The sequence below is a fragment of the Bufo gargarizans genome, chromosome 1 (assembly GCF_014858855.1).
Source record: "Bufo gargarizans isolate SCDJY-AF-19 chromosome 1, ASM1485885v1, whole genome shotgun sequence".
Taxonomy (NCBI): domain Eukaryota; kingdom Metazoa; phylum Chordata; class Amphibia; order Anura; family Bufonidae; genus Bufo; species Bufo gargarizans.
In genome coordinates this window covers 514,955,714-515,187,141 of record NC_058080.1, presented here as the reverse complement: position 1 = coordinate 515,187,141, position 231,428 = coordinate 514,955,714, and the positions used below count along the sequence as shown (strand labels likewise).

Sequence of the window (231,428 nt, the reverse complement as noted above, 5' to 3'; positions counted from 1 at the left end):
CCTCATATTCCTCACGATTGCCCACTTGGACCGGACGGGGCCGAGGAACCGAGGAAGTGAAACGATTACACACCAATGGCTTCAACAGGGAGACATGAAACACGTTGGAGATCCGCATGCCAGGAGGAAGCGCAAGGGCATAGGCTACCGGGTTTACCCTGCGAAGCACTCGGAAGGGACCAACAAAGCGAGGCGCCAGCTTGGGAGTGGGCACTCGAAGGTTGAGGTTGCGGGTGGACAACCATACACGGTCTCCGACCTGGTAGGAAGGAGCGGGCGCTCGTCTGCGATCAGCCTGGAGTCTCTGGCGCTGCGCAGAGACCTCAAGGGACCTCTGGATCTGTACCCAAGAAGCACGTAGGACGGAAAGGTGATCCTCCACAGCCGGAATATCCTGGGGAGAGAATACCTCCGGTAACACGGCAGGTTGGAACCCATAATTGGCCATGAAGGGAGACGTCCCAGAGGAAGAGTTCACCGCCGTGTTCCTGGCAAACTCAGCCCAAGGCAGGAGGTCAACCCAATTGTCTTGGTGATCGGAGACATAGCAACGAAGGAATTGCTCCAAGGCCTGATTGGATCGTTCTGCGGCCCCATTGGACTGAGGGTGGTAGGCCGAGGAGAAAGAGAGATGAATCCCCAACTGGGAGCAAAAGGCGCGCCAGAACCTGGACACAAACTGACTCCCCCGATCCGACACAATCTCCTTGGGCAAACCGTGCAACCGGAAGACCTCCCTGGCGAAAATCGTGGCCAACTCTTGTGCAGAGGGTAACTTCTTGAGAGGAACACAGTGGCACATTTTGGAAAACCGATCCACAATCATGAGAATGACCGTATGGCCTCGGGATGCAGGGAGGTCCACAATGAAATCCATCCCCAGATGTGACCATGGGCGCTCCCCGGTGGCTATGGGTTGCAAAAGGCCCAACGGAAGGTGCCGAGGGGACTTACTCTGGGCACAAATGGAGCATGCCGCTACATATGCGGCGATGTCGGAACGTAGAGAAGGCCACCAGAACAGACGTGAAACAGCCCAGGACAGCTGATTCTTTCCAGGATGCCCCGCGGCCTTGGAGTTATGGTAGGTTCGCAACAACCGAGTGCGCAACTCCTCAGGCACAAAACACCTGCCGTTGGGTCTCCCAGAGGGAGCACCAGATTGAGCCGCCAAAATCTGCTCACCCAGGGGAGAGGTCAGGCTGGTGCGAATGGCGGCCAGGATCTGATTCGGAGGTATGACCGAAGTCGGAATCGACTCCTCCCCGGACAGCTCGGAGTACTGCCGTGATAAGGCATCCGCTCTGATGTTCTTGGAACCGGGTAGGTAGGAGACCACGTAATTAAAACGTGACAAGAACAGAGCCCATCTGGCCTGACGTGGTGTCAATCTCTTGGCCTCAGAAAGGTAGGTCAGATTCTTGTGGTCCGTCAGGATGAGAACCGGAACCACCGAACCCTCGAGCAAGTGCCTCCATTCTTTAAGGGCCTGCACGATGGCCAATAACTCCCTGTCACCAATCTGATAGTTGCACTCCGCGGAAGACAGTTTCCGGGAGTAAAACCCACAAGGAAGCAGAGGACCCTCTGGTGTTCTACGCTGAGACAGAAGGGCGCCTACTCCCGTCTCAGACGCGTCCACCTCGAGGACAAAGGGCAACCCAGGGTTGGGATGCGACAGAATCGGAGCCGACACAAAGGCGGACTTTAGAGCCTCAAAAGCTCGGATGGCCTCGAGCGGCCAGACCTGGAAATTACTGCCCTTCCTGGTCAGATCCGTGAGAGGCTTGGCTAGCATAGAAAAGTCCCTGATGAACTTCCGATAATAATTGGCGAAGCCCAAAAAGCGCTGCAGGGCACGGAGACCACTGGGCTGGGGCCACTGTAAGACAGCCGAAACCTTCTCAGGATCCATGGAGAACCCCTCAGCGGAAATGATGTAACCTAAGAAGGTTACCTGGGATCGGTGAAATTCGCATTTCTCAAGCTTACCGAACAGCCTGTTCTCTCGTAACCGTTGCAACACTCGTCTGACATCCATAATGTGGGCCTCCATGGATTCAGAATATACCAAGATGTCATCCAAATAGACCACCACACACTGCTGCAACAGGTCACGGAAAACATCGTTAATGAATTCCTGGAAGACTGCGGGCGCATTGCACAACCCAAAGGGCATAACCAAGGATTCATAATGACCGGTCCTGGTGTTAAACGCGGTCTTCCACTCATCGCCCGCCTTGATCCTTACCAGGTAATATGCCGCCCTCAGGTCGAGTTTGGTAAAGACCGTGGCCCCTTTGAGGCGATCGAACAGCTCGGAAATCAAGGGTATCGGGTAAGCGTTCTTGATCGTGATGCGATTGAGACCCCTGTAATCGATGCAAGGCCTCAACTCACCGCCCTTCTTTTTCACAAAGAAAAATCCAGCCCCTGCCGGGGACGAGGATTTGCGAATGTGTCCGCGTGAAAGCGCCTCCCTCACGTACTCCTCCATGGCCTCATTCTCCGCTACCGACAGTGGATAGACTTTGCCACGAGGAGGAACGGCACCAGATTGTAACTCTATGGCACAATCGTATGGGCGATGCGGAGGTAGGGCAACCGCGCGCACCTTATCGAATACATCCCGGTACTCTTCGTATTCAGGAGGCAACAGAGAGTCCGAGGAAGTACACAGCAACTTGACAGGCCCATGGATGCAACTAGCCCCACACTGCGGTGACCACGAGAGGATCTCGGTCGATCTCCAATCGAAAGTCGGATTATGCTTCTGGAGCCAGGGGTACCCCAAGACCACCGAGTAGTGTGGAGACGAAATCACCTGGAGACAGACCGACTCTCTGTGAACGGCACCAATGGCTATCCCCACTGGAAGGGTCTCATGAGTCACGTGTGGCGGCAGAAGGGGTCTTCCGTCTATTGCCTCAAGAGCCAGTGGGGAACCTCGAGGCTGCAGAGGAATGGAATTGGCGGCAGCGAACAAACTATCAATGAACAAACCACCAGCACCAGAGTCCACCAATGCCTGGGTCGTCACCGAGCCCCCGACCCAGGAGAGGACAACAGTGATCAGTGGTTTGTCAACACGGGAAACCGGGGACGAGGAGACTCCACCCAAGATCTGCCCCCGACAGGATCTCAGGTGCGAGCGTTTCCCGGACGGTTCGGACATGCCAACCGAAAATGCCCACCGAGACCACAGTACATGCATCGGCCCTCGCATCTCCGGAGTACCCTCTCCCCCTCGGACAGGCGCGCAAACCCCAGCTGCATGGGTTCACCCCCAGACGAGTCATCCCCAGGAGGCGTGGGAGGAGAGGGAGGCACGGGTGGGACAGCAAACGTAGGCGCCAATCTGTTAGAAGACCTCCGCAGGCTCTCCTTAAAGGAAGGTCTCTCCCTGAGTCTGGTGTCAATCAAAATCAGGAAAGAAATAAGAGACTCGAGCTCCACTGGTAGGTCCTTAGCTGCAACCTCATCCTTCAAGGCATCCGAGAGACCATGAGAGAAAGCAGCGACCAGAGCCTCATTATTCCAGCCCACCTCTGCTGCCAGGGTACGAAACTCAATGGCGTATTCAGCTACGGATCGTGAACCCTGTCTGATGGACATAAGGAGCTTCGCAGCAGAGGCAGCACGAGCCGGCACATCGAATACCTTCCGAAGAGAAGCAACAAAACCGGAAAACTCGGCAACCACCGGATTGTTGTTCTCCCATAAAGGGCTGGCCCAGGCCAAGGCCTTGTCCGAGAGCAGCGAGATCAAGAAGCCCACCTTTGATCTCTCAGTAGGAAAGGCATGTGGCAGCAACTCGAAATAAATGCCCACCTGGTTAAGGAAACCTCGGCACTGAGTTGGCACTCCCCCAAAGCGCTGTGGAAGGGGGGCAGAACCGGTCATACCCCGAGACACCGCAGGCGCAGCAACAGGTGTCGGGGTAGACTCTGGCGCAACAACTGGAGCGGCAGTAGGAGCGGGCCCAGGAGCGACAACCGACCCATCGGCAACGGAAGCGAAATGAGCCGTGCGTTCAAGCAGGGTTTGCAACGCCACAGCGAACCGACCCAACAGGTGATCCTGCTGATCAAGTCTGGCAACCAGCGTAGGTAGCGAGGATGGCCCTGTACCGTCAAAATTCATGGCTTGGTCCTAATGTCATGGAACCATGAACCAGACGTACAACAAGAGATAAGTGGAAATAAGAAGGCTTTATTGAAAATCAAGCTGTAAGCAAAAGTCCAAACGGATGGCTAAACCGAAGCAGGGTCTTGCGTAGACAGAGGTCAGGAACCAGAAGGGTAGTCAGACGAAGCCTGGATCAGGAACCAGCAGGGTAGTCAGACGAAGCCAGGATCAGGAACCAACGGGGTAGTCAGACGAGGCCAGGATCAGGAACCAGAAGCAGCAGCAGTCTTAGAAGCATGTGAACACAGGAGGACCAAGCAAGGAACTGAAGCCACAGGCCTCCTATATATATGAGCTAGGCATCCAGCTCCTCCCAGTGGGAAGGAGAAGCCGCAGGGTGGGAGGCTACAAGAAACCCAGAAACCAAGATGGCCGCCAGCACATGTCAAACGAAGGAGAACAGTGAGAAGGTAAGACCATGACACTAAGCTGCTAAGCACATGTCCGGATCCAGATGGTGGATCGAGACATGCCCGCGTACCTAAGGCTGATGACCACTGAAACCCCTACAATAGTGGAAGGGGCACGGCCACCGGTGCCCTGCTCAGTATATGGACGGAACCGGGGTCGCCTCGGATCCAGTCAGCAAAGAAACAGAAACACACAATGTCTGAACACTTAACTGAATGAGCTGCAGCTGCAGTGAAAACAGATCCAGAGTCAGCAGACAATATCCGAAGTACTTGCTTCAGCAGAACACAGATCCAGTGAAAAGATATCACACAGGTGAAGATACTCAAGCGAGAGATACAGCTCAAATGAAAAGTATAATCCGCACCTCTAAAAAGGAGGAGGGGTGATTTAAAGGCAGCGAAATCAAACACAGGAGGGACAGCTGGGAGGAAGGAAACAGAAAGTAAAGACCTCATCACAGGGGTGGAGAAACAGGGCAGAGGGAACTCCTCCAAGCTCTAGTAGTGACATCATCACAGGGGTGGAGAAACAGAGCTGTGAGAACGTCTCAAAGCTCTGGTAGTGACAAAAGGCCACTCGTTCCTCTTTGACTGAGTGTCTTTTACTAAAACAATATTTCCAGGCTCTATGTTGGGTTTCCTGGCCTGCCATTTTTCTCTTGTCTGTAAAGTGGAAAGGTACTGCTTTCTTCATTTGTCCCAGAAAAGATCTGCTAGTATAAGTCTTTGGCAGTAAACTCACCAGAAGGAACTGTAGCGACATCAATCTTCTGGGTGAGAAGAGTGGAAGGAGTAAGCAAAAGTGGATCCTCTGGATCATTAGATGTGGAAGTCAATGGTCTTGCATTAATTATGGCTACTACCTCAGCCATGAAGGTTATGAGAGTCTCTTGGGTGAGCCTTGAAGTGCCGAGCTGCAGAAAGATAGAATTGAGAATTCTGCGGGCAATGCCGATCAGGCTCTCCCACGCACCTCCCATATGAGATAAGTGAGGTGGGTTAAATGTCCATGTGCAACCTTGTACATAAAGGTGTCTCTCTACCTGGTTGACATCAAGGTTTGAGAGAATGTTCAGTTCTTTACAAGCTCCAACAAAGTTGGTTCCCCTATCGGAGCGGATATGCTTTAAACGTCTGAGGGCCTTCATGAAACTGGATGTGTCCAGTGACTCAATATCCTCTTTATGTACGGCTTTAATGCACATGCATGTGAATATTACAGCCCAACGCTTGCTGTTAGCATGACCTCCTCTTGTGTATTGTGTGGGACCCAGATTAGTGAAGGAATGACACGGTCCGCAGGAAGGTCAGACATTTTTTGTGAATGGCATATACCACAGTGTTTCCGGCAGGTGATACAGTAATAAATGACTTTACTTACAAGTCTCTTAGCTTCTATTATCCAGAATCCGGCTGCACGTAGAGCTCCTTCAGTTATCAAGCATAGGGATAGTTTTGATATAATCAGATCTGCTAACTCTATGGCAAGAACAGGAGCACAGAGTTCCAGTATAGGTATGGTGGGTTCTGGACATGGCGCCAGCTTAGCCTTCAAGTAAGCAACTGCGGCTATAGCTTTAACTGAGGCATCACAAAATACACACAGCCTCCTATAGTGAACTTCTGCATGGGTGATGTGTGCGTATAGCCTATGAATGTGTAGGTCAGATAATGCCTTCAGAGAGTCTCTCCATGTTACCCACAATGCTTCTTTCTCAGGAGAAAGAGGGGTGTCCTAACCACGAGTCTGCGGTTAGTTCTCGGAGCAAGGTCTTACCTTCGATGGTCACAGCTGCAGCAAATCCAAGGGGATCGTACAGACAGTTGATAGTGGACAAGACACCTCGTCGTGTGAAGGGTCTTTGCTCTGAGTAGACTTGAAAAGTGATGGTGTCAGACTTGAGGTCCCAATTGAGCCCTACGCTGTGCTGCATGGGTAGAGTGTCTGTGGCTAGGTCCAGGTCTTTCAAATCGCTGGTGTAGTCTTGAGTGGGGAAGGCCTCCATAAGAACTTTGCTGTTAGAGGCCATCTTGGGCAGTCTGAGGTTAGAACCTGCTAGCAAGCTCTGAGTCTTTTTGAGCAAGCTGATTGCAACTTCAGGAGATGGAAGTGATTTTAGACCATCGTCTACATAGAAGTCTCTTTCAACAAACTGCGCCACATCCTCATCTAAATCTTTTCCACTTTCTTGAACAGACAGTCTTAATCCATAAATAGCTACTGCGAGAGACAGGCTGTTGCCAAAAACAAGTACTTTCATGCAGTATTCTATAATATCTTTGGTAGAGTTATTATCTCTGAACCAGAAGAATCGCAGAAAATTTCTATGCTCTTCCTTGACAAGAAAACAGTGATACATCTGTTGTATATCAGCAATTATGGCAACTGATTCTGTCCGGAATCTGATGAGAACACCAATAAGCGTGTTGTTGAGGTCTGGTCCTGTTAAAAGAACATCATTTCATATTGGGAGCTGGAGTCAATAGGGGTATTAGGGCGGGTACAGGGAGAGAATTATCCCTAATACCCCTATCTATGTGCCCCACTCTCTACCCAACTCCCAACCTCCAATAAAGTACACGTTTTACGTGAATAGGAAGAGCTACGTTTCTTGATCTTAAAGATGTCAAAGAAAACTGAGCTAGCAAGTGATCTATTACTTTGATTGTCAAGGATGGAATACAGTCTTAGAGCCTTTTCTTTATGGCCTATGTAAACTCTAACAAGACAAATCTTGGAGAAGAATTTCCTACTGAGACCCTCCCCACAGACCTGGGTACACTGGGGTGTCACTTCAGGAGGTGCAGCATCTTTCTCCTCCCCGCCATGCTCTGTGGTGTGGTCTGAAGATGTAAGAGTCCATGGTGCTGGCCCTGGGTGTAGAGCTGTATTGTGCTGTTGGCTGTTGCACTCCGAGCAGGTAATGCTAGTTTTGCAGTCTCTAGCTAGGTGAGACGTAGATGCACAACACCTGTAGCAAATGTTGCTTTCCCTGAGAAAGGATCTACAGTCCTAAAGAGATTTTTACAGTCCTTGAAGTTTTCTTGTGTAGAGGGCACTCCCTGCTTGGGTCTTTTGTTAGTTCCTTTTCAGTCTCTGCAGTACTGTAAGTTTTACGTGAGTAGTCTGTAGGAGATACTGTACATTAGTTTTGTGTACGGTGATAGGTGTGCTTTTGAGATTATGGACTAAAGCAGGCTGACTTTGGATAAGCAGAATCAAGCGTAGAGAATTCAAAGCTAGGATCATTTCTGGTCTTTGCCTGCTGGTGTACAAAGTCTACAAAGAAAGAGAATGATGGGAACAAGACATTGTGTTGTTGTTTGTAGTTAGAGCGTTTGTTGATCCACTTCTCTTGCAGTCTGTACGGTCGCTTCTGCTATTTCTAGGTATGTAAGGCCTAGCAGGTCTCCTACAGCCTTGGCGACTTGGAGTTCCATCGGGAGGTCGCTTAATTCTCTTAACTTGTGTGAAGCCTTTGTTTGGAATTTTAGGAAAGTCCTCTAACCTTTTAAAGAGTGATTCCGCTATAATTTCCAGGGTGCCATAACACTTGTCGAGCCTCTCCCATATCATATACAAGCCTCTGCTTGGGTAGTTGATGTTGATATCTCTGATGCACCTTGCATGTTCTGCTGACTCATTTCCTAGCCACTTGACTAACAGATAGGTTACTTCACTTGTGGAGAGGTCTAGGCCAGCTGTCACATTTCTGATTAAAGCTCTTTACACTCTGTAGCTTTCAGGACGGTTATTAAACTTCTAGAGTCCTTTGGTGAGTAGCTTGCGGCGTGCAAAGAACTTGAGGAAATCTGACAGTTCTTGATCTCTGCGTGAGTGATCTGGGGATGCGCCGCCCACCACCCAATCCTTCCATTTTAAAGGCAGTCACTGTGTTGTAGGAACTTGCTGGCTTGGGTGCACGTTGCACTAAGGATGGGATGCAGACAGAATTACTCACTTAAAGTACAGTGTTTGGTCAGCAAAGGTTGCCGGCTGTGTGACAGGTTCTTGTTTTGGCTTATCAACAGGAGGATGAGTCCACTCCTGATGCTGAATGCAGGTAGTCGTCTGACTTGGCGTGCTGAAGTACATAGTCTGAGGTATGTAGCGAGATGTCATGATGACAAGGTTCAGGCCCAAGTATGTTGCTGAGTCTTTCACTAGTGGGGTATGTCGTTTTCTGTTTGTGGGCTTGACTGCTGCAATTGTTACTTGTGGTGGTGTTGCTGAATGGTGGCACCGCGTGGGGATAGTGTACCGCCATTCAACCTGTGAGGCGCTATCCTTCTTCGTAGCGATCTGAAGGCAGCAGGGAAGAGTGCGCGGGAGGTCTCTGTAGGAAGTCTCGCTGACCTGGGATCAGTGACTTGCTGTCTAGCCTGGGTGCAGTAGATTCTGTTTACTGATCGGGGATCAGAGGTGACTCTTGGTCTTCCTTTCCTGGGGCGGTCCGCATGTGAGCCAGTTTCTTTGTAGCGCTTGATAATTTTTGTGACTGCACTTGGGGACACTTTCAAAGTTTTCCCAATTTTTCTGACTGACTGACCTTCATTTCTTAAAGTAATGATGGCCACTAGTTTTTCTTTACTTAGCTGCTTTTTTCTTGCCATAATACAAATTCTAACAGTCTATTCAGTAGGACTATCAGCTGTGTATCCACCTGACTTCTCCACAACGCAACTGATGGTCCCAACCCCATTTATAAGGCAAGAAATCCCACTTATTAAACCTGACAGGGCACACCTGTGAAGTGAAAACCATTTCAGGTGACTACCTCTTGAAGCTCATCAAGAGAATGCCAAGAGTGTGCAAAGCAGTAATCAAAGCAAAAGGTGGGTACTTTGAAGAACCTAAAATATGACATATTTTCAGTTGTTTCACATTTTTTTGTTATGTATATAATTCCACATGTGTTAATTCATAGTTTTGATGCCTTCAGTGTGAATCTACAATTTTCATAGTCATGAAAATAAAGAAAACTCTTTGAATGAGAAGGTGTGTCCAAACTTTTGGTCTGTACTGTACATGCTACAGACATAGTACTGTGATGCACGTATTGCGAAAAAATATGCGCATCATTAATTGCCGAAAATTCGCAATCGCAGATATATTGGAGCACTTGACTCTATCTGCATCTAAAGCTATTCTAATGTTCTGCCATGTCAACCATTTTCTCCAGTCTCAGGAAACTTATACCAGCTTGAAAAATGTAACATAAGTCACCTACGCAGGGCCGTCTTTACCAAGGGGCAGCTGCCCCGGGCCCAGTTTCTCCTGGGGGGCCCAAGGCAGCTGCCTCTTGAGCCCTGCTAGCTACTGCCCCGGGTGTCAAGCTGTCTGTGTACTTTAACGTTGTGATCTAGGACTTTAGATGACATCATCACTATGTGACCAGTAACCTAGCAATTACTGGTCACATGGCTACGAGATCATCACAGGTCCTAGCAGGAGTGTTGCAGAAGTGGAGCTTTTTTGTGTGAAGATTACATCAAAAAAAGGTGACAGGGGCTGTTATGTTAATATACTGTAAACTACTGTATAGTGGGGTGCTGTATATTGTGTGGGGGCCTGTATACTGTGGGGGGCTGTATATTGTGTGGGGGGCTGTATACTGTGTGGTGGGCTGTATACCGTGGGGGGCTGTATACTGTGGGGGGCCTGTATACTGTGGGGGCTGTATACTGTGTGGTGGGCTGTATACTGTGTGGGGGCCTGTATACTGTGGGGGGGCCTTATACTGTGTGGTGGGCTGTATACTGTGTGGTGGGCTGTATACTGTGTGGTGGGCTGTATACTGTGTGGGGGGCGCTGTATACTGTGTGGGGGCCTGTATACTGTGGGGGGGGGCTGTATACTGTGGGGGGCTGTATACTGTGTGGGGGCCTGTATACTGTGGGGGGCTGTATACTGTGGGGGGGGGCTGTATACTGTGTGGGGGGCTGTATACTGTGTGGGGCCCTGTATACTGTGTGGGGGGCTGTATACTGTGGGGGCCTGTATACTGTGGGGGGCCTGTATACTGTGGAGTGCTATACTGCTGTACTGTATACTGTGGGGGTCTGTATACTGTGGGTGCGGTACAGTGTGGAGTGCTATACTGCTGTACTGTATAGTGTGGGGGGCTGTATTGTGTATGGTTTGGGGTGCTGTATACAGTGAGGTGTTGTATACTGTGGGCTGCTATACTGCTCTATTATATACTGTGGGGTACTGTATAGTGTGGGGTGCTATACTGCATACTGTGTGGTGCTGTATACTATAGGGTGCTATACTGCATACTGTGCGGTGCTGGGGTGCACTGTAACACTAGGGCCGAGCCCCGGTCTCCTTCCTGCAGAGCGGTGCCCACTTCCAGCCTGAGCCCAGCTGCCCAGAGCACTGATCCTGAGCCGCTGGAGTCTTCAGAACTGGAAGTATTTACAGTCATTCACTGTATTTTTTGCGTGTGTGTTGTGGTGGAGGGCGTGATTGCCTGCTAAGGTGTGGGAAGGCGGGATCCAGGGGGCCCAAGTAAATTTTTGCCCAGGGTCCAATCAATATTAAAGACGGCCCTGCACCTACGCCTGTATTTCGCGCACATTACGCGAATATTACATTGCCGATTTTCGCAATCAAAAATATATTCTCGAATTGGCGAATATACTAAGAAATAATTGCAAAATATTGCGAATTCGAATATGGCCCCTGCCGCTTATCACTACTAACCATGAGAGAGGCTGAACGCATGGTATAACATGGGTACAGCAAAGAGCACAGCAAATTCTGAGATACGTAACCTTGTGTGGGATGATTAGAAAGGTAGTTAGACTCACAGACTGTGCTATGGTAGGGTTAAACATCAGGGTGAAGCAAATGGTGGAGAGAGACAGACAACATGTCTGGCTTCCATGAGGACAAGATGGCTTCTGCAAGAAAAAGGGGCAGGGCTCAAGGGCAGATGGGAAAACTAAGTTGGCTGGAATGGCCAAACTTAAAGGGGTTGTCCAGGTTCAGAGCTGAACCTGGACATACCCTTATTTTCACCCAGGCAGCCCCCCTGAGGCTAGCATCGGAGCATCTCATGCTCCGATGCGCTCCCTTGCCCTGCGCTAAATCACGCAGGGCAAGGGCTCTTTTGTTTTCAATAACACACTGCCGGGCAGAAACCTCCGCCCGGCAGTTTGTTCGGTGACGTCACCAGCTCTGATGGGCGGGCTTTAGCACTGCCCTAGCCGTTTTACTGGCTAGGGCAGCACTGAATCCCGCCCATCAGTGCCGGTGACGTCACCGGACTTCCTGGCAGCCCCATGGAGAGCCCCGGTACGTCACCAGATCTAAAAAAAATGCCTTTGCCCTGCGTGATTTAGTGCAGGGCAAAGGAGAGCATCGGAGCATTAACTGCTCCGATGCTCCTGTCAGGGGGGCTGCCTGGGTGAAAATGGAGGTATGTCCGGGTTCAACTCTGAACCCGGACAACCCCTTTAAGAGAGCTCAGCAGGAGCTAATTACTAGTATAGGAAATGGTATAAAACCAAGCTGCATCATAACAGTAGATGGTGCTGTTGGCAAAGTAATTAATAAGGGTAATACATTTGGGAATGTGAAATGCACACAATAAAAACTGATATTAATGCTTGTGAAGGCATGACAGCTGTCAATAGTAAAAGTTACCCCTACAGTACCCCCAAAAGTGATAATACTCCCCAAGAGTGCCCCTATTAGTACAACTCTGATCTATAAGGCACCCCTATAGAACCCGCAGTAGTAATAAATATCCTTCTGGTAAAAAAAAAAAGTAATGTTAATAAAGCCTCCTATAGTGTCCCCAGTAGTTATAATGCACTCTATAATGCCCCCAGTAGTAGTTCCGGTAGTTATTGGGGCACATTTACAAATACCGGCTGTATTTTTTTACCCTTGCGCTGCCGGAGGATTAGCGTAATTTATGACTAGGTGTGCACCTCACCATAAATTTGGCTAATCCTCTGGCAGCCGTGCCCCTAGCAGAAAAACTATGCCAGCCCCCCCCCCCCCCCCCAGCCAGGTGAGGTAAAATACCGGACCGAATTTTAAATGTCGGTCCTGGTTTTGGCAGTATCTGGCTTTCCTTAAATAGGCAGCTGGGTTCAGAAGCCATGTCTCTGGGTTGGGATCTTTGTGTCTGAATGAAGGCTTGCTGTTTGGCGTGAATACAGGTTGGTGCTGCTATGGTCAAGGACTCTTTGAGGCAGAATTGCCACATGGTGTAAATTTCCACCAACACGGCAAGGTGACTTTTTGTTTGATTATGACTGCTTGTTTTGTCACTTGCCTAAAGTGTGAATAAAACACTGAACTGTTTGATCGAAAGAACTTGTTGTTGCCTCTATACTGCATCTGCTAATCCTGTCTATCAGAGCTAATCCCCACAATTGGTGGAGGATGCGGGCAAGAGCAGTGAGGCTGATGTGAACGCCGATATTTTTGGTTTCTGCATTTTTCAGGCACGGTTGTATGTCGTACATTAAACCAGCTGTATTACAACCAGTGTCCCACGACAAAATGGAGGCTGTTGTGAAGGCCCTCATGGAGGCTAATCTGCTGCAGTGAGAGACAAACACGAGGCTAATAAGCAGCAGCAGGAGACTAACCAGTTGCTGCTACAACACGTGATGGCTTTGCAGACAGCAGGAGCAACCCCGAGCGTCCACAATGCCCGGAAAGCAGCCCGTGCCATGATTCCTAAGATGACTCCCGCAGACGACATCGAAACCTACCTGGCGATGTACGAGAAAGTGGCCATCAGGGAAAAGCTACCCTGTGACCACTGGGCTAAGGTCGTTGCTCCATTCCTGGCATATGATTCCCAGTGGGTGTATTTCAACTTGCCGGACGATCAAGTGGCCGACTACCAAAAAGTAAAGGGTGAGATTTTAGCAAGACTGGGGGTGAATCCGTTGGTCCGGGCCCAGCGGGTACATCAGTGGAGGTTTAAGCAGGCTGAGCCTGCAAGGATCCAGTATTATGACTTACTCCACCTCTTGCAAAAGTGGCTACAGCCTGATGTGCTGAGTCCCCCGGCCATGCTGGATAGACTATTAGCCGATATGTTCTGGAGGGCTCTCCAGCACTGGATCGGTCAGGTGTCTCCTGGCAATGCCCTTGAGATGGTGGACCTGGTGGAATGCTATGAAGCTACCAGGAGGCTAAAAGAGGGTTCTGTCTGGAGGGGGATCGGCAAACCCCCGGAAATCTCCACCCCAGGCCTGGAGATTTGAGCCAAATTAACCCCCCTGGGATGTACTCACGGCAGACCTGGCTCCGATAGTCTGCTAGCGGTGTCAGGAGCCTGGCCATGTAAGGGCTAACTGTCCCCATCAGGTTGAGCCCATAGACACTAACTATGGCTACCGTCAGTTGCTATATGCCAGGAGGCTGTGTGCAACAGGTACCCCAGAGTCTCTAGATCACTTGTGCCAGGTGGAAGTGGGAGACACTCCGGCGGAGGCTCTGCTGGACTCAGGGAGTCTGGTGACCCTAGTAAGGGATACCCTGGTGCAGTCCACAAAATATACTGGCTGGAAAGTCGGGGTGATATGCATCCACGGAGACTTAAAAGACTACCCACCGCGCTGGTGTCTCTAACCACGGTGGCTGGTGGATGAACTCGTAATAGGGAGAGACTTCACGGGCTTCCTGGCACTGTGGCCTGCTATGAGAGTGACTGATACCCATGAGACAGGGGTAACCCTAGCCCGGCTCAGACCAGAACCCTGGGAACATGAGACCGAAGGGCCAGCGGAAGGGGTGACTGCCACTTCGGTGTGATGGTGGGAGACTTCGAGGACTTGCCGCCGTGTCCTGAATTGGCAGACCTCAATGTCTCCAGGGATAATTTTGGTACCGCCCAATGTTGGGACCCAACCCTATCCCAGCCTGGGAAAATGTGTTATTAGTACATGGTGAACCTCAACAACCTGGGGCAGAGTCAGTGTTTCCCCGTTTTGTGGTTCATCAAGATATGTTGTAAACCGATACAGGGTGAGCCTATTGAAAAGTTGGTGGTCCCCAAGGCTTATTGCAAGCTTGTGTTAGATCTAGCCCACCAACACGTTCTCGGGGGGTCACCTGGGGCTGCAGAAAACTCAGGATCGTATTCTACAGCTGTTTTACTAGGCCAGCATAATCAAAGAAGTGAAAGAGTATTGTAAGTCTGGCCTGATCTGCCAGATAACTAGCCCCCAGCGACATTTCCGTAGTCCCCTAGTACCTCTGCAGATTATCGAAGTACTGTTTGACCAAAAAGCTATGGACCTCAGAGGGCATCAACACATCTTAGTCATTCTAGACTACGCCACTCGGTACCCGGAGGCGGTGCCACTGTGACATACCTTGGCCAAACTCATAGCTAAGGAGTTAATGGAGATGTTTTTAGGTAGGATTACCTAAAGAGGTTCTGACTGACCAAGAGACCCCTTTTGTGTCCAAGGTGATGAGGGAACTCTGTAAGTTGCTGCACATAAAACAACTACGGACGTCCGTTTACCATCTGCAAAAGGAAGGTCTGGTAGAACGGTTTAACCAAACATTAAGAAATATGTTGAAAAGGTGGTGTCTGAAGATGGAAAGGACTGGGACCTCCTTCTGCCCTACTTCATGTTCGCAGTGCGAGAGGTACCCCAGGCCTCTACTGGGTTCTCGCCCTTCGAACTGCTATATGGCAGACACCCTCATGGTCTCTTGAACGTGGCCAAAAGAGGCGTGGGAAAAACAACCCACTCCACATAAAAAAGTGTCATTGAGTACATTACCCAGATGCAAAATCGGATAGAGACAGTGTTGCCTCTTGTTAGGGAGCATATGGAGTCAGCTCAGCGAGTCCAGAGTCAGGTAGGCTCGGGTCCAGATCTTTAACCCGGGTAATCAGGTTTTGGTTCTGGTGCCGACCGTAGACAGTAAGTTCCTGGCTAGGTGGTAGGGGCCCTATGAGGTACTCGAGAAATTTGGAGATGTAAACTAGAAGTTACACCAGGGCGGCGAAAGCCGGAGCAGGTTTACCATGTGAATTTACTCAAACCGTGGAAAGATAGGAAAACCTGTAGGATGAGGTGCTGCATATCAGCTGAACAAAGATTGTCACCTTGAGGTAAGTGAATGTTATCAAACTATGTATTTAATATATAACCTAGGAAAACTAAGAATAAAACTTATTTATTTATATATTTTTTTTGATTCCTTGCTACAGGAAACATTTTTGCATTATGAGTTTCTCCTTGGGATCTTAACAATCTCTGGGATCGTCTGTCACACCTGCAAAGTGATCTGGCAGCGACTCAGAGAAGCGGTGATGCCCACCCCCAAGGCGGAAGATTGGCTTAGTATCGCCGAGGGATTTTACAAATCAGCGCAGTTTCCTAACTGCATTGGGGCACTGGGCGGTAAGCATATCCGTGTGAAGAAGCCGCCTCACTCAAGGTCCCAGTACTTAAATTACAAACAATTTTCTGTGGTGCTGATGGCCTTGGCTGACATTAATTACAGGTTTGTAATTGTGGAGATCGGGGACTATGGGAGCACTATAGACGCCCGCATCTTTAGTGCTTCCAGAATAGGTGAACGGTTTCAGACAAACCAGCTTGCGCTGCCAGAGACCAGTAGACTTCCCGGATCTGCAGGTCCACCGGCTCCATTTGTGATCGTGGCAGACGAAGGATTCGCATTGGCACCCCACCTGATGCGGCCCTTCCATAGACGCGATCTGGATGACCGGAAGCGCATCTTCAACTATCTATTGACTCATGCCCATCGGTATGTGGAGTGCGCTTTTGGAATACTCTCCACAAAGTGGAGAGTATTCCTGTGATACATACAGATGAATCCTGGTGATACAGGCTTGTGTACTGATACACAACTTCACCAGGATTCACAATGTCTCCACTGATGCAGAATTGGGCCTAAATATGACATCTCCTGTCATTTTAGACCTCAGCCGGCCTGGACGCCCTGGAACGTCTGGACTAGCTGTTCAGGAACTCTATGCCGACTACTTCTGCAGTCCTGAGGGGGCATTGTCGTGGCAGTTGGACGCCATTCATGGAAGACGTTGATTTCAGCTGGAATCGGGTTCTAAATTTGATCTAAAATTATATATTCTTAGTTTAGTTAGATCCCCTGTTGTTAGTTTAGATTAGGGACTTGCAAGAGAATGAGGACCCTTGACGTGGGCTTGCGGGCTGAGGTATTTAGTAAAATCCAAATTTATTTAAAAATTTGGTGTAAATACCTTCTAATACCTCATTTCTAATTACATCTTATCAATTAAAATAATAATTTTAAATTGTCATTTAAAAATACTTGTCCAGGTTCAGAGCTGAACGCATCCATGTCCCATTGCCCTTAGAACTTTTAAGGGGATATGTCTGTGTTCACCTTTGAACTTGAACAACACATGACGTAATCAGACCCGCAATACCCAAAGATTAAAATTCTATGCAGACAAGGTAAGTATAAAACATCAGCTTTTTTAAAGAAGTACTTTCATGGGTCCCAAAAATCTGAAGTAAGTTGCAGGAAGTGTTGAGCGGCACCCAGGGATGTAAGTGCACTTAATATTATTCCTGGGCACTGCTCCGTTTGCCCGCTCTTGGCCCCGTTACGTTCTTTGGTCGCAACAACAGGGAGGAGACGCCAGTGTCTCGCCTTCTCTCTGAGATCAGCGCTGTCCAATCGCAGCGCTGGCAGTGAAGCTCTGCACTGCGATTGGACAGAGCTGCTGTCAGTGAGAAGGAATGCCCAGGGAAATAAGCTGATGTCTCCTCCTTGTTTTTCCGATTGGAAAAATGTTACAGGGGCCAGAGCAGGCGAATGGAGCGGATCCCAGGAATAATAGTAAGTGCACTAAGATCCCTGGGTGCCGCTCTACACTTCCAGTGACTTAGTTCAGATTTTTGGGACCCATGAAAAGTCCTCTTTAAGTTGACAGCACATGAGGATCCGTTCCAGCCGTTGCATGGACGTTGCCCGTGCATTGGGGAACACAAATGGTGGTCCCAAATGCAAGGAACGGCTGCATAATGGCCGTGTGCCTGAGCCCTCAGACTACAATCATTTTAATTAATGTTGAAAAATTATTTGATATTGAAGACCTACAGTCAGGTCCATAAATATTGGGACATCGACTAAATTCTAACATTTTTGGCTCTATACACCACCACAATGGATTTGAAATAAAACGAACAAGATGTGCTTTAACTGCAGACATTCAGCTTTAATTTGGGGGTATTTACATCCAAATCAGGTGAACGGTGTAGGAATTACAACAGTTTGCATATGTGCCTCCCACTTGTTAGGGACCAAAAGTAATGGGACATAATAATCAAATCAAACTTTCACTTTTTAATACTTGTTTGCAAATCCTTTGCAGTCAATTACAGCCTGAAGTCTGGAACGCGTAGCAATCACCAGACGATGGGTTTCATCCCTGGTGATGCTCTGCCAGGCCTCTACTGCAACTGTCTTCAGTTCCTGCTTGTTCTTGGGGCATTTTCCCTTCAGTTTTGTCTTCAGCAAGTGAAATGCATGCTCAGTCGGATTCAGGTCAGGTGATTGACTTGGCCATTGCATAATATTCCACTTCTTTTCCTTAAAAAACTCTTTGCTTTTGCAGTATGCTTTGGGTCATTGTCCATCTGCATTGTGAAGCGCCGTCCAATGAGTTCTGAAGCATTAGGCTGAATATGAGCAGATAATATTGCCCGAAACACTTCAGAATTCATCCTACTGCTTTTGTCAGCAGTCACATCATCAATAAATACAAGAAGACCACTCCCATTGGCAGCCATACATGCCCACGCCATGACACTACCACCACCATGCTTCATTGATGAGGTGGTATGCTTAGGATCACGAGCAGTTCCTTTCCTTCTCCATACTCTTCTCTTCCCATCACTCTGGTACAAGTTTATCTTGTTCTCATCTGTCCATAGAATGTTGTTCCAGAACTGTGAAGGCTTTTTTATATGTCGTTTGGCAAACTCTAACCTGGCCTTCCTGTTTTAGAGGCTCATCAATGGTTTACATCTTGTGGTGAACTCTCTGTAATCACTCTGGTGAAGTCTTCTCTTGATTGTTGACTTTGACATACATGCACTTACCTGTGTTCTTGATCTAGCCAACTGTTGTGAAGGGTGTTTTCTTCACCAGGGAAAAAATTATTCAGTCATCCACCACAGTTGTTTTCCGTGGTCTTCCGGATCTTTTGGTGTTGCTGAGCTCACCGATGCGTTCCTTTTTTTTAAAGAATGTTCCAAACATTTGTTTTGGCCATGCCTAATGTTTTTGCTATCTCTCTGATAGGTTTGTTTTGTTTTTTTCAGCATAATGATGGCTTGCTTCACTGCGCGAGCAAGTGGATGAGGTGAGTTAAATTATTTTTAATTCCTCCATCCCTATTTTAGTAAGCATTCTGTATTAAGAATGCTATTATTTTCTCTTATAACCATGTTATAAGGGAAAATAATAAAATCTACACAACACCTAACCCAAACTTCTGTGAAGAAGTTCGGGTTTGGGTACCAAACATGCAGATTTTCTCCCGTGCGTGCAAAATGCATTAAAACGCTTTGCACTCGCGCAGAAAAATCACACATTTTCCCGCAACACACCCGCATCATATCTGGTCCTCACACGTGACGCACATGTAACAGCAGGGGGCAGGCCTTATTTTTTTTTTTTATATTTCCTGTAAACGGAACAGATTGCTACACTCTGCATGTCATCCGCATTTTTTATGGATCCATTGACTACAATGGGACGACGGAACGTATTTTGCAGACAATAGTAGGACAGGGTAACAGAATGACGGAACGGAATGACCATTGAAATGAATAGGTCCGCATAACATTCCGCAAATTTGCGGAATGGATGTGGAATATAAAATACGGATGTGTGAATGGACCCTTAGTTTTTGGTGATTTTTTTTTTTTTATGGAGGAGGGTTTCAGTTGCCACTCTGCAGATCATGAAAAAGGTGTGATAACCTAAACACGTAGATCGGGAAGTAGGCTCTGTGTTTGGATTTCCCGTATATATAATTTTCTATTAATAAAGTATTTTTTTCTACTAATAAAGCTTTTGGGTTTTAATCAATGTTCTCTGCATCAAGTTCTGGACTTAATATTTTGCTACAGTAAGGGAACAAAGTTGTGAACTTAGATACAGTAACAGAACCAAGCTGATTGAAATAAAGCAGCAGAGGTTACAGCCATGAAGTGTGTACAGAAACGCACCAACCAGCACATAAATAATAGTGTATAACATGTTGGATAAGACGGGGCTATGCTGTAATAGAAAGCATTTGTCTAGTCAAATTGCATGCAGCCATCACAGAAATTTCCAAATTTTATAGTGGCTTAGGCAGTTTTCTACTGCCTGAAATAGGGTTCTGGCCCTATCCAGCAACTCAGATGCCAAAGGGGGAGGCAGCAGTACGGGGTGAAGGGGGGACCCCGACAAGCAGTGCAGACAGAATCAAGTCGCCCGCAAGGAAATCTTGCCTGACACAAGGAGCAGGCATAATGGACAGCTATTGGCAGCTTAGGATGAGCACCTGTGGGATCAGACATGATGGTTACCCAGGGAAGGACACACCTGAGGCTGGAGAGGGTACAGTGACCTGAGAGGAGACAACAGTTCCTACCAGAGCGCCGCTGTAGGAGAATGTCCCCAGAGAAGAGCTTCCTGAACGCTGTGGCAGGAAGAGAAGGCCCCGCCCCCTCAGGTCCTGCACGATCAGTAGCCCCCGCAGCGCCTGTATAGATTGTGACAGCGCTCCACCAGCAGGCAGCCCTGGATAGCCGATGTGGAGCGCCGCCCTGTAAGCGGGAGAGGAGGTAATGATAGACTTGTGCCGCTTCCTCTCCTATGCGTCCTGGACCGAGCGCCCGAGATAGGTCCCGCCCCCTCCCAACCTGAATGTACTCCTCTGTTCACCGGGAATGGCTCAAGGTGTCTAATAAAATCACCCCCCGCCGGTCGAGTCAGGCTGGAGACCGGAGAGTACCTCTTCTAGGGAGGGAGGGAGGGGGTCGAAGGCCGGGAGCAGGCAATACTTATCTGTCCTGCCACCGTCTTCACCCTTCCTCTTCTCCAGCAGGGTCACCCCTTCAGCTACTGGCACCTTAGTGGCAGGACACTGGAAGAGGGACTTGGATGGGTGACTCTTCCTCTGGCAGGAGGAGCTAACAGCTTTTACCTAGTGTCAACGCCTCCTAGAGGACATAGCTATACCCACGGTTTCTGTGTCCCCCAATTGATATGGGTGAGAAATATTAGTAGTTTCACATTATGTTTTTGACCTAAAATGATGTAGGTAAAAACAAATCTCTCAGGGTCCCAATAGTGAATTGCAAACAAAATGCTAAACAAATACTAAACAAAATGTTTCAGGATCTCCCTCATCCATGCATATAGGTAACGTTTCACACATTTAGTCACTGTACTTTCACACGATTTTATTTCATTTAATTGAGAACGGTGTAACTAGCAAATTTCTAAATCACTTAACATAAAAAATATGCCTGCATCCACCTGAAAAAAGCTGTAAAGTCATGGCCACTATGGGTCTCACTTCCACCTAATTTAAAGTCCACTGCCTCTTGTTAAATAAGATCTGCCCCTAGTAACAGAGACACAGAAGATGGTACACAGAAAGTGGGGGAATGTCAGAGCTTGCTGAGGTCCTGAGCCTGATAAAAGAACTGCTTCTACACTGCTTCCAAAGATAACAGGAGCCTCCTGTGTGTCTGCAAGTGTGATTTTTCCCTCCTTCTCTGTTCTGTGAGCTCCAGAGCTGAAAACAAACACACAAGGAAGTAATGGAAAGGACATCACAAAAGTACAGTGCTGGCAGATTCCACAGAAGGGAGACGCCCCCTGCTTGTGAGAGAACTGCATCTAGCTGTGCAGCTGAAGAGAGGAATATGGTTGAGGAAGACATTAGGGAAGCCCAAAAAGACTTGTTCCATTACAGTAGCAAAGCACAGCCATGAAACCTTTTTTGGAAAACTCAGGTACACTTTAAGGCTAGTTTCACACTAAAGCTAAAATCTTCTGGCAGGCTGTTCCGGCAGAAGAACAGCCTGCTGGAGTTCATCATATATGGCATAACCGGATACTACATTTCCCTGTCTGAGGCCATTGACTATAGTTGAACCCAATGGGGATCTGGCCTGTTTCTGGCATTAGTGCTGGGATTCAGCTGGAAAAAAAAAAAAATAGGTTGCTTGCTAAAACTAGCCTAACATGCATGTTTTTACTGACACTTCGGCAAGTTTACACACTCTTATGCATTCCTTTTACAAATAGCATAATTTTATACGTATAAGGGTTTTCCCATAATTTTTTTACTGATAAGTTGGGGTCTGACACCTGGGACCCCTGCTGATCAGCTGTTTGAGAGGGCACCAGTGCTCCTCAGCCATGTGACACAGGAACGTGTCGTCACTAGGCCTAGGAAAAGCAGAGAGAAGCTGCAGAGCTCAGAGGAGAGCTGGTGCCTTCTCAAACAGCTGTACGGTAGGTGTCCTGGGTCCCAGATCCTGGAGTTTGATGGCTGTCCCGCGAGGGGTGTGGCATGTCTCACTCTCAACTGTCTCTGCTAGGGACGAAAAGACAGTTGAGTGCAATGGTGAAGCCGGGAGCTGTACGTTCCCTGCTTCACCATTCAACTGTCGACACTCTCATCGCGCCTGCACTGCTGATTAACAGAGCGCTGGGGAATGATGAGGATTCCCTGATCCCTGGGCTATTGTGCTCAGCGCAGCGGACATGATGTCACTTTATTGTACCTGTTGCTGCCCATGTCAGACCTCAGATCAGACCCCCATATTAGATCAGACCCCCCATGTCAGACCTCAGATCAGATGCTCATCAGAAATAAAATAAATAAATTCACTTACCTCTCCTGCTCCGGTGGTCTCTCCTGCAGTCACGCTTCCTCATCTTCTCTGGGACCATGCTGTACTGTGAACTGACTGCATGCAGTGTCAAGTCTACGTCCTGATGCTGTACGCAGTCAGGACAGTACAGCACAGTGCCTGGGGAAAGACCAGGGAGAGGAGAGTACCGGCATCAATTAACTCCCCACGACTCCTGCATACTAGTGACTGCTTCCAAAATGGAAGCGTTGAACTGTGTTTGCAATTTTTTTAAAAAATTGTTGCATCTCCTAGTTTTTACACCGCCCTCTCCACGTTTCCTAAAGTGGACGTGGCAAAGGGGCATGGTCAGCAGCTGCAAATTTATTTTAATTTACGCCAGCTTTGTAGCACAAATGAAGCTAGAAATCTATGGCAGCTCTGAGCTGCCATAGATTTCTGTTTAGGCACATGGAATGCCAGATGACGTCTCTAATTTATGACAAGGTCTGAACCTCATCATAAGTTAAGTGCATTATCCGCCAGTGCAGGGCATATCAAGACCAGCACAGAAAGAGCCGGTCTTGATAAATCTCCCCCAAAGTGTCTATTATTAGGCTTATTGGCCAGACTAAAAACTACTAGATTTCATAATTTTTTATATACAGATAGTGACTGAGAAAATAAAACTAAATGACCATAAATTCGTAAATATGTTTAACAATTTTTGATGACATATCACATTTAAAGGGGTTTCCCAGTAACCAACATTTATCTTCTATCCCACAGGAGAGGTGATAAATGCATCGTCTTCGTGGGTCTTCGTGGGCCCTCTGTGTGAATGGAGAGTAGTCTACATGGGTGACCACCGATCCATGGCACTGACAGAGATAGCTTAGTACAGTCACCCTACAATTAGAGGATGGTATTGTATATGTGTGAAGAATGAGTAACATGTTAAAATGTCTTTCTGGCTACTTGCAACCAATGCGTCAGTATGTAAAATGACTACATGACACTTACTAATATAGCCTTTGTTGGTATTCTGTGCCATGCCCCCTTGTTAGATGCAAATCTTCAGCGGCGTCTGCATAGAGGTCGTGTCTATAAGATTACCGCTGATGGAGGGTCATGTGACCAAACACATCACTCAGTCCCCTCCATTCAAACACTGCACCTCCACTAAAGTCCCAACAGATGATAGATGAATGGAGGAGACATCACATGGAGGTGATTTGCCTGGGTCACATGACCCTCCATCAACACCCGTTTTATGGACAAGACCTCTATGTAAACAACGGGGCATACCTCCTAAAATATAGAATTTGGAATTTCAACAAAGGTTACATTCGTAAGTGCCATATAATCAACTCCCAAACACATTGATCAACAGTAACCAGAAAATGGCTAAACCTTTTAATATAGTCACACACCATCTGTCAGCTGAAAATACATTAGAGTCTTTCCTTCAATGGTATATGTTAGAAAACACATACTGCAAACCCAGATCTAGACCCATCTAAGTTAAAGTGTCTTCTATTTAGAGTCGTCTTTATATTCATACACAATATAAGTCCAACTGGTGGAGAATGAGGCTTTCAATAGAGTTTCACAAGGTTATAGTATATTCCTGAGATTGCAATGTGTTAACACAAAGAATTAAACAGAATATTGATGTTATTTATTCGCTCTCCTTGTTCAGCCTGATCTTAATACTTGTGGTTCACATAATAACATTAAGGAAGAACCATTACATGATTACAACTGTGCGTATAAAAACATATTGTTATGCCTTATTCACACAATCAGTTTTCGGTCAGTGATTTCCTTCAGCGATTGCGAGCCAAAACCAGGTGCAGGTCAAAAATGAGGAACAGGTGGAAATCTTTCCCTTATACTTTACGTTTGTGAGGGCTCCAATCCTGGTTTTGGCTCACAAGTAGTGCTAAGTGAATCAAGCTTCGGATCCTAGATTTGCTCAAAACTTCCTTTTAATGCTGTACGGAGACCCGTCTCCGTACAGCATTCAAATGTATGGGCTCCGGCGAGGCGAAGTGATACTTCGGTGAATAATTTAAATTTTTAAAACTTTAAAAGCATTGTAAAACAGACTTCGGATACATGTTTTACAATGGTTTTAATGTTGAAAAATCAAATTCCAAAGTTATTCACCGAAGTCCCGCAAGACTTTGGTGATAACTCACTTCGCCTGGCTGGAGCCCAAAAATTTGAATACTGTACGGAGACGAATCTCCGTATAGCATTCAAACAAAGTTTTGAAATAATTGACTTCAGATCTAGGATCTAGGCAGACTACTCACAATCATTGGTGGAAATCACTGACCAAAACACTGATGTGTGAATAAGACTAGGGTTACACGACGACATGCGTCGTGCAACTTCTTGTCGTTGAAAAGACGCAAGACAATTTTTATAATGATTTTCAATTGTGTGTTTTCAATTCACTGCGAAATGCTGCTACTGCGACACGATAGTCGCAAACAGGTCATCCAAACTGGATTTTTGTGTGACCGTTGTGTCACAGTATGTCACAGTTCAACACCACTGACTACGATTATAAAAAAAAATAATAATCATGCAACATTGGTGCGTCGCAATGTAGTTGTACCCTTTCTGTCGACGTGTAGCCCTAACCCAAGGTTGCTGGCACACAGCGCAGAAGACCAGGGTTTAATGAGGCTTCTATACCAGCTAAATTGAAAACTGCATCCTGAATTCATGTCAGAACTGCACTGTGTGGCAGCACCTAATGCATTAGCTTGCTACTACCTCCCAGAATGTATTGAATGATTGATCTGGAGGGGGGGGGGGAGGAGAGGTAATAAAATTACATATTTGGGTCAAAGTGCATTATGGAAAATAGCAGCTTGTGAACCATTTGCATCATCTTACATATTTTGTCACGAAGGTTTAAAACAAACATGTAATAAATCTATGGGCATAAAAAGTAATAAGACAGTTGACAAGAAATACACTGTTTAGCATAATGCAGATGTAGGGACATTTACTAAAGTGTTATTGTGGTGTAAAAAAAGTGGCAAATTATGGTGCACATTATAATTGCGCAATAATTTGCGACTTTTCACTTGTCTTGTCACTTTTTAAAAGTGGCAAGAAAAGTGGGTGGGGGTTAGCATAAGGGGGTGCGGCCAAAGCTCCATGAACTGCCTGGAAATGCACCAAATTTATTAAAAGGCCTGTGACTCCCGTCTCAGTATATCTCCCCCATGGTTTCAGTAACTTGTGCCCCACAGTAACACTGGGCACTTTTTAAGTACATTCTTGAAAGGCACCTATTGGCAAAGTTTGGTAGCAGTTCTCAAGCTCAGTCTGGATGGCAAGTTGAAGGATGTCTATACTAAGCGTAATCACAGTGTCTATTGGTATCAAGCAATGTCTTCCTGACTTAATGTCAGCTGGCAGGCGTGTTTTCCATAGTTGATAACAGTCTTGTTAGCTGGGCTCGTTGAACTGGTGTAATCTGCTGGGTCATGTGAACAATACAGTCCATTGTAATTTCCGGGTTTGCTAGGACCAGACTGTAGAAGGTAAAAGAAACAAACATTTAGACCATTATTTAGAAAGAAAAAAAAAACATAAACCCTAAGTTTCTGGTACCCAACCTTCATAAAACATTTCAATAAGGGTACTTTCACAGTAGCGCCAGGACAGATCCAACAGGCTGTTCACCCTGTCGGATCCGTCCTGACGCTATTTTGCCGTGCCGCCGCTCCGTCCCCATTGACTATAATGGGGACGGGGGTTGAGCTCCGGCGCAGCACAGCAGTTCGCGGTGAGAGGCCGCCGGACTAAAAAGTCAGACATGCAGTACTTTTAGTCCGGCGGCCCTTCACCGTGCACTGCCGTGCTGCTCCGCCCCCGTCCGCATTATAGTCAGTGGGGACGGAGCCGCAGTCCGGCAAAATAGCGGCAGGACGGATCAGACAGGGTGAACAGCCTGTTGGATCCGTCCTGCCGCTAGTGTGAAAATAGCCTAATCTGGACAAAGTTACATTATCTCACTGCAGCAGTAATGAAGATCCCCCAACCAGATACAGTGCAACAGCATTTATCTCACACTCACCCTCGGATATGCTTCATAGCATAGTCCCTCTTCAAGTACTTTATGTTCTCCCGGATAGCAGATCTTGCACCGTCTTCCTCTTGTAGATGTTTCTCCAGCCACTCCACCACCACTTGGTTATTGTCCCACAAATATGCCTTGAGAGCAGAAAAAGAAAACGCTGTTTTACAGTAGCTGTTGATCCTCTAATTTACAAAAAAATAAATCTAACTCCTTTACACAGCAAACGCTTTGTGCTCCTAAACGGCATCTAACATAAAGGCATCCGAGCTAAGTCTTATAGCGTACCTCCAATTATAATGTCATTTACAAAATTCATCTCAGGCCTTATTCACATGTTAGTGTTCTGCATCAGTGATTGTTGTGACCCAAAACCAGATGAGGATCTAAATTATTATTATGGCTACTTTCACACTAGCGTTCGATCGGATCCGTTCTGAACGGATCCGATCATAATAATGCAGACGGAGGCTCCGTTCAGAACGGATCCGTCTGCATTATTTTAGCATATAGAAGCTAAGTGTGAAAATAGCCTCGTACGGATCCGTCCAGACTTTCAATGTAAAGTCAATGGGGGACGGATCCGCCTGAAGACTGAGCCATATTGTGGCATCTTCAAACGGATCCGTCCCCATTGACTTACATTGTAAGTCTGGACGGATCCGCACGCCTCCGCACGGCCAGGCGGACACCCGAACGCTGCAAGCAGCGTTCAGCTGTCCGCCTGTCCGTGCGGAGGCGAGCGGAGCGGAGGCTGAACGCCGCCAGACTGATGCAGTCTAAGCGGATCCGCATCCATTCAGACTGCATCAGGGCTGGACGGAAGCGTTCGGGTCCGCTCGTGAGCCCCTTCAAACGGAGCTCACGAGCGGACCGACGAACGCTAGTGTGAAAGTAGCCTTATTTGTGCTTGCTGTACTCAAGAATAAAGGATTGTCACAGCTTTTAAGACCTGTGCTGGTTTTTACTTTGTGGATAGGCAAAAATGTGTTTTCACCATTAAAACTGCAAATCTTTAGCATCCATTGCTGCTAATGTTTGGAGTTTATTTCATCGACACCATCTAAGGGAAAACTAAGCCATTTCAGTTCCCTTAGGTCCCAGGCTGCCAAGAGTGAGATTACATGAATTTGCTTGGCAGCACAGCAAATAGCCACAAACTATCCAGGCTACATTTGGCTAGTGTGAAGCATAGGGAGGAAAGTAGAAGTATGCAGACACTGCAGAATAGGCAAATCTCAGACAGCAGCAGGCTCCTTAACTCAAGCTGTGTTTGCAGTGTGAAACCAGGAGTGAGGACCCTGCAACTGGCCACTCCCTGCGGACAGTGAAATCATCAGAGTCCGTTTCCAGCACCTCAAAGCACATTGGGTAGGGATTCTTAGAGGGAGAAGGTGGGATCGTAGACCCAACAACTATACTGTGCAAGGAAGGTCTGGCTGAACAAAGCAATGAGAAGGAGGTCCTTAAGGACATTTCCATAATTTGGTGAATTAATAAAGCTGGGAACAAAAAAATAGGGGAAGTTCCATAAAACTGGAGGTATAGTTTAACTGCAACACTCAGAATAGAAATATGGCACCTTGACAGCTCCTTCTGTCTCCATAAACCAGCGGCGAAGCATGGACTGGATGTGTATGTCGCTGAGCTCACTATTGGCGTGAAGGATCTCACTCTTCACCACTTCCTCCAGGAGGAGGCGTCGCAGTCTCCAATACAAGAAAGTCCTTGACTGTTTCCACTCCAGAATATCCTGATGTTTAGAAGAGAATGAAATGTTTGAAATCCGACAGATTCTATCACAGATATACAAGGTTAGGTACAAAGTATACTTATCATTTTGTTACCAAATAAAAATGTCTAAAAACAACAAAAACACAAAAAACATCAGTGTTAAGTAAAAAAACTTTAGAACACTGCTATATAATTTAATTTAACAAAAGTTAGAACTATGTTGTTCTTAACTGTAATGACTCCTTTCTCTTGCATTCTCCCAGGGGTGTCGTGTAGATCTGCAAACTTCACAGCAACCTGGTGGTAAATGGGAAGTAGCTGTTCCTCTCTCGCCTTCAACTTATTTTCTAAGCTCTTACGCTCCAACTCTGTCAGCTCAGGAGTACCTAAAGAAAGTTAAGAACATGTGGTAAATTTCCATAATGTAGTACACAAGGGATGAACCTCTCAGATACTGTATTTACCAAGCTGTTCTACAATCTGGATATAAATTGGGTCTAGCCGCCTCATGGTCTTAATGAGGTCTTTCCTTCTGAAACGGATCTCCACTGTGCCCTCTGCTTCCAAGACACCACCTCTACAAGACAGAAAAGATGCTGATAAGTCATGCACTATTACAATATTATAGAACTCTCAAATACACTTGCAGGCAACATGTTTTCAATAGAAAGTTGACACACCAGTGTATTACTTATAAATTACTTATATAATTGTACATTCCTTTATAATTATTATAAAGTATTACTTATTCTAGGGAGCACAATTTGGTACTAATAATGAGCATGTTCAATGCCCTAAACTTTAAAGGGCATCTGTCAGCATGGTTATATGTGCCTGCATTGCTGAGAAAAATGAAGTTTTAATATATGCAAATTAGCCTCTAGGAGCAAAAGGGGCGTTGGTTACTCCTAGACGGTCAGCTCTCTGCAACTGTCGCTCCCTCTGCATTTTGATTGAGAGGGCCTGGCTTGAACACATTTACACTGCCTGGTCCTGTCAATCAAAGTGCAGGGGGCGCAGCAGTTGCAGAGAGAGCTGAGCCTCTAGGAGTAATGTCAACGCCTCTGTTGCTCCTAGAGGCTAATTTGCATATATTTAAACTTAATTTTTCTCAGCAATGTGGGCACATATGAACATGGGACCAAAACAGATGACTTCAGCTGCAAAGTGCACATCAGGTCAACCAGTTTTATAGGTACAAATCTGCTGACAGATGCCCTTTAAAATGTTTAGCCATTCCAAACAATGTTAGAAACATGTTACCAAGACATGTTACAGTACTAGCCTCAACTGGAAGAAGACAACTTCAGGAAAGTCAGAAGGACAATAGCTTGGGTTAGCAAAAAAACAAACAAAAAAAAACGGTCCTTTGCTGGAGCTGTCATCAAGAACAGAAGCAAATAAAACAAAAAAATTGTTTACACAAAAAAACAAAAAAAAAAATAGGTGTTTCTGGACTGGACATGTCCCCCTCATCAGGTCATCAAAAATCCTACTGGTTTCTATAGAATAAGAAAAGCTCTAGGTAGCTGCTCTCTGCCCTGGCTAACAGATAAGGGTCCCCATTACATATGGTAAGGTTTACCCACCTACTTTCCTTGTCTGCATAAAGCTCCATGTACAGAGGGTTGATTGTAGGGTCAATGACAACCCATGATCCTCCTCTTAGCTCAGCATATGGTGGAATGTATACCAAAACAGGCTGCTTGAATTCTCGAAGGCTGTCCAAGATGTATGCTCCAAACTTTAGAACCTGATCATACATATCTGGAAAAGGCAATATATACTTACATGTTTTTCAAATAATATAGAGAAAACAGTTGCAGTGAGAATTATGGTGCTACAAGCTTGTCACTAGTTCAACAACATAAAACTCGATTTTTGCACTCATCATAAAATCTGTTTATCTTCCGTTCATTGGAGGACACAGGCTTGACCATGGGTATAGCTATGGCCACTAGGAGGCAGACACTAAACACAACAAAGTGAGCTTCTCCCCTTCAGCTATACCATTCGTACAGGGACTAAGCTAAATCAGTTCGTACAAAAGCAGTAGGAGAAGCAAGACAAACAAACACACTATGTACAAACCCAGAATTACACAGGCCCGCCTGGGCCGTAACAAAACAAAAGAATGGGTGGGAGCTGTGTCCCCCAATTAACGGAAGAGAAACAGATTTTACGGTGAGTGCAAAAACTGGATTTTTGTACTCACCGTAAAGTCCTTTTGTCGTAGAATGCATTGGGGGACACAGCACCATGGGGTATATGCCCAGCTGCCACTAGAAGTAAAAAGTGTTGGCTCCTCCTATCTGGGCTATACCCACTGCAGATGCAGGAGCAAACCAGTAGGTAGAAAAGCAGTAGGAGCACAAGACAGAGCTATAAGCCAACAAGTCCTAAACCAGAGAGGGCCAACAAAAAAAACTAGCCACAGAGGGTGGGATCTGTGTCCCCCAATGCATCCTACAAGAAAAGGATTTTACGGTGAGTACAAAAATCCAGTTCTCTCTTGAATGCATTGGGGACACGGCACCATGGGACGTCCTAAAGCAGTCCACAAGGGAGGGCAGAAAAACAGCCATGAAACGCAACTAACTCACGGCTGCTTGCAGAACCCTGTGACCCAAACTGGCATCAGCAGACGCCAAGGAGTGGATGTGATAAAATGTGGAAAACATATGGACAGAGGCCCAGGTGGCAGCCTTGCAGACCTGGGAAACTGAGGCCTTATGTCTAACCGCCCAAGAACCCCGACCGCCCTAGTGGAATGAGAGGTCAACCGAAAGGGAGGAACACGACGCTTCGTAACATAAGCATCCTTAACTGCCAACCTAATCCAACGGGAAATTGTGGCCTTGGAAGCTTGCAGGCCCTTGCCAGGACCCTCAGGGACCACAAAGAGGGAGTCCAACCGACGGAAGGACCCAGTCAACCGAAGATAGAGGCGAAGAGCCCTAACAACATCCAAACGGTGAGGAGAACGCTCTCTAGGATGAGAGGGGTTAGGACAGATGGACAATCTCCTCATTAATGTGGAATGAGGATACCACCTTAGGGAGAAAAGAAGGGACCAGACGCAGAACCGCCTTATCCTGATGAAACACCAAGAAAGGGGATCTGCAAGAGAGCGCAGCAAGTTCAGAAACTCTGCAAATAGAAGTAATCGCCACAAGAAAGGCGACCTTAAACGAGACAAAGGAAAGAGAAATATCCTGTAAAGGCTCAAAGGGAGAGGCCTGAAGAGCGTCCAGAACAATTTTTAAGTCCCACGGTTCCACAGGAGGACGAACGCGGTAAGCGACCTCCTGCAGAAAGGTTCTCACTTGGCGGCGAGAAGCCAGGGGTTTCTGGAAAAGAACAGATAGGGCCGAAATCGGACCCTTGAGAGAAGCCAGCCAAAGGCCCTTGTCAAAGCCCGCCTGGAGGAAAGACAAGACTCTGGGAATAGAAAGGTAGAGAGGGTGAAACTGAGCAGCCTCTCACCAGGAAAAATAAGTCTTCCAGGTACGATGATAAATTCTGGAAAACTGGGGCTTGCGTGCATGGAGCATAGTCTGGATAACAGACTCCGAGAGACCACGGAACCTCAGTACTGGGGCCTCTCAACAGCTGCCATTAAACGCAGCGTAGCGGACCTTGGGAAAGGAGGTCGGAATGTAGAGGGAGATGCCACGGCGCGTTTGCGAGTAGGAACAGAAGATCCGTGTACCATGCTCGGCGAGGCCAGTCCGGGGCCACCAGAATCGCCGGAACCCGGGCTGATTTCAGGCGCTTGAGAACCCTGGGAAGGAGCGGATTGGGAGGAAAGAGGTACAAGAGACTCAACTGGGACCAAGGAAGGACCAGAGCATCCGAGGCCAGCGCCTGAGGGTCCCGGGACCTCGCGAAGTAACCCGGTACCTTGTGGTTGAGATGGGAGGCAAAAAGGTCTATGTCCAGAGTGCCCCAACGCTGACAGAGTCGAAGAAACACCTCTGGGTCAGGGCTTTGGCGACTGAGTGATTCTGCTGCCCAATTGTCAACCCTGGGAATGTGGACTGCGGAGAGGACCGGAACAAAGAACTCCGCCCACCGAATTATGCGTGAGGCCTCTTCCATGACCCTCACACTTCTGGTGCCCCCCTGATGATTCAGGTACGCCACCGCAGTGGAGTTGTCTGTCTGGATTCGGCCTGGAAGACTGGAGATAAGGTGTGTCCAATGAGAGAGAGCCAGAAAAATCGTCCTGAGCAGCGAGGGACCCGAAGACGGCTCCCCACCCCGTCAGGCTGGCATCCGTGGAGATCACCCGCCAACGAGGGGGAAGAAAGGACTTGCCCAGCGATAGGGTGCGAGGTAGAAGCCACCAGCACAAGTCTTTGCGGACGAGATGGGAAAGACGAACCAGACTGTCAGGGCCCAGCTGGGACTTGTCCCAGCTGGACAGGATCGCCAGCTGAAGAGGCTGAATTGCGCAAAGGGAATTGCCTCGAAAGAGGCAACCATCCGGCCCAAAAGCAGCATGCACATCCGAAGAGGTAGAGGGGACAGCTTGCGAAGGCGAACCACTGCATCTCGGAGACCCACTACTTTGTCCTGGGGAAGGAACACTCGACAAAGGCGAGTGTCTAAGGTCATGCCCCGGAAATCCATTCTCTGGCGGGGAACCAAGGAGGACTTGGGATAGTTGACCAACCACCCGAACTGAGACAAGACAGACAGGGTGATACGGAGGCTTGCCCGGTTGTCCTCCAGGGACAGAGCATTCACCAACAGGTTGTCCAGGTAGGGAATCACTGCCACCCCCCGAGTGCGGAGGAGAGCGATAAGAGGGGCCAGGACCTTCGTGAAGACCCCCGGGCGGATGCTAAGCTGAAGGGCAGAGCCACAAACTGGAAATGCAGAAAACCCACCACGAAGGAACCGCTGATGGGCCACGGCAATGGGAATATGGCGTGCTCCCATGTCCTTTATGCTGATGGATGACAAAAATTTGCCCTCCTCCAGGGAGGCAATCACCGACCTGAGCGACTCCATACGGAAGTGCTGGGTCTGAACAAGGTGGTTGAGCGCCTTCAGATACAGGATAGGGCAGAGGGAGCAGTCCTTCTTGGAGACCGTAAAAAGATTTGAATAAAATCCCTGGAAGCGTTCCGAATCGGGGACTGGAACGATCACTCCGAGAGATTCAAGGGAATGAATGGCCTGGAAAAAAAATCTGCCGCCTTTACCGGAGACTTGGGGGGGGGGACGGGGGGGGGGGACGACGCGACATGAAAAACTTACCCGAAGGAAGAGTGGAAAACTCTATCCTCTAAACGGAGGAGACGATCTCCAGGACCCATGCGTCATCCATGCTTGCACGCCAGAACTCCTCATGCAGATGTTTTTGCAGACTGGGACTTTGAAGGCCTGGGGCGAGAAGGCCAGGCAGGCCTGGCCTTAAAGGAAGGCCCCCCCGACTTCTTGTCCGAGCGGGAGGAAGAGTCCCAAAAGGAGCAAAAATGTTTGGACCTTGAAGCCGCCAAGGGAGGGCGACGGCGACGAGGGCGGTTCTGGGGGAGGAGGGAGCTTTTTCCGCCTGTGGCCTCTGAAATAAGCTCCACCAAGCGTTTTCCAAACAGCTTTTCACCCTGAAAAGGGAGAGAGAGAGATCAGTGCCTTTTTGGAAGCCGCATCTGCCGCCCATGAATGGAGCCTTCCTCCCGTGGGGGGAGAGACTCTACACGGGCCCCGTGGGAATGCTGGCAAGCCACTGTGGAGGCAGTAATAGGGACTGGGTGACCAGCGGTACCAAAGTACGCGCCCGTAGGCGGTGCAACTAAAGTGGCAGCCCACGATGGAGCACCCACCTGCAGCAGGAGAAAATCCTGCATAAGGCTCCATTCACACGTCCGCAAATGGGTCCGCATCCGTTCCGCAATTTTGCGGAACGGGTGCGGACCCATTCACAGTGTGCTGTCCGCATTTGCGGAGCGGGGGTCCGCAGCTCCGCAAAAGATAGAACATGTCCTATTCTTGTCCGCAGCTGAGGACAAGAATAGGCATTTCTATAGGGGTGCCGGGCGGGTGTGTTGCGGATCCGCAATTTGCGGGTCCGTAACACACCACGGACGTGTGAATGAAGCCTAAGGAAGAAAAAAAAACATGAAGAAAAAATAAAATAACAAAATAGCAGCAAGACCTGCAGGAAAAAAGCAGCTTGCGTCTGCCTCCTATAAACACTAGAAAAAAACTGGTTTGCTCCTGCATCTGCAGTGTCAGCTGTGCATATACCCCATGGTGCTGTGTCCCCCAATGCATTCAAGAGAAAATCTAGTTTTCTCATCCGTATCATTTGGGGACACAGGCTTGACCATGGGACGTCCCAGAGCAGTCCTCAAGGGTGGGTAAAACAAGAAACCCTCTGGCCAATCAGAGAACCGCTGTCTGCAAAACTCTACGCCCCAAAGAAGCGTCAGAAGACGCGAAGGTGTTCACTCTATAAAACTTTGAAAAAGTGTGCAAAGACTACCAAGGCGCCTCTGGTATCACAAACAGAGAATCCGACCTACAGAAAGATGACGTCTGGGACAGATAGAGTCTAATGGCTCGCACCAAATACAGAGTGTGGAGCACCTGCTCCAGAGGATCTCCTCATTTAGATGGAATGCAGACACCACCTTCGGAAGGAAGGACTGAACAGGGTGAAGGACAACCTTATCTTGATGAAGAATCAGGAACGGCGACCGACAAGACAGAGCTGCTAGCTCTAAAACCCTTCGGATCGAAGTGATCGCCACCAAGAATGCCACCTTGTAAGAAAGGTACCGAAGAGACACCTGCTGCAAAGGCTCAAATGGCGAGGACTGAAGGGCGTTAAGCACTAAATTAAGATCCCACGGAGGACGAAAAGAGCAACATGCGCCACCCACTGCAGAAAAGTCCAAACCACCGAAATGGAAGTCAAATTCCGCTGAAAAAGAATAGAGAGGGACGAAACTTGCCCTTTGATGGAATTGAGAGCCAGCCCAAGTCCATGCCCGACTGCAGGAAAGACGAGAGTCACGGTAAAGAAAACCACACAGGAGACAGCTGATGCTGCTCACACCACCTAAAATAGGACTTCCAGGTCTGATGGAAGACTCGGGAAGAAGATGGCTTCCTGGCCCTAATCAAGATCTGAAACCACAAGCCTTTAGTACGGCGGCCTCCACAGCCACTAAGATAAAAACTGATTTAGCTTAGACCTTTAAGGAAGGGTATAGCTGAAGGGGAGGAGCTCACTTTGTTGTGCTTAGTGTCCGCCAATGATACGGATGAGAAACATAATTACACTATGGATAGTTTACAGTACTAGTAATAGTTTCCCATGTTCAGATTCACATTCCAGATAGATCAGCATATTAGGTAAATATACAGTTGCTGTAATTACAGTGTTTCCCACTTACCCTTCATACCACCAGAGAATCCCCTCCAGTTGGCAAAGATGATTAAGGGCAGGCCCTCACGGTTGAAATCTCTTACAGCCTGAGCAGTTTTAAATGCTGAATCTGGGAACCATACTTGTCCAGCCTGCTGGATTATCTGAAAAACAAAACCAAGCCACCATAAGACTCCTTGTTTTAGCTATTACTGCACCTTAGCTTAAAATAAGGAAAACATACAATAATAGGTAAATATATAAGAGGACTTATGCAGTGGCAAGCATTCACTTTATGGCCTTATAAACAGAGATCACAAAGATGACAGAAAGCACCTTAGCTTCAGATTCTAGGTTTGCTGGATCAGCTGGTATTGCCATCTCTACAGTTCGGGTTTCCACAGCAATAACCCCCACGGGTATTCCTCCCAATCTAAAAGTCAAATCATACATGTCATGTCACCTGCAAAACCACGCAACTATACTATTAATTCTGACAAATGTCCAATGGTAGCACTGCCTCTGTTGTCATACCTTGCGCGTCCTACAACTACAGTCTGTGCCCAGCGATACATGATCTCCTTAAAGCTACCATGATCAAAGAAACCACTCTGCCATGTCCCTTTGACACCTAGAGAGATATAAAGGAGTTGTTTTAACAGCAAAACCGATCACAAATTATGACTAAGAGGGAGATATAGCCTGTGGACATACTAGGATGAGGTCTTCCAGCAAGCATCCAGCGGGGATCATAAGGAGCCTTCGTTGGCATAAACTCAATATGACGGTCAATTGGGTCAGAAGGTGAGATGATAGGGACGGAGCTCTGTTTGTCCTTCAGATATAAGTAAACACATATATGTAAGTAAAAGTATTATTATCATTTTCTTTTTTTTTAAACTGAAATAGAAGCATTATTTTGAACAGTATGTAAGTAAACCTAAAACCATTAGTGAAAACTTCTTTTTTTAATCCAAAATTCATTAAAAATTGCCTTCTAGAGCAGTAGTCCTCCGAAAGACAACAGCAAGTATACATAGTATATGATGGAACTGAAAATCAGTCACTGGATATCTGAAGTGAATTGGCAACTCACGGTGAAGTGTCTTACCTTCGGCATATAGGAGAGCCACTGAAGAATGGTATATACTCCCTCAAAATCATCAGGGACCATAGTGTGAGACACCCCGTTATTACACATAATCTGCACTCCTCCCAACTGGTTATTAGAGGTATACACTTCACGACCAAGAACCTAAAACATAAATGTGTTCCATGAGAAATATTCTTAAACATTATCCTTTTTTTGAAGGAGATAATAATATAAGAGTAGCTTTCTGAAAATCATTATACAGGGAGGTATTACAATAAGTGGAAATAGTATTACTTGTTAAAATGACAGCTAGAAAATGCATCACAATAACTACTCAGGAAATACATCATTGGCTTACCTTGTTCAGGGCACCTGCACCAGTCAAAATAATATGGGAATTCTCTACTTGTATAACACGCTGACCCAGTCTCACCAAGTAGGCTCCAATCCCAATTGCACGACATGTGACCTTAAGCAAAGCAGAGAATGTGAATGCCGAGTATTTTAACCAGGAGTCAATAACGTCTGTGCATTAACAGATCTGATAATCTGATCAGAGATGCGCAAACCACACATTTAGCCTTGCTTAAAGGGGTTGTCTCACTTCAATAAATGGCGCTTATCATGTAGAGAAAGTAAATACAAGGCACTCACTAATCCAAAACAAGGAGAGACACTCTACTTCCCATAAACAGTGATAGCCTATATTCTTTAAAGCGATAAAATATCCAATGACACAGTACAGACACACAGCATTAGCGAGTACGCGTTTCTGATCTTAAAATGTGACCCTTTCTCATGTCAAGAGTGAGTGAGGGTCACATTTTAATGTCCGTAACGCGTAGATGCTAACACTGTGTGTCTGTATTGTGTCATCGCTTTATAGAAAATAGGCTATCACTGTTTATGGGAAGCAAGGCGTCTCTGCTTTTTTGGGATTTTAGGCTGATCTGTGCCTCCCTAGGTGATTACAGGCGAACTGAGCCCTTTACTGCTGTTGAACTTTGTAAGACACTTAATAATGTAATGTATTGTGATTGTCCATATTGCCTCCTTTGCTGACTTGATTAATTTTTTTCATCACATTATATACTACTCGTTTCCAGGGATTATGACCACCCTACAATCCAGCAGTGGTCGCTGTGCTTGCACACTATAGGAAAAAGCTTCAGCCTATGCATGCTCCCATGGTCCTGGCCACCAGAGAGGCATGCTCCTTTGTCTATGGTGTGTAAGCACCACTGCTGGATTGCAGGGAGGTCATATTCATGGATACGAGCAGCATATAATTTGATGAAAAAACGAATCAAGCCAGCAAAGGACAATCACTATATATATATATATATATATCTTAACTGTATTAACTGTCTACATGATAAATGCCGTTTTTGAAGTGAGACAACCCCTTTAAATTAAAAAAGTGCCAAGATTAAGACCAACGTTTTACACCAGAGATCATAGGCACATAGCGCACATACCATGCTGATGGTGATAATTTCATCATATGCCAGAGATGACTCGCCAGCAATCGTTCCTGATCCTCTTAGATTCTCCACTCCGATTCCTTCCTCTATTCCAATTATGTCAGTCAGCACATACCTGTGGAGCAAGCGCAATGAATGTAATTTCTATGCCAAAAGTGTCCAAACAACGGTCTAAGATTCATTAAATGCACTGGCTGCAAGGCATAAATACCTGGATTCACCTTCATCTTCCACATGTTCACAATGCACAGCATTCAGAGAACTAATACGAGTGTAGTCCTGAGGCGTCAGATACAAATACTTGAAGCCCTAAAGAGACAAAAAAATAAAAAATCCTGTTATTTCCAGTTCTATTCAAGGGAGGTTTCATCAGAAATGATCTATTGTTTAAAACACGTTTTATGTTAAACATATTTATTAAGAATTTTTGGTGATTTTTTTGTATTTTTTTTATTCCATGTCATTATCTATTGTTAAAAAAATTAAATCCTTCAATTTTTAACCTAGTGGCCAATGTAAAAAAAATTGCAGGATTATATACATTGTTTTTAAATATAGATAGTGACTTGGGGGGAAAAAATAAATAAAAAATTCTAACAAATATACCGTATTTTTCAGACTATATGATGGCCTTTTTCCCCCAAAAGTGAGGGAAAACAGGCAGTGTGTCTTATAGTCTGAATGCTTAGTGGTCATCAGCATGCTGGAGGCGCATGGATTGGTGAAAGAAATGCTTTGCTGGCTCTACTCACCCCTCCCTGGACTTCTTCCGGGCTCCACTCTGCGCTGTGTCCTGACAGTGTACAGCGTCAAAACAAAGTGTATGTAGGAGCACACTATGACCTGATGCCCTGATGCTGTGCAACATCATGTCACAGTGCAGCGCAGGCTGGAAGAAGACCAGGGAGCAGTGAGTGAGTGGCAGCACAGTCCGAAGCAAGCGGGTTCAGTTTATTTAGAGAGGGGAGTCGGTCACCACAATTTCACCTTCTACACTGCTTACATAGCGCTGTAGTATATATGTACATGAGTCAAATGGTACCTTTGTTCTGGAATTGACCATCAGCAACAAACGCTGTTTTAGTCATATGCAAATGAGGGCTCGCAAGTGCCCAGGTCACTCTGCCTTCCTCTCAGATAAGTCCTCCCCAGTCTCTTGCTTGGCATGCCCTGTAAGCCCCTTGTGTCATCTAGTGTAATGTCTGATCTGAGGTCTGATCTGAGACTGATAGGGTTCTGATCTGAGGTTGAGGTTTCTTCCTCCAAATTCTAGGTATTTTTTTTGGACACTTCTATAGCGCTGTTTTATTCCACAGCACTTTACAGACATTAGCATCAAGCTGTCCCCAAAGGAGCTCACAACCTTAGTTCCCCATCAGTATGTCTTTGGAGTGCGTCTTATAGTCCGAAAAATACGGTATGTATCTACACAAAAATGTTATTTAAACAATAGGTCATTTTCTGATGACACATTCCCTTTAGCCACTTTCTAGAGGACTGAAAAGTAATTCATGCTTTACCTCAAACTGGATGAAACACAAATTCAGTGACAGTAAGTGAAATAAATACATCTACCAATTATTAAGAAAACGGATGCAGTCCAGATTCAACATATAAATTAACACACTCCTCAGGTCAATTAGGGTGGTGTAGACAGAACACTATAAATAAAAAATTCCCTTTAAACTTACTTTGTAAGGGTCAGAGGGATCATTCCAAGCTACATGAAACATGTGTCTGACTTCCTCCGCCAGTCCTATTCGGGCCCCACTGTTAGCTGCAATATAAATTCTAGGAATCCCTTCTTTCCTTGCAAGCTCTGAAGCCCGCAGAAAAAGCATATCTTCCTGTGGGCCAAAGGAACCAATCTTGTAGGTGATATCATTGCAGATTACAATGATCTCACGTCCATTTGGATACTCAGGAGTTTTAATCTTCATCTTGAAAGCAACCATTCCGACCTAATACAGAAAGGGAGAAAAATAAAGAGAATACTTCATACAGTGCTACAACACAGTAATAATACTACTCTTTATTGATTCTCACTGCCTGTACTTCATTCATTACACCAACTAAGGTTTCTTTGCTGTACTTGTGTTACTATGCGTTATGTATAATGTGAGAAATATGGATCATCATTTATTGGCAGCCCTAATTGTCATTTGATTCCCCAGTGTACATGCAAAATAAGTTCTCACCCCCCCAGCCATCTGATGTCCGTCCATCCCAGGCATAATTCATTTATCTTTTTGCGATCCTGGGGCAAAGCCAAACGTCCACGTGGTCCTGGCTTGAGGCTAGGAAGCCCGGCAGGGGAGATATACATATCTCCCCACAGAAACAGCATAGCGGCACCATGTTTGGACTCTAGTTTTAGTCAGAACCCAGGCGGATCAATTGGGCCCGGAACCATCTTCCTGCGACATTCTGGTCTGTGGCTATGAGCCCTAAGGGGTTTTATTGGTCATTTGCTGCCAGCACCAGAGAAGGAGGGTTGGACCCTACCCATAGGCGGGGAGGGGGAGCGGCCGGCTACAGGTCATAGGTCCATGCAAGCCAGCGGGCGGTGTCTTTTCTGAAGGGGGTCACATTGTGCCAATGTGTTTGGAGAGACCGGGAACCAGCTGACCTCACTGCCCCCCCGGGGCCAAGGACTATTCCACCTCATAACCCAAAGGAACTTTCATCTACCCGGTAACTGACTTTTGCTCTGCTTAACCCTGTTGTACCTATATCACCTGTATCTGTAACATCAGACCACTGTATATATTCTCTGTGTATATTGTGTTATATCTAGTGTGCCCTTAAGGAGATTAAATATATAATTTAATCTTGTGCTATCTTGTATCTCGATCACGAATCCCCACGTCCGTGTTTCGGCCTAGTTATAAGCTACCGCGGGTTGGTTTCTCACCCTATATAATCCCGTTAGCAGACCGGGCTTAAATTAAACGAGAAGCTGGTGGCAGATTTCCCGGGCTGAGACAGCGCTGTATTCACTGCGGCAGTGAAAAGGCTCTCTCAGCTTGTTGCCTTTCTATGCCCGCTTGGACATGAGGTGTCTGTGTAAACTGTACCAAGCTGACCTTACCTGCGCCTCTGGAGGGCGTAACGTCACACTTTGGTAACAAGTGACCATACTGTGCCTTGTGAGCTCGACGTAGGTGACGTCAAGCGGGCACGAGGCGTGGTATTCGTCACATGCAAACAGTACAAATGATGAGTAAAATACTTACCATATGTTCCGGTTCTGCAAATTAAGTGCTGTCTTCTACAGCACAGTATAACACTGCAGTGCGAAATAATAACTCACGTTATCTCTGTAGACGGATAGACTACTGTGCTGCGTGTATTAGTTGGCCTCCTACTGCCCTGTTCGCATGTATCAATGTGCCTGTCTACCTGGCTGAAAGTTGTAGCCCAGGGGGTTGCAAAGCTAGAGGGTCTCTGCGTGGGTGATTGTATCCTCAAGACTTGGGGTACTGTATTCAGAAGACGTTTAGATCATGATCACGGAGTTGCCCTGGCCAGTGACAAGCTCCAGAAATGAGGCGCTTTAGATTGTAGTGTAGGTCTTCCCGAATCTTCAAGCAAGTGGTAACGTCACCGGGGTAGCTATGTGATCACAATCTAAGTGGCTTCTAATGAATGTGCCCCCAAGCCTGCCTCGACTTCAGGATACCACGCAAGGATCATCCAGCATCACTACCCCTGGGCTAGAACTCTTACCTGGGTAGGAAGGCAAGTTGAAACTTCAGTTCGGGTGTATGCAAATAGGGCAGTAGGAGGCCAATTAATATACGCAGCACAGTAGTCTATACATCTACAGAGAGAACACGAGTCATTAGGAAGCAAACAGGGGGGTCTGGCGCTGCCAGACCACCCTCACCGTGGACTATAAGACACACAATTTTTATTTTTAGCTAAGAAGTGCATCTTATTGTCTGGGAAATATTGTAATTCTGTCCATTAAAATATCGGATGCAATGCTGCTGAAAATAAAGATGAGTGTTCCAGTTCTATGAGGCATAAAAATTGGATTTTTGTTACTCACTGTAAATTCCCTTTCTTGTCTCGTTCATTGGGGAACACAGCAAAGACCTTGGGTATAACTGCCGCCACTAAGCAGACACAGGTGGACACTGGGAAAAGGTAATAGTTTTTGCTCAGTGTCCGCCTCCTAGTGTCCGCAGCTTTACTCAAGATATTTCCTGTGTCCCCCAATGACATGGACAAGAAACTGTAGTTTTGTAACCCATTTAGTAATTAATGCGAGTTTATGAGGGGACTGTCCTGGAGCAGCAGTATCCTGAAAGTGGTCCGACATTAAATTCAATCTAGCAGAACTCATTGATATTCTCCAGACAAGATGTTGTCTAATCCTTTATGGATATGGTGCTCCTAGAGGTGTCTCCTCGCATCACCTGAGCCAAGTACACATTTTTGGGTAGAAGCTGGGAAATTTGTCCAACAGCTATCTAAAGTGTGCGGCCGGATTCCTAAACGGTCTCTTTCAAATAGATTAATAACAAAACAAATAACACTTTTATAACTACCTCATTTCCACCAGGTAATCTGTTCAGCTGAACCAACTCGTCATGGCTGTCAAGAACCAATTCTGTGTAGGTGAGAATTTCTGAGGCTTGGGGTTCTCCTGGTCCCCATTGTTTCAACAAAGCCTGCAAGAAATCAACACAAAACTTACTATACTATTGCTGGTAACAAGTAGAAAGTTGCAAAACAAAAGCCACAAGTTAGGCTACTTTCACATTAACGTTCTTTGCGGATGCGTAATGGATATGCAAAAACGCTTCCGTTACCATACTACAACAGCATGCATCTGTCAAGAACGGATCCAGTTGTATTCTGTCTTCTATAGCCATGATGTGTCAGAGAAAACGGATCCAACTCCATTGACTTACATTGTGTGTCAGGACAGATATGTTTTGCTCCGCACCACATCGCGGACAGAAAAACGCTGCTTGAAGCGTTATTCTGTCTGCAATAGGAGCGCAACCAAACAGAACAGAATGCACTTTGGTGCATTCCATTCAGTTCAGATTTGTCCCCATTGACAATGAATGGGGACAAAACTGAAGCGTTTTCTTCCGCTATTGAGATCCTATGACGAATCTTAATAGCAGAATTGAAAACGCTAATGTTAAAAGTAGTCTTACTCATTCCACCAGAATCTTTGAGAGATTTCTGATATGATCAATAACACCGCTTTCTCTCCTATAATGTAGCCAAATTCTTACCTGTCTGAACATCTCAGGGAAATCATAGACATATGTTGTTCCTAGTGATTGAGCTTGGAATCTCTTAGACTGTAAAAGGTCCTTGGTCACATAGGGAGTGTTGATCAGCATCCCGTGCATATGTCCATGCTTATCACCATATGAATGAAACATGATCTGCGACAGAAAAAAAAAATTGTTAATAAAAATTAACCTGATGTTTTAAACACATAAAAAGAAAACGACATCAGAAAGCTTCAAAAAAGAAAAAAATCTGAATGATTTGTCAATTGTCAAATATAAAGTGCATCCAATCACATGTCCCCAGTAAATGGGATTTAGTCCACATACATATGTAAGCTTTGGCTGAACAGTTTGTGTATGATGATCATGGCAGCAGCTACTTAACCACAGCTTTAGAACAGAAAGGTCTGCCCCATGTTATGAAAAGGCTACTAACCTGTCCAGTGCTGGGCTCGGTCACCTCTTTATAAAGGCTGATGTCCAAATAGTAGCCAGACTCATCAGTTAGAAAGAGACGGATGGGGATGGCTTTGCCTGTAGGAGTTAATCTGATGTTAATCTTCACTTCAGCTTGAAGTACTCGGAGCTTCCATAAACGGCTTCCGTATCTCATGACCATGGAGCGGACTGACTCCTCAATCTAATGAACGACAGAAGACGACAAAGCAGTCAGGTATAGCTTACAATCAGTCACATAGAGATTGCATGTTTTCTGTGCATACAAGACTATCTATAATACAAGCTTTCGTCAAAATGCAAAGCCAGATGGGTACATTTTAATTTAAGATTGAATATCTGTAACATTTTTACATTAAAGGACAATGCATTCAAATGTAGTAGTAAATTAAAACTTTTTTTTTCTTCAAAAATGGGGCATTTGGCTAAATGCAATGACTCAGTCCTTGGGAAATTCACATAGTAAATATTTCTGGAGCATACACTTAGGCTACTTTTACACCAGTATTAGGAGACACCTCACAGGCTGTTCCGACACAGAACAGCCTGCCAGATTTCAATGGATCCATCCTAGTCGGAGAGTGCCGGCTGTCTGCCAGACCTATAATGGGAATTGTTGCGTGCAGCAACATTTGTCCGGTTGAATCTCAACATATATAATAGGGAGTGGCTGGATTTCTGCCGGTTCTCATTATAGTCAATAGGGTCAGCGGGCAGGCGGCACTATCCAGAGAATTCTAGCAGGCTGTTCTCTGCCGGATGTCTCTAGTGCTGGTGTGAAACTAGCCTTAAAAGGGACCCCACTCACCATGAAAATACAGTGGAATCTTCAGACAGCAGGACGAGCTGAGAAGATTAACATATAGTTTTATGGGAAACAAATCAGCAGAAGAAGATGTAATGTATTCATTTGAAGGGACCCGTTACCTCTCCTGAAATGTCTGAATGTTTTTTCAATATGGAGTAATAGCTACAGATCAGCAAAGTATTTAAAAATTCGATTTCGGCTGCTTCCTCAAATTGAACAAAAAAAAAAAAATCAGCTTGGTAATGAATTACTTCATCATGAAATGCATTTCTTTGTAAGTAGTGGGTGCAATAACAGGGAGCAGCGATTGGGCCCCCCCCAGTCATTGTAACCATCAGATGCAGAATTCATACATGATCGCGGCATCTGATATTAATAACAGAGTGTACAAAAAACAAAAAATACCTGATCCATTTGCTCGTGACGGGCCAGCTGCTGCCATCTTGCTTAGGGTACTTTCACACTTGCGGCAGGACTGATCCGACAGGCTGTTCACCATGTTGGATCCGTTCTGCGGCTATTTCGCCGTGCCGCCGGACCGCCACTCGGTGGGCGGAGCTCCGGCGCAGCACGGCGGTGCACAGCGAAAGCCGCTGGACTAAAAAGTACTGCATGTCCGACTTTTTAGTCTGGCGGCTTTCGCCGTGCACCGCCGGAGCTCCGCCCCGTCCCCATTATAGTCAGATAGATAGTAATCACGTATAGAATTTCGGCTGAGATTTTCAAGCAAGATGGCAGAGGTTGGCCCATTGTGAGCAAAAGGATCGGGTATTTATTTATTTTACATTATTTCAGGTTAAATCGATTCGCTACTGCAAAGCACGTGGACTTCGATTCACTACTCACTAGCAATTAAAAATATAGGCCCTGATTTATCATATCTTCACTCCAGAATTCTTGCGCTAAAAAGTCGCAAAAAAGGGCTTGCACTCGGTTGCGCAAAATATAGCGAGTTTTTACACTCTTTACACTTTGCGACTTCTTACATTTTTACACCACTCACTCCACTTTTGTAATGTGGGTGAAAAAAATGGGTGTGGTTAGCTATGTTAATGAGTGTCACTTTTATCATTGTAACTTTTTTTTTTTTTTTCGGAAATAAGTCGCAATCTCACTCCAGGAGGATAGTGGAGTAGGAAAACTGGAGGAGCTTCTCTAGACAGAAGTGTTAGGTTTAAGAACAAGCCAAATTCATGAAGTAACCTGTATTTGATAAATTTGAAATTTGATAAATGTGACCAAGTACTCCATCGCAGACTCTATAATCGATATTACAGTAATTATAAAATATCACTCGCCTTTGAAGGGTCCATGATGACAGTGGGAACGAAATTAAGAAAGATGTGATTACAGTCAGTGCGGACGCTGGTATTATTAAAAGCAACTTCTAGTTCGTCCATGGCCTCAAGGAGCAGACGTTCACCTTCGTTTTGTAAGTACTCAAAAGAGGCTTCCTGAAAAAGAAAAAAAAAATTTTTTCAAGACAAATACTCTCTGATATTATGTGAGAAGGTCTACGTTTAATATTTATAAAGTTATTCTACCCACTGTTTATTTCACATCTTAAAAGGGAAAGGTCAACAAATTACCCCCCCCCACCCCACCCAAAAAAAAAAAAAAAACAAAGTGATTAATATACTATAAGATTATCTAAAGACCAATTCTAGCATATGTAATACATTATAAAACAGGTCAGTCAGGTAAACAACAAATAATTGGAGACCAAACATTACCTTTGTAACAAGGTCAGAATGTCGAATAATAGTACGGACGAAGAATCTGTAGTCGGTAACCTCTATGCCAGCTGCTACTTTGGCCGCTCCAAGATAGAGGTGCATTTTTTGGTTAGCACAAGGGACAGCAGTCAGGTCAAAGTTCCTCATTCTATTTAGCTCCAGCTGGAAGGCCAGGGCAGGCTCTAAATGTCTGTAAATACGATCTTCAGCAAACTAAGCAAAGCAAAATAATTCCAATGTAATTTTAAAAGTAGGTAAAAAAACATAAGACGTACACAAAACCTAGTAGTACAATAGGCAAACCTCATCTCGTGCTCTAAACGTGAAGAACTTGGGAAACTCTCTCTGCAAGAGAACAAAAATCAATGAAAATCAATCAACTTGGTAATAAAACAAGGATGCACAAACAATAAAACTCACATTTGAGGATCACTGATACAGTGAGAACATACAAGGGGTTATTCGACTATCTAGTGTTTGTTTTTTTAAAAGGAGAACCTTGTAAATAAAATATCACATTACTAATCACCCACTGTTCCCGTTCCAACCATTCACAGTTCCCTGCCAGTCTCTGCTTCCTGTCCCCCTCAACATGCAAGAAGTGACCACTGAGGTGGGTCGCCAGTGATTGGCCAAGTGGCAATTTCCTGCATTTCAAAGGGGAGCCAGAAGCAGAATCATCAGAAAGGAAGTGGCAGGAGATAAGCGAGGTGGTATTTACACCATTGAATAAGGTTTTATGAAAAATAACATAAATAAATGGAGAAACAACCCCTTCAAAAGAGTTTCTTAGTTCTAAACTCCTACAGTGTGAGGCTACTTTCACACTCGTGTTTTGTGCGGATCCGTCATGGACGGATCCGTTCAGATAATGCGGCCGTCTGCATCCGTTCAGAACGGATCCATTTTATTATCTTTAACATAGCCAAGCCGGATCCGTCTTGAACATCACTGAAAGTCAATGGAGGACGGATCAGTTTTCTATTGTGCCAGATTGTGTCATTGAAAACTGATCCGTCCCCACTGACTTCTGACTTACATTGTGTGCCAGGACGGATCCGTTTGGCTCTGTTTCGTCAGACAGACACCAAAACGCTGCTTGCAGCGGAATGGAGACTGAAAGGAGGCAAACTGATGCATTCTGAGCGGATCCTTTTCCATTCAGAATGCATTAGAATGCAAACTGATCCGTTTTGGACCGCTTGTGAAAGCCCCAATTGGATCTCACAAACGGAAAGCCAAAACGTGAGTGTGAAAGTAGACTTAGGCTACTTTCACACCTGCGTTCGGTGCGGATCCATCTTGTATCTGCACAGACGGATCCGCACCGATGATGCAAACGCTTGTATCTGTTTAGAACAGATCCGTTTGCATTATTCTTAAAAAAAAAAAAGTCTTAGTTAAAAAACGGATCAGTCTTGACTTACACTGAAGTCAATGGGGGGGTGGATCAGTTTTCAATTGCACCATATTGTGTCAGTGAAAATGGACCCGTCCCCATTGACTTACATTGTAAGTCAGGACGGATCCGTTTGGCTCCGCATCGTCAGGCGGACACCAAAACGCGGTGTCTGCCTTAAAAGCGGAACAGAGACCAAACGCAGCCAAACTGATGCATTCTGAACGGATCCTTATCCATTCAGAATGCATTGGGGCTGAACTGATCCGTTTTGGGCTGCTTGTGAGAGCCCTGAAACGGATCTCACAAGCGGACCCAGAAACGCCAGTGTGAAAGTAGCCTTAGGAGGTCCCTAAAAACATATCTTTGTAGAGTGGCCTATCACACCCCCTAATCTAACTCTTCTCCATTCAACACCCCCCAACATTATTCCTCAGAAACTGATGCATATCCCACATTACACCCCACGCACTCAAAAGCACTACAAATATCGTCTGGTGACTGGCTCATGCAACTTTATCTCCTCTCCTATTTTGTTATGATGGCTGCACCACTGTACAAATCCAGCACTTTTTATCTTACGTGTCACCCCATCTCCTCGTAGATTGTAAGCGCTTGTGAGCAGGACCCTCACTTCTCTTGCTTTAATTGTTGGATTGTTTGTTGCTATGTAATGTATGATTATGGTTGTACATGAAACCTCCGATTGTAAAGCTCTACGGAATATGTTGGCGCCATATAAAGTTTACTGATACCATTTTACACTACTCTTACTCATTTATGTCATATCCACAGGATAGTTGAAAAGGACCACGAGTCATTACAATTTTAGACAATAATTGGTATGTAAGTAACTCTCCTGTAGAGCCAAGTAATTCACTGATTTGATGCCAGTTTATTAACCTGGTCACTACTAGGATAAACAGGAAGATCTGCTCATCTCTCTCGAGAACCGAAATACAGACTCTCCTTTATATTCCAGTGATAGCTTACATGATTAATCAGATCCCTGCTTTGTGCAAATGAGGCCCAAAATACTAAAACAAGATATGTTAACAGATGGGTGTCTGAATCGATAATTCCAGTGTCCTTAAAGGGAATGTTTTTTTTTTTTTCCTGCTGGTAAAAGCCAGATAGCGACTCATAACCTTTTTCCTAATCTGTTTTTATTTTCTGATTGCAGATTTTTTTCTATTTCCAGAACATGAGCGATATGCTTTACAGCAGCCACTGTGGTTCAGGGCACCTCAATTACTTCTATGGGAGAGTATTCTCTGCAAGCTCTGTGTAGAGGTCACGAGGAAGAAGTTGAGGCTTGACAATCAAATATTGTGAATGATGGATCCTGTGGTATCTATACACAGAGGTGATATTTGCCATTCTATACCTGCCTGTAATTATAAGCAGATAACTGCAGTAAAATGATCTGTACAAACCAAGAAGTGGCGTCTATTATTAGGCTTCGTGGCCAGTGTGAAAACTGCAGGATTTTATGGTTTTATGTGAATGTGTACAGTGATACTTAAAAAAATATGTTTAACATAAAAACATAATTTAGAGACTTCCGGTTCCGGCGCGCACATGGAGAGACGCGTGTAAGGAGCTCTCCGTTTGACCGGCCCGAACACCTTGAGAACCGCCGTACTTCGGGGCCGGAAGGTACCCATAGATTCCCCTAGAGTTGTAGGGGTCACTTATGGAGAAGTTCGTGGTCAGAGGCGGTTCTCAGAAGGAGCCGCGGACACCGCTCCCGCCAGGGGACGACTTGAAAGTCAGGGGCAAGATGGCGCCGGCGACTGAGAAACGGCATAGGTTCACCCGATCATCCTCTCAGTCGACCCAGAAGAGTGCAGAGGCATCAGGATCAGAGGAGGAAGATGGGGAGTGCTGTCTCACTTCGGCTGAGGAGTTAACAGCCTCATGCAAGTCTATGGCCATAGAAGTGGCTAAACTTCTCGCCCCAGACATTAAAGCTTCGCTGGAAGCCACAGTCTCGTCGGCCCTGCAGCAATTGCAGTCTGATGTTGCGCAACATACCTCACAGATTGCAGAGGTGGAACAGAGAGTGGCAGTAGTGGAAGATGATCTGGCAAAGACCCAGAGTAGCGTCCGAGACCTCCTGCGTGACAACCAATACCTGAAGGAGAAGTTGGACGACCTAGAGAACAGGTCCAGGAGGAGCAATTTGCGTATTATAGGCCTCCCAGAATCGATCCCTCCGACGCAACTGGCGGATATATGTGAGGTAGAGATCCCACAAGCGCTGGGTCTGCGGGGCACTTGCACGGTGGAGAGAGCTCATCGCTTAGGGCCGCCATTATCCTCGGGACAGAGGAACAGTAACACCAGACCTAGAGCCGCGATTGTAAAATACTTGAACTATGCCGCAAAGGAAGCTATTCTGGCGAAATTCCGACGCAATGCGCGGCCCTTAATGATTCGGGGTAACAGGATTCTCCTATTCAGCGATTACTCTGCAGAGGTAGCCAAGCGCAGGAGGGAATTCTCGCAAGTTTGCTCGGCTCTGGCTCGAAATAAGGTCAAGTTCGCCTTGCATTACCCTGCAACCCTGAGGGTTTTTCGTCAAGATGGGACGGTGGACACTTTCCTGTCGCCGGGAGAAGCAATGGGAGTGCTGGAGTCGGACCCCTTGTTCGCCGACTTTATGCCGTCATCCTCCCAGCGTTCCACTTCCTCGGGCAGAGGTAGAGGAGCTAACCAGAGGTCGGGGAGACCGGAGCCCAGATCAGCTGAATTGGATCCTAGGGAAGGAGATCCGAGTTGAACATAGACAGTCCCGAGTTTTATCCTTGATTACCTAGTTCGCCCTGGAGGGTCACGTGAGATACCTTTGGACTTATAGTTCGTTTATGTTAATGTGTCGATTCCTATGATTATGCCGAAGTTTAAGGGTCGGTGAATGGGGTACTGTAGGAGAGAGTTAATGTTGCGGTCTGCAATGGGTAGTGACAACTACTACACCGCTAGATGTGCGAAAAAAGTGAAGTCGATAATTGAGTTATTAAAGTTGTGGGGTTGGGTAGGGGGGTTAGGGGGGAGGGGGGGGGAGTTTGATCACCAATCTTGAAGGGGTTAGGTTACGGATGCCTTGGTGCCAATATGCTACGCAAGTTTTTGACCTGCTCCTGGTGGCTTTTCCTGCAGAGAACGCGAACAAAGTGACACTAGTATGCGAGTAGCCTCGTGGAATGTTAAGGGGTTGCGATCCCCTACGAAGCGAATGGCGGTTACTGCGCCACCTAAAAAAACTCAATATAGATGTGGCGTTCCTGCAGGAGACCCATTTGGAGGAGGCTGATTTTTCTAGGATGAGTAGACTATGGGTGGGTCAGGTAGTGGGTTCTCCTTCAGTGGGTAGGAAGGCGGGCGTTATGGTCCTGTTTCACAAGCGTTTACGTTATGATATTTCTTCCATATTCCACTGACAATCTAGGGAGATGGATGCGTATATGTATGGATTCCCCAGTGGGACAGATAGTCGTATATAATGTCTATGCCCCTAATGCCTCCCAGACTGCCTTTTACAAGTCCTTGGAGAAGGACATCCTGGGAGAGGATTCCTCAATGCTATTAGTGGCGGGAGACTTCAATAGGGTGCACAATGAGCAGGAGGATAGGAAGCGTGGAGCCCTTGAGGAGTCTACTCAGCCCAGACGGACCCAGACGTTGCTCCCTTTGTTACAGAATACTGGTCTTTGCGATACTTGGCGATACCATCACCCAATGGATCGTGAGTACACCCACTTTTCCCATGCTCAGGGGTCATGGTCCCGGATTGATTATCTCCTGGCATCACCGGGGCTGTTGTCCAGAGTTAAACTAGTTGAGATCCTTGATCTGTTAATCTCGGACCATGCCCCAGTAGTAATGGAACTAGTGGATACAGTCCCTAGGGGACAGGATTTTACATGGAGGATGCCTCAGCACTTATCTGGGGACAAGGAATTTTTAGATAAGCTGAAGGGGTGGTGGTGGGAATACTCTCAGGATAATGCAGAGCACGCGACCAATCAAAACCTGTTCTGGGATGCGGCAAAGGCGGTACTTAGGGGCCGTATAATGTCCTATTCGATAGGGAAGAAGAGGGAGGCGAGACAGAAGTTTGAGGATGCCACTCGGAGAGTACGGGAGTCTTACACTCAGTTCTTACAAAATCCCACTACCCCCAACAAGGTTTTATGGGTTACGGCCAAGCATAATTTTGACTATTGTCAGGAAAGTAAGGAGAAGTGGTTTGGAGACTACCAAAAAGCTAAGTTTTTTCCGGGTAGGCAATAAAGCTGGTCGGCTATTGGCTAATTTGACACGCCCATTCGTTAAACAATCGGCCCTACACCCCCTAAAAGACAAATCCGGAAAGTTGTGCTCTCAGCCGAAGGATATTGTGGAGATACTAGGAGACTATTTCCGAGCTTTATATGCAGGGGATCCTCCCCGGTCCCAAGAAGCAAGGGATCTCTTAGGGAGGGTAGATTTGCCACGATTGTCAAACGAGGCGGTGGACACTGCTCTGTCGAGACGTCACTGAGGAGGAGCTAGGGACGACAATCAAATCCCTGTCAAATTGTAAGGCCCCGGGTCCGGATGGATTCCCGGCGGAATTCTATAAAGCCATGACCCCGGAACTTTCCTCAACGCTGATTGGTCTGTATAATAACATCATGGCCGGGGGTAGCTTACCCGAGTCGGGCAAAATGGCCTATATTAAGGTCCTCCCGAAGCCGGGTAGAGACTTGACGCAGCCAAGCGCATATAGACCGATTTCCCTGATAAATCAGGATGTCAAGATCCTGTCAAAAATTCTAGCCAATAGATTGGCCAATTGTATACCTGACCTAATTGGCCCACATCAGGTAGGGTTCATGAAGGGTAGATCTGCGGTGACTAATATACGTAAGGTCCTAGCAGTCCTAAGTAGATATGGGGGTCCTAAAAGTGGGCCTTCTCCAGCGTTATTGGCAGTAGATGCTGAGAAGGCATTCGATAATGTCGATTGGCAATGGTTGGATATGGTTCTGGATAGAGTCAACATCACGGGGAGCTTCCGGAATTTCCTGAGGGCACTCTATGGTAACCCTCAGGCACGTGTGAGTGTTCCGGGCTTTCTGTCCAAACCAATAACGCTGGAGAAGGGTACGCGGCAGGGATGTCCCTTGTCCCCGTTGCTTTTCAACTTAGCGATGGAACCCTTAGCGAGATTGCTGATTAATTCGGACATCTTTGAGGGCATCAAGATAGGGACAAGAGAGCTGAAAGTTAGTTGCTTTGCGGACGACATCTTGCTATATCTGGGTTCTCCGGAACTTCAGCTGGACGGGACTCTGGAGGCTTTGAATATGTATGGCAGAGCTACAGGGTATAGGATTAACGTGGGGAAAAGCCAGCTCCTTTTCCTGGACCAACGGTCGCCTGCAGCGCAACGGCTACAAAATAGGGTGGAAGTCCGGAGAGACTATCTGACCTATTTGGGCATTAGGATAGGTCGCACCCCTGCGTCAATATACAAGTTGAATTACCCCCCTCTATTCCTCAAAATAGAAAATGAATTGGAGAAATGGCAGGACTTACCCTTATCGGTGTGTGGGAGGGCGCATTTAATCAAAATGGTAAGTTTCCCGAAGCTACTCTACCCACTTCAGACTATTCCTTTGTTGCTGAAGCACACTGATGTAGTCAGGGTGCAGAGAGCGTTTAACCGTTTCCTCTGGAAGACTAAGAGGCCTCGTATTGCCTACGCTAAATTGACTTTATTGAAGGATGAAGGGGGGTTGCAATTGCCGAACATTCGTCACTATAATCTGGCATCGCTGTTCAGACATGTGCGTGATTGGGTGTGGGGCACAGGGCACTATTCGGCGATTACTATTGAAAGGGAATTAGCGGAGGGGGAAAATCTAGAGGCCCTATTACACTCCAGGATGAAAGACATACCGGTGTCAATTAGGCAGTCTATTCTATTAAAGGATACCGTATTGGCGTGGAAGGCGATTAGGAAGATTTACGGGCTTCCCTACTATTTGTCACCCAGATTACCATTATGGACACTGCCGGCGTTCTCTCAGGGCAGGGAGAGTAGCATGTTCCAGGTATGGAGGGAAAAGAATATCAGGATTCTTCAAGACCTACTACACACCCCTAGTCTCCAATGGTTGACTTGGGACCAGGTAAAGGCGCAGTTTGAATTACAGGATGCCCATTATCTTCCCTTTCAGCAGATTAAAAGTTACTGTAATGCACAGGCGACTTCCGTGGGCGACTCGGATAGGTTAGCATGGTTTGCGGCTTTGTTGGGCAAAGATGGCTCTTACATGCCCCTCTCTGAGCTGCACCGTAGACTTCATAACATTCAGACAATAGGTTTGGTAAAAGGGGCATACAAACCCTGGGAAAGGGAATTATCCGACCCAAATATAGCAAAGAAGTTGAGGGAAGGGATGGAATTGGTCAGGCGTGCGACGTATAATGAACAGTGGAGAGAGACGCAACTAAGACTTCTGCATAGAGCGACGTACGCCTTTAATCTTTCCTATGCAGATGCCCCGGCTCATTACCTACGGGAATGTCCTAAGTGTGGCCTCTCGAAGGCAGGATTATTACATGCCATATGGGAATGCCCAACAGTGCAACCGGTATGGAAGCAGGCCGTGGAATTTATAGAAGCCGTTTGGGGTGATGTGGTGGGTTTCTCGCCGCAGCAATGTATATTCCACTATGTTACTAAGAACCAGGGTGAGGAGATGGGGTCATTAGTCGCTAAGCCGGGTATTCATCTCCTGCTAATGTCGGTGAAGAAATCTCTCTTGCGACATTGGCTAGGGAAGGAAGCACCAGTGTGGGAAGAGGTCATAGGGACGATGAAAAATGTTCTCTATATGGAAAGGCTGGAGGTAGAACAGGATAAGGAGCGTTTGGTCGAGAAGTTCATTAAAAAATGGAGGAGATTTGTAGAGAAGCAATTGTCTGATGTTGAAATTCAGGAACTCATAGCCCCATTCAAGCTCACGAGTTGGTATTTACAGGCTCAACTGGCAGGCAAGTTAGGGCGATTGGATCTATGAGCTGGCGCTGGGCCGAGTGCACCATTGGAGGAGATGATAGGCGTCGTGGGCCGTGCCCTTTTTCATGTCCGGATGGTGTTAGATTGGTGTTCAGGGATGGGGGGGGGGGGGGGGGGGGCGGGTATGGGTTGATGGGGGGGGGGGGGTATAAAATTGTAAAAAGGTGAATTAAGAAATCACACTTTCATCAGTATTGAATGTACATTATGCTTTGCTGCTTTCTTGTACAATGCACTGTCTCGTCATTGATTGTTGTACGAGTGATTTCTTGTTCCAATAAAGAGATATTGAAAAAAAAAAAAAAAAAAAAAAAAACAATTTAAATAACAGATCATTTTCTGATGACCAACTCCCTTTAAGAGACCTAGTAGACAAGCAGATGGCACTTTAGAGTCAATTTTACTTCCTCCTGGAATAGAGCAATTTGCAATTATACAGTTTTCACCAACCTGTTGAGCTATCAAGAAGGTGATTCTCCGAAGACCATAGTCCACCAAGATAGTTTTCTGCAGAAACCAAGAAGTCAGACTCCAAATATCACATTATAGGACAGAGAATGATACATTTTAGACTACAAAAATACTATACTTATTACACCAGGCAAACTAAATTATCATAAAAAGAAAACACAGACTTACAGTTGTGTTCAAAATTATTCAACCCGCACTGAAATTGAGTGTTTTGGCCAGTTTGACATTGATTTTGATCATTTCAGTCATCTTGTTTGCAATTAAATCAAAGAGGCACTGGTAAGTCAGACAAATATAACATAACATTTATAATGTAATAACCACAAATGTCTTTTCTGTGCTCAGATCATTATAAGTTTTATTCAACCCCCAAGTGACATTCAATCTTAGTACTTAGTACAACATCCTTTTCCAGTTATAACAGCTTTTAAACGTGAAGCATAGCTTGACACAAGTGTCTTGCAGCGATCTACGGGTATCTTCGCCCATTCTTCATGGACAAAAGCCTCCAGTTCAGTCACATTCTTAGGCTTGCGCGCTGCAACTGCTTTCTTTAAGTCCCACCAGAGGTTCTCAATCAGATTTAAGTCTGGTGACTGCGATCGCCACTTCAAAATGTTCCAGACTTTAATCTGCAACCATGCTCTAGTGGACTTGGAGGTATTGTCCTGTTGAAAGGTCCAACGTCTCCCAAGCCTCAGGTTTGTGATGGACTGCATCACATTTTCATCCAATATCTCCTGGTACTGAAGAGAATTCCTGGTACCTTGCACACGCTGAAGCTTACCTGTACCTGTAGAAGCAAAACAGCCCCAAAGCATGATTGACCCCCTGCCATGCTTCATAGTAGGCAAGGTGTTCTTTTCTTCATAGGCCTTGTTCTTCCTCCTCCAAACATAGCGTTGATCCATGGGCCCAAACAGTTCTAATTTTGTTTCATCAGTCCACAGAACACTATCCCAAAACTTTTGTGGTTTGTCCGCATGACTTTTGGCATACTGCAGTCAACTCTTCTTATTCTTTGGAGACAGCAAGGGGGTGCGCCTGGGAGTTCTGGCATGGAGGCCTTCATTACGCAGTGTGCGCCTTATTGTCTGAGCTGAAACTTCAGTACCCACATCTGACAAATCTTTTTTCAGTTCCTCAGCAGTAACACAGGGACTTTTCTCCACTTTGCGCTTCAGGTAGCGCACAACAGTCGAAGTCAGCATCTTCTTTCTGCCACGACCAGGTAGCGTTTCAACAGTGCCCTTTGCCTTGAATTTGCGAATGATGCTTCCTATGGTGTCTCTTGGTATGTTTAACATCTTTGCAATCTTCTTATAGACATTGCCCTTCCTGTGAAGAGAAATCACCTCTTCTCTTGTCTCCCTGGACCATTCTCTTGACTTCACCAGGTTTGTAAACACACTAGTAAATGTCTAGAAGGAGCTGAGTATCACAGTCCTTTTAAATCTGCCTAATTGGTGCTTATTATGCTTGATTGCTGCTCCTTGACATCCACAGGTGTTTTCAATACCTGATCGAAAACACTTGAATGAACCTCTGTTCTTAAGAGTGGTAGTCTTTAAGGGGTTGAATAATTGTGTCAATGAAGAAATCACAAAAAAAAACATTTAATACTGTATTACAAAAACAACTGATCTCATTTTAGTTGCATTTGGTTCTTTAAAAAGTCCTTGTAAGATTTCATTCTGAACACAATTACAAATGTACACTAAATTCCCTAAAACCCTTTACAGCATTGGGGGTTGAATAATTTTGAACACAACTGTATGTACTTCAAAGGTTTCCAGCCTGTAGATATTGTTGACCTACCCTCAGGATAAGTCATCAATATCAGATTGGTGGGGCACATGCCACCTCAGCTGTTTTCAGCAGCCGCCAGCACCAGAAACAAGAGTGGGAGGAGCCGGAAGAAGGCATTATACTGCAAATCCACTCCAAATCAAGTGAAAGAGCTGAGCTGCAGTACAAAGCCACAACCACAACACAGGGAACAAGGCTCTCTGCTTCTTGCTCAGTCTACTGCTTTTATTCCGGCAGCTGCTGAAAACAGCTGATTGGTGCCCGATCAACTATCTTGAGTATAGGTAATCAATATCTACAGAATGGAAAAACCCTTTGAACAGCATGACATTCTACAGAAACTAATATATATATCTGTAAAGGCAAGATTACGTCCATGCTTTCTAGTGCTGGCTCCTTCTTCTTCTGGCCTGTGAATCCCCACTGGGCTCACTTGCTGTAAACATCTGGTTTGACATAGTCTGCAGCAAATCAATTGCTGCGGCGGTGTCGGCTCCATTTAAGTCATTAGAAATGGTCACCACCGTGGCCAGTGATCGGTTGCAGCCTTGTCAAACAAGGGAGCCCAGTGGAGCAGCCCACGCCTACAAGAGAAGGAGTGGGGAGCCACCATCAGTAAGCGGGTAAGTAATCTTCCCTTTAGAGGTACGGCTAAGTGTGTGTGTGCACAACCCCTTTAAGAACTTTTTATATAAAAAACAAAACAAAAACCAGCAGTCATGGTGAAAACGCTATCCTTGAAGTTAGATTTGACTATTACAATGCACACCTTTGACTGTGAGAAAGTTCTAAACATTGTCACCAACTCCTCGTCCTCCATTTGATCTGCATACTTTATAGCCACATTTAGAATGTGGATTGGGTCTTCACAGACGTTCTAAGGGCACAAAAGAACAGCTTCAATGTAATTATTGCAAAATAATCAAATCCTTAATTCAGCAATGAAAAATGGCGTTGTGTATCATTGTCATACATTTTAACCCTCCCTCTGATCATCCAAAACAGTTTTCATGCAGGCCGTAAAAAGGATAATACTGTTTTGAATAAACACTGTTCAGGGGCTGTGTGGCTGCAGAAAAGACATTTCTGAGGACTATATCTTTGATTGGCCTACAGCCATGATTTTGCTCTTGTTTTAAAGCTGACAATTTACACTTTAAAAGACCAAGATTACATTAGCCACAATACATGGCAAGTTACAGTCCTTAGAAACGTGTCCCAATGTGAGCTGCAATACCTGCAGTTATCACTCCCAACCGGATTTCTAAAAGTTCTATTGCTCTATGTAGCTAAGCTAGCACTGAAACCTTGGGTTTGTTTAAAAGCTTAGATTGTCAGCTTTCAAACAGGACCAGAATAAGATATAAAGCCAGAGTAAATGAGGAGACGGAGGTCAGAAGGGGAAGTTCCAATCTAAGTGTTTACTTCAATGCCAAGAAACACAATGTGGCTTTCGATTACAAAAACTAAAGGAATTTTGATGATTTAGAAAATCTGAGTGATTGCATAGCAGGAATTAATTAAAATTGTGCATGTAAATTACAGCATTTCCTCTCTTGGGAAGTGACCCGGCAGCTAATTGGTGGACAAATAGAAAAAATCCCAAGATGTACCGTAATACTGTTAACCCCTTCAACTACCGTAATGTACCCATACATCACAATGGTTGAAGGAATGTAAGGAGCAGGCTGCTGCTGTGAGCCCAATCCATACGAGGCGGGTGCTGGCTGTATTATACAGCAGGCACCCGACTGCAATGACAGGAAAGCCCATCCTGCTGAAGCCCATCATTTAACACCGATCGTGGTACCTATGAGGTAGGGCAGAGGGATGCAGCTTCCTCTGCCTTCCTATTGGAGCCCTCACAGTGAAATGCGGGGGCTCTGATCGGTTACCATGGCAGCCTGGACGCTGCAGAAGCCTTCCAGGCCTGCCATGGTAAATTGCCTGCTGTGCTCGAGGCACAGTGCAACAGGGACAGAGTAAAAATCACATTCACCCTAATAGATCTCTATTAGGGTAAATAGGACAAGGGATCAAAAGATCCCAGGTTCTAGACCCCTAAGGGGGCTAATAGGTATTAGATAAAAAGCAAAAAAAAAAAAAAAGCATCACTGTACTGGCTTGCAATGAGGCTTCAAAGGTGAAGGAAGCTTTTCACACACTTGGAAATTATATACGGGAGGTTGCATCAACTGTTTCATTCTCTGCAGTTTTGCCTGTGCATAACCTTCAGCATGACAGGAAGATACGCATTAAGGAACTCAATGTATGGGTTGGTGAATGGTGTCTGAACCAAGAGTTTGGCTTTGTGTCTCAGGTTAGCTCTCGTTGGAATGGAAAAGAACTGTACAAGAAAGATGGTTTGCCTCTTTCTCTCAAGGGAACGAATGTCCTCAGTGAACAGTTCCAAGTATTTGCTAATGAGCATTTAAACTAGGAAAGGGGGGCAAAAGAGTGATAATCCAGCAGTCCGACTGCCCCCCGGAACAGTGCCAGTAGCACATAGGTTAAGAAATGACAAGCTCAGAGTCTTGTCTACAAATGCTCACAGTTTAGGGAATAAGATCAATTAACTTGAGGCTATAATGGCATCTGAGAATATAGATTTAGTGGCCGTTACTGAGACGTGGTTCAATGGGAGTAATGACTGGGATATAACAATTCCAGGGTTCTCTCTATATAGGAAAGACAGAGAAGGTAAGAAGGGGGGAGGGGTGGCCCTGTATGTGAAAGATAGCATAAAATCTAATTTAATACAAGTTAGCGAGACCAATTTAGAGTGAGTTTGGGTTACCTTGCAGCTTGATAATCATAAGGTAACTCGTGTAGGTGGGATATATAATCCACCTAGCCAAGTCAAAGAATTAGATGATCTACTAGTTGAGGAAATAGCTAAAATGACATTGAAGGGGGAAGTTATCATTATAGGAGACTTTAATCTTCCTGATGTAAACTGGAAAACCAAAATAGCTAGTTCTGCCAGGAATACAGATACTCTAATCTCCCTACTGGGATTATCTCTACAGCAAATAGTTGAGGAGCCAACCCAGAAGGAGGCCATTTTAGATTTAGTATTCACAAATGGGAATTTGGTATTACTGTAGGGGAAAGCTTGGGATCTAATGATCACCAGTCAGTGTGGTGTACTATAAGTACAGTGACTGATTCACACCACACAAAAACGAAAGTTTTAGATTTTTAGAAAAACAGACTTTTCTAAAATTAGATTAGTGGTATACAAGTCCCTATCAGATTGGAACCGTTTCAATGGAGTCCAGGAGAAATGGGACTACTTAAAAGTGGCACTATTGAAGGCAACTGCATTAGGCTTGTCAGTAAAAGCAAAAAAAAAAAGGAAGAGACCACTGTGGTGCTCAGCAGAAGTGGCCAAAATCATTAAAAACAAAAAGATAGCATTTAGTTTTAATTATAAAAAAAATAAAATGAGGATGACAGGCAAATTTATAAGATTAGGCAGAGAGAGGCCAAACAAGTTATAAGAGCTTCTAAAGCACAGGCAGAAGAGAAATGAGCTCAGTCAATGAAAAAAAGGCGATAAGACATTCTTCAGATACATAAATGAAAAAAGGAAACTAAAACAAGGAATTACCAAATTAAAAACAAAAGGAAGGAAGGTATATGGAAGAAGATAAAGAACTAGCTGACTGCCTCATTGAATACTTCTGTTCAGTTTTTACAAAGGAAAATGAAGGAAAAGGACCTCAGTTAGGAAGGAAGACTAATAAATCTTTTGATGCATGTGTCTTTACAGAGGAAGAGGTTCTAAGTTAGCTGTCTAAAATTAATAAATACAAATAAGTCACAGGGGCCTGATGGGATACACCCAAAGCTATTAAAAGAGCTTAGCGGTAAACTAACAGATTTATTTAACCAATCACTGGTAACAGGAGCCGTCCCACAAGATTGGAAATTAGCAAATGTTGTGCCCATCCACAAGAAAGGTAGTAGGGAGGAATCGGCAACTATAGGCCAGTAAGCCTGACATAAATAGTGGGGAAATGAATGGAAACCATAATTAAGGAGAGGACTGTGGAACATCTAAAATCCCATGGATTGAAAGATGAAAAACAGCATGGGTTTACTTCAGGGAGATCATGCCAAACTAATCTTACTGATTTTTTTCATTGGGTGACTAAAATAATAGATTGCGGAGGTGCAGTAGACATTGCTTATTTAGACTTTAGTAAGGCTTTTGATACTGTCCCACATAGAAGGCTCATCAATAAATTGCAGTCTTTGTGCTTGGACTTTCATATAGTTGAATGAATTAGGCAATGGCTGAGGGCAACAGATGGTTGTAGTCAATGGAGTATATTCAGACCATGGTCTTGTTACCAGTGGGGTACCTCAGGGATCTGTTCTGGGACCCATATTGTTTAATATCTTTATCAGCGAAATTGCAGAAGGCCTCGATGGTAAGGTGCGTCTTTTTGCTGATGACACAAAGATTTGTAACAGGGTTGATGTTCCTGGAGGGATACACCAAATGGAAAAGGATTTAGGAAAACTAGAGGAATGGTCAAAAATCTGGCAACTAAAATTTAATGTTGATAAGTGCAAGATAATGCACCTGGGGCGTAAAAACCCAAGAGCAGAATATAAAAAACGAGATTTTTGTATAACTTACCAGTAAAATCTCTTTCTCGCTCTTTCCTTGGGGGACACAGAAGACCTTGGGTATAGCTCATCTCCATAGGAGGCGTGACACTAAGTGAAAACTGTTAAGCCCCTCCTCCACAGCTATACCCTCAGCCTGGAGAGAGAGGCTGCCAGTTGCGTGTCCAAGTAGTGAAAAAAAGGCAAAGTCCAAAAGTGGAACCAACAAGCCAACTACCCAACGGGTAAAACAACTCGGAAACCGTGTAGAGAAAAAACAAAGAATGGGTGGGTGCTGTGTCCCCCAAGGAAAGAGCGAGAAAGAGATTTTACTGGTAAGTTATACAAAAATCTCGTTTTCTCGCCCAGTTTCCTTGGGGGACACAGAAGACCTTGGGACGTTCAAAAGCAGTCCAAAAGGGGGAGGGACCACAGCACCAAGGCGAAGCACCCGAAGACATCAAGAAACCGCCGCCCGCAGACCAGGCGGCCCAAGGCAGCATCTGCTGAAGCCAGAGTATGCACCCTGTAGAACGCTGTAAGGCAGACCAGTGACCGCCGCGCACAGACGCATGGCCGAAGCCAAATGCCACCAGCCCAGGAGGCACCGACCGCTCTGGTGAAACGAACGGTGACACCAAAAGCAGAACCCTGCCCTTGGTGCGGTAACCACAGCAATAACCACTGTGAGAAAGCGGAGGAAGGCGGAGGAAAGCCACCCCGGAGGCCACCAACCCGTTGCGCGGACCTCCTGGAAAACCAAGAGACCGAACGTCGACAAGAGTCGGAGATCTCCAAGTAAAAACCGCAAGGCCCAAACAACTCCCAAATCGGTGAAGTGTCCGTTCCCGGGGGTGGGAAGGGGAGGACGAAAGCCCCGTTAAAATGAAAGACAAACACCACCTTCAGAAGGAAGGAAGAGACGGGATGGAGAACAGCCCTGTCCCGAGGAAAGAGAAGGCTCGGAACAAGAAGGGCCGCCACCCAGGCACCCGCCAGAGACACGACGGCTACGGAAACATAACCGTACAGGACAGAAGGAGTAGAGAGAACTTCTGTAACGGCTCCAAGGGAAAGATTGGAGCGCCAAGAGCCCAGTATGCAATGCCCAGGGCGGTACCCAGGGGCAGTACGAGGGAACCCCAAAGCCGCTCCACGGAAAAGGGTCCTGACAGGCCCAGAGGGCCGGGGAACGCCGAAAGGGGAAGGACAGCGCTGACACTTGACACTTCAAGCAACAGAGTCCCAGTCCCAGATCCAGGTCGGACTGGAGAAAGACAGAACCATGGAGAGAGAAAGGCAGAGTGGGGGAACGCCCAGCTTCCCACAGAACCCCCGGTAAAACCCCTAAGTCCTACAACAGATCCTGGACAAAACACGGCCAGGAGCGAACACTAGCGAGCCCGCTAGAGTCGCCTGGGCAAGCGGGTGAAACCCAATGCGAACAGGCGCAGACCAGTAACACGGGCAGAACGGTCGGCAAAACTGGTCCCGTCGGCCCCCGAGCAACGTAGTCCTGTAACCACCCGGAGTGGGGGAGCAGAAGGACAGACGGAAAGGAACCGAAGGGTCCGCCCAGCAACCGCCAGGACAAGACAGGCTAAAGTCCATGCCGATGTAGCCACCACAGGAAGACGTCCTACAGTCCCGGTGTGGGAGATCTAATGACAATCTCGACCGAATGGGGGTCCTCCCAAGTTACAGCCAGAGTGAACAAGGGAGACAGTACGAGGCCAAGAGGAACATCAGAACCATCCACATGAACAACCAAGCTCTCCCCAGAGGGGAGGGCAGCGAAGGAACCGCCACTGAAGCGCGGCCGGGGCAAAAGCCACATCGGAGGGAGCCGAGCCGAACCGAGCGGGAGCCAAGCAGAGCCGGCGAAAAAAGGCAGTCGAGACAGAGGCCGGCATAACACCCTTCAATCGAAAGGAGGAGTGGGCAACAGGGAAGCCATAGGACAGCTCAAAGGCAGAACCCCGCTCACCGAGACGCCACGCAGAAGGCGAGTACCCTGAAGAACCCAAGGTGGAGGTCCTACGGACCTGGGTAAGTGAGCACCCAAAAGCAGCTGGGTGACCATCCCGAGAAAAGCGGCCCGAACCCGGTAGCGGACCAGCCTGAAGCGCAGAGGGGGCGCCAAAAGAAAAAACTCATACTGCACGACACCCGAAGAGGAGGAAAACAGTAGCAGGCGAGGGAACAGCAGTCCCGCCAGAGCCAACGCAGAAATCGAGTGGCACTGCAAACGGCACTCTCGACCCAGTGACCACTTGCGCCGGGAAGCGAGTGCACGGGAGAACGAAAGGGTACGTATCAAAGAACCACGAACACTCCCCAGGTGGAAAGGCCAACGGACATGGTGGATGCCGACACAACGGGACCACAATATACAGGCCAAACCAGAAAACGAGCACCACCCAGCTCGGCGAAGTAGAGAGCAAGTAGAGCCCATCTACTCATATCTAAAGAATACACCTTTGAATACAACGGCATACTTTTAATGCTTGTATGACAGCACCCAAGGGTTATACAGGTGGACAGAATGATCTCTTTAGAGAAGAGTGCAAGGCCCGTGACAGCACCACATCCCAAGAGAAAAAAGGGTATGTCGCAGGAGGAAGTGAGGCATACGTACGAGCAGCCCCGCAAGCAGTGAGAAGGCCAACCCACCTATGGGAGGAGAAGGCATACACGGCCCAAACAACGGACAGAGCGCACCAGAAAATTCCGCTCACTGCAAAAAAATAGTCACCCAGTGAAGGGGATCAGCCACAGAGTCCAACAGTATCAACGGAAGTGCAAAGTGCAACCTGAAAGGGAGTGATGCACAAGACATCAGTATGGCATGCGATGGAAACGCAGGCAGGCCCCCCCAAAAAAGGGGGAAATGTACCTGGCAACACTGCAGCTGGTAAGAATGCAAAGGCCCGTCCCAAAGGGGGGATGCCCAAGGCCAGTAACAACTTCAGAGAAGTAGAACATACCATAGTTTGCCCAGAAGGTGACTAATCACATGGCCGCACAGTACCCAGCGGGAACGCAGGAGGTCCGCCCAGAGAAAGGGGGACATGCACGGGGTTATCTTACCATTAAGCGAGTGCGCAATAACCCACCTAACACCGAATACTGTGAGAGTGCAACTACTCCACAACGAAGGAGAACAAGCAAGAATCCCGCACAGCATATCAAGGACAGCCATGGGTCACGTGAGGGTGCAAATTCTTGCCCATGGATGAGGTGGGCCGTGTATGGCCCGCAACATATCCGGCGAAAGAGCAGTATTCCACCCAGAAAGGGGCGGGTAATGCACACGGCCGTCATCGCATCCAGCAAAAATGCAAGCACCCCGCCAAGGATGCGGGACATGCACATGGCCAGCAACGCACTGGCGAGAAAACAACCACAGTCAGTGGCGTTGTGCATATGCCGCCTGAGGAAAGGATACATGCTCATTGCTGGCAGCGATTCCAGTGAGTGCAGCACACCACCCAAGGAAGGTGTCGTGCACATGGCCGGCAGCGAATCCAGTGATAGTGCAGCAATCCACCTATGGAAGGAGTTCATGCACATGGCCGGCAGCAAATCCAGAGAGAGTGCAGCATTCCGCCTATGGACGGAGGTCATGCGTATGGCCGGCAGCGAATCCAGAAAGTGCAGCATTCCGCCTATGGAAGGAGGCAATGCACATGGCCGGCTCATGCATATGGCCGGCAGCGAATCCAGCGTTCTGCCCATGGACGGAGGTCATGCCTATGGCCGGCAGCGAATCCAGAGAGAGGGAGCGCAGCAGCCCTCCTTTGGACGGAGGTCATGCGTATGACCAGCAGCGAAGCCAGAGAGAGTGCAACATTCCACCTATGGAAGGAGGTCATGCATAAGGCCGTAGCGAACCCAGCGAGAGTGCAGCATTCCGCCCATGGAAGGAGGTCATGCATATGGCCGTAGCGAACCCAGCGAGAGTGCAGCGTTCCGCCTATGGAAGGAGGTCATGCATATGGCCGTAGCGAATCCAGCGAGAGTGCAGCGTTCCGTCTATGGAAGGGGGTCACGCATATGGCCGTAGCAAATCCAGCGAGAGTGCAGCGTTCCGCCTATGGAAGGGGGTCGTGCACATGGTCAGCATCGTATGCGGTAAAAGGGCAGTATTCCGCCTACAGAAGGGGGTCATGCACAAGGCCAGCCCGCAGCCAGAGAGAGTGCAGTATGCCGCCTATAATGGGGGGTCATGCACATGGCCAGTACCGTGACTGGAGAGGGCGACTAATTCTGCCTATAGAAAAGGGCGGCCTGCACCTGGCCAGCGCCGTATCCCAGGAGAGGGCAAGGGTCCGCCTAGAAGGGGAACATGTATACTTGGCCAGTGCCACGGAGCGCAACATGCCGCCTATGGAATAGGGGCAGGCATACGGCCAGCGCTCTAAGGTCAGGCTGCAGCATCCTGCGCAGCCAACAAAAAAATACAGATACCTCTTATATATATATATATATATATACACATACTGTTAATTCTTATATTATTTCTGTATTTATATTTTTTATTTAATTTTATTAAAAATATATATTTATTTTTTTTTTAATTTTTTTTTATTTATTATACTAAAACACAGCCTCTTTGAGGCAGGAAGGGGCCACCATATAAGGGCACAGCCTCTTTGAGAGGCTAGCCATCCTAGGGTCTCCCCCAGATGGGAGCCGTCGGCATCCAAGAGGTTAACAGGGATCCGACCTGAGAGCGGTGCAGCGATCCCCTGGGGGCGGGGGGACCTCCGGCGGGAAGAATTCGCGCCTGGAGAGTGCCCGCCCCCTCCAAGCGAGGCCGAAAATTTGCGGCCTAGTAGGCCGCGAAGCCGGGGCCTAAATTTTTGCGGTGCCCGGAGATACCGGCCGGGACCTGGAGGGAGCGGAGCGGCGCGTGCATAATACCGGCCGCGGGAGCCCACCCCGCGGGCCGGAACAGTCAGGGGGCCCGGGAAGGAGCCAGAATCCTGTGGAAAGAATCATTCTGCGGCGCCCGGCCGACCGGAAAGACAGCCTCTGAGAGCACTAGTGGTCGGCCAGGGTCTGCTGGGACACCGCACCAGTCATTCCGGCCGCGGGTGCCCACCCCGCGGACCGGAAACAAGGGCCCTACGCTGCAGCCGTCAGGAGAGGGCCTCTGGCCCTGAGCAGCGCACCGGTAAGGCGATTAGGGGGGGGGGGGACCCTGTGACCGGGTGCCCGTATAGAGGCAGCTCCCTGGGCGGCATGATAGGGACGCCAGCATAACCTCTCAGTGGGAACCTATTTGAGAAGGAGCTAATAAAACAAGCTAGGATGGGGCCAGCCTAGGACCAGCAGGGACCAATATGGGGGTCAGTCACGCAGGAGACCTGGGTGGGGGGAGGGGGTCGTAGGGCTGGAGAAGCCACTCTCTCACCACAGCCGTCTTCACCCTCGGTCCGTTCCAGCAGGGTCGCCCCTTCAGCTACTGGCACCGTAGTGGCAGGACGCTGGAAGAGGGACTTGGCGTGCGGGCGACCCTTGCGCTGGCGGGATGCAGGGGAGCTGGGCAGCCCTGGTCCACCTTGCCTTCTGTGGGGGAGGCAGCAGTGCGGATGACCGGCACTGGCGCAGCTCAACCCCGGAGGAAACAGAGAGGTCTAGTGCGACTCTGTTGTCCCGTAATGTCTGGAACAAAAAGAAAATAAAAAGTAAAAATCAAAATTAAAAACAAGGAGAAAACAGCCCTGCAGAGCAGGGAGTGTCTTGCCTCCTTGGACACTAAGCAAAAACTGGCAGCCTCTCTCTCCAGGCTGAGGGTATAGCTGTGGAGGAGGGGCTTAACAGTTTTCACTTAGTGTCACGCCTCCTATGGAGATTAGCTATACCCAAGGTCTTCTGTGTCCCCCAAGGAAACTGGGCGAGAAATCAGTGATACAGTCCTAACCTCAGTATCTGAGGAAAGGGATTTAGGGGTCATTATTTCAGAAGACTTAAAGGTAGGCAGACAATGTCATAGAGCAGCAGGAAATGCTAGCAGAATGCTTGGGTGTATAGTAAGAGGAATTACCAGTAGAAAGAGGGAGGTGCTCATGCCGCTCTACAGAGCACTAGTGAGACCTCATTTGGAGTATTGTGCTCAGTACTGGAGACCATATCTCCAGAAGGATATTGATACTGTGGAGAGAGTTCAGAGAAGAGCTACTAAACTAGTACATGGATTGCAGGATAAAAACTTACCAGGAAAGATTAAAAGGACCTTAACATGTATAGCTTTGAAGAAAGACGAGACATAGGGGATATGATAGAAACTTTTAAATACATAAAGGGAACCAACAAGGTAAAAGAGGAGAGAATATTTAAAAGAAGAAAAACTGCTACAAGAGGACATAGTTTTAAATTAGAGGGGCAAAGGTTTAAAGGGATTCTGTCACCAGGTTTCACCAGTCAGCTAAACATATGCTGATGTTCAGGGCCTCATCAGGATTCCTAATGTGGGCTTCTAAATGTGATCCGTAGCCTTATTTTGCTAAAAAACTGCTTTTACTAACCTGTCACTCAAAGAAATAAGGTGCCCAAGGGGATGTCAAGGGATGCAAGCTGACGGCCGCACCCGCCGCCGTTCGTGCCCAGCGCTGCCTTTCCAGACTTCTGCGCCGCCTCCTAATCCTCTGTGCCACCTCTCGCTCTCCCTCCCCCCCCTCCTAGGAGGCGGCGCAGAAGTCTGGAAAGGCGGCGCTGGGCACGAACGGCAGCGGGTGCGGCCGGCAGCTTGCATCCCTCGACATCCCCTTGGGCACCTTATTTCTTTGAGTGACAGGTTAGTAAAAGCAGTTTTTTTAGCAAAATAAGGCTACAGATCACATTTAGAAGCCCACATTAGGAATCCTGATGAGGCCCTGAACATCAGCATATGTTTAGCTGACAGGGGTGAAACCTGGTGACAGAATCCCTTTAAAAGTAATATCAGGAAGTATTACTTTACTGAGAGAATAGTAGATGCATGGAATAGCCTTCCTGCAGAAGTAGTAGCTGCAAATACAGTGAAGGAGTTTAAGCTTGCATGGGATAGGCATAAGGCCATCCTTCATATAAGATAGGGCCTGGGGCTATTCATAGTATTCAGTATATTGGGCAGACTAGATGGGCCAAATGGTTCTTATCTGCTGACAAATTCTATGTTTCTATTAAAATATTAAAAAAGTTTAAATCACACCCCTTTCCCAATTTTACAAATAAAAGTATATTAACAATAAAAAAATAAACATCCAGTAACGCCACGTGCGAAAATGTCTGAACTATTCAAATATAAAAAAGACCTATGCAGTGAACGCCATAACAGAAAAAAAAACGAAAAACACGTGATTTGCCATTTTTTTGTCACCTTCCCCCTAGCCCCCAATCCCCCCCCCCAAAATGTAATAACTGATTAAAAAGTAGTACGTACCACAAACACTGTACCAATAAAAACTACAGTTTGTCGCACAAAAAACAAGCCCTCATACAGCTGTCAGAAAATGGCAATGCAAGTAAAAAAAAAAAAAAAAAAAAAGGTTTGATATCGCTGTATTCCTATTGAGCCGCAGAATAAAGATGTCATGTAATTATTTTTTTTTAGCACACAGTGAACACCGTGATGTCAAAACCCCAAAAACCTTGGTGGACTTGTGTTTTGTTTTAGTTTTTCAATTTAACCACACAAATATTTTTTTTTCCTGTTTTCCAATAACAGACATTGTAAATTAAATGGTGCCCTTAAAAAAAATACAACTTATCCCGCATAAAATCTGATAAAAAATAATAAATAAAAAATGCAACTATATTATACTGTAAATTTCACCACTACTGTCTAAAAGCTGTATTACCCGGCAATCGCTTTCTCGCTAGCGATGGAGACCGCTGCTATTACATTCAGCAATCTCTTCTCCGCTACGCCATCGCTCGTCCCCATTCTGTATAGTGGTGAGCTGTCTGGCAAAACGTTATTTGACACCACGATCTGCCGCCCGCAAACGATAATTTTTTATTAAGTTGGTCTACAGTCTTGCACTCAGCAGCGAGGAGAAGCTGCGCTCGACGGAGTGCTTCTGACCCCTCATTCTGTCGATCGGTAGGGGTCTCAGAGCTGGGACCCCCACCAATCAAAGCTTCTGATATGTCCCTATGACATATCAATTTTTTTTTTTTTTAAAAGCGTAGTTAGTCTTTAAAGGTGTGGCACCTACCTTATTGTCTTCCTCATCATAAAAAGTAGATCGGGCCTCACTGAACAAGGGGGGAGGGTCTGCAAAGCAGGAAATCACCTCGTCAAAGTTCCTAAAAAAAATAATAATAAAAAAAAATAATCCTGTCAGCATTGCATGATTTTGGATTAAAGCTCCATTTTCTTGACAGTTACCGTGACAACATTTTAAACATGAGCACAATAAGCAAATATAAAAATAAAAAAACAATGTAAAAAATAAAAAATTATGAAATTTAAACATGAGCACAATAAGCAAATATAAAAATAAAGAAACAAATGTAAAAAATTTAATAAAAAAATATGAAAAGAAAGAACATAGGGGTTCATTTACAATAGACCTATGCCAGTTTACTGGTGCAAAAAAAATAAAAAATATAAACCACAAACTGCAGGTGTGCAACTTTTTAAAAGACAATGGGGGTAATTTATGAAAAAGATCCTTTGCGCTGCAATCTGCGACTTCTCCCCGCTCGCGACAGGTCTAAAAAAAAGTGGGCGTGGAAGGGCCAGCAGGCCCTTCTTATTTACCATTTTCTACGCCTATTTTACCTTTAGAAGCGGTCTTACGTTCAGAAGATGTGGTGGATCCGCCAAGTTTATGCAGAGGCCGGCACCTCTACATAACTTTGGCAGATCCACAGCCAGGTACAGGGCTTATTAAGAAAGGCATCTAAAATGCTGGTCTCAATAAGAGTGCCCCAATGCACCTAAATTTAGTTGCAAATTACATTTCTACACTGCCCATGCCACTTTTCACGTGGTGGTGGGGCCCATCGGCCAAGGCACATTTACCATCATATACGTCAGTTTACTGGCATCAAATGATTATTGAAATCTATGCCACACTGTGTCGAAGGGTATTTTGAAGCACTGATTGGATATGTCCCCTTTAATTTTGTCTGTTTTATATTATCTTTAATATTGTGTAATAAAGTCTTCCTTGTAATGTAGAGGGTTAGAGATAGCCATTGTGCTGATAAGATCACATTCCTGAGGTATCTGAGAGTCATGCGTGCTGCACACTGGAGGAGGGGCTGAAAAGTTTGCATAAAAAAATTAGGGGGCACACCATTGAAGACTTCATTCTAGGTAGGATGTAAATATTGATTTGCCCCATCTCATGTACACCCCGCTACGACAAGGCAACAGGAGTCGAACCTCAAAGTGACGATTATTTACTTTTATGTTATTCTGTATGTGATTTGTCTGTGTTATCTTATAGTTAATCACACTTAGTAAATATATTTATTCACTTTGCCTGCGTAAGCTTATTCAGTCTCAAATCTTTTGAATTCAAGTTTTGAAACAGACTGAAATCTGCTTCAGCAGGCTGAAGCAGATTTCAGTCTAGGCACATGGACTACCTGAGCCTCGTTGTAAATTAAGCAGAGGGCTATCGAGACTGGCGTACAAATATCGGTCTTGATAAATAAACCCAATAAAGTCCAATGAAAAGCAGATCAGCTTAGCAAAATAATATACAAACAGTACCTAAAGAAAATGTCAAATTCAAGTTATGTTTTATTAGAAGGACCATATAGTAGTTATCAGCAGAAATATTAACCCTATGAAATACCTTGTGAAATCTTCAAACTTGTCAAAAGCCACCATAACTCCCATCCTCTGGCACAAAGGAGAGAAACCATTGTCCATGAAGAGCTCACTACTCTGGCGGTTTAGCTCCAGGTGTGTGGCACTGACCAACAGAGACATCCTGCAGAGGAAGACATGGTAACATGAGAAACGAGGACAAAACCAGCCCTGGTTCACAGTGCTCTACTGGCTATGCAAACTGACATCCCAGGGGGATTCAAAGAGAACACTTTAGAACAAAAGGAAAGACAAATACGGAGGAAATACTCATGTCTTATTCACAGATAAAAGCATTTAGGTTAGTTATCTGAAGCAAAATTATTGCATTTAGAAATCATGGCTCATAAAACTGTAAAAGAAAGATGCATGAAACACCATCCTAACTACATCCATTACAGTCATGACACCCACACACTTCTTAGATAGCATGACCATTAGCTACAGGCTAAGGAGTTTAAAGAGGACCTGTCGCCACAAAACACAGTGCAAACTAAAGGCAACAGGTTATAGGGCAGGAGGAGCTGAGCAGATTGATATATAAAATTGTGGGAATAGATTCAGTAAAACTTGATTTATTGCATCTCTGCTTTTTCTGAACTTAAGACCACCCTAGTGAACAGCTATCAGTGACTGACAGCTATCTGTTTACACAATTACACAGGAAATGCTATCAAATCACCTCTGTCAGTTATAAATAAAGTCAGAGAAAGCAGAGATTTAAATATATAAAATTACAAATTTTACAGAATTTTTTCCCATAAAACTATATATCAATCTGCTCAGCTCCTCCTGCTCTATAACATGCTGCCTGCAGATTGCACTGCATTTTGGGGTGATAGGTCCTCTTTAATGGCTAAGAGACCTTTTACACAGGAGGATACGTTGCCCGTAACACGCGCCAATTGACGATATAGCAAGCTATTCTCTCCTGCCATATGTCCATTACGTTAGGCAGACGACTATACATGTGGATGTGCTGCCAACAATGAATGATTTTTACATAATAAAAGATGCAATCAATGACAAATGAGTAAATTATCAATTGTTGTCGGCTGTACGTTTACACTAGCAAATGAATCTAACAAACAATCATTATCAACCAGTGTAAAAGTCCCTTATTTAAATCAAATTAGTACTTAGGTTTAAGCTTTCGTAGACTTTGCTGGCAAATCAGACTAGTGAGGTAGGAACATGTACAGCAAGGCATAGGTCTGTACATTACTACAGTCGTGACCAAAAGTTTTGAGAATGACACAAATATTAGTTTTCACAAAGTTTGCTGCTAAACTGCTTTTAGATCTTTGTTTCAGTTGTTTCTGTGATGTAGTGAAATATAATTACACGCACTTTATACGTTCAAAGGCTTTTATCGACAACTACATGACATTTATGCAAAGAGTCAGTATTTGCAGTGTTGGCCCTTCTTTATCAGGACCTCTGCAATTCGACTGGGCATGCTCTCAATCAACTTCTGGGCCAATTCCTGACTGATAGCAACCCATTCTTTCATAATCACTTCTTGGAGTTTGTCAGAATTAGTGGGTTTTTGTTTGTCCACCCGCCTCTTGAGGATTGACCACAAGTTCTCAATGGGATCAAGATCTGGGGAGTTTCCAGGCCATGGACCCAAAATGTCAACGTTTTGGTCCCCGAGCCTCTTAGTTATCACCTTTGCCTTATGGCACGGTGCTCCATCGTGCAGGAAAATGCATTGTTCCCCACCAAACTGTGTTGGAAGAAGTTGCTGTTGGAGGGTGTTTTGGTACCATTTTTTATTCATGGCTGTGTTTTTGGGCAAAATTTTGAGTGAGCCCACTCCCTTGGATGAGAAGCAACCCCACACATGAATGGTCTCAGGATGCTTTACTGTTGGCATGACACAGGACTGATGGTAGCGCTCACCTTTTCTTCTCTGGACAAGCCTTTTTCCTGATGCCCCAAACAATCGGAAAGAGGCTTCATCGGAGAATATGACTTTGCCCCAGTCCTCAGCAGTCCATTTACCATATTTTCTGCAGAAGATCAATCTATCCCTGATGGGTTTTTTTTGAGAGAAGTGGCTTATTTGCTGCCCTTCTTGACACCAGGCCATCTTCCAAAAGTCATCCCCTTACTGTGCGTGCAGATGCGCTCACACCTGCCTGCTGCCATTCCTGAGCAAGCTCTGCACTGGTGGCACTCCGATCCCGCAGCTGAATCCTCTTTAGGAGACGATCCTGGCGCTTGCTGGACTTTCTTGGACGCCCTGAAGCCTTCTTAACAAGAATTGAACTTCTTTCCTTGAAGTTCTTGATGATCCTATAAATTGTTGAATGAGGTGCAATCTTAGTAGCCACAATATCCTTGCCTGTGAAGCCATTTTTATGCAACGCAAAGATGGCTGCACGCGTTTCTTTGCAGGTCACCATGGTTAACAATGGAAGAACAATGATTTCAAGCATCACCCTCCTTTTAACAGGTCAAGTCTGCCATTTTAACCCAATCAGCCTGACATAATGATCTCCAGTCTTGTGCTCGTCAACATTCTCACCTGAGTTAACAAGACGATTACTGAAATGATCTCAGCAGGTCCTTTAATGACAGCAATGAAATGCAGTGGAAAGTTTTTGGGGGGATTAAGTTAATTTTCATGGCAAAGAAGGACTATGCAATTCATCTGATCACTCTTCATAACATTCTGGAGTATATGCAAATTGCTATTATAAAAACTTAAGCAGCAACTTTTCCAATTTCCAATATTTATGTAATTCTCAAAACTTTTGGCCACGACTGTAGATTTACCAGTCCTGGAGGAGCTTGGTGGCAACTGCTATAAGAGCTGTAATGGTGGCCATTAGGTTGCTGTTCAGTACTATCAGATACAGCTAAGCAGTGATTGGACAGATTTTATTAACCACATGACAGAAAAAGACAATTCAGTGACTTTTTGTAGACAAATATTCTTTAGAGGGTTTCTCAGATTTCTTTTTTAAAGGGGACTGGTCACCAGAACGGCCCTATTGAGCAAATCACATGTACACACTGCTCATTGCTGCCATAGTTCCCAAGCTGGTTTTCTTGAAGTTTATGATCAGTGTATTTTTTTTGGGGAAAAAACTAATAAAATTTACCTAACATCATGAATAGTGTCTTAGTGGAGTCACTGGGCATGTCCCTTGCTGAGCTGAGCCACTGAATACTGCCAAACAAGATACCCAGGAGCCTCAACGCATGGTTTGCTTAGATTCATCCTTTGGAGGTTCTTGCCCAGAGGAAGCATCTAAGCAAAATGTGCATTGGGGCTCCTGGGAATCTAAGAGGCGCGTGCATTGGAGCTCCTGGGCGTCTATGTGAAACATTGGTATAACTGCTATTAACCGAACCTACATCTCATATATATTTACTCAGTGCTATACTGTTATTTTGTGTCGGAAGACATGGACAGAGCCAAGTCATGCATTGCTGTATGCTACTGTCCACTGTCAGACATTGCTGACTTTTAAATACGGAGGCTGGTCCAGGTGTACATCTGTTTTTATCTATTTTTGCACTGTATGTTTTATTCAGATTCACTATATAAAAAAGACATAATTTGATTCTATTAATACTTTGTGCATTGTGTTGGGATTTTTTTCTTCTTGGTGATATATGTTTATTTACAACACAGGCCTATTTGTCTCTGCTCCATGATTGATACTCTAACGCAGGCATGTCCAAACTGCGGCCCTCCAGCTGTTGCAAAACTACAACTCCCAGCATGCCCTAATAGCTGTAAGCTATCCAGGCATGCTGGGAGTTGTAGTTTTGCAACAGCTGGAGGGCCGCAGTTTGGACATGCCTGCTCTAACGGCAGGTTTCCATGGTCCAGTTGTTGGGCAGATTATCAGGGACGAACGATAATCTGCCCATTTAACTGTGTAGCCGATGACTGGGTATAATAGTTGTTTGCTTCTGGGCAGCAAATTTAGCTATTTTCACAGCACTCTGCTGCCCGGAAACTGCATCTGTATGAGAACGAGCGATCGCTTGATCTCATACTGTGGAGGGGATTGCTGTGTGTAAATGCAGCACTTCACCCCCATTGAACGATCAGCCAATGGTCGGGAAGGAATTTTTTCTTCACAATAGTCATCTGCTCCTCAGAACGTGTAAACGCGCCTTAGGGCTCTTTCACATCTGCGTTCTTTTCTTCCGGCATAGAGTTCCGTCGTCGGGGCTCTATGCCGGAAGAATACTGATCAGGATTATCCTAATGCATTCTGAATGGACAGTCCGTCCTTCAGGATGCATCAGGATGTCTTCCGTTCCAGAACGGAACGTTTTTTGGCCGCAGCAAATAGCGCAGCATGCTGCGCTTTTTGCTCCGGCCAAAAATCCGGAACACTTGCCGCAAGGCCGGATCCGGAATGAATGCCCATTGAAAGGCATTGATCCGGATCCGGCCTTAAGCTAAACGTTGTTTCGGCGCATTGCCGGATGCGACGTTTAGCTTTTTCTCAATGGTTACCATGGCTGCCGGGATGCTAAAGTCCTGGCAGCCATGGTAAAGTGTAGTGGGGAGCGGGGAGCAGCATACTTACCATCCGTGCGGCTCCCGGGGCGCTCCAGAGTGACGTCAGGGCGCCCCAAACGCATGGATGACATGATCGCATGGATCACATGATCCATGCGCATGGGGCGCTATGAAGTCACTCTGGAGCGCCCCGGGAGCCGCACGGACTGTAAGTATGCCGCTCCCCCCTACTACTATGGCAACCAGGACTTTAATAGCGTCCTGGGTGCCATAGTAACACTGAAAGCATTTTGAAGACTGATCCGTCTTCAAATGCTTTCAGTACACTTGCGTTTTTCCGGATCCGGCGTGTAATTCCGGCAAGTGGAGTACACGCCGGATCCGGACAACGCAAGTGTGAAAGAGGCCTTAGCTAACTTGTTAAAGACGTTAACATCCAGTCATTTTTTGCTACATTCACTTTACAGGCAACAAACTTGGCTTTCCTATTGCTCTCACTGACCATAAAAACTGTGATAACACGGGAAAGCTTTATTGCACGAAAGCAGAAAGTCAAAAAGCTGGGACTGGAAGTCATTTGAGGAAACTGACAATCAATCCAATTGAGTCATTCGATCTAGCGTTAACGTGACATGTCATGACAAGCCAACCCTGGCAATGGACTACACAGTTAGGCCTCTTGCACACAAACGTATTTTCATTCCTTTTTTTCTGCGGACCGTATAAGGAACCATTCATTTCGATGGGTCCGCAAAAAAAAAAAAAAGGAGGGTACTCAGTGTGCATTCCGTTTCCGTATGTCCATTCCGCAAAGAGATAGAACATGTCCTATTAATGTCCGCATTACGGACAAGGATAGTACGGTTCTATTAGGGGGCCAGCTGTTCCGTAAAACACGGAATGCACACGGATGCCATCCGTACTTTTTGCGGACCGCAAAATACATACGGTTGTGTGCAAGAGGCCTTACTGGCATTGCTCAGACAAATATCAGATGGCTGCCAAGTTTAACCAGCTGATTTTTAAAGTTCTCAGAGAATAGCAGTTTTTGTTTTTTTTTGGCAGAGAAGAAATTAATTTTATTAGCAAGTGAAGGGAGCAAAGACCAATATTAGCATGGCAATGCCCTGACAACTAACAGGGAAAAGTCAATAAGAGATGCGTTGTTAAAGGACTCCCACTACTGCTGAGGAGAGCTTTAAAGCAGGAGCTGAAAGCGCAAAATGACAGCGGTATACAATAAAATTGAAACATGGAATGTAAGTATCTCCCATGCTATAAAAGTAGAATTCTGCGCTCATACCTGCTTAGTGTTGGGCTGATCTCTCTGTAATTAAATGGGCAAATAACAGGACAATGAGTGATACAAGTCTAATCAGTAATGCCACATTTCTTGAATTAGTACTTATGCTTAGAATTTCCAATTACAGTATGACTTTTTGTGTTAACTTTAACAACGTTTATATATGCCCCAGCTGAACTATGGAGAGCTAACAACCACACTGGCTAGAGGACCTATCCATCAATACCAAAGTTTTTCCTATCATCTGTGAATAATTTGCACACCACTGCATAGCTGTATTTGTGGAAATATTAAGCATGGTTTTACCTGTTAATACTTGCACCGGAAATCAGCTCCAGCAATTGTGAAACAAATTTATACTTAGAAATCACATTTTAAAATGTCATTCATCTCAGGGTAGGCTCTTTAATGTAAGGGTATCTACAAGATGCCTTCACACAAAGTGAATGGGTGACTCCGGACCCATTAAAGGATTACTAAAGGACCTGAAAAACGTTATAGTCTTTTGTCTTTAGCTCTTTCTGCAGGGACGTCTGCAAGCTGCTACAGAAAGCAGTTTTAGCAGATTTCCTGAAGTCAGATAAATGACTCCTTCCTCCCAACATTCATCAGTGTTGAAATGCAGAATTACAATTCTTGTGTGTTCTGTACACACTGTCCATGGTGCAAGTAACCCAGCCTATCGAGAAACCTTAAAGGCAAAACTGCCTAGCTATGTCACTATTTAGGAGTGAGGAGGGGGAGTTATTGTGGTACAGTAGATTTAGAATTCTGCAGAATCTATTACAGTTCTACATTGCTTGCAACCCAGCCTTCCCTGGACCCTGAAAGGGAAATCTGCCTACCCATAGCACTATTTGCATGTAAGGAGAATGATTTCTTTAGGCAGACTTGGTATTTAGCAGTCCATATCTTTGTGATCCTGCATTCCCAGGACACTGAATCAAAAATCTGTCTAGCTATGGCACTGGAATTGTTACTCAGCTTTTCCTGACTAGCAAATTCAGCTACATATTCTACACTACAAGGGATTTACCAATGCATAAATAGACTGATCTGGCAATATGCACCCTGGGAAAACTGGGTGGGGGTGGTGAGGAGGCATATTGGTTATATAAAATACACACAATGCCACCCTGATACGATGGGTGAATCTATCATATGGCACCATAATCTATTGTCACCAATGCAGCTCTACTACACAGTCTTGTCACAGAGCTTTTCCAGGACCCTGAACAGCAAGCTGGTCTAGCTATATGAACGGATCTATCAATATAGAACTAGGCAAATTTGGAATTCAGCAGTTTGGTAAAGCTGGGTAACAACCTCTGCAGAGATGTAATGGAGGATATAGTTGGTACATACATTCTGCATACACTATATCCATAAATATAGCAGGACAACAATGAGTATATAATGTATATGTAGTTTGATCTCCAGCATACCACCACATGCTACCCAGCTTGCTAAAGCTGCTGAAAGGGAAATTTGTAAAATTATGCCATAAAAGGCAGAATTATCACTATGTAACTAAGCAGATTAGCTATTAGTTATACAGTACAGACCAAAAGTTTGGACACACCTCATTCAAAGAGTTTTCTTTATTTTCATGACAATGAAAATTGTAGATTCACACTGAAGGCATAAAACTATGAATTAACACATGTGGAATTATATACATAACAAAAAAGTGTGAAACAACTGAAAATTTGTCATATTCCAGGTTCTTCAAAGTAGCCACCTTTTGCTTTGATTACTGATTTGCACACTCTTTGCATTCTCTTGATGAGCTTCAAGAGGTAGTCACCTGAAATGGTTTTCACTTCACAGGTGTGCCCTGTCAGGTTTGATAAGTGGGATTTCTTGCCTTATAAATGGGGTTGGGACCATCAGTTGCGTTGTGGAGAAGTCAGGTGGATACACAGCTGATAGTCCTACTGAATAAACTGTTAGAATTTGTATTATGGCAAGAAAAAAGCAGCTAAGTAAAGAAAAACGAGTGGCCATCATTACTTTAAGAAGTGAAGGTCAGTCAGTCCGAAAAATTGGAAAAACTTTGAAAGTGTCCCCAAGTGCAGTCACAAAAACCATCAAGCGCTACAAAGAAACTGGCTCACATGCGGACAAGAGTCACCTCTGCTGCAGAGGATAAGTTCATCCGAGTCACCAGCCTCAGAAATCGCAGGTTAACAGCAGCTCAGATTAGAGACCAGGTCAATGCCACACAGAGTTCTAGCAGCAGACACATCTCTAGAACTACTGTTAAGAGGAGACTGTGTGAATCAGGCCTTCATGGTAGAATATCTGCTAGGAAACCACTGCTAAGGACAGGCAACAAGCAGAAGAGACTTGTTTGGGCTAAAGAACAAAAGGAATGGACATTAGACCACTGGAAATCTGTGCTTTGGTCTGATGAGTCTAAATTTGAGATATTTGGTTCCAACCACCGTGTCTTTGTGCGACGCAGAAAAGGTGAACGGATGGACTCTACATGCCTGGTTCCCACTGTGAAGCATGGAGGAGGAGGTGTGAATGGTGTGGGGGTGCTTTGCTGGTGACACTGTTGGGGATTTATTCAAAATTGAAGGCATACTGAACCAGCATGGCTACCACAGCATCTTGCAGCGGCATGCTATTCCATCCGGTTTACGTTTAGTTGGACCATCATTTATTTTTCAACAGGACAATGACCCCAAACACACCTCCAGGCTGTGTAAGGGCTATTTGACCATGAAGGAGAGTGATTGGGTGCTGCGCCAGATGACCTGGCCTCCACAGTCACTGAACCTGAACCCAATCGAGATGGTTTGGGGTGAGCTGGACCGCAGAGTGGAGGCAAAAGGGCCAACAAGTGCTAAGGGTCTCTGGGAACTCCTTCAAGACTGTTGGAAGACCATTTCAGGTGACTACCTCTTGAAGCTCATCAAGAGAATGCCAAGAGTGTGAAAAGCAGTAATCAAAGCAAAAGCTGGCTACTTTGAAGAACCTAGAATAGGACATATTTTCAGTTGTTTCACACTTTTTTGTTATGTATATAATTCCACATGTGTTAATTCATAGTTTTGATGCCTTCAGTGTGAATCTACAATTTTCATAGTCACGAAAATAAAGAAAACTCTTTGAATGAGGAGGTGTGTCCAAACTTTTGGTCTGTACTGTATATACTATGGCTGGTACTATGTATATGCTACAGCTGGTTCTACTGGTACTTCGGATGCCACTGTTACCAAAATCTATTTTGAACTAATGGTAACTATATTGCTTCAAAATCCCAAAATGGCCACACTCACTGTGTAGAGAAAAATTATCCAGATTAAACCCAGCCCCCTCCTCCTAAACTTCCTTCTGGAGGGGGATAGGAAGAAGTCAAGGCTGTAGCCTAAAAAATAAGAATACACTGCTTTTCTATATTACTTTTTATGGCCGGCAACTGTGATATCGGACAAAACAAGATTGTGGTTTTTCATAGTTTTTTTTTAACCGTAACCGTTTGTTCCTTGAAATGCCCATTGCCAGCCACAATCAGGGAACCTAAATGTCTAACTTCTCTGTTACTAATCTACACATTCCAAAGTAGAAAAAAAGTTTCTGTGAAAAGAAAGAATAGCACAGTGTGATTGCAGATTAACTCCATGCATAAAAATATATTAAATAAGTTTAGAATCAGTGCAAACTGTAATCAGAATTGGGTTGAATTAGAAGTCATAATTCATAGTCTCATTATCTAATCATGTACACCAATTACTATACCTGTTTGGATGAGAAGATGGCAGCATGAACTGGAATTCCACCACACAAGTGCCATCCAGGAGTTGATGGTGTTGCAAGCTGTTTAATTCATAGGCAATATACCCTCTCCTCACATACACCTAAAACAACAGCTTAGTATCAGAATGCAAAAAAGACGCCCATTTCTACTGTATGCGTTAATACTGTAGTTTGAATATTACAATGCTGTATACCCAGCACACGTAGAGGCACTTATTATTATATTTTACATTTAGTGGTTACACTACTGGCTGCCTACTCTTGACGTGCGCTTGTTTTTATTATTATGTAGTGATTTTTATATATAATAAAAATTTACTTTTAATTGGTCAAATTTAATAGATAGTGAGAACTTATATCTAACCTACTTAAATCATACATTTAAAACTTTCATCAGTGGGCCTTTGCTGGTGCTGTACTGAATACATTAATTCACTGGCAGCCGTTTGGCAATGGCAGCTGTAGCTTAAATCGGCTAGCTATTTGCCTCTCTGTATACTGAGATTGATATTATATCCGTTATAGTGTAGCAGTGATTTGCAACATTGTCAGCAGGCTGTTCAGTATTGGTGCCTATTTGGCACTGTATCGTAACGTTTAGTGGTAGTACAGATGTCGAGGTGGCTGCCTGCTGCCTATCTAGTTACTTCAATTCAGTCAGTTATTAAGATTGCAGAACTATCTTTTACTGTGCTGCCTTCTTATGACGGCGCAGTCACTCGCTGAACTACCAGCTTCCTGCTCAATAACCAGCACACCCTAAATTGGTCCACTGTGATCTAAAATCTTAAACGCTGCCCCCCGACATGTTTTGCCATGGATATGGCGTCCTCAGGGGATCGGGCAGTCTATGGAGAGAGTGGCGTGACCGGATATATTTAATCCGGTCACGCCACTCTCTCCATAGACTGCCCGATCCCCTGAGGACGCCATATCCATGGCGAAACATGTCGGGGGGCAGCGTTTAAGATTTTAGATCACAGTGGACCAATTTAGGGTGTGCTGGTTATTGAGCAGGAAGCTGGTAGTTCAGCGAGTGACTGCGCCGTCATAAGAAGGCAGCACAGTAAAAGATAGTTCTGCAATCTTAATAACTGACTGAATTGAAGTAACTAGATAGGCAGCAGGCAGCCACCTCGACATCTGAACTACCACTAAACGTTACGATACAGTGCCAAATAGGCACCAATACTGAACAGCCTGCTGACAATGTTGCAAATCACTGCTACACTATAACGGATATAATATCAATCTCAGTATACAGAGAGGCAAATAGCTAGCCGATTTAAGCTACAGCTGCCATTGCCAAATGGCTGCCAATGAATTAATGTATTCAGTACAGCACCAGCAAACGCCCACTGATGAAAGTTTTAAATGTATGATTTAAGTAGGTTAGATATAAGTTCTCACGATCTATTAAATTTGACCAATTAAAAGTTAATTTTTATTATATATAAAAATCACTACATAATAATAAAAACAAGCGCACGTCAAGAGTAGGCAGCCAGTAGTGTAACCACTAAATGTAAAATATAATACTGTAGTTTTACCCAGAGACAAGGGGTTAGGAGGAGAGACAGGGGTCTACAATGAAGATGACATCCCTGATTACTGAGGGTATATCACAATACATAATTAATGCTGGGAGCCCTTCTAATTAAACAACACATATAAAGTAAATCTTTACCTCCAGTGCAGCCATGCGAACCACCTGGTTAACATGGTAGAAAAAGTTTGGCAGCACATCAAAGATTGAGGTCTCTGACAAAATCAGTTTCTGGAAACAAAATACAACAATGATCAGATTTTTTGCTGATTAATTTTAAACAGTCTCTCATATTGATGAGGTTGCGCCAGTTTAACAAAAGTTTTTTTTTTACACCACTTGCCACAAAACCATCTTTTTATGAAAGGCCCCTTTCAGACGGGCGAGAATTCCGTGTGGGTGCAATGCGTGAGGTGAACGCATTGCACCTGCACTGAATCCGGACACATTCATTTCAACGGGACTGTGCAGATGAGCGGTGATTTTCACGCATAGCGTGAAAATCGCAGCATGCTCTATATTGTGAGATTTACATACAACCACGCAACGCAGGCCCCATAAAAGTGAACGGGGCTGCGTGAAAATCGCAAGCATACGCAAGCAAGTGCGGATGTGGTGCGATTTTCACGCATGGTTGCTAGGCGACGATCGGGATGGGGACCCGATCTTTATTATTTTCCCTTATAACATGGTTATAAGAGAAAATAATAGCATTCTTAAAAGAGAATGCTAATTAAATTAGGGATGGAGGGGTTAAAAAATTATATAAAAATAATTAAACTCACCTCATCCACTTGTTTGTGCAGTCCGGCTCATCTTCTTTGAGGATCTGGGAGGAAAAGGACCTTTGGTGATGGACCATGTGATGAGCGCTGTGACGTCACCAAAGGTCCTTTTCCTCCCAGATGCTCAAAGAAGAAGAAAGAAGACAAGCCGGACTGCACGAACAAGTGGATGAGGGGAGTTTAATTATTTTTTATTTTAACCCCTCCATCCCTAATTTACTTAGCATTCTCTATTAAGAATGCTATTATTTTCCCTTATAACCATGTTATAAGGGAAAATAATAAAATCTACACAACACTGATCCCAAACCCGAACTTCTGTGAAGTAGTCCGGGTTCGGGTCTGGGTACCAAACATGAATGTGACGATCATTTTGTATTTTATGCCTTTTGTCTACTGATCTGTTGTAAGTAGAATAAAACCTTTTAAGATAAGATTCTCAAGGGTGCTTCACTATTCTGCCTATCCCCTTAAATCCTGTAGAGGAGGAGATCTGGGAGGATCGTATTCCTTGGTATTGAGGAGAGGGGCTGACACCCTTGTACCATCCACTTGTGACCGGAACACATAGTGTCCAGCAGCACGGTTCCAAAACCTATTGACTTGACTTTGCCAGTGTGAAACCTACCACATTATTCCGGGACCAGCAGAAGCAAGTAATTGTCCGTGTTGGGACACAGGACTGACCTTTTTGTTATATCTGTGGGTACCAAACATGCAGATTTTGCTCACTCGCGCGGAAAACGCATTAAAACGCCCGTGTGAAAGAGGCCAAAGTCATAAGCACAAACCTGTTTAAGACCTTCACTAGTCCCCACTGTAATCTATGAATGTCCTCTATTTATGCTTTATAAAATGTAACCCTAAGCTTCACTGACCTTCAAGTTTTCTGGGCAGAATTGATGTCCATACAAATCTATGGCAGAGAGAAAAATTGATTCCACTTGATTATGCCTCAGTTCATAAGAGGGAAGGTGAGAGGCAATCAGAACCTAGTGTTAGAAAAAAAGTGACGTTAAACACCTGTTAACCTTTTCTTGCAAAGAACAAAACCTGAACAAACATCTATAGGTTACTAAGGGCTCACGTCCTCAAGAAACACGATCCGTGTGTCTCCCAAATCTTCCGGGCCGACAACGGCTAGGGATCGACCGATATTGATTTTTTAGGGCCGATACCGATAATTTGTGAACTTTCAGGCCGATAGCCGATAATTTATACCGATATTCTGGGAATTTTCATTTTTGAAAAAAAAAATTAAAATTCCCACAAATCTGCTGAAAATTAATGTTTATTGTTAATGTGTATTTTTTATTTTTTTTGTAAATTTTTCTTTTTCATTTATATTTAATATTTTGGTGTTTTTATGACTTTTTTTTTTTTTTTAAACTAACTTTTAGCCCCCTTAGGGACTAGAACCCTTGTCCTAGTCACCCTGATAGAGATCTATCAGGGTGAATAGGAGCTCACACTGTCCCTGCTGCTCTGTGCACACAGCAGCATGGAGCTTATCATGACAGCCAGGGCTTCAATAGCGTCCTGGCTGCCATGGTAACCGATCGGAGCCCCAGCATTACACTGCTGGGGCTCCGATCGGAGGAGCAGGGGAGAGGGAATCCTGTGGGGGGCGCACTGCGACTGGGGTGGGGGGCGCACTGCGCCACCAATGTCTGATACTGGGGGGCTTGGGGGGGCGCACTGCGCCACCAATGAAGCTTAATCTCTAATTTATTCATATACAGGAGGCGGGAGCTGGCTGCAGGATCACATAGCCGGCTCCCGACCTCTATGAGCTGTAGCTGCAATCCGCGGCACCTGAGGAGTTAACTACCGCAGATCGCAGCTACAGCTCATAGAGGCCGGGAGCCGGCTATGTGATCCTGCAGCTCCCGCCTCCTGTATATGAATTAATGTGAGATTAAGCTTCATTGGTGGCGCAGTGGCCATAGCTCCTCCCCTCCTCTTGTCCCCTGTCCTCCCATTGGCTGGAGCGGCAGCAGCAGCACAGGGGGAGGAGACACTGCTCCTTCTCCCCTGTGCTGCTGCTGAGGGAACACGGAAAGCGCTGTCAGCAGCGCGATCTGTGTTCCCAGGACGTTATCGGAATATCGGCAAAATAAATGCCGATACCGATAACGTTCAAAATCCTGAATATCGGCCGATAATATCGGTAAATCCGATAATCGGTCGATCCCTAACAACGGCAACCCTGAACTGACTGTATCATAGTAATTTATGTTACAGTCAGTTTGTATCTGATCACGGTTCTCTTGTACCGAACTGTGTCTAGGATACAGTCAGTTCAGAGAAGCTGCAGTCAGCCTGGAAGACCTGGCGGGCACATGGGCCGGGTTTCCCAGGCTGATCACATGAACCCTAAAAAAAGTGCGTCTGTACAGCTGAGAGATAACATATGGCAGCTACTTGGAGAGGATTCCTTAGATTGTTTTAGACATTACAAATTTAAACTGTAATGTTTAATGGCAACAAAATCTCCATCAGTATTTCCTTCTCCTATACCTACTGTACGTTTAGTCAGCATTAAATTAACAAATAAACTAAATATTTTGACAACTTAAAAGGGTTCTATAACCTGTGTCCTATAAAAACAAAACAAAAAAAATACTCAAATCAGTGACGGGCCATTCATGTAGATGTGACCACTGAAGCCTGTAACTTGCCAGTGTCAGCTATTCTTAAAAGGAGACTTCGCCTGCAGCATAGACCAGACTCGTGTATAGGGGTGAAAGGGTGCAGATCAGGGGGGCCACTTAGATAATACTCATTGCACAGGATCCTGGGTGTGCTGGCTCCTAGGAGCCTCTGAAACCCAGCGCACTACAGCTGGACGCACTGTGCAGGTGCGGAAAACAAAAGAGGATGGCGCAAGTGCTGGAATATCTGGCGCATTGAGCCTGAAGAAATAAATAATAGCTGTCCATCAAGAGTGAACGAGGCAGGAAGCTTGACTTCATGCTGCTCATTTTCATACACAAAGCAGAGGCAATAAAGCTGATTTACTGAGAATTTTGCCATCAGATCCCACACAAAAAAGACAGCATTGGAGACAAAATAACTTGAGTTTTAAAGTACTGCAGATGGTTGGGGGGCATTATGGAGATGCCATTAGTGTGTATTAACATACCCTAAAGGTTTTGCATCATAATGAACCTTTTGAATTCAGTACAAGTGTCTCTCTTCATGATCCCTTTGCTATTATACATGATAAATTATATATTTTTTAATAATGAGGAGGAAATTAGACTGTAATCTATAAGCCACATCTTACCTGTCGAGCCCTCAGTGCAACCTTTGAGTGCTCAGTCTTACTCAGTTGAGTCAGTTCATTAAGAATAGTCATTAGTTCATCTGTAAGCGTTGGATCTCGACCGCAAAGCTGATCCTGCAGCATTAATAAAGAATAAATACGTAATCGTCCTAATGAAGCTTTCGGAAGTTTAAAGTCTTAATAGTGCAACAGAGATTGCACTTCATGAATAATTGACTCATCAACGCTGATAATAGAAATGGCAACAAATATGTACAATTTATTTTGATCAAATAAAGCCAGTGACAAGTTTGGTTATGTAATGTAGTTAAGCAATGTGTGAAATCACAAATAAAAATAAATAAAATGGGTTCTTTTAAACTCAATTTAACTATTGCAAGTACTAAAATGGAGTCTGTCACTACGATCTTAGACTATTATTTGCTTTAATACATGAGTAGTACTGCAGATAAGAATTCCAGGAAAGTTGGGTTGTATACAACAAAGTGTAGTTTGCTGAAGCACTTTTCTTTAAAGTGTTCTATGGGCCTGGATTTTTATGTAATGGTGGGTAGGTTAGTAGAGGGACCTGCCATTCCCTCACACTGCAGTACAACATTTTCCCCTAGCCTGAGATGAACCCAGATGTAGCTGCTCATTACCGTGGGGATTAATACAAGCCTAAAAAGCTCATACCTGGTCAGAGCTTGGAGACTGTAAGATCTGCATCGACTGAGAAAAGCCTGACCCCCTGTTTTATGTGAAGTACCTGGGTGAGTTAACATTCTGTTTCGTTAGCACACAGATGGACAGGTATTTTCTTTAAGTGCTATTTTTGTGTCGTGAATTCATCCCACTGGATTATCGCACTTGTATGTCCTGTGGCGTTTATGAAGCAAATAAACCTTATTTGGACTTTTGACCACCGTTGTCCGTGTTTTGTGTCACAGCCAACATCTCCCGACAAGGAGAGATCCCAAATATTATATATAAAATAGAAAAAATGGGCAGCACTCCAAGTAGTAAAAAATACAAAAGTCTTTATTTACCCCAGTGGGACATGCGACGTTTCAGCTCTAGACAGGAGCCCTTCCTCAAGCACTGCTTGAGGAAGGCTCCTGTCTAGAGCCGAAACGTCGCATGTCCCATAGTCCCACACTGTCACTCTGTCCACCCCGCTGGCTTCTGATGTCCTGAATTCAGCAGTGACATGCCTGTCTAGTGCACGTAACCACTGCACCAAAACAATGGCCACAGCTGTCTTGTGTGTATACCACAAAGGCCAGTGCTTGGCTGCAGTAGTCATGTGCGGTATACCCCCTTAACCAGTTCAAGAGATTGGGCCATTTACAACCCCCCCCCCCCCCCCCCGATTGCTGACCAGAGACAGTTATATTTTTTTAGTACATATACGGCTTTGAAGCCATAATTTTTTTTTTTTTTACATTTGGTTATTTATTGAGTCTTTTTTCAGTGATACATTTATTTTCATACAAGTTTTATTCGTATTTTTTATCTATATTTTTGATACCAGAAAATGATTTTAAAAAGGGGAAACATAGCTTGCTTTTTACATTTTTTCAATTTATTTTTACAGCGCACAGTGCAACTAAAAAACAATTTTAATTTTTAGATTATGTCCCCTTACGATTACGATCATTTACATTTTTATTTTACACCTTGTGGCCCCATACAGTTATACAAGACTCCTGTAACTTGGGCTGACATATTTGCTCCTCTCACAGACAAAATACAGCCTCCTGACATACACTGCAGCTAATCTTGGTCTGCTAAGGCTTAGCAGCTCTTGAATTTACCTGGGGCCCAGTGATCGCTGGGACCAGAGTAGAAAGCGGCATTGTTGTGTCTACAGTGGTTGGCAAGGATGGTAAGAAAAAAACAATGTCTCTTCCTTCTCTATATGGGCCCACCTGTCAATGACAACCAGTTCTCTGTTGCCGCAGCTGCAATCTCTGCAAAGACCTTTAGGAACAAAATGACAAAGGCCCAGGGAAGACCACTGTATCTAGAAAATATTGCAACCCTGAGGGTGCACTGCTATTAAGCAAGGTTGCCTAGCCTGTTTGCTACAGCAACTCTCTGTGCAATATAAAGTACCAACAACCAATTTTACTACAGGCTGATGCTTAACGTTCTGACTGCAAAACCCCATATTATAGAATTCCCCAGACATCCCAGCAATACTCACAATTAGCATAGTAACAAGGGTATTCTTCTTGGCCACCTGAGCATGTGAGAAGATGCATTCTAACACAGGAGTCATATCTGGTTTGTACTGTTCCCGTAAATGTATCACGCATTTGTCGTAATGGGCTGGAGAAAAAAAACAAGTGGTAAACCTTATAAAACAGTCTATTCATTATGTGATGAAAAACCAGACATATACTGAACGATATCATTGCAAAATGAAAATATGTACTGAGAAATTAAACGGGTAAAAATTTAAGGGGTTCTCTCATCTTGCTGTTACTAAGGCAAGAAGAGGCACAGTCCTGACCACCTCCTGGCCGGGAAACAGCAGAGCGCCCTGGTGTCTCAGTAGCTCTCATTCCGCGCGGGTGCAATCCTGAAGGTTAACAAACATCTCTTAGCAACCATCAGGGAAAAATGCATTGCATCCGGCCTGCATGTGGATGCAATGTGTTTTTCACTGAAGCCCCATTCACTTCTATGGAGCCAGGGCGTGAAAAACACAAAATATAGAATACACTGCAATTATCACGTAAAGCAGAGATGATGTGTCAAAATCAACGCTCATGTACACAGACCCATAGATATGAATGGGTTAGGATTCAGTGCGGGTGCTATGCGTTTACTTCACCCATGGCACCCGTGCTGAAAACTTGCTCGTGTGAAAGGGGCTTAACTAAGAAACAGTATAGCTTGCTGTGCTACGCTGTGTCCGTAGCTCTCATGCACAACAATGAGAGCTACTGATATAGCAGAGCGCCGGAGCGCGCCGCTATTTCCCGGCCTGCAGGTGGTCGGGACTGTGTCTTATCTTGCCTTCGTAACGGCAAGATGAGAGAACACCTTAAAGAACTGTGAATGCTTTAGTACATTTACACATAAGAGTTCAAATTCTTAAAACATAATGTTACAGTTTTTATCTAGATCATTTCCATACAGATTTCTCTGCGTTTCGGCACTAAATCCTCATGCTGTGCATGTGTTACTGGCGGATTTTAATGCAGCTTTTTCCAAATCCTACCCTTTGCTTTGCAAAGGTTGAAATCCACAGTAAAGATTGGCAGAAACAGTTGACATGCTGTGGATTTTAAGAGCTCTATTGCAAGTCAGAATGGAAAAAGGAGGCAAAGTGTACATGAGACTCGTCAAATCTCATTCACTTTGCTTGTACTCTATTACGCTATGGTTTTTATGCACGAAAATCTGTGCGGAAAAACCTACACGTAATCTGCAACGTGTGCAGTTACACTTACTCTTATTTAGAGTTTCTGTACACACAATGGTAGCATGCCACCATTTATATGGTGGCAGCTGTACATCCAAAGGCACTGCTAAAACATGGTAATTCATGTGGCAGTTTCCAGTGCGTTTCAGGCAGTGAAAACGTCATTGCGTCTGGCCCTGTCAATCAAAATGTAAAGGGGGCAGAAGTTGCAGAGAAAGTGGAGCCTCTAGGGTTAACCGCAACACCCCCGTTGCTCATTTGCATATATTAAAACATAATTTTTCTTAGTAATGTGGGCACATATTAACATGGGACCAACAAAGATGTCTTCAGCTGCCAAGTGCACATGTAACAGGTCAGTCCAGTTTCATAGGTCCAAATCTGCTGACAGATGCCCTTTAAACAGTTTTTGTTCTACAGCCTTCACTTTGCATGTATGTGCAGACCATTTCTTTCTGCTTTACAGTGAATCTGTCAGTGAGCTGCTCTGGTGGCAGGATCAGTAGCTCCTATCTGTTAACTCCTGACAGCTCATGAACACTCATTTAAACCAAATTCGTATTCGTATCAGTTTGATAATTTAGCTACAAAGAGTGTTTGAGAAGTCAGGAAAGTAGTGCTGTGGAGTCGGTAAGCCAAAGTTCACACTGCGACTCCAGCTTTGTCTCCATATAAGCAATCAGGCTACTTACAGTGCCTTGCAAAAGTATTCACCCCCCTTGACTTTTTTCGTATTTTGGTGTCTCACAACCTGGAATTAACATGGCTTGTTTGAGGATTTGAATCATTTAATTTACAGAACATGCCCACAGCTTTGAAGAGTTTTTTTTTTTTTATTGTGAAGCAAACAACAAATAAGACAAAATAACAGAAAGTGTTAATGTGCATAACTATTCACCCCCCTAAAGTCAATACGCTGTAGAGCTACGCTTTGCGGCAATCACAGCTCCAAGTCGCTTTGGATAAGTCTCTTTGAGTTTGCAACACCTTACCACTGAGATTTTTGCCCATTCCTCCTTACACAACTGGTCCAGCTCCTTCAAGTTGGATGGTTTGAGCTTGTGAACAGCAATCTAAGTCTGACAACAGATTTTCTATTGGATTGAGATCTGGGCTTTGACTAGGCCATTCCAACACATTTACATGTTTCCCCTTAAACCACTGAAGTGTTGCTTTAGCAGTGTGTTTGGGGTCATTGTCCTGCTGGAAGGTGAACCTCCGTCCTAGCCTCAAATTACGCACAGAGCAGTACAGGTTTTGCTCAAGAATATCCCTGTATTTAGCACCATCCATCTTTCCCTCAACTCTGACCAATTTCCCAGTCCCATCCCCACAGCATGATGCTGCCACCACCATTTCTCACTGTGGGGATGGTGTTCTTTAGGTGATGTGTTGGGTTTGCACCAGACATAGCGTTTTCTTTGATGGCTGAAATTTTAGTCTCATCAGACCATAGCACCTTCCGCCACACATTTTGGGAGTCTCCCACGTGCCTTTTCGCAAACTCACAACGTGCCTTTTTTTTTTTTTGCTGAATGTAATGGCTTTCTTCTGGCCACTCTGCCATAAAGCCCAACTCTATGGAGCGTACGGTTTATTGTTGTCCTATGTACAGATACTACAGTCTCTGCTGTGGAACTCTGCAGCTCCTCCAGGGTTACCTTAGGTCTCTGTGCTGCCTCTCTGATTAATGGCCTCCTTGCCCGGTCCTGTGAGTTTTGGTGGGCGGCCATCTCTTGGCAGGTTTGCTGTTGTGCCATGTTCTTTCTATTTAGTTATGATAGATTTGATGGTGCTCCTGGGGATCATCAATAATTTGGATATTTTTTTTTTATAACCTAACCCTGACTTGCACTCAGGGCCGGCATCATAATCTGGCAAACCCGGGCAAGTGCCAGGGCCCAATGCTCCTGGGGGGGCCCACTGAGCTGCTATGAGCACTTCCATCAATACAGATGGAAGCTCTCATTGCTGTCATTTCACTTACGCAGTACCCCTTTGGTGCACCCTCTAAGTCACATGAGGCCGGCTGCTGCAGAGACTCAGACACGTCCCTTCTACACAGGACATGCTGCCTGAGGAGAGAGACCGGCAGGGCTGGAGCAGAAGAGTGAACAAAGGTTGTCAGTGAGTCTGCACTGTGAAGGGCTGGAGCAGAAGAGTGAACAAAGGTTGTCAGTGAGTCTGCACTGTGAAGGGCTGGAGCAGAAGTATGAACACAGGTTGTCAGCGAGTCAGCTCTGTGAAGGGCTGGAGCAGAAGAGTGAACACAGGTTGTCAGCGAGTCAGCACTGTGAAGGGCTGGAGCAGAAGAGTGAACACAGGTTGTCAGTGAGTCTGCACTGTGACCATCTCTTGTCTGTGGGACAGGAGGGGGGGGGGGGCTCTTCGATCTGCTGCTGGATGCTGCTTCATTCTATTTAGTTGTTTTACTGTTTCATTAAAGAGGACCTTTCACTCGTATACAAACTAAAAACTAACTCTATCTGTGGGCAGAGCGGCGCCCAGGGGTCCCCCTGCACTTACTAGTATGCCTGGGCGCCGCTCCGTTCGCCCAGTATAGGCTCCGGTGTCTCAGCTCAGTCTGTTGTATTGGACTGATTTTTTGTAGGAGGCGTGTCCCTTGCTGCAGTGCTGGCCAATCGCAGCACACAGCTCATAGACTGGCTATGAGCTGTGCGCTGCGATTGTATACATTAACAGATACCGTACAGTGGCGTCCTTTCACCATACAGTTCCATTGTAAAAAAACATATACGTTAACGTATGCATTTCTCGTGCATGGCATTGGGGGACACAGCACCATGGGTATATGCCCAGCTGCCACTAAAAACAAAAAAGTTTTGGCTCCACCCAGGTGGGCTATACCCCTCTGCCAGAGCCGAAAGAAACCAGTCTAGTTCTAGTGTCCGTAGGAGGCAGACATGACCTGCTATTCTTATTTCGCAGGTCATCCTGCTAATTTAGTTTTTAATTTTTTCTCTTTTTTTATCTACAGGTTGCAGGGGTGGCTCCATCGTGCTCCACTTTAGTTGCCCCCCTGCGGGCGCGTACTCACGTACCCGGCAGCCACCCAGTCCCCACTTGATCTGCTTCTGCAGTGGAATTCCGGCGGACCCACGGCTCCCATGTTGAGTCCGCCGAGGGGGTGGTCATTGCTGCGTCTGAAGACGTCGGAAGGTGAGTATGGCAGTATCCTGTATTCCCTTCCCCCTCCTGTCCTTCCTGAGTCCCTTAGTGGCCTGGCCCTCCGGGGTACGCAGATCTGGCGTTTCATTTTTGGGCAGGGACTCCTGCATGGGGGCGCATGTTTTCCTGGGGCCTGGCCCTTTAAGACGGCCGATTTTCATTATAATCGGGTCCTTCCCGCACTGACGGGCCTTCTTCTTCTGCACCTACCTGGCCTTTCCGGGCCCCCCTGCATCGGCGCTGTGTCCCCGCTTCTGCCGCCTCCGGACGTCACCGCGATCGCGGACGCCCGTTTCTGACAGCATTTTTTCACTCTAGGCCCCAGCTTTGTTCTGCCGCCTAGGCCGCAGGTCACGTGGGGTGGAGCTCCGTCTCCGCCTTCTCCTGCTTCCTGGGCCTTTTTTCCTCTCCCTCCCCTCTGTGGGTGGTGCCCTGGGAGGCGCTTGTTTCGTCCAATCCAGCACCAGCGCGGGCTGCTGGGGGGGGGGGGTGTTTCTTCTGGACTGCCGGCTCCTTCCTGCCTGCAGACTCTGACTGTTCGCCATCTTGCAGCTTTTCCCTGCGATCGGTTCTCTGGGACACAGCACCATTGGGTCTGGTAGGCAGCCTTTGGCTGACTCTTTTCTTTGCAGGCTCCACCATCCGCCCTCATGTCTTCCTCTGGTCGGGCCCCCACTCCCCCCGCCGCCATTTCCACTCATTATGCCTGTTCCGTGTGTAATAGGAAGTTTCCATGCGGCCAGCCTACTTCTCTCTGCGTGCAGTGCCTTAACCACAGTCCGCCCCCGCGGCCCCCTCTTTGTCAGTTCTTCCGGAATGGGCTGCTACCCTATCCCAAGCCATAGGTAACCTTGCCAGCCTCTCCCAATCCCTGGCGCAGTCCTTGGACCGTCTGCCTGCCCAGATTGCGGCCGCCTCTGGCAGGGACCCTCCCACTGGTGATGCGCCTGGCGAAAGCTCCCGTTCTCGCTCTGGCACGCAAGCGACCTCGTACGGTCTCAGCCGGGTCCCACTCCTCCTCAGCTACCCCGGATCACTCCCCGGTTAGGTCTGAGTCGGGTGAAACTTCTACTTCAGCCGCTTCCGCCGCTCCTGGAGACTCCTCCGCTTCTGATTCTGAATCAGAGCGGTGCTTGGCGATGTCGGCGGCCATACAGGATCACATCAAGGCCGTCCGGGACGCGCTCCATGTGCAGGACGTTCCTTCTTCCTCCTCTCTGGAGTCGGTGTCCTTCCGCCGTTCTAGACGGTCCACTGTGGTCTTCCCTAATCACGAGGATCTGGACGCACTTCTCGCTAAGGAGTGGCGTCACCCTGATCTGCGCCTTCATCTTACCAAGGCCTCTGATGTACCTTATCCTTTTTCTGAGGAATGTGTCAATCTCTGGACGGTTCCTTCTCAGGTAGACCCTCAGGTTGCTCGCCTGGCGAAAGCTACTACCCTTCCCCTGGCTGACGCGGCTTCCTTGTCGGATCCCGCTGACAAACGGGTCGACTCCTTGGCCAAGTCTGTTTTCGTAGCAGCGGGTGCCGCCATCCGTCCTGCGTTTGCCGCCTCCTGGGTGGCTAAGGCCTGCGCTATCTGGGCAAAACAGCTTGTCCGTGCCTTACCTCCAGACTCGGATCAGGGGGATCTGGCAGTGCTTGCCTCTCAAATTTACCAGGCGTCCAAGTTTCTTTGCGATGCCTCTATGGAATCGGCCCGCCGCTCCCGCCGCTCCGGCCGCTAACTCTGTGGCCATCCACCGCACCATCTGGCTTCGTTCTTGGGCGGCAGATTCCGCCTCCAAGAAGGCTCTAATTTCCCTTCCCTTTCTCGGTGGGAAGCGTTTGGAGGAGCTCATCTCGGAGGCCACTGGCGGTAAGAGTTCTCTTCTTCCCCAGAATCAGCCTCGCCGCCGTCGCTTCCCTGGGTCGTCCTCTCGGGTGCAGTCCTTTCGGGCCCCCCCTGCCCGATCTGACAAGAAGACCTCCAGGCCTTCCTTTAAGGCCAAGCCCTCCTGGCATGCCAAGCCCAAACCTGCTCGCCCCCAGTCCACTAAGCCTCCTTCCGCATGACTCAGCCTCGGTCAAGGTGGGGGGGGCGCCTGCTCGCCTTTCAGAATGTCTGGCAAGCAAGTGTGGAAGACGCTTGGGTTCTCGAGGTGGTCTCCTCCGTATACATGATCGAATTTTCCGATCTTCCGCCCGGACGGTTCTTCCTGACGTCGCCCCCCTGGTCTCCCGCCGGGGCAGACGATTTTTTTCAGGCCCATTCGTTCCCTGCGATCTCTAGGGGTCATCGTTCTGGTTCCAGAGTCAGAACGTTTTCGGGGTTTCTACTCGAACCTGTTCACTGTTCCCAAGATGGACGGTTCGCTCCGTCCTATCCTGGACCTGAAGGCGCTGAATCACTTCGTCGGGGTCCGTCATTTTCGCATGGAATCCCTCTGGTCCGTGATCGCCTCCTTGGAGTCGGACGAGCTCCTGTTGTCCATCAACATTCAGGACACCTATCTGCACGTCCCCATTGCCCACTCCCATCAAAAGTTCCTTCGCTTTGCGGTAGCTTCTCTTCATTTCCAATTTGTAGCCCTGCCCTTCGGCCTGGCCTCCGCTCCGAGGGTTTTCACCAAGGTGTTAGCACCTCTTGTGGCCCTTCTCCGTGCCAGGGGGGTGCCTTGGTACCTTACCTGGACGACCTTCTGATTCGGGCCTCGTCGTTGGAGGACAACCTGTCCAGCCTGAGCATCACCCACTCAGCTCTTGCCCAGTTCGGGTGGCTCATCAACCACTCCAAGTCCTCCCTCATCCCATGCCTGAGGATGCCCTTTCTGGGCATGATCTTCTACACTCGCTTCGGGCGGGTGTTCCTTCCCCCAGAGAAGATTGCCTCTCTTCAGGCGGGGGTGAATCATCTCCGCGGCCCATCCTCTCTGACCATCAGGACGTGTATGCGCGTCCTGGGGAGGATGGTGGCCTCATTCGAAGCCATTCCCTATTCCCAATTCCACTCCCGGGACCTTCAGTTGTTCATCCTATCCAGGTGGGACAAGTTCCCGGCAGGCCTCGATTGCCTTACTCGTCGTCGTCCCCCCCCAGCTTCGCCAGGACCTTTCCTCGTGGCTACTTCCTCGGACGGTGTCCCTGGGCCGGTCCTTTCTCCCCCCCAGTTGGCGGGTGATCACAACGGACGCCAGCCTCTCGGGTTGGGGAGCGGTCTTCGAGTCTCTCATGGTCCAGGGTCTTTGGTCTGCTCAGGAGTCCTCCCTGCAGATCAATGTTCTCGAACTCAGGGCAATTTTCCTGGCACTTTCTCACTGGACCCCACGTCTCCGCGGTCTCCCGATCCGGGTTCAGACAGACAATATTACCGCCGTGGCTTATCTGAACCACCAAGGGGGCACAAGGAGTGTGATGGCCTTGCAGGAAGCCTCCCATATCCTGCGGTGGGCGGAGAAGCACGTTCCCGTCCTCTCCGCCGTACACATTCCCGGGGTCGACAACTGGGCGGCAGACTTCCTCAGTCGTCAGCTCGTCGACCCGGGCGAATGGTCTCTCCACCCAGAGGTGTTCCTTCAACTTTGTCACCGATGGGGAATTCCGGACGTGGATCTCTTCGCGTCACACCTCAACCACAGGCTTCTGCGCTATGACGCGCGGTCCAGGGACCCTCAGGCTCTCGCGGTCGACGCCCTAGTTCTGCTTTGGTCTCAGTTAGACCTTCTGTACCTTTCCCCCCCCATTCCTCTCCTGCCCCGAGTGCTCAAGCGTCTCAAGGCAGCCCGTGTTCCGGCGATCCTGGTGGCTCCGGATTGGCCCCGCAGAGCGTGGTACACAGATCTAGCGTTTCTGCTCGCCGACGTTCCGTGGCGACTTCCTCTGCACCACGATCTCCTTTCGCAGGGCCCTCTGTTCCACCCAAATTTACCTCAGCTTCGTTTGACGGCGTGGCTGTTGAGACCGCGGTCCTGAAGTCCCGTGGCCTCTCCGAATCGGTCATTCAGACGATGCTTCACGCTCGCAAACCCCAGTCAGCCCGTATTTACTACCGGACCTGGAGAGCGTATTTTGTCTGGTGCGAGTCTGGGCGTTTTCGCCCCCTCTGTTTCTCTGTCCCTAACATTCTGGCCTTCCTTCAGGCCGGTTTTGAGAAGGGTCTTCGCCTGGCTTCTCTCAGGGGGAAATTTCGGCCCTCTCTCTCCTCTTCCAGTGTCCTGTGGCCTCGCGGGCTCAGGTTAGGACTTTTCTACAGGGTGTCGCTCGCTGAGCCCCTCTCTTTTGTTTTCCTGTGGAGCCGTGGGACCTGAATCTCGTCCTCGACGCCCTTCAGTCTTCACCCTTTGGCAGAGATCTCTCTGTCGTTTGTCTCGTTTAAGGTGGCCTCCACCTCCATCCGCCGGGTCTCCGAACTGGCGGCGCTTTCTTGCCGTTCGCCCTTCCTGGTGTTCCATCAGGACAAGGTGGTGTTGCGTCCCGTTTCCTCTTTTCTACCAAAGGTGGTCTCCTCGTTTCATATCAATGAGGAGATTGTCCTTCCTTCCTTCTGCCCTAATCCTTCTCACCCTAGGGAGAAACCCTTCCATCGTTCGGACTCTCTTTTCGTGGTCCCGGTGGACCCTCGGAAGGGTTTTCCTGCCTCCAAGGCCACTATCTCTCGCTGGGTTCGGTCGGCTGTCAAGGAGGCCTATGTCGCGAAGGGCCGTGCTCCCCCTTCCAGGTTGACCACTCATTCGACTAGGGCAGTTGGGGCTTCCTGGGCGGTGCGCCATCAGGCATCTGCTTCCCAGGTTTGCTGGGCCGCCACCTGGGCGTCAGTTCACACTTTCTCTAAGTTTTACCATATTCATTCCCTGGCTTCTGCTGACACCAGCCTGGGGCGCAAGGTTCTACAAGCAGCTGTACTTTAGATTGGCGACATGGCGTTCTTCTTCCCTCCCTCAGGGACTGCTTTGGGACGTCCCATGGTGCTGTGTCCCCCAATGCCATGCACGAGAAAAATAGATTTTTTGTACTCCCCGTAAAATCCTTTTCTCGTAGTAGGCATTGGGGGACACAGATCCCACCCTTTTTGAGTTTTTTCTTGTTTGTGGTCCCGACGTTTTTGTGGTCGTCGGGTTTCCCCAGTTCAAGACTTGTTGGCGTTCAGTTTCCTTTTTGGTTCAGGTGTGACGTTCCTACTGCTTTTGTACTGACTGGTTTCTTTCGGCTCTGGCAGAGGGGTATAGCCCACCTGGGTGGAGCCAACACTTTTTTGTTTCTAGTGTCAGCCTCCTAGTGGCAGCTGGGCATATAACCATGGTGCTGTGTCCCCCAATGCCTACTACGAGAAAAGGATTTTACGGTGAGTACAAAAAATCCATTTTTTTTACTCGACTCTGTGGAGCCCATCAGTTCTAGCTACATCACTGCACATCTCCTTTTCTCCTCCAGGCCCGGCCCAGGGGTGACGTCATGACGTGTGTCTTACTGCTGCAGCTGGCCTGAGGAGAGAAGGAGCACAGGGAGCTGCGGTTAGTGAATGACAGGACCGCCAGCTCCTCTGTGCTCCAGCAATTCTAGGTATGTGAATGGGGGGTCATTACACTGTGAGGGCCCCTTACACAATATAATGACCCCCAGTGCCCCCCATTTAGTATAATGATCCCCCATGACCCTCCATTTAGTATAATTACCACCAGAGCTCCCATTCAATATAATGACCCCCAGTGCCCCCTCCATACAGTATAACCCCCAGTGTGGGGGCGCCTAGGGGTCATTATTCTGAATGGAGGGCCACTGTGGGGTCATTATACTGTGTGTGGGGCCACTGGGGGGTGTATACAGTATGGGGGGGGGATTGGGGGTCATTATACTGTGTGAAGTGCCACTAGTGGTCATTTTACTGTATAGGGGCCACTGGGGGTCTTTATACCGTGTGGGAGCCACAGGGGGACATGTAAATAAAAAAAATGCCTCAAGGGGGCCCAAGGGCCCACATAAACCTGGAGCCAGCCGTGCTTGTACTTTTCAACAACAGTGTCCCTTACTTGTTTGGAGAGTTCCTTGGTCTTCATGGCAGTGTTTCGTTAGTGATGCCTCTTGCTTAGGTGTGGCAGCCTCTGGGGCCTTTCAAAAAAGGTGTGTATATGTAATGACAGATCGTGTGACAATTAGATTGCACACAGGTGTGACTTCTGAAGTAATTGATTGCACCAGAGCTTTTTATGGACTTCCTAACAAAGGGGGTGAAAACATACGCACATGCCAATTTTCTGTTTTCCATTTCTAAACAATAGTTTTATTTATATATTTTTCTCATTTCACTTCACCAACTTAGACTTGTGTTCTGATCCATCACATAAAATTCAGATTAACAAAACATTGAACTTAAGTCTGTAATGTAACAGAATACGAAAAAAGTCAAAAAGGGGTGAATACTTTTGCAAGGCACTGTATATAGAACATAAAATATATTTATTGGAATACAATTTCTGAAATTCCAGAAATGTTTTAAGTAAATACGTAATGCACTGTGCATTTAGTAAATGAAAAAACCCCCACATATACACTTAATAATATGGAACTGTAATGCACTGTGCAGTTAATAACTGGGGAAAAAAACACGTATACACATAGATTTTGTACAATTACTACATGTATGTCATGGAAATGCAAGAATTAAAGGGGTTCTGCACTTTCAATTAACTGATGATCTATCCTCTGGATAGATCATCAGCTTCTGATCGGCGGGGGTCCGACACCCGGGACCCCCGCCGATCAGCTGTTTGAGAAGGCAGCGGCGCTCCAGGAGCGCCGCGGCCTTCTCACTGTTTACCGCCAGGCCGCCCGCCCACTGACGTCACGACTTGTATCAACTACAGTGGGCGCGGCTAAGCTCCATTCAAGTGAACAGAGCTCAGCAGCGCCCACTGTAGTTGATACAAGTCGTGACGTCAGTGGGCGGGCGGCCCGGCGGTAAACAGTGAGAAGGCCGCGGCGCTGCTGGAGCGCCGCTGCCTTCTCAAACAGCTGATCGGCAGAGGTCCTGGGTGTCGGACCCCCGCCGATCAGAAGCTGATGATCTATCCAGAGGATAGATCATCAGTTAATTGAAAGTGCAGAACCCCTTTAAGTGCAAGTCTAAATGGGAATAAAAGAAACATAAAAAAAAACTCTGCTCATCACTGTTTATAGTATAAAGACAGATAATCAGTTCTCTCCTCTCCTATCACCACTAGAACACCATGCTCATCACTGTTTATAGTATAAGGAGAAGGGAGAACACAGAAATGGTGAGAACTGATTTTCTATCACTACTTGAACACCCTGCTTATCATCAGTTTTGATTAAGGGCCTTAGATTGATAGAAGATAAAAACGAGATTTTTGTATAACTTACCAGTAAAATCTCTTTCTCGCTCTTTCCTTGGGGGACACAGAAGACCTTGGGTATAGCTCATCTCCATAGGAGGCGTGACACTAAGTGAAAACTGTTAAGCCCCTCCTCCACAGCTATACCCTCAGCCTGGAGAGAGAGACTGCCAGTTGCGTGTCCAAGTAGTGAGAAAAGGCAAAGCCAAACAAGTGGAAACAACAAGCCAACTACCCAACGGGTAAAACAAACTCGGAAACCTTGCAGAGAAAAAACAACGAATGGGTGGGTGCTGTGTCCCCCAAGGAAAGAGCGAGAAAGAGATTTTACTGGTAAGTTATACAAAAATCTCGTTTTCTCGCCCAGTTTCCTTGGGGGACACAGAAGACCTTGGGACGTTCAATAGCAGTCCAAGAGGGGAGGGACCACAGCACCAAGGCGAAGCACCCGAAGGCATCAAGAAACCGCCGCCTGCAGACCAGGCGGCCCAAGGCAGCAGCCGCCGAAGCCCGAGCATGCACCTCGAATAACTCGGTAAGGAGTGCAAGGAAGACAGTGACCGCCTTGCAAAAATGGAGGCACCGACCGCTCTGGTGAAAGGAACAGTAACACCAAAAGCATAACCCTGCCCCTGGTGCGGCAACCACAGCAATAGCCACTCTGAGAAAGCGGAGGAAAGGCACCCTTGGAGGCCGTCAACCCCGTGCGCGGACCTCCAGAAACACAAGAGACCGAACGTCGACAAGAGTCGGAGATCGCCAAGTACAAACTGTAAAGGCCCAAACAACTTCCAACCGGTGAAGTGTCCGTTCCCGGGGAAGACAAACACCACCTTCAGAAGGAAGGAAAAGACGGGATGGAGAACAGCCCCGTCCCGAGGAAAGACATAAGACTCGGAACAAGAAGGGCCGCCACTCAGACACCCGTCAGACACGATGGCTACGGAAACACAACCGTACAGGACAGAAGGAGTAGAGAGAACCTCTGTAACGGCTCCAAGGGAAAGATTGGAGCGCCAAGAGCCCAGTATGTAGTCCCCAGGGCGGTACCGGAGGGCCGTACAAAGGAAACCAAGAGCCGCTCCAAGGAAGGAGGTCATGACAGGCCCAGAGGGCTGGGGAATGCTGAAAGAGGAAGGACAGCGCCGACACTTGACATGCCAAGCAACAGAGTCCCAGTCCCAGGTCCAGGCCGGACTGGAGAAAGACAGAACCATGGAGAAAGAATGACACAGTGGGGGAACCCCAGCTTCCCACAGAACCCCAGGCAAAAAAAACCTAAGTCCTACAACAGACCCTGGACAAAGCACAGCCAGGAGCGACGACTAGCGTGCCCGCTGGAACCGCTTGGGCGAGCGGGAGAAAACCCAATGTGATCAGGCGCAGACCAGTAACATGGGCCGAAGGGTCGGCAAAACCGATCCCGTCGCCCCCGAGCAACGTCGTCCCGCATCCACCCGGAGTGGGGTAGCAGAAGGACAGACGGAAGGAACTGAAAGGGTCCACCCAGCATCAGACAGATGCCAGGACCCAACAGGCTAAATTCCATGTCGACGCAGTCACCAAGGAAGGTGTTCTACAGTCTCGGCGCGGGAGATCCAAGGACAATCTCGACCGAAGGGTAGTCCTCCCAGGTACCCAGAAGGTAAGTTCACAGCAGGACCATTACCCAGAATGGAAAAAACGCAATCTGCACCCAGCGAGAGGACAGAACGCGGTAGACCCGGAAACAGCTAGTACTGCCAGTGAGAACGAGGGAGACGGTATGAGACCACAAGGAACACCGGAACCATCCAAGTGAACAACCATGCGCTCCCCAGAGGCAGAAGCCACAATCGGAGTGATATGCCCCGAGCGGGAGACAAAACAGAGCCGGCGAGAAAAAGCAATCGAGACAGAGGCCGGCAAAACACCCTCCAATCGAAAGGAGGAGTGGGCAACAGGGAAGCCATAGGACAGCTCAAGAGCAGAACCCCTGCTACTCTGTGAAACGTCCAGCTCACCACCTCGCAGAAGGCGAACACCCTGAAGAACCCAAAGTGGAGGTCCTTCGGACCCGGGAAATCGAGCACCCAAGAGAAGCTGAGTGACCTTCCCGAGAAGAACGTCCCGAACCTGGTAGCAGATCAGACTGAAGCGCAGAGGGCGCCAATAGGAAGGACACATACCACACTGCATCCGAAGAGGAGAAAATGGTAGTAGGCGAGGGAACCGTAGTCCCGCCAGAGTCAATGTAGAATCCGAGGGGCACTGCGAACAGCACTCTTGACCATGTGACCGCTTACACAGGGAAGCAATGCTGCGGGAGGACGAATGGGTACGCCTCTAGGAACCACAAACACAACCCAGGTGGAAGGGCCAACGAACATGGTGGACACCGTCACAACGGGACCGCAATATACAATCCAAACTATAGAACGAGTACCACCCAGCTCAGTGCAGTAGACGGCAAGTAGGGCCCATCCGGAACAGGTGGATAGAATGATCTCTTCAGAGCGTGCAAGGCTAGCGGCAAGGAAGGGAGGCACACGTTCGAGCAGCCCCGAAAGCAGTGAGAAGGCCAACCACCTACAGGAGGAAAAGGCATACACGGCCCAAACAACGCACAGAGCGCACAGAACGTCCGCTCACTGCAAAAAGTCACTCAGCGAAGAGGGACAGTCACAGAGTCCCAGTATCCACAGAAGAGCAAAGTGCAACCGAAAGGGGAGTCCGCACAAGACTAGTACGGCATGCGACCGAACGTAAGCAGTCCGCCCAGAAAAGGGGGAATGTACCTGGCAAACACCGCAGTCGGCAAGAGCGCAAGGCCCGCCCCAAAAAGGGGGCGACGCCCAAGGCCAGTACCCACTTCAGAGAAGCAGGACAGACCATATTCCGCCTAGACGGGGGTCATGCACATGGCCGCACGGTATCCAACAGGAACGTAGGAGGTCCACCTAGTGAAAAGGGGGACATGCACAGGGTTATCCTAGCATCAAATGATTGTGCAATAATCCACCCAACACCAAATTTCGTGAGAGTGCAACTACTCCGCCAATGAATGGGGACAAGTACCAGTCCAGCACAGCACAGACAAGGACAGCTGTGAATCACGTGAGCGTGCAAAAGTCCGCCCATGGAACGAGGGGCGGTCATGCACAAGGCCAGTACCGTATCCAATGGGAGTGCAAGCATTCCACCCCTGCTAGAGGCCATCGTATCCGGCGAGAGTGCAGGATGCCGCCCCGAAAGGGGGGGGGGGAACATGCACATGGTCAGCATCGCAACCAGGGAGAGTGCGAGCACACAGCCAAGGATGGGGGTCATGCACAAGGCCAGCAATGTGCTGGTGAGAGAACAACCCCAGTCAGCGAGAGTGTATGCATGCCGCCCGCGGCAAGGAGGCATGCCCATGGCCGGCAGCGAATCCAGTGAGAGTGCAGCACACCGCCCATGGAAGGAGGGGGGGTCATGCACATGGCTGAAAACGGATCCAGCGAGAGCGCAAGCACCCCGCCATGGAAGGGGGTCATGCACATGGCCAGCAACTTACCGGCGAGAGAAACAACCCCAGTCAGTGAGAGTGTATATATGCCGCCTGAGGGAAGGAGGCATACCCAAGATCGGCAGTGAAGCCAATGAGAGTGCAGCATACCGCCAATGGAAGGTGGTCATGCACATGGCCGGTAGTGAATCCAATCCAGCGATAGTACTGCGTTCTGCCTGCAGAAGGTGGTCGTGTACCTGGCCAGCACCGCACACGGTGAGAGTACAGTATTCCGCTAATGGAAGGGGGCCATGCACATGGCCGGCAGCGAATCCAGGGAAAGTGCAGCGTTCCGCCTATGGAAGGAGGTCGTGCACATGGCCGGCAGCGAATCCAGTGAGGGTGCAGCACTCCGCCTATGGAAGGAGGTCATGCACATGGCCGGCAGCGAATCCAGGGAAAGTGCAGCGTTCCACCTATGGAAGGGGGTTGTGCACATGGCCCGCACCGAATCTGGTGAGGGTGCAGTATTCCGCCTAAGGGGGTCATGCACAAGGCCAGCCCGCAGCCAGGGAGAGTGCCGTATCCAACCTAGGAAGGAGAGTCATGGCAGGCACCACAACTGGAGAGGGTGACGAATTCTGCCTATAAAAGGAGAACATGCACCTAGCCAGAGCCGCAGCAAGGGAGTGCTACATGCCGCTCATAGGAAGGGGGGCATGCATACAGGCAGCACTACTGAGACGAGGCTGCCGCGTCCTGCGCAGCCCACAAGAAACTACTCCGTTATTCATCCATTTCTTATAATGATAACACAGCCTCCCTGAGGCAGGCAGGGGGACACCATACAGGGGCACAGCCTCTCTGAGGAAAGGAGGGCCAGCCAAACAGTCCCATTGGGAGCCGGCCAGTAGCCAAAGGGTTAAAGGATGCGGCCTGGGGGCGGTGCTGCGATCCCCTGGGGGCGGGGGGACCTCCCGGCGGGAAGAATTCCCCTCCAACAGAGGCCGGAATTTTGCGGCCTAGTAGGCCGAGGCCTAAATTTTTGCGGCGCCCGAGGCCGCACAGTGTTCAATGTACCGGCCGGGACCCGAGCCAGAGTGGCGCATTACACACCGGGCGCGGGAGCCCACCCCGCGGCCGGAAGAGTCAGGGGCCCAGATGGAGCGCCGAAACTGCGGCCCAGCAGGCCGCGAGGCCTGGGCCAGAATTTGTGACGCCCGGCCGACCGGAATGCAATGACGGTCGGCCGGGGCCAGTTAGAGCATTGCTCAGAAGTCCCATGCCGGCCGCGGGGGCCCACCCCGCGGGCCGGAAGAGTCAGGGGCCCGGAAAGGAGTGCCGGAGGTGCGGCCCAGCAGGCTCAAAAACCTGTGCCAAAATTTGCAGCGCCCGGCCGGATTGTACATGCCGGCCACAGGAGCCCACCCCGCGGACCGGAGGCGAGGCCTTACACCCCTGCCGTCAGGAACGGGCCCCAGGCCCTGAACAGCGCACCTGGTAAGGAATGCCACCCCGCAACCCTGCCCCTTCGAGCAGCCCCTGACGAAGAGCTGGCACTCTATGACAAAGCGCCCTGTGTGCAAGGCCTAATGCACAGAGATAACGGCAGGCAGATGAATGATCAACCGCGGGCACGATCCGGCCCTCAGGTGACCGGACGCCGCCCCCCCAAGGGAAGAAGGGGGCAATGCGGCTGAACCTATTCTGATGGAGGTCAGAAGGGGAGGGAGCAGGGAACAGATTGCCGCCCTGCAGCACCCAGAGGCCCCAGTATGGGGGTCCAGCACGCAGGAGAAAGGGGGGGGGGGGGGGAAGTAGGGCTGGAGAAGCCTCTCTATTACCACAGCCGTCTTCACCCTCGGTCAGTTCCAGCAGGGTCGCCCCTTCAGCTACTGGCACCGTAGTGGCAGGATGCTGGAAGAGGGACTTGGCGTGCGGGCGACCCTTGCGCTGGCGGGATGCAGGGGAGCTGGGCTGCCCTGGTCCACCTTGCCTTCTGTGGGGGAGGCAGCAGTGCGGATGACCGGCACTGGCGCAGCTCGACCCCGGGAGAAACAGAGAGGTCTAGTGCGTCTCTGTTGTCCCTGATGTTCTGGAACAAAAAGAAAAGAAAAAAGTAAAAATCAAAAATTAAAACAAGGAGAAAACAGCCCTGCAGAGCAGGGAGTGTCTTGCCTCCTTGGACACTAAGCAAAAACTGTCAGTCTCTCTCCAGGCTGAGGGTATAGCTGTGGAGGAGGGGCTTAACAGTTTTCACTTAGTGTCACGCCTCCTATGGAGATGAGCTATACCCAAGGTCTTCTGTGTCCCCCAAGGAAACTGGGCGAGAAATATATTTATGATTAACATTTTAAACGTTTCTAAATTCCTACGAAGGTTAATGATAGTTGGAGGATTAACCAACACGATGGAAGTGAAAAGTAAAAAATGTGGGGTAAAAAATATATAAATATATAAATGCACTTGCAATAGTGGGGGTACAGGTATAGTCATTCAGCACAGAGTTCACCTTCAATAATTTGCTGTCACTCTGGGTAGGTATCCCATGTGATCATAGTACCCCCACTATTGCAAGTGCATTTATATATTTATATATTTTTTACCCCTCATTTTTAACTTTTTATTTTCCATCGTGTTGGTTAATCCTCCAACTATCATGCTTTTTAGGTGATCACTATCACTGATCACTACATTTTAAAATCGAATTTATGCACACAATTCCCCCCCCCCATTAAATTATTAACATCTTATTAGTGATATTGATACTTAAGGGCACTTTCACACTTGCGGCAGGACGGATCCGACAGGCTGTTCACCATGTCGGATCTGTCCTGCGGCTATTTCGCCGTGCCCGCGGACCGCCGCTCCGTCCCCATTGACTATAATGGGGACGGGGGCGCAGCTCCGGCGCAGCACAGCGCTGCACGGAGAAAGGCCGCCGGACTAAAATTACTGCATGTCAGGCTTTTTAGTCCGGCGGCCTTTCTCCGTGCACCGCCGTGCTGCGACGGAGCTCCACCCCCATCCCCATTATAGTCAATGGGGACGGAGCGGCAGTCCGCGGGCACGGCGAAATAGCCGCAGGACGGATCCGACATGGTGAACAGCCTGTCGGATCCCTCCTGCCGCAAGTGTGAAACTAGCCTAATACATACATATTTTTTCCCATCAACTTGTCTACATTGCTCTTTGTAGTGTACTACGAGGTGAATAATGCCGGTTTTCCACATACATTTTATTGCATATTCTTCCTTCCTGATTGGGTGAAATCAGTCAAACCTAGAGCACCTACACACTGTTATTGGCCAGGTGAGCCACCAGCAACCCGCTTTCAGTTTACAAAACTAGCTTTGACTCCAACTCTAAAGGCTTGCAGGAAAGGAAAGATAAGGGCTACAGATTTAGCCATCAGAGCAGCTCCCTGATGGATTCAATGTTAACGAGAGAAAAATAAAACTGAAGAAATGTTTTTTAGCCCAAAATGAGTAAAGGGCAACGATAAACATTTACACCTAAAGTGTTCACAGTCTTAAGTGGACACGGACACTAATGTGGTCATTTCTCAAACTGGTGTAAAGTAGAACTGGCTTAGTTACCCATAACCAAGGAAATGTACGAAATGAAAGGTGGGATTCCATTGGTTGCTATGGGCAACTAAGCCAGTTCTACTTTACACTGGTTTGATAAATGACCCTATAAATACTTGCTGAAAGATAAAGCCATTATTGGATATATCTGTTAAATTATTTTTACACTGCTGGTGTGAATTCCAGAAGACTGTTTCCGGCATAGAACAGCCTCCCAGAATTCACCAGATCTGGGACTGCTGGATGCAAATGGAATGTCGGCTGGTCCCATTAAGTAGAAAGGAATCCGGAGGAGATCTGTACACATTCCGGCAGACAAGCGGAGAATCGGTCGGACACAATCCGCAGCATGCTTGCAAGAAGTAGCCTTAGGATCTGCTATAATTCTGGTTTATTATTTGAGGAGCATAAAAATGTATAAATTCCACCTTTACAAGAGTATATTTAGAGTATCGCTAGAACATATTACCATGGAAAAATATTATTTTCAAATAGAGCCAATGAGGAGAAAAAATGCACAACTCACCGTGTTGGAATTGTGTTTCAACCTGTAGGTATTTTCTTAGTAAATCAAGCACAACTGACTTCATATAGCCACGAATTCCGCTACGGTACCTGTTAAAAAATAAAGAAGTCTAGTATGGAAGCGGAGGGTGGTTTTATGGGAGATTTGATGCGGAGCAACCTAACAAGTTTTATATAAAGACCATTGGGGGAGGGGGGAATCTATCTAGACCTGCACTCCAGAATTCTGGCAAATAGGGATTTGCAACTTTTTGGGCTTATTTGCGCAAACATTTTGTGACATTTTGCATGTTTCCACTCGTCACTCCAGTTTTCAAAACTGGGTTGGAACGAGAGTGTGATTAGATATGTTAATGTTTTTCACTCCAAATGTCACACAAACAAGGTGCAATATCACACCAGTAGGTGGGGTGTCCTAAAGGTGGAATAACATTTGCTTTCATTGTATGCCCTACTTACATTTATAAAAAAATAAATAATATGTTTAAAAAAAAGTGTCCTGTTTAAAGATGTGCAAAAGTTATCAATGTATATGAAGGGGGAGCAGTAGTAACTCATAAAACATAGATAAAATTGGGAAGGGAGATACGAAAATCCCCTGAAACACGAAGCTCCAATCCGAAAAAAACAAACAAACAAAAATTAATACACAGAATATATACACTCAAATAAATCATCCTAAAAAGGGGATGTAGGGTGGACTGGTAGAATATGGATACATCTTAATCGGTCCATTGATTCTGCACAGGGTAGACGAAGATCTGGGCCAAGTTCGATGAGCAGTGGCTCCATCCTATTGGTACAGTTGAAGTTATCTTTGCATATCGTCACCTCTGACAGGTATAAATAGGGGTGCTGGGTCCTACATCAACCCTAGTGTGCCCTAACCAGGCTAGTATACCCTGATGACCTCTTAATACAGAGTCATCGCCCTGAAAAGTGCAGCCCCGTCCGGAACCTTCCCCTACTCTCAAGGCCCTGGACAGCCCTCCCACTATGCGTAGATACGCTAGCTGGGGGGCAAAATAAAATGCTATGGAGTAGTGCCAAAATACAAACAAAGAAAATTGAACCAATATTTTAACACTACTCCATAGCATTTTATTTTGCCCCCCAGCAAGCGTATCATACGCATAGTGGTCGGGCTGTCCAGGGCCTTGAGAGTAGGGGAAGGTTCCAGACGGGGCTGCTCTTTTCAGGGCGATGACTCCGTATTAAGAGGTCATCAGGGTATACTAGCCTGGTTAGGGCACACTAGGGTCGATGTAGGACCCAGCAACCCTATTTATTCCTGTCAGAGGTGACGATATACAAAGATAACTTAAACGGTACCAATAGTATGGAGCCACTGCTCATACCAGTCCACCCTACATCCCCTATTTAGGGCGATTTATTTGAGTTTATATATTCAGTGTATTTTGTTATTTTTTGCTTTGGATTGGGGCTGTGTGTTTCAGCGGATTTTCATATCTCATGCCTCAATTTTATCTATATATTAAAAGTTACGTTTTATGAGTTACTACTGCTCGCCCTTCATATACATGTTTTATCTACTGCGGTAGACTGTAGGAGGTGCTATTGTCCGTCCCCCCCTCGGATGGGCACACTTTTCAGTTCTCTTGCAAAAGTTATCAACCAACATGTGACATTTCATACATTTGGAGCAAATTATTCAAGCACAGACTTCAAAAACTCCCCTTATGATAAATCACTCCCCCCACCATGTGTTTTATATTGATGGCGCACTACAGGTTTATTCCAACAGGAATTTACTCTTTTCCAGACTATTTGCGTATTATCTATATAAAATACTAAATAAACCTGAACATGTATATTTAGCAAAAATTGGGTACTTTATGCCTAATTTGGTAACTTTCAGAGGTCATCATAATAGATTTACCTTTGCACAAGCTGCACGATACTTTGAGTGTTCATAAAAAACACCTCCCTGTCTGCTTTTCTTTGCAGCGTGGCTGCATAGCTATCCAGGATATTGGCAATCTAAAAAGACATCACAAATTACCCCATTAGAGAGTTAAAAGTACATAAACATTAAGTCATCATTCACATTCACTAGAGAACATCTGTTCAGGCTGAATATATAGGATGTCAACTTTTATCTGCATAGTAAACAGGATATTACTGAATAGCATGGGTATAAATCGCACAACAAGCTCATATCACTGTCACAAAATTGTGGTACACTGCTGTGGTTTTGTAAAATCACAGGGAAAAAAGTAGGTGTGTGTATAAATCCTTAGACATTAATGGATTTAATAAGCCTGACTTGTAAACTACACTGGCCCTTCTCACAACATACAAAAAGTTATCTGCAATAGCATCTTAGCAGTATTAGGGTCATTTACTATCCAGAAATACATCTATATTAGGTGTATTTCTGGCGCAGATTGCGGAGCAAAGGTTATTGCACCGCAATCTGAGACTTCTCCCCGCTTACGCCTGATCTAAAAAAAGTCGGCATGGTGTGGGCGGGAAAGGGGATCATTCATCATTTTCTATGCCAGTTTAAGGTGTAGAAAATTATCTAATTGCAAGCCAGCTAGGAAGCGGTCTTGCATTTAGAATTGGCAGGGGATACACTGAAGTTATATAGAGTCCGGTGATGCCTCCAGCTATAGGGGTTAAGAAATGACCCCCTACATGTGGCAAAAGTAATTGTGTGCACTGCATGTGCAATAACCAATGGCATTCTTACCATGAAGGCAGACAACGCCACTGCTATGGGGCCCATGGGGATGGGGGTGCCCAACACTGAACTCTTTTTGTATTGCGACTTGAAACCATGGCATTTCCCTGCAGCTGCCACTAGGAGGAGCTCAGTGAATAAAGATTTTACAGTTTCCATTGAGTTCAATGGCATCTGTATAAATGCCTGTGCACAGAGCTTTCTCTAGTGGTGGTTGCAGGCAGCCAGTATTAAACTGTATGAGGGGAAGCAGGAGATTTAGAGAAGTATGATGGAGATTTATCAATGTATTTAAGCCAGTTGTCTGGCAAAAGTACCTTGATAAATATGGTGTTCAGAATGAGTGCAATATTTTTTGCCCACATAGTGTAAAGTGAGTGTGATAGAGTGTGACTTTTTTTAATAAAAAAAATCCTCCAATTAAAGGAGCTTTCCAATACTTAAACAGTGATGACCTATCCTCAGGGTATGGAGCCAGAAGTTGAAGACTCTAGTGTGTAGCTTCCAATGATGGCATACTGCAGATCAGCTCCCGGTCACTTTAGTGGGGGATAAGTTGTAGTACCCCCGACATGGACACTACATAGCAGATAGAGCTTTCTGCTTCTGGCCCCTCCACTGTAGTTTCTGGTGCTGGTGGCTGCCTGAAACAGCTGAAAAGTGAGTGTGCTAGGTGCTGCACCACCACCAATCTGATGGTGATTACCTATCCTGAAGATAAGACATAAGTCCGGGAAAACCCCTTTACTTTATAAAAAAAAAAAAAAAAACAGCAACTTACTGTGACAAACTCCCCCCCCCCCCCCCCCCCTCTTTTGAGGTTGCCACGAGTGCTTGGAGAGGACTACTTGCCAGCCTCTTACCATGTGATTACAGTCCCATGTTGTATGCACCTGTTTTATGCAATACCGGCATAGTTGTATAAGTTCATGTATTTTGCTGTCTTTTGCTACCATGTGGCTAATGGAGTCTTGCCTGTCCTTGGGAGATAAGTGGATCACTTCTCAATTGTCTCCAGGACAAAAGACATTGTGTATTGTCCTGCCTGGGATAATTATGTTAACCATGGTGTACCATGATTATATCACAGGCAGACGGGAGGATGTTATGTGGGTTGTAACCTTTGTGTTATGGATTAATGTATGTTTGTTGTGGGTGTCTCCCTTGCATGGGAGCAGGGGATAAAAGAAATTGTATTTTTGAATGTGGTGGCTATCCAGTAAAGTATTTCTAGGATTCAGTTTGGGCTCATGTATAGACTTATTTGGCGATACCAGCGATAAATTGCTCTGTGGATTACTTGGCGGTGCTATTTCAAGAGAAGAAGGGAATACTAGACGGTGACACGGATGATACCGTCACACTTACGTTTGTCATAAATCCCACAAAGAGGGCGCTCTTACTAATTTCTAACTAATGCCAGAGCATCCATACCTGTTGGCTAGGGAACTGACACAAAACTGAGGTGATATTGCTGGCATACTGAGCCATGACTTTACGTATAGCTTTCTCTACAGTGGGTGGAATCCTAGTGGATACACTGGTCATAATCTCCTGCAGCTCTAGAAGAGGTAGAGAAGGATCCCGCAGTGTCTTCATCAGCGTGTGCACCCATTCTTTTACCTTAAATTAAAAATAAAGTTCAGTAATGCAGTAGGCATAAAAAGTAATGCAATGGATAATATAAGATTATCCATCAACAAATGACATTCATATTTAGAATTCAGACCTCTAATTAAAATAAGAAACTAACTTTGGTAGCGAAGTATGGATCTGGCAAACAGTATCCATTCATCACATTGATCAGATTCTCAAGCACATTGTGGAACACCTGATGAAGCTTCTCTCCGGTGATGGGCAAGGTCTGCTGAGGAAGAAGTTCTCCAGTGTACAGTTCTGCCTAAATATCAACCAGAAAGAGAACACACGATCACAGCACAGAAAAATAGGAAACTAAATAAAAAACAAACAACTAAGACAAGAAATATGTTATATGCTTAAAAGTAATTTTACAAAAAAATCTGTCATCACGAAATACATTACAATCTTAAGGCAGCATGTTATAGAGCAGGAGGAGCTGAGCAGATTGATATATAGTTTTATGGGAAAAGATTCAATAAAATGTAGAATTTTCTACAATAAAATTTTTGCTCTTTGTGAGCTAAAACAGCCAATTCAGCTATTACCAGTGATTGATAGCATTCTCTGTGTAAGTGTGCATACAGAGATAGCTGTCAGTCACTGATAGATGTATACAGGGGAGGTGTTATCAGCGATTGCTAGTATTCTCTGTGTAAGTGTGTATACATTGATAGCTGTCAGCCACTGATAGATGTACATGGAGGTGTTGTCAGTGATTGATAGCATTCTCTGTGTAAGTGTGCATACAGAGATAGCTGTCAGTCACTGATAGATGTATACAGGGAGGTGTTATCAGCGATTGCTAGTATTCTCTGTGTAAGTGTGTATACATTGATAGCTGTCAGTCACTGATAGCTGTACACAGGGAGGTGTTATCAGCGATTGCTAGTATTCTCTGTGTAAGTGTGCATAGAGATAGCTGTCAGTCACTGATAGCTGTACACGGGGAAGATGTCATCAGTGATTGATAGCATTTTGTGTGTGTGTGTGTGTGTGTGTATATATATATATATATATATATATATATATATATATATATATATATATATATAGATAGCTGTCAGTCATTGATAGCTATACATGGGGGAGGTGTTATCAGTAAGTGATATCATTATATGTGAATGTATACAGAGATAGCTGTTAATCACTGATAACTGTGCATGGGGCAAAAAAGTTGTATGTCAGCTACAATCTGGCTTATATGTGGATGGATAACATGTTGGGAAAGAGATCACAGTAATTAAAGAAATATAAATGTTTTAAAACTAATGGGTATCATCTACAGGAACATATCATGGAAAAACTCATCAAACTCTTCTTCAATGAAAACATTCTCTGTGTAAATGTGTATACAGAGATAGCCGTCAGTAACTGATAGTTGTACACGGGGAGGTGTTATCAGTGATATATAGCATTCTCTGTGTAAGTGTGTATACATTGATAGCTGTCAGTCACTGATAGTTGTACATGGGGAGGTGTTATTAGTGATTGATAGAATTCCCTGTGTACGTGTGTATACACAGATAGCTGTCAGTCACTGATAGTTGTACATGGGGAGGTGTTATTAGTGATTGATAGCATTCCCTGTGTAAATGTGTATACAGAGATAGCTGTCAGTAACTGATAGTTGTACACAGGGGAGGTGGTATCAGTGTAAGGGTGTATACACAGAATATTATAAATCACCAATAACACCTCCCCTGTGTAGAACTGCTCAGAAAAATAAGAGATTTAAACGTATAAAATTACAAGTTTTGCTGAATCTTTTCCCACAAAACTTTCTGTTCTATAACATGCTGCCTGCAAATTGCACTGCATTTCAACATTTTCTATATAAGACTATTTTCACATCAAAATTCAGTTTTTCTGTTCTGGCATATGGAATAGGAACAGAAAAACAGAGTTGCTGGGTCTGGCATATACTGTGGCTAGACTGCGACGCAGTGCCTAATATATCTCTCAATAAGTACCAACTATTTTTCTTAGGATTACCACAAACATAACGAGAGAACTAATTTTACCTCCGGAGGTCCAGCGTGGGTAAGAACGCACAGCACATGCGCGCAAATATCCCAGCTAGTGAGTACATACAAGCGCGGTTAGCGCAGGACAAACACAAGGATTCTGGCAAAAGATATCTAATAAATGTTTGAAGTGTATTGAAAGACATTTACCAAAACAGGAATGAGCATATAATATACATCGCTCAATGTGGATTATTCTGATACCTCCTATGAAGGAACACTTCGATATATATATTTAATAACATTGCAGTAACGCAGCGTTCAATATATGCCATCAATTCAACTGAAGATAATACAGTGCAATGAAGAGGACTATATAATAAGATGGAATACAATAAAAATAAGAACTTATAACATCAAGATAAATATATGAACTCTATGAACTGTATCATTGAAGTTAATCAATACACATACATACTGCTCCGTACAATATCGGAACGAAGTTTTATGCGAATCTACTTCGGATGTTTCATCTGAAGTCGATTCGCTCATCCCTAAATGTGATGTCTTACCATGAGCTAGGCAATTGTATATTTTCTTGCATCTATCCTGAGACCTTGTGGTAGAAGGTAGGCCGAGCTCCGGAGCGTTAGCACCTGGTGAGCCTACTCATTTTTGAATAAATACTGTATACCAACAGATCCCTTTGATTATATTATGGTCCGTTGGGTTTCCAGTATAGCTTCTGGCACCCTGAGACATACTACCGCTGCATGCAAGGTTCTTTTTTAAATTCTGTTAGACCCTCTGCTGCAGATGTGAACCTAGGCTTAACATACTCCTTCATACTACTGGACAGATGTCTTGACAGAGAACTTATTACTTACTTGATGGACTTTTGATGGGTCATCCAAATCAATCCGGGCCACAATACAACCAGATTCTAGAACAGCTCCAGGACGCTTCACATAGTGAATGTGACCAGACTCCTGTACTGGTAATGTCATGACCATCTTCATTACCTGCAAACACCCCATGGATATATTTAGGCTCAAAACCATTTACAATACATGAATGGAGCACATAAAACCAGACCTTCTTGCATGTCCCCAAGTATTTGATTTGCATTCTACTTTTATAATTCTTTAGCATTTTTAGCTGATCAAATCTAAGTATGTTTTTTTTATCTTTGACTATCAGCATTAGTCAAATAATTAAAGACAAATGCAGTAAAAATGTAGTGTAGAAAAATACCTCTATCTCTGCAAAGCAATCTCCTGCACTGACATGGGACCCGTCCTCTATGGTATATTGCAGTAATTTACCAGTAGAAGGGGATCTCAGTACAGTGGGGTCTTTTTCCTTTTCAAAAACACAAGTCTTGTTACCAATCGTGACACGATAGCTGCAAAAGCACAGAAAATTGAAATATATTTGTTCACGGGAAGAAAAACGAATTGATAAAATCATAGTGTGATCAGGGAATGCATATAAAATGGTCATAGTAACATTTACAGGGGTTCTCAGTGCTCCATGTCCAGCACAGAGATTCCTTTCCCTTCGTTCTTGGCTTCCAGACCCCCCTGAGTTGGAAGGTTCACATCAATGAGCATTAGTGATGTGTAGAGGCATGTACATGAACGCTGCCAGCTAGGGACCACTCATAGGCTGGCAGCTGTGACTTGCACGTAGAGGGAACGACACACTTCCAGTCTAGTAGGGTCCAGAAGCAGAGGAGAAGGGAGCATGGAGCAGGAAACAGAGCGTCAGGGACAAGCGAGTATTTTTATTATTTAAAGCTTTGCATCCTGACTGGCCATATGAAAAGAGGTTCCTGGTAACAGAGAACCTCTTTTATAAGAAAGGTCCTCCTTTTATCACCGCTTTATATTGATTATAGTTCTACACTTGGCATGCTTTCACAGTTGTTATTGGAGTCTCCAAACTTCAACTCCGCTAGTAAATCGCCAGTCTCACCCTTATCAGCTTAGCTAATACAATATAATAGCTGGGCCATGTTCACATGGTCAGAATTTAGGTGTGGATTCTGCAGCTAAATCCCGACAGAATCTACTAACATTTTGTGGCAATGTGTTTGAATGTGGTATTTTATATTCCATTCTGTGCGGACAATCTACAGCATAAATCCAAGTTTCTACAAAATTCGCAGCAGATATGCTGGAAAATCCTTATCATGTGAACATGGCCTAAACAAAGAATGTGACAAAGTCAAAATCCCAGAACACACAGCAATGGGGACTTGTGCCAGCTAGAAACCTGAGATCACTACAAGAACAGTATTTAGAATGTCATTCAAAGGGTTTACTCTGGTTTAAGAAATATAAAAATTCTTCTTTCTGTATTCATTTCTCACACTTTTTATGATCTCCATTTGCTATTATTCAATAGGAACTTTCACGGTTTACTCAGGGGGGCATAAAATCTGTCTCGGTTATGTGATGGACACATAGATACACGGATTGTCGCAAGATACAGCTCTGATGCTCTTACTGTGTGTGTTCATCACACGACCAGGACACCCTTGTATCCACTGACAGTAAACACTGATGGATGCTACTGAATGTCGGCAAGCAGAGATCTTGAAAACTGTGTGTGTTTTCCAGATTCAGAAGATGAATGTTATTATTTTCTAATATGCATTCTGTATTAGATCATTTGCTGAAACTGGAAAATTCGTGTAACTATGTAGATTACAAAAGTAAGAAAGCTCTAAGATTCTGCACAAAGGTGACATGCTTTAACCCCTTGGCGACATATGACGTAACCGTACATCAAATCCCCACAGGCAATGTACGGACCAGGCTGAGTCGCATACCTAGTAGGTGGCTACAGCTTAGGGTACATTCACACAAACTTAAGGCTAGTTTCACACTAGCGTTCGGCTGTCCGCTCGTGAGCTCCGTTTGAAGGGGCTCACGAGCGGACCCGAACGCTTCCGTCCAGCCCTGATGCAGTCTGAATGGATGCGGATCCGCTCAGAATGCATCAGTCTGGCGGCGTTCAGCCTCCGCTCAGCAGGCGGACACCTGAACGCTGCTTGCAGCGTTCGGGTGTCCGCCTGGCCGTGCGGAGGCGTGCGGATCCGTCCAGACTTACAATGTAAGTCAATGGGGACGGATCCGTTTGAAGATGCCACAATATGGCTCAATCTTCAAGCGGATCCGTCCCCCATTGACTTTCAATGTAAAAGTCTGGACGGATCCGCTCAGGCTAATTTCACACTTAGCTTTTTTTTGCAAATATAATGCAGACGGATCCGTTCTGAACGGAGCCTCCGTCTGCATTATTATGATCGGATCCGTTCAGAACGGATCCGATCGAACGCTAGTGTGAAAGTAGCCTAAGCCGTCCGTGCCCGGGCACCGGCTGTGTATATCCCTTATTGCGGCAAGTTAATGCAATATATGGCAATAGACAGGACATGTCCCATCTTTTTTGGTGTGGAGGCACGGACTAAAAAACCCACAGAAGCACTTCCGAGTGTGTCCGATCCGCACCACCCCGTAACTTGAGGATTGCGGACCCATTCAAGTCAATAGGTCGCATCCGTGATATGGTATAAACACGGCCGATGCCCGTATAATGCGGAACCACTGTTTGCGGTCCGCAATATGGGCACAGATTGCCTATGGTAGTGTGAATGTACCCTTCTACCCAGCTGCTGTGACAACCCTGCTTCTGGTAATTTAACCCCTCAGATGCCACAGTCAATAGCTACAGAAGCATATGAACAAATTAGTCAGAGGGAGGGGCTCCCTCTGACCCCCAATCAACTCCGTGTGCCAAAATTGTGGAATGCGGATGGATTCTCATGGCAGCCTGGGGTCTTCTGAAGGCTCCTAAGCCTGCCCTGGTAATCCTGCAGCGGGGCTTAATAGGAAATTGTCACAAGCAGCATAGGCTCTAATACTGTAGGATTACAAACTATGGTATTAGCTACTGAAAAGAGAAGTATAACATATTAATATACACACAAACATACTCGCACATTACCCATTCCCACAATTTTACACAAAAGAATAAAAATAATTGGTATCGCAATGTTTGAAAATGACCACATCAAGAATAAAAATGTTTATCCTGCAAAAAGAATGATGGAATAAAAAAATAAAAATCTATAAAAAAAAAATCAATAACCAAAAATTGTGGATTTTTTGGTCACCCTGCCCCGCCCCCAAAAAAAGATAAAAAGTTATCAAACAGTTGTATAAACCAATAGAAACTACAGCTCACATTGCAAAAAACTAAAACTCACACAGCTCCGTATAGGAGGGAAAAGTTATAGGTGTCACAAAGCAAATACTTTTTATAAAGCATTTTTTGAGTAGTAAAAGCATAAGAAAAAAAAAATTGTTATCACTATAATCATACTGACCCCCAGAATAATGGTAACATGTCACCCTACAGCGCACAGTGAAACCAGTAAAACTAAATCCCGAAAAAACATTTTGGAATAGCTTTTTCCCCCCCCATTTTTGAATATATGATTTAGTAAATTAAATGATGCCATTTAAAAGTAAAAAGTTATTGCTTTTGAAATGCAAGGTGAATATAAAAAAAAAAAAAAAAAAAAAAAAGAAGGTCTGTGGCCAAGTAATGTGAAAAATAGATACTTACCGCTCTACCTCTTCCTTCATATAGGTGGTGTAGCTATTCCCATCATAAGACAGCAGCAAGCCCCCGTCACTCAAACGATGTACATCTACTTCTATGTGAGAGTTATTCATTATGATCACATAGGTAGTGAGAGACTGTCGGGCAACCTGCAAGGCAGCAATGCAGCGATAAATACAGAACTGTTTTCATGGTTTTCTTTACAAGATTTAACATTCAAGTTGTATAATGTTCATTGCCAGATTTATATATCTGCAAATGAAGAGTACAGGCATGATGCAGTATACTCATGAAAGGTGCCTCAATGGGGAAGATTTATCAAACTGGTGTAAAGGAAAACTGGTTTAGTTGCCCATAGCAACCATCAGAACAATCAGATTCCACCTTTCATTTTCAAAAGGAGCTCTAAAAAATGAAAGATGGAATCTGATTGGTTGCTATGGACAACTAAGGCTACTTTCACAGTAGCGTTTTTTGCGGATCCGTATTCTATTATGTAAGAGAAATTGGATCCGTCTTACATTGTGTGTCAGGATCTTGCTCCGCACCACACCGCGGACAGAAAAATGCTGCTTGTCCGCAATGGGGACGCAACCAAACGGAGTGCATTTTTGTGCATTCCGTTTCATTCAGGTCAGTTTTGTCCCCATTGACAATGAATTGGGACAAAACTGAAGCGTTTTCTTCTGCTATTGAGATCCTATGACGGATCTCAATAGCGGAATAGAAAACGATAGTGTGAAAGTAGCCTAAGCCAGTTCAACTTTACACCAGTTTTGATAAATCTCTCCCAATGCATTCACCAAATGCACATATATCACAGATGTGTACAAAGCCATTAAACTGTCTATACATTACATTTTTGCTGTAATTTTATATTTCATAAAATTAAATAAAGATTACCTTCAATAAAGCTAAAATCTACAATTTTAAGAAAGGGGTATGCCTCTATATTTGGGAAACATTTACCCAGCAAACAAGAGTGGCCTCCCAAGATTACAGCGCTCAACAAATCCATACACGGAATACAGACTACACACATGCAGTACACTGTAATACAGTCTTCTGGCCATATACTGCTCACTGCTAGTTATGTGAAATACAGTTTATACGTACTGTCTTATTTCTATGTAAATCAAGGCATTTGAAAGAGAACCACAAATAAAGTTTTACCTTTAGAGTGTATTTTACACTCTCGGAGATAAGCTCAACATCCACAATGTTAAGTAGTGTGGCTGCAGGAAGGACTTGACCTCTGTAAACAAATGGTATAATATTAGTAGTAGGTATTTAGAAAGGTTATCCAGCATCTACAACAGCCAACATGTGTAAAGAAGAGGTTATATCCTGAACCCAGAGAATCCCTGTAAGTCCACAACACAAATGGACATGCTGCAGATTTAAAATTTACACCGCAGGATGACTTTTGCGTGGACCCTTTCTACTGCATGTGGAAGAGATTTGGTAAAAGCTCATCCACATTGCTCGGACTGTAATATGCTACGAATTGTTCATCTACTAAATCCGGGAGGGCAATCTACAGTATTACACCCCGTTTGAACATACCCCGAAGCTTACAAAGCATTTTTCTAACTCAGATATACATGAAGGCTAAAGCAAATTTAACAGGACGGAGAAAAGAGATCAAGATATGAAACGAATATATACTTTTCCCACAGAAGAGGCCTTGTTCACCATTCATTATTGCAAAAGTGGACTGCTAAACCTCTGGATAGGGTCACATGAGCTGCTGTTGCCAATGACTGGTCTGAGCAGTCACCTGTCACTGCTGGGTCACGTGCTACTTGGAAACATATCACTACTGAGGCCAGTCATTGGCTGCAGCAGCGCACATGACCATCTCCATCAGGAAGTTTACAGGATGGGATCCAGGAGACTAGTGAAGAGAGTGGCGGGGAGCAGGAGAGTATGATTTTTCCACAGGTACAACTTGGGGCCACGAATCTGGGGAACTTCTTAGGCCCCTTTCACACGAGCGAGTTTTCCGCGCGGGTGCAATGCGTGAGGTGAACGCTTAGCACCCGCACTGAATCCTGACCCATTCATTTCAATGGGTCTATGTACATGTGTACATGAACGTTTTTCTTCAAGCATCAGTTCTGCGTTACGTGAAAAATGCAGCATGTTCTATTGGGCCAGGGCCGCATGAAAATTGCAGAATATAGAAGTGAATGGGGCTTTAGTTAAAAACGCATTGCATCCGGAATTCCGGATGCAACGCGTTTTTCACTGATGGTTGCTAAGAGATGTTGTTTGTAAACCTTCAGGTTTTTTTATCACGCGCTTGAAAAACGCATTGCACTCGCGCATAAAAAAACTCAACAACTGAACGCAATCGCAGACAAAACTGACTGAACTTGCTTGCAAAATGATGCGCGCTTCACTGAACGCACCCTGAACGCATCCGGACCTAATCTGTCACGCTTGTGAGAAAGAGGCCTTAAAGTTCTAGAGACTATGTTGGCAAGAGTCAAGAAATACGGTACTGTGATACTACATTGCAATATATTCTGTCTGAACACAAGTGGTGATGACTGAACCAAGCTGCTTGACCAGGTTTCTAGTAGAGCACAAACAAGAGAATACATCTAAAAATAATACCTTACCTTTCTAATGAGTGAAGGAACTCATTCATGCAAGTTTGAAATAAGGCATCTGCAACATTGAGAGCACCACAGATCACTCCAAGCATGATGTCTGGTTTCTCAGCCTTAGAAAATGTAGAAAATAAGACTTTAAATGGAATGTGTGAGAGAAAATGACCAGATAAATCCCATTTTCATGGTAAAGCAGCTGTACCTCAAACATTTTCACCTATCTACAGGATAGGCTATAAATAACAGATCGTAAGGGGTCCGAATGCGGAAACCCCCCAACAACCCAGAGAATGAGGGCTGCGAATGGAGCAGCATTGCACATGTCAGTCCGCCACTGCATTCACAATGGAGCTGACAGCGCCTCTATGAGCTAATGTTTATCACCTACCTGTGGATAGGAGGCGATACATTTTTGTATATTGTCCCATTTAAGCATATTTTAATCATGTTTATTATTTTTAATTTTACATGTTAATTTTTATAAAATCCTAAAATCTTGTAGTTATGATAACAGATACGTCTGAGTTCACATCAGCGTCCAGCCTTTCTGTTATAGGAGCAGAAGACAGGAAAGGACGGATTCGGCACATAACTGAGCCCTCATAGAGCCTACGGACCCCATAAACTATAATGGGGTCCGTTATGTTTCCTCAGAGAAATATTTTTGAATCAGAGACAAAAGTTCTGCATGCACTGATCCTGAGTGGAAACCTAACGGCCCCTATTATAGTCTATGGGGTCCGTAGGCTCTGTTCGGCTCAGTTATGTACCGAATCCGTCCTTTCCATTCTTCTGCACCTATAACGGAGCAGGAGAATGGAAAGGCTGAAGGCTGAACGCTGATGTGAACTTAGCCTAATACATATGTCTAGATAAAACAGGATCCACCATTCACAATAGGTGATCTTACATCTTATTTATTCCCCCTCTCTGCACAGGTTCCATGGGACTAAACTCTCCCATAGAACTCAAAGAACATCTACAGTCTATTGTTTGCTATAGTCCATACAGCTGGTGGAAAGTATACGCTCCATGTGGACATAGACAAGTTCAGATAAGATGGCTGCCCCATAATTATGTACGGAAATAAAATAAAAATTACAATCGGAAAATAAAATGAGATAAATAAAAAGGAATATGTTTCATCATCTAGTTTTAATTTGTAAAAAAAAAATACATAGGTGACACATTCCCTTTAAGACGCTTCCCCAACTTCAAGTTATTCTCCAGTGCCTTTACTGGGATATCACTTTGGCTCGCCCATAGCTTTGAACGACATTGGTGGGTGTAAAAGTGTGGTCACCACCTTTGATGGCACACTCCTTTCATGTATGCTGTACTGGCCAATTACAAGCTTCATCATGGCAATGCACCATGGCATACCTACTGCTAGAAACGCTATGGCAGCTGTTCACCACCGGCAGGATATTAGAGAAGAAACAAATGCCAGGGCCGTATGATTCAGCCCTGACATCAAAACTGTCACTTAAATGCATTTTGCTGCAGTATAAAGCAAATGTTTAAATCTGCTTGAGCAGCACAATAATCAAGAAAACGCGTTACAAAACAAAGTGGCAAATCAGTTTGGAGTTATGACGGGCAGTACTCAAATTTTCCTCAGACTGCATTCATTTCCAGAACAGCAGAACAGCATATTAAAAAAAATGGTAAAAAATGAAATTCAGATGGTAAAATTGTTATTATGATTTATGGGGGGCCAACTTAGGGGTTAAATGACAGGGTGCAGCGGGATCCCCGTTGCCCATCATTGCAGACGGGTGTCGGCTGTATGATTCAGCTGGCACCCGCCGCATATTGAGAGGGCTCACCGAAGCAGCCCGCTCCATACCTTTGTATTTAGGGGTTTATTATTTTTATTTGTGGCGCAGTGGCAGTTTCAGAGCACCCTCCCCTTAATGTTTTAACTGGTGGCAGTGGCGGCCGTGTCACAGTGGGAAGGGACTCCCTCCTTCTCCACTGTGCCGCTGATGAGAACACTGCACGCACCATGTTCTCTAATGAGAAAAGATACTGAGCAGAGCAGTAGCGCAGCCTAGTATAGAGAAAAAGCCAATCCCGGTATCATATCGATCTGGGTGAAAAAGTATTGATTGGGTATCAAAAGTTCGTTACCCAGTGCAACTCTACACTGAACTCTAACATCCTCAAAAGTCTGGTGACTCCCCTTCCCCCATACCACTATAGATAGTTGGCTGACTGCGCTGAAATCTGCAGGTTACGCTTGCATTTATCTATTCTGTAAGACTACCTTTGGACTGCCTTAGATCACAACACATTTTACGAAAAAAAAAAAAAAAAGTTGCCTTTACCTGGACTTTTTCTGCAATCAGGTGATCCAGCCACCCAGTGTCAATTTCATTATTCTGGAAGCTCTCCGTCTCCAGTAATTTGATGAGGTATTCTACTGTTGTCCTGAAATCGCCTCGTATAGATAGCTCTTTAAGAGCCACAACCATGTTCCTGTAAAATTAACAGAATATAGTGCAGCATAAATAATTCCACAAGTGACTGATGTGAAAAAAACATTAAAAGGGTTTTCCAGACTCCTGATATTGATGACCAATCCTCAGTATAGCTCATTAGTATCAGATTGGTAAGGGTCCGACACCCTGCACACCTACGAATCAGCTGTTCCTTGCCGTTTTTAAACTCGTACAGTGAACAGAACGGGAACCGCAGCTCCACTCAAGGTGTAGTGGCCATGCCGGGTTACTACAGCTCAGCTCCCATTCACTTTAAAAGGGAGCTACGCTGCAGTAACCCAAAACGGCCACTACACTTTGAACAGAGTTGTGCTTCCTGCTTAATTCCAGGCTAGTTCTACTGCCAGAGGGTATCCGGAGATAGGTCATCAATATTCTGATAAACTCCTTTAATTAAATCTCATTATCTCTCTAAAGCAAAATTATTTGTCCGAACAGAGCAGGGTTTCTATATCAGTTTCAAGGAACACATACGTAGATTTTTCTATGGAACACCAAGAACAGATTGAAGGTCCTTGTAGATGGCAGATGTTTCATGCAATTATCAGGAACGAACCAAATGTTCCAAATAACTGCCTGGTCATCAGTAGAGATGATAGCTGTATTTACATGCGGCAATTACCTCCGCTGGCTACAGCGATTGCTTATCCCTACAGAAAATCATTGTTCCTGGGCAGATGGGCTTCACAAAAACAATGATTTTAGGTGTTGGTTAAAAGACACGATTACCCAATAAACGAGCATTTGCTCTTTCACACAGGCCAATTAATGGGAACAAGCCTTTCTACAAAAGACCGTATAAAGAAACTTTGAACGTAAAATGATTTATGTGGAAAAAATAATAATAGTAAACTACTAACGAGATAGCCTCTTCACGGTTTTCTCCCCAGGAGAAGCAATGTCCAAACTGGGAATCAGCAAATTCATGCAGGCCGCCAGCAGCTGCCACACTGAAGTATCCCCACACATTCTTGCTGCTCCTGAAGTTCAGCTCTTGAACTGTCCCTGAACTGGGCTTGAAACCCTGTAAAAAAAAATAAAAAAATGTTAAAGAGTCTGTCGCCAGTAGATTCGCTGTTAATCCTGGCACAGTGTCTAGCTCAGCTGAATGTAATGTTAAAGGAAGTTGTCCAATGAAAAATATTCTGCAGGTTTCATACCAGCACCTGGATCTGAAAACACTTGTAATTGCATATAATCAAACATGTTGTATAGCCACTGAGTTATTGAACAAAATGCATCTGTGTAGCACCACCTACTGTTTGGTCATTTTCTTATTTCTCTGTCCACCTTGCTAGGGTGGAAGCACATGCTCAGTTCAGTCATTCTGCTGCCTCCTGAGCTGTGATAGGGAGAGAGCTGTAGCAGAATGGACACGCCCCCTGAGCTGCTGCAGGAGAAAGGACACGGCCGCTGAGCTGCCAGCTTGATATAAATCTAGCCGAGCAATGAATTGGGAGATCTCAGGATCCATGTGAGGTACAGGGCTGGTTCTGGCTTTGATAGAAAGTGACAGTCATCATTTTTTACATTAATCACGGGATAACCCCTTTAACTTTCACTTTGCAATCTGTTGCTTTATTCTAGAAAAATGCATATGCAAATGTCCAAGACACACATTGCCCTTGCTCCTCCTACTTCCTCTTCCAGCCCCTCCCTCTACTTGACAGGGTCATGTTCCTAGAGAGTCATCTCGTCTGACCATGTCAATCAAGGAGGAGAAGAAGGGCCTAGCAGATAAAGCAGGAGGAGCAATGCTGTACAGAGTGACTTGGGCCCATGTCCAGGGCATTTAACCGCTCGTTTGCATATGGATTATAATAAATTTTTCTCCAGGATGAAGCACGATACTGCTAAGAGGAAGGTATCATTATATTCAGCTTAGCTAATCCTACAAGGCATTGTGCCTGGTTTAACGCTGAATTTCCTGGTGATAGATTCCCTTTAAGGCATGCTTGATACAATGAAGTACTATATGGTACATATAATGATATAAAGACATTTAATGTTACATACAGTTATATAACCAGCAGCAATCCCAGCTATCAGAAGCAGCAGATGATCTGCTCATGGACTATTATGATCATCCTAACAAGCACTGTCCATGTATGACGTCTGCCCAGCAGAGAAATTACTTTGCTGGTGGCATGAGCATGCTCTTTAACATCAAGAAGTGTAAGGTTATCAATCGCTTACCTCATCCGGGTTCTCACTGGTTATTCTGGCAGCAATAACATGACCTCTTGGGTTTGGGGCATTGGCAGGGTTTTCAAAGCATATGGGTAAATCTCCCCATGGTGACTCTCCATACAGAACTCTTATGTCTTTTATCCTGTACAAGGGGACTCCCATGGAGATCTGGATAAAGATGAGAAACCCTTATATTACTCACGGCAGCCAAATATGTTACCTGTCACACCAGGCCAGGAATGGAGAGGTGGCCATTTATGCAAAGCATGCTCCATTCACTTCAACAGCACTGTCAGCATGCTCTGCTACACATGCAAACCCGCTTCTCCATTCCTGTCCGGGTGCGTCGAGGCTCAGTTCTTGACATGGGTGGGAAGGTGCAGGGGTGCACCACCAATGAGGCCAGGTGATGCACCAGGTAGGGGCAAGAGGGGGGCAGTGGAAGGGCCATGGGCAATGAGCGCTTTCATGGTGGCAAAGGAGTTAGGTTAAGAAATTGGCATGGGGGGGAGCAGCGTTTTAGTTTTCGCCTAAAGCAGTAAAAAGGACTAGGTGCACCCCTGGGTAGGCGATACATTTTTATTAGAAGGGTTCCCCGACAGTAGGGCGATTACAAGGTGTCCTGCTGCTGGGACCCATGATGATCCGCTGTTACCTGCAGAGAAACCTTGCAGTTTGAAAAGCAACAATCTAAAGGTTTTACTGGCCAGCAGCCATTGCTACAGCTAACCAAGGCTCCATAAGAAAGTGTAGAGGACAAAAAAAAAGAAATTCAATCACAAAACACAAAGAAAACAGTAGTATGCAGTGAATATCAGAGACATTCATTATTATTATGATTTTTTTTTTTTTGTATACCTGCAACTGAGCAGCAGGAAGATTGACATCACAAATCATTTCAGTGCAGGGGTGTTCCACCTGCAGTCTAGGGTTCAGTTCCAGAAAGTGGAAGCTTCCATCTTCACTGTAAAGATATTCGACAGTACCTGCACTAACATAGCCTACCATCTTAGCCAGGCGAACAGCACACTGTGGGACAGGAAAGATAAGATCTAGTAACATACATTATACATGTGCACCCAATAGGTGATCATTATAAGCCAGATATATCTCCGTTATGAATTCTGCAACTTTCAGGCTTAGAGGAGGTCAATATGAATTCTGTTTCTACAAGGAGACATGAGGTTGCACATTTTTGTAATGTAAACTGGCAGGCAGTTTAGTAGATGATTTACTAATGTATTATCCCACTGAAATTGATTAATATCCTATGACTCACTATTTATTGTGACATTTAGGTTACGGCTGCACGCAGTGGACTGTTCAGGAGGGGAATTTCCACTGTGGATTTTGCCGTGTTTCAACAGCAGAAATTCCCCTGCAGATTTAGGGTCCATTCACACATCCGTATGTGTTTTGCGGATGCACGGATTCGCGAAACACTGCATTTTGCGGACCGCACACACTATAATAGAATATGCCTAATCTTAATTGCGGACAAGAATAGGACATGTTCTATTTTTTTTTCGGGAACGGAAATGCGTACCCGGAAGTGCGGATCCGCATTTCCGGATCCGGGCAGCACATGTGCGGCCCCATAGAAATGAATGGGTCGGCAATTCCGTTCCGCAAAATGCGGAACAGAATTGCGGACGTGTGAAGGGACCCTTATTGAGGATTTTGGTGCGTATTTGCCGCAGATGTCCCCATATACATTGCAAAGGGTGAAATCTGTGATGGAGAGCCACAGCATAAATTAACATGCTGAGGATTTAAAATCTGCACTGCAGATTTTTTTTTGCAAAGTGTGGATGAGATGTCTTAAAACCTCATCCATCTAACTTCCCACACATAAATCCACTATATGTGAACATACCTTACACGGCAAGCATATTTCAAATAAACGCACCTGTTCCATGTATTCAAAGACAGAAGGAGCAGCAACAGTGGGAGGGGCCTCTTCAATGATTTTCTGATGCCGTCGCTGTATGGAGCAGTCACGACCAAAGAGTGAGATGGCATTTCCAAATTGATCTGCTAATATTTGGACTTCTAAGTGCCTAGCGTGCTGAGCTAACTTCATCACAAAGATAGGCGATCCGGGAACTTCTGTTTGAACCTGTGCAAAGAGAAAATAAATACATTGCAGATAAAAAGGAAAAAGTACGATAATTTATTCAAATAGTCCCTAATGCAGTGTTGCTTACAACACAATAGACAAACTCTGGTTCAAAAAAGAAAATCTACCAGGGTATCTCAGACTATGGAACTCAGAGTAAGCACAGCATATTGTGCTGTTCTTTTCTTCCAGGAAATTAGAATCTAGGCTACAGTGTCACAAGGGTATATTTGTATCCTCTCTCCCCCAAAAGTAAAAAAATAAAATAAAAATAATAAAATACCATGCCATCATAAAACTGATCATATGAAAGGTCTCACCTGTCTAAAAAGATTGGGAAAATCTTCTGCTCGCTCTGCCATTCTGATGCCTTTGCCACCGCCACCCTCGGATGCCTTTATCATGACTGGGTAACCAATTTTTTCTGCAGACTGCGTAAATCAACATATATTCATCTTATAACATCTTCATCATATAACATGCCATCCTTGTACTCTGCTATTATAAACTGTTAAATCCAAAGAGCTGAACTGTACAATAAAGGGGTTCTCCAGGAATTATTTTATAATAACAATATTCGCAAATACCTTTCATTACTTAGAATGGCTTGTTTTGTCTGGGGAGCAATCATTAGGAGAAAAAAAATGGTCGCAATCCTATTCGTACACATATAACCTGTCCTAATCACACAGCCGGACAAGTTACTTCACAACACTGAGGAAAAGAGCTGCCTCATCCTATTCTCTGCTTGTCAGGAATCATGAACCTGAATACAGGTGAATCTCTGTGGGAATGGAGATGATGAGGAGACATGAAAGGAGGGTGAGGTGTGGCTGATGAGCAGCAGCTCTTGTCTCCATTACCACAGTCAGTCCTGTCTGTCCTCTCTCTACTTCATGTCTCCTCATGAACTAAATTCCCCAGAGATTCAGCTAAAGTTCCTCTAATCTGTATGCAGGATCATAATCCCTGACCAGTAGGGAAGAGAGGAGGATGAGGCACCTCTTTACCTCAGTGTTGTAAAGTAACTTGTCCTCCAGTGTGATTAGGACAGGTTTTGTATGAGCTAATGGGATAGTGGCCATTTTGTTTCCCCTGATGATTGCTCCCCAGACAAAATGAGCCATTATAAATTATAATAAAGTAATATTTGAGTATTTTTATTTTCTGAATTCCCGGAGATCCCCTATAATGTTAGGTAGCTTGGCTTTGTGAATAGACATCAAGGATAAAAAGGGTCTACAATGAAGGTGCTGCCACGTGTTCAGGTTTTTTATGCAGTTTTTGAGGCCAAAAAAAAAAAACATATTAATATATGATGTCTCATCTTTTTTTTTTTATAAACTCTTGGTTTTGGTAAACCTTAACATGTGGCCGTACCCTAAATGTGCTCTTCAAACTTCTTCAGCTGTAACATTTACCTCTAATCCTTCATCTACATCTTTTACACAACCTCGTTCATACACTTCAGGAGGGACGCCAATAATGTTTGGCTGCTGCTTGTCTTCCAAATCACATTGTAACGTAAGACCTAAATCAGAGAACAGAATAAGTAAAAGTTTGCAAAAAGATAAAGGCAGATTACTTCACATGATTTGTAGCCATCTTACCATCTCCACTCCAAGACAGTGTGGGGATCCCTACAGTCTGAGCAACAATAGTTGAGGCCACTTTATCTCCCAGCGCCCACATTGCTTGACTGGGTGGTCCTAGAATAAAGAGACACACGTGTTGTAACTTTTGTGACTTTTTTTTACGAATTTTTTTTATCCCAGTCAGCCATAGGTTCTTATAGTTTTTCCCCCAAAACATAGCTGAATGAGGGCTGTTTAGCAGGACAAGCTGTATTTTTAAATAGCATATGTTTAATATGTATAGAAAGTACGGTTGAAAAAAAACACACATCCATTAGTTTTAGCCAAGGGATGGGAGAGGTTATGAAGGAAAAGAAGGGATGTGAAAAATCTGATTTATACACACTTACATAAGCATAAATTTTATTCTGAGACTTTCTAGACTCCAGTCAGCGGCAGTGCCCCTTGTCTTTTGAGGGGATTTTAGATAGAAGAGCTTTTCACCATACTTTTTGCACAGCCATTTATCTGACTGTAAAAGTTAGCCATGTCCCCCCTTAGACACATCTTCTCAAGACTAAATACTTATTTTAATTTTTCCTCATAACTAAGATTCTCCATGCCTCTTATCAGTTTAGTTGCTTTTCTTGACTCCAGGGCAAACATTGCATAATGTGGCCCTGAGCTGAACATTCCAGATAAAAGCAGTAACATTACATCCCAGTCACACAAATACAAGCTTCTTTTGATGGTTTCTTTTAGTCAGTATGATTAAGTTTATGCCAAATATGTGTTTTGTATTTTTTTTTTTTGCCTTTACTGCTTTTTCTCTTTCTTTCTCTTATTTTTTAAAAGGGGATTTCCGATGAAAAATTATTTCCTGCCTACAGGATAGGGGAAAAGTGTCTGATCGGCAGGGGTGCCTGCAGGCAGAACCCTGTGTTCCCCTGTTTGAGTGGAGCATTAGACATGAATGCATGTTCTAAGGCTGAATGAGATCGCAGAGTAGAAGCTCTTGGCTATCTCTGACAGGCCCATGGAGTTGAATGAAATTGGGGATATGTATGCGTGTCTGCTGTTACACTGAAACAGGGGGAACACGGACCCCGATTCTAGTAATTAGCGAGGTCCCAATTGTCAGACCCCCATGATAAAACACTTGTCCCCTATCCTGTGGATAAGGCCTCATGCACACAGACAACACGACCGTTGTTTGGGTCCGCATCCGAACCGCCGTTTTTGCGGCTCGGATGCGGACCCATTCACTTCAATAGGGCCACAAAAGATGCGGACAGCACTCCGTGTGCTGTCCACATCCGTTGCTCCGTTCAGTGGCCCCGCAAAAAAAAATAAAAAAAAAAATAGAACATGTCCTATTCTTGTCCGTTTTGCGGACAAGATAATGCATTTCTACAATGGGCCGCCCGTTCCGTTGGGCACACAGACTGCTTCCGTTTTTTGGGGATCCGCGGTTTGCAGACCGCAAAAAAACGGAACGGTCGTGTGCATGAGGCCTAAGGGATAATTTGTTGTGGGACAAGCCATTTATAGAGAACTCAATTTTTCATACAAACTTTAAAGGGGTTCTCTGGGAATTAAGAAAATGACTATTACTTTATTATAAATATATTCTCAAATACCTTTCATCATTTATAATGGCTCATTTTGTCTGGGGAGCAGTCATCAGGGGAAACAAAATGGGTGCTGTCCCATTAGCTCACACAAAACCTGTCCTGATCACACTGAAGGACAAGTTACTTTACAACACTGAGGTAAAGAGCTGCCTCCTCCTCCTCCTCCACCTCCCTACTTGTCAGGGATTATGATCCTGAATACAGATGATAAGAAGTTTAGCTGAATCTGGGGAATTTAGTTCATGAGGAGACATGAAGTACAGAGAGGACAGACAGGGCAGGCTGTGGTAATAGAGACTGTAAACAAGTGCGGCTGCTCATTATTCACACCTCACCCTCCTCTCATGTCTCCTCATCATCTCCATTCCCACAGAGATTCCCCTGTATTCAGGATCATGATTACTGGCAAACAGAGCAGGGAGGAAGAGGAGGCAGCACTATGGCTCATTGTGGTGAAGTAACTTGTCCGGCTGTGTGATTAAGGCAGGTTTTGTGTGTAGTAATAGGACAGTGGCCATTTTGTTTCCCCTGATGACTGCTCCCTAGACAAATCGAGCCATTATAAGTAATGATAATAATAAGTAATTGCGAATATATTTATTATAAAATAATATAAGTATTTTTATTTATTTTTTGTATCTGTACAGACGGATCCGCACCGAAAATTCAAACGCTTGTATCCGTTCATAACGTATCCGTTTGTATTATTCATAAAAAAAATAAAAATGTAAGTCAAAACGGATCCGTCTTGACTTATATTGAAAGTCAATAGGGGAAGGACCCGTTTTCAATTGCACCATATTGTGTAGGTGAAAAACTGATCCGTCCCCATTGACTTACATTGTAAGTCATGACGGATCCGTTTGGCTCCACATCATCAAGCTGCGTTTTAGTGACTGAGACCAAATGCAGCCAAATTGATGCATTTTGAACGGATCCTTATCCATTCAGAATGCATTGGGGCTTAACTGATCCGTTTTGGGCCGCTTGTGAGAGCCCTGAAACGGATCTCACAAGCGGACGCAGAAAGCCTAACTCTTTGTGACAGAACGGCTCAATGTTTTTAATAAAGGCCAATTGAAAATGTGATTTTTAGTAAAAAATTTGTAAAATAGAATCAAACAAAAATTGTCTCCGATAGTGTACATAGCCTTTAAGTAGTGAAGAGAGTGCGGGACACACTCATGGAACCGATTATGTATGGCATTATGTAGCTTGCTATGTAATGTAATACTTGCAAGCTAAAGCCTCATGCACACGTCCGTGAAACACGGACGGTGTGATGCCAGCCTGGATTTCTTCTGAGTGCAGGAGATCATACCAGTGCATTACAGTACTGCGGTGGCAGCAGGAAGCACGCGGCATCAAAGCAACCAATGACGCCGTGCGCTCCTGCACTCAGAAGAAATCCAGGCCGGTATCACACGGTCAGTGTTTCACGGACATGTGCATGAGGCTTACATACATAAACGGTGCAAATAAAAAAAAAAAAAAAAAAAAACAACAATTGTTTTTAAACCCATAAGTAATGAAATAATAATGATAATAACAATAAAAAAATGATGTAAAGGTGTCCATAGTCTTACAGTGTGTGCTTCCACAAATATACCATGACAAAATACTCTAAAGAGAATATGAACTAAATATTCAATAAATAGAAGCTGAAATAAAATACTTAGGGGGTCATTTATTGAGACCGGTGTTTTAGACGACTTTGGCGTATCCACCGCCAGTCTAAATTTAGAAAATTCTCTACAACTAAAGTGAAAAGTAATTAAAAATAAATGATGCTACAAAAATGTCCCCATGCATCATGTAGTACTTTCAAAAACATCTGCTTTCTAATGTGACATTACCCATGAATGCAATGTTCTGTTTCTGCAGAAGTTCTGGAAGTTTAGGATTTTCTGAGGCATGACCCCATCCAGCCCACACAGCCTGCAATAAAGAAATAAACCTAACTAGAATACATACAGAATAAAGTAGAACATTCATACAATTATGGTATAATGCCGGGAAAAGTAAGCAACAACTAGACAGACTCGTAGTTGTGTCCCTCAGTGACATAAATGCAATTACATGGAACAAGTAGGTGCAGCAACTTGCACCTTAGTTCTTATGGAGGGCTGAAAGGCTACATTTTGAAGAATGCTCTTTTTTCGACACTAAAGCAGCATTAAGAACAGACTAAACGTTATCCATTTACCTGAACTGGAATTCTTTTGGCAATATCAACTATTAACTCAACATTGGCATAGTTGTTATTATTTGGGCCTCCTGGGACTGGAACATAGTGATCTGCCATCTTGATGTATTCTGCAGAATAGATGTGTGAAAAAGAAAAAGGAAAAACAAAATTAGGAAATTAAAAATGTTCTTAACCTGTACGTATAATGTGCTATGAAATTACACTACCAGTTTGCAGTCATAAAAAAACGGTAACAATTTTAACACCTGCAACAATGGAGGTGCAAGGAAAGTGAAACAACCTTCAGCAACCAATTAACCTATTGGGTTTCTGCCATACTTTTTATAAAAATTTCTCCCCACTTTACTATGTGAAGTACCTGCATTAGCTTTAAGATCCTCAGGAGTAACCATAACCACAAAACGTATTGCCCGTTCATTGCGGAACATTTCATAAGACCATCTCCGAATAGACCGCATACATTTGACTGCAGCAATTCCATTATTGGCTATGAGTACCTGTAAGTAACACAACAGAATAAGATCATTTTAATTACGTTGTAATAAGATCTGAGAAAATAAAATAACCATAATCTATGTTTTTCTGCTTGCAAACTGTGGCTCACACCAGGGCCAGACCTCAGCAAAACGGTGCAGATGCTGTGTCCACCGCACTCCCGTAGAGTCCACTAGCTGCATTTGAATACCGCCATGGCTCTGCCATACGTGTGCTGCAGCACTGGTAGGATCCATAGGGTTCCATTTGTGAGGATTCTTGTGCGGAAAAAAAGCCAGTGTAATAAGTACACTGTATCTGTACACAAGTCTTATGGACACGTTACTTTTTTTTTTTTCATGCAGAAACTGAGCTGCTGTGCGAATTTTAAAATCTGCAGCATTTCAATTCTTTGTGCGAATTTCACCCTTTTCAATGCAAGGGTGAGATTTCTGGAAAGTCTGCATCAAATATGCACCAAAAACGTAAGTTACAAATGCAGTTATTGGTGCGGAAACTCGCAGAAATCTACATGGAAATCTGTGCAGGTTAGACGTACACATTGCCCATTTGTATGCAGAAAATCCAGATGAAATCCGCACAAAAACCAAGTAAATCTGCACTATTTATCACCTTTCTTTTTTAACAACCCCATTTAAATTTATGGGGAAAACCACTCTATATAAAGTGCACAAACAATTGATGTCCTGCGCAATTTAAAATCTGCATGACAGGTCAATTTTCATGAGCAAGAAATATAAACAGTGTAGGGGCTCATGCACACGACCGTAGTTTTGGTCCACATCTGATCTCCATTTTTTGTGGATCGGATGTAGACCCATTTACTCCAATGGGGCCACAAAATATACTGACAGCACACCGTTCCATGGCCCTGCAAAAAACAAACAAAAAAAACATCTACTATACTTGTCTGTTTTGCTTTGGGCCAGTATCTGTGTTTTTGCATATCCGTGGCTTGTAGACCACAAAAATGGCTATGGCCATGTGCATGAACACTAAATGAGATCTGGTATTCAACCATCATTCAAATCTCATTCTCACTTTGCTGGTACTTTGTTCCACTGTGTTTTTTTCTGCACCAAAATCGACATGGAAAAACATACATAATCTGCAACTATGCACCCCCTCCCTGTATTGCAATGTTCCAACAGCCCTGTAACATACTGTGACATGATGCACAGACTGCTCTGGTATAAGTCTCATCTCTGCCCCCACACTATCTACTCTGTCCTTTATACCCCCTTCTCTAGCTGGCCCATAAGTTAAGGGAGCCCATAACAATCTTGAACAAGGGCCCACACAGACCTGGAGCTGGCCCAGACTCACAGGGAGGTGTGTGAGAGAGTACAGTATGTACACAGAGCAAACATAGTCCCTGAAGGTCATGTCTGTCATGAAATCACACAGACACAGTATTTATGGAAATGTTCCACTACATAATAGGCCTTCCTATTATAAAGCCGTGCTACAGTCTGAAAAAAAACCACAAACGTTTTACTTGGAGGTGGAGAGACTAACTACATATGTAGGACCAGGTATTGGAAAATGAGCAAGCATTTAAGGAGACTAAATTCCTTGATATTGTAATTATAGCTGGAAAACAGTATTAGGCTACTTTCACACTAGCGTTCGAGCGGATCCGTTCTGAACGGATCCGCTCATATTAATGCAGACGGTGGCTCCGTTCAGAACGGATCCGTCTGCATTATATTGGCAAAAAATGTCTAAGTGTGAAATTAGCCTGAACGGATCCGTCCAGACTTTTACATTGAAAGTCAATGGGGGACGGATCAGTTTGAAGATTGAGCCATAGTGTGTCATCTTCAAACGGATCCGTCCCCATTGACTTACATTGTAAGTCTGGACGGATCCGCACGCCTCCGCACGGCCAGGCGGACACCCGAACGCTGCAAGCAGCGTTCAGGTGTCCGCCTGCTGAGCGGAGCGGAGGCTGAACGCCGCCAGACTGATGCATTCTGAGCAGATCCGCGTCCACTCAGAATGCATTGGGGCTGGACGGAAGCGTTCGGGTCCGCTTGTGAGCCCCTTCAAACGGAGCTCACAAGCGGACAGCTGAACGCTAGTGTGAAAGTAGCCTTACCTGTGATTCTAAGGCCTCATGCACACGACCGTGGTGTGACTTGTGGTCCGAAAAACACGGATGGCGTCTGTGCGCGTTCCGCGGAAGAGCATGGACAGCCTTCAATATAAAATGCCTATTCTTGTCCGCAAAGCGGGGCCACAGAACGGAGCAACGGATGCGGACAGCACATGGAGTGCTGTCCGCCAAAACGGCGGCTCGGATGCGGACCAAACAACGGCCGTGTGCATGAGGCCTAAGGGTTGTCAGAGTTCTGAAAAAAAAAATATATATAGCACTGTAAATCTGATGGGCAGCAATATATAACTAAGCTAAGGGCTCTTTCACACCTGCGTTGTTCTTTTCCGGCATAGAGTTCCGTCGTCGGGGCTCTATGCCGGAAGAATCCTGATCAGGATTATCCCCATGCATTCTGAATGGAGAGAAATCCGTTCAGGATGCATCAGGATGTCTTCAGTTCAGGACCGGAACGTTTTTTGGCCGGAGAAAATACCGCAGCATGCTGCGCTTTTTGCTCCGGTCAAAAATCCTGAACACTTGCCGCAAGGCCGGATCCGGAATTAATGCCCATTGAAAGGCATTTATCCGGATCTGGCCTTAAACTAAACGTCGTTTCGGCGCATTACCGGATCCGACGTTTAGCTTTTTCTGAATGGTTACCATGGCTGCCAGGACGCTAAAGTCCTGTTTGCCATGGTAAAGTGTAGTGGGGAGCGGGGGAGCAGTATACTTACCGTCCGTGCGGCTGCCGGGGCGCTTCAGAGTGACGTCAGGGCGCTCCACGCGCATGGATGACGTGATCGCATGGATCACGTCATCCATACGCATGGGGCGCTCTGACGTCATTCTGGAGCGCCCCGGGAGCCGCACGGACGGTAAGTATACTGCTCCCCCGCTCCCCACTACTACTATGGCAACCAGGACTTTAATAGCGTCCTGGCTGCCATAGTAACACTGAACGCATTTTGAAGACTGATCCGTCTTCAAATGCTTTCAGTTCACTTGCGTTTTTTCCGGATCCGGCGTGTAATTCCGGCAAATGGAGTACACAACGGATCCAGACAACGCAAGTGTGAAAGAGCCCTAAGCAAGTTTTCGGCCAAATTTTTTTTTAATCTATTTCCTCATTTCTCTGGTTCTCTTTTGGCCCTTTGTTTACCTGCACTAACAATCATCTCTGCCCCTCCCCTTTCTCTGCAAAGGGAGTGAATATAAGTGCTGCCCTAAGTGACATGTCTGCCTGCTGGGAGACTCAGCAGCATGTTGTATGTGTAGGACTACAAGTCCCAGCTGTACAATGACACTGCTGATACACACAGGATTTTCCCCCTACCTGTTCTTGTGCAATGCCCTGCAGAACTCCTCTGTAAGCTCCTGTGCCCAGCATTTGTCTCCTCACTGCCTGCAGCTACTCATTAAAGCCTTCAGCCCCGAGTCTGTGCAGCTGAAGAGGTTAATGTTTTTCCTCAAGCATCCAGGGAGAGAGCAATAAGCAGCAGACCGCAGTGCAGGGGGCGCGGCCAGCACAGTGAGGTGTCGTGTACAGGCATATATCTGCTCTCTCAGGCTTGTGCACAAAACATCATCAGAGCTGTGAGAAAAGCTGAAATCACAGGTCATGTGACCCTCAGTGAAATCTGAAAAAGCAGCAACTGGAGATAAAGTAAGTGAATTGTAAAGTCCTTACATTTGCCTAGTTAGAAACATACAAAGAACAAAAAAATAACTCAGACAACCCCTTTAACATCAGGTGAGAATTACACAACAATGATCATTATCCCATACTTTGCTTTAAAGGGCATCTGTCAGCAGAGTTGAACCTATGACACTGACTGACCTGTTACATGTGCGCTTGGCAGCTGAAGGTATCTGTATTGGTCCCATGTTCATATGTGTCTGCATTGCTGAGAAAAAAGATGTTTTGATATATGCAAATGAGTCTCTAGGAGCAACAGGGGCGTTGCAGTTACACCTAGATGCTTTGTTCTCCTTGCAACTGCCGTGCCCTCTCCACTTTAAATGTCAGCTCCAGGCGGTGTAAACCTCTTTCGGTCAAGCACCTGTCAAGTGCAGAGGGCATGGTGGGTGCAGAGAGCAGTGCCTCTAGGAATAATGGCAACGTCCCTGTTGCTCCTAGGGGTTCATTTGCATACATTAAAACATCATTTTCTCAGCAATGCGGGCACATATGAACATGTGGCCAACACAGTTGCCTTCAGCTGCCAAGCGCACATGTAACAGGTCAGACAGTGTCATAGGTACAAATCTGCTGACAGATGCCCTTTAATTCTAATCAGTTTAGTTTTTTGTGAATTGGTAAATATATTCGGTCTAGTTTGTCATGCGCTAGCCTTACTAAGAAGTAAGATGTACCAAATGTATGATTGATTCCAAATTACTTTTGGCAGGCCATGTGTCAAGAAAGCAATAAGCTGGTGCAGATTTGCGCCATGATTTATGCTAGTTTATGGTGTACATTACACTCAATCAAAATTGTAAAAAGTTACTAACTTCCTTGAAGTATGGTGCATGCGCAAACATTTGTGACTCTTGCCAACCAAAAATTAAACAGGAAACATCTTACACACCTTCTCAATAATGCGGTTGCCCCCAAAACGTGTCACAAACTCCGCTGGGGAAGCAACAGTGAAGTCTCGCTGGAGATCAAGTTTCTTATGTTCTCGTCCCTTCTTCACGAGGTGCAATCCAGACATGCTGGACCTAAACAAACATGAAAAAAAATGTAAGTTTATTTCTTTATTTGTGAACTGATTTCTGACATACTTACTACTCAATCAATTGTAGCTACTGTCTTGTATCTATTTTTTATCATCCAGCCGACATCACTTCTTAACCCCTTAAGGACACAGCCTTTTTACACCTTAGGACCAGGCCATTTTTTGCAAATCTGACCAGTGTCACTTTAAGTGCTGATAACTTTAAAACGCTTTGACTTATCCAGGCCGTTCTGAGATTGTTTTTTCGTCACATATTGTACTTCATGACACTGGTGAAATGAAGTCAAAAAAATATTTTTTTTTGCACCAAAAAATACCTAATTTAACAAATTTGTGGAAAAATTAGCAAATTTCAAAGTTTCAGTTTCTCTACTTCTGTAATACATAGTAATACCCCCAAAAATTGTGATGACTTTACATTCCCCATATGTCTACTTTATGTTTGAATTGTTTTGGGAATGATATTTTATTTTTTGGGGATGTTATAAGGCTTAGAAGTTTAGAAGCAAATCTTGAAATTTTTCAGCAATTTACAAAAACGACATTTTTAGGGACCAGTTCAGGTCTGAAGTCACTTTGCGAGGCTTACATAATAGAAACCACCCAAAAATGACCCCATCTAAGAAACTACACCCCTCAAGGTATTCAAAACTGATTTTACATACGTTGTTAACCCTTTAGGTGTTGCACAAGAGTTATTGGCAAATGGGGATGAAATTTGAGAATTTCTTTTTTTGTCAAATTTTTATTTTAACCCATTTTTTCCACTAACAAAGCAAGGGTTAACAGCCAAACAAGACTGTATCTTTATTACCCTGACTCTGCCGTTTACAGAAACACCCAATATGTGGCCGTAAACTACTGTACGGCCACACAGCGGGGCATAGAGTGAAAGGTGCGCCGTTTGGTTTTTGGAGGGCTGATTTTTATGGACTGGTTTATTTACACCATGTCCCATTTGAAGCCCCCTGATGCACCCCTAGAGTAGAAACTCCCTAAAAGTGACCCCATTTTGGAAACTACGGGATAAGGTGGCATTTTTTTGGGGACTATTTTTAGGGTAAATATGATTTTTGGTTGCTCTATATTACATTTTTGTGACGCAAGGTTACCAAAAATTGAAATTCTGAAATTTCATCTCCATTTGCCATTAACTGTTGAGGAACACCTAAAGGGTTAATGAAGTTTGTATAATCAGTTTTGAATACCTTGAGGGGTGTAGTTTCTTAGATGGGGTCAGTTTTGGGGAGTTTTTACTCTAGGGTACATCAGGGGGGCTTCAAAAGGGACATGGTGTCAATAAAAAAGGCCATCAAAATCGGCCTTCCAGAAACCATGTCGGTCCTTTCCTTTTGCGGCCTCCCTTTTACTGATACAGCAGTTTACGACCACAAATGTGGTGTTTCTGTGAACTGCAGTATCAGGGTAATAAATATTAAGTTTTGTTTGGTTGTTAACCCTTGTTTTATTACCGGAAAAAACTGATTGAAATGGAAAAGTGCCAAAAATAGCGGTTTTGGCACTGTTTTTTTTATTTTTATTTTTACTGTGTTAATCTGGGGGGTTAGGTAATGGGATATTTTTATAGAGGAGATTTTTACGGACGCGGCAATACCTAATAAGTCTACCTAAAATAAGTTTTTTTTTACAATTATTTAGGTTTTTGACTATATTATCTTTTTTGATACAAATCTTTTTTTGGGTATCTCTAAAGTCTAAGGGTCATTTTTTTTTTTTTTTTATCCAATTATCTCATGTGGGGACTCATTTTTTGCGGGATGAGCGGACGGTTTTATTGGCACTATTTTGGGGGCTATATGACTTTTTTATCGCTTGCTATTAAACTTTTTGTTATGTAAGGTGACCAAAAAATTTTTTTTTTGCACCTATTTTTTTTTTTTTTTGACCGTGTTAATCTGGGGGGTTGGGTCATGGGGTATTTTTATAGAGGAGATTCTTACGGACGCGGCAATACCTGATAAGTCTACCTAAAATAAGTTTTTTTTTACAATTATTTTGGTTTTAGACTATATTATCTTTTTTGATTCAAATTTTTTTGGGGGTATCTCTAAAGTCTAAGGGTCATTTTTGTAAAAAAAAAAATTATCCAATTATCTCATGTGGGGACTCATTTTTTGCGGGATGAGCGGACGGTTTTATTGGCACTATTTTGGGGGCTATATGACTTTTTGATCGCTTGCTATTAAACTTTTTATTATGTAAGGTGACAAAAAAAACCTTTTTTTGCACCTTTTTTTTTTTTTTTTCCTTGACCGTGTTAATCTGGGGGGTTAGGTCATGGGGTAGTTTTATAGAGGAGATTATTACCGACGCGGCGATACCTAATATGTCTACTTTTAATAAATTATTTTAGTTTTTTTTGGGTGTCTCAAGTCTGAGAACCAGTTTTTTTTATCCGATGTCAGTGCTAAATTGGGATATAAATTTAGTACTCCATGGAAGTGTGATACTCCCTGAAGCAACCGTCAATGCAGAGGCCCGGATGATCGGGGCAAGTGTCGCACTGAGTAGTTGTGTCCTTCCGTATCCCCCTCCTGCGACACACTCTGCACTTTTTTTGGGTTCGTCCCTTCTTTCCAGTATGGGGGACCACACCTGGAAAGTGTTGGCCAGGGACGATCCGGGCACCTACAGTTCCCGAGGTACTCCGGCCTGCTCTTTCCCGGTCCGAAAAGATCAGGGCCTTGAGGACTGCCTCATAGAACTGGAGGAATGTCCCTGTGCTGCCAGCGCTTCGGGATAGTACAAAAGAGTTGTACATGGCAACCTGCACCAAGTAGACCGCAACTTTTTTGTACCATGCCCGGGTTTTGCGCATGGCGTTATATGGCTTGAGGACTTGATCAGAGAGATCAACTCCTCCCATATACCGATTGTAAGCGACGATACAATCGGGCTTGAGGACCGTTGCCGCGGTACCTCGCACAGGGACAGGGGTGATGCCGTTACCATGAATTGTGGACAGCATAAGGACATCCCTCTTGTCCTTATACCTGACCAGCAACAGGTTTCCAGTGGTAAGGGCACGGGTCTCACCCCTGGGGATAGGTACCTGGAGGGGGTGGGCAGGGAGGCCGCGTTGATTTTTCCGCACGGTCCCACAAGCGGACGTGGATCTGGCGGCAAGGGACTGGAACAAGGGGATACTGGTATAAAAGTTATCCACGTAAAGGTGGTAACCCTTATCCAGCAGTGGGTACATAAGGTCCCACACAAGTTTCCCGGTAACACCCAGAGTGGGGGGACATTCTGGGGGTTGAATCCGGGAATCTCGCCCCTCGTACACACGAAATTTGTAAGTGTACCCTGAGGTACTCTCACAAATTTTGTATAGCTTCACGCCATACCTCGCCCGCTTGGAGGGCACATACTGGCGGAAAATGAGTCTCCCCTTGAACGCAATGAGAGACTCATCAACCGCGACCTCTCTTCCAGGTACATAGGCCTCCATGAATTTGGCCCCAAAGTGATCGATGACCGGCCGTATCTTGTACAGACGGTCATGGGCAGGATCACCTCGGGGGGGACATGCTGCATTATCGGAATAATGCAGACATTTCCGGATGGCCTCAAACCGGGAGCGTGTCATGGCTGTACTGTAAAGTGGGGCCTGGTATAGGACGTCCCCACTCCAGTACAGCCTGACACTGGGTTTTTTGACCAGGCCCATATGCAGCACGAGGCCCCAAAATGTCCTCATTTCGGCTGCACTGACCGGCGTCCAGCCACCGGGCCTGGCCAAAAAGGAGCCCGGGTGTTGAGCGACGAACTGTTGGGCGTACAGATTCGTCTGCTCCACCATCAGATTTACCAGTGGGTCACTGAAAAAATGACAAAAAAAGTCATATTCAGTGTAGCCCACTGTGGAAATCTGGATTCCTGATTGGCCTACAAAATCAGGAATCACAGGCTCGTATCGCTCTGGGCTACACCAGACAAGTTCACCGGCAGGGGGCTCCGGTGGATTTAACTGGTGGGCCGGGAAACCAGTACGAGCCCCAGAGCTGCTCGTACTAGTGTGGGCCACAGGGTCCCTAACATGGCGGTCCCCTTGCTCCGCCTGGCGGCGTCTCCGCCGCCTTGGGGGCTCATCATCATCGCTAGATGATGAGGAGGATGCGGATGACAACAGGAATGTGGGGTCATCCTCATCCTCACTGGGACTCTCGGAGTCAGAGGCAATCTGGGCGTATGCCTCCTCGGCCGAGAACGTCCGGCGGGCCATAGGGGAGTGTGTGTCTGCGTGTATATGTGCGTGTGTGTAACTCTTTATTTTGTGTGCGTGTGTGTGGGGGCACGGGTGTTCACGAACTCACCCTAAAACTAACAGAAAAAAAATAAAATAAACTAACTAAAAAAAAGGGCAAAAAATGTGGGGAAAAAAATTCAAAACCGCTGATCAACCGTCCGAAGTTGATCAGCGGTGGGGTGTGCGATGCGCTAACAGTGGCCGGACACTAAGTGCCGGCCACAGTCAGCGTACACGAAAAAAAAAAAAAAATGCACCCCAAAAAAGGTGGGGGGGGGGGGGGGCAAGTGGCAGCACCCCTGGGGGGTCTAGGGTCACACAGCTGTGCTGTGGACCCCAGACACCCTAACTTAGGGTGATGCAATCAAAGTTCAAAAACTAACTTTCCCTTTTTTTTCCCTGCCTAAACCAAACTTTCCCTAGCTGTCCCTATGTACCTGATGGGGTCCTGGGGGGCACAGATCGGGTCCTGGGGGGCACAGATCGGGGTGCAGGCAGCGGTGGCAGACACGTGCAGGCAGCTCCTCTCTCCTCCGGCTCCGGAACACAAAAGGAGGAGGAGAGGAGCGCCTGCCTCTTTTGAATCTGCCGCCGGACCGCCCACAGACCAATCAGAAAGCGATCCTGAGTGGTGATGTCACCATCACCACTCAGGATCGCTGGATGGTGATTGGTGGGGTGAAATCACACCACCATCACCATCCTGTTCCGGGTTATCGGGACTTCAGAGACCCGAATAACCCGGAAACGCAGAAAACCGCAGGTCTGAATTGACCTGCGGTTTTCTGCGATCGCATACATGGGGGGGTCACCGGACCCCCCGGCGCATTTGCTCCAAGTGCCTGCTCAATGATTTGAGCAGGCACGGGGTTCCGATCACCGCCCGCCGTGCGGCGGTGATCGAAAATGCACAGGGCGTACATGTACGCCCTGTGTCCTTAAGTACCAGGGCACAAGGGCGTACCTGTACGCCCTATGTCCTTAAGAGGTTAAAGGGGTTGTCCCACGAAAAATATTCTACAGTTTTTTAAACCAGCACCTTAATCTGAATACTTTTGTAATTGCATGTTCGGTAATTAAAAATTTTGTACAGCCACTGATTTATTCAATAAAATGTATCTGTATAGCGCCACCTGCTGTTTGTTCTTATTTCTTTGACCTGCTCACTGAGATGGCTGCACATGCTCAGTTCCATCCTTCATCTGCCTCCTGAGCTGTGATAGGGAGAGCTGAGACACGCCCCCTGAGCTGCAGCAGAAAAGACACTCCCCCCTGAGCTTTCAGCTCAAATCTAGCAGAGCAATGAATGGGGAGATCTCTAGATCCATGTGATGTACCGGGCTGGTTCTAGCTTTGTTTGAAAGAGGTTGTCATGTATTATAAGATGTCTGATTTTCATTTTTTACATTAGTCATGGGATAATTCCTTTAAAACTACCAATAAAGGCAATCACCCATAAGTCTTTAGTACAAGCAGAAGTGTGCTTCCCACATTCAGGAGATAGAGTACAGTGCTCCTGTGGATAGGGGATAGCTTCATATAACCAGAATATCACTTTAACTAAAATATAAACTGAAAAACATCCCAAGCCACCATTAGCATAAATACAGAATCAACACACACGTATACAACACATAGCTAGGTCCAGAAATATTTGGACAGTGACACAATCTTCAAGATTTAGGCTCTGCATGACATCACATTGCATCTGAAATGAAACAACTGAGATGCAATTGAAGTGTATACATCCAGGTTTAATGCAAGGGCTTGTACAAGTAAATACCACAACACAAATTTCAAAATATGAAATTCGCTCATCCCTAGCCTAGATGGACATTACCAAACGCAAAGTTTCCTCCTTTGCCAGGCCTTTACTGCAGATGTCTTCAGTTGTTGCTTATTTGTTGGTCTTTCTGCCTTAAAGGGAACCCGTCATAAACTTTAAGCTACCCATACTAACGGCAGCATAAAGTAGAGACAGGTGAGTTGATTTCAGCAGTCTGTCATTTAAAAGTGAACAGTAAGTGGATGCCGAGAACAGACATCACAATCATTGCAGACTGGGCCTCAAAAAAGAGTCACGGCCACCTGAGAAGAGTCCTGGTTATCCATTAATTCCTGCTTTCCCTGCCCAACTGGCCCAACTGATGACTGACAGTCTTCTACCTAGTTTTCCCCCTTTCTCTCTAGGAGAGAACTGCCAATCATCAGCAGATGGGTGAGAGAGCAGGAGATTAGGAATAACCAGGACTCGATCGGATTAAAGGGGTTCTGCACTTTGTTTCAACTGAGGATCTATCCTCTGGATAGATCATCAGCTTCTGATCGGCCCGGTTCCGGAAATACAGACCCACACTTCTGGGTCTGCATTTCCGTTCCCAAAAAAAATAGAACATGTCCTATTGTTGTCTGCAATTGCGGACAAGAATAGGCATATTCTATTAGTGCCGGCAAAGTGCGGAACGCACATTGCCAGTGTCCGTGTTTTGCAGATCTGCAAAACACTTACGGACGTGTAAATGGACCCTAATTCTGTAATTAATCCACGTCAAAACCTGTTTGAGTAAGAGTATGGTCACACAAATCTAAATACTTGCTGAATATTTGCTGAAAAATCAATGGCAGAAATCCGACTTCTGCTGCAGATTTGAAATCTGAATGTCAAAGAACCGTGGTGGAAATCTGGGGCCGCATGGCGACATGTGTCACGCAAAAACAAGCCATTTAACAAAACATATGTGCGAATTGTGATGGGGGTCCGATGTTAGGCTGATGGAGCTTGGGGGTCTGATCTGAGGTCTGAAGAAAATTATTTTTTTCTTATTTTACTCCTCCAAATCCTAGGTGTACCTTATAGTCCTGTGCATCTTATAGTCTAGATTTTAAAATATTATATTTACCGGTAAATATTGCAGTCAAGGGTTAAACTGAATGATGGGGTTCTCCACCTAAATCAACCACCTTCATAAGGGTATGTATCCAAGCCCGGCCACGATAACCAATGACCACACGTTTTTACAGCAAAATTATATGTTCATTGGTTGCCATGGGTGGGAGTGACTTGGTAGCATGTGGCCAGCCGCACCGTGGGCTCCTACCCTGAGGCAGCTCTCCCAAAAATCAGCAGTTATTACATGGCACCTACTGAAGTCAACAACCAGTAATACAGTACATGACAATCTCCGCCACCAGATGGTAAATGTGCCCGATGCGTACATGTTCTGTTAATAGCTTTTCTCAGAATTGTGTTTAAATGGCAAGCTGTCACCTCTCCTGACATGTCTGGTTTAGTAACTACATGCATTCCCAGAGTAATAATCATTCCGGAGCATCTATTCTTGGGACTCTATGATGTGTCGATCCTGTATTACTCCTGCTAGAAGTTTCTGAATGGATTGTCGAAGGTCCACTTGGGTGCTACCTTTTTGGGGTGTGTCCCTGCATAGTCTGACACTATCCAATCAGTGCTGCCAGTGTCAGACTGTGCAGGGACACACCTCCAACTGGTAACACCCAGTTGGACTCTACTGCAGACTGCCGGCAATTTATTCATAAACTTCTAGTAAGAATAATAGAGGAATGGCACAAGATAGAGTGATAAGAATAGATGCTCCAGAACTGTTAGGCCTCTTTCACACGAGCGAGATTTCCGCGCAGGTGCAATGCGTGAGGTGAACGCATTGCACCCGCACTGAATCCGGACCCATTCATTTCTAGAAGCCGCCCAGCGAAGTGAATATTGATGAGCTGGGGGGCGGTTGCCTGGGCAGAAGTAAAGCTGAAACGCCGCCCCTTGGGCAGAAAGACGAGCAATTCTATCAGGTTATAAAACATCATTTTACAGTCTTCATAAGGTGGACAGGGGTTAGACTTATATGTTTTTAATACACAATAGAAGACCTGTGCATACATATATATAGCTAATTATGCTTATTCGGCCTGTCAGTGTCCCTTTAATCCACTTGTTCGCGCAGCCGGCATCTCTTCTGTCTTCTTTGCTGTGCACAGGAAAGAACCTGTGGTGACGTCATTGTGCTCATCGCATGGTCCGTCACATGATCCATCACCATGGTGATGGATCATGTGATGAGCGCAGTGATGTCATCAAAGGCCCTTTTCCTACTGCACAGCAAAGATTAAGACAGAAGAGAAGCCGGGATGCGCGAACAAGTGGATTAATGTGAGTTAAATTATTATTATTATAATAATATTTTATTTATTTTTTAACCCCTATTTTACTATGTATTCTGTATTAAGAATGCTATTATTTTCCCTTATAACCATATTATAAGGGAAAATAATACAATCTACACAACACCTAACCCAAACCCGAACCTCTGTGAAGAAGTTCGGGTTTGAGTACCCGCAACTTATCCGGCCCAAAACCATGATGCCCGTGTGAAAGAGACCTTACTGCAAGGTGGATGCAAGTAGTTGGTAAACCAGACATGTTAGGAAAGGGGACAGCTACTCTTTTAACACAATTCTAAGGCCTGTTTCACACAAACGTGTGAACTCCGTTGCCGTATTGCAGACTGCATTTGCGGATCCGCAATACAAGGGCGCCATTCCGTGGGCATTTCGCATCACGGATGCGGACCCATTCACTTGAAAGGGCTTTCAAATACGGAGATGCGTAGCGGATACCTTAGTTAGTTTTCTATGTAGCAGTGTTCCAGAAATATGAGTATTTTTATTATTAAGCAAATTACTTTCAAGCAGTAAGGGGATGGTCAGAGGACTTGGAGCACCGCTATTCATCTCCTCTAGGCACAGAGCTAGACATCTCATCTAGCCCTTTATTCTCATGCCTCCTTCACCCATCTCAATCATGTATGACTAAATTGACATTACACCCTGTTTACTTATGTACCCCCCCAAAATCATCAATATGTAAATACTTCATGAGCCCCTCCGAATAAAACAATGGTGCAATAGTGATTTTATAATGTAACAAAGTATTGGTGGTCCAGGGGCTTTGCAGAGAGAACAAGAGGGAGGACCGAGAGGTAAGTATGCTCTCCTACCCCGTACAGCGCTCGCTACGCTGTCACCAGTGAGCGCCAGGACCCGTATGTCATCAGCAGGAAAGCAAGATTCGCTAATGTGCTGCTGATTACAGGCAGGTCCCCAGTCCAGCACTCACTGGTGGCAGCAGAGGGGGTGTATGCTGAGAATAAAGGGGTACATAAGCGGGCAGCGTGTAATGTCATTTAGGTCATACACTACTGGGATGGGTGGCGGAGGCGTGAGAATACAGGGCTAGATGAGATGTCTACCCCTGTTAATCATAGGGGAAGGAGGAGCGACCAGAGGAGATGGGCGTTAGAACGAATGCTCCAAGACCTCTGACCTACCTCTTGGTGCGCGAAAGAGCTAATTTACATAATACTAAAATGCTGATATCTCAGGAACGCTGCTACTTAGGAACCCAAATAAGGTATCATTTTAATCAGTATGATCAATCCTACCAGGCAGTATGCCTGGTTTAATAGGGTTGATCATGCTGACAGAGGCTCTTTAAATGAAAACATTATTTTCATGTGATAATGTGCGGCATTGAAATATTCACTGTATGGCATATCATTTGTACATTTACAAGGTGTATTGTCTCATGTAATTTCTTCACCGAATACCCACATGAAATACGCGCTGTACTTTATACGGGATATATCCTTACGACACTGATCTGTAATACACACGGTGTAAAAAGCGACTAGCATTGAGCAAACTTGTATTTTCAAGTTCGGCGTACAAGGTTGGGGTCATCTAAGAATTCCGTTATGGATTCCGCTACCACGGATCATAAGTTATTGTCCGTGGTAGCGGAATCCATAACGGAATTCTTAGATGACCCCAACCTTGTACTCTGAACTTGAAAACACAAGTTCGCTCATCCGTAAAAGTGACATTTCACTTCTCGCCATGTATTCAGAGCAGATTACACATCAGAAGTGACACTCTTACAGTATAGGGGGGATTCTGGCCACTTCCTTTCTCCCGTGTGTGACAGTGCTGCAGGTCTTAGCTAAAGGGGTGTATTTGGGAAGTGCTTTCTGAGCAATTCCCCAGTGTAACATTAGACTGGTTCTTTATGTGATTGCAGACTCAAAGGGATCCATATAATGACCCCCAGCTCCCACATTCCTCTCCTGACATGTGCAGCATCCATGGCTGAGCACCGGCCTCCTGCCTGCCCCGGAAGCTATAGCGGCAGCACACGCAGTCAGTGTCCTTGTCGTGGGGGGATGATGACACAGAAGAAGCTGCTACCACGTCTCTACTGACCTCTTTATACAGGGAAACCAGCGGCTGTTCTCCTGGCTGTCCATTGTGAAACATGGCTTTGTAGCCGCCACCACCCTGCCCCCTTCTCTTCCTTCCAACTTCACAGGCAGCTTGTCAAAGTCTCCTCTCCCCGCCACCTATTTCCTCTCCAGAGCCGCCCGCTGCCCTCTGGCGGCCAAGTGCGGGACAGCACGGAGAAACGTAAACACGCAGGGAGCTAGGGCGAGCGCTGACTACTGGCAATGGCCATGGTCACAGGCATCTCTGGTCGGTAGCACCAGCAGGGCCATGAATGCAGTTATGCCACATTTTTTGTAATATCTGCCGAAAAATGGTGGCAAATGTATATAGAACATGCTTCCCACTACTAGACAGGTGGTAATACCTTTTTTAATCCTTCCCACCACAGTAAATTTTGGCCTTAATGGAGTAGCGGTATTTAAAAAAAAAAAAAAAACACGAAATTCAGGTATTTTGTATATGATTTTTTTTTTTGGGGTGGCGTTTTTTTAATTATTTGTTTTATTTTATTACTTGTTTTGTCTGACTTGTTTTTAGGGAGCTTTATTTGGTGCAAAAACGTTATATATATTTTTTTTTTATGAAAGGCATGGTGTCAAAAAGTTACATGGCATGCTTGTGCAAAATTTAGCAACTTTTATTTTTTGGGTGGTAATTTAAAGCCGCATTTACCACTTTTCCAAAAGTGGGCAGTGCAGCTGCGGCCAGGAAACTGCTGCCATGCTGGCGTAGATTTACATTTTGGCGCATTGATTTTCTCCCTGATGTGTTCTTAAAGGGGTATTCGTATTCCGGTTATAACGAGTTATCCCTATCCACAGGACTAATGGATTGGTGGGGGATCTGCTGCTGGGACCCGCACTGATCATGAGAACAGGGGCCCCATACCTTGTGGAGCACTCCTGAAATGCACAGGGTAGCTGGTTGTAAATGCACTCTATGGGGTGCTGAGCGCTGTACTGGTATGACATTTAGTTTTCTTAACATTTTAATTACTACGTTTGGCCAATAGAACTCCTTTAAAAAAAAAATATATATATATACATACTTCAAGAAAAATGGCGGCACTGGTGTTTTCAATATGGTTGCAAAAGGTAGGGTGCACGTCCCTGGGGGAATAGGCTTCTTACCCCAATTAGTAAATCCGGAAGAATGAGCGGCACTCCAATGGTAGAAAAAACAAGTGAACCTTTATTCACCCAGGTGCAACGTTTCGGCTCTGCTCTTGAGCCTTTTTCAAGCATACTGTATATATACATACAGTATTTCATTGATGTTGCTTTGGAAGGTGAGGTGACCAATTTTATTTTTCTAAAAATGTTTCTTTTTTTTTTTTTTTTGTCCCACTAGGGAACCTGACTCTCTCTTTGTTGCCTTCAGATACTGATGCAAAATGCTGGTCTGAATACTGCCTTCTGAAAGTGGTCTTGCAAACTATTATGCCTGTCGGTGAAAAACCTACGAGCAGCGTATTACACCTTGCCTCTGCTAGGGCCTAACAGGTGTAGTAAAATGGCGGACCCGGGAGCCCTTGGTGGGCCCAGATGGCATAGTAACCCATCGGCACGCTTGCATTTGCGTTGCATGAGGGGACCAGTTCCTCTGCTGTTTAGAAGCCACGGTGGCTATTGATTATGGTATCTAAGGGGTTATACTTTGAGTTCCAGGAATATGCAACTGTATAGCAATATGCTTTGTATCAGTGTGAACAGTGTTACATCTGGGGAATTTTTGTTCAGTTCCTTTTCCAGAGAGGTTGTCACGGATAATGGAAACATGGCATTGTAAGTCTGTGTCACATCACATGTTTGTCCCATGTTTAGAGGGCATCTGACAGCAGATCTGAACCTATGACACTGGCTGACCTGTTGGCAGCTGAAGGCATCTGTGTTGGTCCCATGTTCATATGTTGCTGAGAACAATGTTTTAATATATGCAAATGAGCCTCTAGGAGCAACGGGGGGGGGGCGTTACCGTTAAACCACAAAATATTGTCGCACAAGCGTTTAAGGAGTCCAGTTGTGACCCAAGGGGATGGGCACTTTTCAACCCGATAGAACAGGGGTGGCCAACTTTACAGACACAAAGAGCCCAAAAAAACGTATGACTACCTGGAGCCACAAGCTATACATTTACACACGTGTCACCATATTTTTTGCCCTACAAGATGCACCTAGGTTTTAACAAAGAAAAATAAGAGAAAAAAATATTTTTTATCTGATCTGAGGTGTGATAATATTTTTTATTTTTGTTAACCCCTCCAGCGCTATTGTACTATGCATTCTGTATTAAGAATGCTATTATTTTCCCTTATAACCATGTTATATAATTATCGGGTCTCCATCCCGATCATCTCCTAGCAACCGTGTGTGAAAATCGCACCGCATCCGCACTTGCTTGCGGATGCTTGCCATTTTCACACAGCCCCATTCACTTCTATGGGGCCTGCGTTGCGTGAAAAACACACATAGTAATGCATGCTGTGATTTTTACGCAACGCACAAGTGATGCGTGAAAATCACCGCTCATGTGCACAGCTCCATAGAAATGAATGAGTCCAGATTCAGTGCGGGTGCAATGCGTTCACCTCACGCATTGCACCCGCGCGGAAATCTTGCCCGTGTGAAAGAGGTCTAATTTTAAAAAATGTCTTCCCTCTCCTGATCAGGCACTGGGCTCCTGCTCAGTTGGGCTCCTGCTACTCTGCAGGTCTGACACGCTCTCCACTGTGACCTGATGAGCACAACGTCAGGTCATAGTCCGTGTCTCCAGGTACTACGTTCTCACACTGTGTGCATCAGGACGTAGTGGAGAGTGAGCTGGAGCTGCAAAGTAGCAACAGTGCCCGATCAGGGAAAGAGATCTGAGCATGGGGTGGAGAGTGAGCCGCCTGACTGCTTCCCGGCTCCACAGCTAGAGCCGCACTTGAAGAAGCAAAGAGCCGCATGCGGCTCAAGAGCCACAGGTTGGCCACCCCTGCCATAGAATAACATGGGAGAAGTTTTTCTGTGGAGTATTTTCTGGGGGATTTTTCCGCCACATGCGATGACCCCTTAATGGTCCCTGATGGGTTTCATAAATGAACATGCCACAAATCCAGCAGAAAAAAAACATCCGTGTCCCTCTGTAGGTATAGAGAGTTACTGTAAAGACCCACGCATTTACTGACCTGTGTCTGTATGAATCTGTAATAACGCAATGTGCAGGAGGCTTGTTCATATCGGTGTTAAGAGCGGAATCCTGAACGGACCCCATTATAGTCAATGGGATCCGTTTGGCTTCATTTGGGTCAATTATGTGCAGAATCTGGCATTTCTGTTATTTTTGTTCTGTTTCTTTAACCGAGCAGAACAGTAAGGCTGGGTTCACACCTGAGCGTTTCTCAAACGCGCGTTTTACGCGCGTTTTAGTCGCGCGTTTTTATGCGCGTTTTTTGTAATAGTAAACGCGCGTTTGACGCGCGTTTGTGTGATTGACTGCAGTGTCCTATGGCCACAAACGCGCGTCAAAACGCCCCAAAGAAGCTCAAGTACTTGATTATGCGTCAGGCGTTTTACAGCGCGATCGTACTCGCTGTAAAACGCCCAGGTGAGAACCATTCCCATAGGGAATCATTGGTTTCTCCTTGTTGAGCGTTTTACAGCGCGTAGGAACGCGCTGTAAAACGCTCAGGTGTGAACCCAGCCTAATAAATAGCAGTGGTGTGAACTCCTCATAAGCCCTACGGCATTCGCATCTGCAGTACACAGTAAGGCTAGTCTCACACTAGCGCTAAACTGTTCCAGTACAGGAACAGCCTGCCGGAGTTCCTAGTATCCGGCACAGCCAGATACTACCTTTCCCTTTCAAGCCCATTGGCTATAATGGGACCCGGCGGAGATCCGGGCTGTTTCCGGCATTAGTGCCATCTGGGTTACAATTAGAATATGGTATAATTGTTATAGTTCCCGAAAACCGCCTATTGCTAAGCCAAGAGGAGAGCTGTATTCACAGCAATCCTCCCCTCTGTATGAGGACGAGCAATCGCTACTGTGATCGTTCCTCTCCATTGTTTGCTGGCAGCAGAGGGCAATCTGCTGCCGGCATATGGATATTGGTGTGGCATTAAAGATGCAATCACCATTTGTTTGTTCATTGGGTGATGGCAGCACATTTAGGGACCTGCCACATGTCTCAGCTGTGCCGCGTTTTGGGTACGGCTGTGCCTCCTGGACCGATCACACGTCGTGTGAATCGGCCCTTACTCCATTTTTTTTATTAACCCCTTCAGGACCCTGGGATTTCCCATTTTTGCGTTTTCATTTTTCACTCCCCGCCTTCCCATAGTCCTAACTTTTTTATTATTCCATTCATATAGCCTTATAAGGGCTTATTTTTTGCGGGACAGGTTGTACTTTCTAATGGCACCATTTACGGTTGCATATCATGTAGTAGGGAGAGGGAAAAAAAATCCAAATGGGGTAGAATTGGGAAAAAACGCAATTCTGATAAACGTTTTTATTTTGTTACACTGTACACTATGCGGTAAAATTGACCTGTTATCTTCATTCTCCAGGTCAGTATGGTTCCAATGATACCACATTTGTATAATTTTTCTTGCATTTTAATATTGAATTTTTTTTTTAAAACCTTTTTCATAACCATATTCTGACCCTATAATTTTTTTGTAGCTATGTGTACTGGGCTGTGTGAGGGCTCATCTTTTGCGGAACGATCTGTTATTTTCAGTAATACCAATTTTAAGTGTGTGCGTCTTATAGGGCGAAATATACGGTACACCCTAAAATAGTACCAATCAAACAGTCATCTCATCCCCAAAAAAATTAGCCCCTACACAAGACAATCGCCCCCCAAAAAAATTAAAAACAAGGCTTTCAGATTGTGGAGACACAAAATATATATATAGATATATTTTTTAAAATGCTTTATTATGTAAACATGAAACAACCCAAAAAAGTAGTCATATTTCGTATTGTCACGTCCTTAACAACCTGCTCTATAAAAATACCACATGATCTAACCTGTCAGATGAATGTTGTAAATAACAAAAAATAAACTGTGCCAAAATTATTTTTTGTTACCTTGCCTCACAAAAAGTGTAATATAGAGCAACCAAAAATCATATGTACCCTAAAATAGTACCAACAAAACGCCCACCTTATCCCGTAGTTTCCAAAATGGGGTCACTTTTTTGGAGTTTCTACTCTAGGGGTGCATCAGGGGGGTTTCAAATGAGACATGGGGTCAAAAAACCAGTCCAGCAAAATCTGCCTCCCAAAAACCATATGGCATTCCTTTCCTTTTGTGCAATGCCGTGTGGCCGTACAGCAATTTACAACAGGGCTCGACAAATCCTGGCGCCAGGGTATTTGCCCCTGCTTGAAAATAGGCCCAGCACACCAGCAGCCGGGCGCAGCCACTGGAGGGTTAAGACCGCGAGCAAAATGCACTTGCGCCCAGGCTCGGACTGCCACCCTGCCTGGACCCCTCAGCTTTCAGCTCCATCGTGGTTTGGCCACTCTCTCTCGCCGTCTATCTGTCGCAGCATGCTGATGTCGCCGTGCGTCATCTCCAGGGCAGTTGAAAATGGCAAAGCCTTTACCGGAGCCCAGCTGGTACTTATGTGATAACTGTCCAGCAGACAATCAGAGCCAGTGTCCCGGTGAGAGAGCCTCAGCGGGGGAAGAGGAGTTAGTGCAGGGGAGGCAGAGCGGGAGCACAGGTAAGCGGTCGCTGCACTCGCTGACAAGTGGAGGGAAGACAATCAGCCCATCATCATTCCTCGTGCTGTATACAGCAGGGAACATGATCGGGCAGCGCAACATCCCAGGGCACCAAGTGCTGCCAGGTCCCTGCACGGCCGGCTCTGCGGCGGTAAATGATGCGCTCTGCACTTATCCGCCAGGATCAAAGTTTGTAATGTCTGCCTGCTACAGCCAAGTTGGCCTCGAGCACGGCCATTAACCCAGCGGGGAGCCGCATACCTGCTGCCGTTAGGCCGGAGCTCCTGCTAGCCACAACTGGTGGCCATTCCTGCACCATGCTCTATTCCTGCAGTTACCATTCAGCCATTTCTTAGTTCTGTCTCTTTCTAGGAAAGCTGGGTGACAGCCTGTATATCACACAGAAAGCCGGGTGGCAGCTCCTAGGAGAGCTGTGTGGTATACAGGCTGTCTGTCACCCAGCTTTAATGGTCTCCTGAGGAGAATATATCTCAGTATAGGAACATTTAGATATGTTATCATATGATTTACCCATTCAGGAGTCGTGGAAAGCCGGGTTGCAGCTCCTATGAGAACTAAGACTACTGAATGGCCAAATTATCTGATGACTTCTCTATATGTTCCCACAACTGATATACAGTACAGACCAAAAGTTTGGACACACCATCTCATTCAAAGAGTTTTCTTTATTTTCATGACTATGAAAATTGTAGATTCACACTGATGGCATCAAAACTATGAATTAACACATGTGGAATTATATACATAACAAAAAAGTGTGAAACAACTGAAAATATGTCATATTCTAGGTTCTTCAAAGTAGCCACCTTTTGCTTTGATTACTGCTTTGCACACTCTTGGCATTCTCTTGATGAGCTTCAAGAGGTAGTCACCTGAAATGGTCTTCCAACAGTCTTGAAGGAGTTCCCAGAGATGCTTAGCACTTGTTGGCCCTTTTGCCTTCACTCTGCGGTCCAGCTCACCCCAAACCATCTTGATTGGGTTCAGGTCCGGTGACTGTGGAGGCCAGGTCATCTGGCGCAGCACCCCATCACTCTCCTTCATGGTCAAATAGCCCTTACATAGCCTGGAGGTGTGTTTGGGGTCATTGTCCTGTTGAAAAATAAATGATGGTCCAACTAAACGCAAACCGGATGGAATAGCATGCCGCTGCAAGATGCTGTGGTAGCCATGCTGGTTCAGTATGCCTTCAATTTTGAATAAATCCCCAACAGTGTCACCAGCAAAGCACCCCCACACCTCACACCTCCTCCTCGGTGGGAACCAGGCATGTAGAGTCCATCCGTTCACCTTTTCTGCGTCGCACAAAGACACGGTGGTTGGAACCAAAGATCTCAAATTTGGACTCATCAGACCAAAGCACAGATTTCCACTGGTCTAATGTCCATTCCTTGTGTTCTTTAGCCCAAACAAGTATCTTCTGCTTGTTGCCTGTCCTTAGCAGTGGTTTCCTAGCAGATATTCTACCATGAAGGCCTGATTCACACAGTCTCCTCTTAACAGTTGTTCTAGAGATGTGTCTGCTGCTAGAACTCTGTGTGGCATTGACCTGGTCTCTAATCTGAGCTGCTGTTAACCTGTGATTTCTGAGGCTGGTGACTCAGATGAACTTATCCTCCGCAGCAGAGGTGACTCTTGGTCTTCCTTTCCTGGGGCGGTCCGGCTGTGAGCCAGTTTCTTTGTAGCGCTTGATGGTTCTTGTGACTGCACTTGGGGACACTTTCAAAGTTTTCCCAATTTTTCGGACTGACTGACCTTCATTTCTTAAAGTAATGACGGCCACTCGTTTTTCTTTACTTAGCTGCTTTTTTCTTGCCATAATACAAATTCTAACAGTCTATTCATTAGGACTATCAGCTGTGTATCCACCTGACTTCTCCACAACGCAAATGATGGTCCCAACCCCATTTATAAGGCAAGAAATCCCACTTATTAAACCTGCCAGGGCTCACCTGTGAAGTGAAAACCATTTCAGGTGACCACCTCTTGAAGCTCATCAACAGAATGCCTAGAGTGTGCAAAGCAGTAATCAAAGCAAAAGGTGGCTACTTTGAAGAACCTAGAATATGACATATTTTCAGTTGTTTCACACTTTTTTGTTATGTATATAATTCCACATGTGTTAATTCATAGTTTTGATGCCTTCAGTGTGAATCTACAATTTTCATAGTCATGAAAATAAAGAAAAGTCTTTGAATGAGAAGGTGTGTCAAAACTTTTGGTCTGTACTATATATTCTCCTCAGGAAAGCTGGGTGACAGGCTGTATACCACACAGGTCTCCTAGGAGCTGCCATAAGACTCCTGAATGGCTAAATCATCTGATAACTTCTCTATATGTTCCGATACTGAGATATGTTCTCCTCAGGACTAGGAGACCAGGAAAGCTGGGTGACAATCCACCATGAGAGAGCTGGAAGGCCCCTCAGTATTCCTAGGGTAATTCCAATGGAAATATTTTCCACAGAGGATTACCTGTTGTGGATTTTCATCAAACTCTACATGTAGCATGTGGATTTGCTGTGGAATTCAGCCACGATCAGTTACACATGGTGATAATCATATATTACCGCGGTGCGGATTTGAAATGTGCACAGTAGGTTCATTTCCGTGTGGATTTTATGAAGTGTGAGGATTTTTGGTAAAATCGTATTTATTTTGCTGGTATTTACTGCAATACGCTGTGGATTTCATAGCTGCAGTTCTATGAGATGAATGAGCTCGGACCAAACATCCTGGGGAAGGATTTTCAGTTCTAGCTGCAGCGCAGGGATTATACACACAGTGACGTCACAGCGCAGGGATTATACACACAGTGACGTCACAGTGCAGGGATTATACATACAGTACACTGATAAACACTGAGGAGATGCGGCACACAGTGACGTCACAGTACACTGATAAACACTGAAGAGATGCGGCACACAGTGACATCACAGTACAATGATAAACACTGAAGAGATGCGGCACACAGTGACATCACAGTACACTGATAAACACTGAAGAGATGCGGCACACAGTGACATCACAGTACAATGATAAACACTGAAGAGATGCGGCACACAGTGACATCACAGTACACTGATAAACACTGAAGAGATGCGGCACACAGTGACATCACAGTACAATGATAAACACTGAGGAGATGCAGCACACAGTGACATCACAGTACACTGATAAACACTGAGGAGATGCGGCACACAGTGACATCACAGTACAATGATAAATACTGAGGAGATGCTGCACACAGTGACGTCACAGTACAATGATAAACACTGAGAAGATGCGGCACACAGTGACATCACAGTACAATGATAAACACTGAGGAGATGCGGCAAACAGTGACGTCACAGTACAATGATAAATACTGAGGAGATGCTGCACACAGTGACGTCACAGTACAATGATAAACACTGAGGAGATGCGGCACACAGTGACGTCACAGTACACTGATAATAAACAATGCCCATGTTGTTTGGTTCTAGACTTCTTTATATGTTAATTTAAGAGGTGTTATTTTTGTCACTGAAAATAAGGCTTTATAAGGTAAAAAAAATAAAAAAAACTGCTCCTTAGTTTTTTAGCTGGCTCCTAGATTCCAAGAAAACTTGTCAAGCCCTGGTTTACAACCACATATGGGGTGTTTCTGTAAACTACAGAATCAGGGTAATAAATTTTGAGTTTTGTTTGGCTGTTAACCCTTGCTTTGTAACTGGAAAAAATTGATTAAAATTGAAAATATACTAAAAAAGGGAAATTTTATCTGTATTTTCCATTAATTCTTGTGGAACACCTAAAGGGTTAAAAAAGTTGTAAAATCAGTTTTGTATACCTTGAAGGGTGTAGTTTCTAAAATGGGGTCACTTTTTTGGAGTTTCTACTCTAGGGGTGCATCAGGGGGTCTTCAAATGTGACATGGCAGCTTAAAATAATCCCAGTGAAATCTGCTTTCCAAAAACCATATAGCGTTCCTTTCTTTCTGCGCAATACCGTGTGCCTGTACAGCAGTTTACGACCACATATGGGGTGTTTCTGTAAACTACAGAATCAGGGCAATAAATATTGAGTTTTGTTTGGCTGTTAACCCTTTCTGTGTTACTGGAAAAAATATTGATTCAAAAAAAGTGAAATTCTGAAATTTCATCTCCATTTCCCATTAATTCTTGTGTAACACCTAAAGGGTTAAGAGTTTGTAAAATCAGTTTTGAATACGTGTAGGGTGTAGTTTCTAAAATGGTGTAATTTTTAGGTAGTTTCTATTATGTAAGGCATTCCGGTATTCTGAATGCCGGATCCGGCGCTAATACATTCCTATGGGAAAAAATGCCGGATCCGGCGTTCAGGCATGTATTCAGTTTTTTTGGCCGGAGAGAAAAGCGTAGCATGCTGCGGTTTTCTCTTTTGCCTGATCAGTCAAAACGACTGAACTGAAGACATCCTGATGCAAACTGAACGGATTACTCTCCATTCAGAATGCATGGGGATAAAACTGATCAGTTCTTTTCCGGTATAGAGCCCCTGTGACGGAACTCTATGCCGGAAAAGAAAAACGCTAGTGTGAAAGTAGTCTTACTCTTAAAACATTTGGAGGAGATTGCTGCTAAAGGGATATCTGCAGGTTATTTACTTGGAGGATTGACATACTCTGAGTAAACGTCTGCAGTGCAGGGAGACAATATGCTCAATAAAAGACATTAAGAATAAAAAAACTGTTTGCATTGTTGGTTTACATTGTGTTTGACTATAATGGGGACTTAATAACAATCGGAGCACATTTTATTAGTGTTCAGTGCAGAAATCCAGGTAAATTCAAAGGGTCCACTGACTTTTTCTTGCAACTACATGTTTACGCACAGCATGATCTGAGAATTTTTCCTGAAATATCAGAACACCCTATATCAAAAGGCGTATACTATAAGTAAACATGTCCGAATGGGAGGAAAAGAACAAAACTAGTGTAGTAAGGTGAATGCTGGCGTTACCTCATAATACGCAATGATCCCAAAATCCCAGTGTGTCACTCCAGTGTAGCTATTGTAATAAATGAACCTACATGGAGGTCAGCCTAATGTCACACTGAAGTCTAATGTAAAGCATGGGCTGGCTGTGGGAAATGCCACTCAGGCCGCTCTCATTAGCTGAACTGTATACACTGATTTTATGCATGGAGTCTGTATGTGCTGTACAGATCCCATGTACAGTCGTGGCCAAACGTTTTGAGAATGACACAAATATTAGTTTTCACAAAGTTTGCTGCTAAACTGCTTTTAGATCTTTGTTTCAGTTGTTTCTGTGATGTAGTGAAATATAATTACACGCACTTCATACGTTTCAAAGGCTTTTATCGACAATTACATGACATTTATGCAAAGAGTCAGTATTTGCAGTGTTGTCCCTTCTTTTTCAGGACCTCTGCAATTCGACTGGGCATGCTCTCAATCAACTTCTGGGCCAATTCCTGACTGATAGCAACCTATTCTTTCATAATCACTTCTTGGAGTTTGTCAGAATTAGTGGGTTTTTGTTTGTCCACCCGCCTCTTGAGGATTGACCACAAGTTCTCAATGGGATTAAGATCTGGGGAGTTTCCAGGCCATGGACCCAAAATGTCAACGTTTTGGTCCCCGAGCCACTTAGTTATCACTTTTGCCTTATGGCACGGTGCTCCATCGTGCTGGAAAATGCATTGTTCTTCACCAAACTGTTGTTGGATTGTTGGAAGAAGTTGCTGTTGGAGGATGTTTTGGTACCATTCTTTATTCATGGCTGTAAATTTGGGAAAAATTGTGAGTGAGCCCACTCCCTTGGATTAGAAGCAACCCCACACATGAATGGTCTCAGGATGCTTTACTGTTGGCATGACACAGGACTGATGGTAGCACTCACCTTTTCTTCTCCGGACAAGCCTTTTTCCTGATGCCCCAAACAATCGGAAAGAGGCTTCATTGGAGAATATGACTTTGCCCCAGTCCTCAGCAGTCTATTCACCATATTTTTTGCAGAAGATCAATCTGTCCATGATGTTTTTTTTGGAGAGAAGTGGCTTCTTTGCTGCCCTTCTTGACACCAGACCATCTTCCAAAAGTCATCCCCTTACTGTGCGTGCAGATGCACTCGCACCTGCCTGCTGCCATTCCTGAGCAAGCTCTGCACTGGTGGCACTCCGATCCCGCAGCTGAATCCTCTTTAGGAGACGATCCTGGAGCTTGCTGGACTTTCTTGGATGCCCTGAAGCCTTCTTAACAAGGATTGAACCTCTTTCCTTGAAGTTCTTGATGATCCTATAAATTGTTGATTGAGGTGCAATCTTAGTAGCCACAATATCCTTGCCTGTGAAGCCATTTTTATGCAACGCAATGATGGCTGCACGCGTTTCTTTGCAGGTCACCATGGTTAACAATGGAAGAACAATGATTTCAAGCATCACCCTCCTTTTAACAGGTAAAGTCTGCCATTTTAACCCAATCAGCCTGACATAATGATTTCCAGCCTTGTGCTTGTCAATATTCTCACCTGAGTTAACAAGACGATTACTGAAATGATCTCAGCAGGTCCTTTAATGACAGCAATGAAATGCAGTGGAAAGTTGTTTTTTTTGGGATTAAGTTAATTTTCATGGCAAAGAAGGACTATGCACTTCATCTGATCACTCTTCATAACATTCTGGAGTATATGCAAATTGCTATTATACAAACTTAAGCAGCAACTTTTCCAATTTCCAATATTTATGTAATTCTCAAAACTTTTGGCCACGACTGTATAGATTTTCCTTAGGGTACATTCACGTCACCGTTCTTCTTATCCGTCAAAAACAAAAAAAATGGATCCTTTATTTTGAGCATCCATTGTGCTCATTTTGCATCCGTTTTAGCCATGAAGGACTTTTTCTCCTGTCTAAAATAATGGATCCCAGACGGAGTCTCAAAATAAAGGATCGTTTGGGTTGGGGGGGGGTTTATTATTTTTTTCTGCTCTCCAGACAGATAAGAACGGAAAACTAAACAGTGATGTGAATCTACCCTAACAGCAATAGTTCTACAGGTGAAAAGCTACACACAATGGTATCTGATGGACCATGCTATGATTTATTGTTTTTTAGGCTGGTACAGAGCGCCTTTGCAGCCAATCAGAGGCACGATAGAGGCCTCATACACTACCAGTAGGATCATTATTCGAGCCCTGTACAGAACGGCGCCGTTGTATGCTAATAGACTAAAGTTCCCACCGTATCAATTTGAGGCTGCCAGAGAAGACAACTAATGTTGGCGGAAACATGAAACGAGGCCAATGCATAGATACTTCTCCTCCGTCATTGAAACACTTTCAGGCGACCTGTACTTGCATTATAGTGGAAGAGTTGAGGCTTAAAGCCAAATCCATAACAGTATTGTATTAGAAATGAACGTGGCCCATCAAGTGGAATTTTTTTATACTGTATGTGCAGCCCGAATATCTGGCCAAATTTCAGACCCCTGCTGTAAACATGGTGCAAGCTGTAAGACAGATATACCATGTAGGCAAAAAGCATCATCCCCTGCAGAGCTCTTCTTTGTGTGATATCCTAGAGATGTGCCCTGATTTTATAAGATGGGAATATCCCTTCAAAGAGCCTGTGACAATCATCAGACGGTATCTAATACGGATTCCCTGTGTCCGTGACCACACACTGCAGTGGTGGCTTGTCCCTCTCAAAAGGCAGCATCATATCACAATGCTACTGAGATGTACCTGGGCTACCACAAGTCACCCGCTAGCCCTTGCCTGCATGTCTTTTATTTTAAATAGGTGTTGGTCTGCTTTCTCCTTTTAAACTGCAATTGATATTCATAGAGCTACACGTACATTGATGAATCCGGGAAGCTGCAATCATTGCGTAGAAGAAGGTACAGAAGAGGTGATCTTAGAGCCTAGTGATTTTCTAAGGTATCCAGAAGTTCAGAACATTGTACAACAGGTGGATTTGTGCAAATAGCAAACATAAAGGGGGCTCTGACTTACCCCAGAAAGTACACCGGATTCATGTCTGAAGCACCTAAGCAGCTGGATATATCATGAGGAAACTGAATGCGAGTCTTCCTCTAATGTGTCACCTTTGTTACTTGAGATATCAGTGTTCTCCCAACTACTTTCTTGGTAAGTTATAAAAACTCAGATAAGAGGTTGAAGGTGCAGCAGCCTTCCTACATTAAAGGGGTTCTGCACCTTCATTTAACTGATGATCTATCCTCTGGATAGATCATCAGCTTCTGATCGGCGGGGGTCCGACACCCGGGACCCCCGCCGATCAGCTGTTTGAGAAGGCAGCGGCGCTCCAGCAGCGCCGCTGCCGTCTCACTATGTACCGCCGGGCCGCCCGCCCACTGACGTCACGACTTGTATCAACTAGAGTGGGCGCGGCTAAGCTCTGTTCACTTGAATGGAGCTTAGCCGCGCCCACTCTAGTTGATACTAGTCGTGACGTCAGTGGGCGGGCGGCCCGGCGGTAAACAGTGAGAAGGCCGCGGCGCTGCTGGAGCGCCGCTGCCTTCTCAAACAGCTGATCGGCGGGGGTCCCGGGTGTCGGACCCCCGCCAATCAGAAGCTGATGATCTATCCAGAGGATAGATCAGTTAAATGAAGGTGCAGAACCCCTTTAATGTACAATTCTAATTTGCTATGTACTACATATTCTTATGAATAGAATTTATAGGGAGTCTGTCAGCACTTCTGACCATGCTAAATGCTGACGTCACTAGGTAGGGGCTGAAGAGTGGAGGAACAGTGTGAATATGAAGGTTTATTCTGCTAGAGTCTGTTTTTGCAAATGCCCAGAAGGTGGAGCTTTCACTATGAAATGGTCTCTAAATAAAACTTCATATTCCAACTACTCCTAATAATAAAAGCTCTGCAGAAGGTATGTTTGTAATGCTCTTCTCAGCCCCCACCTAGTATTGTGAGCAAACGCTCTTTAACCACCTCCCGACCGCTGTACGCAGATATGCGTCCGGGAGGTGGTTGCTTTACTCCTACTGGAGGCATATACGCGTCATCTCGCGAGATGCGAGATTTCCTGTGAACGCGCGCACACAGGCGCGCGCGCTCACAGGAACGGAAGGTAAGCGAGTGGATCTCCAGCCTGCCAGCGGCGATCGTTCGCTGGCAGGCTGGAGATGTGATTTTTTTAACCCCTAACAGGTATATTAGACGCTGTTTTGATAACAGCGTCTAATATACCTGCTACCTGGTCCTCTGGTGGTCCCTTTTGTTTGGATCGACCACCAGAGGACACAGGCAGCTCAGTAAAGTCGCACCAAACACCACACTACACTACACCCCCCCCCCCCCCCCCGTCGCTTATTAACCCCATATAAACTCCCTGATCACCCCCCTGTCATTGATCACCCCCCTGTCAGGCTCCATTCAGACGTCCGTATGATTTTTACGGATCCACGGATACATGGATCGGATCCGCAAAACACATGCGGACGTCTGAATGGAGCCTTACAGGGGGGTGATCAATGACAGGCGGGTGATCACCCATATAGATTCCCTGATCACCCCCTGTCAATGATCACCCCCCTGTCATTGATCACCCCTATGTAAGGCTCCATTCAGATGTCCGTATGATTTTTACGGATCCACGGATACATGGATCGGATCCGCAAAACACATGCGGACCTCTGAATGGAGCCTTACAGGGGGGTGATCAATGACAGGCGGGTGATCACCCATATACACTCCCTGATCACCCCCTGTCATTGATCACCCCCCTGTCATTGATCACCCCCCTGTCATTGATCACCCCCCTGTAGGGCTCCATTCAGACGTCCGCATGTGTTTTGGTATCCATGGATCCGTAAAAATCATGCGGACGTCTGAATGGAGCCTTACAGGGGGTGATCAATGACAGAGGGGTGATCACCCATATACACTCCCTGATCACCCCCTGTCATTGATCACCCCCCTGTCAGGCTCCGTTCAGACGTCCGTATGATTTTTACGGATCCACGGATACATAGATCGGATCCGCAAAACACATGCGGACGTCTGAATGGAGCCTTACAGGGGGGTGATCAATGACAGGCGGGTGATCACCCATATACACTCCCTGATCACCCCCTGTCATTGATCACCCCCCTGTCATTGATCACCCCCCTGTAGGGCTCCATTCAGACGTCCGCATGTGTTTTGGTATCCATGGATCCGTAAAAATCATGCGGACGTCTGAATGGAGCCTTACAGGGGGTGATCAATGACAGAGGGGTGATCACCCATATACACTCCCTGATCACCCCCTGTCATTGATCACCCCCCTGTAAGGCTCCATTCAGACGTCCGCATGTGTTTTGCGGATCCGATCCATGTATCCGTGAAAATCATGCGGACGTCTGAATGGAGCCTTACAGGGGGTGATCAATGACAGGGGGGTGATCAGGGAGTCTATATGGGTGATCACCCCCCTGTCATTGATCACCCCCCTGTCATTGATCACCCCCCCCCCCCCCCTGTAAGGCTCCATTCAGACATTTTTTTGGCCCAAGTTAGCGGAAATTTTTTGTTTGTTTTTGTTTTTTCTTACCAAGTCTCATATTCCACTAACTTGTGTCAAAAAATAAAATCTCACATGAACTCGCCATACCCCTCACGGAATCCAAATGCGTAACATTTTTAGACATTTATATTCCAGACTTCTTGTCACGCTTTAGGGCCCCTAAAAAGCCAGGGCAGTATAAATACCCAACATGTGACCCCATTTCGGAAAGAAGACACCCCAAGGTATTCCGTGAGGGGCATATTGAGTCCATGAAAGATTGAAATTTTTGTCCTAAGTTAGCGGAAAGTGAGACTTTGTGAGAAAAAAACAAAAAAAATCAATTTCCGCTAACTTATGCAAAAAAAATAAAAAATTCTATGAACTCGCCAGGCCCCTCATTGAATACCTTGGGGTGTCTTCTTTCCAAAGTGGGGTCACATGTGGGGTATTTATACTGCCCTGGCTTTTTAGGGGCCCGAAAGTGTGAGAAGAAGTCTGGGATCCAAATGTCTAAAAATGCCCTCCTAAAAGGAATTTGGGCCGCTTTGCGCATCTAGGCTGCAAAAAAGTGTCACACATCTGGTATCGCCGTACTCAGGAGAAGCTGGGGAATGTGTTTTGGGGTGTCATTTTACATATACCCATGCTGGGTGAGAAAAATATCTTGGTCAAATGCCAACTTTGTATAAAAAAATGGGAAAAGTTGTCTTTTGCCAAGATATTTCTCTCACCCAGCATGGGTATATGTAAAATGACACCCCAAAACACATTCCCCAACTTCTCCTGAGTACGGCGATACCAGATGTGTCACACTTTTTTGCAGCCTAGGTGGGCAAAGGGGCACATATTCCAAAGTGCACCTTTCGGATTTCGCAGGCCATTTTTTACACGTTTTGATTGCAAAGTACTTCTCACACATTTGGGCCCCTAAATTGCCAGGGCAGTATAACTACCCCACAAGTGACCCCATTTTGGAAAGAAGACACCCCAAGGTATTCCGTGAGGGGCACGGCGAGTTCCTAGAATTTTTTATTTTTTGTCACAAGTTAGCGGAAAATGATGATTTTTCTTTTTTTTTCTTTTTTCCTTACAAAGTCTCATATTCCACTAACTTGCGAAAAAAAAAAAAAAAATTCTAGGAACTCGCCATGCCCCTCACGGAATACCTTGGGGTGTCTTCTTTCCAAAATGGGGTCACTTGTGGCGTAGTTATACTGCCCTGGCAATTTAGGGGCCCAAATATGTGAGAAGTACCTTGCAATCAAAATCTGTAAAAAATGGCCTGCGAAATCCGAAAGGTGCACTTTGGAATGTGTGCCCCTTTGCCCACCTTGGCTGCAAAAAAGTGTCACACATCTGGTATCGCCGTACTCAGGAGAAGCTGGGGAATGTGTTTTGGGGTGTCATTTTACATATACCCATGCTGGGTGAGAAAAATATCTTGGTCAAATGCCAACTTTGTATAAAAAAATGGGAAAAGTTGTCTTTTGCCAAGATATTTCTCTCACCCAGCATGGGTATATGTAAAATGACACCCCAAAACACATTCCCCAACTTCTCCTGAGTACGGCGATACCAGATGTGTCACACTTTTTTGCAGCCTAGGTGGGCAAAGGGGCACATATTCCAAAGTGCACCTTTCGGATTTCGCAGGCCATTTTTTACACGTTTTGATTGCAAAGTACTTCTCACACATTTGGGCCCCTAAATTGCCAGGGCAGTATAACTACCCCACAAGTGACCCCATTTTGGAAAGAAGACACCCCAAGGTATTCCGTGAGGGGCATGGCGAGTTCCTAGAATTTTTTATTTTTTGTCGCAAGTTAGTGGAATATGAGACTTTGTAAGAAAAAAATAAAAATAAAAAATCATCATCATTTTCCGCTAACTTGTGACAAAAAATAAAAAGTTCTATGAACTCACTATGCCCATCAGCGAATACCTTAGGGTGTCTACTTTCCGAAATGGGGTCATTTGTGGGGTGTTTGTACTGTCTGGGCATTGTAGAACCTCAGGAAACATGACAGGTGCTCAGAAAGTCAGAGCTGCTTCAAAAAGCGGAAATTCACATTTTTGCACCATAGTTTGTAAACGCTATAACTTTTACCCAAACCATTTTTTTTTTTTGCCCAAACATTTTTTTTTTATCAAAGACATGTAGAACTATAAATGTAGCGAAAAATTTATATATGGATGTCGTTTTTTTTGCAAAATTTTACAGCTGAAAGTGAAAAATGTCATTTTTTTGCAAATAAATCGTTACATTTCGATTAATAACAAAAAAAGTAAAAATGTCAGCAGCAATAAAATACCACCAAATTAAAGCTCTATTAGTGAGAAGAAAAGGAGGTAAAATTCATTTGGGTGGTAAGTTGCATGACCGAGCGATAAACAGTGAATGTAGTGTAGTGCAGAAGTGTAAAAAGTGATCTGGTCATGAAGGAGGTTTCAGCTAGCGGGGCTGAAGTGGTTAAAGAAATGCAATAGGGCTGCTTAAAACATTGAAAGAAAAAACATATAGGCCTTTTCTCAGTGTGCTATAGGTAAATATGGAGATAAACCAATCCTATAGACTTTAGGGCAGGCTCCATTCATATGAAAGCTCTGTGCGGTCAGTAGATGTTACACAGGACAGACAGCCATGTGTTCACACTTATTAGAGCTCATATGATAGGTACTGCCCCATAATGTGAACTTGAGCAAAAGCAGTCTCAGTAAAACAATGAATACAGATATGCAGGCTTTAAAGGGGTTCTGCAGTTTGTTTTAACTGATGATCTATCCTCTGCATAGATCATCAGCATCTGATCGGTGGGGGTACGACACCCGGGACCCCCGGCGATCAGCTGTTTGAGAAGGCAGCGGCGCTCCAGCAGCGCCGCGGCCTTTTCACTGTTTAGCCTGGGCGCGGCTAAGCTCTGTTCACTTGAATGGAGCTTAGCCAGGCCAGTTGATCACGTCACTGGCCTGCGGTAAACAGCGAGAAGGTCGCGGCGCTGCTGCCTTCTCAAACATCTGATCGCCGGGGGTCCCGGGTGTCGGACCCCTGCCGATTAGATGCTGATGATCTATCCAGAGGATAGATCATCAGTTAAAACAAACTGCAGAACACCTTTAATACAAGCAAATTAGGCCTCATGTATACTACTGTATGTATTTAGCAGTCCGCAAAATATGGGTGACGTCCATGTTGCATCCATTTTTTTTCTTTTGCAGTCCCCTTAACTTCATTAGGTCCGTGGTCCACATTTTGCAGCCAAATATAGTAAGGACATACAGTCGTATGCATGTGGCCTAAGGCATTTGAAAAGGAGAAGGGATTTCTGGATAAATGTCCAGTGGGATTAGTAATGTGGAGATTCGCTCTGGTAGTTAGGACTAGCGGATGCAGTATAGAGGCAAAGTACACAGTTCTTGAATGAAACAGCGGTGTTTATTAACACATTGGTGCATAACAAAATGCTGATAAGGTGTATCGCAAAACGCAGGTGGCTTGGTGTCTGTTCACACACAAGGAAAGTCCATAAACAATAAAAGTCACCTTTTCTCCTGGGTGTTAATTTACACCCTGTTAGCCGTTCAGCCTCATCAAGTCCATAGGCGGCCTGTTCACCTTTAGAGGGGCCTGAGTCCTCCAGCCCGGCTCAAACCAAAAATCTCAGCACAGCCCTCAGTTCACAGCACACAGACTCCTGAGCTCCACTGTCAGAGGGAGGTAAATCCACCACACCTGGCAGTGCTGGCTGGTTTTTATGCCTGGCAAAACCCGGCCTGGAACATGGGGAGTAGTCACCCACCCAGCACTTTGACTACTTCCAGTAAGAGCCGTCCCGGATCAGCTATGACAGCCATGCTAAATCTCAAGGTGTCATTTAGCAATAGCTGCTGCTGACAAATAAAATACCGGCTCTTACTTCACCGAGGCGAGGAACCTTGGTGACACATACCTTCCATCAACGATGATTCCAGGTACCTTCTTACAGTAAGGACACACAAGGCTATGACATACCATCTCTCAAAATGTCCTAATGACTGATTAAGGCCCCTTTCACACAAGCGAGTTTTCCGTACGGGTGCAATGCGTGACGTGAAAGCATAGCACCCGCACTGAATCCTGACCCATTAATTTCAATGGGCCTGTGCACATGAGCATAGTTTTTCATGCGTTTTTTCTACATTGCGTTAGAATCACAGAATGTTCTATACTCTGCGTTGTTCACACAGCCCTGGCTCCATGGTTGTTAGGAAATGGTTTTTGTAAATCTTAAGTTTTTTTTCACGAGCGTGAAAAACGCATTAAAACTGATTGCACCAGCGTGGAAAAAATGAAACGCTGAACGCAATTTCAGACAAAACTGAACTTGCTTGTGAAATGGTGCAAATTTCACTGAACGCACCCTGACGCAATCCGTATTGTTCGTGTGAAAGAGGCCTAAGGGGTTACATGCATAGAAATACATGGAAACAAAAAATGAAGATGCCTAAAGCAGGCATGCTCAACCTGCGGCCCTCCAGCTGTTGCAAAACTACAACTCCCAGCATTCCCAGACAGCGTGCAGCTATCAGCCTACAGCAGGGCATGGTGGGAGTTGTAGTTTTACAACAGCTGGAGGGCCGCAGGTTGAGCATCTCTGGCCTAAAGAAACCAGCAAGATCTCGCCTGTAAATGTTGCGGCACAGTTTAGAATTAGCACAAGTTCCCATACATTAGTTCCTATATGTAAAGTAATTGAGCACTTGCACACTGGCTGCTTAAATGGGTTTGCTCAACTCAGACATTGACATATTGCTAGTAGGGATGAGCAAATCGACTTCGGATGAAACATCCGAAGACGATTCGCAGAAAACTTTGTTCTAATACTGTACGGATGTATTGGCTCCGATGAGCCGAAGTTATTGCTTTGCGAAGTCTCGCGAGACTCTGCGTAATAACTTCATAAATTAATTTGTACTGTAAAAAAAAAAAACATTTCCCGAACTCTGGTTCGGTTCCAAGGTACTATTTGGAACCAAACCCGAGTTCGGGAAATGTTTTTTTACAGTACAAATTAATTTATAAAGTCATTACGCAAAAGTCTTGCGAGACTTCGCAAAGCAATAACTTCGGCTCATAGGAGCCAATACATTCTAATACTGTATGGAGCTCCTGAGTTTTATGCGAATCGTCTTCGGGTTGGCAGTTCCTTGTGTTTTATATTATATCTGGAGTGATACAAGAACCAGATGAACCAGAATACAGGGCTGCTTTGAAAGCCTGCAATGTAATACTACATTTCCTTCTGCAGGGGATGTGCCAATTTCTTGCCATGGCCCAAAGCAGGACCCCGGGGTTACTAGCTGATCACCCTGCTGGCTACTTTATAAAATAGCTGGTCTCTGAGGAGGCAACCACGTTAAATATACCAGTTTATGCTTTATTACAAAAATTCTAATAAAAAGGAAGTCATTTCTGTTGACTTCACCACTGCGTATACTTGTCTGTATGGTTGTTTGGGGTGTCAGCATGGTCCAAGTGTCAGATAGGTTCCACTATGTACAACCAGGGATGGACTGGCCATAGACCCTACAGGGAAATTTCCCAGTGGGCCGCCAGAGACCCCCTCATGGCCGGGTTTATATAAATCTAATGCTCTCGGCATTAATTAATGCTGGGAGCACCTGGACATATGCACTTGGACAGTGGCCGCAGGTGCCCTCCTGAGTTCAACTGTATTGCTATCCTCCGGACTGTGATACAGTTGAATACTACAGGTGGGGCAGCACTATTTTGTGCTGTATTGTGGTATTTGGTTCTGCTGAGGAAGTATTTTGTGCTGCACTACAGTACTGTTGGCCACACGTACTTCTGTTGTTCCATCCTTCTCTGTTGCCTCACCTTCTGTCAATCTGGACCCGCCTACAACAGCATAGGACCACTCCTTTTTTTTCAGGGCCATTTTAAGTTCTCAGTCCGTCTGTGTGTACAACTAACGCCTCTAGGTACACTGTACATGTTTCAGTGTCTTACTACGGGTACGGACACACAGTCAAGTTTCCTAATGCAGTTTTAGAAGCGTAAACCAAGCGTGAATTTAAAAAGAACTAGTATCAGTTCTTTATATTTTCTTTCCTTTTATGATCCACTCCTGATTTTGGCTTCCAAACGGCCATCAAGAAACCTCACTATGTGGCCATACTCTAACTCATCAGGTGTCAATACTGCAATTAGGACCAATTAGTGTTAAAAGGGGCTTTCGAGATTTTTATACTGGTGACTTATCCTCTGGATAGGTCATCAGAATCTGATCGGTAGGGGTCCGACACCTGGGACCCCCGCTGACCAGCTGTTTGAGAAGACACCTGCGCTCCTGTGAGCGCCGCTGCCTTCTTGCAGCTTACCAAGCACAGCACAATATATTGTATAGTGGCTGTGCTTGGTATCACAGCTTAGCCCCATTTAATTGAATGGGGCTGAGCTGCTCTTACACTACGTGACCGATGAACGCGTCATCACTGGCCTAGGAAAAGCAGAGAGAAGGCCGTGCCAATGACTGGATTCTACAGTGACGTGTCCACAAGTGACACATTACCACTGAAGCCAGTTGGCTGCAGAGGAGCAGTCATGCCCACTAGTGAATTTCATCCTCTGGTCCTGACTACTCAGCATGTACAGCACAGGTTCAAGCATTGTAACTAAGGGCCTTGCAGCCGCATGAAAATACCAAGTATAAGGACAGGAGAGAACACAGAAGAGGTGAGAACTGATTTTTTCGTTTACCACAAGAACACCCTTCTCATCACTGTTTATAGTATAAGGGACGGGGAGAGCACAGGATAGGAGAGAACTGATTATCTATCACCTCTAGAACACCCTGATCATCACTGTTTATAGTATAAGGAGAAGAGAGAACACAGGAGAGGTGAGAACTAATTATCTATCACCTCTAGAACATCCTGCTTATCACTGTTTATAGTATAAGGAGAAGGGAGAACACAGGAGAGGTGAGAACTGATTTTCTATCACCACTAGAACACATATATTTATGATTTAATTTCAAAACTTTTGTAAATGTATACAAAAGTTAATAAATTACTTACACAATATTAATAATAGATTATTTAAGATGGTGTCTGAGTTGGTACATTTCTACCGACTATGACTCCACCTAAAACTAGCTTTGACTCCGAATCCACCTCCGAAAGGGGATCATAAGGGGGATAAATGGCCAGCTATAGCAGACATTAGGGTATCCAAAGGAAGCAAGGATGCTCAGAGTAAGAAGTCTGGGTCTTTGAAGTTGCACTTTGCCTGTGAGAGGCACATGTTGATACCCAAGGCAGCAGTGAAGACTGGTAGGAGAAGGAGACTTAAAGGGGTTCTGTGCCTTTTGATTACTGATGATCTATCCTCTGGATAGATGATCAGGATCTGATCATGGGGGTTCGACGCTGGGACAGCTGATCAGCGGGGGTCCCGTGTGTTGGACCCCTACTAATCAGATACTAATAAAATGGTGTAGAACCCTTTAAGAACGTTCTTGACACCACAGTCCCTTTTCTAAGCTTAGCCCAGAGATTTTATTTTGTGACTGCAATAAACTTTATTAGTAATAACTTTATTATTACTACTGTTATTTATGTTATTTTAAACATACTAGCAGGCAGTGAATCAACACTGATACATGAATGTGAGTCACATCTATCTTTTAGTAAATGACTTGTAATCGTAGTTCACGTGCTAAATATGCCCAGATATATATTAGAAAGATTCCTTTTAATATACATAGTTCGATAAATCCACTTTTAGGGTGGGTTCGCTCAGTTCTTTTGTTCACTTCCGTATATTTAGTGATGTTTTTACACCTGCGGTTTTGGTACTTTTTTTCCATTAAAAACACCAGCTCCAGATGTTAGCTGAGAGCCTGTGGAAAATATAAAATACAGGAAACACGTGCACTTTTTTTGCTACTGCCGACACGCCACTTGTCACAAACTGAAAGACCTTGGATTATTACTCCAGCAGATCTCTAGACACCTAGACCTAGCCCATATGTCAGCACTGTTCAACGTGTGTCCCAGTGGTTGGGAGAACAACGATGAACTGGAAGCAAGAGGTGCACATAGGTGAATCTCTGCACCGATAGATCATGGGATTAGAAGAATGGTGTGCAGAGATACATTCTGTACTGTAAGTGAAATTGGACATCACACCCCAAGCCTAAGGAGGCAAGCAGTGTCTATACAAACCATCCGAATATGTTTGAACAACACAGGGCTACAAGCTGGATGTCCAGCTACAGGTGTTCTATTGACCTCAAGCCATCACTCTCAAAGTCTATCATGGTGCACAGCAAGATGGAAATGGACGCTGGAATAATGAGAGATGAGTCTTGGATGCAATGATAACCAAAGATTGGAAATCAAGTGAGAGAAGCCATGAAGAGGCCTTCACAAGGGAACTGGGATTATGTTGTGAGTAACTGGACCCCTCTAGCCTTTATTTCAGTTAAGCTAAAAGATAAGTGTAAATTTAATTTGGTCATGGAACATTTCTCCAAATTGTTTCAGAAGCCATTTTACAACAGGACGCCGGCTGCTTGGACTAATGTGAGCAGCCTGTGTAGCCCAAAGCACAGCCATGGCCTAAAGCATCTCTATACTTGTCTCCCATGTGGCATGTCACTGGTCAGCAATTGCAAAGGGAGCTGCCAGCAGCGGATCATGATGATTTGGTGCCCAAGTGTATTCAGCATGGCAGAACATTCCTCAGATAGCCATTAACCCCTTAGTGACCACCAATACACCTTTTTTTGATGGTCATTAAGGGGCCTTAGGCTGAGACGCTTTTTTTTACGGCGGCCCAGTCTAAGCGCTGCCTGGGTCTTACATGAGAGCCGCTCTCCTGCTCTAACAGCTCGGACTGGCAGGAGTGCCGATCCGGACTGTTTAACACTTTACATGCCGTGGCCAATGGCGCCCGCCGCATATAAAGCACTGACAGAGGGGACGGACTCCCTGTGTCTCCCATTGGCACCCCGAAAATGTGAGTAAAATATATAAAAAAGTATTAAATAAAAAAATTCCAGTAAAAAAAAATTCTCCTCCATAAGTTTGGTATTGCAATGTCCGTAAAGACCTGCACTACATACACTTCATGTAAATTATGCCCTATGGTGAACGCTGTAAAAAAAAAAAAAAATTACTGAATTGCGAATTTACTTAGTTGCAACTGAAAAAACGTAATAATCAATCAAATGGCGTAATTTACTCCAAAATGCTACTAATAAAAACTACAAGTCGTCTCACAAAAATCAAGCCCACACGCAACTCCATAGAAAGAAAAATAAAAAAGTTATGGGTCTTGGGAAGCAGCAATGCAAAATGATTTTCTTCCTTTAAAATAAAGGGGTTATATTGAACAAATGTAGTAAAACAGAAAAAAAACTACATGTATTTGGTATCACTGTAATTGTACTGAACAAGAGAATAAAGACATTATGTTATTTACACTGAAAAATGAATGCCGTAAAATTTATAACGTAAAAACTCAGTGGTAGTATTTCTGTTTTTCCTACTGTATCTCCCTCCCAGAAAGAGTTAATAAAAGTTAATCAGAAAGTTATGACTACACCAAAATGACACCGTTAAAAACTAAAACTTGTCCCGTAAAAAAACAAGCCCTAATACGGCTATATAGACGGAGAAATAAAAAAGTTATAGCTCTTGGAAGGCGACGATGAAAAAAAGGAAGAAAAACGCTTTGTCAGTAAGGCCCAAAACAGGCTGGTCACTAAGGGGTTAATATTATGATGGTGTGCCTAGGAGTATGAGTGTGTGTATTTCTGTGTGTCACACTCATACTCGATACTGAATAAATCAAGATGTTTTGAATATTTTGTTTCCATTTGTTTATCATTTCCATATAATTAACATGTCTATCGATCCTGTGATTTCCATAATTCCACGAGTTTTCCTTCTTCGTGGTGCAGTTTCAATGTTGAGAAGTGTATAAGCTACATTTGCTAATTTTCACCCGTAAAGGAGTAGTCCCATCACAATGAAATCTACAGGATAGGGGGTAAGTGTCTGATCAGTGGGACACACTGGCATTTGTGCCACTCCATTCCAACTCTATGGAACTGCAGGAGATAGCTGAGTGCTTGTACTCGGCCACCTCTAGCATACCCCCGTTTTAGTGATCAGGATAAGGTTGGAATGCCCAACCTGCGGCTCTCCAGCTGTTGCAAAACTACAACTCCCAGCATACCCTAATAACAGTTCAGGGATGCTGGGAGTTGTAGTTTTGCAACAGCTGGAGGGCTGCATGTTGGGCATCCCTGGGATAAGGGATAGGTGTGTGATAGAAGTACAACAGCTGGGGCTCCCACTGAACAAACAACTATCCCCTATCATGCGGATAGAAGATACGTTGTCATGGGACAACCCTTTTAACAGAACGCTGACACAAGCAGCCAACTAGACGTTTAAGATTTATCTATGAGTCAGGCGAGGTCATGCAGTCAGTGTATTTAGCCAAGAATGACATATTGATCAATCAGGTGACACATTAAATGTCAAGGTCAATGTGCCAGTCTTACACTTACCGGAAGGGGAACGACAAAGCCACAGTGACCTATCCGAGATCTGAGATTTATGTTTTGTGTTGGAATATGTTCTTATGTCATATGTGTTATCACAGTGATTTCTGCTCCATTATAACCAAAGAGGTTTACCTAAGAAAAATGCTCACATAGAGCATAGCAAAACAAGAGAAAGCTAGGGCATGTTCAGATGTCTTGAAAGAAAATCTGGGGCAGATTCCTGTTGAAAACAAAAGGCACCAAAATATGCATTAAAGGGGTTCTGTCACCAAGTTTTGGGCTATAGAGCTGCGGACATGCACGGCTAGATCGCCGCTAGCATGTCCGCAATATACCTGTCCTATAGGGCTGTGTGATTTTTTATTTTTTTTTAAAGGATTTTAGAGATATGTAAATTAGTCTTGTAGGTGTCCAAGGGGCTATACGACCCTTCCTGGTGCCCAGCCACGCCCGCCTGTGAAGGAGCCCAGCACCGCCTATGTCCTCCGAATCTCCTCCTTTATCAACGATAGATTGCCGCGAGCTTGCGCATGCGCAGTGCCGGTATAGTGTTTCTTCCCTGTGCTGGCATCAGCCTCAGGGAAAGAACTGCGCATGCACGAGCTCGCGCATCACGAGATTACGGCAATCTATCTTTGATGAAAGGAGGCGTGGCTGGGCACCAGGAAGATTTGTACAGCCCCTTGGACACCTACAAGACTAATTTACATATCTCTCAAATCCTTTTTTAAAGAAAATAAAAGCACACAGCCCTATAGGACAGGTATATTGCGGACATGCTAGCGGCGATCTAGCCGTGCATGTCCGCATCTCTATAGCCCAAAACTTGGTGACAGAATTCCTTTAAAATCAGGCGTCTGCATATGTCCATAAAGGGGTTTTCCAGGATTTCCTCACTTTTTAGTTACGTCTCGTTGTGTGTTTGACCTAATGATAAAAACATCATAATAACCTGGTCCCTGTTGCTCCAGCCCTGTGCCCTGGCTCCCGTTTAACAATCTTCCGACTGGCCTCATGGGTAAGGTGTCCCCAAATGGTACTCAGCAGTGACATGCCGCTTGGGGACACCCCCAAAAAATGTGTAAAAATTAATCAATGAATTATATATACCCTATAATGGAGCTATTGAAAAAAAATCATTTTGCCAAAAAAAAGCCATATACATGGAAAATGAAAAAAGGTTTGGCTGCTCATTAAGAGGTTAACATATTTATGCCGCAGGAAAAAATACTTAAAAAATAGATTCCAAAAAACATTCAATGCATTATATGTAACCCACAATGGTGGCATTAATGGGGTTGTCTGAGTTTAACTCAGAACCCGGACATATACCCTTCTTCACCCAGGCAGCACCTCCGAGATGAGCACTGAAGCATTTCATGCTCCGATGCTCTCCCTTGCCCTGCGCTGAACCATGGAGGACAAGGGCTTTTTAGATCTAGAAGAAGATTGCAGAAGAAGAGTTGGCTGAAGAAAAGCAGCCGGCCAGCCGCATAGCCGGCCCGCATGTCATGAGTGGGCGGGGCCAAATAGTGTGGGCGGGGCCTTCGCTGCGCTTCGGGCCCCTCAGTGCCGCGGGCCCCATAGCAATGGCGTGGTCTGCCTCTATGGGCAGTGCGCCACTGGTTGCCATAGTAGTAGTGGGGAGCAGTATACTTACCGTCCATGCGGCTCCCGGGGCGCTCCAGAATGACGTCAGAGCGCCCCATGATCATGGATGACGTGTCCATGCGATCACATGATCCATGCGCTTGGGGCGCCCTGACGTCACTCTGGAGCGCCCCGGGAGCCGCAAGGACAGTAAGTATGCTGCTCCCCCGCTCCCCACTACACTTTACCATGGCTGCCAGGACTTTAGCGTCCCGGCAGCCATGGTAACCATTCAGAAAAAGCTAAACGTCGGATCCGGCAATGGGCCGAAACGACGTTTAGCTTAAGGCCGGATCCGGATTAATGCCTTTCAATGGGCATTAATTCCGGATCCGGCCTTGCGGCAAGTGTTCAGGATTTTTGGCCAGAGCAAAAAGCGCAGCATGCTGCGGTATTTTCTCCGGCCAAAAAACGTTCCGGTCCTGAACTGAAGACATCCTGATGCATCCTGAACGGATTTCTCTCCATTCAGAATGCATTAGGATAAAACTGATCAGGATTCTTGCGGCATAGAGCCCCGACGACGGAACTCTATGCCGGAAGAAAAGAACGCAGGTGTGAAAGAGCCCTTAGGCTATATGATGACATCAAGGTTGCCAATGTTTTGCTGTCAGTTGTGCCTAATAATAGTGAATGTGGTCGTGCAAAAATCCAGCAGATTTGGGTTTCTAGCAAGTACTGTGTTGCTGCAAGTATCAGGTGTGATTTAGCAGTGCAACATTGTGATCCTATGTGAAGAGACTACAAGTCACCGTGTAGCTCTAGTTTCACATGTGCGGTTGTCCTCTCCGCCAGGCTGTTCCGACATCGAATGTCGGGAATCGGCCAAACAAAAAGTGTTTTAATTCCTGGCATATTTGCCAGGTAGCGGCCTGATCTCTGCTGGACCCTATTATAGTCAATGGTGTCCAGCAGGTGGCAGTATTTAGCAATATGTGACAAAAAGAGAGAAACTGAGGGTTAGTCAGATCCCGTGGAAGGGAATCCAACAGATCAGAACAAACGAGAGGCGTCAACAGGTGGAGAGAAGGTGAGAAAGAAAGTGGAGGCTAAGAGATTAACGTAGATATGGCAGCCTGTGGGTAGTAACCATGCAGATAATATCGGCATGTAGCGGAAAGAGTGCAGAGACAATATAGGTTGGATATGGAAGGACAAGGGGGCTATCCCTCCGATACAACCAGACCTCTACTCACTTAGTGGCGCCAAATCAATACCTCTAATTTGTGATCCAAGGGGTCCTAACAAACTGTACCCCATACTTAAAGAGAACAATTGTTAAAGAATTAGGTCTCTATCTATATCTATAGATCCAGAAACACAGTGATAGTTTATCAGTCAGACCCACACTTACACAGGTGTCCCAAGTATGGCTAGGGCCTGTGGTGGGGGGTACATAACCACATCACGGAGGCGTGTTAGAAATATAAATAGAGGATGACAATAAAAACATAAAATTAGTATTGTGATTTACTTCACGAGGGTGACCCTATTAACACCCCCTTCCCTCCAGCCTGGATCGTCTGTAGAGTGTTAGAAGATAAAGGCAGCCATCGTCACAGTGGGCATCTTTTCAGGTTCTTTATTTCAAAAGTAAATCCGTCTCAACGTGTTTCGGGACCATGCAAAGTCTCCATCAGGAGAAGTACAATAAATAATGAATATCTATTGATATATGATATTTATTATTTATTGTACTTCTGATGAAGGGACTTTGCATGGTCCCGAAACGTGTTGAGCCAGATTTACTTTTAAAATAAAGAACCTGAAAAGATGCCCACTGTGACGATGGCTGCCTTTATCTTCTAACACTCTACAGACGATCCAGGCTGGAGGGAAGGGGGTGTTAATAGGGTCACCCTCGTGAAGTAAATCACAATACTAATTTTATGTTTTTATTGTCATCCTCTATTTATATTTCTAACACGCCTCCGTGATGTGGTTATGTACCCCCCACCACAGGCCCTAGCCATACTTGGGACACCTGTGTAAGTGTGGGTCTGACTGATAAACTATCACTGTGTTTCTGGATCTATAGATGTAGATAGAGGCCTATTTCTTTAACAATCGTTCTAATTAAGTATGGGGTACAGTTTCTTAGGACCCCTTGGGATCATTAAATTAGAGGTATTGATTTGGCGCCACTAAGTGGGTAGAGGTCTGGTTGTATCGGGCAGGATAGCCCCCTTGTCCTTCCAGGTCCAACCTATATTGTCTCTGCAATATTCAGCAATGCCAGATTTGGAGAACTCTGCTGGAACAGCCTGCCGGAGATTGTAGATGTGATACTAGCCTTAAGGGAGTATTCCAGTAATAATTACATTTTATTTAATGCCTACAGACTGCGTCCTGACACAGAATATTGATACTTATCTGCCCCCCCGCTGCTTTGGTCCTCTCCATTATATTAGCACAGCAGTCAGGACAGAGGGCAGTATTAGTGCAGATAGTAGTCCAAAATCGCACCAGATTCCCTTTAAGATCCAAATTAGGTTTATCACAGCTGCCCTATCAGCTTTATGCACACCAAATGCGGGCTACTTGAGAAACCTTGGCGTGGTGCCCGGGCTTAGACATGTCCTACACTGTAGGACATGTTGACTAATCTCTCAATTTTAAAATCAGTTTGAGGGTTTAGTAAGACCGCAGAGTGCACCTGTCTTTGCTATTATTTTGTTATATTGTAATAATAAGTGATGGCCTAATGCTAATAATACTGATATAAATGATGGTGGAGATCTGTCAGGCTCCGTGGTACCATAGAATAACATTTCCCGTCTCCAGCTGCGCAGAGAACATCATGCCATTCACTTGAGATCAGACCCCAGCAGAATCTTTGCTAGGATATGCCATAACATTTTATGATGGGTATGCTTTTTAAGACAAAAATGAGTGACATATATTGTAAAAGCACTCTTTCATTTGTAAATGACATGAGGTAGCAAGCAGCGCAGGCACTTGTATTAACTGCCACTTTATTGCAGAAGTATGATCTGCGTACAGGTCCACAGTTACCTCATGTTATCCGCACACGCGGCCAGGAAGATGATTGCCTGCAATATCTGTTACTTCATGTGGTTTCCAACCAGGGACAAAGAAAAAAAAAAAAAACACTTCAACTATTACTGGTGATTGATTTTTTTCAGAGGAAATGCTTATTTAATTTAATTTATTTACATCCATTTAAACTACTAGTTCCAGTGTACTTTTGTAGTGTACTCTTTTATTTTGTAGCCAAAGGTACTGATCCTTTGAACAGGATATACAGCTGCAAAAAAACTTTAAAAAAGCACTTCCACAAAAAATGTTTATCATCTGGCACATTGATAATGTAGGTTATGTGGGGGGCATGGCCTGGCGGGCAATGTAGAAGGACGCGGGAGCACCTGAGCAGTGGCTACAGCAATCCTCCTCCATCCTGAGCCTACAACCTCCTCAACAGCCGAGCTGCAGGACACCAGTAAGGGGGATTCCCCTGTGAACATCCTCGGGTATGACTCGCACCACGAGAAAGAGGGTCCTGGAGTGACGCCGGCGAAACAACATGGCGCCGCCACCTCGTCCAAATCAGCGGAGGTGGCAGTGCGCCTGGAACAATTTGCGCGCATTCCACCTGCAGGAGATAGCTCCGGAGGAGTGAAGGGTGTGATCGGGGCAAAGGAAGAGCAGGCGATGGGACCTACTGCCGATGGTGGAGACAGGTGAATGGGGGGGGGGGGTCCTGCTGCACATACAGCACTGGCTGCATCACAAGTGTGCTCCCCTCTCCCTGCACTGTTAAATATAGCAGAACCTACTAAAGATATATACATGGCCGTACAGCAATGCAGCGCAGCATCAATGACCCTGAATACATCCATGGGGTCCCTGCAGGAAAGTGTAACTTTTATTAAACAAAACGGAGGATTTGGAGAATAGATCACGCCGCAGCAATCTTCGCTTGGTGGGGGTCCCTGAAAAAGCGGAAGGGGTTAACGCTGTCCAATTCTTTGAGGACTGGTTCAAGACTAAATTTGGTCGAGACTCCCTCTCCCCCCCTGTTTTTAATTAAAAGGGCACACAGGGTGCCATTCCGTCCACCACCACCGCCCCCCCCCCCCCCCTTCAGACCAATGCTGATGAAAATTTTACACTTTCAAGACAGGGACAATATTCTCCGTCTAGCAAGAGATCACCCAGATCTACGTATCGTGGTCACAAAATCTCTATATTCCCGGATTTCTCAGCGGAAGTGCAGAGGCGTCGAGCAAAATTCATCGATGTCAAAAGACGCCTGCGTATGAAGAACGTTCAGTACTCCATGCTTTACCCTTTCTGATTGCGAGTGATAGCGGGGCGGGAGGAACGGTCCACTTCTTCGACTCGCCGGAAGAGGCCTCCCACTGGGTTGAACTTAATGAAAGTTCTGAGCAGGAGCCCATTGGAACTGGCTGACTAGAAGAACAGAGGCACTACAATATGGACTCCAAAGGGGACAATTGTGTCGCTCCATGGCGAATGGTGATAATAAGTATCTCCCTCCTCTTTATGCCACTCTGACTAATGACACAGTTTATTTTTGGTACCCTTTGTAGTATACGATAGGGAGAATACTCTTTTAGTGATAGCGGAACTATCGCTGTCGTAGTTCTTGTTGGCTTCAGGAACTTTTATGTGCCTCATGTTCTTAGTTTTTTGGCACTACTTTGGTTGGGAATGTTATGTTAAAAGGTTTACAAGGGAGGGAATTTGCGGGGAGACGACACGCACACACCCCTTTTGGTTTAGGAGACACTGCTCCATCTATACGGGTTCTCCCATTGCACATCTATGTATCCCTCTGAATGATGGTGGATAGGGTGCAGATTATAGCATGGAATGTCAGAGGCCTGGGGGATGCCACGAAACGTCAGGCAGTTTTCATGGCTACATAAAAATTTCAACCAGCCATATTATGTCTCATGGAGAGACATCTGTCTAAGCAATCCCAGAGACCATTACACAAACCGTGGATCTCACATGCCTACCATTCCACCTTTTCTACATATGCTAGGGGAGTCGGTATCCTAGTGCAGTGTTTCCCAACCAGTGTGCCTCCAGCTGTTGCAAAACTACAACTCCCAGCATGCCCGCATAGCCAAAGGCTGTGCGGGCATGCTGGGAGTTGTAGTTTTGCAACAGCTGGAGGCACACTGGTTGGGAAACACTGTCCTAGTGCATAGGGCTGTCCCCTTCGAATGCCACTCCAGTGACGTTGATCTCGAGGGCAGATACGTCTGCCTGCACTGCTCTATATGTAGGATGCAATTTTTCCTGATTGCCATATATATCCCTCCACCTCACTCCTGCGCTGCATTGAAGGGACCTCATGTACCCATACTTATGCTTGGTGATTTTAATAAATACTTGAATCCCCAATTAGATAAATTTCACCAAGGTCCCATGCTAACAAATGCCACAGAAACTTCATTGGCAAAGCTATTACAAGAATTAGATTTACACGATTTATGGAGAATCCAACACCCACAGGTGAGTCAATGCTCCTGTTTCTCTACTTCACATAATTCCCTGTCCAGAATAGACTTGCCAATTGGGTCGCTGGGGGCATCGTCCTACATCTCCCTATTAGACTACTTACCTGTCTCCTATTCATATAGGATTACAATTTAACAGGAATGGAGGTCGTCCTACATCTTCTCTCTGGAAACTTAATCCATTTTTGGATTAAGTTCACAGAGAGAAGGGGATGAAGGGGATCCTCTTACACAGTGGATTTTGGAATTCTTTAGCACTAATATAGGTTCAGCGGCCATGGGGATGGTATGGGATAAAAAAAATCACTGAAAAAACTAAGATAAAAACAGAAAAAACATCCTGCACGGTATGATATACAAATGTCCGGATGTCACTGGCCATATTATTGAAGAAAATCACAGAAATAAGATAATAATGCACTTAGTAAAGTAGATGCAAGCAATATATATGGACAAAGTCCTCACTCTAATATGATAATATCTGAGACACTTATCCAATATATTTTGATCAAAACACATCTGAGCCCGCCTACCAAGCGCAAAGGTGGTCTCAGGTCAGGCGGGTCCTACGCTAAACCTACCTAAGCCATTGGGCTTCTATGTTCAGGAGCGCAGACACCGCACATATGGTGTGCTGCTCCTAGTCATCTCCATGTGCATCAAGCAACCAATGGGAGGAGCACACCCATATGTACCACCTAATCAAGGCGCTCTATTGGATAGGAAGGGCAAAAGTGCAGAGGAATGCTACTCCCAAGATAAAATAGGTGCGCATTCACACCTGAAGGTGCCACTCCCTCAAGCAAATACTACATAGACAAAAAAAATCACAGAAAAAACTAAGATAAAATCATCCTGCACGGTATGATATACCAATGTGCGGATGTCCCTGGCCATGAAAGCATACATAAGGGGTTTGTATATACAGAAAATTAAATGGCGTAAGGCGAAGACTAGGGAACTCACCTAGGCTATACAACAGCAGATGAAAGACTGTGAAGCTGCCTATGTAGGGGCACCTTCCCTGCGCACTGACTTCTTAAAACAGAAGTATTTTGAGGCGGGGAAAGTGCGGGAAGTCTATTAGCTAGAGTGATGTGTTCACAGGAGGGTACGGCTAGAATAGCAACCATTAGGACTAGACTGGGGAGCCTCTCAGCAGACGATTCGATAATTCTTGATGAATTCTATAACTACTATAAGGAACTCTACTCCTCAAAATTGTCTACAAATTCTGATAATATTAAATCCTACCTTGCCAAGATATCAATGCCTATGGGGTCTATGGAATCATCTAAATATTTAGATGAGCCCCTAGATTTGGAGGAACTTAAAATGACCATTAACTCCTTCCCTAATTAAAAGATCCCGGGCTCGGATGGTCTACCAGCAGAGTTTTACTAAAGATATCAGGACCCGCTTCTTCCCCACCTCTTGGAAACCTTTAATGAAGCTCTGAGAGTGGGGAGAGAGGGAGGCGGTAGTTGTGCTGATTCGGAAACCTGGTAAAGACCTGACTATACCCGATTGCTATAGACCCATTTCCCTTTTACCAACTGATGTGAAGGTATTAGCTAAAGTCTTGGCCAACAGGCTCAACAAGGTCATCCCGTCCCTTGTACACGTAGATCAATAAGGGTTCATGCTGGACAGGAGCACTTCTATTAACCTCCGAAGACTAGTGTCCATGGACACTGATGGCTGTCGGGCTGTACTATCCCTAGACGCTGCCAAAGCTTTTGGGAGTATTTATGGGAAGTTATGGAGGCTATGGGATTTGGACCGTGCTTTATGTCCTGGGTCAAACTACTCTATAACTCACTGGTAGCAAAAATCTAAGCGAATGGAATACTGCCCAATTTTCGCTACATAGAGGAACGAGGCAAGGCTGCCCTTATCCCCCTGTTGTTTGTGGTGGCTATTGAGCCCTTGGCCTGCCTTTTGCGCACTTCCCCTGAGTGGAAAGATTTCCCACTGGGTTCCCAGGAAGAGAGAGTGAGAGTCTCTTTATATGCAGACGACTTGCTCCTCTATGTGGGAGATCTGCAATGCTCTATTACTCCTAATATAAAAGATATCACTGAGTTTGGGAAATACTCAGGATTAACAATCAATTGGGAGAAATCTATGTTTCTCCCACTTGATCCTCCCTCGCCACAGCTCAATCTCACCAATACCCAATTACAGGTGACCAGTAGCTTTAAATATTTAGGAGTTATGATAACGTCGAAGCCAACAGAATATGTCTAAATTTATTGAGAAAACGAATACCTGGTGCAAACGGCCTCTTTCTGTCATTGGCCGTAGCAACTTAATCAAAATGATATTGATGCCCCAATTACTTTATGTACTACATAATTCCCCTATATGGATCCCCCCAGCGAATATTTTACAAGATACAGAGTATATTTCGTTCCTTGATATGGAAAAAACAACAACCCAGAATCCGCATAGAAACGCTTTTCAAAAAGGCAAAGAGGAAGGTGGCCTCTCCATGGCTGTACTTCATGGCTGCACACTACAACATTTTAGAGGATGGGGACGACATGTACAGCTGGGACCCTCTGCCAGAATTGCCTCCGTAGTCATGAAACAGAAAACACCTATCACATTGATGGAGCTAGGAAGGCCGCAGTCTTACGGTGGGAACTGCCCTACAATCACATTAATAACAAAGGTATGGTCGAAATTTAAGGAATTAATAGGCCTGGTGGGGTTTAACAACAACACGCGGTGGTCTCTCCATATGGTTATGGCTGGGGAGGAGGGGGGTATTTGATTGAAAGATGTATTTTGTAACTCTGATTTTCTGATTTCTCTATTTTTGTATTTATTGCTGTATAATGCCGATAAAATACTTTGTTATTAGCACTTCTATATTGTGTATTTGATTGATAACATAAAGAAATGTACACTCTTCAAATGTTGTATTTTAAGAAAAACTTTATTTAAAAAAAAATTATATTTGATTGATAATGTAGGTGATGTATACAGCAGTGTAGTTAAAGGGGTTTTCCAGGCTTTTAATATCAATGACCAATCCTCAGGATAGGTCATCAATATCAGCTAGGCGAGGGTCCGACACCCAGCACGCCCGCCAATTAGCTGTATGAAGAGATGGTGAGCGCAGTGTGCACGTGCCGTCTCTCTTCCTGTTCTTCCTGTTCACCGCTGTATGTCTATGGCAAAGCGGTGGCGAACAGAAAGGCACCCTGTCTCCTCATACAGCTGATCGGTGGGGGTGACAGGTGTTGGACCCCCAACAATCTGATATTGATGACCTATCCTGAGGATAGGTCATCAATATTAAAAGCCCAGAAAACCCCTTTAATTTTTATTAGCATTGCCTTTAGTCATGAGTTATCCGCTCTGTTGCGGTCTCTTGCTCCTGAATGTTACAGCAACTTATTTGTGGACCAGAAATCACTGTCTCCATTTATTTCTATGAGACGCTCCGAGTGACCCCCATGGGAATAGATAGAGAAAGCATCTTCTGGGCCTGTCGCACAGCAAGGGAATAAATTAGTGCATTCATAAATAAAATTAACTATGGTACTATTTACATCACCTACATTTACTAATGTGCCAGATAATACATTTTTGTGGGAGTGCTTCTTTAAAAGAACCCTTTACAGGTATGATTGCATTACCTGATTAATTACCAAATGGAGCCTTCATAGCTTAGAGGCAAGGGCTTTAAAGGGGTCTTCCAGGAGGAAAATATTAATTACCTATCCTCAGAGTAGGGGTCCGACTGCAGGTACAGCCACAGATGAGCTGTTAGAAAAGGCCACGTCACTGCAGTGAGTTCTGCAGTCTCTTCGCAGTACACCAAACACAGTGCCGTACATTGTATAGCTGCTGTGCTTGGTACCGCAACCCAGACCCATTTACTTGAATGGGACTGAGCTGTGCCTAGGCCATGTGACTGAACGTGACATCACTGGATAAGGAAGAACAGACCACGGCGCTCACCATAGCACCAAGGTCTCTTCAAATAGCAGATCGATGGGGGTGCCGGGAGTCAGGCCCCCACCGATCAGATATTGATGACCTGTTCTGAGGTAGGCGATCAATATTACACTCCTGGAAAATCCCTTTAAAGCATACCTGTTGTTTCAGCTGTCCTTTCAGAAAAAGCTGTTCTGAGTGAACATAAGGAGTAACATTATATCTGGCCGTTATATGCCTTTTATTTTGCATTTATCACCAGTTGTCCCCTCTGAGACCTCCATCTGTAATTGTCAGTTTTCTCTGAAGCCGCTATGATGTCTCCCATACACTGCACAGATCCTTCTCCTCTATGTCTCTTACATACATTCAGAAGCAACATCAGCATGACAGTGTCTCTCTGCCTCTCACTGTAGCTCCTCTGCCATAGGTTTCTATGGGCAGCAGCTATAACATGATCCCTCAGTGAAGCTGAAACTCTCATCTATGTCTCTCTAGACGGACTTTACTAGGGAATGATCAGTGCGGAGAAGGAGAGAAGTGGCTGATAAGTGGAGTAAGAAGTGTTTTTCTGTAATAAGATATATTACAAAGTTTCTTATCTAACACTATTAATTTAGGCATAGTTTGTTTTAAACAATAGCAGTGATGCGGTACTTCCCACTACACCTTCATTCTGTAAAGTGATTTCATTTCAACTGGTTAGAAACAGAATGTAAGTGTAATGTGCATTTTTGCAACCATTTTTTGATTGCTCCAATGCATTTAAAATGATGCAACTTCACAATTTTCAATCATTTTACATCTACTAGTCCTATGCAGACATGTCTCCATGGTTACCGGATATATACAAGCCCTGTGGGTAGTCTGATCTGCTATTCATGTTTTATTCTTTTTCATATGCCCCTTCCCTACTTGTAACTTACAAACAGTGAGGAAGACAGAAGCCACATGACTACAGGATCAGACAACACATGAGGGTTTTTGTAGACTGTAGCCATGGAGGCACATAAGTCTGCACAGCAGCTGTAGACACAAAGAGGTAAGACAACATCCATAAGGTATCTCTCTGACTTGGTCCTGAGGCATTTCCCTGTTCCTATTTGCATGGTTTATCAGGAAACCTGTTCAGCACAGCAGTCATCAAAACGTGCCTTTAGATGAAACCATTCCACAACTCACTTGTGGCACTGGATAGATCTTCACAGGGACATTCCAGGGTTGCCCTTTTCGGGCAGGTCCTCTGCCAGTTAGGTAGGCAACAATAGGAAATTTAGAATAGGCATATTTTTGGTTCCCTTGGTTAAAAATTAAATAAGCATATGGGTATATAACCCTGGGGATTTAATGGGCTCCTGTGACTATGAACATGACTACCACGAGGCTTTACACTGGCCTAGGAACTAGTTGGAGATAGTCTAAGATCACTATTATTATCACTGGGGAAAAAAATTGGGATCCAGGAGACTTCTGGATATGTGATTGGATTGTATGAACCATGTAGAAAACCTCACCCTATACTTGATGTACATAGCCCATCACTTTGCTAAGGGTTCCTTGGTTTTTGTAGATTAAAAGGCAAGTCGTATCCCAATCAGCTGTTGTTGGTGGCACTGTACAGGGAAAATACAGGAGGAACTTTAGTGTTCTACACTTTATTCTAGAAATTGTTGGGGTCCTAGTAGTTAGACCCTCATGATCATCAGTTGACTGCAGTTCTTAGTGATGACTAGGGTACGGCCACATGGTCAGGTTTCTCCATGCAGTTTTGGAAGCCAAAATCAGAAATGGCTCATAAAAGGAGAGAAAGTGTCAATGACAAATTACTTCTCCACTTTCTGAATTCACTTCCGGTTTTGGCTTCCAAAACTGCATGCAGAAACCTGACCGTGTGGTCGTACCCTAAGAGTAGTTGCAACCAAAATACTGGAAAATCTGTGTTCTGAAGAGAAATTACAGAGATCATAACAATGCGCGTGGTAAAATCTAAAAGTTCTTGATGGTGACCCAGAGACCCCCCAATGACATGCAGATTTTTACAAAATCTGTTAAAAGTCAACCCATCTATGGATGTCCTTAAGTCTCTAGGGTTGAAGGGAACAAGCTCTCAATCATAATCATTGCCACTTATGATCTATGTCTAAAGTGTAACACTTACAGGGGTTTTTCAGACTCTTGATACGGATGTCCGGTCTTCAGGATAGGTCATCAGTATCCAATTGGTGGGGGTCTGACACCCTGCAACCCCACCATCAGCTGTTCCCTGTAGTCTCCGGCACTGGAACTAATACTGCTAATTCAGGCACCGGAGGCTGCAAGGAGAAGCTAATCAGTGGGGGGTGTCAGGTATCAGACCCCCACCATCCTGAGGACAGGTGATCAGTATCACAGGCCTAGAAAACTCCCTTAAAGGGAACCTGTCACCGGGATTTTGTGCATAGAGCTGAGGACATGGGCTGCTAGATGGCCGCTAGCACATCCGCAATACCCAGTCCCCATAGCTCTGTGTGCTTTTATTGTGTAAAAAAAACGATTTGATACATATGCAAATTAACCTGAGATGAGTCCTGTCCCTGACTCATCTCACATACAGGACTCATCTCAGGTTAATTTGCATATGGATCAAATCGTTTTTTTTTACACAATAAAAGCACACAGAGCTATGGGGACTGGGTATTGCGGATGTGCTAGCGGCAATCTAGCAACCCATGTCTTCAGCTCGATACACAAAATCCCGGTGACAGGTTCCCTTTAAATAATGCCTTCCTGTGTCCTAAATCAACCATGCAATTTTTTGTGTGAACGGGAACAAAAGAATGAAAAGAAAGCAACTAATTAAACCTGTCTTTGAAGACTAGAGCAGTGTAGCACTCGGCCTATAGAATTGTAATTTATGGGTAACAGACATTATCATAATTAATAAATCGTAACTTTGCTACTTCAGGAAGTTAAAGAGCACCTGTCAGTAGGATCAACCCTATTAAACTAGACATAATGCCTGGTAGGGTTGATACTGTCGATTAAGGAGAAATCCTTCTTTTAAAGGGTTTTTTTCCAGTTATTTTAACTGATGACCTATCCGCATGATAGGTCATGAGTATCTTTTTTTAAAATGGGGGTTCGATACCAGCGCCGATCAGCTGTTTGCGAAGGCATCGGCGCTCTCAGTAGTGCCACAGCCTTCTCTCAGCTCACCAAGCACAATGTACATTGTATAGCGGCTGTCAGTCCCATTCATGTCTATGGGGCTGAGCTACTCCTAGGCCATGTGACAGATGAACGTGTCGTCTCTGGCTTAGGGAAATCTGAGGGAAGGCTGTGGCGCTACTTCGACTGCTGGTGCCTTTTCAAACAGCTGATCAACGGGGGTCCAAGGAGTCGGACCCCCACCAGATACTGACTACCTATACTTAACCCCTTATTTTCATATACAGTAAAAGAGGGATTTCTTAACAACATAACCGATCTGCATAAAAAAAGGTATTCTTTTAATAAGCAGGATCAACTCTATCATACGGTATGTCTTGTTTAATAGGGTTGATCCTACTGATAGGTGCTCTTTAATTTTAGCTAGTTTTCGTGAAGCTGCCCTCCCATCTTAACATTAGATACTTATCTATAAAAAATAACATCCTCTTAAAGGGAACCTGTCAGGAGCTTGATGCTACCTATGTCACAGGCAGCATGAACCCCTACACGTTCCCTCCTTAAAAACAACTATTCTCTCTGAGAAAACCATGGTTTGAAAACGGAACAGGGATAATAGTTGGGGGGGGGCAGCTGATGGGTTCTCGCTATACACAAATGGGGAGAGACCGCATTGGTTCAGAGTAAAACACAGCTGTCTGTAACCAGGGAACCTGTCTGGATTTCATCTGTTTTGGACAGCAAAAAGCTCCTGACAGGTTCCCTCTATAGACTACATGCTCATAGGCACAATATTATATCCCAAATATCTGCTTACCTCATTGTGGTGGTCAATGGCCCTGCTTCCGGTAGTGATGATAGGGATGGAGTCTGTGATGTACTGCTGGTGAGACTGCTTTTTCTTGGGCTTTTGAAGGAGCCAACAGCACACTCGTCATCAGAAGAGTTGTCCTCAGAAGAACCCAGGATAAACCTCGAGAGAGGTGGTTTCCTTACATTTGTGTGCCTTGGTTCAGATTCACTTCTTTTTGAAGGGGCAAATTTCAACTGTTTCTGCTCTGGTTTTGTAGTGGTAGATGGAACAACTGGAGGTAAAGCTGGCCCTACATTTTGTGGTTGACTGGTTCCCATTTGTGTTTTGAGACATTCTTCTGATACTGATGGGTCCTCCGCTTCCTTCTGTTGTGAAGTCTCTGTACATGATTTGTCTGTATCCATGACTGTTTCGCATGTATCAGAACATACTCTGTTCTTCCTAAACTGGAACCCCCATGTTTTCCATATGAGCCACAACACTGCCAGCAATGATGATGTAGTCAATAGCACCATTCAGAGATCTAGAAACAGACAGACATGTGGCTGTGTCATTATTATGCTACTAGTATAATCCTGGAAAATGTCATGCTGACCAAATATTCATAATATATGTTCATTCATAAAAAAATACTATTAAATATGTCAAAGTTTATGATTTATTAAAGGGAGCCTGTCACCACATTTTGACATTATAGACCGCTTACATAGCGCTGTAGCATAACTGTAGATGATTCAAATGGTACCTTTGTTGTGTTCTTGTGAAGTTCACCCGAGGCAAAAAACAGACTTTTATTCGTATGTAAATGAGGGCTCGCAAGTGCTCAGGGGCGGCGTTCACTTCGTTGGAGCCCAGGCTGCTCTGCCTCTTTTGCTCATATCCCCGCCCCAGCCTCTGCCCGCCGTTCTCTTCCCTTGCATCCCGCTTCTCTCCCAGCAAGATCCTGCGCCTGCGCTCTCCCTGGCTGGGCCAGGGCATGCGCACAGGCATCACTGTGGGCACGGCATCACTGTAGCTACTGCACCTCTGGTCCACCTCCTTGTCGCTGGCCGGCGCATGCGCAGTAGCTACAGTGATGCCGTGCCCACAATGGGCATCGAATGCGCATGCCCCGGACCAGCGAGGGAGAGCGCAGGCGCGGGATCTCACTGGGAGAGAAGGAGTACGCAAGAGAAGAGGGCGCAGTACTATTAGTACCATCCTGTAAATAGGGGGGGTAAGTTTATAACATGTTTATGTTTAAACTGTTTTTATTCAGTTTGTTTCCATTTTTTCACACATGTAACATGTCCACACATCATCCGATGGGATACATGGTTTGCATAAATATCAACAAAAATACATTTCAGCAAAAATATATCTGTAGTGCGACACGTTTGTATGGCGTGGGGGGTTAACCCCCGCTCTTTCTTGGAAAAGTAAATACTAAGCATAGAAGAAGATGAACTAACGAGAGAGGGACGAAAATGTGGAGATAATGAGACAGAAGGGGGGGGGGGGGGGGTGAAGAAGGAGGAGGGGGAGGAAGGGGACGACAAGAGGGGGGAGTAGATGGCATGAATGTCAGTCACTTATGTTGTGAGTATTGATAAGAGTTCTGGGGATTCCTGAAAGTCGATCCATAGCGACCATACTTTATGAAATTTGGTTGATTGGCCAGAGGCCTCAGCAGAGATCTCCTCCATTCTAGTTATATGTAACATTTATTGATACCATTCTCTGATGTTGGGCGCATGCGTGGTGCGCCAATGTCTGGGAATCACAGACCTAGCTGCAGAGATATAAAATCTCAAGATGTTTAGTTTCTGAAATGCAATTGAGCCCTGTAAGATGGAGAGAAGCGCTATCTGAGGTGTGTTTTCTATTGACTTCTTAGTCATCTTTTTGTATATATCAAAGATTTTGTCCCAAAAAGGTTTTAACTTACTACACCCCCACCAGATATGAAGCATAGTTCCTTTCTCCGTACCACATCTCCAACAGGATTCTGGGACAGAAGGAAATATCCTATGCAGTCTAACTGGGTACCTGTACCATCGTGCCATTATCTTATAGTTTTTTTCCTGGGCTGAACAGGCCATCGATAATTTGTGGGAGAATATAAAAGTTTTTCGTTGGTCCTCTTTTGTTATAGAGGTACCTAATTCCTGTTCCCATCCCGAGATAAAACTCGGTTTGCCCTTGTACGAGTCCTCTATCGAATTCCTATATAGCGAAGAGATCATGGGAGTCAGCGGAGATGACATCACAAATAGCTTTTCAGTTTCAGATAAAGATGTCCCAAAGGAACATTTCTCTCCTTTTAGGAAATGTAAGATTTCACTTGTTCGTATTCCAGCCTGTATATACGAGTATTTGGATTTTTTGCGGACAGGTCATGAAGAGACGGCAGCGGAGCTCCTGATAAGAAGTGATAAAAGCGTGGATCTGTAGAAGCCTGTAACCCCAGAAAAGAATCCCTGTTGATGCTGGCTGGGAAGGCTGGATTGTGAAAGATTGGTGTCGGAGGACTGAATTTTCTAGAGCATATGCCTTTCAGTACGAAGGAGTCCCATAATTTCAGGGTTTGTTGTGTCATTTTGTTGGTTTTTGAACTGGGGGCGAACCTCCATGTCAATCCATGGAGCATGATTAAGGGGAAAAGGGGAAAGGGACTCCTCTAGTTGACCCCACTGCTTAGATCTACTGTGGTATTGCCAGTCAAGAAGTCTGAGAAATGAGGAAGCTGCGTGATATAACTTAAAATCTGGTAGTTTATAACATGTTTAAATCTTCAGACAACCCCATCATCTCTAGGACACTGATAGCATATTGCTAGGATATGCCACCAATGTCAGATAGGTGAGGGTCTCACCTTCTGGACCTGATCTTATCTCCAGAACAGGACTCCCAAAGTGAAGGAGAGCACACTGTGCCCTATGCTTTTCATAGCATCTCCTAATGGTCCGTGAAACATGAATGAAACACAGATGGCATGAGGGCTGCAGTAAACGAATATTTTTGTAATCGAGTATTCTATCGATTATATTTCTCGATTCATCGAGTAATCTAATAAGAAAAAGCTACTTAAAATAACGTACGTAATTAGGTATGTATAAAGTTATTGGTTTGAAGGGGTTAATAACTTTATACATGCCTAATGCCAAGGTGCTTCCATTAACCCCTCCAAACCAATAACGTTATACATGCCCATTGGGTTTGGAGGGGTTAATGGAAGCACCTTGGCATTAGGCATGTATAAAGTTATTGGTTTGAAGAGGTTAATGAAAGCACCTTGGAGGTGCCTTCATTAACCCCTCTCTAAACCAATAAACTTTATACATGCCAAGGTGGTGCCTGCAGCCTCCATTAACCACTCTCTCTCCATCTGCCTCCCCCCAGCCTCTGATCTGCCTGCCCCCAGCCTCTGATCTGCCTGCCCCCAGCCTCTGATCTGCCTGCCCCCAGCCTCTGATCTGCCTCCCTCCCCAGCCTCTGATCTGCCTCCCTCCCCAGCCTCTGATCTGCCTGCCCCCCCAGCCTCTGATCTGCCTGCCCCCCCCAGCCTCTGATCTGCCTGCCCCCCCCAGCCTCTGATCTGCCTGCCCCCCCCAGCCTCTGATCTGCCTGCCCCCCCCAGCCTCTGATCTGCCTGCCCCCCAGCCTCTGATCTGCCTGCCCACAGCCTCTGATCTGCCTCCCCCAGCCTCTGATCTGCCCCCCCCCAGCCTCTGATCTGCCCCCCCCCCCCAGCCTCTGATCTGCTTATTTCACTCCCGCTCCGTGATCACGTGATGTAAACGATTCCTCGATGCAGGGAAACTGCATCGATGAATTTTTTGACTCAATTTAATCGAGTTATTCGAATAATCGTTTCAGCCCTAGATGGCATCCATGTTTTTCACAGACCCATAGACTATAATGGGCGTGATGGATCCGTGAACACAGACAAAATAGAGCATGCTAGAACACGGATGTGTGAATACACACATTAAAATTAATGTGCTGTCCAGTGAATCACTGAGGTGTGAATCAGGCATAAAGGTGAACTCTAGGCAAAAAAATGTAATACATTGTTTTAGGCTACTTTCACATGACAGAATTTTGGTCAATATTTTGCTGTACTTGTAAGCCACCACCAAGAGTGGGTCCAAAACCTGGAAAAGATGCAAAACTTTCCTCTACGCCGGTTCCACAGCTATTTTGGCCGACAAATACATTACACATTTAAAAAAAAAAAATGTTTAAGGCTATGTCGGTTCAAATCCGTGTGAGCAAAGCCAATGGCAAATCGCTAGTATGCACATTTTTGGCAGTGGAAACACTGACAAAAATGTGCAAAATACCGCTAGTTATTTTAGCTCTTCTCCGTTTTCAATGGGCAAAACAACTAAAAACACACTGGCTTGGCTTACGTCAGTAAAAGCAGCTGGCAGATTCCCTTTAAATGGTCACCAACTTTTCACAAAACTTTCCATAAATCAATGTGGCATCCGAATAAAAATTCCAAATGCACATGTTTAGCAGTTAGAAAATCTGAGTGTTTTAATTTATCCTGTGGTACAATAATCATTCTAATAGGAAAGACAATCAGATAACTAGTCCAAACTGCCAAAACTCTGTTGTGTGTCCAATGATTCAAGGACACAGGCAGACATTTCCACATGGACAAATAGCAGAGATGAAATCAGGTTAACCCCTTAATTCCCCCCCTCCACATCCACAAGGCCATGTGAAGAGATCTATACTTACCTGCTCCCTACCGCTCTGCTCCAGCTCCGTGGCTCCCAGGTTGTCTTCACAAAACACCTCTGTAAACTTCCTTCACAGAAGGCATCACATACGCCACTGCAGCCAGTGACTGGACTCGGTGGTGACGTGTCCTCATACAGCATGTGACTTGCTTGGGGACATGTCACTGATGAGGCTAGTCATTAGCTACAGCTGCACATTTGACCCACATCGATCCAGCATCACCACTGTGTCGTCTGTCCAGGCTGCAGTGGTGGCATTATATATACCACTTCAGCCAGTCACTAACCTCAGCAGTCTTATGCTCTATACCACTGAGGACAATGATTGGCTGCACTATTACACGGAATGTCAATACTGTAGCCAAACAGTAGGTCAATGGAATGACACAGCTACGGCACTGGATTGGTGCAGGTGAGGTGGGGAAGGTGAGTTTTTCCATTATTTTACCAGGCCACCCTTCACTTGGGGGATACATATATATATATATATATAACTGTTTGTGGGATACATATATATATATATATATATATATACACAGTCAGGTCCATAAATATTGGGACATGGACACAATTCTAAATTTTTTGGCTCTATACACCACCACAATGGATTTGAAATGAAACCAACAAGATGTGCTTTAACTGCAGACTGTCAGCTTTAATTTGAGGGTATTTACATCCAGATCAGGTGAACGGTGTAGGAATTACAACAGTTTGCATATGTGCCTCCCACTTGTTACGGGACCAAAAGTAATGGGACATAATAATAATCATAAATCAAACTTTTACTTTTTAATACTTGGTTGCAAATCCTTTGCCGTCAATTACAGCCTGAAGTCTGGAACGCATAGACATCACCAGACGCTGGGTTTCATCCCTGGTGATGCTCTGTCAGGCCTCTACTGCAACTGTCTTCAGTTCCTGCTTGTTCTTGGGGCATTTTCCCTTCAGTTTTGTCTTTAGCAAGTGAAATGCATGCTCAATCAGATTTAGGTCAGGTGATTGACTTGGCCATTGCATAACATTCCACTTCTTTCCCTTAAAAAACTCTTTGGTTGCTTTTGCAGTGTACTTTGGGTCATTGTCCATCTGCACTGTGAAGCATCGTCTAATGAGTTCTGAAGCATTTGGCTTCAGAATTCATCCTGCTGCTTTTGTCAGCACTCACATCATCAATAAATACAAGAGAACCAGTTCCATTGGCAGCCATACATGCCCACGCCATGACACTATCACCTCTATGCATCACTGATGAGGTGGTATGCTTAGGATCATGAGCAGTTCCTTTCCTTCTCCATACTCTTCTCTTCCCCTCACTCTGGTACAAGTTGATCTTGGTCTCATCTGTCCGTAGGATGTTGTTCCAGAACTGTGAAGGCATTTTTAGATGTCGTTTGGCAAACTCTAATCTGGCCTTCCTGTTTTTGAGGCTCACCAACGGTTTACATCTTGTGGTGAACCCTCTGTATTCACTCTGGTGAAGTCTTCTCTTGATTGTTGACTTTGACACACATATACACCTACCTCCTGGAGAGTGTTCTTGATCTGGCCAACTGTTGTGAAGGGTGTTTTCTTCACCAGGGAAAGAATTCTTCGGTCATCCACCACAGTTGTTTTCCGTGGTCTTCCGGGTGTTTGGTGTTGCTGAGCTCACCGGTGCGTTCCTTGTTTCTAAGAATGTTCCAAACAGTTGTTTTGGCAATGCCTAATGTTTTTGCTTTCTCTCTGATGGGTTTGCTTTGTTTTTTCAGCCTAATGATGGCTTGCTTCACTGATAGTGACATCTTTTTGGATCTCATCTTGAAATGAACTCTGGACCCTTTATCTGCTCATTGTAATTGGGATAATGAGGGAATAACACACATCTGGCCATGGAACAGCTGAGAAGCCAATTGTCCCATTACTTTTGGTCCCTTAACAAGTGGGAGGCACATATGCAAACTGTTGTAATTCCTACACCATTCACTTGATTTGGATGTAAATACCCTCACATTAAAGCTGACAGTCTGCAGGTAAAGCACATCTTGTTTGTTTCATTTCAAATCTATTGTGGTGGTGTATAGAGCCAAAAATGGTGGAATTGCGTCAATGTCCCAATATTTATGGACCTGACTGTATATACACACAGGTGAAACTCGAAAAATTAGAATATTGTGCAATTTATTTCAGTTATGCAACTTAAAAGGTGAAAGTAATATTTGAGATAGACTCATTACATGCAAAGCGAGATATTTCAAGCCTTTATTTGTTATAATTTTGGATGATTATGGCTTACAGCTTATGAAACCCCAAAGTCACAATTTTGAGGTACCATTTGCTCAGGGGGTATGGATTAATTAGCTGACTAGAGTGTGACACTTTGAGCCTAGAATATTGAACCTTTTCACAATATTCTAATTTTAAGTTGCATTAATGAATTAAATTAACTTTTGCACGATATTCAAATTTTTCAAGTTTCACCTGTGTGTGTTTGTGTATATATATATATATATATATATGTATATATATATATATATATATATCTATATACACACACACACAGTATTTTTCGCCCTATAAGACGCACCGGCCCAAAAGAAGCACCTAGGTTTTAGGAGGACAATAAGAAAAAAATATTTTTCATTAGACCACCAATCAGACCCACCATGTTAATTAGAACTCAGCTGACAGCCCCAATCAGACCCCCAATGTTGATAAGACCCCAATAAGGCTTAAGCTCAGACCCCAATGTGAATGACCCCCAATCAGACCTCAGATAAGAGCCCCAATCTAATTAAGACCCCCATTCAGACCTCAGATTAGCCCCCATGCCTCCTATTATCAGCCCCCATGCCTCCTATAAGACCGCATGCCTCCTATCAGACCCCATGCTTCCTATCAGACCCCATGCCTCTTATCAGCCCCCAGCCTCTTATCAGCATCCATGCCACTGCACGTACACAGGAGCAGGCATGTGTGTAGACTTAGAGGCGGAGCAGGCATGTGTGGCAGGAAAGCATGCTCTGCCCCTCCTCTGCCTGCTCAAGCGCTCCCACCAATGCTCTCACTGCAAATCTGCCGGCCATCAGATCCCTGCCAACCTCCACCAGACAGGGCCGTTCGTTCTCTATCAACGTGCACCAGCCACACCACCTGACCCTACCACCCAGTGGCCGTCCCGATCAACAAGCATGCGCTGCAGCCACCGGGCTCTCCCTCTCCAGGTACACGTATGTCTGGTACATCGCAGGCTGCTATTTCTATGCAGCACAGCCTGCGATGTACCGTGCAACGCGCCGCACATTTTATATGTTTTTGCCCTGTATTCACCCCCATAAGACGCACTAGCGTTTCCCCCCATTTTAGGAGGGAAAGGTGCGTCTTATGGGGCAAAAAATACGGTATATGTGTATGTGTGTATATATAACCTAATGCTTTGGGGGTGTTTTTCAGCAAATGGACCAGGGAACCTAATCACAGTAAACGGCACCATGAAAAAAGAGCAATACATGAGGATTCTCAACGACAACATCAGGCAGCCTGCAGAGAAACTTGGCCTTGGGCACCAGTGGACATTTCAGCATGACAATGACCCAAAACACACAGCAAAAGTGGTGAAGAAATGGTTAGCAGACAACAACTTAATGTTTTGGAGTGGCCCAGCCAGAGTCCAGACTTGAATCCAATTGAGAATCTGTGGAGGGAGCTAAAGACCAGGGTGATGGCAAGAAGACCCTCCAACCTGAAAGATTTGGAGCTCATTGCTAAAGATGAATGGGCAAAAATACCTGTGGAGACATGCAAAAAGCTGGTCTGCAATTATAGGAAGCGTTTGATTGCTGTTATAGCCAATAAACGCTTTTCTATTGATTATTGAGAAGGGTATGAATAATTTTGGACTGGACACTTTTTGCTCAAATGTAAATAAAAGCTGAGAAATTGTTTTTTTTCCACAATAATGCCTCTTGTACATCGTCTTATTATTTTTTGGGTGACACCTATGTCATTTCCCGTCAAAAGATTACTTGCTGGTTGAATAAAAGTAACTTTAAGTCAAAATTTGCCAGGGGTATGAATAATTATGGGCAGCACTGTGTGTATATATATATATACAGTACAGACCAAAAGTTTGGACACACCTTCTCATTCAAAGAGTTTTCTTTATTTTCATGACGGTTCCAACCACCGTGTCTTTGTGCGACGCAGAAAAGGTGAACGGATGGACTCTACATGCCTGGTTCCCACCGTGAATCATGGAGGAGGAGGTGTGATGGTGTGGGGGTGCTTTGCTGGTGACACTGTTGGGGATTTATTCAAAATTGAAGGCATACTGAACCAGCATGGCTACCACAGCATCTTGCAGCGGCATGCTATTCCATCCGGTTTGCGTTTAGTTGGACCATCATTTATTTTTCAACAGGACAATGACCCCAAACACACCTCCAGGCTGTGTAAGGGCTATTTGACCATGAAGGAGAGTGATGGGGTGCTGCGCCAGATGACTTGGCCTCCACAGTCACCGGACCTGAACCCAATCGAGATGGTTTGGGGTGAGCTGGACCGCAGAGTGAAGGCAAAAGGGCCAACAAGTGCTAAGCATCTCTGGGAACTCCTTCAAGACTGTTGGAAGACCATTTCAGGTGACTACCTCTTGAAGCTCATCAAAAGAATGCCAAGAGTGTGCAAAGCAGTAATCAAAGCAAAAGGTAGCTACTTTGAAGAACCTAGAATATGACATATTTTCAGTTGTTTCACACTTTTTTGTTATGTATATAATTCCACATGTGTTAATTCATAGTTTTGATGCCTTCAGTGTGAATCTACAATTTTCATAGTCAAGAAAATAAAGAAAACTCTTTGAATGAGAAGGTGTGTCCAAACTTTTGGTCTGTACTGTGTATATATATATATATATATATATATATATATATATAGGCACCATATTCTGAGATCCACTTTTTCATATTTTTTAACTGATTGAGCTATGTGATGACTTTCAGGATTAATTGATGGTTGGTACCATTTTGGGGTACATTAGATTTTTTTCAACTGCTTTATTTTTTTTATTTTTTTTGAAGGTGGGATAAAAAAAACTGCAATTCTGGCATTTTGTTTCTATTTTTGCATACTGCATGTGTTTTTATAGCCTGTTTTAGTGGCATTTTTTCCAGATTTTTTTTTTCTCTATAGAACAAAGAATTCAAATTGGCAAACTAAATATTTCAACATGATGCTTTAAAAAAATATGTCATAGGCAAAAAGTCAGCAAAAATTATGTGTGTGTCCTGCATTTCATATTTCTCATAGACTTTCAGTCAACATCTGGAGTTGGCATTCTACAAACAAAAACAGTGTGTGCGAAAAATGTTTCACATAGCAAAAAGTGCAGAAAAACAGCACAAAAAAATCTGTGAATCCAGCCTTTGAAGTATAGAATTGGGCACATAGAGGTACAGTATGGGCACTGTATGAACTATCTGTGCCATACAAATTCATAACAGGAGGCTCAAATCGAAGCTAATATTGGAAGCAAACAGCAAGTAGGAATACGCCGCAGGAAGTAAATTATACAGAATTTTCAGTTCACAGCTGGAACATATGCCCAACTCTTACTTTAAAGGCTTTGTACACCTTTGGGAGTATTTTTTTATTATTGAATTGTACTCATTTGAGCTAAAAATTGTTTTTTCAGTTGGCCTTTATAAAAAATTTGGAGCCTCTTTCTTTGTACAGCCTCGAGATTCTCTAGTAGCAGGATCTGTATTTATACTGTCTCCCGACTGACGGCTCTTTATGTCTGATTGTCTGATCGCAGTACTTATAAACACTCATTATAGCTGAATTCTTATCTTACTGATAAGAATGTGGCTTAAATAAGTGTTTATGACCTTTTAGTAATTCAGAGAGAAGGTTTATTAGAGTAGCATTCACACAGTTAACCCTTTGTGACAGAACAGCTGTTTTTTTTTTAAATAAAGACCAACTGACAAAAAAGATTTTTAGCCCAAAATGAGTAAAAATGCAATCATAAAAAAATTGCCATGGAAGTTGTACATAGCTTTTATTCTGTAACTACTCTCTTAAAATAAGTAGTTTTGATCAGGAGCCAAAAGTAAAATTTTATTTAGTGAGAAGCCTGATGCAGTATTATTTATGAGGTTGATACAAAAATAGAATTGGACTAGGTACATTCTGTCTTGGTACGTGAAGTCTGTTTCTTCCTATGTAGCCTGTATTCCCGGGTAATAAGCATGTTTGGCAGGACTCTACAGTATAATGGGTACATTGTTCTGTGATGCTTTCTGAAACAATCAGTGTTTCCAATATGAATTGTGAAGGAAAGAATCCTATAAGTGCTTCCTGGATTTCAGTGGAGCAAAACAATCCAGGTCTCTTAATGCTTCTATTGAATCAGAGAAGACGTAGCAGATATATCCATCATATCAGTGACTGGTTACAGTACAGCCTACTAATTTCTGCTTGTCCTACTCCTCTCACTAACAGCATGTTGTATTGCTATGCCGATTTTCTTTCACTGTTTTCAGGGAGAAAAAAAATAACATTTTTTTCAAGGATTATAATGCTGCGCAACTCAAGAAAAACCTGCTATTAGACTTGTAAAGGCATGCATTTCTGCTTGTAACTCTTACTCTGGCACTTGTTCAGTACCTTGTTTACTGGAAGCAAAAACATGCTTTGTACAAGTTCCTTTCTTTCAATGTCATTTCTTAATGTTAAAGGGGTTCTACAGTTCGGTTTTCCCGAAACCCAGGACCCTCGCCGATCAGCTGTTTGAGAAGGAAGCAGCGCTCCAGCAGCGCCGTGGCCTTCTCACTGTTTACCGCTGGCCCAGTGACGTCACAACTAGTATCAACTGGCCTGGGTGCAGCTATTCACTTGAATAGATCACTGAGGATAGATCATCAGCAATTGACGATAACGTTGACCACATATATTTAACCCCTCAGATGCTGTGGTCAAATGTGACCACGGCATATGAGAAGTTAAGGCCGTGCTCCTGTTCCCACCCCCGGCGAGGATCGGGGTAGCTGGATGCAGTATGCGGCAGCCCCTGTACTCAGGAGTGGTACAGGGCTGCTGCACACTAGTTCACCTCCACAACAATTTGAATAAAAAGTGATCAGTCAGAATGGTATCAGTGAAAAGTACAGTTCGTCACACAGAAAATTAGCCCTCACACAACTCCATACAAATAAAAATAAAATGTTTATGGGGTCAGAATATGGCAATGCAAGTAAAAATTTGTTTTTCCCCAAAGTTTTACTGTATTTTTCGCCCTATAAGAAGCACCGGTCCATAAGACGCACCAAGGTTTTAGAGGAGGACAATAAAAAATTTTTTTTTTTTTTTTATTAGACCTCAGATCAGACCTCACCTAACAGCCCCAATCAGACCCCCAATGTTAATAAGACTCACAATCAGACCTCAGCTCAGACCCCAATGTGAATGACCCCCCAATCAGATCTCAGACCCCAATCAGACCTCATATCAGCCCCCAGCAGCCCCTATTGCCTCATATCAGCCCTCAGTAGCCCCCATTGCCTCAATGACAAAGCTCAAAGTTCAAGCAGTGTTTGGAAAAAACTGTTAAGGGGTTAAAATAGGTTCCCGGTCCTAGAGAATCCCTTTAAACACAGTTATTATCTAATCATACATCTCTATTTTCTGGAGACTGCCCCTCATTTTAATTCTTCTACATAGAATAGAATTTTAAATTCCACCATTTCTTCTTGTGTGTAGGAAGATGATACCCATGTACTGCAGACCTTTAGCTGTTGTAAATCAGATCAGCCCCTATTGCCTCACCTCATATATATATATATATATATATATATATAAAAAATGAGTTTCTGTCTGTCTGGACGTTCTTTATGCGAGACCAAATGACTGGACCGATCCTCACCAAATTTGGCACACAGGTACATCAGGTGTCCGGGAAGGTTTTAGACCGGGTTTCCGCTCTCTAGGACTTACCAATCCTGTGATATTCCCAAAATGACCTGCATTAGCCAATAGAAACCAGCAAGCCTTTCACTAAAATCCGAACTGCCATTTACACGGTCACATGTCCCTTATTAGCCAATAGAAGCTCGCAGGTCCTACTCCAGGTTGCCATAACAACTGATCACAGGTTTTAGCAGTTCGCAGGTCCTTAAATATTCAGTCATATGACATATGACGGCATAACTACACTGCTACATGCATGGGGAGTAGGGGGCCACTGTAAAACAGACGGGTGCTGGGAGTTTACTGTTAAACTATAGACTTTAATTTTTTTTTCACATTTTTCGGGTTTAACATGCAAAAGCCGGATCTGGTTTGATGGAACACACAGCGTTAATGCAAGTCAATGGGAAAAAGGCCGTCACAGGGGCTCTATACCGGAAAAGAACTGATCAGGCATATCCCCATGCATTCTGAATGGAGAGTAATCCGTTCAGGATGCATATGGATGTCTTCAGTTCAGTCATTTTGACTGATCAGGCAAAAGATAAAACCGTAGCATTCTACGGTTTTATCTCCGGCGGAAAAAACTGAAGACTTGCCTGAATGCCCAAAGGAATGTATTAGTGCCGGATCCGGCATTCAGAATACCGGAATGCCGCATCCGTCCTTCTGGTCTGCGCATGCGCAGACTGAAAAAAAGTTGAAAAAAATAAATGCCGGATCTGTTTTGCCGGATGACACCGGAAAGACGGATCCGGCATTTCAATGGATTTTTTCGACTGATCAGGCATTTTTAAGACTGATCAGGATCCTGATCAGTCTTACTAATGCCATCAGTTTGCATACGTTTTGCCTGATCCGGCAGGCAGTTCCGGCGACGGAACTGCTTGCCGGATCTCTCTGCCGCAAGTGTGAAAGTACCCTTAGGCTATGTTCACATCTGCACTCGGTAAAACCTCATGTACACGAACGTATCAGTTTTGCGGTACTGTATTTTCAAAATACGATGCAATCCGTTTTGCCTACGCATTTTTTGTGGACCTGTTGACTTTCAGACAAGTGGACCTGTTGACTTTCAGACAAGTGGAAGCCAATCTATCCCTATATCTGTTCCGCAAAAAGATAGACTATATCAGCAAAATGCCGACCATTGACTCATTGAAAACAATGGGTCTGCAAATAAAAAGCGGATGGCACATGGACTTTATAGAAACCTACCGTACTCTAAATGTGACTACATGGATTTTTGTAATATGCTCTATTTATTTTTCACTTTTCTTAGCAAAATAGGAGTCTGAAATTCAGGTGCTTATTGTGCTTTAGAACCCATATTCTGTACACTATTGTGTATGGGAGGACGGATTCACTTAGGCCGCACTGAGTGCTGTACAGGCAGGAGCTCCATAGCATGTCACTGCTCCTGCCTGTACCTGCGCTGCTCTCCTAAGGGCTGGCATAGATGGGCTATTTCAGGCTTTAGCAGAGCAGGCAGAGGAGTGATGTGATGTGGAGCTCCTGCATGCACAGCACTCAGTGCAGCCTAAGGGCTCACGCACACGACCATAGGCATTTTAAGGTCCGCAAAACATAGAGCCGCAAAAAAAAAAAAGGGTGACGCCTGTGTTGCATCCGGGTTTTTTTTTGCGGATCCATTGTAACAAAGCCTGTCCTTGTCCCCAAAATGGAGAAGAATAGGACATGTTCTATTTTTATTTTTGCGGAATGGACATGAAATGCACACAGAGTCATTTCCGTTTTTCTTTTCAAGCCCCATTGAAGTGAATGGTTCCACATATGGACTTCTAAAAATAAAAAAAATGAATGGAAACGGGAAAAGAAATACGTTCATGTGCATGAGCCCTAAGTCAGTGATGGCTAACCTCTGGAGTTCTAAGAACAGCCAAGCAAGTGTACATCTTGGGAGTCATGGTTTTACAACAGCTGGAGTGCCGGAGGATAGCCAATGCCATCACAGGTCTAAGTGAATCCGTCCTCCCATTCACAGTAGTGTACACAATATGGATTCTAAAGCGCAATGGGAACCTGAACTTCAGGCCCCTACTTTGCTACGAAAAGTTAAAAAAATAAAGCATATTACAAAAATACATTTAGTCCCATTTACAGCAGGTTTCTATTGAACTTATTTCAGATTTATTCTTTCTATTGAAAAGTCTATGGGAAAACCTCTAAGCGTGCAACCACCCTCACAGAATTCTATAGGCGTGTTAGGCTACTTTCACACTAGCGTTCTTTGAATCCGGCGTTCAATTCTGTCACAGGAACTGCCCGCAGGATCCGGAAAAACGTGTGAAAACTGATTACATTTGAATCCTGATCAGGATTTTGATCACAACGAAAAAATGCATTAGAAAAAAACAGATCCGCCATTTATTGACTTTAACTTTTTTTTCACATTTTTCGGGTTTAACATGCAAAAGCCGGATCCGGTTTGATGGAACACATGGCGTTAATGCAAGTCAATGAGAAAAAGGCCGGATTCGGCGTTCAGTCAAAGTGTTCCGGATTTTGGGCTGGAGGTAAAAATACAACATGCTACGGTTTTCTGAAAAGCCTGATCAGTCAAAAAGACTGAACTGAAGACATCCTGATGCATCCTGAACGGATTGCTCTCTATTCAGAATGCATGGGGATAAAACTGATAAGGGCTCTTTCACACCTGCGTTATGGTCTTCCGGCATAGAGTTCCGTCGTCGGGGCTCTATGCCGGAAGAATCCTGATCAGGATTATCCTAATGCATTCTGAATGGAGTGAAATCCGTTCAGGATGCATCAGGATGTCTTCAGTTCCGGAACGGAGCGTTTTTTGGCCGGAGAAAATAGCGCAGCATGCTGCGCTTTTTGCTCCGGCCAAAAAAACTGAAGACTTGCCGCAAGGCCGGATCCGGAATGAATGCCCATTTAAAGGCATTGATCCGGATCCGGCCTTAAGCTAAACGTCGTTTCTGCGCATTGCTAGATCCGACGTTTAGCTTTTTCTGAATGGTTACCATGGCTGCTGGGACGCTAAAGTCCTGGCAACCATGGTAAAGTGTAGTGGGGAGCGGGGGAACAGCATACTTACCGTCCGTGCGGCTCCCGGGGCGCTCCAGAGTGACGTCAGGGCGCCCCAGGCGCATGGATAACGTGATCACATGGCACGTCATCTATGCGCATGGGGCGCTCTGACGTCACTCTGGAGCGCCCCGGGAGCCGCACAGATGGTAAGTATACTGCTCCCCCGCTCTCCGCTCCTACTATGGCAACCAGGACTTTGATAGCGTCCTGGGTGCCATAGTAACACTGAAAGCATTTTGAAGACGGATCCGTCTTCAAATGCTTTCAGTACACTTGCGTTTTTCCGGATCCGGCGTGTAATTCCGGCAAGTGGAGTACACGCCGGATCCGGACAACGCAAGTGTGAAAGAGGCCTAAGTTATTTTCCGGATTTGAGCCCCTAGGACGGAACTCAGCGCCGGAAAAGAAAAACGCTAGTGTGAAAGTAGCCTTAGGGTCCTTTCACACTTGTGTTCTTTGATTCCGGCAGGCAGTTCCGTTGCCTGAACTGCCTGCCTGATCAGGCAAACTGTATGCAAACGCATGTCATTTTTCAGACTGATCAGGATCCTGATCAGTCAGAAAAATGCATTGCAATGCCGGATCCATTTTTCCGGTGTCATCAGGCAAAACAGATCCAGTATTTATTTTTTTCTCATTTTTAAAGGTATTCCGGTATTTTGAATGTCGGATCCCGCACTAATACATTCCTATGGAAAAAATTCCTATGGCAAGTCTTCAGTTTTTTTCACCGGAGATAAAACCGTAGCATGCTGCGGTTTTCTCTTTTGCCTGATCAAAATGACTGAACTGAAGGCATCCTGATGCATCCTGAACAGATTACTCTCCATTCAGAAAGCATGGGGATATGCCTGATCAGTTCTTTTCCGGTATAGAGCCCCTAGGACAGAACTCAGCGCCGGAAAAGAAAAACGCTAGTGTGAAAGTAGTCTTAGATGTATTCCAGGAACTTTTTGTTTTTTCATCTGTCCAAAGAAAATAAAAGGTATGCATCTGAGTTTTTCTCTGTTTATTTTTTAATTCAGAGGAGTTTGTATAGGTTATTGTGCCCTTTTAGCCTAACTGGTACTGTTCCCTAGTAAGGAGCTGGTATTCCCAATAACAGGGTATGTAAACAGTTCAGGGTCTCATTGGGGACGTCTGAAAAGCTTCAAACTGTTCTTGTTCCCATGGAAGAGTTTTCAATAACTGTATAAGGTGAGTGCGGTGCTGGAAATACAGGTTGTGCCAAAAACAAGCAGGACAGGACGACCAGCCAGGAATCTATTCTGTGCCACCAGTTCCTAAAAACAGGCCTCTCTGGAAGCAGCTGGGACTATGTGTGCCAAAGGTCATCAGTTCCATGTACTGCTGTGGCCTGTGACAGGCACCATCCATCACAAGAAGAGGGTGGCACATGCCTGTCACCATGTGCCATCATAGACATGTACAGATGCCTATATGATCTGCCAGGATCCATACCTACAAGTGCCCACACATGGACACCCCCCCAGCCTGCTGTGACAGGGGCCCATGTGTCACCCCCAGCCTTGTGGTAAACAACCCCCTGGTGTAGTAGTGCTGGTAAAGACTGAAGCTCTGCTGTACACCCCAGTGCAGAACACAGCACCAGCCATCCACATCCACACATCTTACCATCCATCCCCGGGCTGCTGCTGCTGCTATCAGCTTCTGCTCTGTAAGGACACACAGTACAGGCAGGGTTAACCGACAGCAACCGGCCCCGCCCACCAGCCTGCAGCACCAATCAGGGTCCAGGCGAGGCGTGGCCACTACTGCTCCTAACTCTACACTATGATTACAGGAACATGCGGCGGGCACTAGAGGCGGCTTCTCCCCTCCCATAGAAGTCCGTCCCTTCCTGCAGTCATTTTGGGTGGGCAGCAGGCAGTTCGTTATGTGCAGTCTATGAGAAAATGGACTGCCTGTGCTGTGCTATTACCATGCGCCTCCTATGTCTGACTTGATGTCCTATAGTCTGTTGTAGAGGTTACAGGCGTTGTCAGGGATACCAGACATGTCACCCAGGATTATGGGGGGTACTATCTCTCATTAGGGAGAGAGCGCCTTAATCAGCGTGAGGATCTAGGATTATGGACATGATGCAGACTATTTAATGCTAAAATGTGGATTACAGACCTCAACACTTTATTGGAGGACTTTTAATTTATAATTTTAGAAACATATCAAACTGGTCATTTATCAAACTGGTATAAAGTAAAACAGGCTTATGTCCCCACAGCAACCAATCAGATTCCTCCTTTCATTTTGACAGCTCCGCTGTCTCTAAGGCCATGTCTCTAAGGGTACTTTCACGCTAGCGTTAAAGTTTTCCGGCATTGAGTTCCGTCCTACGGGCTCAATACCGGAAAAGAACTGATCAGTTTTATCCCCATGCATTCTGAATGGAGAGTAAGGCTACTTTCACACTAGCGTTCGATCGGATCCGTTCTGAACGGATCCGATCATAATAATGCAGACGGAGGCTCCGTTCAGAACGGATCCGTCTGCATTATTTTAGCATATAAAAGCTAAGTGTGAAAATAGCCTCGTACGGATCCGTCCAGACTTTCAATGTAGTCAATGGGGGACGGATCCGCCTGAAGATTGAGCCATATTGTGGCATCTTCAAACGGATCCGTCCCCATTGACTTACATTGTAAGTCTGGACGGATCCGCACGGCCAGGCGGACACCCGAACGCTGCAAGCAGCGTTCAGCTGTCCGCCTGTCCGTGCGGAGGCGAGCGGAGCGGAGGCTGAACGCCGCCAGACTGATGCAGTCTGAGCGGATCCGCATCCATTCAGACTGCATCAGGGCTGGACGGAAGCGTTCGGGTCCGCTCGTGAGCCCCTTCAAACGGAGCTCACGAGCGGACCGACGAACGCTAGTGTGAAAGTAGCCTAATCTGTTCAGGATGCATCAGGATGTCTTCAGTTCAGTCACTCTTAGGGTCCATTCACACGTCCGTTGTTTCTTTCCTGATCTGTTCCGTTTTTTGCTGAACAGATCTGGACCAGATCTGTACCCATTCATTTTTAATGGGTCCTGAAAAAAAATCAGACATTGTGCTGTCCGATTTTTTTCAGGACCCATTGAAAATGAATGGGTCCAGATCTGTTCAGCAAAAAACGGAACAGATCAGGAAAGAAACAACGGACGTGTGAATGGACCCTAACAGTATTTGACCAGAGAAAATACCGCAGCATGTTGCAGTATTTTCTCCGCCCAAAATTCCAGAACACTTGCCGGAATTATCTTCCATTGAAATGCATTAATGCCAGATCCAGCATCAAGTGTTCCGGATAAACGGATCCGGTTTTCCAATCTACGCATGCGCAGACCTTTAAAGAATAAAATACCGGATCCGTTTTTCCGGATGACACCGGAGAGACGGATCCAATGTTTCAATGCATTTGTTAGACGGATCCGTCTACAAATGCTATCTGTTTGCACACAGATTTCCGGATCCGGCAGGCAGTTCCGGCGACTCAACTGCCTGCCGGATCTTCACAACGCAAGTGTGAAAGTACCCTTACTCTGACCAAAACATAACTAAACATCTAATCCCACCCAGAAATATGCCCAGTAAACCCTGATAATAATATGCCCAGCAAAGTGCCCCCAGACAGTAATATGCCCAGTAAAGTTTCCCCATCACAGGCAGTAATATTCCCAGCTGTGCCCCCTTCACAGGCAGTAATATGCTCAGCTGTGCCCCCTTCACAGGCAGTAATATGCTCAGCTGTGCCCCCTTCACAGGCAGTAATATGCCCAGCTGTGCCCCCTCACAGGCAGTAATATGCTCAGCTGTGCCCCCTTCACAGGCAGTAATATGCCCAGCTGTGCCCCCTTCACAGGCAGTAATATGCCCAGTTGTGCGCCCTTCACAGGCAGTAATGCAGTAATATGCTCAGCTGTGCCCCCTTCACAGGCAGTAATATGCTCAGCTGTGCCCCCTTCACAGGCAGTAATATGCCCAGCTGTTCCCCCTTCACAGGCAGTAATATGCCCAGCTGTGCCCCGTTCACAGGCAGTAATATGCCCAGCTGTGCCCCCTTCACAGGCAGTAATATGCCCAGCTGTGCCCCCTTCACAGGAAGTAAAAAAAATAAAATAAACTCCACATACTTACCTGGTTCCCCAGCAGCAGCAACACCACCAACAGCTGGACACACAGAGCTCCCGGCTGGCCACGCCCCCTCCCCGCCCCCTACCCAGGCCTGCAGTGTGGACTGCCTGCAGGAATGATGAAGCAGAGAGGCGATGCTTCATCATTACAGGCAGCTGTCTCTGCTTCCTATGGATGCAGGGACAGCTGCCAGAAAACGGGACATACCTCCCCCGTACCAGGACCGCGGGACAGCCACTGAAATCCACAACTGTCCCACCCGATCCAGGACGGTTGGGAGGCATAAAAATGAGAGGTGGAATCTGATTGGTTGCTATGAAGAACTAAGACGGTTCTGCTTTACACCAGTTTGATAAATTGCCCCAATTGTGTCTCCTGACAATGGCGAACTTGGGCTCAATGCCCATGGCATTACCAGAGATCGCTGTGTAGCAGTGCAGTCATTTAACTGAATGGGGTCGCGGCATAAGTTTATGCAGCTATGACCCCAGAATCTCCAAGATCGCAGTGTAGTTCCAGCCTAATGGCCATCGTGCAGATAGCCGTAAGCGGTTTGCAAAACACAGATCCTGGCCTAGTGCATGCCACTTTATTTCTTAACTCCTATAGAAATGTCCTATCCTTGTCCACAAAACAGATCAGAACAGGACATGTTCTATCTTTTTTGCTGGGCCACGGGATGTACGTGCGGATGCAGACAGCAAATGGAGTGTTGTCTGCATCTTTTACGGACACATTGAAATTAATAGGTCCACATCTAATCTGCAAAAATACAGATCGGATGCCGAACCAAACATATAGTGGTGTGCATGAGCCTTTAGACTCCGGCAACACCTAGACTTTTTGTAGCACTTATAATTTTAACCCCTTAAAGACCGGGCCTATTTTAATTTTTAATTTTTCCTCCCAACGTTCCAATAGCTATAATTTTTTTTTATCCATTCACATAGCCATATGAGTTCTTATTTTCTGCGGGACAGGATGCATTTAAAAAAAATAATATTTGTGGGGTAATACTGAAAAAAATAAAATAAAAAAATCCACCATGGTTTTTGACATCACAGTGTTAATTGTGCGCTAAATATGACATGATGTCCTTATTCTGCAGCTCAATATAATTTTGGCGATACCAAACTTGTATAGTTTTTATTTTGTTTTATTACTTAAAAAAAAAAACATTTGAAAAACATTTTCTTTGCATCACCATTTTTCTGACAGCCATAATTTTTTACAAAATTTTGGTCTACAGAGCTGTATGAGGGCTTGTTTTTTTGCGGGAACAAACTGTAGTTTTTTTGGTACCATTCTTGTGTATGTACTACTTTATGATCACCGTTATGAAATTTTTTTGGGCGACAGGGTGACTAAGAAATGACGAATCGTGTGTTTTAAAAAGATTTTCCGTTACAGCGTTCATTTCACAGGATTTTTTTTTAAATACAGCAATACTACAGCTCCGAGGCCTACTTCAGAGGCATCGGTCTGTACCAAAAATTCCCTCTTGAAGTCACCAATACCAAGGGCCCACACAGGGCAGACTTCAAAGTGGAGAAAGCCTTTTCCGTCTGTTCATTCCACTGAACCGTCACTGACTTGCGTTCCTTCAAAAGGCCTGTCAATGGTGCGGCGACTGTAGCAAAATTGGGGACAAACCTCCTATAGTACCCCACCATACCAAGGAACGACTTTACTTGCCGAGTAGTGAGAGGTCGGGGCTAATTTGTTTATTCCACGCCCAATTACATACCCCAGGTACTTGGTATCTTCTAACCCTATCGCGCACTTTTTTGGGCTAGTGGTTAAGCCACCCTTCCTAAGGGAGTCCACTACAGCCTGTACCTTAGATAGGTAACTTTCCCAGTCGGTGCTATAAATAACGATATCGTCCAGGTACCGACGATGTGGGCGTAGTACAACGTCCATTAGCCTTTAAAAAGGTGGCGGGAGTGCCATGTAGACCAAAAGGTAATACCTTGTACTGATACAGCCCCTCTGGTGTGATGGAAGCCGTTTTTTCCTTGGCAGCCTCCGTCAAGGGTACCTTCCAGTACTCTTTGGTGTGGTCCAACACAGAAAAATACTGGGCTTGGCCTAACTTCTCAATAAGCTCATTTACTCGGGGCATGGGATATGCATCAAACTTGGACACCCCATTTAGTTTGCGGAAGTTGTTACAGAACCGCAATGTTCCATCCAGCTTGGGTATTTGACTATCGGACTGGTCCATTCACTTTTTGACTCCTCGATTACATCTAGCTGCAGCATTAGCTGCATTTCCTCCGCGATGGCTTGTCGCCGAGCCTCGGGTACCCGGTACAGTTTTAACGGGACTTTTGTCTGAGGCTCAGTGATAATGTCATGCCGGATTATGGACGTGCGTCCAGGGAGGTCCGAGAACACATCTGTGTTCCGACTAATGAACTCTCTGGCTTCCTGAGCCTATTTAGAGGAGAGGCGGTCAGCAATTTTCACTCTGGCATTTCCCTGCATCTCCTGTTGAACCAAACGGGGGAACATAGACTCGGCCCCCAGTTGTTGTGGCTGACCCTCAACTACTACCACATTCTCCCAGGCTCGGGATAGAGTCAGGTCCTGGTGCTGTGCTGTACCAAAATTATCCCCGGAGATGTTGAGGTCTGCCACATCTCCCACCATCACACTTAGCGGGGTTGTCTCCCCCTCTTCCACCGCTGGCCCCTCGGATTCAGGTTCCCAGGGTTCTGGTCTCCTCCCTGAGCTGGGCCACTCTGCTAGGGTTACGTCTGTCTCCCAGGTATTGGTAACTTTCGTATCCGGCCATAGTGCCTGGAAACAGAGGAAGTCTCTCCCAATTATGAGTTCATACTGTAATTTTGTGGCGACGGCCAACTCATGAGTCCACCTGCCGGCCGCCTTTGATAGAGAGACCAGGGCAGTGGGATATTCATTTAAGTCTCCATGAATACACACTACGCCGACCTTTCGGCCAGTATACTTGGCAGGCCGCACCAGGGCAGCTCTTACCAGGGACACCAGGCTCCCTGAATCCAGCAGAGCCACCGCTAGAGTGTCCCCCACTTCCACCTGGCACAGGTGGTTATCTATAGTCTCGGCACGCAACTTCCTGGCATATAATGAGTGGCGGTAGCCATAGTTGGTGTCCATGTGTTCACCCCGATGGGGACAGTCGGCCCTTATTTGTCCAGACTCCTGACATAGCCAGCAGACCACCGGGCTGGGTCTACAGGGGGTACATCCCGGGCGGGTTTGGCTGGCGCTGGCACCGGCCCCCGGGCCTGGGGTGGAGATTTCCAGGGTTTGACTGGCCCCCTCCCAAAAGAACCCCCCTGTAGATTTCTAGTGGCCTCATAGCGCTCCACCACGTCGACCATCTCCAAGGCATTACCCGGAGACACCTGGCCGATCCAGTGCTGGAGGGGGTACGGCAAAGCCCTCCAGAACACATCCGCCAAGAGACGGTCCAGCATAGCAGTGGGGGTCAGTACGTCAGACTGCAGCCATTTTTGCAAACTGTGTAATAGGTCATAATACTGTGGTCTGGCGGGTTCAGCCGGGTTAAATTCCCACTGATGCACTCGCTGGGCCCGGACCAACATATTCACCCACAGTCTTGCTAGGATCTCAACTTTTACGGTCAGGTAGTTGGCCACTTGATCATCGGGGAGATCGAAAAAAACTTGCTGGAGTCCAGACGCCAGGAACGAAGCGACGACCTCAGCCCACTGGTCTCGGGGTAACTTTCCCCTCACGGCCACTTTTTCGAACACCGCCACATAGGTCTCAACGTCATCCGAGGGGGTCATCTTAGGGATCGCCACACAGACAGCTTTCGGGCATCGTGGACGTTCAGGGATGCTCCTTGCAATGCCATCACATGTTGCAATAGCAGCTGGTTAGTTTCCTGCTGCTGCTTGTTAGCCTCCTGCTGCTGCAAGTTAGCCTCCACAAGGGCCTTCACGACCTCCCCCATTTTGTCAGGGGACACGGTTCGTAACCTTGCCAGCTTAATGTAGGACATGCACTTGTGCCGGGGAAAACAAAAACTTTTTGGCCTTCAGGCCTGCCTCACTGCGTTTGCATGAATCCGACACCAATTGAGGGGATTTGCTCTGGTAGACAGGCTTGCGGACACAGTATAGAGGCAACGACAACGTCTTTAACTTAAACTTCGGTATTTATTCACACATAAGGATAAGCAAAACAAAAAGTCAGTTTCAAGGAAAACAGTCACCTTGAGTCTGGTGTTTGTTCACACCATGCAGCAATGCAGAAGTCCTTGGACATAGCAGAAACCACCTGCTCTCACGCCAACAAGGTAGTAGGCCTTTACCCAGACCCAAACTCCCAGGTCTCAACACAGAGACTGTCAGAGAGGAGTCATTTCTCACCACCTGACAGTGCTGCCTGTGTTTTATAGCCCAAACCAAGACCCGACCTGGAACGTGGGGAGCAGCAACCCACCCTGCACTTTGGCTGCTCTCAGTAGCCGGCCCGGATCGGCTTTACAGCCATACTAAATAGCAAGACCATGTCAGCCAGCACTAGCTGCCACTAACACAAGAAATTACCGGCTTTTACCTCACCGAGAGCAGGAATCTCGGTGACACATCCCTTCCGTCAATGACGGACCCTTGCGCCTTCCTACAGGGGCTAGAAACTGGAATCGTTTGATCCCTTGTCCCATTCACCCTAATAGAGACCTTTGGTTACCAATATTGAATGATCAAAAAAAATAATATGTCCCCAAAAACGGTAACAATAAAAACAGCAGCTCTTCCTGCAAAAAACGAGCCCCAAAACAAGACAATAGGCAGAAAATTTAAAGAAATGTAGCTTTCAGAAAATTAAGACACAAAAACATGATTATTGTTTTCAAAAATGCTTTATTATGTAAAACTGAAACAAAAAAAAAAAAAAAAATACACATATTTGGTATTGTTGCATCCATATCAACCTGCTCTATAAAAACAACACATGATCTATCCTGTTAGGAGAACTCCGTAAAAAAATGAAAAATAAAAATGGTGCCACAACAGCCATTTTGTGGTTACCTTGCCTCACAAAAAGCATAATATCGAGCAACCAAAAATCATATGTACCCCAAAATAGTACCAACAAAACTGTCACCTTTTCCCATAACTTCCAAAATGGGGTAACTTTTTGGGAGTTTCTACCGTAGGGGTGGATCAGGTTTTTTTTTTAAATGCGACATGGCAACTTAAAATTATCCCAGTGAAATTTGCCCTCCAAAATCCGTATGGAGCTCCTTCCCTTCTGTGCCCTGTCGTGAGAACATACAGCAGTTTACAACCACATATGGGGCGTTTCCATAAAATGCAGAATCAGGATAATGAATGTTGAGTTTTGTTTGGCAGTAAACCCTTTCCGTGTTACTGGAAAAATGGATAAAAATAAAAATCAGCAAAAAAGTGAAATTTTGAAATGTCACCTCTATTTTCCTTAAATTGTTATGAAACACAAAGGCTTAACAAATCTTGTAAAATTAATTCAGTAATTTGAGAGGAGTAGGTTCTAAAATGGAGTCATTTATGTGGTTTATGGTTTATACTATGTAAGCCCTACATGACAAAATAACGTGGTCTCAAACAGCTTTTTGAGACCACATTATTTTGTTATGTAGTTTGTATATGTATGCTTGGAGGTGTATAAACTCCAAATTTGAATGTGCCTAGATTTTCATCAATAGGCTACATTTGGTGGGACTCAAAGCCTCTTCCCTCCTCCCATTGTATGTGTGGTTTCACACTGGGGATAACGGGGAGCTGTTTTCTGCGAGTCGGACCTTACACTCCTGTAATTCGCCCACTGGCCCCTGGTACTGCCCATATGGCACAGGTAGGTTAGCGTTAGGTCCCGTGCCACCTGAGATACCATGACATGGTGCGCGGGCTCTGGTATGTCCTTCATATAAGGATATATTGGCTAAAGTCTCATTTAACATTAGTGTGAGGGTTTAGTCAGATTTTGTTGATTGCATCCAACATAGTAGTGCACCTATTCGTGTAAAAGTGTATTACTATGTAAGCCCCACAAAGTGACTTCATAACTGAACTGGCCCTTAAAAAAGTGGGTTTGAAAATTATTTAAAAATTTCAAAATTGTTTCTAAAATTCAAAGCCTTCTAACGTCCTAAAAAATAAAATGACATTTACAAAATTATGCCAACATAAAGAAGACATATGGGGAATGTTAAATAATAACTATTTTATGAGGTATCACTATCCGTCTTAACCCCTTAAGGACTCGGCCCTATTTCACCTTACCTTTTTTGCAAATCTGACCAGTGTCACTTTAAGTGCTGATAACTTTAAAACGCTTTGACTTATTCAGGCCATTCTGAGATCGTTTTTTCGTCACATATTGTACTTCATGACACTGGTAAAATAAATTTAAAAAAATTAATTTTTATTTATAAAAAAAATACCAAATTTACAAAAAATTTATAAAAAAATAGCACATTTCCAAGTTTCAATTTCTCTACTTCTATAATACATAGTAATACCTCCAAAAATAGTTATTACTTTAAATTCCCCATATGTCTACTTTATGTTTGGATCATTTTGGGAATGATATTTAATTTTTTGGGGATGTTACAAGGCTTAGAAGTTTAGAAGCAAATCTTGAAATTTTTCTGAAAGTTTCAAAAACCCAATTTTTAGGGACCAGTTCAGGTCTGAAGTCACTTTGCGAAGCTTACATAATAGAAACCACCCAAAAATGACCCCATTCTATAAACTACCCCCCTCAAGGTATTCAAAACTGATTTTACAAACTTTGTTAACCCTTTAGGTGTTCCGCAAGAATTAATGGAAAATAGAGATACAATTTCAAAATTTCACTTTTTTGGCATATTTTCTATTTTTATATATTTTTTCCAGTTACAAAGCAAGGATAAACAGCCAAACCAAATCAATATTTATGGCCCTGATTCAGTAGTTTACAGAAACACCCCATATGTGGTCGTAAACTACTGTACGGGCACACAGCAGGGCGCAGAAGGAAAGGAATGCCATACGGTTTTTGGAAGGCAGATTTTGCTGGGCTGTTTATTTTTGACACCATGTCCCATTTGAAGCCCCCCTGATGCACCCCTAGAGTAGAAACTCCATAAAAGTGACCCCATCTAAGAAACTACACCCCTCAAGGTATTCAAAACAGATTTTACAAACGTCGTTAACCCTTTAGGTGTTCCACAAGAGTTATTGGCAAATGGAGATGAGATTTCAGAATTTCAATTTTTGGGCAAATTTTCCATTTTAATCCATTTTTCCCAGTAACAAAGCAAGGGTTAACAGCCAAACAAAACTCAATATTTATGGCCCTGATTCTGTAGTTTACAGAAACACCCCATATGTGGTCATAAACAGCTGTACGGGCACACGGCAGGGCGCAGAAGGAAAGGAATGCCATACGGTTTTTGGAAGGCAGATTTTGCCGGACTGGTTTTTTTGACACCATGTCCCATTTGAAGCCCCCCTGATGCACCCCTAGAGTAGAAACTCCATAAAAGTGGCCCCATTTTAGAAACTACGGGATAGGGTGGCAGTATTGTTGGTACTAGTTTAGGGTACATATTATTTTTGGTTAGATAACTAAGAAATAGCTGTTTTGGCACTGTTTTTATTTTTTGTTTTTTACAACATTCTTCTGACAGGTTAGATCATATGATATTTTTATAGACCAGGTTGTCACGGATTATTTATTTATGTAAGTTTTACACAATGATTTCATTTTTGAAGCCAAAAATATAATGTTTTAGTGTTTCCATAGTCTGAGCCATAATTTTTTCAGTTTTTGGGCGATTATCTTGGGTAGGGTATGATTTTTGCGGGATGAGATGACGGTTTGATTTGCACTATTTTGGGGTGCGTGTGACTTTTTGATGGCTTGCTATTACACATTTTATGATGTGAGGTGACAAAAAAATGGTTTATTTAGCACAGTTTTTATTGAATTTTTTTTACGGTGTTCATCTGAGGGGTTAGGTCATGTGATATTTTTATAGAGCCGGCCGATACGGACGCAGCGATACCTAATATGTATACTTTTTTTTATTTATGCAAGTTTTACACAATAATATCATTTTCGAAACAAAAAAAAAATCATGTTTTAGGGTCTCCAAATTCTGAGAGCCATAGTTTTTTCAGTTTTTGGGCGATTATCTTAGGTAGGGTCTAATTTTTTGCAGAGTGAGATGACTGTTTGATTGGCACTATTTTGGGGTGCATATGACTTTTTGATCGCTTGCTATTACACTTTTTGTGATGTAAGGTGACAAAAAATGGTTTATTTAGTACAGTTTTTATTTTTTATGGTGTTCATCTGAGGGGTTAGGTCATGTGATATTTTTATAGAGCCGGTCGATACGAACGCGGCGATACCAAATATGTATACTTTTTATTTATGTAAGTTTTACACAATAACAGCTTTTTTAAAACAAAAAAAATGATGTTTTAGTGTCTCCATATTCTGAGCTATAGTTTTTATTTTTTAGGCGATTGTCTCAGGTAGGGGCTCATTTTTTGCGGGATGAGATGACAGTTAGATTGGTACTATTTTGGTGGGCAAACGCCTTTTTGATTGCTTGCTGTTGTACTTTTTGTGATGCAAGGTGACAAAAAAAAATTGTTTATTTAGCACAGTTTCTATTTTATTTTTTACGGTGTTCATCTAAGGGGTTAGGTCATGTGATATGTTTATAGAGCCGGTCGATACGGATGCGGCGATACCTAATATGTATACTTTTTTTTCCCCCCTATTTTTTACCAATTTTTTTTTTTACATTAATTGGGGAAAATGATGTTTTTGTTTATTTTTACTTGAAACTTTAAATTTTGGGGGGGAAAACTTTATTTTTTAAACTTTTTTTCACTTTATTTTTTGTCCCACTTTGGGACTTGAACTTTTGGGGGGCTAATCCTTTACAATGCATTTGAATACTTCTGTATTGGAATGCATTGGCTGTATGAGTAATACTGTGTGTATTACTCATACAGCTTCCGGCCTATGAGATCCAGGGGGCTGGATCTCACAGGCTCGTCACTGGAAGGCAGCGCGATGCCTTCCTTAGACATCGTGCTGCCTTCCATGCCATCGGGTCCCCCCCACAGCCGCATGGGGACCCGATGGCAACGCCGACCACCGCCGCCGCACCAGGTAAAAGACGCAAACCGCAGGTCACATGACCCCTCCCGGCGTTGTGACAGGATGCCCGCTGAATGATTTCAGCAGGCATCCTGTCACAATTAACCCCCGCCGCGCCGCAATCTACTTTTAAACTTAGGACGTACCGGTACGTCCTGAGTCCTTAAGGACTCGACAAACGTGGTGTACCGGTACGTCCTAAGTCCCTAAGCGGTTAAAAGCAGAGAAATTAAAATTTAGAAAATAGTGAATTTTTCTAAATTTTCCGTAAATAAAGGTAAAACATATTGACTAGGATGTCCGGGTTCGCCTGAACTTCGGATCAAAGTTCAGTTTTGGGACCCAAACTTGACCCAAACTCGAACCCTGTTGAAATCAATGGGGACCTGAACTTTGGTGCACTAAAATGGCAGTAAAATAGTTTCCAGTCAGGGCTAGAGGGGTGCAAAAGGAAGCAAAATGGGGGTAAGAGCAAGACAGTTGCCCTGCAAACAAATGTGGATATTGAAATGACTTAAAATAACATAGAATAGAAAAAAAAATTAAAATAATAATCTTGAACTAGGAGGCAGAGGTCAAAGTGGAGTAGGAGGTTGAGGAGGCGGTGGACGTGGCGGTGTAGGTGAAAGTGGCGGTGGAGGAGGAGGAGGTTGTTGTTTTTTTTTTTCCTTTATTTTTTTAATAAATTTGGGAAGACCCCAAAACACTGGGAAACAGAAAACAGAATGCAAAGAGAAAGTGCGCTGGAGTATACTTGTCTACTCAGCACAAGGTACGGACAAGTCCTGCGGGATCCATGACTGGTTCATTTTAATGAATGTGAGCTTGTCCACGTTGGCTGTGGACAGGCGGCTGCGCTTGTCTGTGATTACCCCCCCTGCCGTGCTAAACACACATTCGGACAATACACTTGCTGCAGGGCAGGCCAGCACCTCTAAGGCTTAAAGGGCAAGCTCAGGCCATGTGCCCAATTTGGAGACCCAGAAGTTGAATGGGGCAGACCCATCAGTCATGTGCATGTGCACACGTACTGTTCCACCATGTTGCTGTAATGCTGCCTCCTGCTAAGGCGTTCCGTATCAGCTGGTGGTGCTGCTTGTTGAGGTGTGCTGACAAAGCTTTTCCACATTTCGGCCATGCTAACCCTCCCTTCTGAGGTGCTGGTGGTGCCTCAGCAGCGTTGGCGACTTCTTCCTCCTCTGCCTTCGCCTTGTGCTTCCACTGAGCCCCCGCTGTCAGGTGTGAATGCCATCAGCAGCGCTTCTACCAGCATGCGCTTGTACTCGTGCATCTTCCGATCACATTCCAGTGATGGAATTAGGACAGCATGTTGTCCTTGTAGCGGGGATCCAGCAGGGTGGCCACCCAGTTCTCAGCACTGGTTAGAATGTGGGCAACTCAGCGGTCGTTGTGCTCATGTGTGCCAGGCTGCCCAGAGGCAACGACAAGCTGTCCTCTGTGGCAGGTGTTTCGTCTGTGTCCTCTGTATCCCCCCCCAGACACGCTCCATTGATGCCCATAAGCTGCTTTGGGTGCCACCCTGCTGTGAACACTGTTCCTCCTCCTCCTCATCCTGCAGAACTGTGCCCTGACTGGACAGTTGTGTACCTGGCCTCTGTTGGTGCAGGAACCCACCCTCGGAGCCACTTGTGAATGACTGGCCTGATAACCGTGAAAATGACCCCTCTTCCTCCTGTGCCACATCCTCTTCCATCATCGCCCAAAGTGTTTTTTCAAGGAGACATAGAAGTGGGATAGTAACGCTGATGAGTCATTGGAACTGGCCATGTTGGTGAAGTACTCGAAACAACGCAACACGAAACACACGTCCCCCATGGAGGCCCACTTGTTGGTGGTGAAGTGGTGCCGTTCCGCAGAGCAACTCACCCGTGCATGCTGCAGCTGAAACTCCACTATCGCCTGCTGCTGCTCGCACAGTCTCTCCAGCATGTGCAAGGTGGAGTTCCATCTTGTGGGTACATCACATATGAGGCGGTGAGCGGGAAGGCCGAAGTTACGCTGCAGCGCAGACAGGCGAGCAGCAGCAGGTTGAGAACGCCGAAAGCGCGCACAGACGGCCCGCACTTTCTGCAGCAGCTCTGACATATCAGGGTAATTTTTCAGGAACCTCTGTTGTTCCATGCCACTCCACAGCTCCTGCACAGCTCCCCCCCCCCCCCCCCCCAAACAGATGAGTTTTAAAACAGCCTGCTGTCGTTTCCCCCTGGCTGTGCTGAAGTTGTTACGCTGATCGAATGAGGAGGTGGTAGAGGAGGAAGCGGAGTGGGAGGAGGCAACGAGAAATGTCCTGCAATCCTCTGTGGCGGTAGAAAAAAATGCGCCAAACTGCTATCCACCTCAGGCCCAGCCGCCAGTGCATTTACCCAGTGTGCAGTTAGGGAGATATAACGTCCCTGCCCATGCTTACTGGTCCGTGTATCGGTAGTTATGTGGACCTCTCCACAGATGGCGTTGCTCAGTGTACACCTGATTTTGTCCTCCACTTGGTTGTGCAGGGCAGGGATGGCTCACCTGGAAAAGCTGGGAACCACGTACTGTGGGACAGCCACCGCCATAAGGTTTTTAAAAGTCTCTGTCTCCACCAGACGGAATGACAGCATTTCAAAGGCCAGGAATTTTGAAATGCTGGCATTCGGGGCCAGGGATTGTGGGTGGGTAGGGGGGGGTACTTCCTCTTTCTCTAAAGTGTTTGGGGGATGGACAGCTGAACACTTCCATGGGACAGTGTGGACATGCTGGGTGACGGTGGTGGTGTTGCTGCCACATCCTCTGTTTGCGGGGTGGCAGGTGCTACTGTCACTCCAGAGGGGGAGAAAGAGGCCGAGACCGCAGCAGAAGAGGGAGCAAGAGGAGTCTGAGATTTTTTGTGGTTTTGTAGGTGTGTATTCCACTGCAGCTTGTGCTTTGCATTTAGGTACCTGATCATGCAGGTGGTGCTCAGGTTTAAAACATTTATCCCTCGCGTCACAGATTTCTGTGTCAGGGGTGCAAAGCTGGTGTATTGCACCCACTGCCAATGTGGTCATCAATATCAGATCGGCGGGGGTCTGATTCACATATAACTTTGTTTTAATACTGTATTAGTATTAGAATGTATTGGCTCCAGTGAGCTGAAGTTATTACTTGGAACCGAACCCAAGTTGGAGAAATGTTTTTTTACAGTAGAAATCAATTTATGAAGTTATTACTTCGGCTCATCAGAGCCAATACATTCTAATACTGTTCAGAGCGCGCGCGAATCAACTTCGGGTGTATTATCTGAAGTTGATTTGCTCATCCCTAGTCACCATACATCGGTCACATGGCCTAGTTGCAGCTCAGAGCTCAGCCCCATTGAAGTGACTGAGATGCAATACCGAGCACAGCCACTATACAACATGTAACGCTGTACTTGGAAAACTGTTGGGAGCCGGCTGCGCGCCCCTGAGCTCTGAAACAGCTGATCGCCGGGGGTGCCCGGACTCGGACCCCCACCAAACTGATAATGATGACCTATCCTGCGGATAAGTTATCATTATATACAGTATTGCTGCATAACCCCTTTAACATACTGTGATGAGAAAGTGGTATTTCATCCCACTTGTACATGATGGTTATGGAGAACCTTGCAAACGCATTACACTCCAATTCTTTCATCTCTGGCAGTCAAGTTTGTAGTCGCGATCACAAGTTGTCCTTGTGCGCATACAATTCGCTGTTGTAGATTACTTCTCTTGCAGTCTCCCTGCCATCGATTTTGTGGTGCACAAAGCATAAGTCTGAGCTTAAAGGGGTTGGCCATCCTAAGTATCATATTCCAAAGTGCCCTAAACAATAGCCAAAACCATTAAGTATTTAGATCATGTGACATGTACTGGCTATATGTCATTTTTCTAACCTGTTCACCATGACATGCCTCCCTGGAGGAGCTCCCTCAGACCAGCTGTAAAGTGAAAGTAAAAATCCCAGCATGCATTGCAGCAAGCACGTTCAGAGGAGCAGTCACATGACATCCCCGCCCACCTGTTTCCATAGAGACTAGAGCCCCTCAGATAAATATCAATAACTCAGTCAGTGAATAACTGCTGAACAGACATAGCAGTCCCAGCAGCACACAGGGATACGATGCTAATGTATCATACATATGTTACTGGGGGGGCCTGTTCATAAACTTGCTGTAGGGCTTAGTCATTTCTAGTTGGATTTAAGCCATGAACAGAATGAATAGAGGGGGAGATTTAGAATTTCCCTCGTTTCTGAAAAGTGGCGTTAAAAAGTTGCAAACTATGTGGGTTTAAAAAACAAAAGGGCGCAAGAATGGCAGGGAGGGGGCGTGACCAGTCGTCCCAACACATTTATGTTAATTTTCGCCCGTTTCTGACTCAAATGAAGCCAGAAATCCACGGCAGCTCTGAGCTATTATAGATTTCTGTTTAGGTGCACGGACTGCCATATAGTGTCGGACTGGGATAACCAGGGCCCACCAGTAAAATTTATTTTGGAGGCCCACCGTATGGATACATTCAAATATAATAAATAATTTAACAAGTTTTTTTATATGAACATAGGCTGGTTGAGGTGCTGTACATTGAATATATGTATGTAGTGCAGTAAGTCTACTGTGCAGGGGGTGGGAGACTAGGGGCCCACCTTGCTCAGGGGCCCTCCGGGGGATTCCCCTGTAACCCTGTGGGCCAGTCCGAGCCTGCTGCCATAGGAGGGGGACAGATCTTTGTTGCACAAGAGCTCTGATGAATATATTTGTACAAATCGACCTGCTCACAGAGAGGAGCATACTATGTATCATTACCCGACTAAGGCTACTTTCACACTAGCGTTAGCAGGGTCTGGCAGGCTGTTCCCCTGCCGGATCCGTGCTAACGCTAGCCCCACAAGTGCCGCTGGAAGTCCGCTCCGGCCCCATTCACTGATGCCCAGCATGCTCGTGGGCTACCGTTAGCACGGATCACTGTATACAGTGTACAGCGGGTCACGGATCTCTATATGCAGTGGTGGGGGTCACATATCACCATATACAGCGTGCAGGAAGGAGAGGGCACACAATCATAGATGGTGAGACCAGTGACTGCTGCTGATATCACCGACCTCTGCCATACTGACAGCTCACAAGGGGGTTAAAGCTCCTGAACTGTTGGTTTGGCTGTAATATGTCTGATAAGAACATAGTGCAGAGGGGCCATAAACAGGACAGACACTGGGATTGCTCACAGTTTGTGGTCCACAGCGCTGCCCTGGCTCTGCTACATCCTCACATGTTGGCAGGATCCTCTTAGTACAGGGGAAACAGAGGGGGCAGAGCCTGCAGTCATATCAGCCATTACAGCTTCTCCTCAATCACCGTTTCTCATGCAAAAGTTTCTTTATTTTAGCTTTTAACAAGTGTCCCTGCTAAGCCCCTGCCTGCCCTGCACAGCCAGGAGTGCCAGTCACAAGCAGGGTGCTTTAGGACCCAGACAGCAGCACACTCCTTCAGGCATGGAGGAGGTAGCTCCTCCATGGCACGGGATGGACAGGAGGGGGCATGGTGAGAGCAGGACAGGAGGGGGTGTGATGAGAGCAGAAAAACCAGACAGAAGAAGTGTAATATCTCCCTACTTTCTTTAGTTTTAATAAGTGCTAACAGAGTGGCCAACCCCTTTAAATATTTCCAATTTATACCAGTTTTCCTTTTAGTTGCCAACCATGCTCCATTAGATAACTAGGTTTACCGCTAGTTGCAGTCTTAAAACGAGTTTTCCCACGAAAAATATTCTAGTTTTCAAACCAGCAACTGGATCTGAAAACTTTTGCAATTGCATGTATTTAAAAGGTAACATAGCCACTGAGTTATTCAATAAAATGTACCTGTATAGCGCCACCTGCTGTTTGTTCTTTCTTATTTCTTTGACCTGCTCACTGAGATGGCCGCACATGCTCAGTTTCATCCTTCAGCTGCCTCCTGAGATGTGATAAGGGGGCGTGTCTGTGCTCTCCCTAGCTGCAGCAGAAGTCACTCCCCTTGAACTGCCAGCTTGATATAAATCTAGCAGAGCAATTAATAGGGAGATCTCTGAATCCATGTGAGGTACAGGGCTGGTTCTATTTATTTATTTTAAAGAGCCTGCCATGTACTATATGATATCCAATTTAAATTTTTTACAATAATTGTGTGATAGCCCCTTTAAATGATCTGCATCCTGTCAACTTCATCTCATTACAAGCCATCTCCGCAGAGGGGAAGAAAAAGGAAATAGATGGTTAAAAATGAAATGCGGCTGGGCTTTGCGGCACAGGATAATGTGACAACTTGTGAGTTAGATATTTTGTCAACAGTCACTTTCCTCTATATTCTCTCTCTATCAGTATCTGGGGATAAGATGTTTTCTCAGTTCTCTGCTTTCTGACTATTGTCCTTTAGATATTGAGATCTTGACCCTCTATCCCTATATATTGTAATTTAAAGCGCGCTGTTGTCTAATATGGCTTGCCTGTCCCTTCTGTCACTAGTTTTCACCTAGGAATGCATTCACCTTGCCGCTTGTGTCTGTGTACTAGGTCACTAAGTAACAGCCACACTTAGACTAAAACCTAAATTGCAGCTCCCGCGACATGTTTCACCACTGCTGTGGCGTCTTCAGGGGAAATGGAGCTACCATCAACACAAGCGCCATTTAAATTTTTATAACTCATATAGGCGGGTCTTTTCTCTTCTATTCTCTAATAGGTGCGCTGCGCTCGTGTGACAGCAAAGCAATCAGGCCAATAAGTTGCAGTCTTAGCAATTAGTCGATCATGAGTGTCACCATGCCTACAGGGGATATGCGCCTGCGTGAGAACTTTGAACTTTTACCTCCATATGCGCATGTCCTGTAGGTAGGGTCAGTCTGCGCTTTCCTCCAGATTCCATCTAAAAAAAAAAAAAACTACAGCGCATGCCCTCCGACTGTCTCCAAATCAAATATGAAGATAAGGGCGCATGCGCGAAAACTTAGAAAGAGATTTTGAAAGGTTTCCCACTATTCTTTAGGGTAAAGATATAGGATTGATATTTAAGACACATATCAAGAAAGATAACATTGAATATAGTAGACTAAGTCAGTAGACATGCGCTGTAGGAACTCCATCAAAAAAAATGTTCTCCTAGGTTCTAGCGCATGTGCGCCCATTCTGTTTCTATATAATAAACTAAGACCTAAGACATGCACGCCAAAAAAGACAACATCGATCAATAGACCAAGTCAGAAGACATACGCTGTAGCAATTAGCGATACCTCTGAATAGTAGAGGAAGTCAGAAGACTTGTGCTGTAGGAAACCTTTCAAATTCTCTAAGTTTTTGCGCATGCGCCCTTATCTTGATATTTGATTTGGAGACAGAGTCGGAGGGCATGCACTGTCGGATCCTCCTACGGATGAACTTTTTCTAAGTTCTAGCGCATGCACCTCCACTTAGGATTTTTTGGGAGATGGAATGTGGAGGAAAGCGCAGACTGAGAGACTCGACCTACAGGACATGCGCAGATGTTCGGAAGATGTGGAGGTAAAAGTTCTCATGCAGGCGCATATTCCCTGTAGGCATTGGTGACACTTATGATCGACTAATTGCTAAGACTAAAACTTATTAGCCAGATTGCTTTGCTGTCACACAAGCGATGCACGCCTATTGGAGAATAGAAGAGAAAAGACCCGCCTATATGAGTTATAAAAATCAATTTAAAATGGCGCTCGTGTTGATAGTAGCTCCATTTCCCCTGAAGACACCACAGCAGTGGTGAAACATGTCGGGGGAGCTGCAATTTAGGTTTTAGGCTAAGTGTGGCTGTTACTTAGTGACCGTGTCTTAGTGCACTGCAGGCACCTAGTACACAGACACAAGCGGCAAGGTGAATCCATTCCTAGGTGAAAACTAGTGACTGAAGGGACAGGCAAGCAATACTAGACAACAGTGCTCTTTAAATTACAATATATAGGGATAGAGAAGGATTCATTTTTAACCATCTATTCCTTTTTTCTTCCTGTCTATACTTTTTTTTTATGAAATAAATGTTACGTTTTAAATTAGACCAGAAACAGGAATCTATTAGCCTTAGGCTATTTGAACTGCAATAATTAATTCCCGGGTCCAAAGGGTCCCTGAAGTAAAAATCTCCACAGAGGGACTCCGATCACACAGTCTTGGCTTTGCAGAATGGTGGCACTTAAAATGGATATACTTTCTAGGATGGTTTTATTTTCTACATACAAATTCCAATATTTTTAAGATCCGCTCTCGATCTACTAAATTCATATGGTCCAGCCTTCTCTAGACTGCAACATTCAGGTCTTTCAAAAGGCACAGTATCAAAGGAGGAACAGGTTTGTTTGATATGTGCCTTTATTACTTGGCAACTGTAGTGGAAAACTCCAGCTCATCTGTTCCTCCGGAGAGCACGGATCCTGTCCGATTCTAGACCGCTTGAACACCAAAGAGTACATTTGGCACAGATATCAAATCCAGATGCATCTTTATTTAGTAATCACAGCACTACACAAGTATGGAGAGACCGCATCCTGGAACTTAAAGGATAACGGTCGTATTTTTTTTTTTTTGGGGAGTATTGGATTGTGGTGATTAATATCTCCTTGGTGGCCCTATTTCAACTTTTCACTGTGTATTCAATTACCCCTTAATTCCACAGTTTTGTTCCCTGTACTGCCTACTTTTACCTGTGCTTAAAATCAGGCTGCTAGGCATGGTCCGTCTATGTGTTGAAGGACGGAGGACGCAGGTCGCAGAAGCAGGCAGCGTGCAAGGTCAGATTACAGACAGCCAGGGACTGTAAGTAAATGATTAAAGCCAGGTCCTCCCCAGCAGCTGATAACAGTGCCTGGGCTGTGTGCACTTCTCCCTGTCCCTGCGCTTGGCAGACGCTCCCTCACTCAGCAGACTGGGACAATGCAGAGTCGAAGCAGCGCAGACCAGGGAAGGGAGATCTGCCGTCTGCTCAGTGTATAAATGAAAGCAACATGTGGTAAGAGGACCCCTTTGTGCTGCAGGAGATTAACCCTTTAGGGGGAGGGCCGTCGTTACTGACACTTTTGGGGGTCTATTGTTACTGGCTAGTGAGGGCAGGCGGAATTAGCCTCAGGGTGAGGGCAGTGGCGGCCATCTTAACTGAACAGTGAAATTGCAGTTTTATGCAGACTGGTTGCTAAGGGCTGAATCTTATTAAATATGGGTAAGTCAGTCTAATAGTAACTGATTCTGGAATATCATGTTATTAGTAACTACATATATGAAAATTGAGATTAGGGTCTAAATGTGACAATTATCCTTTAATGAAGTATCGGGGTGTCGTCTCCCCCTGCGTGTGTATTGCTGTGATTACTAAATAAAGATACCAGTACATATGGATTTTTCCTCATCTGTGCCGGATCTACTCTTTGGGGTTCTAGAATCAGACAGGATCCTTGTGCAATTGCTCTTTGGAGGAACAGGTGAGCTGGAGTTTTCTACTACGTCTGAATCTTTCTCTGTACCTTGCACCAGTATGGGATTAGTTGGCAACTGTCTGCTCCTGTATGTTAGACTTCATCACCAATCAAATTTCAATGATGTGTAAACACAAAAGAAAAAAAAGGGTAGGCAAACTTTTATAAAACTGCATTTAATACAAAAACATAACATTTTATTGAAACAAAATAAAAAGATTTAATATACAAACTATGTACAAATTTTATCTGTATGACATGGCACTAGAAAATGATGCTCGTGCATTCTGACCTTACAAAAAGGCTGCAAAACATAGTTATGAGCCATGAACAGAGCACTCCTCCTGCCCTTCAACAGCCCATCAACCACCACACTGAGGTGCATGGCTTTCTTGAATACAGTGGAATAGTCATAACTTTGTATCCCACATATTCGTTCAGTGATTCTAGTAGCCAAATGGCCCTAAAAAATCTTTGATCATTTTAGCTACTACTAGAAGAGATCTGTAGCTATAATATTCCGCCTTTACATAGGGCACCATATCATCTGACAGATCTGCTTTAAACACAAGTTGTGGCATTTACATTAAATGCCATTCAAAAATATATTCACATTTAGATTTTCAACAAATTGGATATCCAGGCGGATCACATAAAAGGCACTTTTGATACAGAATACTGTATTTATGTAATAGCTTCATTTGGTAAAATGCAAATTTTTTGTAGTACTGGTTATTTTCAAATCTAAGGAAAAAACATAACTGTTCTTGCATTAACTGAAAAAAAGTGTGTTTTTTTCCCCCTGAAACAGTAAACTGCATAGACAAAAAACTGTCCAAGAACACTTGCTGCC

The 231,428-nt window shown here is 45.1% G+C and overlaps 1 protein-coding gene across 3 annotated transcripts; it reads right to left on the bottom strand.

The window, feature by feature from the left end:
* Nucleotides 1-24,398: 24,398 nt before the first annotated feature.
* On the bottom strand, nt 24,399-209,533 carry ACACB (acetyl-CoA carboxylase beta). Of its 3 annotated transcripts, XM_044275356.1 has the most exons (54): nt 209,445-209,533; nt 192,061-192,580; nt 139,418-139,550; nt 134,592-134,730; nt 134,231-134,340; nt 133,881-133,962; nt 130,427-130,525; nt 130,238-130,347; nt 129,137-129,247; nt 128,607-128,816; nt 127,556-127,726; nt 126,704-126,865; nt 125,368-125,531; nt 124,334-124,484; nt 122,013-122,116; nt 120,559-120,640; nt 119,389-119,534; nt 116,005-116,155; nt 115,638-115,772; nt 112,899-113,045; nt 112,580-112,768; nt 110,339-110,439; nt 108,440-108,528; nt 89,108-89,232; nt 86,920-87,033; nt 84,509-84,622; nt 82,987-83,076; nt 81,282-81,400; nt 77,532-77,555; nt 71,720-71,857; nt 70,124-70,214; nt 58,066-58,173; nt 55,467-55,523; nt 46,843-46,884; nt 46,537-46,752; nt 46,102-46,257; nt 43,976-44,179; nt 43,537-43,692; nt 42,835-42,957; nt 39,970-40,239; nt 38,490-38,587; nt 38,273-38,393; nt 37,153-37,263; nt 36,813-36,956; nt 36,416-36,536; nt 36,236-36,332; nt 36,038-36,134; nt 35,730-35,865; nt 29,907-30,084; nt 28,782-28,894; nt 28,549-28,703; nt 28,166-28,336; nt 26,584-26,720; nt 24,399-26,038 (listed from the first exon to the last, which is right to left on the bottom strand). In XM_044275356.1, the coding sequence occupies exons 2-54, from the start codon at nt 192,570-192,572 to the stop codon at nt 25,912-25,914; spliced, it is 7,251 nt and encodes a 2,416-aa protein (XP_044131291.1). In that variant the 5' UTR covers nt 192,573-192,580; nt 209,445-209,533; the 3' UTR covers nt 24,399-25,911. The 3 variants fall into 3 exon arrangements, with proteins under 3 accessions (XP_044131291.1, XP_044131292.1, XP_044131293.1); XM_044275357.1 differs by lacking the exon at nt 77,532-77,555; XM_044275358.1 differs by lacking the exons at nt 192,061-192,580; nt 209,445-209,533 and adding an exon at nt 150,126-150,254.
* Nucleotides 209,534-231,428: the final 21,895 nt, after the last annotated feature.

Bases quoted from the DNA above. Each gene is read 5' to 3' on its own strand.
- ACACB (XM_044275356.1), bottom strand. From the start codon at position 192,572: ATGGTGCTATTGACTACATCATCATTGCTGGCAGTGTTGTGGCTCATA. The intron at 134,731-139,417 runs GTGTGTAAGATG...TGTTACTTACAG, and splicing joins GCAACCGCATTATTGAGAAG to GTACTCATAGCCAATAATGG. The intron at 36,135-36,235 runs GTATGACAACAG...TTTGACTTTTAG, and splicing joins GTAGTTGTAGGACGCGCAAG to ATTGGGAGGAATACCCGTGG.